This window comes from Anser brachyrhynchus (assembly GCF_964034855.1).
Source record: "Anser brachyrhynchus genome assembly, chromosome: 24".
In the NCBI taxonomy this organism is placed as follows: Eukaryota; Metazoa; Chordata; class Aves; order Anseriformes; family Anatidae; genus Anser; species Anser brachyrhynchus.
Window position 1 is genome coordinate 3,392,784 of NC_137717.1, and position 288,358 is coordinate 3,681,141.

Below are 288,358 nucleotides of genomic sequence, written 5' to 3' on the forward strand. Positions count from 1 at the left end.
TCTGTGATTATTTTCTCCTGTACCTTGCAAGAGGGCAGTGCCCACACTCCACCAGATTTCAAGTGTGGCTACTAGGTCTGAACAGAGGGGCAATACTGAGATATATATGTAGGGAGAGACAATACAAGAGCCAAAGGTAGGACAAAAGTTTGTCCTGTTTATGTTACATTTATTGCAGTGCTGGTAGTTAGAAGGGGGGTTCAGCTGAGAACAATGAAGACACAGCCTTGAGTGTCCTGAAGCAGTTCAGGCAAGTCAAGAGAGCCTGGGCGTAAACATTCCTTTTCTTATCTCTCTCACTTGTAGTACAGCTGCCAATAATAAGCACATGCCCATGCAAGATGGTCAGAAAAAAAGTTCTTCTCAAGCCCTTCCCATTCAGGAGTTCTCCTATCTTCCCTTAGCTAACCATGACTAGTTTTTAGGTGCTGAAATACAGCTTCGGTGTGGCAGCAGCAGATGTTGTTGCTGCCATTGCAAAGATTCCAAAGCTAGCGAGAAGTGTGGGGTAATATTTTTTTTTCCCCAGGGAAGCATTCTGGGGAGGGCTACGCTTTGCTCTTAAAAGCAGCTAGGACATTTCCATACGGAACGTGAAGTTTCGCTTCTAACACCATAACACGTCTAGCATCGAGCAGGAAAAAAAAAAAAACCACAAACGCTACGCCAAAACAAAAAGTTTCTCCTTTTCCTTCCTCAGAAGAAATCGCGCCCGTAGGAGAGCTGCAGAGCTTTTTTTTCCCCTTTGAAAATTACGTTCCGTCGTTGGGGGAGAAAGCTAAGGGAAGCAGGGGGGAGCCCGGCAGAGGGCAGCAGCGCCCCGCGGCAGGGGCCGGGCTCCCCCCGGCCACCGGTGCCTGCTCCAGCAGGTGCCCGCCCGGAGCTGCGAGCCCTGCTCCGGGGTTAAGGGAACCACCTTGTTCCTGCTGCTGCTGGCAAAAGAATAGCCGGGTTTCGTTATTTTAAGGTTTCTAGACTCCAAGGCTACATAGAGCAGCGAACAGAAGAGCAGGCTTCGTTTCTTTCATGATTATTTTTTAGTAAACCTGAAGATCTTGTAAGCATGATTTCTTGACCTTGAAAATTTAAGTTGGCAATATTCAGAGGAATACAAAAAGCAAGAGGAATGAAAAGCACGGTAGATTTAAAAAAAAATAAAATAAAGCTCACATATGGTTTTGGGAGTTCTAGTTGTTTTGAAAATTTACAGCAAGTTCCCCAATACACTGGGAGTCTTTGAAGTAAAATCTTTGCGATTTAAGTGACGAAGCATTTGATCCTTATCCCTGATTAATTTTACCTACATCGAGAGAGTTGCTGAAAAGGATGGGAAAGGCAAATAGCAATTCCATGGGAAGACACTGAAGGAATTGCTGCCAGCAGGAGCTGAAAAGCAGCAAGGGGAAGAGGAACGGCTGATGCCCTGGTGCTCCAAGTGCCTGCTGCGCTCTGATCCCCTCGGTAGACCAAGTGTCGCAATGGGCACAAATGACCTAATCCCTGGAAGAGAGCCATCGCTTCCCAGTAAAGGGGTGAGATATTATGGGATGTATCAGGTAGCTGTGAGGCTTTGAGCAGTCCTCACCATGGCAAATCCCAGGGTGAGTGCCATACCGCTGGTTCTGGAGTGAGTCCTCCTCTGCCTGCCAGCATGCAGGAGTTGCAAGCTTTTGGTAAAGATGCAATAACTTCATGGTCTCTGCAGGATTTACAGAGAAAAATTGGTGCCTGTTCCGAGTTCCTTTTCCCTGGGAAACTATGAATGTCTTAAAAAGAAACTCCAGCACTGTTACGTCTCAACAGACTTCTTGCTGGACCCTAACTCCAAAAGCCTAGGTACAAACCCAGCCACCAGCAGAGCAGCTCGTCATTTTGTGGCCACAGACTGAAAGGAGATGCTGGCTCCTGTGGACGAACACATCACTGACTGCCTGCAGGACTTTGTGGATGCTGACCAGAGAGCTTCCACCTCAACAGATAGGCCTGACCCGCACCTACTGCCCCACAAAGCCTACCATCATCTTTTCCCACCAAAAAAATAAACTATCTCAAAGAGCAAACCCAAAGTTCTTATAATGACAGACATCAAACGCCTGTCTGTGTGTTTCACAGCAGTGCTGTAGCTCAGTGTCCAGAGAAACATTCAGTTACTGCTGAAAATGGCATCACAGATTAAATGCTATCTTTTGGTGCCAAGACCTTTTTTTTTTTTTCCTCTGGCAGCCTGAAAAAAAAAAGTCCATGTGTCAGGCAGGCAGTACTAGAAACATCTTACAGTCCTATCATGAGACTTCATCTGGGTCACAGTATGCAGGCTGTCCAGACTCCGGCAAGATTAATTCACACCGGGCCAGATGAAAGAGCTGCTAGGATGCAGCGGGGCAGTGGGTATGCCTTACAAACAGGACTAGGTCTTGGCTCTTTCAGCCAAGCAAGATAAAGGTAATACGTGTGCCTTAAGAAGCAAGCAGTATGAACACGCGTATGGCAGCGAGAAGACCTGTCACCAACACAAGTGTGTAGGAACTGCCCAGGAATAAATTTGGGCTGGAAATCATGTTTTCTCAGAGTTCTGGAAAAGCCTCTGGATAAGCAAGAACATCATTTGTGATGAGGGCTACGGGACACAACTGCTTGGGTCAGCCACAGGCCCAGCAGCTCGCCCTGCCCTACAGGTCACCCACCAGGACCTCGCTCCTGATGACACCCAAAGCCCTCAGCTTGGTCCTCCTAAAGCACTGAAATGCTTCTGCAAGTGACTGGGAAGAGCCGGTACCTGACCCAAACCCAACACCTGGCCCAAATCCTCTGCCCACGTGGCCACAACATGAGACCTGAAGAACCCCGTAGGTTCCCACCACCCTCTAGCGGGGCCCCAGTGGGGAATGACCAGGACAGCCCACAGCTATTTTCTGCTTGTGGTAATTATAGTACCAAAGGCCAAACCAACAGGTTCTTTAGCAAGGAGATTCCCTGCAGCTTGCAAGATACAGATATCAAAATACCCCACAGATTCACAGCCCAGGTTCCAGGTGACTCAGGATAATATTGTGCCGTATAATAATTTCATGTAATTCCTTGTTCATGCTGAAGAACTCAATTGATAATGACTGTCTATAAAAGTTAATAGCAGGCTACATTAAAATGCTTGTAGGATTATCTCTAGGCAACTGTAACAGTATATTACTAGCAGGAGGCCTGTCAGCAGCCCTTCAGCTTCAAGGTTTGTTTGCCGGAGGTCCCAATTTTGGGGCCTGGAGCAGACTGGGGAGCAGCACGGTGGGGTCTCACCCTTTTCACGGCAGCAGAGCCAGCAGCCGATGTGCCCGTGGGGCTGCTGACGGCTCTGTGACAGCACTGGTGCTCTGCAGCATCCGGAGGGATGCTCGGACCCCAGGGCCCTGCTCTGAGCTCCCAGCAAGGAGGCTCCCATCCCACCACCCCACCATCCACACCAACCGGCGCATCCCGCGCAGCATCGCCCACCTTGCACCCAGCCGCCAGGCAGGATGGGGTCCCTCGAAGCTCCCACACTTCGAAGCTGCTTGGCCCCACGCCCCATCCAGGTGCTGCTGTTGCAGGACGGTGCTCCAGGCGCGGGGACGTGGGCATCCCCAGCTGGCAGGACCGGCTGCCCCAACTGCCACCAGGCTCTGCTGCCCCACGGCGAGGTTCAGCTGAGGTGACTGGCCCAAGGGCACCGAGGAGAAGAAGGTGGAGGAGCTCCTCGCCCAGCAGGAGCGGCTTCGCAGCAGGGAGTGGGAAGAACAGGATGTAAATCAGGAAGGACTAATTGCTGCTCCACACGGCTGGCCAAAACCTCTCCTTTCCAGAGGCTCCTTGCCCACCCGGGCCATCCCTGCCTGGCTGAGGTATTGCCCCAGTGCCTGCACGCAGCCCCCGCGTCCCTCCCCAAGTTCAATTACAGAGGGGTTCACCTAAATACAAACCTGCTGTCTCTGCTGGGAGAAGCCCAGCATAAGAACAGGCCAAGCGCTTCCAAGGTGAAAACAGCAAATATTTGCTTTGTCTTCTCTACAGTTACGTACCAGGAGCTTTCAGAGCCTCGAGAGAAGCCAGGTGAGCAGCACCGCTCTGAGCAGGAAGGAGCCCATTATTTAGTGAGAACATATTCCCAGGACGTCCCTGGCTTGGCAGACCTAAAGACTGAAATAGTAACTTAGTGCATATAGATCATCATTTACCGAAGCACAAGCCCTGATGCACCTTTCTAGGGAAGCTCTAATTTATTATGCATTGTCATTAGCTGCAGCAGGCAGCAGGGCCTTCATTAGAGCTAGAGTTAAGGTCTGTTTTGGCTGCCTCATCAGCATCAGTGAACTGCGTCCCTGCGAGGTTTGATACAATTTAATTAACCTAATTAAAAGCTCTGATTGCAGAGATGATTGGGGTAGAGCCAGCAGCAACTGCATATTTATAACGAGCTGGAAGGTGTGGGACTGGAGCCAAATGATATGCATCTCTAATGAGCTGGTGCTATTGAAGTGTGGATTTGGAACACTAACATTTATTTTTGGCAACAATGGCCAGTTTATCTTCATGATAGAAACGATCACAGCTTGATCGCAGGGAGCAGGGAGCTCTGCACAGCGCTCCCCGGGCCTCTGCAGCCGGGGGGAGCCCTACCCCAGCACCCCCAGCTCCCCCTGGCCTCCAGCACGCTGCAGGCAGCCCCTCGGGGTGCACTAACCCCTAACCACAGCCCTAGGTAAGGCAGGTGGGAGATGCCAGCAGGATTCCCATCCCCGCCACCAGGCTGGGCTCCCGGCACAAGGGACCCAGCACCATTACACCAGGCACCCAGCAACCCCATACCCAAACCCTCTGCAGAGCACCAGCACCCAGACCTCAAGCAGCACAAAAAAAACAACCCTCTCCCCTATGCCTTACCTGATCCCAGCACCCAGGGCAGGGGCTTTAAAGCTTCTGCTGCCCTGGCTGATTGGGCTGCTGGGGCTGGTGAGTGCCAGCACCTGGCCCTGCTCCTCCCAGGAGGTCTGCGAGCTCCCTTTCTCCTCCTGTTTGAAGACAGAGATGTGGGTTGTGTGTCCTGGTGGGGGCACCCTGCCTGTCCTCGTCCCTGGTGCATGCAGCACCCGTCGTGTTCCTGGGCATCGCTGCTGAGCCAGAGCCCCTCTGCCCCTGCGGGACAGGCAGCGAGGTGGGGGCTGAACCCCATGGGTGCCCCTAGCACCCACGTCCCCAGCGTGGGGTCAGGGTGCTGCGGGATCCCGGGGTCAGCACGCCCCGTGGCAGCAGCAGGCCGTCCCTCCGAGGTTGCCGAGCTACTTGGAAAATTTGATCCACGCTAATTATGCGGAAAGGAGCCCTTCTGATAACGAGGATGAAATGGAAGCATAGATAATACTCATCTCTGAGTGCCATTAATCTTTAAAACTGGAACAATAAGTGAAAACACTGCGGGGCATATGAAGCAAGGTGTGATTCACATCTGCTCCTCCGTGGCCGCCGCCTGATTTATTGGCGCGCGGCGATTTTCCTGCACAGTTTCAACAGCGCTGCATTACATAACACCATGGACTGTTTTGCTTGCCTTTATCAATCAAAATACCTCCTCCGTGTCCTTCTCCCCCACCCAGCCCAGGAGACCCCCCAGTCAAGCTCCCCAAGCCCCCCTGCAGATGCCTCCCTCAGCCCACCCGATGCCCTCCCGGGACAGCAGGGACGAGGTTCCTGCGCTCCCCCTGTCCCCTGCCACCCGGCCATGCCACATCTATCTTCATGTTTGACGCCTTTCATTTTCAAATGGCTCTCTCTGGGATTTGCTTTCTTTTGTTTAAATTGTGGATTTGCCGCAGTGACCTTTTCGCCGGCTCCGAGGAGAGGTGGGCAGCAGCTTCCCATGGCAGCCCCACGAAGTCTGCTGACCTGGGGCTTTGAACAAGTTCAAAGCCTTGCTTGCCTCTGCCTTTTGGCCATAGCCCTCAACAGAGCCTTTAGATGGATTTTTTTTTTTTACCCGCTTGCCTGGGTAGACATCATCAGAGACATTTCCCCTCTCAGGCTTTTTAATATTTACACTGACTTTGTGAACAGATAATATATTCCACTCTCTGCTGCCTTGAAGAAGCCGGCGCTCCTTCTCGCAGCGCAGTCGGGGGAAGCGGTGGCTGCCGTGCGCAGGCTGCCCTGGAAGGCCAGGTGGAAAGGTCTGGGGGGATGCAGAAGGCTCTGGGTCACTTCTGCATCCCATGGCACTGTCCTGGGGCAGCCCTGCTGAGCCCCCATCTCCTGCTGCAGCGGAGAGATGCTCCTTAAAACCTTCCCCCGGTAGTGGCTCAGCCCAAAGCTGACAGTCTGGCTAGCTGGAAGACAACCCGAATGCAGGCTGCTTCTGAAAACTGGCCCACAGATTCCCAAGCACCTTGTAAAGCCTGGCCCTGGCCATAACCACGCTGAGATCATATGGATGCTTTCTAAGTGGCACTAAACCAGGAGGGCAGCCAGCAGCTCGCAGCCCAGAAGTGTCATCAATGTATTTGCAAACGCTCATCCATAACTTCGCTGATTCCAGACCAGGAGTCCAGGAGGGATGGCCAGGTCCTGCCCGCTGATCGCCAGGATGCTGCGATCAGCTGAGCTTCACCCAGGGAGCAAAGCTGAGGCCAGCAGCCTTGGCAGGACTTTCACCTCCCTGGGCTGCAGTGCTGGGGGAGAAGTGCCGAGGGAACGATGCCGCCAGCACAACCGTGACCTCCAGGGCGGAGAAAGGCAAGGCCTCTCCTGTGCTTGGCATTTCCACTTGGGCGCAATCTCCTTCCTCGCCTCTAATCTGGCGAGCACCTCAACCACAGAGCCGCATGAGCAGGGCACAGCCAGGAGCGGTGGATGGAGGCTTCGGGGAACCACTCCCCAGCACAAAAAGCCTCCGGGTGAGGTACAACGTCCCACCCCACCAAAACCCAAGCTCACTGGGGCAAAAATCCATCCTCGCTTTTGGAGACAACAGGACAGGGCCCCACGGCAGGAGACGGGCTTGCTCTGTCTGCCTGCTGTGGGCAAGGCAGAGCTCCCTGCTCCCTCGCAGTGCCACAGGGCTGCTCGATGAAGAGGAGAGGCCCAGGGGGTCGCAGAGCCCCTGGCCAGGTGGGATGGCTGCAGAGGTCCCCATGGTGCTGCAGAAGGGACCTGGGGGCTTCCGCAGGGGGCAGGTGGCCCGAGGTGGCCCTTAGGTGGGCCAGCGTGTGACAGGGGCGGTGAGGCGCACAGCTGCGTGGGGGGGTCACATTTTTTCAGTCCTGTGTTGCCCCAGCAAACAAATGTCCCAGGATGCAGACAATAATGTTTTTATGAGACTCTAAATTCTAGCCTCAAACGCTCTTTGTAGTGGACTAATAGCCAACACGTGGCCCTTCGTCTCATGCTGAACTTTTGTGGTCCTGCAGGGGAAGAAAAGGCCCTGGTGAGCATTTACACTGAGCACTTTGTTCTCCCAGATTTGTAGAGCAGGGAGAATAATGTATTGAGACTCTCAGCCCGTGCCAGTTTGGCTTCATTTGTCCTTCTGAACTTGCCCTGAGAGATAATGTTTCCTTCTAATCTGCTGCCGTCCACCTACAGCAGGGACCCAGCGAATAATTCCCCCAAACAAGCCTTTATTCTTAAGGCCCTATCTGGCCCTAACCCCTTCTCCCCCTTACAGAGTAATTGTTGTGTTCATTACATGATAATAGCCCGAGCTGTATTCCAACCCACACTTGCCATGGCCACACAAACGAGGTTCAGGCCGTGCGGCTTTCAGGGGAATGCTGCTCATTTGGCATTATTTGAAGGAATGTGCCGGGCATCCGAGCACCAGGCACGCTCTCCTCGCCAGCCTGCCTGCGTCAAATCGCCCGTCAGATGCGGCGAGAAACCAGCACAGCCTCCAAAGAGCCAAGTTTTTTTGTTTTTTTTTTTTTTTTGTTTTTTATTTTTCCACACGTGATAATAAATGACTGTTGTACTGCGGTGGGAAGGAGGCCCAAGGAAGAGGAAATGCGACTCGTAAGTCTCCGGTTAATGTAACAAATCTTTTCTATTCTTTCCTGCGCAGGTACTTATGTCACCCTTTCACAATGATATTTTAATAAGCCTGTGTAAGCCTCACAAATTGCCCTTTATATCTGTAGGAGATGGGAAGCTCCAGGGGATGAGCAATGTACACGGCGAATGCACAGGAAACCCATTATCCCGCCTGCTCCTCCAAGTTGCTCACTAGGTGCAGCCGAGAAGGGTGCCGGGGGTGCCCCTCTGAGCACCCCAGGGAAATATCCCTGGAAATATCCTCTGCTGCAGGGATGTTTCAGCAACACCAGCCCCGGCTGTGTGGTGCCTCGCTGGACAAAGCTGAGCCAGGGGCAGATCCTGTGGCCAGGCACTGAGAAGCGGCTTTGGTCCTGGCTCTGCTCGGGGCTCAGGGTCACCCTCCGATACCTGCCTGGAAGGCTGGGGAAACGTCTGCCGTCACATCCTAAAAGCCTAAACCACGGAGTTTTGGTGTTCCCTTGCTGCGGGGAACCTGCCTGCCCCAAGGACCCACTGCCATTTACTGCCCCCTAACGAGCTGGTGGCACCGACACGTGCACGGCATGCGAGTGTCACACCACGCATCCCAGCTGCCCAGTTACTTGGGTGCAGGGTGAACACCTGCACTTGTACCCGTATGTGCACACGCGTGCGTTTAGGAGCGTGCAGGCAGGGGATGGGCGCTGGGCGCAGCCTGTGCGGGCTGCTCCCAGACTGGTCTGTGCTGGGCAGGGGGCTTCTCACCAGAAAGTGAAAGAAAAAAAAATAACAATAAAACACCAAAAACCATGTTAATGCACAAGCACACGTGTGCAAAACCACGCAGGGATCCATCACACGTGGCCACACAAGATTTCTGACATCGCAGAGCAGTGGTGAAAAAGCACAGAAAGGCACAGGTAGAGCATTGGCTTCCTCAGTCCGTGCTCAGCACCGCAGCCCCCTACAAAGCTCTGCCTCCCCAAACCTTCCCCTCTGCACGGCTAACCCCTGTCCCCGGGGACGAGCCCCTGCCCCACTGCCGGGGCTGCTCCCCAGCCACAAGCAGAGCCACCGGCGTGCTCAGGACAGCCTGTTCCGAGAGAGCGGGCGCTCCGAAAACCTGAGCGGGATCGGCAGTGTCCTTTGTGTATCACGAGGCTGGGCTGCTGCCAAATTCCTCTGCACCCACTGCCTCCATTAAATGCGTCAATCATTTCTTGGCAGCCCAAGCCCCGGCGAAGAGTCGAGAGGCAACTTCAGACGGTTGGGCTGCTTTCATTAGAAGGTGAAAAACACACGCTGAGCACAAGCAGAGGCTGAGCTCTGCCTGCACGGGGAGCAGGGCTGCGGAGCCCTTCCTGCTGGGGAGGGGAAAGCAGCAGCAGAAGGCAGCCCTCGGTGCGGGCAGGGGCTCGCAGCATCCCCCGGGACCTGCTGTGGCGTCCTCCCAGGTGGCAGCGCTGGCAGCGGGGCCCTTGGGAACAGAACAGGAAAGTCCGGGTGACTCAAAGGTTCCTGGCATGGGCGCAGTGGAGCCAAGTGAGAGCAGCTGGAGGAGAGCCTGCGGGCAGGGACCCACCGGGGCAGCTGGGGACAAGGGGCTGGGAGCACCTGTGGGAGGCCGGGGGTCTGGGGACAGGGCCACCGGGCAGCGATGGGTCCTGTGGAGCTGAGAGCAGGAGCTGCAGCTATTCCTGGTCCAGAGGAAGAGAAGGGCGTTGCAAACCCCAGCCACTGCAGGTGGCCTTAGCAAGCGTACAGCCCCCGGGGCACCGCACTCTGCCCAATGGTCAGGGTCCTTCGCTGCCACCAAGCCAGGGCCAGCAAAGTGCCCCCCTATATACCCACACTGCTTCCCGGGGCTCCCTGTGAGCCCCTTCCCCAGGGCTGAGCCCCCACACGTGGCCGAGCGCCGCGCTGAGCCCACCCCGGCAGCGCTCATTTCCACGCCGGCAGCGCTCATTTCCACGCCGGCTGCTCCTCGTACTCCCTTTGCCTCTTCCTCCTCACGCACTCACTTTGATCTTCCCTCCAGGGGCTTGCTGCTAAAAATTAACATTTTGTGGACGTCGCTGCCCATGGCTTGAGCAATGACTTTCCTCCCGCAGGTAGCAGCTCGCACAGCTCCCCGGGGACCCTCGTGCTGTGAGCTAAGCCCAGGGGCCAAAACCCTGCAGGCTCCTCGCACCTCGTTTTGGGATGGGCTGGGACCTCTGCCTGCGGCGTGGAGCTGAAGCTGGGAAGCTGTGGCCGTGCCCCAGTGTCCCGGCTGTCCCAGGGCACGGGGCATGAGGACAGGCTGGGAGCCGGGCGAGCCCAGCCTGGGAACTGTCCCCTCTCGGTCCCGCCGGGCGTTGGGGAGGGAAGGATGCAGCGCCCGGGGCCGCGGGGTGGGTGCAGCAGGAAGTCGGGCTTGGCGAGCTGGGTGTGGAGCATGTGGGGATGCTTGTCTGGGCTCCCGGAGCATTTTCCAAACACTTTAATTACAGTGATTTATATGGCAAAAGTGTGGGGGCGAGAGCTTGGGAAAGGCATTAGCAGGTTTGTTCCGAGGCTCTAATCAGAGGACGGTGATGTAGGGCGGTGCAGGGGGATCGCGCTGGGGCCATACATTTACCTCTAGCTCTGCTGGCCTGAATTGTGGCATCAGGACAAGTTTGGAGGATGCAGAGCCTTCCTGCTGTGGCAGGGGTTTGCTCGCTGCATCTCTGAGACCTCGGTGCAATGTGTGCTCCTGCAGGGACCAGCACCAGGAGTGCCACCAATGCCGTGCACTCGTCCCCTGCTCTGCTCCCCAGGCAAGGTCTGCAGCACCAGGGGTCCTGAGCCCTTCCCCACCACCAGCTGGGCCGAACCCCCTTCTCTCAAGCCTCCATCATGTTAAATAAGTTCACGCACACCCCAACCCCCAGTTTGCTGCAGCGTCCTGGCGACAGAAACAGCAGCTCCCCAAGCCCAGCAGCCGGGAGAGTGCTGTGGGGCTGCAGAGCTCGCTCTGAAACCTCAGTCCCCCCAGCCTGGCTTGCTCCAAGGAGACTGTCACTCCTCCAGCATCCTAATTACTCCAGAGGAAGCACGAGAAATGTTGGGCTGCTGTCCTGGCTGGTGGCAGCAGCAAAAACCTGGCCCTGGGCGAGCCACGGCCATCAGCTGGGCAGCTCTGACCCCCTGAGCAGCCACTGGGCACGGCCCCGGCAGGGTGGCCGGAGCCCACGTCACCCCTGCTGCATCCCTGCTCCTTGGCCTGCTTTCTGATAAATAACCTTTCCCTGTCCTTTTTGACACTGATGTTTATTGATGGCTGAAATCCCTCGCAGCACCGCGCGTCCCGCGGTCACGGAGCCGGCTCTGCTCGCCCGAGCTGCCCACGGCCTCTCGGACACGCTCGCTCCCAGATGTGTCGGGGTGGCCGCTGGCAGCGTCTCCCAGCGAAACACAGCACCAGGGACAGGGTGAAAAAGAGAGCGCTTTAAATAACCCTACCCCTGCTTCCCGAGGCAGCGCTGGCTCTGCAGGCAGTGCTGAGCGTCGCCAGCCTGGGCACAGCACCGCTGCTCCGCTCTGCCCGGCTGCACCCTGATGGCACAGGGCTCACCTCGGGGCCCAGCTCTGGTTGTCCTCAGGGGAAGGAGCAGCTGAGCCTGTGACATGCCATGGTGCCGCCATCGGTGGGGCAACCAGGGCAGGAGGCTGCAGGCCAGGGCTCTCCCAGCTGGAGCACGTCTGCAGCACAACTGCACAGGTGCTGGGCGGCAAAGCACCCGGCCCCACCTGGGCAGGAGCTGCTGATTAAGGGCTAAGCAAGCACTCTCCTGCCCAAAGCTCACGTTCTCGCTTAATTGAATCCGATTGATTGAGAAGCTAAAAGCAGCCCTGGCTCAGAGCATCGCAGATGGTGCCTGGGAGCAGGGCAGCACGCTGAACCCTTAAAAGCATTGGCACCAAGGGCAGACGCAGCCTTGCTCCCTTAGAGTGCCTCCTGCATCGTTATTAGGAACGGGAACCAGCAGCAGGGCAGCTCCAGGGGAATATTATTTATCGTCCTCGAAGGCTGCACAAACAACCTCTTATTCTTGCCCCCTCTGCCCTCGGTGGGCGGGCTGCGCTCCCACGGAGAGTTCAAGGGAAGGAAGTGTGCATCTGCGGGGCCGTGTGGGGGCAGCCGGCTCTGAAGTGGTCTGACCACGAGCCCCCGCGGCCGGGCACGGCGCCCGGCAGACCTTCAGCCCCAGCACGAGCTGCGTGCGAGCAGTTGCATCCCCTGGCAGTGCTGGAGCGGGGCGATGCAGGATCGGTCCCACCACAACCAGCCCTGCAAGGGAAGGGGCAGGTGCTTGAGGTCCTTCCAAGCATGGGGAAAAAGTCCCTGGGTGCTGCTGGTGTCCCAGAGCGTCAGGATGCAGCGCTGGGGCATCGCTGCGCCGAGTGACAGCTCGTGCTCTGCAAAGCGTGGCTCTGCTGGTGCAAACGCCAGGTCCTGTGCACGCAGTGAGCCTGGCAGCGGGACGCCACCAGGCTCCTCACCTGACACTGCTTACCCCACCACTATCCTGCCTTTGGTCACCTTGCACTTGTCTTTTCCATTGCGTTTTTCAAGCTTTCGGTGCTGGCACCTCCGCAAAAGGAGGTGCGTACTTTATTAACTCTGCTACTTTCTTCTCCACTAATTAAAATCAAATTATAGCTAAGGCACGCTGAGTACTTCGCAGCTAGAGCAGCCTGCTTTCCTGCTCTGCCTTCTGAACTTTTCAGCACTGAAGAAATTTGTTTCACGTGCTGGGCTGAGCACGGTGCAGCCCCATGGAGATGGGGGGTGCCCAAGATCTGGGGACCCCATGCTCTGGGCTCCGCTCCTTGGGGCCGTGCCAGGCTTCCCCGGCTGAGAGGAAGGGCGTCAGTGCAGCGCCCGCACAGCTCGCATCCCTTGGGCCCTGCACTCATGAGCCAGAGACTGTTTGCACCCATCCTGCACCCAGGGAGAGCTCTGGCCCATCAGGGCGCTGCTCACCCGGTGGTGCCTGTGCGTCAAGAGGGAGCCCGAGGGTGCTGAGCACAGCAAGAAGCTCAGCTCAGCATGAACCTTGCCGAATGGGACCTGGGGAGAGGAAGGGGTGCTCGAGGCCAGCCCCCACCCAGCATCCCCTTAACAGAGCCACTACTTGGGATTTTTTTTATTTTTTTTCCTTAGGGAAGAGGTGGAGTTCCTGCAGAAAGCCGAGACTTCCCCCGTGGCCCCTGTGCCGGTGCTGGCAGGAGCCATGTTTGGAGCCATACATCATCGATGGAAGGTACCTAATGATATATTGCCCTAATACATCGCCATGGCAACAGTGCTCTAATAATGTATTATTCTAATGTGTGTTACCCAAGCGCACGTTCTTCCCCGTGATGTATGGCCGGGATCTCTGTGCTCCGCCAAGCCCAGACGCGACAAAGCTCCCCTGACCGCCACGCGCTGTCCCCAGTGCCACCGCCGCAGGGGACACACCGTCCGCCCCGGGGACGTCCTGGTGCCAGCACCATCCTGCACAAGGGGGTTTGTGGGGTGTATCGGGAAACAATGAGGTGCTTGCTCCCACCTCCGTGGGTGTCCTCGGGAGCATCGCAGGGCACGAGCGCCCTGCTGAGCTGCCACCATCACCCCCCGGGGCAGAGGCACAGCGCGGTGCTGGTGTGGCTGCAACGCACGGCCCGAAACACATTCCTCTCCTGGCATTTGGAAAGTTCAGCAGGGGAAGTGACGGCTGGCTTGTGCATTTCTCCGGCCCCTTCCAAGGTAGCGAGGCCACCCAGCGCCCCGGGTTCGCTCATTAACAATGAAAATACCAGCTGGAATTCTCCTGCTGCCCGCGACAGGGGCAGCATTGTTTCCAGTTCACACTATCTTTTTGACCATTCAAATGCCATTAATTCAGTCACCCCAGCGCGTAGGACAGTTATCCGAAATGTTTTCCCAAACAGCTCCGTGACTATAGAGCACCGATTCATGGCATTGCCGGGGGACATCTGTGCGGAGCGAGGCGCGGCGGCGAGCTGAATGCGCCCTGTGTGGAGCCCGGATTCCGCGGAGGAGCGGGGAAAGCCGGCGGACAGAAAGGCTGAATGAATGGCAGGAGAAATCATTTCATCTATGCAAATCCCTGCCAAGCTCCCTGCGCAGCTGCCGTCAGCGGGGAGCTCAGCCCCGCCGCGCGACCACGCAGGAAGATTTTTGTTGTGCACCGAGCGGCTGCGCGAGGTCCCGCGGCCCCCCCCCAGCTGCTGCCCCCTGCGTCCGCTGCACCCGCGCTGAGACACCCGGCCCTGGCAGAAAACCCCTAGAGAGTGAAAGCTAATTACCGGCTTAAAGCTAATTACACCTTCCTTGGCCGTAAAAGGAGCAGCAGCGTTGCGTGGCTCAGCGCTGGCTGCGGTGATTAGAGCGGCAGCAGCGGCGGCGATGCTCTGGGGACCCGGAGCGAGCCCCGCAGGGGCCTGGCTACCCCCCAGGATGGTGACAGCTCCGCGCCCCCCCCGCCAGCAGCACGGGTGGGAGGCAGAAAGGAAAGCACGAGCGGAGAGCGAGGGCTCTGCAGCCTCAGGTCCCGCACAGGAGGCTGAGGAGGCGCGATGCTCGCCGGGCTGGAGGTGATCCTGGTGAAGGGACAGCGAGCTCGGGGGCTGCGGGGTGCTGTGCTCGTCCTGCCTGGCACAAGGCAGCAGCCGCTGGTCCCCAGCCCCGGGGTCAGCTCAGCTGTGGCTGCCCAAACCCACACCAGGACACGGGGACAGCGTTGGGCCAGGCACTTCATGTTGGATCAGGAACCTTTTGTTGGGCCAGGCACTTCGGAGACCCAAACCTGGACACCCAGAGCAGGGTCCCCCCGGCACAGAGCAGCCCGCGCACCCCACCTGGGGCTCCGCCACATCCCCCCCATCCCCAGCTGCTCCCCCCAGGGCCGACTCCCGCTGTGCCCCCGCTGCTGAGGGCTGCAGGAGCCCTCCCCGCGCCACCTCTGTGATGCTCCCGTGCTGTGGCCGGGCAGATCCCAGCCTCTCAGCACTTCGGGGGGACAGCAGTGACAAATTACAGCATCTGCAGCAGAGAGAAAGGGAAACCGAGGGACCAGAGGAGGAATGATTGCATTATCAATAGCGTTTCCAATAGCTGATGGATGAGGGCACCCAAACGATTTTTAAGGTTTCAGGAGAAGCCTTTCCAAATGGCAGCGTGAAGGCAAAGCCTCTTTTAATCCAGGGTGTCCTGGGGGATTTGTGCAGGGATGTGCGCGGCGATGCTGGCCGCAGGCAGCCCATGTGCTCAGCACCCTGCTGCACGGCGGCCGAGAAGGGACCTTCCCCTTGTCCCATGGGGACAGGAACAGCCCCAAGAGCTCACAGAGGGATGCACACGCTGACACGTGGCTTAGTGAGACTCTTCCAAATTTCTGAGCTTGTTCCCCACCAGGTGAGTGAGTGCTCACTACGTGGTTTCTGGGGAAAAAAACATTCTTTTTGGAAGGCATCTGAATGCTGCCTACCTTCTGCAGGGAAAGCCTGCTGCTGTCACCAAGAATAAAAACGGGGACCATCAAGGAAAGCTCGCCAAATTTGGGGAGCTGGAGTTACAGAGCAACAGCCATCCTCTTTTAATGAAATGGAAAGATTTCCTCCCAAAGGCAGGCTGCAGCCGCCCGCCCCTTACGGTGATGCCCCAGCCCCGCGGTGCCGCGGGTCGGGCACAGCCGTGGAAATGCTGCTGTGGGGGAAACGGCCCCGCAACATCGCTCCGTGCTGAAAACTGGCAGGTCTCCAGGCTGGGGTTTCAAGGGATAATCTGTAGACTGAATGTTAATGAATATTATTGTTATTAGCTGGAAGGGCTGTGCTGACTTCACTACGCTGCCAATCGCACTTTTTTTTTTTTTCTTCCCCCCTATACGAAACGGAAAGGGCAATTCCAGCCCAGCTGGTGATTCAGGAGAAGCAACCTAAGGTGTATGGGCACAGATGATCCTCACCGCATCCAGCCCATGCCACTTGGCCTCGACTGCTTCAAAACCTTGCTCAGATCTTTGTCTCACCTGGGTCCCGGCTGTCCTTCCTCCTGCAAACCCATCGTGCTTCGTAACCATCCCTGGCCCTGGCGCACCGGAAGGCAGCAGCATCAATGGGATCTCTAATAGCATAAACCATTTTTTTTAGCTAAAAAAACGATTTTTTCCTTTGAGGACAGAGGCAGGCAGGGCAAACCCCGCAGAGCCTGCAGCCCCATCCAGGGAGCTGGGGCTCGGCTAGCGGGAGCCCATTTTGGGGAGCACTGCTCGGGGAGCAGCAGTGTCCCGGGGGAGCCGAGCGAGGGTGCTGCAGCAGCACCGGCCGGGGCCCCGCAGCCCGGAGGGGCCCCTCGCCCTCCCCAGAGCGCAGCAACCCACCGTGATTTATGTGGCACTCGTGCAATTGATGTGCTTTGTGCCTGGGGACAGTTAAATGGTAGCTCTGTCATTAGTTTAAGCAGAGGTTAAAGGTGATCAATAACAAGGGTTTCATGCCCAATTGATCACCCCTCGCTATTTATTTCTGGCTTTTGCTTTCCATCCCGTGGTGCTTTTAGAAATAGTAATTAAAGACATAACAAGTGTTCCACTAAGCAGAATATCAAACGCTCCGGGTATCGATCCCGCACGCTCCCCTCGGTGCTGCTGACCTGTGCCCATCCCCGGCAGCAGCTGGGGGCTGTGAGCCCCCCCCACCTGGGGGCACCGCGTGGTGGAGGGCACGGGGATGGGGGCATTTACCTGCAGAGTGGCTCCGACCTTTCTGTTCCTGCAGCACCCAGCTGTGGCCCCAAATCTCAGCCCCACGCTGCGCCCCGGCACCCCCCGCTCGCCCCAAACGTGGCACCCAGACGTGACCCACGGTGAGGAGCCCGCGGGCTGGCAAATATTCAGGGACGATTTCTGGTTTTGTCTTTCTGGTGACTGTGGCCATTTTCTGGGGGGTGGCAGATGTCCCTGGCTGTGCCTTCAGCAGGGACAGGGAGATGCAGGCAGGTGGGACAAGGCTGCTGCCGGCCCTGCACGGCTCTTCATGGCCCAGGGGGTGGGAGAGGGCAGGGTGCTGTGCTACCAGCACAAAGATCGAGGGAGAGAGAGCCAGCGATGGGATCCTTTAGGAACTGGCAAGGTTCACATCACAACTCACCATGCTAGGAGCTAAGCTGCTCCAAGGAGCTGCACGTTCTCACTGGAAAATGAAATTGCGTGTTGCTGCTGAGAGTAAATAGTCATCTTAAGGAAAAAAAAAAAAAGAGCTCAGAATCCTTCTGTCAGGAGCAAATCCCCTTCGTGTTTCCATGCCCAAGAACGAGAGCATGGCTCTCACACCCACCTCTGGGCCGTGCAGCGCAGGAGGGACGCGGGGCTGCAGATGCCCACGGCTTCTTTTGGCTGCAGGAGCATCCTCCACAGGGAGGACGATGTGCAGGCTGCTCTGCGGGCACTGGTGGGCTCAGCACGTGTCCTCCATGCAGTAGGGCGCGGGTGACTCCGGCTCTGCTCTCTGAAGTGACAACATTCAAAGGAAAAACCCCACAACAGAAAACCCCGCACGGTTTGTGGCCTGCACCACGAGACACAAGGTTTGCCTGTGGTGGTCGGCCGGGTCACGCTGCCTGCCAGGCACCCAGCTTCTTTCTCCTCCGTGGCTGCAGGGACCAGCAGCAGCTGGGCTGAGGCACCGCAGAGCCCTGAGCATCACCCATGGGATCATCAGCACCCCATTGGATCCCCCCCAGGCTCTGCAGCACGAGTCGGTGCACCTGATCAGGAGAGAAATGATCGTCTGTGCCCACATCAGGAAAACAGAAGAGGAAAGCAACAGGAGATCTGGGAGCAGAGTCCGGGAGCTCCGATACCCCCATCCTAGAGGAAAGTCTCTGCTGCTGCAGGTCCGAGCACTGCCCTTGGGACTGCAGCTCTCTCACTGCCCGTCCTGCTCTCAATCTACTTGAAAAGCCATCACTTTTGTTTCCAGGCTTTTAAAAGTGACTGAACAAAACTTTTTCGCTGTATATATGTAATTAAAGACACCTGATGCAATGGCCTGACTCTTTAAAACCGAGCCTGCAAGTGACTGCAAAAGATGCAAACGTGGGAATCTCAACTTCTCTATTTCCTAGAGTTTTGGCCGGCTGCAAATTTAAATCCAGCGCCATCTCAAAGCTGCACGAAGGGTGAGCAGGAGGCACTAATACACAGCGAGCTCAAGGCACTGAAAAGCCATAGGATTAACACACAGAAATGAAAGACTGCCCATTGCCTTCCTCACACCTTGCAGCGATCCCCTGGCAAGGGGCAGACACTTCCACAGGGCGCCCGACAGCTCTGGTGCATGCTCGCGACCTCTGCAAGGATTTGTGGGCACTATTTTGTTCCCTTTCCAGGCACCCAGCTGTGCAGGATACGGCCCCCAGGACAGGGAGCTGCAGAGCTTCAGCTCCCCACAGCCCTGCCTAAACCCGGTGACAAAAAAGCCAGCCTGGAGGCACTGCAGAAGAAATACTGCGCTTTCGTGTGCTGCCTGCTGTCCCGTCTGTCCCTGCAACCACTGCAGGGATTAAAAAGCAAGAGGACCTGGGAGAGCAATAACCCGGCAGAGGGGTCGGGGTGTGCCGGGCTCTGCGGGGCTGCAAGACCCGGCGTGCCCACGAGGAAACCCAGTGGGGTGCTGGAGGTGGGACACGGACAGCTTCGTGGGGCAGGGTGCTCCAAAACAGAGGGAAAATAATAAAAAAAATACCATTAATAAAAATACCTTTAAAGTTTGGCATGGATGGCGCTCCCCTCTGTAGCAGGTGCTCTCAGGTGCAGGAGCCAGGGCACCGCGCTAACACATCCCTGCTCTGCGCCGCTTCCAGTGGCTAACATTCGTTTTGACCAACCCCAAAAATAATGCGATATCAAGGAGCATGAAATATTCATGAGGCCTGATCTAACGTGCACATTAGATGTGGCGCGCAGCACCGCGCGCCCTAATGCTGCCTCTGCAGCCTCCTAATCCCCGTGCCCGGCGCGATAGGCTGCGCGGAGGAGCCAGCTCTCATTAGTCCTAATTGAAACGAGGGCGAACTTTCGCAGGCGAGTTTCCATGAATCACAAAGGCAAACATCTGCTGACGCGGGGCTGCCCTTATTTGTATTTCTGGGCCCAGGTGAGAGCCGCGAGCACAGTTACGCTCGGCAGCAAACGAGAAGCGGGAGCGATGCCGGGCGCCCGCACATCAGCGCTGCGGGGCTCAAATGAAAGGCTTAGGGAGCTGCTGCCCCGTGCCTTCCCCAAACACACCGTGGTGCTGGGCAGAGCCCGTGCCCTGCTCCTGCAGGTCGTTGGGGCTGCCCTTTCCAAGTGGCTCTGCCCAGCCAGGTCTGAGCAGCGCTACGAGCATCAGCCAGCCCGGACACCGTCCCCTGCGGGCACGTAGCTGACACTGGGGGCTTACAACAGCCCCCCGGGCCCTGCCTGGAGCCGATCAGCTCCTGGGCGCGCTCCCCTCCTGCACCCAAACCCCCAGCATCAGCCCCGGTTCGTCGACCGGGACGGGCTCGTCTCTGACACCCGGCTGCAAGGAGCAGCAGGAGGCAGGCAGGGAGCTGCGGACCCCCCACGGGCACAAACCCCTTTTTCTGCCAGTACCCGCGAAGTAACAGCGCCGACTGAGCCTTCCCGGGGCTGATCCAGCTCCAACCAAGCAGCGGCAGCATTAGCACTGAATTAAAAGCGCATGCAAACATCGGTGGCGTTAGCACAGAATTAAAATACACGCTCGAGCAGGCGGTGCTGAAATCCCTCCTTGCAGGAGAGCCAGAGGGCAGGGATGGGCCGAGGTGGGAACAAGCTTCCAGGGCGCTAACGCCGATGCTCCACATTTACACGCCAAGAGATGAGCTCCCGCTGCTGCTTTAGCTACTCGGGGACAGTCTGCACGGCCGGCTGCGATCAGGCTCTGAGCAGGTTGCAGTGAGCAGAGGAGACCGGATTCTGCTGAAAGCATAAAATGAATACGGCATCAATAATTACAGGAGACCGTGCCTTGCAAGGCGAAGTGCTGGGCTGAGTCCCTCCCGCAGTTCTTACAGGACAAGCACACCCTGCAAGTGGCAGCGGTAACGGTCTAAGACAAGAAATCTTAGAACCAAAGTGGATTTTGGCACGCCACAACCTTTTCCTAAGCACACAGGAAAGCCGAGCAGCAGCTAAGCACCTTCATTATTTTATATATATATATATATATATATATTTATATAACTTTCTTCTATATATACCAGCTAACCCCCCCTTTTAAAAATAATAAAAAAATAAACAGCGGTCTGCTGAATATTGCCTGCCTTAGAGAAAAATGCAATTTCCTAAAATTGCTCATACCCAGCCTAGGGCAGAGCAGGTCCTTGGCTACTGCCTCACCTCAACAGACCCCAGCCCTTGCTTCCTGGCCAGGGGCAGGGCAGGGGGGCTCGGGGCACGGCCGCTCGTGCTGCAGGGACGGCTTCAGCCTGGTGCAGAGCAAGCGAGGCCGAAGCAGAGCCCCCATGCACGTGCAGAGCCCCACGGCTGTGGAGAGCTCCCCATGGGGTTGCAGGCAGCAGCGCCCAGTACTCCTGGTCCTGGGTCATGGATGCGCAGAGCTCCCCTGCCCTTTCCTTGTCCTACTTGGAATATTCTGCACGTCCTACTTGGAATATTCTTCAGTTTTTTTGTGCCTCGCTAAGCAGCTCTTTATACGTCTGCTTTTCCTTCGTGTACCAACAGCACAGTCCTACCTTCATGCGCTTGGCTCCTGGTCCAACTGTACAAGCTCACACCTTCACTTTAGTGAGAAAAAAATTTAAAAGCAAAAAAAAACACCAAACAAGAAAATAAAAAAAAAAAGCAACTCTCCCTCCAGTAATTGCTATTTAATCCTTGACCAAGAAAACTAACAAGTTCTCCTAAGTGAGGCAAACCTTTGGGGCGTTTGAGTCGCAGAGCAGCTGAGCACCGCAGCGCTGCACAAATCAGATGTATAAAGTGTATTTTATTTTTGCTGCTCAACAGCACAAGAGAGCTAACGCAGCGGGGCCGCCAGCGCCTTATCCAATCTGACAAAGCGCACAACCCAAGGGTGCTCGTCCTCCCCGGCACTCACAGCGCATCTCATCCATTACAGGAACGCGATGTGAAAACTGACCCTTCCCTCCCAAGTATGAACGTGAATCCTCTTTGCCAGGCAGGTTGGTTCAGAGAGAGGCTACTGAAATCACTCCTAGCCTAGAAAAGCCGTACACTTACTCATTCAATGCAAACAAGAGTTTGTTTCCTTGAAAAAGAACAAATATATAGCCTTTTGTTTGGTGGCTCTTCCTTACAGCCCAGCTGTCACAGAGATTCTTAGGGAAAGGCTGCAGAGTTGCAGCGTTACCAAACATCGAGCACAATGGGCTGTGTGTGAAGCACACAAAAGAACAGCTAAGGGAAGATTTCAGAGTTGATAATAAATTTAAGTACTTTCTCGACGCATCGGCTCAAACCCTTGTTTCCATGAATTTATCATCACACTCCTGTACTTTTTTTTTTTAAGCAGTGTTTAATCTAAGCTACCGCATACACTCAGCAATTTAGAAATTAGAAAATGCTCAGTAAATACAGGAAAACTTTTAGAATTCAGGACTTACTCTAACAGCCCAACTCTGTGCTTTTATAGGAAAAAGTCACATTGGCAAGAAAAGGAATCAAAAGGAATCAAAGCCTGAAACAAACCTGACAAAACATGCAGTGCCCATCGAATCCTTCACGTGTGATTTCTGGCTACGCTCCGCATGCCAAGGAAAAGTTGTTAACGCGCTGACCTGCAGCACTGGCCGGCTGATTTGTTCAAGGTGAGCCACTGCTTTCCGTACTTGCAAGCAAACAGGGTTTAACGAAATAACTGCTCAGAGTGACTTTATTTTAAAATCTCAAAAACAGTTTACCAGAATTTTGAACGAGCAACACTTGGTATTTTTGAATGGTCCAAATGCGGAATACCTACAGTGAGAGATGCTGAGAACGCAATAATTCGTAACATGATCTACTGCAAATGCGTTGCTGCTTACGGAAATTTACACACAGATACACCCCAAAGGCACAGAACGCAACAAAACCAAGCTGTAGCAAACACAAGAATTTTCATGTGGAGATTTTAAAGCGTAAATTACATTTGATATGTAAAAAATACATATATGTATCTGAATTTATACGCAGGGTTATCACTAGGAGATCCCTTTTCAGCCTGCTCTTTCACAGCATGTACTTCGTACCAAGGGTCGAGCAGGGAAACGAGCAAGTGCCAGACGTTCAAGACCATAGGTTAAGTTCTCTGCTAAATAAAAAGAAAGCATTTGGTGCTTTACCACCGGATTTCAAAGTATTTCCCCAGTGCAAGAGCTCTGCATAGGCACGTTTCAAAAGTTCTCCCGACACACACAAAACACCGCCGGAATCAAAGGACCCGCAAAGGCAAACTCAATCCTCACGTGCGACTTTTCTTGGCGTCTGCTGCAAGAGAAGAGGTTAAGGAGAGCTGCGAGCTGATCCTTCCACAAACAGAGAGCACGGCAGCGACATTTTCAGCCTCTCTTGGCGTAACCACAAGCCAGCGGGGCACGAAACCACGGAGGGGGGGGAAAGCGGTGGCATCGGAAAACCCCGGAGCGCGCTTGGGGTGAGGAGAGGGAGTCTTCTTCGCTACCCCGCGGTGCGTTATTTCGTTATTTCGTTATGCGGCGGGGAGAAGTCACGCTTCCTGGACGGCAAAAAGTTGCGGTCGGGGCAGCGAAAGGCTCCGCACCCCCAGCGCCGCGCGTCCCAGCGCCGCGGCCGGCCGCTCGCACAAGCGCCCCGACGGAGCCCCCCGGGGAGCGGGGGGCCAACGGGGGCAGCCTCAGGACAACGGCGACACCTCGGGGGTCACGTCGGGAGCCCGGTCCCGTCCCCGCAGCCCGCAAAGACGACACGAGACCGGTTCCTGGGTAAATGGTTTATGTAAGTAATAAAATATTTACTATAACATAAATAGAAACGCACCCTCGCAGTCTACAGTGGTTTTTGCAATAAAGATACAAACAAAAAACCGAAACCAAAGGGGGGAAGGGAGGGGGGCGTGGGGTGGGGTGGGGGGAACGAACCGAACCTACCAACGGGAGGGGCAGAGCTCCGCGCACGGTTAGAAAATAAATAGAAACGGGCCGGGAGCGCGGCGCGGTGCCCTCGGGGCGAGCCCGGCGGCCGCAGCGGGGGCTCCGGCGGCCCCGCGGGGGAGGGAATAAATTAGAGATCGCAAACCTTTGGCTACTTCTGCTGCGGCCGGCGCCCCAATAAATAGCGCTGCGGGCGGGCGGCCGGGCCGGGCCAGTCCGAGGAATAAATTATAGGGGCGGCCGCTCCCGCTCCGCCGCCGTCGGGGCTCGGCGGCGGGGCCGGGGCAGTCAGGGCACGGCGGCGGGGAGCCCGTGGTGCAGCGGCGAGGTGTCCGCCTGTGCGTAAACGTCCTCCATCGGGGGGTGCGGGCCCCCGGCCGGCGTCATGCGCTTCTCCTTCTGCCGCCGGTTGCAGAACCAGACCCGCACCACCTCCTTCTCCAGCTGCAGGGAGTCCGCCAGGGAGGTGATCTCGTGCGCCGAGGGCTTGGGGCACTTGAGGAAGTGGTTCTCCAGGGCGCCCTTGACGCCCACCTCGATGGAGGTGCGCTTCTTGCGCTTCCTGCCCTGCGCCGCGATCTTGTCCAGGTTGGTGGGGCTGCCCGTGCTGGAGTCCGTCTCCTCCAGCCACTTGTTGAGCAGCGGCTTCAGCTTGCACATGTTCTTGAAGCTCAGCTGCAGCGCCTCGAAGCGGCAGATGGTGGTCTGCGAGAAGACGTTCCCGTACAGGGTGCCCAGCGCCAGCCCCACGTCGGCCTGCGTGAAGCCCAGCTTGATCCGCCGCTGCTTGAACTGCTTGGCGAACTGCTCCAGGTCGTCGGAGCTGGGCGCGTCCTCGTCCGACGGCTCGGGCGGCCCCAGCGGCGGCGGCGAGGCCGCCAGCTCGTGGCCCCCGGCCTCCTCGGCTCCCAGCGGGTCCCGCAGCCCGTGGTGCAGCGCGGGGCCGGGCGGGCCCAGCATGCCGTTGAGCCCCCCGTAGGGCTGCGCGTACAGCAGCGGCTGCCCCGACGGCGGCGACATGGGCGGCAGGTGGTGCGCGCCGCCCTGCGCCCAGCCGCCCGCCGCGCCGCCCGCCGCCGCCTGGTGCACGAGGTGCGGCCGGTGGTGGAAAGCGGCCGGCGGAGGCGGCGGAGGGGGGGGCAGCTCGTCGCGGGGCCCCCCCGGGCCGCCCTTGCCGTGCTCGGCCGCCGCCAGGTGCGCCCCGCCGGGGGGTCCCCCGCCGCCTCCTCCGCCTCCTCCTCCTCCGCCGCCGCCCCCGCTGCCCCAATCCGTGCCGGCGCTGGGCAGCCACTGGTGGTGCGGCAGCGCGGCGGGGGCCAGCCCCTGCAGGTAGTCGTGGTGCATCATCTTCTGCACGTCGCGGTACGTGGCGGCCTGCGGCAGCCGCTCCCCGTCGGGGTGCAGCAGCGCGGCGCCGCGCGGCAGGTACTGGGCGGCGGCGGCCATGGCCGTGTGCGCCGCGCCGCCCCGCGCCCCGCTTTAGAGCCCCGCGCCGCGCCGCCGCGCCGCCGCGCGCCGGCCACGCCCCCCGCGCCCCATTGGCCCGCCGCCGGCGCGCGCCGCCCGGCTATAGGCGGAGGGGCGGCAGGGGGGCGCGCCCCCCGCGGGCCCGGCTGCTATTGGTGGGAGGGCGAGGGGGGCGGCGGGTGGGATTGGTTGGGGGGCGGGGCCTGCGGGGAGATGGGGAGGGGGGGTTGGACCGCGGGAGGGCGGCGGGGAGGAGGGCGGGGATTGGAGGAGGGGCGTTCATTCATGCCGGGCGGCCCGCGGCCACGTGGGGCGGCGGGGGGCGACGGGCGCGGGGCTGGGGAGGGGCAGGGCGGTGCGGGGCGGTGCGGGGCGGGGTGGGACGGGACGGGACGGGACGGGATGGGATAAGATAAGACGAGGCGGTACCGGACGGGATGGTGCTGGGCAGGATGGTGCGGGACGGGGCGGGGTGGTGCGGGACGTGTGGTGCTTTGCGGGACGGGGCGGTGCGGTGCGGCGTGGCGCGACGCGGTGCGGGGCGGGACGGTGCGGTACAGCACGTTGTAGGACAGCACGGCGTGGTGGGGTAAAGTACAGTGAGATACGTTACGGTGCAGCGCAGCACTGCACGGTGCTGGGCGGGACGGTCCCGTATGGTACCACATGGTGCAGCACAGCACGGTGCAATATAGCACCATATGGCATGGTCCAGCAGAGTACAGTTCAGTAGAGCACAACATGGCACGGTGCAGGATGGTAGAGCGCAGCACAGCACTGTGTGGGGCTGTACGGTACGGCCTGGTATGGTACCAGCCTGTACGGCACTGGTGCAGCATGTTACGGTACCGCACGGCCTGGTGCTGTACGGCACAGTACAGTCCAGCATGGGGCCACACAGCACCGATGGCCTGACCCAGCCCAGCCCAGCACGCGGCAGAGCCCGCCTGATGCCCCAGCTCACATCCATGTCTGTCACCTGCAGTGCCCCCGCTCCCCCCAGCCCCTTTTCCAGCCCCCAAGCTGGGAAGAGCCCCTTGTTCTGGAGGCACGTCACTGCGCTCTGTCAGGAAACCCCCTTGTCCCAGTGCACGAAGTGCCGTTTGGCCCAGCACCGGCAGGTGTCTGCGGCTGGGAGAACATCCCCAGCGCGGCTGCCTGCTGGTTAACGCCGCCTGGATCGCGGTGCCGAGGGCAGCCCCCGGGCCCTGGGCAGGTGGGGGCTCCTTCTGAAGCTCCTTCCCCATCCCATAAAGCTCCGAGGGCCAAGGGGAGAGGATCCGAGACCGTTTGGGCGTCACGGGAAATGTGGGGCTCAGGGAGGAGAAAGGAGCAGCCTCAGAGGCAAGTCCCTGAGCCGGTTTGCGGGTTGGCACGGGATAAAGGGTGGAGGAGTTTGTGGGAAAAGACAAGGACAACAAGCAACGGACGTGTCTGGCGGTGCTGGGAGAGGGGCAAGGGACACCTTAATTAACCCAGCTCCAGACTTCGTTTGGGGCTCGAGGCCTGAAGTGAATCAGGATGGGCACCGGGAACATTAATCACTTCTGAAAATTAATCTCTTCGCCTCCGTGCTCCCATTTGTAACATGGGAGCAGAGACGGTGACCTTTGCCAAGGGCTTGGGCGAACAACGAACCTCCGGATCAATACGAGTACGAGCGCCACATGTCAATGGCCACGTGCTGACGCCCCGCTCCCTGCCGGGGGGACGCCTGGGCACGGTGGTCCCCAGGGCTGCCAGACCTGGCAGGCTCCGTTTCGCGCCATCCTTGCCAAATTGGAGAAGTTTGGGTTTGAACGTGGGCGTTTTTTGGCTGTGATGTGCGATCGGTTCCTTTCACTGACCCCAGTACCTCCTTTCAGGTGTACAGCCCTGGGAAGAGGCAGGACCTTGCAGGACAGATGGCTTCCATAGATCACGGAGCACATTTCACTAGGAAAATAATGCTCTTTTTTTTTTTTCTTTTTCATTTTTTCCTAAGGAATCCTTTGCAAACACTGCCTACGTCTGTAATGAATATAACCCTTTCTGATGATTCAGTGACATGCTGTAAAATATCATACTTGGATAAGCATTTTCTGTGTATTTTTTTCTGACCCAGACTCATATTCATGTCAGCTCTGCATGATGCAGTGCTGCAATATTCAAATTTTTGGTAGCCAATTGCTCTTGATATTTATATCCATTTTTAAGGGAATCACAATGAATAAATGTGCCCAGCTCTAACTTTATGCAAAATAAGCTGTGCGTAAATCAGTAAATCATTAGTAGGAATTAATCACTTCCAACGGCTGAGGACTGGATCTCCTTTCAAACTCCTGTTTACGTGTTTCGGAACTCACCAGAGGAGAAAACGTGTGATAACTTGGGTCCCCATCGCAGCCCATTCAGGCAGTAATAGTGGTTTGTGCCCGATCAAACGATCTTTTCAAACCAAGGTGTCGGGCACAGACTGTGCTCTGGGCTTGTTTTGCTAAATAGAAGTTGAATGTAGAGGCTGGAAACAGCAAAGAACAGAGGAGGATGACAAAATCCCATTTAACGCTTTCCTCTGTAACTCCACCTCCAGAACTGAGAGCCAGGTGGCAAAGTCTCTCTTTCGTAAAACAACGGGAAGGAGGCGAAGGCACAGGGGAGACGTGACCCTAAGTCGAGCTGCAAGGGAGGGGGTGAGAGGTGGCCCCATAAACGCCAACTTCCAGGGCTGGACGTGCCTCTCGGTGTGCCGTGTGGCCCCGTCCCCACGCTGCTGCGGAGGTAACGCTGTCTGAAAGGCTCCGTCGGTATTTCAGGAGGTTGAAAGAGCTTGTGCTTTTTCATTATTACATTTATTATTTTTTTACAGAGCTTTTCCACAGCTGTATCATCCAGCAAATCCCTGCAGGAGGGCGTCCAAGTTTTCTAGCAAAAGGCAGCTCCTTCATTATGCCTTACCAGGAATATTGGCATGCAGTCCCTTCCCTGTTCAAGGAATAAACAACCCCATGGGCGATGTTCGATATTATTCATTCTCTGTGTGACTGTGACAGCATCAGAAGGCGCCTACCTAATGCAGCTGGAGCTGCGCCGGGGGAGGACGGATCGGGGCGAGCTGGGCGCGCGGGGAAGCGGTGCTGGGGGTGCTGGTGGCAGCACCCCATCCCCATCTGGATCCAGGTGATGGGGATGCTCAGGCTCGCTGCTGCTCGAGAATGCTCCGTGATGAGGGCCCGTGTCGCACCAGGACACTGCTGGGAGCCCGTCCCCAGGGAGCCGGAGGAATTCTCCCCATGGGTTTTGTGCAGGAGGTGCTGGTTCCCCCTCTGCTCTCCTCCCTGTTTAGGTTCAGCTCCCGTGCGGTGCCAACGGGATCTGCGAGGCTTGGTGGTGCAGGGCCAGTAAGTGAGTGATAATTTAGTAAGTGATAACTTAGAAGTTAGTGGCTGAGACAACAGTGATTTTAATTACAAAACTAGTGAGGAAGGGAAACAGTGACTCGTGGAGAATGGTTGATGCAGACGTGCAAGGCATGCTCACCATGGTTAGCATGAAGTGTATCTGGTCCTGTAACCATCTGAAAATTGTCCATAAAGAATTGTTCTCACAGGGCCAAGATGAATGCAAAAGATGCTGTTGTGATCTTTTATTGAATCAATGAAACTTAGATTAAGCAGTCACTAAATTCCTATTTACACAACAGACCTTAATGGCTCCAAAGGAAGCACTCAAATGTATTCGACAAATAATCCCTATTTATGAAAGCCCCGTAATATGCATTTACATAATCCCCACTTTAAAAAGCTGTATCAGCTCTAAAGTTCCTCAGCTCAGAGATATGCCCCGGGGGATTAGAAGCACCAACCAAAACAAAGGGAAAGAAAACGCACGCATGCACACAGCCACACGAGCACCGAGATCCCCGCGCCCAGCGGGGCACCGGGACGACGTCCTGGCCCCGTGCACACACCCGGGAGCGCACGCACGGCTCTGCGGGGGGCTCGGCCTGATTTGGGGCACACACAGCGAGTCCCTTTCGGCTTCCTGAGCTTCTTTATTTTCCCAAAAAAATATTCCCTCGCTTAATCACGTGTGCCTGCTGCCCTAGAGAAACAGCTCGGCTGCATGAATGGCCTGGGAGGGCCACGGCAGCTTTCGGAAGCGGTCGGCTTGGCGCGGAGCCAGCGGGCCCCGGGTTTTATTCATCCTCGAGAGGACCGGACGCTTGCTAATATTCCCACGTGATGGATGGGGCATTTTGCTGTCGGAGGTGCTGTCCTTGAGATAAGAAGTATGACAGGGCAGAGATCCGCACCGAGCATGTTAATGCCGCTGGAGGGTTCGAATAAAGAAGAGCCGTGCCTCACTGTGGAAAACAAGCCGGCCCTGAAATGCTGATTGTCCAAAAGGAGCGCGGGTTTGGGCTATTGATTTGTTACCTTCTTTAATTTTAGTCTGTTGTTTAGGAGCGAAATGCCATGGGGGCTCTTGTTTGGTGAAACGGGAACGTCACAGTCCTGGTGGCTGCTGAAGTACAGACTGGGTTCAGTCGGGCTAAGAAGGGGAAAACACAGAGCAGAATTCATTTCCAGCTTCAGAGAGATGCGAGCGCTGCCAGCACGTTAACCATGTGTGCGTGCCTTTTGTTTCCAACTCTGCCATTAGCATTTGTAATACAAATAAAACTCACGTAAATATTGGGATTTACCTGCAGTGAACACCAGCATGCCGGTGATGGGGTTTTATCTGCAAAAAACTGCCCTCCTCCCAAAGCTCCCAGCTTGTCAGCCAGCTCCTAAAGTGCTGCAAACCCCGTGCCCGGAGCAATTGCCCAGGTCGCCCTCACCCATGCCCGGTCCTTCTCCAGTAGCCAAATGGGCTTCTCCTGGTTTGCCAGGGCAGGGCAGGTCCCGAGCTCCCCTTTCTTGTTCGGCAGGGGCCGTTCCTGCCCTCCTGGTCCCGAAGCCGCCTGCGCTCAGCCCTCGGGGAGCCTCCTGCAGGCAGCGGGCAGTTCAGTGCCTTGCCTCCCAGCTGAGCGCGGGGGTAACGGGAGGGCTCAGCACCTGACGGCAGGGCACCAAGCGTTTCTTCTCCAAACACAAAAGCTTGGGGATTCTGCTCGGCGGGTCCCGAGCGCCGTTCCACCTTAATAATGGAGCTTGTGAGCGAAGGTTTCCATTTAATGAGGCTCTTTGCAGTTTACATAAAACAACCACATGAATAAATACTCAGTTTAGAAAAGATAAGACCTGGGGATGAGTTTGGCGGGGGTTCAGCGCGGAGGATTATGCATACAGCAGATAAAGGTGCCTACAGTCGTGCCGTCACTTGATCTTGTCAATCTGAAACCACCTCCAACACGGAGAAGCAGCCCGTGCTCACCGGCGCGCGACGGGTAACGGGAGCTGGGGAATGCCCACGCCTGGACCCGGCCGACCCCAGGAGCTCTCGTGTCCCCCTGCCTCCCCGGCAGCCAGCCGCGAGCACGGCCACTGCAGCAACCTGCACAGAGCCTGCCGAGGGAGGGGAATCGCACGGGAACCGCTCACTTTCCACCTTCCAAACAGATTCAGCGTCGGACACGTGTGTCCCTTTCGTCTTCCCACCCTGCGCCGATTACCCTAATGCTGTGTATTTTCACAGCTGGCCTTCCCGCAGCGACAGGCCACGCTTCCCAGGCTGGCTACTGTTGTGGTTTAACCCGGCTGGCAGCTAAACACCACACAGCCGTTCGCTCACCCTCCCCCCTCCCTCTCTGGGATGGGGGGAGAGAAACGGGAAAGTGAAGCCTGTGAGTTGAGATAAAGACAGTTTATTAAGACAGGAAAATAATAATAACAATAATAATAATAATAGTGATAATGGTAATAGTATTAACAATAATAATGTGTAAGAAAACAAGTGATGCACAATGCAATTGCTCACCACCCGCTGACCGATGCCCAGCCTATTCCCGAGCAGCCGGCCCCCCACCCCGGCCAGCCACCCCTATATATTGTTTAGCATGACGTCAGATGGTATGGAATACCCCTTTGGCCAGTTTGGGTCAGCTGTCCTGGGTCTGTCCCCTCCCAGCTCCTGCTGCACCCCCAGCCTGCTCGCTGGCAGGACAGAGCAAGAAGCCGAAAAGTCCTTGGCCTGGTGTAAACACTGCTCTGCAACAATTAAAACATCAGCATGTTATCAGCGCTCTTCTCATCCTAATCCAAAACATAGCACCCTACCAGCTACTATGAGCTACTTAACTCTGTCCTAACTGGAACCAGGACACTACCCAAACCGTGATGTTTTTAAAAATGCTCAGATGTTTTGAGAAATGCTCAGCTGCAGAAGAACGGGGAGGCAGATATTTTCTTTGTGGCGAGGCTGAGGTGTGAGGGTTGGGAGCTGAAGTGATGAAACCCTGCAATTTTGTTGTTACTACAAATTATGCCTTGTTTAAACCCTCCTCCTCAGGTTTTGATCTGTTGTACCGGTACTAATCCATATATTTACGCTGTGCCAGTCTGGATTCAAAGCGGTATAAATTCAGCTCATTGCCAAGACCGCGAGCCCTCCCTCGCTGCTGCCGGCACCATCACTCTGCCACCGTGTTGGTGCTCTCTGTGACTCATCACTGGCCCTGTTTTGGTAACTGAGGAGGGGGACAAGGGTTCAGCAGGAAGGAAAGCATCCATTTTTAATGAAACTCAGTTCATGTGCCTCTGGAGAGCACCAGCCAGCCCTCAGACCACGCATTGCTGCTTCCCCTGCCCGTGCTCCTCAGTGACACTCAGCAGCCGGGGGGGGGCCCTGCCCTGCTCCTCGCTGGATTCCCCTGTCCAAAGGGAGGGAAATGGTGAGCGACTGAGGCAGAGGATCACACCCAGGGCAGCGTGGTGCTGAGCACAGGCTGTTTGGTAAGCAGGATGCCACCACCAAGTCTCATCGCTCCGTGCTTCTTTTTGAGCCAAGCTCAACGGCGAAAGCACCAAACTTGGTCAGTTCCAAGGCTCATCCTCCAATAAGTCACCCAGTCAACCTGCTTCGGTCCTCCCTTTGGCCTTTTCCTTACCCGTTTAAATTATTCTCTTAACCTCTGCCTTCTTCAGTCCTGTAGAGAGCCCTGAGATTAGCGGGGGTTGCACCACAGGACCAACATAACAGCCAGACGTGCAAGGTCTCACCTGGCAGACAATGCAAGGAGGTTTCTTAAGCAAGCAGAGTATCGAACTGAGTGGGAAGAGCAGGTGCTGCAAGAGACAAACCTTTCTAGCCATGATGCTGGACCAATTCACACTATTATGTTTGGAGAGGAGGATCTGGGGATGAGGAGCTCGCCGGGTGCTTTGGCAGGATGCTCTATCGGTGAGTCACTGCTCTGCTGGAGCCGCACCAGCCCCTTGGCCAGACAAGCTCTGCTTTCATTAACTCTTTCCTGCAGGAGAAGCAGAAGCCAATTAATTACAACATAGACTTTATTCCATTAAACTCCTCCAAGCTCCAGGGGAAGAGCCTTAAGACTCCACTCTGATCCTGTTGCCACTGACGCCAGTAAAAAGCTCTCCACAGACGTGGATGGGAGGAGGCGTTAATTCCACGTCTGCGTTCAGCCTGGAGCACGGCCACACTCGGTGCCGGTGCCGGGGGGGAGCCCTCCGAACGCGATCCCTCTGCCCCCAGCCCCGGGGAGATGCGTTGCCTGCGGAGCCACTGCTGCTGCTCCCAGCGACAAGGGGCCGAGCAGCCGTCCTCCCCGCGGCCACACGCCGCCGTCACCGGTAAAAACCCTCCCGGATCTTATCCTAAGCATTCCTCCTTCTGCTCCCCACAAAGACAGAAATCAAAGCTCTTCACTTTCCAGTTTGAATGGACTCTAATTAATTGGATTTTGAAAGAGGGATTACCAGATCCGCGATGACAGATCCCTGCTCGGTCCTGTGTTCCCAGAAGAGAAATCACTTCGAGCAGGGACTACGTCCCAGCTCCAGAAGGCTGCCTGTAAGCGGGCAAATCTGAGGCACGAGCTGTTCCTCAATCTCCCCTTCAGGAACTATTTGCTTCAAAGAAGTCGGAGGGCCGAAAGCAGGCTGGCTGTGTCGTGCGGGACTCCACAGCTGACAGGGCAGGAGCAGATCCCGCTTGCTTCCAGAACAAGTGAAATGCCGTTAAATGGCATTTAACGAGGTCTGATGCCGCAATGCCACGCACCCTACAGTGCACACACACCTGTTTTCTTCATTCACAGGTAGATAACCCAGGTATTTGGTGCGGAATAGGTACAGTGATACAAGCAGTGCATTATTTGTACAGCATACAAAAAACACAACAGTTCTTCTGGATATAGGACAGCCTAGTTCAAAGTGAAATTTCTCTTTGTTCCTCGTGTGTTGCAAGTAGCTCGCTGGCGAGGGCCCAGCACTCCTCAGACTGGTTACAGGACCGTCTCATCTGAGCTACGATCTGTGCCACAGCTTGTATTTCTTGTATTTTGTTTAGCTGCACCGTGGGCCAACAAACTCCCACTGCAGTCAACAGGCCCTCAGGACCTGGCCTTTCTCCTGAGTCACGGTGCGGCGATGTGTCACCTCCTCGCTCTGACTCCTGCTCCGAACACTTCTCGTCCCATTGCCGCTTACTGGGGTCACCGCTTCCCAGCGCCCCGCTGACGCTGCTCCCAGCCCCGCTGGCTGCGGGCACGTCCGTGCTTCCCAGGGGAAGGGCAGCAGGGTGGGAAGGGGGAGAGCCCGCGGCAGACGGTGCTCTGGTCACTTAGGGATACAAAACCAGAGAAGAGTTCTCATTAAGGGGCCGGTTAAAGAGCTCAGAATACGTGATGGGGTATGGAAGTGAAGAAAAATAGGTTAGGCAGACATCACATTTCATCTTTATTCCTTTCTCTGTCAATCCCTTTCCTATTGTCTAGTAAATTCTCTTTCAGGGGACGGTGGTTTGGCAATTCAGAATTGCTTAAATCCCCTAGATGAATACGACCTCACACGGGGCTTGTTTAATATTCAGGGTCAGATTTTCAATGGCTTCAGTGCCTCAGCTCAGCTTCAGTTGTTTCTGCAAAGTTATAAGCTCACAGGAAAAAAATACGCAAAAAAAAAAGCCCCTGATCTATGCTCAATTTGTAGTTTTGCCATTTGTAGGTGCTCGAAGAAGAGCGGGCCGTTTTTGCACATGGCTTTTTGTGAGCGGATTTCTACACGAACAAAGGGAAACCACACTTTGCCAGTGTGTCTCAGTGGAGCAGATTCTTACAGAAGGGAGCTGAAGCCTGCACAAACTCAGACGGCCCCTGCGCTCCCCACCTTCCCAGTCTGAAGTCTCCCACCTTCTTTGACGGAGTCTTGCAGCATATCACAACACGTTTGTCCACAACTACATGATCACAAGCACTGTTTCTTCCCTTCAGGTGTTACAAACAGCTCCGTGCTTCCAAAGAAAGAACGTGAGTGAAGGCTGCCCATTTCTACTAGAAGTCCGCGGCACCTCATCCCTGTACACAGCAGAGAAAACACATCGACTTGTTTAGACTGGACAAAGTGTAAGGTTAAGGTTCATTGAAACTAATCAAGAAAAATACACACATTTAAATAACTGAAGGAGATCTTCAGTTGAAGAGCATTTTCTCTCTGTCCCCATTTAATCCACACGATCATAAGTTATTATTTTAAATTCTTAATGCATCAGAATGGCAGAAGGTAACTTCGTAGGTAGCAGCATAAGACTAACGACAAGCTGGCAAGGTTGCAGTGGGCTGGTAAAACCAAAACCTTTGGGATCTTTCTGGACAGAGGGCCCACAGACAAGTGACAGCAGCCAGGGCCAGCGTTCCCTCCTGACTGCCCCACAGCTGCGTGCGGCTCTCGGGGCGTACTGCGACGGCAGAGCCAGAAACGCGGCGCGAGGCTGGCCCCCAGCCGGGCTGCAGTTGGTGCGATGCAGACAAAGCCTCCAGGAAGGAACCAAGAGGAGACCCTCACCTCTGGGAGGTGTTAAGCAGGTCGGTGGGCCCCTTTGTATCACGCAGGTGCAGCGAGGACGCAGGGTGCACCCTTCCTGCAAGCCAGCAATTCCCAGCCACTGCCCACCACACACGTACAGGGCCATCAGCAGGCTGCAGGCACCTGCTGGTGTTTTTACCCGGGTAAACCCAGGCTAACAAAACGGTAACAGAGCTATCAACCACCTGAGACACAAGGCAGCTGCTTGCTCCTAGGGCAGCACTGCGGGTAGGCGAAGCGCTGATGATGTTTACCGAAGAATTTTCTTTCCACACCAGGCAGTGAAACAAACTTTTGCCAGCACGTGTTCTTTTCACTAGCTTTTTTGTTGTTGTTGTTGCTGTTTCAAATTCCTACTTGGAGATCTTGCTACAGCTGTGTACAGAAACGAGGCGGGAGAGCTGTAGAAGCGGTGCCAGTTGGGAAGCTCGTGCCCCCCCCTCTGCTTGCACTGCTTCAGAGCTGCAACCTCTCTCCTCCGCGTTCAGTAGTATTTTCATTAGATACCCGACCTCTGATTCTGATTAAATAACTTGTATAATTAGATTGAGACATCTGCCCATCCCTGGGGGAAGAAATCCTTTTCAGCACTGGACCAAGTCTGATTTGGTTAATTACCTTAGCAGTTCTGTATTAATACACGTTTTCTTGATGGCAAGAAGCTATGGTATTAGGTTTATTCCTCCTGGCTTTCACAATGCTGGAGTAAGACAGTTCAGGGATTAGGAACCAGGCACCGAGCCCAGGATTTCCCTCCTCTCTTCACTCGTCTCAGCATTCTTTCCCCGTTTTTGCTGATTAAAATATTCAGCTTTACTTGCCTGTTGAATGCAGTTTCCAGGCTCTTTGTTTGACGTGCGAGGGGAACGTACTCCCAGCGACTGCCACAGAGCAACGCGTCCTGGGATGCTTTGGAGCAATTACACTTCTCGGGGTTCTTTGGAGATGCGAACCTGTACCAACGGACAAATGCATTATTCTGGGCTCTGTGGGCTCCTCGGTTCATCCTCCGGAGGCAGAGCACCCACATGCAGCCTGGGAAGAGGAACGGGCACCAAAGGAGAGCAAAGCAGCAGCACGCTCTGCGCACCCCGAGCTGGAGCTTCTGCCACCAGCTGCTGCGCAGAGCTCCGACCGCAAGACAGACACACACCGGCCTTTGGGCGAGCATGGCCAGAACTGCACCAACTGGCATGTGCTCAACAAGGAGCCATGGAGATTTGCATCCAAGCCCGGAAAAAAACCCTGGGAGAAGCGGGTGGCAGCAAGCCCAGTGGGCGCTGAGCCCCGAGGTGGGTGCTGCCGGCTGACGCTGCCCCTGGGGCGCAGGCGGCTCCTCCGCAGCCCTGGGTGCTGCCCCCCCAGCTCGCCCATGGGACTGAGCACCCCCGTGTGCCACCAGCGCCGAGCCGGGGGCCGCAGAGCGCTGCTGGCAACGGTGAGAACTCGATCGGAGCAAAAGGAACATTACGCAATGGAGCATTTTTCTATCAGCAGATGGAAACACCTAATAAGATGTAAATCATCCGTTTGATAACCGAGCCGTTACAGAACTAGAGATTCAGGCTTCCCAGGGAAACTTCAACTCTCAGAGCCACGTATTTACTATTTATGTGACTTGCCAGCCTATCTAAGGGCTGTCTGAGGAACTCTTCCTTTTCAGAGCGCTGCACGGGCAGCCAGAAGGCGCTTTCACATAGAATTGTCCGGACTCTTCTCAAAGCAAAAATATATTCAGTGCGGGACTTAATTGTAACACGAAATCTGTGAGTTTTAGATAAAAGTGATAGGGAGAGGAAGTCACGGGGGAGGAGAGGCACAGGAGCAGAACAGCAAATGCCTATAGGAGGTCGGACCGGAGAGATCCTGTCCAGCCCAGGAAGACAGGGAGGGCAGCACAGCGCTCGCAGCGATGCCTCTCCACAGCACTCTCCCAGAGTCTGACAGCTTACAGAGATTTCCCATGGCAGAAGTGATGTTTGTTATTCAATAGCTGTTAGGGTGTTTTTTGTTTTCCTTCCACGGCTTCGTCCAGTTTATTTTTTTTTTCTAAATTCAAGTAAACATCCAACACCCACAACGCTCTGCAGCAAAGGCTTCTGCAGATAAATGACACGTTGTGCACAGAGCCACCTCCTTTTGTTTGATGAACCAGAGCCAACGAGCAGATCACCTCTGGGTGACTTCCTCACGCTACTCTCAGTTTCGGAGACTGCTGTCCTTCCGTCCTGCACCTCATTCCTGCTGAGGAACCACCGTCTGCAGAGCTGTCCCTTGTATGGATGCTCTGCTACAGCCTGGACCAGCTTCGTTGTCCTTTCTGAATGTTTTCCAGGTATATAGGTGCTTTGACAGCTAGAACAAAGAACTAAATAATTTCACCTCATTTCTGGCAGACGTGGCTCCCAAGAACACCGGATCAGCCATGGCAGTGAAGTGCCTTGCAGGAGCCGAGACCGCTGTATGGTAAAAAAAGCCAAACAATTTAGAAAGATTTAAAGGCAGCACAACTTAGGAACGGTTTGTGTTAATATCTAAAGCAGCTCTTTGCTGGGCAACCAGTGTAAAGAAGCTTTCTCACGTTCTTTCTCAAAACGCAGGGTTTCTTACAGCACCCCTCAGCGCAGCGCCTCCCGGCACCTCGCCACCGACCGGTCTCAGTTTCAGCCCAGCAACACTTCCCCTCCGCTCCATTTTTTTTGGTCAGAAGGTGACTGAAGGTTGGCTTTTACCCTGGCTACTTTTCTTTCCTTGCAACTTTCACACGGAAGCATGAAATACAACCAGAGACGTTTCGAGCACGACAATGGATCACCTCGCGCTGACGTGCCGGCCCAAGGTGTCTATTATTTATAGCTCTCATTTTCTTGTAGCAAATTTGCATGGACCCAACTCCTGGTGGCTGACAGGCCCACAGCTGTGCAGCTCTCAAGTCGGCGTGGATTTGGGCGAGCAGGGCGAGGCAGCAGCCAGGTTTCATCCCGTGTTACATCGCCCCGTACCTCGCTGCGCTGCACCAGCCTGGCTGCAGGCTGCAGAGACTGGGGGAGAGGAGGGTTGTGCCAGAAAACGGAGCTCGCTCGGTGCTGGGGGTATTTTGTTAGTCCTCGGGGACCGAGGATGCTGAGCAGGTGCAGGGGGAGCAGCCGGAGCCACCCGTGCCGTGAAGCAGCAGCACTCAGGGGAACGCAGCCCGGTGTCGGGGACCTGGCGGTGCTCACGCACGTGTGGTCTCCGGGAGCAGCTCCAAGCACGCCGCGTCGCTCAGCCTGAGAGAAAGCAGACTGCTTTGGGACAAGCTAACCGCTCCTGCGCCAGATTTGAAACAGAGCTGCTGCCTGGTGTCAGCAGATGAACTGAAGGATCGATCCGGCAGCAGCCAGCCGTGTGCACTTACCGGGGACCCGTCGTCTCCTTCACTGGTGACGTCCAACAGCGGTCCTCGGGGCAGGAAGCTCCCTGGTGCACATGGCAGCAGAAGCTCCCAGGCCTCAGCTCAGCCCCAACAGCCAAATTTCCAGGTGCCACAACCTAAGACAAAATGAAGGTGCAACATACCCTTGGCAGAAGGTGCCACAGAAGCCACGCGAAGCTGGTAGCTCATCGGAAGCGGCTGGTGCTTTATCTTGAGGGAGCTTCTGTCAAGAGAAATGCTGAATTACAAGAAGAAGCCAGCAGGAGGGATGGGACAAGATACAGGAGCGATGCCATGCTGTGTCTCTCTGGCATCTCCCCTGAGCACGCCGCAGCCCCCCGAGCCCCCGCAGCCCGGGGAGCTGCCCCGCTCCCGAGCCCTCCCGCAGGGCTCCTCCGATCGCAGCCCACCCGCCAAGAGGGGCCCAAGCAAAGCGAGATCCAATTGCACAAAGCTGGATCATGTATCATAAAGACAGCTTTGCTTAGTTAATCCTCTGATTGATTTTAAGGCCTCGCAGAGACTGAAAGACTATTAAGAGATTTGTGCTGGCAGTGCTCCCCAGCGCAGGCACCGTCTGCTGCGGCTCACCTGATGCTCACCCAGTCGTGGCCTCAGCCCCTTCCGAGGACAGGGCAACCCTTAAACCCTCCACTTAAACTCTATCCCCTTTCACTACCTATTTGTTGAAACTCCCTCTGGAGGGCTAGCACTCCTACGCAAAGCCCTGGGGGGGCGCAGACCTTGGCATCATGTCCCCACGGAACACCCCATGGAGAGGGGTGCAGGGTGCTGCTCCGGGGACTTGGGGCCACCTTGGCTGCACCCCTGCTGCCACGCTCCTGGGACTCCCAGCACTCAGTTTGGGTTTTTCTCCATGGTGCAGGAGGGGCTGCACCTCCAGGCTCACCGTCCCCGCTCCCTGCCAGCGTCCCAGGGCAGCGCGCTTGCCTCGCTCCTGCCGCTCGGCTTGGCAGGAGCCCCGCAGCGCATCCCCAGTCGCTCCCTGCCTCACTCCTTCCCCATCCCCAGCTCTGCCTGGACGGGATGCAATGTGCTGAGTGTGCAGAGCTGGAACGCTCGCTCTCGCCTTTGACTGCAACTGCTCATGTGCCTGCCTGTTTGCACCAGCACCTGCCTCCTCATGTCCAGATTCCAACTGCAGATAATGCAACCCCGCTAGCCTCCTGGGCAGGGTTGTGTATGCTGGGAGAAATGCTGGCCTCGAAAACTGGGCGTGAGTCTGTGGGATTCTTCAGAAAGTTTCTGCTGCTGGCTCGTCTGGCAGAGGCTGAAGCCTGACCCTCACCTCCAGTTAGCTCCAGTCCCCGCCAGCAGCTCGTGCCCAGGTAACTGGTGGGCAGGCTCGGCTGCTTTTCCTCTTTCCACTGTCCTGGACCCTTTCTGTCAACCCAAAAGCCGAGCACTGCTGGTTTCTCCTGCTGGTTAGGTAGGTGCCTTCTTTGTTGCAGCAGAAGGAAGCTCTCCAAGGAGCAGTTCTTGAAGCAGCAGCCCAAATTGTTCTTCCCCTTTTCAGGCTTGGGCCAGGGCACCGGCACCCTGCTGAGCTGAGCCCCGCGGGCACCCCCGGGCAGGGAGAGGTGCTCAGCACACACCAACGTCAGCACAGAGCGATGCAGGCCACAGATGCCACCGGGAAGGGTCTGGCCACGTTCAGCCACGGCGGCCTCATCCCGCGGCGCACAGAAGCAGGCTGCAGCCTGCTCCCTGGTGCTGGCACACTGCTGCGCTGCGGCTCGGGCCCCCGGCTGGCATCGAGACCAGGCTGTGAGTGGTGCTGTTGTTCAGGGAGCTGCAGCCTCCTGGATTTCCTCCCTGGGTTACGCTACAACTACGGAGGTGAAAGTCTTGGACTGTGCCCAGTGCAAGTCCAAGACGCGCTCCCAAGCTCTCCTGCCCTGTCTGCTTCACCAGAACCAATGCCAGGTGCTGTGCGGAGCCGCAGCTCCAGCGGAGGTGGGCAGGGCAGGCTGCAGAGGTGGCACGAAGCTTTCCTTTGGGTCCTTGGGCTGCTGCTGCCAGCTCTGCTCAGCTCCGCAGCACATGTTTGGCGATGCTCGGTCCGGGTCTCGGGGCGTGCTCGGCGCAGGAGACCCACCACAGACAGCACCAGCGGAGCCAACTGCAAGAGAGGTTTATTGCAGCAGCTTGAAAGAGGATGAAAAACTCCGGGGAGGGCTCTTAATGTGCCAGAAGCCTTCAAATGGAAAGATCCCAAACCAACAAGGTCTGGTTCGTAAGCACCAAAATCCTTCACCTGGCTCTGCCGCGGCCGCCTGGCCCCGCTCTGGGGCTGAGAAGTGGCACGGAGCTGGGGCCTCAAGGAGCAGCCCACGTGCCAGAAAGGAGGGAATTATCACAGGGAACATCCAGAATGAGTTCTGGAGGGTCTGAAGGGAGCACACCCAGCAACTTTGCTGCTTGTCAGGAAAGGGAGAGGCCAGAAACTGGGAACCACTCGACCTGATACACAGCACAGAGGAGCGAAGAGGGTGAAACAGCCGAGAATGAAGTCCAACAATTGCCATGGAACAGGGGATTATTAAAAGAGGTTGTGCCAAACACGTCCAAAAGATGTCTTGACTCGAGACACCGACACAACACTTGATACAACACCACCAAAGAACTTCAAGAAACCAGATGGCAGCAAGGAGGAGAGCCTCCGTGGGGCACAGCGTGGGTCTGGGCTCGTGGGTGCTGGCCCCATGCCCCGTGTGTCCCCGGGGCTGGCTCTGCCGAGCCGGTGGCAGGGCACGAGCTGAGCCCACGGAGGATCCATCTCCCGGATCTGCTCCTCTGAGGGAGCACAGAAGGGCAGCTGGACTTCACGAGCTGCTCACTTCAAAAGCTCAGCAGCCATGCCAGGGCGAGGAGCTGCCGGGACTGCAGGAGCTGCCTCGTTCCTGCCTTTTTTTAATAGTATGAGAATTTTGAAGCTGCAAGACAGGAATGCGGGCAGAGCCCTGGCGGCTCCATGTTGCTCAGCTGAGCAAAGCTCTGTTAATAACCCGCAACCCCCAGAGGGAGGGAGGGAGGGCCGGTTCTGTTTTTGCTTAACCAGGGTCTCCTGCCATTCCTCCATTATAATATCAAAGACCTGGGTGCTGAGAACTAGATACAAAAGCAAGAGCAGCCCCAAATGGACATGTGCCAAACCCGTGGATCTCAGTGGGGTTTGCTGCAGGAGGGCAGGATTTTAAGCCGTAGTCTGGAGAAGCAAAGACTCAGGGGACAGGATCAGTCTCTAATTATCGTGCAGTTAATGCGAACGAGCAGCAGAGTGAGGAGAGGGTGGGGCAGCAGACACCAGCATGAGAAGCACTGACCTGGAGCTAAGGAAGGAAAAGTTTAGGCTAGACACAGAAAAAATATATATATTATAAAAAACGACTGGCACAAACCAGACTCCTGCAGGGAGAAGCTGAAACGCTCGGCTGCAGGAAGTACTTACAAGGAAACCAGAGGCAGCGTTAGCAGGCACGGTGCGAGAATGAGGGCAGCAAAAGCGCCTGGCTCCGACCCCGGGCAGGACCAAGGGGGCCCTGCCAGCCCTCCCACGGGACAGCCATCAGCCGGCAGCTTCCAAAGGACCCCGGGTGCTCAGCATCTCTACCTGGGACACGAGGAGATGCTGGAGATGTAACAGAGGCATCACTTTCGGCGAGAGCCATTTGGACCTTCAACGTGCCAGTCTATTAAAAATAACCGAGATGTGCTGGTTAGAAAACCCTCTAAGGGGGAACGAGGGCTGCTCCTAACAATCTCTTTTTCCAGGAAAACCTATCTGCAGCAAGCACCAGGTGCTGTTGCATTTTAATCTGTTAAGTGACTCCTGTTCCTGCCCCGGTACTGAATACTCGATTACTCGCCATAAATCACGCCCAGCCCCGCAGCCCCTCCATCACATTAAGGCTCCCCCCGCCAGCGCTCGCGGTTCGGCTGCCGCCCCATCGATCCCGCTCACGCCGAGCACCGCCAGCCCACCGCACGCCGCGTGGTTCCCACTGCCCACGGAATACCCTGATTTCCAGTCCCAATAGCCCTAAACCTCAAACAGAAGGCGGTTTCTGGATGGGAAGGCTTTCTCCATGGGAAGATTTTCAAAGCACGGCTTCCTGCCTCCAACATTTCATTTTTTCGGCCAATTTCCTTCATCCACGAGGTGCTCGGTGTGCCCGGAGCACCCGGTGCTCGCGTGCGAGCGCCCCGAGTCGGTGTCAGACAGTGCGGGGGTGACCACGGCCTCGTGCAGACCTGCAGAGAAGGGGCTGCTCTACCACGTTTCTGCAGCCCCATGGCTCTACCCGAGCACATTTCAGGGTCTCCCCCCTTGCCAGGGTCCCCCCTCCAATGCCTTTGGGCTGCTTTGGGTGCCAGCACCCTGCACAGCACCCAGAGGAATGAACCTGAACATCTCCGCTGTCCTCAACTGCCACCAGGGCCAGCAGCCCATGACTGGATGGGAACGCTGGAAATGGGCGTTTTCTGGCAGAGCCTGCCGAGGGAAAAGAATGGTTTTGTCATTTTTTTTTTCAGATTGTCATTCCGAGGGCTCAGAATTTCACTATAAATATTTTGACACTTCCAACCAAAAGAATATCAGCTCTTTGGCGTATGAATTGGCTGTATAGTAATTTTAATATTTTATATTTAGACATTCTGACAACATGAATGCAATCGTGTAGAGAAACAATCCATGCGACCTAAACCCCAAGTAACACAAAATGTGCTGGAACAGAAATGTTAATCTGGGTCCTTCTGCGTAATTAGAATGAACCTTGCTAACACTTTGAATATTGTCCAATGAATTGTCTGGCAGATCCCTCGTGGACTGAACGAATACCTTCAAACAGCTGAGGATTAGAACTTGGCTGCACTTGCTACGGATGGAGCCAGACAGCAAAAGCAAGTAAACCAAATGGTAACGGAAACTTCAACGAAAACATAATTCCACTGTTAGCTGGCTAATGATTTTGGCTGGAAATGTACATTTACCAAACTGCCCCTTTGTATTGTAATGAGTCAAATCCAATCTCCTATCACACTTGTAGGCAGCAGCCAAGAAAATCACGTTTAATTGAGTTGATTATGACACTGACTTTGGACCTTGCTGGATGGGGACCACCTCGCTGCCCAGGTTTCTCACCCAGCCTGACGTTTCACTGCTGCCTTTCGGGAACAAAGCGCAAGGCACATCTAGCAAACACCTTCCTTCCAGTGAGCCTAACCAGGAATCCCTAAAGGATCTGGGACCTAGCATAAAATCTTTGTGAGATTAGAGCCCCTTGGTCGTGGCAGGACCCAGGAGGCAGCGCTTCCACATTTATTTAAGTGAGAACACATCGGTTTGTCCAAAACCATGGGTGCCCTATTACTCCCTGGGTTACGGCACAGCTGTGGCAGACCTTACCGCTCAGCACCACCTCTCCCGGGAGATGAGCTGGTGGTTACAGCCACAGCAGCCCCACAGAAGTTCCCACTAGCAATAAACATCTTATCTTCCACCTGACCTCGTACTTGGCCATTCCCTATCTCAGGTCAGGAGAATTCCTGCCCTGGACGCGCAGCTCGACCTTTGAGTTTCAGGAACGGGCCCGTCCACAGCCGAGGAGAGACTTCTGGTTTCTTCCCACCGAGAGCTTGTTTGTTGTAGCCTCAGATGAATCCTTCCTATAACTGTGGTTAACCTCTTCCTATGGTTAGGCTCCTTATGATTCACCTATGCTAAGCATTTTGCAATTAAACTCCCCCATAGAGCAAAACAAGCCTTTATTAGAGCTGCAGAAGGCCTCTGTCTCTGGCTGAACCGGGTCTTCTGCTTTTGTTCCCATGCCTTTTTCGTAACAGCTCTGCTAGTTCTCATCCTCGGCTTGTAAAGCAGTGTGACCATAGGCTTTCATGAGACGGTTTTAAAACATAGGCAGAAAAGGTGGTGGGGCTGGTGGGGTCTTTCAGCCTACTTCATAGAGGCCTCCATTCTTTGAGGCTAATCCTTTGTTCTTCGGTGGAAAAAAAAAAACATTTTCATAAGACAGGTGAATCATCCGTTCCCCTCCAGCAAAGTGAGTCCCCAAAAGAGAGCAAGGTACATATCTTAGGATGCTCCTAAAATCACAAAAAAAAAAAAAGCAATGGGCAAAAAAAACGCATTATCACACAGAGAAGGAAATCTGCATCATGCAAACAGCTCCAAAAAAAAATATGCAAGAATAAAAGCTCTATAAACTTACATCACAGTGAAAGCCACTTTAGAATTAAAAATAACATCGGCAATACCAAATTATTGGTGAAATCTGCTAGGAAAATCTCTTATGTTCAGACTACTCTCAGCTCAGTGCCAACCCTCCAGGATTTCTGTATGAGGGTTTAAAAGTTTTTCAATAAATTCAGGGGGAGAAAAGAAAGCCTTAGTTCCAAGTCTGAGCCAAAGTTTGCTGTTAGTTAGAAAGAGTAAACGAACTTGTGGGTTTGACTCCTCTGTGTTCCCTTCTCACAGTGCCTTCTGCACTTGAACAACAGAGCACACAGCCTGAACACGAAGGCTTCATGTTTTATTAATGGTGTCCAATTCATTTCCTGTTTTCATGCTGATAACCTACCGAGGGAGAGGAAGGAATTCAGGTGGCAAGACCTCCGATCCGTTTTTCTTACGCTCCTGAGCAGTTCCCAAGTGGGTATTTCACCAGCAGCAGCTCTCCCTGCATGTATTACGCACCCTTCCCAGCTGAACCCGCGACGGCTGGCTTCACGGCTGCTGGCGTGCGCCTCAGAAAGCCTCCGTGTTTTCAGGGCGAGTTCTCATCGAGGTGAGAGCATTTAGAGATTTTGACTCGATCAACTCTCGGCAGCTGTTGTCACTGCTGTCCCTTCTACGGGACTAGCCTCAGAGTACGCCCAACTACCACCCTGGCAAAGATCTCCTTGTCGAACAAAACCTGCGTTAGCACTACCACCCCGTTTGCGGAGCTGCCAGCTAATTCCCCGTTACAGACAACCCCACGTAGTGGCCAACCCAGCAGCGATTCACAGAGATCTTATTTTTTGACTGAAACGGAGCTCCCCGTCTAAGGAAATGGGGCAGATTTTTGAAATCCCTAATGCTTTGTGCAGCCCCTTCCAGACAGTACCCTCGTGTCCCGTTCCCAGTGAGTTACCCGTACTTAGGGTATTCTACACGAGATCTACAGTGCGGTGGCTCGTACTAGGAGGGGTCTGCCCCTGTGGGAGGTAAAATGTGTTAGGCAATAGAGGTAAGCTGCATCCTGGCACCTGGGGTGCTTCAGGTGGTTCAGTAGCTGCCAAGCCTCGTCTGTCATACGCATTATGGGTGTTTGAAACACAAACCTTGCGGGGCCACCTCTTGGAAAAGCAGACCGAGCCTTCGGTTTGGGCCAGCAGCAGCTCTGAGCACCTCATCGGCTGCTTTCTTCTGGAGACATCGATCAGAGAAGGTGAATACGCTGAGAACTGATGTCCCAGAGCAGCAAGCTCTCAGAGAGATCACTGGGGCTGGAGCAGTTGGTGGCTTCTGGCAGACCCTACAATTATTTGGCCCCACCTGCCCTGTGCTTGTTCACATCGGTGTTCAGAGAATCCCCATTTTCCTATTCCCCAGCTGGAGATACAATAAAGACCCAGGTCTCACAAAACACTCCTGCAAACAACATAAAACAACTCTTACAAAGATAAGAAATGAAATCCCCCCTATGACTCCTGTACTGCCCAGAGATGCTCCAGTCTGTTTCGGCGCTTCACATTCCCCTGAAGCAGCAAACACGTTAGCAGCAATTACTTGCCTCCAGCTGCTTCTTCCTACGAAACCCACTGGGCACCTTCCCAAGAAGCAAAGAGCAATTCCTTCTCCAGCCTGCACACAGCTCGGTGTGGCCGCGCTCCGTGGCAGGGGTGAGGTTGTGCCACTGAGCTCTCGGGGTTTCTTTTAGGCCGTTTTTCTTTGAAAGATAACCAGAACTGTGATGAGATCGGTAACCTCCTCTGTGCTGGCAGGCAGACATGCACGCCTGGGGGTGCAAGTGCGAGTGTGTGGTCTTGGGTGTGGGGAAGAAGGGAGAAGGGTGGTGACCTGAATGTTGGAACGGAGTTCAGAGTAGGCTTTTTTGTTTTGTTTTGCCTTCCCTTGCATTGGGAACCCCAAGCACTAAAAAGCAGGAGTTCCCTGCCCCACCTGTGATATAATGAAAGCCTATCGGGGCTGTGTCGGCTGCTGCTTGCTGAGCCTCCCGGGTCACAGAATCACTGACTGGATGGGGTTGGAAGGCACCTCTGGGTCCATCTGGGCCAATAAATACCCCTGCACCAGCAGGGCCACCTGGACCATGCCTTCTGCTTCTCGAGCCTCCTGGTTGTAGACAGCCATGCTTTCAATGCCTTCCTCTGAAAGCAGGAGGATAAGAGACACTATTATTGCCGCAAGTGAGAGTGGAGATTCTTAGGTGAGGCAGGACCGCCGCAGCTAGGACATGCAGGAACATCCCAAAGCCACAACAGCAGTCATTAAATACAGCAACTGGCCACCTCACTCCCCCACAATGTATTTTGCACAAACATTGAGCTTGGACCCGAGACACACAGGCCCACGTGTGCTGTTTGAGACTTAGTGCCCGGCTCCCTTCTGTCTCAATTATTTAGCCCCAGACTAGCAGGGAGACAGGATCGAGGTGCTCTTAAACTCATCCCTTACAGACAGTATTTGTTTGACTTGTTGTTAATCTGCGGTGACAGAGCCTCCACAGCCCCCCAGCAATCTGCTCCAGCAGTGACCTACCTCCGCCATCAGAAGGATTTCCTATTTTTTCCCCTGACTCTCTGGAGTCCAGTTTAAGCCATTATAAGAAACATACGGGAGAGCAGAACGCTCCCTCCTCCTTGCTGCACCGCTGTACGTCTACGATGGCCGCTCTGCTGCAGCCTATTTGTCTTCTCTGGACTGCACACAACGTGCTTTTGTCAGTCCCTCTTTGCACATCGTGTCTCCTAACTTTCTGTTTAGCCCTTCTTATTGTTCACTTCCAGACGTGCATCAGCTGGAGAAAAGTCTCCGGTGAATTCCTCTTCAGGCCTTACCGCCGTTCGGCAGCGTGGAAGAATGGCTGCACGTCTCCAGGCGACACTCCCATGTCTCCTACTCGGTATGGCATTTGACTATTTGACTTTTTTTTTTTTTTTTTACAAAAAAAAAATGAGAGCTTGAATTGCATTTTCAAGGACTAAGTGCGAAGCAGCACTAGGCATTAAAGCAGCATGAGAAGAAGCCACGCTCCCACCCCTAGCACCCAGTGAAATAAATATTGCTAGTACCTCTGAGAACTATTTGATCCCATTGCCCAGCTGGCATCGCTGACAGATCCCAGAATCTGCTTGCCTTTTTAAAAATAACTTTTATCTGATGATCACCGCCCCACAGAGGCGTACGGCACCTCACTGAAATGCGCTGCAGACCTGCAGCCAGCGGGTCTCAGCAAATATTGCCAGGGTATTTTTCTGTCCTTTGCTTTAACACCACAAAAACTACAAAGTCCCGTTTGGACATTTTTTTTTTTCTTTTTTATTGTCAACGCAATAATCAGCCCAAGAAGTTTTCTGACTGCAGGGGAAAAATGAATCAATTTGAAATCACCGACTTTTTTTTTTTTTTATGGTCTTTGGCCACTTTGAACGCCGGTTGTTCTGCGCTGGGCAGTGAGGGGAGGGACACTTCCCACGGAAAGGCGAACGGCTGCCAAGTGCCAAGGCATCGCCAAGCTCTGCAGACAGGTATTGTCACAGGGTGGCACGTTATGTAAGCGCTCCTCACATGCGAGTTACTCCGCATTCTTGGCAGCAGACCACATGAAATTTCCCTTCAGATGTTGACGGGATAAGAAAAAAAAATTATATATATGAAAATCACCTTATCATTTACAATGCAAATCTTGGAAGGAAAGTTAGTAAATTAAGTTAGAGAATCGCCTAAATTAAGCTGGCATTCTCTTCCAGTGCTTCAAACTCTGAAAACATTGCTGGCTGACAAAACAAGCCCTGGAATGATTAGCAAAAACCCTCCTTCAGAGGCAGCAGACGAGCAATCCCTTTGAACCTTCGCAGCACATCATAAACGCTCAGCAGCCTTACAGTGTGGCGGTCCCAGTGCTATCAATTATTTACCCTTTTTCTGTTTACCTTCAGGCAGCAAGTAATTATTTTTAAATATTAATTTAGTTGTGTCATGTACAGTTTGTGGTTTAGCTCTGAGATCTGAGATACAGAAAAGCAAACTGCATCTCAAATCACATTTAGCTAGTGACGCATTGATAGTCGGATCCCCACTCCAGCTACTCAGCAGCTACAATCAACTGCTTCCATCATTAGAAACAAAACTCTGCTCATTGCAGGAATGTGAAAGCAATTTTCTTAATAGGAAAAGACACTTTTTTTTTTTAGCCTAGCAGCCCCAGAAATTGGAAAATCTAAATAGGAGGATATTATTTGGCTCCAAAAAGTTTCAGGCTTTTTTCAGCTGAATATCTTTCCCCCTTTTTGTTTCCCTCAGAATTTTTCCCAGTGTGTTTTATTCTCTTCATCCTCAGCTAATTTAGGCTAAAAAGACGTTGGCTGTTGTTCCTGCAGCCCTGAGAGAAAGAGATCCTAGGGGACAAGGAGCGCCTTCCTGCACTGAGAACACCGCTTCTTAGAACCTCAAAAGAAAGGATGGCTCTTGTCAGCTCACATGAATGTCTTCCCACTAGAGACCAGCTCTTTCTTTTCAAAGGTTTATACTAGAAAAACAAATACTCGTTCTGATTTACTTGTACTAAGACACAATACCAAGTTCAGGGTGAACTGCTGGTTGCAGTGACGGCAGCAAGACCGGCACCTTCCTGAACAGAACCGGTTTTGAATTTCGGAGAAGTCTGCTGAGGTTCTCTTTGTGCACTGTGGATCTCCCAACTTTTTCTTACCATAAGCTCTGGGATTAAACCTTCGTTGTAGCTGCTTCTGAGACAGGATCAAGGAGAAACAGAACTCCGACAACAGAACTTGGGCAACTTTGCGGGTTGTTGCTGGTATTTCGATGGCACTTAGGGACCCCAGCCATTGGTTTCCCACCCTGATAGGGCTGCACAGAACCCAGCAGCACCGGGAGTGCACCCTCCTGACAAAGAACACACAACCACAGTTTGAACTGGGTACAGCACGGGAAAACAACTATGAGAAAGCACAAAAGCAGTACCGAATGGCCACAGGGTCGAGCCAAGGCGCAACACCACTCCAGTGAAGGAACGTTTGCAAAATGACCTAGTGAACATCAGTGTTTTCTAACGAGAAAAAGCAACAGTGGCAGTCGGTCAAATCCTGTTCTTCCTGCTCCCTGCCACGACTTTGCCTCCTGAAGTCCTGTCTGCTGCCACCCCGCCGATCCTGCCCCACTGCTGCTGCAACCTGGCTCATGTGCACCCGTGATTTCCGACAGAGGGGCCGTGTCATGCACCTTGTGTTAATCTAAGTGGGACACAGAAGCCTCTGATTCCCCTCCTGCTCACCTCCCACCCCCCAGCGTAAATGCAGACTGCATTTACAGTCCAGGACTTGGGCTGTGGGATGGCAGACCCGCCACAGCACAGGAACGTGATTTCTTGTAGCCCAGAAGAGTTCTGCTCTAACAGAACAGGTCCTTGGGAAAGCCAGAAGCTTTGTCTTCATTCCCATCAGTAATGTTATCCGTCATGGTTTAGCAAAGAGCTTTAGCATTAGCTGTATGTGGCTGGGCTTTTTTGTTTGTTTTCACAAAAATTCCATTACAGAAACTTTTCTGGAACTGAAGCAATCGAAGCCTCTCTCCCACTTCCCGTTCTGAACTCCTGCTTGACTCCAGGGTCAGACGCTGGCAGGCAAGTTTCCAGATTCTGCATTATGAAGCCATAAAGCCTCCTTGCTCTGCAAGTCTCACGGTACATGCTTACCTCTGACCCTAACACGGGAAGAAAGGACAAGGCCACCTGTCCAGCAAAGCAGTGAGACAATCAGAAAAACATTCCAACAGCAAAGCAAAGGAACAGCAGCAAAGGAAGAGCAGCACAAAAGCAAAGCTTTGTTATGGCTCCAATCCTCTACCTCACTGTGACAGGAATAAAGCATCCACTTTCTTAAAACAGGGAGGAAGGGAGAAACCTGGCTCCAGGATGAAGGAACGTCCGAGTAGCAGGTACCTGAACTGGACTTTTCATGGCTATCAGAGGCCTCATCAAAATAGAAGGGTCATGAAAGAGGTCATGAAACCTGCAGCAAAATTGGGAAAACAGACTCAGGGCTTCAGTGCCAGCCACTAAGGAAAACACGGTTAAAACTGTGAGATCAGCTGCAGAGCTCAACCCTTCCGACCCAAGTGGCCTCACAGCGTGGGCTTGTTTCCACCCGCACTTTATTCTGCCTCTGTAGATGCCTCCCCAACAACATGACACAAAGAGGAGCAACCGAGTGGGCCTCTTGCCTGTTACAAACACCAGCAAACTCCTGAAACTCCTGTCTGATCCACAGGCACTTTGTCAGGTGTTAGCAAACAACTCCGGGCCTGGAAATAACCTCAGTTCTGCTGGCTTGGCTCCCATTTACCTTGGTAGCAACATTGACCAAATGCTGCCTGGGCAGATGCCAAGTTTCTCTTAACCTTGGCGAGCAGATTTAGATCACGTCATTTCTCGAAGTCATTTTGTCCAAGGTGAACGAGGATAACGGCTGAAGAACCACAAGTGTTGAGGGTGAGGAGGGTGACTCCATGCTTCCCACCAGGAGCTGGGCTGCGCACCACTCCTGAAGCAAGCGGGCAGAAAGCCCCAGGCCCCAGAGGTCACTCGGTTCTTTCAAAGTGCACTTGGAATACATAAAGCCACACTGAGGGTATGTCCATTCGACCCTACCAGGGCCAATGATTTGTTTTTTCAGGTTAAATCTGTCTCACCTTCTGATACAGACTTCTACAGGCAGCTCACTTCTGAACAGAGCCACGAGGTCCTGTCGTTGGCTTGCTTTTGCCCAGTAGATGCTTGGTGACGGTTTCAGGCTGAACGTGGAGGCAGAGGAGCAGAATGAATCATAAGATGACAGAGAAGAAAGACCTCAGTCTTAAAAAAGATGGGAAGATAAAGGTTTGTCTTTCTTACAAATCCACATTAATTCACTGCATTAATGAGCAACATGCTAGTATGACGCAGCCTTTTCTTCATGGCCTCTGGTTCCTGTGAAGAAAACTATTAACAGAGCCACAGAAATTACCAGTAGGGCACAAGTAACTGGAACTTTGCATTCATTAGCTTTGGTCACTACGAGTTAGAAACCAATTGAAAGTCTAAAACCTTATCTACCACAGCACTGAGAAGCGGGTCCCTGTCTGAACAGAAATCAGAGATCGTTTCAAGGGTAGTAATTCCATTGCCTTACATCTGAGCATCTGTACCACACATGACTAGGATTTGCTTTTCGAATGTATCACACAGGTAAAGCTCAAACCTGGGGTATTGTCCAGGAGCTGAATTTGGGGAGAGGTGTGGGAGAAAAGAGGGGCAAAAGAGCTGAGCAAAATAGTTATTTAACGCCATTTCTGGCAATCCACACATATCTCTTGATAAAATTAACTGATTCTGTTTGGTACGCACAGCACAGAGATCCACATACCCACAAGCACCCTAACCATTAGTCATGACCGAGTGAATGAAGGAAGAGAAGACTTATAACAACTGGACACGGAGGTGACTCACTGATACAAACTGGTTTTGTCAATTACATTTTATAAGAGAACAGGCAGTACTACTGAATCGCACGCTGTGGGTGTCACAACAGCAGGTTTTTCAGACAGAATTTAAATGAGAAAAAAGTATAATGCAAGGGGCCAGAAAGAAGTCTACCTCCCAAACTGAAGTGGCACTGAGCAACTTAATAGTGTGGAAAGCCAGCGTAGAAGAGAGAAGACAACCTTGTCATGTTCGCAGCATTCCCAGCTGCTGCAGTCTGTGTCGTTACAAGCTTCCAGAAGGTCGGTTGCTTCATGCAATATCTAACCCTGCTGCTGTCCAACCCGAAGATGAAAATGGCGGGGGTTTCTAATCCCAAAACAACGCTTGCTGTGCTGAGGCAATCTCCCTATTGGTCACAGCAGATGAAGAACGTTATCGTCAACCTATCGTCTATGCTGCCGTGGACAGGAGTGAGGGAAAGCACTACGGACCAGGGCTGGAAGAGGCACGAAGCACCCCCTGCGTGTTGTTCCCCGGTGTAAGACGGCATGCTGCTGGGAACAGGACGGCAGCAGGCGGATCCCTGTGATGCCAGGTGGGAAATGGCCGCCTGTTGTTAGTTCAGGTCCTACAACAGCTCGTCCTACAGCCCAGGCACCACCAGCACCCAGCTCCAGGCTCCGACCTTGGTCCTGGTACGCTCCACAGCCACAAATCTCACCATTAGTGATGTTACTGTGAAGCAAACGGGAACGTGTGATGTCTTATAACCTTTACAGGGCTGTTATTTGGGGGACAACGTTATTTTTAAGGACAACACAAGCACGTGCTTCATCAAATCAGAGCACGGCTCGGGCTGGAAGGGACCTCAAACCCCCTCAGTTCCAGCCCTGGCCATGGCAGGGACCCCTCAAGCAGCCCAGGCTGCCCCAGGTTGCAGCAGAGGCCTCAGGCCTCGGGGCCATTTCCGGCCTTATCCCAACAAGCCCCGAGCGTGGCCCGAGTGCTCCCGAGCAGCGCCGAGCCGAGCCCGAGCGGCCCCGAAGAGGGCCCGAGCGGCTCCGAGCAGCCCCGAGCGTTTCCGAGTGTCCCCGAAGCGTGCCCGAGCGGCCCGGGCGCTGTCCGTGGTGCTGAAGGAGCCGCCCAGCGGCGGGCACCGGGCCGCAAGGAGCAGCCCCGAGCCGGGCCCGGCCCGGCCCGTCCCCACCCGCCCTGCTCAGGGACAAGCAGGGCAGCCAAGAAAACAGTGACACGCAGAAACGGCTGATAAAACTGCAATGAAACGTCTGTTGACATTGATTTCGAGCCCGCGGCCAGAGATGAATGATTGAAACGCCAGGCTTGTTAAAGCTAGAATGCTTTTGATTTCTCTCCTCTGCGCCGAACAAGATTTAGCTGGAGGGAAGTTAACAATCAGCTAATTGACATTGAATTAACCATGAAATGCAGTATAACTACTTTTCTTCTGAAGTACTCTTCAGCAATGCTTTAACAAGGCTTTTAATTATTGATTACTGCTTATAACACGCACCAGATCTCCTTTTATTTGTTTTAAAATCTGGTGTCCTTCAAAGGTGTCAACCCTCGTGCTCTCTGCAGCTCACCTATCCGCTACTGGAAACCGAATAAAGGATCAAAATCAAAGCAGCACCTTCTCCCTCTTGCAAAGCATCCTCGCACAACGCGTCAGTTTTTCCTGTCTGAAGCAGGTTAAGAAAGAGATACTCTGTAAGAATAAGGTTAGGAAATCCACCGCATCCTTAGGCAAAGGCGGGGAAATTGAGGGAGAGCGATGGCACATTTTCAGCTAATCCACTGAATTTACAATTGCCTTTGGGACAATAATAGCAGTTGAAGAACTGTCACTTGCACGAGCAAAAAAAAAAAAAAGGAAAATGCTTGTTTGGTGCACATCTGAGAAGCTGGCACAGCACAGACAGCAGTGGGCACAATTACCAGCAGTGCAGCTGCATATGCTGCATGTCAACTCCAGCAGGGTCGCTGCGCCGCGCGCGCTGGGGACATGGCGAAATCTGTGTGCTAATGGCTGCAGCGAGCAGAGGACTGCGCGGAGAATAATGTGTGTGCGTCGGAAAAACAACCAGAAAGTACTGGTAAAAATTAAATACCAGACAGATCTCTGTGTGTTTAGAAGAGATTATTATTATAGAAGTGGACGTCACTGCTTAAGGTAACTGCTCCCACCTATGAGATGCGCTCTTTTTCTTACAGAGCTACAGGGACTCGGGGGAACAACAGCTCGTTCCCCACATCTCAGAGACCTCTGCCCTGGAAGCAATTTCAACATAGCGTTCCTTCCATCCTGGTCTTGTTTTCACCCAAATCCTGCCCTGAGCCTGAGAAATCATCCTAATCAAAGGTTCATCACCACCGACACCACCAAAACTTTTTGCAAAAGGAAACAACCCCGAGAGGTGTTGGGATGGCAGCAAGGGAGGCACAAGCTGCCTGCAGAGGGGACAGCACTGCGGAATAAAGCTGTTACGCCAAGCACATGAAGGTGTGCTGTAGGGAGAAAGCTGGTGAGAATTCCTCTCCCAGTTCACTACAAACTGGGCAACAAAAACTGCTCCAGTGGCTCACAACACCTCCGGCAGATGACACTGCCTCCAGATTTTAACCCTTCAGGTGGAAGTTTAGCGACTGCGTTCCCCCTTCTCTTCTCCAGTACCGCAGTGCTTTTTTTCTGCCCTCATCAACAGCCAGGAAACGAGCTAAGTTTTAGGGCTTTTTTTTTTTTTAACGAAGTTGTACAGCACAATTTATCAAGCAAGCAACACTGCCTAGAGGGAGTGGAGTGCTGAAAAAGGGAGAGATACAGTATCACTTAGAGCTCTGAGTTCACACAAAGCATTCCCATTCAGCAGGTGTAGACATCAAAATAAATAGCCCTCTGGCAATCTTCCAGCCGGCCTAAATCTCCAGGCATATTCAGCCTGATTACCTTAGATTTTTTTTTTTATTATTTTTTTTTTCAGGCTTGCTGTCTCTGCATTTACTTGTTCTCCATCCCTTGCCAGCTACAGAGGAACAGCTGTGTCTGGCCTAGGGTGTGAACATCTGGTTCTGTCATATCCAGCTGTGAGTCTTCCGCAACACAGCCCCATTACATACTAGTATAGACAAGTGCGAATAACCAACACTGGAAGAAAATTTCAAACCACTCACTCACGGGAGAGGGGGGTCGAAATAAGTTGGTGCTCCTCAGACAGAGGGCTGAGGACAAACGCACACGGCAGTGAGACTGTCCAGCAGGTACCCCGAGCTGCAGAGGCCAGAACAGCTGTCTGTGCTTAGGGTGCCTCTTATTCCTTTGTCAATCGACTGTTTTAATCTGTAAGCTGCTTCAGCCCATACTGCTCAGTGTCACCTGGGTGTACGTCCCAGCTTACAGTCACTGCTGTCACTAGCACACCGTGGCACGCTGCCTCCCCGCATCCTGAGAGCGGGCTGAGGCTCCTGAATTCAAAAGCGAGTCTCCAGAAGGCTGCGAATGGAAGGAGGGGAGAGCTGGGGGATCGACTTCACCTCCTGCAGGCACTAGCGAGGCTGGAGGAGGCAGAGGCCGAGCAGGTGAGCAGCACTACAACCTCCTGCCCTAAGGGACGGCCCCGGGCCCCGCTCGGGAGGAGTGCTGGCAGTACACACATTACTGGAATCGCCAGCCCCTGCTCAGCCCTTCTTTGAAAGGAAGAGAGGGAAGAGAGACAAGGAGCATTAAGGCTTGCCTGCACACCTCTGGCTCCAGGAAGGATGGGGCAGGCCTCGAGCACCCCCCATCAGACCGTGGTACATTCAGGGCACGCGCAGCCCATGTTCTGCCACAGAACCTGCAAAATCTCCCTCTGAGAACACAAAACCAGAGCATTCAGCACTCAGGATTAGACAGCAGGCCTTGCAGAACTCTCAGAAATAAAAGGAGCCAATGTTTACCAAAGCAGCAGTGTCAAGAAAAGGGACTGCGTGCGCCTCCCCTACCAGTACAACGCTAACCACACAGCAGGACGGATATAAAAACTTCCATCAACCTGCACAACTTCATTACAGGAGCTTCATTTGATGTTATGCTAGACCTTCATTTTAGCTACCGATCCCGGTACAGCTAGCAGCCTGTCTCCCTCCAGGGCACACCCCTGGTGTTGTGTGACTGGTGTTGCACCGCCGGATCACCACGAGCTGTGCTGTCTGGTGCCTCCCCACCCGCTGCTCAGGTGAACCCAGTCACCACGCACGTCGGGGGATGCTCAGCCCACGTTCCCATGCAAGGTGCAGATTTGCAGCATGCTCAGACAGAGCTGGAGGCAGTGCTGCTTTCACCCCGTCCTGCCAGCTGCAGCACTACTTCCCTCCTGGGGGAAAATTACAGGTTCTTCTCCAAGAGGCTACGTTCCCGTTTCCCATACATTTCTTGGCTAGTCATCCAGGCTGCTGGGCTCCTGGAGAAAGCGTTCCCAATACTCCACTCCTCGGTGTTAGGCTTGGCTGGAGGAGCCTTGGGTTCCGCAGATTCCTCCATCCCCCATCCCATCCTGGATGCATTTACTTGTCAAGACCAGGGAGTGTAATTAGAGGGAACAGGTCCCAGGATGCCTCTCCCACTCTTGGCAGCTGACACAAGGTGTGAGCTCAGCACTGCTGAATTCCACACCTCGGTCACACCCTTTGGAAAGGCTGCAGTGGATCAATCACACCAGCAGATCACAATGCCAGCCGTGGTGACCACCTACAGCACCGGGGCACAGAGTTGAAAAGCCAGCAGTTCTTTTTGATTGTCCCCAAAGACAAGTCTCCATCGCTCCAACGCCGGCACCTCCACTACTCCCTGCCTATTGCTCCACTTCTGCTTTGCCCACGAGTATTCCCCCTCCTATTCTCCCCTGCATTTTCTTTCGGATGAGTGCACTCTGAAACATTTGGCTGGCTGAAGGCTTCCACGGGCTTGGTTTGTTGGCTGCTGCTTTGTATTTCTGAGAGCAGCTCCCAGGACCATGCTGAAATGGCCTCCCCTTCCCTAACCACCCTTGATAGCCCAACAAGCTCCCATTACGCTGGCTAATCTCTGTATTTATAGTACAAGAGTTTTAAATTTAATCCAGAGAAATATGATTATGGACAGATTTCAGAACCTACTACGCCTTTCAGTAGGTTACCATGTTCTGAGTTGCTTTTGCTTTCATTCGTTTTCTGCCAATTGAGAATTTTCCCCCCAAGGAAGTTCCAAAAACCTTCTCAGCCTCTCGAAAACTATTTGTTTGGCACAGTTAACTTAGGATCTCTTAAAATTTTGTCAAACACATCAAACCAAATGGCCCCTAGGCAAAGATCTCGCACAGCAAGTTTCAACCCACACAAACTTCTAGCACTAGCTTGTGAACCCCTGGAAGCAGAAGCTTACAAAGGCCACTTTGTGTACAGAGGGGGACCTTCCACGGCTTTCATCCTCCACAGTAAAATAAGCACGAGCAGTTTCATTAATTTCACCAAATCTGGTGCATTGGTTGTGTGGCACCCGCGCATTCCCCTTTTTCCTATTTAGCTGTAAGGTTTGGGCTGGCAGTCCAGCGTATGAAGCCCCTCGTGAAAAAGGAATCCAGCCCTGGCTGGAAGCAGCTGTAATACAATTAATCACCGTAACGAGCCTCAGGGCCTAGCAGCCTGTCCTCTCCCCCTGCTTTACAAAGAGGTAAGCAATATTTCGCATGGCCCTTTCCAGAGCTCTGCCTTGTTGCGTGGCGTTTGCATGACAATCCCGTACGCCGCTCCCAGCAGCCTCGTGTGGGAAGCTCTGCGCAGACAACGGCCAATGCAAATGGCAAGGCGGACGGCGTTCAAAGGCTGCTGCTGGTTCCTTGTGCACCTGGCCTCCGGACCACACCACATCAACCCCAATTAGCATACCCCGATCAGACACGATAAAATGGATTTCTACAGACGCTACGTACGATCCAAGCAGAGTGCCCACTTTTTATTGTGTAGCAAAGCAACGCAAATGATAAATTATTCAAATAACAAATTTCTCTTTCTGTAGAACAGTGCTTTGCACACTCGCAGCTCTGTTTATCTTATTTATAATACAGCGTGAGCCCAGGTAAGCTGAAGGACAAGAATCACGCGGAGATGCAGAGCACCACGTCACAGCCTCGCCGATGTTCACATTTGTCTGTTCTGACTGTACTTAATAAAGCTCGAATGACAAAAGGTGACATACTGTATGTGTTTTATCTCATTAATAATTAAGCATATTTATCTCTTAAATCAGATGTGACTTGCACCACAACATCAGTAATTAAATTAAATATTGATGGGTGATGGTTGTGTGCCGGGGCTGCATGGGTAAGTGGAATTGCCATATCTAATTAACATCTTGCAGAAGTAGCCCCATTAGGGTTGTTAGTTAAACCTCCAAATGGTAATACTAAGAAAAGCGTAACTAGCATTTAACAAGCCTAATTAATAGCAACCCCATCAGATTTGATGAATATCTTCACCTGTTTTGGGGTCTGTTGATGAGACTTTTGTTGTACCATTGCGAAGTCGTGAACCATTCAGAACCGGGAACGCCAACGCGCTGCAGGGCAAGGCTGCTTATTTCTCTTTTGAAGAAACCTATTGGTTAAAGATCACAAAAGCACTGGAGATGACCCTCCCTGCCATTATTCCAGCGAGGGCTCAGATCTCCCTCTTCTCTCACAAGCAGCACATTGCGTGAGAGGCACACTGTGCCTGCAGAGCTGACTTGCCCTCCGCTACCACCACCACGGCTGGCTGGTGCCCTTGCTTTTGAACATCACCTTCTGCCTTACTAGATGCAGCGTTTTCTCCTTGGAGAAGCCTACGAGGATGTGTTTTTTTTTTTCTGAAATGCTCATTACATTCTAGTGTCTTATAAGCAGCTCAGCGATGCTACAGCAGCTCTGATTCCTGCCCTGCTGTATGCTGAGCTGAGAATACAAAATTACTTCACTTGGGATTAGAAACAGATTCCAGCCAGGATTTCAGGATGAACTGCAACTGTACTGCTCCTCACAAAATAAAATTCAGATAGTAGCTGTTACATGGTCTGGGCATGTTACATCATTTGAAGTGATTAATGCTCATGTTCATTTAACTGCTACACGCTCTTCTCAGCTGCCACTGAGCGAACAAAAATCAAGCGCATTACAGAGCTATTCCCCAATTTGTGCTTTGGAAACCGTTTCAAAGCTCGCCACCCTTCCCAAGAGCCAGAGAAATAATTCGCCACTGCAAAGACTCCTTCTGCTACCCTTAAAAGTAAATGATAACAGAGGGAATTGTGCCTGACCGACTGCCTCCGGGCTGCTGCAATTCCTCCTGGAGGTGCTGGCCATAAGAAGAGGGTCCAGTACCAATTTTCTTCCCATCTTTCTCATTACAGCTGATCTGGGCTGGGTTTACGTTATTTATTGTTCTCTGCAATGTAAGGGTACAAACAGTATTTCTTATTCAGTTTTCACCATGTCTTTCTGCCCTTCTTCCCCCTGTTTCTCCCACAAGTACCTACCCCCCCCATGTTCTTTACTTTCCCACTCGCTCACAGAGAAAGTTTCTGTTCGGAATTTAAAATGCTGCAGCAGTTTGATTAGGAAACGACTGGGTATTTTCACTTAACCAGGCTATTCCAACAGCACAAGTGGCAACTGGATCACAGCCCAAATAGATTTTTTTTTGCTAAGTGGAAAAGCACAAAAAAGAAGCAACACACACCTGCACGTAGGCTGACTGACCATTTAAAAATGAGCAAATATTACCGGTAATAAGCTAAGTCACCATTTGTCTCGAGCTTTGTATCTTCAAAAATTTGTGGGATCAGCTTGTTAAGCAACTCCTGAGCTCAGTAAGCAGCTGGTTAAGGCACCTGCATCTTCTGGGAGCCCGCGTTCAGTCGGGCCGTGGGTCCCCAGGGAGAAGAGCTCAGTGCTCTGCCTCGAGCCTGCCCAGCACCCCAACCTGTGCCCCTGTCCAGCAGACAGACAGAATGACACACGTCTCGTGTCACTGTGACATCCACATCCCCCCACCCCTGCGCACCAGGGGAGAGGTGCCAGCACTGCACGAAGCTCTCTTCCTCCCCTAGGTACCAGCTGCCAGCCTGGCTCTGCAGTAATTGCTCGGTTCATCAAGGCAGGGCTGCTTCAGCCCTGAAAATAGCAGGGCTGCATACAAAGGGCTTTGGTCCCTCCTAGAGCCTAGTTAGCAAGAAGAGTTTGAAGGGAAATAGAAAATGCTAGAGCTCGTTTCGGCAGATACTGCCGTGCATGGAGCAGAGTATCTAGCCAGGGGGGAGAGACTTCTTTTGGTCAGACACGAACGCTACCTGTGCCTGTTCGGCAGGTAGAAGCAGGCTCCCGAGTTCTCACCACGCAGATACTACATGCAAATGGCAACTGCGACAAGTGCAAACACATTGCTCCTGGTTTAGTGAAGCAGCAGAACGAGCTCTCTTATTTTTTCTACAAAGCAAAATCATACCCGCTTATGGAACGAATCTCCCTGAGCGTTTTGGGAGGCAACGTGGGTAGCTCTTCTCCTACCCCACCGAGGGCCAAGCAAATTATCCCCCCGTGCTACCCACCTAGACTGCCTGTCAGGTTTACTGATATTCCAAGCAATGCATCAAATGCATTTTTAGAAGCACGTGCAGCAGCTGAGCATTTAGCAAACTTTACCATCCTTTGGGTGTCAGTTTACATCACTTGAGGAATTTGACTGTATCATTTTGCATTTAGGATTTTTTTCTTTCCCACTGAGCGGTCACATTCCTGGTTGAATAGGCAGTGTTAAGACACTACAACATTTGAAAGCTACTGACAGTTTTGTGGCTACTTCTTCCTGAGGGACGTAATTTCCTTTATTAAGACCAAGACAAATTACAAAATAGACAGATAAAGGTGCATCCATTTGAAATAGCCTGTTCTGAGCCAAATCCTCAAACATACAAAATGAAAACTTTCACCGTGCATGCATGAAATCATATTGTTGTTCACTGCTTCTCTCTCATCTGTCACCCAGGTTATATTTTTATAAACAGGATGTTAGATGTTTAGTCATATTTTTAAAGATATGTTCTTTAATGTGTTGAGTTAGTGCTGTTTCACACAAATCTTTGTTCCCTGGGAAAAATAACAATCCTAACTCAACTAAGCTTGCTCCACGTGCAAACAGACATCTCCCACTTAGCAAAGCTGCCTGTAAAGGGCTCTCATTTCACAACCGCTTTTGGCCAGCCACGAGGCAGGATTGCCCTTTGCTGGTGGACACTCATCTCTCTGGACCTGTTCTAGGCCTGCACCGTCCCTGCTCACGCTTAGTTTCTTTGACCCGTGGCCAGATGCTCAGGTTAACTGTGCCGTACACGAAGAGAAAGGTCCCACGTGGGCACACCCTCGCTTGACTATTCTGCATGCTGCGCAAGGACCTGACGTGGAACACGGATTTCTTTTTCAAGGCCCCCGGTCGCAGTTGACAGTATTAGTCTTAGAGAGGGCACAGCAACTAAAGAGCAGAGGTGCTGGAGACCAAGCGTGGTCTATTGAGGAGGGGATTTCAGGGCAGCCAGGCCGAGGACCAGCAAGGATGAGAGAAACGATGCTGTTTGTGAAATCACTTGCCTTTCAGACTGGTTTGGGGACCCTGGCTTGTTGCTAGTCACACAGCCTGCTCCCAAATGCCACGCACTGCCCACACCTGGACCAACTTCGGCTTGGGCTTGCCAGGTGCTCCTCAGGCTCCTCTCTTTCCCTGCACATCGCCGCTCATTCCAGTAATGCTGAGCTCCCGCTTCCCTCTCCAAGCCCTACGAACTTTGACGGCAGTGGAACTATCCAGATTTCATGCTTTTAAATAGCACATGCTGTATTCAATGAATTTCAAAGACACGCTAAAACCCAAATTACTGCTATCCATGGATCTTGAGAAGCTTTTATAAATGGCTGCATTACAGTGTAGTACAAAGCAGTGATTTCCATAATGCTTGTCTAATGTATAGAGCATTTTACATAGAACAGGCCCCGTTTCATCTTGAAATGCTTTTTAATTAATTCAATTCATTAATACTGCTTGTCATGGCTAAACTCTTGAGACTTAACAAAAACTTTACTTCAGCAGTTGTCAACACATTTCATTAAAACATATGTTTTTGAATGCTTTCTGATAACATCACTATCCTTCATATGCAGAGTGCAGTACTTAAATGTATTAAATAGAGAAGAAGAGGGCTAGCAAAAACCCTCACTCTATATTGACAATGCTGCATTTAGAGATTAGAAATGGGTGTGCCAGCCTGGGTGTCATTCTTCTCATGCCCCCTAAATTAACCAAAGCTAAACCTCACCTACTGGTTAGTATGGACATCCCGTTTTCCCAGCACCGTGGGGCTTTCCAAGAGCTCCTCGCTTCTTCTGTCCCCATCACATTCCTGAAAGAAGGCAGAGACAGATCGTAGGTAAAGCTTGCAGTCATAGAGGCCTTCCAGGTTTGGCAGATGACTATATACTGGACTATATATATATATATGAAAATAATACATATATATATTTTCGGGATGGATTTTGTATCCTTTTCTGACAAGGCATAAACCACAAAATCACCAAGAAACCTTAAAACTAACAGCAACATCTGGAAATCTGCACAAGTAGATCAAGAAGGAGGAAGGACGGATAGCCTAAAGATCACAGAATCACAGAATTGAAGGGGTTGGAAGGGACCTCAAGAGATTATCGGGTCCAACCCCCCTGCCAAAGCAGGTTCCTTAGAGCAGGCTGCCCAGGTAGGCGTCCAGACGGGCCTTGAATATCTCCAGAGAAGGAGACTCCACAACCTCCCTGGGCAGCCTGTCCCAGTGCTCCGTCACCCTCACCGTGAAGAAGTTCTTTCGCATGTTGGTGCGGAACTTCCTGGGCTCTATCTTGTGGCCATTACCCCTTGTCCTATCCCCACAAACCACCGAAAAGAGGTTGGCCAAATCCCTCTGTCTCCCACACCTCAGGTATTTATACACATTGACGAGATCCCCTCCCAGTCTTCTTTTCTCCCTAATCTAAATCTCCCTTTCCTTTTCTCCCTAATCTAAAGATGTTGGCTGCAATCCTTTCATCACCAGTTGGGTGACAAAGAGCCTCTCAGAACATCCAGTGAAGAATACAAGCACATAATGCTTTCAGAGCAAATTATGAAGAAAGGTTCTTGAACTGCTACCGACGAGTCCCACCTGGACTTCTGGGATTTGTAACGATCTCTAACAGCGCAGCCAAAGTCTTCCAATCTTTGCAACAAATTACAGAAGAGAAAATTGTCCAAGATGGGTGACACACAAGTTAATATGGAAGAGTTCAAAACATTTGACCTTTAAATTGAGTACCTGGACAGAACAATGCCTTACTGCTCAGCGCACCATTAACCATCGCGTGGTGCTGAGCCACAGACCCAGGAACACTCTGCCCCACGTACGGCACCGAGGAAAAAGATCCTGCTGAACACTTGCACCTCCTGGGCTACCACAACGCATCCTTCAAACGCATCAAAGTGGAGAGGGGAGAGAAAAACCAAACCTGCCGTCTGTTGCCTCCCAGAGCCCCCCCTCCGGTGCTGCCCCGCACTGAGCAGGATGGGAATGAGACGAGGCAAGGCGCCTTCTCCAAACGCATGGTTCACCACCAGCACGTTTGTCTTAAACAATAGGAAAGAAACATTTGTCTGGCTACCGGTGAATGTTTTTTTAAAAAGGCAAAATGCCATCCCAGGAGAGATTTGTTAAATGACTGAGGAATGTAAAATATTGAAAACGCTTTCTGTAATGTTTCCGCTGATTATTTAGTGTGTCCTGCCCACATCCCAGGCCACGCTGTCAATCTGTATTTTAAGTCACCTTTCTGTCTTGCTGGCTATGGGCTCTAATGTTTTTTAATGTTGTCTCCTGTGTGTGTTTTGTGTAGTGGAATACTTTACAAATCAAAATGTTATTGGGGAATAAGCCCATGATCTCCAGTGTAACATTTCCTGGCTCTACTGCACACACATCTATTGTTCAAGATTGAATTGGTCCCAAGAAGCATCAGAGCATGTGAAAGCCGCTATGAATTTTGCAAAGTGGCTTCAGGGCAGTAAAGCACGTCAGAAGAATAAGGTGCAAAATCTGAAAGTCCAAATTTAGGAATCTCAGTCAATATTAAAAAGACTGAAAAAATAAGTCAATGCCCTTGGTTATAGCTCACGCACTTTTATCTTGTGACATTCCTAATATAGTTGAAAACAGCACGCATAGCCAGGAAACAAAATAAATCCAGTTATTAATAGGTTTATGTGCAATTAAACAGTTAGCCTTTATTAATACTAACATGTGATTCACAAGACTGCTTTCATTAGTCCTTCTTTTGTAATTGTTGCATTCCTCTTCTATTTATATTTATATATTTTTAACCTCTTGCAAAATGCCTTCTGTTTAGTCCTCGTGAAATTAGGGTCTTCTACTTGAGCTAGCCAAGTTGAAATCACCCAATATTCAACCTTGTGCAGCCTTCCGTCATACAGACAGCAACGTAAGACCTGCCAAGAAAAGGCACATTCCTCTGAAAAGAGACCGAGAACTTGCCTTTATCACAACTAAGCTGCAAGATTTCCCTTCCAAATTCCAGCAGAGCTCTCAATAAACCCCACACAGGTGCTTTGCCAGAGACTCTTCTGGTCATTAGGGTCCCTTGGGCAATCGCTGTTCAGCACACGCACAGGGACGCGCGTGCCATTGTTCCCGCTGCTAACTACCTTTGTTACAAATGGGATTCACTTCACGCTGGCACCAGCACTAGTTTCCTCCTTTCCTATATACGACTGCTTTTTTTTCCCTTGTTTTCTTTTCCCAAAGATGCAGCGTACAAGATTAAACTGATTAAAGTGAATTGTACAGTTACAATAATTATTAAATATTTAAAAAAAATCAGAAAATTGTACTCTGGTGTATCTGTTTTGCTGAAGCCCTTTTGTGTGAGCAAATCACCTGTGTCATCGCAATTTGCTTGTTTAAGGTCTGTGCAAAACAGTGACATATGAAACCAAAAAGTAACCAAAAAAAATCTTTATTTAAAATTCCCTGAAATGAACTGAAGTTTCCATGTTTACTGAGACTGAATTCCTCAAGGACATGGTTCAGAGAATTACCCTGATAAAATAGATATGAATTATAGAGAGAAGCATATGTGAGGGGGAAAAAGGAATATTTTATGTATAACTAAGCACAAGAAATGGTAAAAAATAAAAACTAGTAACAAGGAACTATTTCCAAATTTGCTATGCATACGACACACAGCCTAATGCGAAGTTATATGTTGCAGTTATTTAATATCTTTCTTCAAAGGTTTTGCTAATAAGTCAATGACTGAACATCTAAAGGGAAAAAATATTTCTTTATAGTTTTAGATAATTGTCCCTGAAAAAAATAACAAACCTTTAATTACAACTCAGATGAAGAAAGCTTGATTTGTGTGCTGTGCCCAAATGCTGAGGAGTCGGATGTAAAATATTTGTAATATTTAGGGAACCCTGAGTTTTACATAAAAGTAAACAGCATTGCCTGAAGGCACAATTTCCAGCAACACAATAAAATGTGCAGTGAATTTATGGCGGCCATCCATTAGCTCTTACCAAGGCAACGTCGCCCATATCTGTCGTCCATCATTATAATAGAGGGTTAATGCACCGAATTTACATAAAAAAGTCATATTGTCTGCATGAATTATTTACACTCTCAGCTGTTTTTACAGCTTGGTTTCAAGCTGGATTCTGGGAGAGATTCTGCCAGTAAATTACTCTGTGGAGACCTGACTGTATAACTACAAACAGAGCTTGCAATGAAAAGAAAGGAAAATGGGAAGGCACAAGTATGTAGTTGGAAGGGGAGCACAAGCTGGGGGCTGCTCCTCTGCACGCAGGAGGACGAGGCAGGGCAGGCGAGTGGCAAGGAAGCTCACCGAGAAGTTCTGTAGGTGCAACTACATGCGAGCACCTTCCTTTTTCACAGCCGCACGCATCCCTGTGGTTCTGGTGCAGCCATGCTCAATGCCTGGTCTCACGTGTTCACGGGCCAGCACAGTGCCCAACACCGGACGTGTGGGCAGGACAAAACAAAAACGTTTTGTCCTGCACAAAATACAGGTATGCCCTCAGCACATGGAGTCACCCCTAAGCAAACATGGCCTCTTCAGAGATTTCCGTGCCATTTTGTACCTTCATGGCCAGCTTGGCCTAACAACCTCAAATCCCTTCTTTTTCCCAGGTGTGCATCAGGATCCCTGACGCAAGCCCTAGATCCGTGCCTAGCGCGGTGACAGCTCAGTGAAGCCTCTCTATAGGAAAAGGGCTGCTTCTTCTCGGTTTTATCAGATGTTAGCACATATGCAGAGCCCTAGGAAAAAAGAACAAAACCAAAACCTAAAAGCCAAAAACCAATCCCCAAACTCTTTGAAAGCACTTGGGAAACGCACATCACTTAGGGAAGAGTCCTCTTGGCCACGCAGTGGTCTGTCAAGAGTTTCTGGCAGAGTTCTTGAAGACAATCCCATGGCACTACAGACCTGGCTAAGAGCAGGAGTCTCCACATACATAAACATACTATATAACATTTTATATATTTATATATATATATATATGTATGTATGTATTAGGCTCTCCTACTGAATTTACTGGCACGGACAATTTATTCATTCACAGCGTTGAAGGATAACCAAACGTCCCCACAGAAGCATGACCATTTGCTGTTTATTTCCTCAAGATTTTCCCACTGAAACCTTTCCCCCCACCACGCTGGGCACAGCCCATTTCCCATTAAACCCCACCACCTTGCTGAGCGCACACATTCCAAGACAGCCGAAAGGTTCCACTGTTTATAAATTGCATTACTACTTTCCTTCTTTTTTTAAGCAACACACAGCACTCCCCCTTCTCTCCCTGATGGGTGCCTTCCCTGCAGGGCGGTCAGGGCACTGCAGGGGCTGGGGATGGCCAGCAGCCCGCGCTGGGACAGCAGAGGACAAAAATCCTTTGGAGAAGCGTGGACTGAAAAGCCCCAGACAGGTACGGGGTCTGAGGACCCACTTTCATTGCACAAAGAAACAAGTAAGGACATTTCTACAGTTCTAACACCAAAAGGCTTCCGCGACCACCCAGGTCAGAAGTGTTTCGGGGTCCTGTCCCTGCCTCTGGGGCCTTCTCATGCTTGAACAACTTTTACAGCTCAGACTTTTTTTTCCCTGCCCATGACAGTCAGCTCACTGTAGCTTTGGGCTGCAACTTGTTGTCAGGTAGCTCTGGATCTTGGACCTCGCAGCTCTCGTTGTCTTCTTTCTTCTGTGTTCTGCTCCCGCAGCACATGGACAGGATTACTGCCAGCACACCCTTCAGAGACAGACAGCAGAATTCGCTGAGCTTTGTATCAAAGGAAGCAAAGCTGCACAGGATTTACTCTGATAAAAAGGGCGAAAGGGGAAGAGCAGAAGTCCCTCTTGCATTTTTCGGGGATGCCCCTCTCCAAGAGCACAATGCCTGACCTGGCTGGTGGCTTCCCAGTCCTTCGCAGCCTTTTGCTTCTGACCGTCTCAAAGAGCAACAAGACGGCCTTTGGCCATCCTCACTTTGTCGGTGCTTGCCTTGCCCTTCCCGTTTGCTGTATCGGTCCCTTCTGTCTTTTTATCGCATAATTAACTTGACAGCAGCTCTCTGATAGGGGTGTGTTGAGACTCAGGTGTGCCTCCCTGGTCACAGCAGGTCGCCTACTTGGAAAACAAAGGGATCCCAGGGCTCCGAGACTTCTCCTTGTTTACAGAAGAGAGCGGACACACAGTGATAAAAATTAGGAGCATCTGTGCTGCTTTAGGGTATGTTTTTCTAAGCCAAGAGACCCCAGACTTGTGCTCGGGGTGAGAGGCGGCGTGCAGAGCAGAGGGGCAGCCCCAGGACACGGCGAGGCAGCAGACTCACCGCAGGGCGACTGCTGAGACTCACCGGCTACTCGACAAAGCACACGGTGGCCATGGCCTCGGCTAGGCAGCGACACCAGCAAGCTCTGGAGCACAGTTATTTGATGCTGCGGTCAGCAAATGTCATCAGCAACCATTATAGCTACAGGATCATGGAGGCTTTGTTGTTATCAACCCCTTTCTCCTTGGAAAATGGGATTTCGGATGTTATTTTGGGATTTTTTTGAGCTACCTCATTTCCAACTCATTCTACGGATGGTCAAAACTGGGACTGTCCAACTCAGGCTAAGAATTTCCACAAGCTTTACCTGGCCTCTTGCTCTGCTATTCCATAATAATCAAGTCCTGTAGTTACCATGGCAACTGGCATTAACTGATGGAAGTGATTTTAGCTGCAATTCTTCTGTTTCCTCTACGGTTTACCGCCCATTTTGTATGGGTGTGTGACTTGGGCTCCTGCTGCCCCAGGTTGGGCATCGCCCTCCAAACTCCCACAAGGGAGAGTCCAGCACCCTGTGGTGAAGAAGGACCTCACACCCCCAGCCACATCCCATAGGAGCTTCCCTGAGCTCCAAAAAGGGAACCAACACTAAACCCTAGCTCCAAAAGCCATTTTTTTCCCTACAGGACATTCAGAGGCGGGATCCGTGGCCCAGCCGTGCTGTCAAAGAGCTCTGCACAACTGCACGTGGCACCACCACGTTACGAACAGACTGGACCAGCGCTGGGAATTCTTCCTCCTGATTGTTTACACACTTTAAATATTTGCAGACTTATCGTGCACCATCCTCAGCTGCAGGTAAGCCAAGCTATACATATTTATCTCACTTAATCTTCCCTCATAAATCAATCTCTCAAGTCAATCTCTCCACTCCCTAATTATTTTTGTTGCTCTTCTCTGAACTCCCTCCAATGTGTCAATCAATATCCTCCTGGTAATGAAGTGCTCGGTAAGGAGCACGGTATTCTAGGGGCAGCTGTTCTGAAGCCGCGTACAGTGCAGCAATGCAACCAATATGGATTTTCAGTCTGCACAGGAAGGATGACCTAATGGTAAGGACACCAGCCTAGGGCTTTGGAGACCTGTGCTCAGGTTCCTGCTCTGACAGACTCTTGGCGTGACCTTGGTCAAGTCACTTAGTTTGGCTGTACTTCACTTAATCGCCTGTAAACACTCCGGTGTTCGGTACACGCAAGCAGTGAAATACGATGGGACGTGGGGCAGGGAAAGGAGCTGGCTGTGTAGGCAGGAGATGCTGGGACTGAACCAAACAGCAGCTTTCAAGCGCCGCTCGTTCGCTATCTAAACACGCTTGCTGTTACTGTACCCATGAGTTATTTGCTAGATTTTGTCCACAACCTTTTGTTTTGCTTTTAGCTAGTCTCACTTATTCCATGTTCGTTCAAACACCGGGACAGGCTTCACCTGCATCTGCCAAAAGATTGCTGTTTGAAATCCCCAAACTTCTGTTTTCTACATTTAGAGCTGTACATTTCCTTCCCGTGCAGCAGTGGGATGCAGAACGCTAAGACTCGAGCCTCAGCGCAGCCATCGGTACCTTGCTGTACCCCAATATCAGGCCCAGAGCAGGCTCTGGGGGGTGATCTGCTGCCTGCAGGCAGCACCCCAAGGGAGCACGATCACACAAGAGTACGCAACTACACGCACCGAAGGCCCTCGGTTCCCACATTTCACACAACCGACTTCTGCAGAACGGGCACACATCTCCCTGATCTGATCGCTCGGGTCTTGCAGCAGAATTTTTATTCTCCAGTACGAGGCTCTACGAAATGGCTCCCACTGTTACTCTTCCACAAACTGCATAAACATTTCCTACCACCCAGTACATACAGAGATGTGCAATTAATGCGTGGTTAAAACTTCTTTAACTAAATTACTGAAAGTTTGTATTTTAAGAATATCTTGTTCTTTTCCTTTCTCTTTTAAAAGAGAAGGTTAGGAATACCAAAATAACCGAAGAAAGCAAGGAAATCTGAGGATTGCAGTTATTATTCATCAGGCTCCCAGAAATGCATTATAATGTACTATGGGCTGTAAGACTAAAAATTATTCCCCACTGAAATGGTATTCACACAGCTTCTGCTGTACTGAGGCGTACATCGTAATATAATCATAATAACTAAAGTAAGTTTCCCTTGGGGATTATACCTCTGTGTGATTTAATCCTTAAATTTGTTTTGCTTTCATCCCCAGGAGAAGAGAGATTTCAGTTATAAAGTATTCTTCCTCGAAATATCAGACACTGCACATGCATTCATAATCTGCACTTACATTTACAAAGCCCAGGCCAGGGGGTAAGCAGAACTGGAAGCCTAAGTGTTACCATTCTGTTTGAAGAAACAGAGCTTGCTTTTCAAAAAAAAAGAAGGGCAAAGCAGTGGGAGGAACCCTCCTCACCTGGGAAAGTTCCCCTGCTCCTCTCTCCTCTGGCAGCAGAGGAAATATTTGCCTTGGAGAGCGATGGCTGAGAGCGGCTGAGCAGGGAAGATCAGAGGGAAAGGGGTTTGCTGGATGACAAGAAGTGGGATGAAATGGAAACTTAGCGTAAAACTGCGAGCGTTTCCGTGTAATTCTGGGTCTTAACTCATAGCTTAAAATGGTGTAGGCACTTCAGAGGGTTCATTACTGCGACTTTCAACATGACCCAGGTATCTGTGGCCCAGGTTTCCATGGTCTTTTGCAAAATTTGAGGTGGGTTTCCAGATCTCGAAACCTGGAACCTCGACTAGTTCAGAACGACGAAGCTCAAGTTCCCAAATCCCTTAGCCTTTGCAATACTGTCTGGTACAACAGCTAAATATCCAGAAAAAAATATCCCAAATTAAGTTTCTTAATGACTTAGGTTCTTTGAAAAAGCTATCTTCAGTGATCTCACTTCAACTAATTGACTTCCTTATACCCGGATTACAAAACAAATACCCCAATTTACCACTTACACGTACTGTCCCGTGACTACATGGCCCACGAGCAGACAGACGATTCCATGCTCCTCCTTGTCCTTGCAACGCACGAGAGACAGGGAGCGCAGAACTCTGTCAAACCAGAGGAACACCATTTTTGCCACTTGCAATGGTGAACGCTGACACAAGCTGCAGGCCTTGGGTTTTGATACGTGAGCCATCCGCTTCCTGATCTGTTCTTTCACCTGTGAAAGAACTCTGGGCTCTTGTCTTTAAAACATGGGTTTCTTTGTTTAAGGCCTATCACACGGGATAGATACCCACGTAAGGCACAGCGACATTTCCAGCTCGTATCTGCACATTCCCGGTATTTTCTGGCGTAACTACTCCTGGGCTTCTGGGCTCCACGAAGAGCTATTAACAACAAAGAGCCAAAAGCGACTTCAGCAGATTTTGCCTTGAAGCCTCAGCCATAAAACTCAAAGGCTGAACACCAAAAAAGCTCTAACACTGCAGAAGCTGCCTATCAAAATCCATGCTACAGAAGCCATTTGGAAATAGCAGCTTAAGATGCACAATGGTCTAATAACAGTTACGTCTGGTGAATGATATCCTAGCCCCATACGTAGTAATTGTTATCACAAAGTAGGGAAAGGAAAGCAGCCAGCAGCATATTGATAAAGCAAGTCAACTATGATGTGTTTGTTCCATTGCTGAGACTGTTATTAAACACAACAGTCCTTTACTGAGTGATTTTCCCCAATAAGTGATTTTGTTAACAGATTAACCATTATTCAGTCACCAGCAAGCTATGCTTTTCTTCTGTACACAAGTTTGTTCACACCACGTTTCTGTATCAGTGAAAAGGAATGTGCATTCTTCAGCCCAGATATGCTCACCTTTAAATAGTTTCCTTCAGAAGCCAATTGCACCGGGGCTCACAAACCAAAGGGAAACTTACAGCCAGGAGTAGAAAAATCTCACCTGCATCATTCTGACCCTTAAATATTTAATTATTTTCAAAAAAGGTGCTCATGAAGCACCAGCAATTAGATCATAAAATCAAGGGTTACCCATCAACAGCTTTCACCTATAGGAAACTATTGGAAAAGTTTAGGTTCTGTTAGAGCCTTATCACTTTCTGAAAAAAATTGCTGGAATAGTTTTCTTCCCATACCAGTCTTCAAGGAAACTGCTCCAAAAACTAATTTGAAAAATGCAGTTCTTAATTAGCCACTGTCGGTAGACACTAAACCGCTACACTCCTTTTCCAAACATCTACAAGGGAACAAAAATGTAGTCATCACATGGAAGTAATGAATGCCCTGCCATTTGAGCAATTTAAAAATAGCCTGAAAAAAAAAAAAAGACGGTTTGAATCATAAAAGTGCTATTAAAGGTGAATTACATGTGCGGCTGGTATGCATAGCTACACACAATCATCAGTTGCGGCTGATACGAACAACATCCAACGTAGCATGTGGGTATGATGTTGTCTTGGCTGATGCTGGTGGATGGGGCAGCAGCAACACTCAGAGGATAAACATCCCCTTGATCCTTAAGTGCTCTATTGTTCTTTACTCTACACTTTCAAGACCAATTATCGATTACCAAGATATTCCCAGCTCTACTAAAATGTTGCGGAAGGACAGACGAAACAGCTGGGCTAGCCTAGGCAAAACCACCCTCATAATCTCTGGAATCAGGACATAAAGGGACTTCCCCTTCACTTTCAGCAGTTTTTTTTTTTGGTAAATTAATTTGGCTGCATAACATCAGCAGCATGGGCAAGCTCTGCAGTTGTTTTTGCCACACTCAGAAGCACCCCCTGACTCTTCAGGTTGGACCTCAAAGCTGTGCCAGAAGCTTGTGAAGCTCTGGAAGAGGTCAAGGCAGGAGAATGGATCCGAGCCGGTTTCTCCAAGGCAGATAATCAGATTGTACCTGCAGGAACATCAAACCAAGCATGTGCTTCTACTTCCTCATTGCGATGAGCTTGGAGTTAAGGAAGACGGGGTGGGAGGGGGACCTTTCGACATGAAAATCACCTGGCAGGAAGTCAGAGCTGTGCACAAAGCTCCCCGGACTTCCCAGACCCCGCCTTCGGGGTGCAGCGCTTTGCAGGGGAGCAGGTATCGGTCCAGCAACCTCCCACGGGGCGTCCGGCAGAGCTTAGCAGCTCAGACATGCTGCTGAAGCTTTGTGGGACTGGCTTCTGCAGGGAGTCAAAGCAAAGGACAAATACTTTCTCTTTGCAGGGTTTTAAGCAAGTTTCTTGCACGGATCACTCGGCAGCCTTTGCAGAAGGGATGCATGTCCCCGTTGTTAGGACATTGCCATCATGGCAAACACTAACAGGACCACACCAATACGCTACTGAAACCCTGACAGTCTTGGCCACTGTGCAGTGTTCAGAGTCATAAGAAACATAAGAACCCTCTGGAAAATTCATGCCAGTTACCTGGAGGGAGGCTCTGTGCAGCGGCACTGGTGAGCCAGAACAGATGCTCCTGCTTTCACATTTGTCCTGTCTGTCCTAGAAGTCACTGCTCTGAAGGTGTCATTTTGTGATTCCGTCTCGGGGTACATACAGTCAGTAACACAGATATATCTCACAGTGAGATGCCTTTGGCAGCTGCAAAAACCAACCTGAAATGAGATTTTGTGGCGGGGCTGCACAGCACCAGCCAACGTGACAGGCAGCCTGCAACCACGGACCTGCCGTGGGGATGCTTTTAGCGGCCCGACACCTCTCCCAGCTCCCAGCTGCTGCTTCTGGTGGCCGAGTGACCGCACAACCCTCACGGTTCACGGCCGTCCTTCTGCCCCACAGCCCACACAGCTTGCCAGGAGCCCACAGATAGCCCCCAGCACCTCTGGGCACACACATGGCTGGGACAGGACTCACATACACTGGGGAAGAACATCACCACACGCACCCTATGTTCTAACACAGCGCAGTAAGACTGTCACAAGCAGTCACTACGCTGTTCATAGCTGTTTGTCTTCAGACAAGACCCACGTAGGAACTTTTCCCTTGCATTGTTTTTGTTTTGAACATTTGAGCAAACGTTGCCAATCACTCCTCATCTGACAGACACCGCAGAAGTGTTAAACGTGAGTCACGATTTCAAAGCAGAAAATTAGAAAAAATTTTAAATAAATTGAGATGCAATCTTGCTGTGATTAGAGGAGAAAGTATCCTTAGTGCCTTGATCACTTCTTGAGTTCTTAAAGATCGAATCGATTTTGCCAGCACCGTGCTCAGCGTGGTGTGTGGCTGGGGCCAGGACTCTGAGGCACTGGAAATCTTCAATGGAAAACTAAAACCCAGGTCTGCTTCTGGTTTTGAGGAAATTACTCTGTTTCTGTAATAGGCTATGGGACTACTCTAAGCTGACGTGCAGTACAAAGTTACTACACCGCGGCTGTGTTATTTATTAATAGCACAGCTGTATTGATCCCATAAAGCTTTATTTAAGTACAGGGTGATTTGAATTAATAGCTTTTACCTCGTTGTGCTAGGGGCCACGCAGACACGCTATAAATCAGACAGTCCCTGCCCCAAAGTGCTCCCAAACCAGATTAGAACAAGATGCAGCAGGTGGAGGAGACGAACTTGAGGGGAGGGAGGAGGAGGAAGTGGAAGGCGAGCAGCATTATGCACGGCGAGCAGAACTCTCTGCTCAGCAACAGCCAGGCACTGCCAGCTGGCAGGGACTCGCAGGCATCAAAGATGAGTCTTCAGAGGGCCTTGAAGAAGGTTAAGGAAGTGACTGTTTTAAGGGAGTTTCCCTTATGTATGTATAAGAAATAGCCCGCGGGAGTAGCACATGGTGCTTGTGGGTGAAGCAGACTAGCAGACAGCTCCATCTTCCAGAGGGCTGGGTGCTTCTTGGCCTAATGGGTCAGGAAAATTGCCCTGTGAAGTGTGCCTGATTTTCTTCCATTCACAGGTACTCTCCTGTCTCTGAATTTCTACCCAGAACATTTAGAAGATAGCGAAATAGACTTTAAAGGTGCTAATGATGTAATTATAAAAAACACACACAAAAGACATCTCAGCATTTCAAGACAAATTCAAACCAAGTGCACTGCCAACATGCCACACTCCGTGCTTCCCCTTTGAAAAAAAAAATGGCTTTCTGCACTTCAAAGAGGGCTTTGTTTCACTTGTTTAGCACAAGATGCAAATACATTGTCAGATAGAGCAGAAATAAAAATGCATTTTGCACCACAGGGAGCAAAAATACCCAAGCAGCCACTCAAACGAGAATGAACTCATGAGGCACAGTGGGCAGGGGAGGCATTAGGTTTCTTCTATCTAGTTTATTCCATTTTTAATTAAAACAATTTTTTAAAAATCAAATCTCCTTGCAACAAGAGAAGAAGAGAGATTTTAACAGACCAAAGCCAGGGTAAGAGAACCAAGCAGAGAAATGGGAGCATGGCCATGACACAATCCTCCCTTTAACTGTGCACGAGCTTATTTTTTGCTGGGGAGGGGAACAACTAACACTTTTTGACCAGCTCACACATCTGACACACAGGAAAGAATCTTCTAATATCCCCAGGAGAAGCACCACCGGAGGCTTTTTCCCCTCTTTTGGGTGGTGGTGTCCCAGGTGAGGGGATGTCTGGAGAACAGCCGGGCAGAGCAGGCCTGACGACGAGCTCGCTGCCGTACCGCTGAGGATGCACGGCCCAGGCCCCCTGCAACCATCTCAGGTAGAAATCCTCCCTCCACCTCCTGGCCCTACTCCTCAGTGTAGGATACAACCGAGGTGGATCACCGCAAGGCCATGCCAGAGAGATCATTTTATGATCTCTTTTAGATCACAGGACTGTGCTAGGGCTGAGCAGCGGCGCTCACCAGAGCTGCCACAGGCCCTTAAAGGACGCGACATGCAGAAGCCGCTCTGCCCTGTGCCCCCTTCACGGTGGGAGGCAAATGAAAACAAAATTCACCCTTTTATTTGTCCCAGTTCCTAAGCTTGAAATGATTCAGATTGTGGTCCTGTTTCAGCAGAACTCATCTCAGATGGAAATTACAGCAAAGCCATAGAGCAGTGTGGTAATATGGGAATTTCTAAGGAAGGTACGCAGTGGAGACCCTTGAGAGGGGGATTTGACTTTCCAGCAGCAGCCGATGAACCCAGGGCAGGGAAGTTTGGGCACGTTTGAGCAGGATGTCCACGAACACAAAGAAACAAGCCTTTCCATTTACTAGCCACTTCTGCAGGGCACCCAAGGGCAACCCTGAAGGACCCCACGCACGCAGCAGTCACGTCGTCCTGCAGTCAGTTTGCTCCTGGTCTGCGATCCACTCCCAGCGGCCTGCTGCTGCCAGGGTCCCTCCACCTTGCAGCAGGTATTTGAAAATTATATTCACTTCCCTGAGCAACACAGAGAAGCTTGCAGGGTTCCGAAAAGTTTCATCTGGGGCTGTCTGAAGAGAGACTGGAAGGGGGTTGAGGCCTTTCATCTTAAATTTAATAAGGCAGCGGCTAGGGTTGGCACTGCCGATCCTCCCTGTGCTCTCCAGGCATTTCACTCCACACCTACAATTTACTGGAGTCTTTCCACAGGCTTTGCCTTTCCCAGGCACACAGGTGGTATAACTGAGAGGACGAAAGGAAAAGAGCTTGGTGTTGTTTTGGAAACGCTCCCAGCGCCAACACCAGTTTCATTCCCCAGCTGCCCTCCACATGAGGTAATGGCCACCGCGTGCGCACGGCGCCCGCGTCCAGAGCCAGCACCGCGCCTGGGCCGCGCTCTCCTCGCATGCCCTCGGCCTCAGGAATGTTTTGTGCCAGCAGGAACTTCCCTCCTTCCCTCCACCTGCTCCCGTTTGGCACCCCCGGCCTCCGGGCCGGAGCAGGACAGGGAAGCTCCCACGTATTTCTTCCCAGACATTATCTGGCGCAGCACGGCGATGACAGAACTGACTAAAGCTTCATTATGAAATATGGAAACATTTCAAACCTCCTGCTCCAACTTTAATTTGTGCATTATAGCTGCTGCAAGTACTCCGTTTATCATAATAGAGTCCCTTATTTATCGGTCCATCCAAAAATAAAATTATGAAAATGGATTTACAGAGAAAAATACGTTTAATGAGTAGAACTGCCTCTGCAGTCCTCCCCGTGCCCGGAGGAGCGGCCGAGGTTCTGGCACGAGATGGGAAGCTCAATAGCTGCACTTCAGCACAGCTGCCAGAAAGAATACAGTCAGAGCAGGCCAGAACCTCAGCATTAAACCTGATTTCTTCCAGTCAAAAGCTTCCTGCATGTAATCCCGCATGGCAGATAAATGCTCCAAGTCAAGTTCCTGAAGCCGTATCTGGTGACTTGAGGAGACCCCACGGAAACTTCCATTTCCCATTCACAGCGCCCAGGAACATGCTCCCAGCCTCAGAGGCTACCCCTGAGCAAAACGGGAGCTGAATCCCCCCCTGGGACAAAGCATCACTCAGCACACGATCTGGATGAAACCGAGTTTTTCCTCTTCGCTTCTTTTTATAAATTTTTAAGTCACTGTAATGGATGCTGAAAGGGGACCGCCCGACAACCCTGCGTCTAGAAATGCCTCTGTGCCTGCAGGAGACAAGCAGCGGGGCAGCCAGCGTGGCCGTGTCCTGCCCTGGAGGGCAGGGAGGAGCGATCTTAGCCCAGCCTCATCCCTGGGAGGCTCTGCAGAGGCTGCTGGAGGCCAGCTACACGCGCTGCCCCAAGCAGAGTGCTCCTGCAGTGCTATCTTCCGAGCCAGCAAAGCTACACCTTCACTGGAAACGAAACGCACCTTAAATGAGCAAGTGAAAAATTCTCTGGCCAAAAATAGAAGGTGTCCAGATGATTCGCCTGTGTGTGAGCTGCTTTACTGCTCAATATAATTTCCTTACCCATTTCATGTTGGCTTACAAGCTAAAAACCCCAATCTCTGTGTCCATTCCTTCCACGGCTCTAAGAATTGCTTTACTGGGAGGAAAACCAAGAATGAAGAACTCTGTATTTTCTTTCTTCATTTAGAACGCAACATACCTCATTTGATCTTAGAATACAATAGAAAATAATACTCTCAATCTTAGCTTCTGTGAACTATTTCTCACAATTCATATTCTTATTTGCATTTCTACACACTTCCGATTTTGAAATTGTTCTGCAACCTATTCAATCAGCTTAAAGGGGAAAGGCTGAGACCTCAAAGTTCATAAATAAAGTAACAGCAGTTGTGAACCTGGCATCAAAATGGAGAAAGGTTAATGCTACTGCTTGCTTTCCCAAAGCCATCTCAAAAGGGTTTACACAAACAGCTGAAACCTCTCTCACTCTGCATTTCCTTTCACCTAGCCCAGAAAGTCAGTGGTATCTGCAAACAGGGGAGAACACAGATCCAGCGACTGCAGGGATCTTATTTACCGGTAGGTAATAGGATCATATTTACTGATAGGAAATTTATGAATGCTTTTGGCTCCCTGATCCACATTTCCTGAATAAATAAGGCTGTGGCCTGGGTCACTGAGAATAAGAGAGAAAGTTCCTACCGTATGATTTTCTGAAAGACAGCATGACCTTGAGGACAATTTATTTCAATGGAAAAACACACCAAGTCTTCTTACAGAGCGCTCGGAGAAGCAGACCCTGCTCATCCCCCAAATATATTCAGAACAGAGGCAAACACTTCGCACTGCAATTCAAGGCTGTCTGAGTTTTCACCTGTAGATACGCAGATAAACTTATATCATCGGCTTCCAGGTTTCTGTGGGCTGGTATGTCAGCAACAGCTACAGTGATTTAGTGCAACAGCTCCAAATGGATTAAATCACACAGTCATTTGAATTTTACCCAGGCTTGTCACACAAATCTCAGAAACCACTGTCTTGCATAAAAACTTCCTCTCGATACTCCCGAGAAGTCATGACAAAAACCAAAAGTTCAGCTGAAAAAGAGAAACAAAGACTCCTAGCATTGAACACAGAGGCAGCACAAACAACACGTCTGAAAAATCTGAATTGCACTAAAGAAGCAACTTCCTCCACTTTACTCAGTACAACTTTCCCATTTTTGATGTATTATCATGTATCTTATGTATTTTTTTAAATGAAGTCAGTTTTCACTTGATTTCCGTGATGTATACTCTTCACAAGGAATAATGCTGTGTTTCAACTTCTGGAATATTTTCCATAAGCACAATACCACTAAAACGCTCCCCGTGTGGCATGCTGCACAACCAAAGATATTTCCTATTTAACAGCCTCCTCAAAGAGGGGCATAGCAAGAAGAAATTTGCTACAAACTTCACTGAAGGTGGATTTCACTTTCTATCTTGAGTGATAGAAATGATTTGTGATCTTACAATGCCCCGAGTTCAACCACATCCTGCATTTATTTCAACACTGCCTGTGCAAGAATATTTGAAGCAACTCAGTGAAAGGACAGTTGTCATTTCTTTAAGAACCTACTAAAAGGTCTCCTAACAACAATGCATCTGATGCATGCATTTTCCTTCATCTGTGTTTGTAGCATTTAGAGAGACACCTACCTCCATGCTGTTTAGTATTTATAGTGATGTTATGACACCCTCTGTGGATTATATTTACTCTTTGGTCCGCAAGCAAAGTTGCCATTTAGATTACACGAAGTATGAGACATTATTCCTGATCCCCAGGTCTCTGTAACTATGAATCACAAGCTTCCAGAAGCCACATTTTACCTTCATTTTTTGCAAGTAAGTACTGAACATGAAATAAAGACTTTTTTCATGTAAGAATTCTCATTCAAAAACATCTTGCAAAGATTATGTAAATATAAGTTAAATGCATTTAAGACTTTTAAGACTTTTTTTCCAGATATATCTATCTGTGCTTCTTTTCCTGTAGTATTTACTCATCTTTTTTTATTAACCTCCTAAAAATAATTTTGCTTTGCCAATTCTACAATTAGTCCAAGGCCGGATTCACACCCAGCCCCTGCCACAGCAGCCACCTTTGAGAAAGGCACACGAGCCCCCAGGGACTCGGCTCCTTTGGCTTCCCCAGCAGGAACAACCAGACGAGAGGACTGCTCGCCGCAAGCCCAGACTTTGCCCTTCAGAAGGGAACACAGCAGCACATTTCTGATGCCACGGCTCTCACGTGTGCAGGGCCCAAGGACCACCTCTCCCTGACTTTCTGTAGGGACTGGAGAGAGCAGGAGCTGGCAGACCCCAAAACAACAGCTATTTAAGTTTAACCACACAACAAATCTGTTCCTTTCTCCTCCTCTCCACATGCAGAGCCTCTTTAGCTTGGGTGTAATGGCACACAGCTCAGGTTATTTGCCTTAACAGGAGACATGGGATAAAACCTGATGGAGTACAATTTGTCAGAGGCTATTACAATCGCTCTACCCTATGCATGCAGACAAGGTCAACTCACGTTCCATTGTATTCCAGGATTTCCTTCTGATTCCTATCATGTATCCCAAAAGGATTAAGAGAAGTTAACAGCTCACAGAACAGCTTAGCCCATCCAAGGGCAAAGAACAGACTTGCTAAATGGTGCTGCTTTTATTCCAACTGGGCCAACTGGGGAGAAGATACTCACATGCAGGCAACTTGACTTAATTTCACTGTGAAGACAAATCCTCAAAGAAATGATGCACAGGTGCAAGTATTTCCCTAATGTCACACCTTTCAGGAGGCCATTCAAAGGCTCTTCACACTTAAAACTGACTTTAGAAGATTAGCAACACACGAGCACACGAGATCAGATATTTGCTGATAGTGCACAAAGATTGGAATAATCATGTAATCTCTTTTCTTTGGTTTTTGAGGCAGATATGACTGTGCCTGAAGAAGATACTGATCTGTCTACCTAATAATCACAAATCCCTTATAAAATATGCCTGAAATGAATAAATTGTGAAGGTAAGAAGGGAAAACATAAATATCCTCATTAACTCATACATACATACACAAAACTTTACATAACATATGGAGGAGTTGGAAAGACGCCCGCAGACGTAATTGCATTTCTGTGTGAAGAGCATTTACACTCTCTCATCTCTGCTTTCCCCATTCATTTTAGTAATTACATGGAGAGAAGCAGCTAACATGCTTGTAATTAAAACCAGCAGTGAGGATTTCTAGGTGTTTTGATACAAGAGAACTGACATGGAAAGCAAGCAGAGCTGGCAGGAGGGGATTACTGCAGCCATACAAAACAACTCAGGCCCGGAAAGGGTTGGTGTGAGAGTGCCCACACGGCGCTCTGCAGCATGGTTGCAGGCAATGGGAATAACAGTCCAGATCACAGACGCTCTCCACATTCGGTGTTTGCTGAAGGATATTTGATCACACGACCTGGAGAAGCTTTGTAGCTGCTGGAGACCTCTTGTTTCTGTCTGCTAAACTCAGGGAGTGGAAAACAGCCACTTGGCACAATCCACATGGCTTCATTTTCTATTCATTTTCCTTGGCGTTTTATTGGCAAAGGCTGTAACAGTTATTTCAGTTCGGTGGGTGGAGCTGCTATGAAAACTCCAGGTCTCCTCATTTTCATGATGAATATTCATGATTTAAGCAATCTGTACTCAGCAGACTTTGTTGCCCTTTCTTTCTCTTCCCTGCTACCCGAGTAGTAGCTGTGCAGAATGTTATATTTAATGTGCAAGTACACTTCTGTTTCATTTTCAAATGAAAACTGGACAATGTCCGGGCTTAAGCTGGAAGTCTGCGTGTATTGAACTGAAGCATGGCATGTTTGTGGCCCAAGTATTAAGAAATCTCATGACAAAGAACAAGATAGATGGCAGAAAGCAGGAATGGTAATTGAGGAGTCAAATCTTTCCCTGGGAGCTTCTGCCTCAGCATAGCCCAGAAACTGGCTTTTGAAAATACTTTCGCTAGGGCAACTTACAAAAAAAAATAATAATAAAAAAAAATCACAAGACTTTCCTCTAGGCTGTTTCTATGGTCATCTGAGCTTCTTTGCAGCTTCCTGACAACTTAACAGCCAGGGAGAGACCTAAAGCACATTCAGGTTTGGTGTTCTTTTAGCAAGAATGGAAGCACTAATTCCAAAAGACACACCCCTGGCCAAAACAAGCTGTCAGCAATATTATGCAGATGATAACAGAAATATTATTGTGTGGTAAGCCAAGACCAGAGGATGAATCTCCTTATAGGTGAGTGATTGTTGAGTATTTTTGGGAAGTCTGTAAAATAACCTGTAAAATACTTGGCTGTATACAAAGCACTGACTAGACAGAATTCCCCATTCTGTGTTCAGATTTGCCATCACAAAAGGCACTCACATCACTTCCTCAAATACATCGCACCGTTCTGGGGCTTGACTTTAGAGTTCAGATACGTTCTACCTGTAAAGGAAGAAGCACTTGACAGTACGGCATCCCAACCAAATGTGGCATGGCACTTTGCACCCTAGGAAATGACACAATACACTACACACAATGCATTTGCATGTTGGTCCTGCAAAATTAAGTGTCTAATATTCTTGCAGAGGAACCGTGCTCACCTACTAATAGCTGTAAATAACCGAGATGTGGATCAGCAGATGCATGCCAGGACAGAGACACTGGGAAGTTTTTTTTATCAAAACAGTTACATTAAGAGGGATCTTTTTAAAGCCTAAACTGTAATTAACCCTTACTACTAACTTGATAATCTTTCAGTTACACTGACCTTGATGGCTTTGGGAACTTCAGCTTGGTCAGGCGCTGTGCTGGCTCAGGAGTGTCATCAACTGTCTGCATGGCACCCAGCCAGGCTGCCAAAGCGCCAGCCACCCAAATCCCACTGCTGTTCGCTGGCACACTGCTCCAAACTCCACACTCCTCCTTTACAGATATGCAAATTTGCTTCTTTTCTAATACGCAAAAAAAAAAAGGAAATTACCAACAGCTAATTAGGGTCAAAGGAATGTTTCATACCAATTAGTGAAACCAATACCCTTTTATTTTGGATAGTCATGCTCTCCTGGCTTCCGAGACAGGTCAATAAAGCTGCCTTCATTTCAATACAGTGATAATTCAACAGCATTCAATTGCGCATTTTTTCAGTGAGCTCTGGGTTCAGGCTTCTTGTGAAGTAGGAAGCCGCAGTGAAGTAGATGTCAGGATTGTTGATGCCATGATTTTTTTCACAGAATGTTTGTCAGTAGGGAAATATTGAAGAGCATGACCAAATCCTTACCTCAAGTAATTATTCTGACACACAGAAGCTGATAAACACACCCAGTTTACCTGGTCAGCACAGCCCAGGGCAGTGGTCTTGGCTAGTATTCTTCCCACACCGCTTTGGCAGAATCTCTCTCCCTCCCTGAACTGTCGAGTACAACACGTTTTGTGCTTTGTACTGCAGAGCAATCAGATATCCTTCAGTGCTGGAAGGTTTTGGGGTGTGTATGGGGTGTGTACGGGTGCGGGGTGGGTTTTCTACAGATTCTTCTGAACAAAGGAAAGCATACCTTGCTACCAGCACCTACAGAGGCTGTCTCTTTTGATCCACATGTGGCACCAAGACATCTGCAAGTGCACAAATAGATTGCATCTGTGCACGGAGGACCAAAACCCATGGCTCGGATTTCAGCTGCCAGAAGTACCGAGCTGACCTGGATGCACTTCACCTGAATTCTCTTGGGGACTGGGAATAAGAACCCTTTTAAAAGGTTTATTTTAGTTGCCATTCACAGCCTGGCACTCTTTTCCATCTTCTCAGCATGGCTTGTTGCACCCAGGACGTTCCAGGCTGCTCTGTCTCCTTCTCTCAGCTCTGGGCTGTCTGGGGCATGAGCAAAGCAATCACTAAGGAAAGACTAAACAACAGGTTTTTCTTTCTATTAAAAGTGACTTTCCATATCCAGTTTTATGTTCCATTGTTGCTTTGCAAAAAGTTGGAGCAACTGCCAAAGCAGAGCTAGGTAATTAAAACAGCTAATGATCCATTTGCCCATGTTTTTAAACATGAGCTCTCAGAAACAGGACTTCTATGGATACAGGGCCGTATCGCACTGATGAAGGACGAGATTTCACTTTGCATAAGCTCCAAATCACAGCAGAAAGGGAAGAGAAGCCCCTGTGGCTGCAGCATGCCAATACTGCTGAGGAGGCGCACCATGAGCGTGCGCCATCCCCGAACATCTTGGCAATGGGCAGCACAGACCCGAGCGCCTACCTCAGCAGGCAAGCAATCCACGCACACTGCAGGCAAACGACACAGATGGGTGGTATTTAAGCAGAGCAAGTCAGCTGCACAAGCAGCTTACGTGGCATCCAAAGGATTCAGTAAAAGACTGCTTGGACACAAAATTCCCACATTTGTTAAGTCGCTCTGTCACTTCAGTTTTCTGATAGCACCCGACCAACAATCGCTGACCTGCTTTTGGCACGAGCTTCCTCCAAGTTGTTCAGAGCTGGGGGTCACGAACATCCTGCAACAAGAGCAAGACCCCAGCGCTTCTGAACTTCTCCAGGTTCCTTGCCCAGCTCCCTGATCCATTGCTCCCTCAGCTCCTCATCTGCTTTGCTCCCCTGTCTGTTTATTTAGCTCTTCTTCCAGAACTAAGTAGTACTGATGGGGACCACAGAGAATACTTTGTGGCCAGGACCACAGCAAGCATGAGGAGGATGAGGCCTGAGGGGGAACCACGTGGGACTTGCTTCCGTAGGCTACGCTATGGGGTCCAGTGCCCACTCCCAGCTCTTTTCTTGCTGGTTCTATAAGGTCAGAATCAATCCTGCTGCCAGCCCCGGCTCTCTGGCTACACAGCAGGGTGCTGCTGATGTGCGCCCGAAGCAGCAGCGCTCAACAATTATTCCTTAGAGAGCAGCTAAAGAGGTGCTTTAGGAGGCCTGGCCAGATGAGAGGAACAAATTGAAGGCAGGGTAAGAACAAGGGAATTCCCACAGCTGCAGTCGGTATAGAAAACCCACAGAAAGGCCTGTACACACCAGAGAGAGATAACAAAAGGTGAGGTTAATATGTGCTCTAGCAAATGTGGCTTCACTCACCGTTCTCCTTCACCAGATTTGTGGCTTGTTTACCTCCAGTTCTTTCACTAAAAGATATAATTGGCAGTTCAATTAAAAAGACAAGAAAAGTGTACACTGCGGCACAGCCTCGGGGTACTCTAGCCTGTGCACTAACAAGGTCAGGGAGCATATTTATTGTGCTATTCAGTAGAGAAAAAGAGAGGGAAAGCTCCCCTGCCCCGCACAGCACGCGGCACAGTGCCTCCCTGCACGCACTGCGCAGGCGCGCGGCCCCAGCAGCAGCCCCAGCCAAGCTGTTCATTCACCTCTCTGCAAATCCCCACTTTGGAAAGAAGGGGCTCTGGGACACTTACAGAGCACCGACAGCTTTCTAACTTCAGCTTTTCTGAAAGAACTGTGAAAATATTCCCCAAACAAAGGATTTTTATCCTTTGTAGTTCTGCTTAGTGCTCTGCTTAGAACAGGGCAAGTGTCTCTGGTGATAGGGGTGGGAGAACAAACAGTCCCTGGTCAGCGTGACTTTGTGGGATGATGAGGAGGCAGACTCACCGTATCCCAAATACAGAACACAAATTTCTCCCTGGTATCAACCAGGGAGATACAGAAGTTCAGTGTTGCTCTGACAGCAGTTTGTTTTGTTGGCTGCTCTGCTCCAAACCGAACATGCACCACGACTCACGTAAGGCCCAAGCATTATGTTTTCAGCAATATTTGTAGAAGCAGCTGCAGTGAGTACTGAGTACCTTAAGAACATCCTCACTCTCCCTACAGCACGGAAAGGAGAGGGTGGAAAAGCAGCGTGCAGCAGCAGTGATGAGCCTGCCTTCAGCAAGCTGAGGCGGCCGGCAGCAGGCACGGCTCCACTGGCTCTTCCAGCAGCCTTCCTCGCCTGGAGCTCCAGCAGCATCGCCCCTCCTCTGCGCACAGAGGCCAGAAGAGCTGTGGCTGTGCTAGGTCCCTGCAGACCCCCAGTTTTGCCCCCTCAACTGCCCAGCGCCAGCGCTTCCCTTTGGTGGGGACAAACCCTCTTGTCCCGCATCTCTCCGGCCCGGTTCACCAGCACAGTTTGCACCCAGAGCTCTGAGGAAGGAAGGTCAGAGCATGGCTTGCTGTATCACCTCGCCTCCGAGATGAAAGAGCGCACTTTTTTGTAGCAGAATCCTGCTGCACAGAATTACTGTGCTAATTTCTTTGGCTAATGCTGAAGTCAGGCTGCTACAAGCTTGTTTTGGCCTCTTGCCACTGCGGAGTGTGAAGAGCGACTGAAACAAGCAGCATGTAAGTCAAGTGTGGGAAACACAGGGCAGACAGAAACCCTGCTTGTGTCATAGGCCAGTAGATGGACAGTAGGAAACACACAAATCTTGAAATGAAGTCTTTTATCTGAAAGGAAGGAAGTGCCTTGGGACCATGCGAGTCACTGACCTTCCCGGCACACGCGCCCTGCAGACTCAGCTGAGGCGAGAGCGGTGCAGTCGTTGTGCACGGGAAACGGTGCTCCTAGTACTGAGAGAGCTGAAGACACCAGGGGAAGGCTTCTGAGTTTTATAATTAGGTGACAGGTAGCCTGCAGAGAACTCAGGGGCTTGGTTTGAAGGACAGCACTATGGGAATGGGAGGATGCTCCCTGGGCTGTCTTTGCCAAACAAATTTGAAATCAGAAATTTGGTGTTTTGTTTTTTTTTATATTTTTATTTTTATTTTTATTTTTATTTTTTTTTACCTCCAACAACGGAGGAATAAAGTCTTCTTCATTTATTTTCACACTCACTCCAACCATTCTGTACTACAGTCTCCCTCATTATACAGCTGAATTCCATTTTTAGGATTCTCCATGCAAGACTAGTGGTGAGTGTACAGCACATTATTATTTGCCTACTATTTCCCTGAATTTGAAGATCAATTTCACAATAAGGTTACGTCTGTAGTTTGGGGGTGTAGTTCCTTTCTGCAGATATCTGAGCCAAGATTTGCAAAAACAGGTTTTCGTAGATTTTAAATGGGAATGCACAAGTAAGAGAATTGATTCATGTACTGTCACCCAGTCCTGAGCTGAGTATTTGGCAAAGATTTGGCATTCCCATTTCACACTGCGTTGCTGACTTGCACATCTCTGTCCTGTCATGGAACAGGAACGCACCACAAAAGTTAAATAATTAATTAATACAAAGTAAATTTCAAAACTCCACATAAAAAATTTACCACAAAGTATTCACAAACTGTTTTTACGACAGAAATACCGAGTGGGAATCTCATGAATAAATCTAAATAATGAGGGCATTTGAAATCTAACATTTACTTGGCAATATTCTTAAAAAAAAAAAAAAAAAAAAGTGAGACAGAGAGAGAAAAAATACGGCAAAAAGTGACGGGCCATGATTACTTGTTTTGGTGCAGCGAAAGCAAGTGCTCCAGGACTGCGACGGGAGCCTTACACACAGCGCTGCAGATTGGCATCTGCTCCGCGCACACGCATTCGTACACGTAGAGGCAAGCATCGACATTTTTCAAAAGCCATTAATTCCCCAGAGTCAGCAGCCAGCTCTCCAGCAGATTCCCCGATAGCGTGGTGCAAAACGCACACGCTGAAGCGGAGACTTCGCCGCGGCCTCGGCCTGCGCAAGCCACCTCGGGCCTGCGCGAGCCACTCCAGGCCTGCCCTCACAGGGGGCTCGCCGGGTGCCCTAGAGACAGTCCGAAACCCTCAAAGGACACGAAGGTGCTCAGTGCCTTTAAAGGCTGGCACTTGTCTGTAGTTTCTGACACCTCTCGGGCAGCAGGTGCTCTGCCTGCGCTGCTGCAGCAATGCAGCACTTGGGCCTCAGGCTCCCCACGGCTCCCCGCACTTCTAAACTTCTGCTGTTTTGTGGCAATGCAGTTGCTGTTCAAGGAGAAATAATGCGAGAGGAGAGGACGGGGAAGAGCTCTGCCCAAGGCAGCATGAAAATAAGCCATAGCAGGTCTCTCTGATGAGTTTCTCCAGTGTGCCCTGCCCCTCTCAGGAGACACATCAAAGGGAGACGGGGAAATCAGTCCACGGCAGCGAGCCTGCTGGAGCCCGCTTGCTCAGCACAGGCAAAATTAATTAAGAGGGAGGCAGAAAAAGAGCCAATATGAGTCTGATTCTGTCAGGGAGCAAAGCACCAACAAACAGCAAATGCTAATTCAGGAGTTTTCCATCTCTATTCACACCTGTCAGCAGGAAAGAGGACCACAATTCAGATTTGAAATAGAATAGATTCGGGTACCTCTGAGGCAGCACGGTGCTACATCCACCGCTGCTTCCTGGAAGCTTACAGAAACCAAAGCTAGCTCAAGAAAAAACCAGCCCCTGCAACACAGGGCTGCAGGAAAACACATCAACGTGCTGCTTACTGCTGTTACAGAAAACAAGGTGAGGATGAGGCCTCACACACAGCAGGAGAAGCCACAAATAGGGACCTCTTCCCCTGGTACTAGTGAGCATCTTGTCAGAACTAGACCATCAAAACCAAAAAATAATTCAAGAGAAATGAATCCTATTTGACATAATAAGCAGGATCACTTTTTAATATTGCTTTTCTGCATAGTAAACTCTAAAACATGAGGGCCACAGTAGCAGGAGAAAACAAAATGTCAAATAGGAAACTCCTAAAACGTGGGGTTTCCAGACACTGAGGTGCTGTAGTAGGGAGTCCCTTGGAAATACTCATAAATTAATTAGATTAAAAATGTAAAGCCATCAGTCCAGGGGCATCATTGCTCTACTATTTTTCCTTGCTCATAATTCAGAAAGGAGACGAAGCATCTGAGCCCAGTTTGGGACTAATAATTTCTAAATAAAAGATAAATATGTCAAGGCTTCATAAATAGAAAGGAGAGCACAGCACTATAAATAAGCTTTAATATTTGTTTTATTCTAAAGTATATCTGGTTGAGCTCCCGCCTTTTGCACAATGCTATTACTACTATGCATCTGGGTGCATTAAAAAATTCCATGGGAAAAGGACTTGCTTTATGTCCCAAAGAATTCCTGAACCACTGCTTCTGCAGCATGCTCTGCAGCCCTGCAGCATAGCTCCACGGAGCTGACTGCCCAGGAACATTTAGCAAACAGCCATTGTGCTGCATCTGTCCGAGCAGTTTTTTTGGACTACGTGGCAGGTGCGTAATCAGTGCACGTTGCCTTTTTGCTTTTCTTTTTTCCCTGTTCATGAATATTACGACCTTAGTCCTCAAATTTATACAATGCAGTTAGTGTGAAGAGCTCCCGTGACACCTTCTAAACTCATGGCCGAAGATGTGTGAGAGGGATATCCCAACAGCCGGCAGTCCGTGACCACCAGGCACACGATGGCATTGCCCAAGGAACGGGTCCGTTAGCACTGCGCTATCCAGGGGCAGCCTGGTGGCTATCAGGCTGCCATCAGCCCAGCAGTTAACCAAAGTAATGCTTGCTTCATCCAGAGCGTAAAAGGTGCTTTGTTCAAGTCAAATAGAATCCTATATCAGCAGCATACATTAATAACTGATAACACATAAAATATCCAGAGCATTTAATACTATCAAACTAATTAGGTGTTGGTTTGCCAGGAATAAAGGCGAGGTTAAAAAACCCAAGATGACATGATTACCACTGAGTAAGACATTCTTGCTCATCCTTGCACATAGGCTAAAAGCATAGGTGACTGAGACAAGTCACCAGGCTGGAAGCCAAACTTATTTCACACACTAAATTTGCAATGAAAATTCTAATGAAGCCATCCCGACAAGCTAAAACAGTGCTGCTCTGGCCAGAGGTCTCCAGCCAGCTCCCTCTGAGGTAGATGCGGAAGCATTAACTTGCTGAAGGGTCACTCAGTGCACGGAGCACGTTACTGCTAAAGCTAACACTGCAAAAGTGTCACGACTGCCATGAAAACTTGGCAGTCCACATGAAAAAAAAAAATCACTTGCCATCCTTACTGTAATTGTGCTGAAGAAATTGCTTATTAAAGACATGTACCTGTCCCAATCAAGCAGAGAAGGACTTGCAAAGCTGTTCTATGAGCCCGAAACCCTGCGTGTACTAACCTCTCATCCTGTGTGAGAGAGCTGGTGTTAAATAGGGTCAGAACTACACTTGCTTTGGGGAGAAGAAAGGCTCACTTTGAAGACAAGCTGGTTACCCTGTTTTTCTTCCTACACCACAGCTTTCAGATTGCAGCTAGAACTTGAAGGGAGTTGTTCCCACAAGCTCTCCAGCCCAATGTCTCCACCCGAGAGGCTTGAGTAAATAGCAGAAGCTCTGGATATGAATCAGATGGAAAAGATTCAGCCCTCTCTGCTAGGTCTGAGTTCAAAGGCATCCATGGCTGAACAGCTAAATCAAGATCCGTATCTGCCTGTGAGGGCAGAATGGAGCATTCAGGAATAATGAACTGCTCACCCTTACGTGCTCCTTTCTAGATGTAGTGGAGCAGGTCAAAAGCGGAGTCCAGCTGAAGCAGTCCGTGCACATAACACTGAGGTTGGTGGGGAAGTCGGATTGTTTTCAGGCCGCCTTTCCTCTGTTTCTTTTCTGTTCTTCAGCTGCCTGCAGCTGAAGTCCAAACCTCCCCTCTCAGTATCAGGGCTCAGCCTCACTGCTGGAGGAAGACCACAGATGCTGCACAACGTATCTGAGCAGAGCTCAGCGCAGGGCTCTCAGCTCCATGACAGACCTCCTTCTCCTCCTCCTCCTCCTCCTCCTGCTCCGTGCTAGGACCAGAGCAGCCCGTCTGTCATCACGAGCAGCCTGCACGATTCGATTCATTGCCCGTGTGCACACGCCAGCCCTGAGTTTTGCTACATGACATCGTGCTGCAGGTTACATCTACACAGCGGCTGGCACCTGGGCAGGTACGCTCAAGTAAATATACCCATGTCATGGCACCACGAGCTTAGGCATAAACGGACAGAGTCAGGGACAAAGAGGATTTGAGAAGGGAAGGACGTGTCCATGGCCAACAAAGCAGCTTGGTGCCAGCGCTGGGCTGGGAACACAGGTGCCTCTGAAGGCCTCATGCTCAGCAAGAAACCTGCTCACCTGTGCCACCTCTGCAGCTCCTGGTAGCCATGTGTGAGCTCCCCTGTGCATGCAGACACAGCCCTGACTGCTCACCAGCACGGGTACCCCACTTGGGGTGCTGGAAAACAGCCGGAGCCCACAGCTAGGGTGTGCCTGTACCTCCCTCTGTGAAGCTGCCTGGTTTATTATCTGGAGAACAGCACACCTGGGAAGATGAGCCAAATAAGTACTAGATATAATCAGATACTTTCTGTCTTCAGCTGCCACCCATGTGCACACCTTCCCTACAAGCTGTGGAGTGAACCTGCTAACGATTCTATTAATAACGAGCCGTGTAAGTAGGTGAACTGGATGAACTTGTGTGAAAGCAAAACCCCAGAGGTAGATCAGTTGCTCTGTTCAAAGCAAGCAGATAACTATCCCAGGCTGCAGGCAACTCCCCCTTTCCCACCTCCTCCTTTGGGACATCTCCAGGCATGTCCAGGGTGGTGCAGCCTGGCAAACAGACACGGAGTCAGTCATGCACGCATTTAAAAAATAAAGGAATCACAAAGCCACCAGTGACCCTGGGAAACGCTGAGCACCAGGACGTCCGCTGAGGACTCTCCTTTGTACTCATCTTCAAGGTTCGTGACGCTGTCAAGGCACAAAAGTAAACCTGTTTGCTCCCCGGGGGGTTGTGTCCCCCTGCTTGTCACCTGCTATCTGCAGCCCCTCTCTGCCCGCAGGATCACAGCAGCTGGTACGGCACCGACTGCGGCATCACGCAGAGGGGACTGGCTTCAGCCAAGGACAGGGCAGCAGGGCTGGCGAGCAATGCCTAGGCCGCACGTAGCCTACTTGCGGGCAACGCCAGCCACTGAGCAAGAGAGGAGCACCGGAGCGCACTGCAGCGTGTCCACCGATCCCCAGGGCCCTTTCACTTCTGAGCAAAGCCTGAGTTTCGTGTCGGTGCAGCGAAGAGCCAGGGACAGACTCGAGCGTGGGTTTGTTAGTGGTGAGCATGGCAGCTCCCCTGGAGACCAAACCATTCAGCAGCCAGAAGAGGGCTGATGGGAGCCTCTCAGACAGGCGTTTTTGTACCCTTGACAAGAATTAAAACCTGCTGCCTTGGGGGTTATGTTAAAGGACCACAGTCTTAGCGTTATGGTGATCAGCAGGGCAATGCCAGGGGCAGGGCTGGCTGTGGAACCAGGAGGGCTGGCGAAGGACAGTCTGCTCAGCAAGACTTCAGGTAGCTTCAGCTCCCGGCATGCTTCTGAGATGCACACGCTTTGCCTGACTCCCCTCCCTTCTTCAGACCTACGGACAGGACTCAGAGAGAGCTGAAGGGGGGGTGGGTGAATAAAAGATCTCTATGCAAAAGAACAGGCTGAGTTAACACTGATGTTAACACACGTTAAAAACGGACAAATGTTACATATGGTGTATATAAGTACTTTAACAACACAGCGCTATTAATAATGCCAGTGACAGTAACCCCTCCAAACTTAGGAGGATATTTTTCTTCCCAAGCAGGAGACAAAAACTGCCGCAGATGCTGGCTGCTGAGGCTGGGGCACTGAAACAGTAAGGACAAATGACGCATCACCAGAGATGCTGTTCTATTAAAAGGTGTTTCCACTCTTCAAATGGAGCTGTGTATTAAAATTCCAGATTCACCTGGTAATAAATTATGTTGTTTAAAGACAAATATTACACCTTTTGCAAACTCTGAAGGGAAAGGAAGTAAGGCTGGACAGGCAGACCCCTGCTGAGTGCTGCTCTGGCTCTCTGCCATTCCCTGACTGACAGCTGATAATTATCTTTGATTTAATGTCACTTAATGTTCTCTCCCCCACCCCAAGCACCTTGGTTATTCTCTTCCTGTACTGACATATGCTAGGAAAAGGAGGGTTTGTGAAGAAAAGGCAAAAACGAATATACTCCTTCAGCAAGCTACAGAGAAAACGCCAATTTTATTTACCTATGAAAAACGTTAAACATTCTGCCAGATAAGAAAAACTACAATTTAAGCTTTAAACTTTAAAGAAGAGTGTAAAGCATAGGTAAATGCCTTAGATATAAATGAATGTAGGCAGGGTTTTTTTGTTTGGTTGCTTTTTTACTTGCAGACCAGCAGCACTGAGCATTCCTAACGCTCAGTTCTGGAATCTGGATGCCACCACACACAATGCAATAAATACTATTACTGCTGGTTAGTACACAAATACTGGGGTAACCAGAGACAAGAGAGCAAAATTCAGAGAAATGTAGCTTAAAAGTAAGTTCGTTTGCTTTGGAAACTCTCAAAGAGAGAGATTTCACCAAGAAAACTAATGTAAAGCCAGAGCTGCGTTTCCTTTGTGACAAATGGACAGACGAAGGCACCATTCCAGCACTGACGTAGTACTGAATGCACTGGGGAAAGAAAGCAGGAGAGACTTACATGGAGCCGTGCAGAGGGATCCCTTAATACTGCCATAAAACAAAGCATAATTTGATCTGTCCCTTGGTGCTCCAATCTCCCCCTCCTTTCCCAGACCCCAGCCTCAGCTAACAGCAGGCTCACTCGGGGACACGTCTGTGCTCCTGCGAGGAGGGTGCTGAGCTCTCGCTCTCCGTGAGGCTGAGCAGCATCAGTCCTCACACCCCTCCCATGGGTCAGTTGGTGACAGCACTTTCTCCACCTATAACCTCTTCAAATTTGTGTTTCTTCTCAGCACAGGGCTTAGCACTCCCCTCTTATCTGTACGCTAGGACATGAGAGCTTCTACCTCCTTAGCCAGTGTTCTCCTGATCTCAGCATTACACCGCAACTCTGTCTTCTTTTGCCAAAGTCCATGAAGTGCCACGGTGCCGTTCTACGGCCCATTTACCTCTTATGGTATTACAAAAAGTCTCCAGAAAAAAAAAAAACAAAAAAACTTTTGTACCTGTGCATCAAAGAAAGTGGAAGGCACGCCTGCTTCTCCCTTTGCATGAGGATCTGTGTTCGCTGATGGCATCTTTTATAAACACATCATGTATTCCACCTAAAGGTGCTGTGCGCTCAGAAAGAGCCAAATATATTAGCATTCTTCAACCATAACTTTTGAAGTCGGCATTTGACTATTTTTGCATTTCTTCCAGGTTGTAGTTAGACAACTCCTAATTCTATGGGGAGAGCAAAGACTATAAAATGCCAGAGCTTCACTCCGCTGAAATAACATTAGCGAAATATCAAGTCCTTTATGATGTCATGAGGGATTCCTTAATGTGACTATAGCCTCCTAATGACATCATAAAAAACAACTGCAACATCAGAAAACAGCCAAGGGTCATCAATCAGCCCATCCTCTCTCCTACTCACCAGGGGCAGCAGCCCAACTTGCTCCTATCTGCTTTTTACGATCGGTGCTGTCCGCTGAATAGCACACAGAGAAGAGACTAATAATCATACAAATATCAGGGAGAGCGGTCAATCATCACCTGAAATGTTCAGTACACCTGAGGGAAATTCGGGTGCCGCAGCCTGAAGAGTCTGCAAGTTTAGCATGTAGAAGAGACGACGTTACTGCCTTAGAGGTGACCCGGCGCTCTCCGGGCAACAGGCAACACCAGTTAGCAATGCAGTCATTTTTAAAATGTGCAGAGAACGGGACTAAAAATGAATTCTTTGGTTGCTCTCCTCATCCTCTAGCCCTCAGCAAAAGATTTTTCCGTGCTGCCCAGACACCCATCTGCACATCCTATGTTACAAAGACCGGGCTGAAAGAAGCCTTTGTGCTGTCGAACTGAAATGGGTGACAGTCCCATCGAGATGCAACGACTGCCAAATCCTCTGGTAGGAATGGAAACAGCCTTCCCCATTTGAAAATGCGATTCCTCAAAGCTAAAGCCTCATTATACTCTCTTAGGAGTACTTGGAAGTTTTCCAGGGTTGGGGACCTCTTAAGGAGTTCCCCAGACTCTTAGAAAAAAAAAAAAGAAGCGCCAGATACTGTGGTCTACTGTGGTCTCTAGATGTTTCACAGTCTCTCTTGGAAGGTATTTAAAATGGAGCTTCTGCCAGCAGTGCTGACCAAAGCAGAGGGTCCTTTTGCTGGATGAAAAGGGAAAGGATCTGGATCCTTACCTTGTCCTTCACATTTTTACAAATGCTCATGCAGCCTGCTCCTGAGCAGGGGGCTACATCCATCCCACCTAGCCATCCTGAGGCATGACTGCTGTTGAGAAATATTAACTTTTCCAGGCTTGGATCCTAAGAGGTAGCCAAGAACAGGGGCACGCTGTGCTAAGCACTGAGCAGAGCAACAGAGAGCGCTAGGTAATGAGGTACAAGAACTTCTGTACCTGGGGAGAAGTGTAAAATAGGCCAGCAGAACTAACAAGCTGGTGGAAACAAGCAGCATAATGCTGCCATAACTTAGGTAACGGAGGAAATTCAATGCAACATAAATAAATACGAAGGGCAGGAGGGGACTCCCAAGGAAAAGGGTAAGACGTGCTCAAGAGGAATGAAACTGAGGTGCAAAGACCTGCAAGGGAAGGAGGAAGAGGAATGACACAAAATTAACCAGCACAGGGCAGTAACAGTCCAACCTGCAGAAAATCTTTGGGATGACTGCAAGCCCTGGCTTGGCTTATGGTCTGCAGCCCCCCGCCTTGCTCTGCAGCCCCCCGCCTTGCTCTGCTCTGCAGTTTTCCAACAGGAGGCAGGAGGGGAATGAGCCCTCTGTACATGCACGTGCAGCCTGGCCAGACCACATCTTCCCAGCTTCATCTGCTGGGGATCAACGGCACACAGAGCTCCCTTCTCTTATATGGGCTTCCGAGTCTTCTTCTATACAAAGCAGAATTGCAACTCCCAGAAAAAATGGTCAAGAAGTTTCTCATACTCTAAAAATCTGCCCAGACGATAACCTCACCCTATGGAAGCGTTCCTGAAGCATTAACGAGGAGTACCCATTACTGCAGTGCTCGCTGCACGGCAGGCTTCTCTCCTCTAATCTCCTAGGCGATCTGTGAGATAGAAGCAGATTCTAAGCCACCAGAACAAGGCTGACTTACTTCCCTTTCCAGCACTGCCAAAGATTCAAATGCTTCAAAAAGAGTACGGCATCACGATCCTCAAAGTCATTAACAACTGCGTTAAATTTTCAATTCAGCTAGCTCAGCCCCTTGGGCAACATTGTAGGGTACTATTTACTGCCTGCTTAGGGCCACACTGATCATTTTCAACATCTCTCTGAAGCAATTCTGGATGAATTCTTTTCACGACATTGGTAAATTAGCAATACTTTCATACCGAGAATCTCTTCATGGGAGAGAGAAAGCAATACACTAGGCAAAGCAGAGAAGGGCCTTCCTGCCATCGCGCGGGGCACAAAAGATGTTACAAACTCCCTTGGATAAAAGCAGTACGTTATTTCACATTCAGTGAAACCACAACTATATCAAAGACTACTTTATCACTTACATTCCCAAATAATCAGAATAAGTTAAAAATTTTCTGCACGCCTATTCTAGACAAAGTTATATAGTACAAATTAACCAGCTCAGGGGGCACTCCGCTGGTTGGAGCAGATCTGAGCCCACCTCTGTCTGCCGTAAGGGCATTCTTCAGTCCTCCTCTAAAACTTCATGTAAGGAGACAGACTCGGTGAGGGGCTGATGCAGGCTAATGCATGCACAGAACAAGGCTGTTTCAGAACGTGCACTGATCAGTCTGATGCTGTGACGCAAGCCAGACTGACCTTCTTAAATCCAAAGTATAAGCCAGCGGGAAATCAGCTCTTTTCAGACAGTGCCTGACCCCTCCGGACTCTGCCCATTTGGGCTTCCTTTTTATTTTCCAACATTCAGCAGTTGCTCATGCCGATACCCAGAATTCATTTTTTCTTTTCTGCACTACATGGCTGCTATTTCCAGAAAAGGACGTGGAACAACTTCCGTTTCAGAAGGGAAAACCAAAATGTTATGCAGCTGTGTAAAACTGCTAAGTACCTCGTCAGTACTCGTAACAGAGAACACCAGCCTCAGAAGTCACAGAACCTCTTCTTCATCAATCCCCACATTTGGAAGCACTGGGAAAAGGAATTTGCTGCACCTCTGAAATAAGCTGAAGCTGGAGCTTGTCTCTTAGCTCAGCAGCCAGAGTGCCCTCGAGCTCTCTGCGACTGAGCCCTCTCAGAGGCACGCAGGGCAGAGCCATCACCAGCTCTGTGTTTCACCTGCTCCACTGAGCAGCTGCAGGGAGAAGTCTGTTTTCACAGATGAATTCTTATTAGAAGGTTGTGTTCTGACTTTATTTCAAGGTTCCTGCATCTCAACCCAGCCTTTGGAGGAGCACACAGCACCCTTCCCCTCTCCTTTGCGCATCCTTCAGTAGCTGCAGAGAGATCTTAGGGGCAAACGAGGCAACAGCCCAAAGACCAGCTCCTGTGGAGGTCAAGTCAATTAAATCAAGCAGAAATGAAAGTCATCCAATTACTGGGGGAGGGAGCAGCTCCTCCACTACCTTTTCCTGGGGCTCAGAAGAGCAGCTTGTATCATCTCCTTGCTCCTTGCAGAGCCCTGCTGCCTGCCGCCTGGTGAGCCCCGTCCATGCCGATTCCCCATGCCCAGCGCTCTCTGGGCCCGTCGTTTCTGCTCCCCCTTCAGCTAGCAGATAGCAGAACGCCCTCCCTTTCCACTTGGCTGTTTCTCAACATGAGGTACAACCAATTTGGATGTATTTTAAGCACTGTTCTCAGCAGAAGCTGCTCTCAGCAGAGCCAACTGAACGTGGGCTGAGCGCTGATCAGCCAAGCCCAAGGGTCTGGCTGACCCCTGGCCGCACACCGTGTCCCTGGATTTCTTTATGCCTTGCCATTAACATTCTCTTAATTTCAGTCTTGTAGCACCAGTCGGCGACTGCCAACCCACCAAGCCTGAGGAGGTCGCACACTTCCAGTCCTGATGCTGCACAAACTCTCTTCCTCGGGATTTCTTTCAGCTTCTTTCTTTTGTTCAAAGCAGCAGTCCTATGCTCAACGGTGCTCTCAATTCCTTAATTTAGGGATACCAGAGCCCGTGCAGATCGCTTACAAGTCAGCATGGAGTACAGAGAAAAGGAGGGGGCAGTGCTGCTGGCATTGTGGATAAACAAGATATTCAATAATTTTAATCTCAGTGTAACTCTGCTATTTCCAGATTACATAATCCCACTCTTGCAAGAGGGTTATTTGAGCAGACTGTCACATTAAATGAATGCATTTGCTGCATATGTTAATTGCAGTAGAAAGCTGTTAAGCAAATCAGCTTGTTGCACCAAAACGTTATTCTTTTAGCAGGTCTGTTCCTTTCATGGATCTCCAACTCCCAGGCCATGCTCCTTCAGAATGCACATTTCAGTTTGAGGCACAGAAATGTGCTCACTGAACTGATCAATTTTTTTATCATGTTGACTCTCGGTTAAATTTTAAGGCATGCTGTGCCACAGAAGTCAATTCTTTTTAACAGGTTTATTCTACAGCAAGATTTCAATGGAAATATTTGAAACCATACACGGAGAAGGGCTAACAAAAATGTATTTTCTTAACAGATATAAGTATTAATAAATTGTGCAGCTTTTTGTCTGGCACATCCCACTCTCATACTAGCCACTTACTCAGTTCTTTTTATCACTTACTTCAGAGTCTATTTCTGTGAAAAAGCAGCTGTGTTACAACCTTAGCAATCTAAGCATTGCTAATAGTTACTATTTGTTATGTAATAATAACCCCTTAGCTGCATGCTTTTCTTAAAAAAATTTGGGGTTTGGATCACATATTTTTGATTCAGTGAAAAGAAGAGTACATGTATACAGGGAAGTAATGCTGGTATCGTGGTGCTTCTAAAATTCGCACTTTTAGGTTTCCTTAGGCTAGCGAAGGAGGCTGAAATAAAGGAGCACCCTAAGCACATCTGAGTATACACAATCTTCCGACACTCAGTCCCCAAGTCTGCTCTTTATTTTGTGAGATCTAGGAACAGCTGGTTCATTTCACATGCAAGATAGGAGCATCAGTGGTAGAAATAGCGAGCAGATTGTAAATGGACTGGTTTTAAAATGGTCATTGGCCTCTCTTCCTCCAGAGAGGTACAGAATATCAGCTTTTCATGTGCAAAGCTAAACACTGATTAACAATTCCAGTCATGAATGTCCCAGCCAAGAGCCAGTCCAGGGTAGCTGAGGGCACTTTTCAAGGGGAAAAGGAAGTTTCTCTATTTATCTCTGACTTTTTAAAAAGGACAAATCTGATCTTTGGAAGCCTAAATTTGCACATTCTAACTTATGCCCAAAGTTTAAAAATAAAGCAGAAATGTGTCCAAAGGCATATTCCTGAGATTCTTCACGGGATCAGAAAAAAGCCACAGATGTATGTGCACCATGCATCAAGACACATAAGAAACGACATGGCATTCTTACCTGCGATAGCTTCCAAAGCTTTCTCCGTCTATATTTACGAAGTTTTGTTCCATCTGTCATCCCAGCAAAATTATGTTATTTCTGTTTTTGGGAAACTTCTGCATCCATATCATTTCACTTGCTTATCAGTATCTCAGTCACACCTGTGCAGTGCTGTCAACCATGTCCTGAAGGCACAGGAGAGCCTGAGGTATTCCTGCAATTAGAACTTGCAAAAATAAAAAATAAAAAATGTACTGATAAAATCCCAAACTGACTTTGTTCCCCCCGAGAGCAGCCAGGAAGACCCCTCCAACAGAAACCACCCCACTGACGCCAGCAGACCTGGTCTCAGGGAGATCAACCAGGTCAAGGTCACGTAATTACTTCTCAGAGCAGAAACACATTGCAGAGAGCATTTGCAAGCAGTTTTATTTCTCCTTTTGACCACCTCCACATACTGTCAACGTCCATCTGCACGTCAGGTGAAAGTCAAGTTAAACTGCATGTAAAGAAACTAAGCAAAGCAAGCTCCTTCTACAAGCAACCTGCAGGAAAGTGTTTCCTTGAAGTCCCTCTAAGCGAACCATGACAAAATACAGAGCCTTACGATCTGCAGAGCTCTGTGCTTGATAGCCATACGCTGCTGAAGTCCTACACACATAAAACGGAAGCATTAAAAAAAAAAGAAAACAGCTACAGGGAGTGCTGGAGCCATGATCTGGGGAGTAAAAGTGGGCTAAACTGGCAAGTGAGGAAAACAGAGACTCGGGAAGGTGTACGAGTTTCAGAAATCCAGCAAGGCCTCTCAGCAGGGCAGCTCCGTGTAGGCAACATGTACGCTATCAGCCAAAGCACAAAATGAACCACGACTCAGCTCCGTCAAGTGAGTCTCTCTGTAGCTGATCTTATCTCAGCGTGAAGTCTTCCTCCTACAGCAAACTTGGCTCACCAGACAGCTAATCCCACTAACCTAGGATGAGAAAGACTGGGAGATTCTTATCCACGATGAGCACCATCTACCTCGGGCTACAGAGCTTCACTGAAGTTCATCTTCTCACAGCTCCGAGTCTGGCCTCTGCACCAAAATCACGGGGCAGCTTCGCTGCCCTGGCGCCCTGCGGCGTTACCTCCAGCAACCCGATCAAACTTCAGTTTGCTCTGAGGGGGGGCCTAAACCAAACGCTTCCAGAGGTCCCTTCCACGCTGAATTAACCTGTTTTTCTGTGATTCTAAGGTAGCCAAACAGGTGCTCCATAAAAAGGGACAGACCACGTTGTGATGCCACGTCCCTACTCGAGGGACAGTTTCCTTGTGAGCCAAGCTAACTGTCAGCTTCAATCCAAAGAGATCTGGTCATTAATGTAATTTAATAATTTAACCGATGCAATTAGACATCTGACTGACACGTGATCCCTTCAGAACCACCTTCTGCTCCGCGAGTATGCTGTCTCCTCCACACAGCCCCACAGCTGCGATCACATTGAGCATCAAGTGAGGACAGAATTTAATTGCAAAACCTCCCTGGTGTGCCTCGGGCCATGCGCTTGGACACGTGCTGAGGCCCCGTCCCGCGCCGCCAACCACAGCACTGGCAGGGCACCATCGTCGTACATAACACCGGGCCTGCTTCTGAGCCACGTGGAGCTCCAGTTCAACAGAGACAGACCTGCTGCAGCCAGGGGTGCGGGGCACTGAGCTTCGTCAGGCTCGGCAAACTTCATGGGGGAGTCTCCCCGGGCACCCTTCTCTCGGTCTTTCCTCAGCTGCGTTGAACATTATTTCAAATGCAGAACTTAAAAGTGAAAAATGCCAGGCAAGCTCCGTGAAATAGGTTTCAGGAAGTTCTCCGTCCCTTCCCACCTTCACCTTACCCTGTATTTCTAAATCCATTCTGAACTCGTTGTCAGATGTCTGGTGGGACTGCTCTCGATGCTGTGTGGAGAGCCTGGCCAGTCACATTTCTGTGTAAAACCTTTCACTTCACACAACCATTCCCACGGAATAGTTTTTTGAGGTCATTCTTGTGCTAGTTTTATTGTGTATGGAAAACTCGAGTTAATGATACCTGGTCTGTGGCTCTCCCCTTTACAAGGCCCAGTGACTCAGATCTCAGCCAGACGGTGCAGGAACTTTTGCCCAAGCTCCAGACCCGGGGCGATACCTGCAGTTAGCGCAGCAGACTCCGCACCGTGCTGAGCTGACCTCACGCCTCAGGTACCACCTCCTCCAGGGAGCAGGAGGGGCACATGTGTTAGCAGCAGGAGGACCTGACAGCAATGTTATATGCATTCAATGATGGAGTTGTTGGTTCTTTTTTTCCAGACTTTGGACTCATCATTGCAGCTGTAGCTCATCATGAGCACACCTCAAGTGCATCTCCTACCTTAGTGCTATCGGAAAGGAATCCAGCTCACGTACACCGCGACCACCTCTAGATGAATGCCAAGACAGAGCTGTAGACAGCCAGATCTCACCCAAAAGCTCACTGCTGATCCCAGCCGAAACCCTAAAGCTGCTGCGCCGTCAGAGACCAACAGGTTTTTTGCATAAATTGCCAACGTGGGTTTGAATGCTGCTAGGGCCTGTCCTCTGACAGCACTTTTTGAAACGTGGATCAGCCAAAAATGCTTCCACAGCTACAACCGCTGTACTGCCGGGGTACTGCACGACGTGCAGCTGTGGCCATTACGGTGAGCAGCTGGCCACCTGGAGCCTTCCCATCGCATAATGTCCACCTTCCTGGTCAGAAAAAGCATCAATTACAGGTTGGAACGACTCATTACTGCTCCCTAAGTAGAAGGAAACTCAGAAGAACCTTTCCACAATTCAAGGAAATAAAATCCCTCTGCCATTACTACGGTTTATTGGAGTTCCTAAGACAAAGAGATGCCTGAAAAGGATAAAAGGACATGAACAAGGAGCAAAGCATATCCAGAAGAGAAGAGGAAACAGTGTTAAAATGTGGGAGAGTAACCGGATAGAATTCCTGGTGAGAAATACATTTTTATTTATAGGAATAGTATGTTGCAAAATCTTCCTCATTCTTGAGAGCTTGCTTCCAGAGCAGCACATGGGAAGCTGAGGATCATTAAAAGTTTCTGCCCACAACGGGGCATCTCCTGTTGAGGTGCAAAATATAAATTGGTCTGCGACAGTAGGAGAGGCAGCAGGAAACGAAATACCCACCACTGGGTGTTTGGTATTCATGTGAGTCGTGCCACCCCCATCTGTCCTTGACTTGTACCATCTTTTTAGGGTTTTTCCTCTGACTTCTCATTAGGTTAAACTGTTATTTGCGTTCAGAATCAAAGAAGGAAAACCGAACGATAGGAACAGAAATTATTTTATGTTACTCTGCATATGTAGGACTGCAGAGGGTGCCAAGTCCGAGCAGAATCGAGAAGCTGGACTGCAAATCCCCTCTGAGATCCTACTCGCAAGGCTTCTGCTCTACCTACAAGCAAAAAGCACAATCCTCCACTGCACCAGAGATCAGAGAAACACAGCTGTATGTGGTTAGACAGGATTTAAGGTCTACAAGTATATGTTAGACAAATATGTATTTCAGGGAATTTTTCTCTCTGCTGCCACAAAAGGTTATTGCTGACAGCTGTGTATGAGAAATTATAGTGTGTGTAGCAATCTTAAGGACACCACATGAAATTGCATTACAGCTGTGATGGCAAAAAAAAAAAAGTGACTATTTTTCTGATGGAGCCTATTACACAGGACTTCAAGTCGTGTTAAAAAATACTGTCAGTCTCGGATTTTCCTACTGCTTCAACTGGCAAAAATCTAGCCAAACTGAAAGAACGAAGATGACAACTGCAGCAATCCTGAAAGCCTGTTCTCAGAGGGAAAGTTGCACGCTCTCCTAATGCCTACTCACATGCCCTAAACCCTTAGTTCAGCTTCTGCAGTAAGCAAAGCAAACGGGACATGTGATTACTTCTGGTTTCCTTGCTTTTTAGTAAGTGAGCCTCTCGTGTGACTTGTTGACAGAAGTGAATGATACGATCAAGAGGTAACACTCCCTCCACCTCAACTGGGAACGTCTTATTGTTTGGGAAATTCATTACATTAGGAAGAAAAGTGTGTACTGTGGGTCAGGAGATGGATTGTACTCAGATACCTGTGCTTTGTTTCCAAACAAACAGATTCTCTCCATGCTGTTGAACGTCACTTGAGCTTCAGGTGTCCCAGTTTCCCACTCTTTGCTCACTGTCGAGCTCTCACTTCAGGCAAACACAGCACCCACTTGCCTTTGCCTCGAGGCACTAGTGTAATATAAAATAAATATTAATAACAATTAAGAGTGCTTGGACATGCAAGGTTAACTGTGGCCTGCCTCTGGCTGTCATGAATATGAACTTTGCAAATTTGTTCACAGAAACTAGAGTTATGTAAAGCTGCCATACCCAACACGCAGTTAGCGAAGACACGCAGCCCGGGCAGCAGCAACGGCATCGCTCTTCCAGACTTGCATCCCCTGTGCCAGCTTCGCAAGGTGATTTCTCTTCACGCGCTTTGTTCTGTATGTTAAAAAAAAGGCAAACACTACGGTATAAGAGCTACCGGGAACGTCTCTGTCGACGTATCAGTTTATGTCAAACTAAAAACTCTGAATTCGTGCCAAAAATAAAGTCAAATGCCTTAATGGAGGTATTCATAATCTGTGAATAAAAGTAAAAGCTAATGCCATTTTGCCTTTTATTGGTGTCAGTAATCAGCATTCTCTATATGCAGATGGCAAAAACCTGATAAGCCTTTATGTGATTATTAGTGAATCTAGATCGGATATGGGCATCTTATTCAAAGGAGTCTATAAAATTGTTGATACTGTCTGCCCTTTTCTCCTTATAAACATTTGTCAATTCACTCCCCATCTGCTGTTCTGTGTATACACATGCCCAGGCTAATGTTAGCTGAGGCTGCAATATAGCTATGTTAAATAATTTTATCTGATTTGTTGGATGATGGTATTTCTAATGGAAAACAACATGGTAATTTCAGAATGTTACTGATTAGATGAAAATGATATTGCATCAAAGTTACTTCCTTAATTTATTCTGAAAAAAACAAGAAGGATTTCTCTATTAAGATGCTTAATTAAAATCTATCTCTCTCCATACAAAATCTATACTTCAGGTCCTGCATGTCATGTCTGAAAAGAACAAAGGCTGATTAGCATCTTTTACACTCTGCTTTTCTTTATGTCACTTATACATTCATTACAGCAATTCCAGCCAGGTTTGGAGGGTCTGAGAGAAAGGGCGCTATTGTACGGACTGGCTGAGCAAAGGCAGAAGAACAAAAGAATGCAGCTGAGCTTTTTAGGCTTCCAGAGAAAATGGGGGGAGTGGTTGGAGTCCAGATGGGCCTGGGGGTGGGGTACGGTGGGGAGATTTTAGGGCAGCAAACAGTTACTCCTTCCAGGGAATCCGAGAGGAACACAATGCATAAATAACAACACAGGAACTGAGGCTGAACTCCAGCTGCTCCGTCGCTCTCACAGATTTTCAGGATTCCCTCCTAAACTTAAAAGTGAAATAGGAAGAAGGCGATCTGGGCATCAGCGGTACGGCACACACAGACGTGCATGCACAGAGATGCACACAGGCACACGCTCTTGCAAAAGGGTAGTAAGAACTGCAAGAGCAAAAATGAAATTCCAGCTCTTTCAGTGAAGGAATGAATTACACGTTGCTGACTTGCAAAAAAAAAAGCCTTCCTCGCCTTTAGTGCCTCTTTCTTTAACATATTACGTACAGAGAACTCTGAGATCTCTGAGTACGGGAACTTTCCATCTTTCCTGCTCCTGAAAACTGAAGTTTGCATCAGCCCAAATATCTACTTTATGGGATGTGTTTGCACCTTTCAGTTGCAAACCAAGAAGATGTTGGTTTGAAATAGAAAAGGCATATATTATAAGATCCTTAAAATATTGTTTTATACCATATCCTAAACAAGACAATGAAGTCCTAGCAATTCTATATGTGTTATTTGCATCTGTGGAAAGGAAAATAATGAGGTAGTTAGCTGCATGTTGGGCAGAACATCTGGTGAAAACCCGACACTCGCTCTCACAGAAGACCTAGTTCTGTTTTTGTTCTCTATGGCTGCAGTGGGACAAGCCTTTTGCAACCACTGCCATTTTCAGTGCCACACAATAGACTCACCATCAGCTCCTCTCCGCTGCTACACCTCCGCTGAGGCTGAGACCTAATGGCTGGCTCTGGGAGCAGCACCCGTGAAGCCCCACTCCCTGTACTAACCCCTACCAACTCTCCCAGCAGGATGCCTCTCACAAGCCCCAGGACATCACGAGACATCAGAGTACCCCGGTCTCCCTACCTGAGAAGCGTGTCTGCCAGCTCCCCAGCAGGAAATTTGGGGAGGATTTGGAGGAGAGCTAAAGGATGTGCATTCTGCTTGCCTGCCTGGGGTCCATTGGCTTTCTCTCCTCAAGGCTGCTTCCAGCATTCCTGGGATCTCATGCAGAAGCCAGGAGAACAGAAACCTTTTATCTTGTGTTGCACGTGAGCACTAAAACACTGTCAAGGCACGGTGGGCCCAGGGTTGCCATCTTCATTCGAGCTGGAGACAGACTGTTTTCCTCTCCTCTCCGCCTGACCAAAAACCCAAGCCAATCACTTTCCTCTGCTCTCCCCATCAAGAAGAGATAAGAGGAGTGTGAGAAATAGCAGCATAACACTGTGCCCCTTGCAGTGCCCATTCTCTTTAGGTTTACCACTGTAAATGTGCCCCCTCAGCTGCCCTGAGACGCAGGGCTCAGCTCAGGCACAGCGCTGGATGCTGTCCCAAAGGCGCTTAGACAGCTGGAGAAGACCCAAAGATGAGAAGCAAAGAGGGGGATTAGCTTTCGCTAATTCGTGTCAGTGTCATTTAGACCCAGAGCTGCCATTAGCAGCCAAGCTATTCATAAACACAGCCAATCTCCTTTTAGTAGCTTTCCAAAGGAGCTGAAAACACGCTTGGTATCCAAGTCTGGGTGCAACACAGATTGTCCCCAGCCTCCATCAACTCGATTAAGCAACAGCATCAGACAACAGACTTCAATTCCCTTTTTAGATCCAACTAAAATAAACACACGAGACATTTCATTTAAAGTGTTACCTTGTGTTCTTCTCACTTAGCACTCGGGAGACGTGTGAAGAACAGCCGAGCAGGCTGCAGAGCTGTGCAGGTCCCAGGCTGCGCAGGGCACGGATCCTGCTCTGCTCCCCGCCACGCCGAGGGGAGCGGGGCCAGGAGCTGCCGGGGAGCAGGCAGGTGAGAACGGCCAGCACAGGCCACCAGGCTGTTAAATGGAGGAGGACAGGGTTTGGGTGCAGACAATTGTGGCGACGAGAACAAAACAGATGGCCGGAGGAGCAGCAGAAGAAAGACACAAAGAGATGGTTTTTGGAGGACCACTCCCCTGGAATGCCTGTTTTGAGACAAAACTAATATGCAGGAGAGCCCCGCGTACACCTGAATGTGTAGGACCACCCAGCCTCACCCCTGGAAAGTGTATTCTCCAAAGTCTCCTATCCTCAATATACTTACACTTAAAAAAACACGCATGGAGAAGCCGAACAGTCTGTGGCATGGAGTGCATTTGCTCATGTCTCCTACATTTTTCTGTTATACATAAAATAAAACTTTACCACAATACAATGAGCTGCCAAGTGCTGACATCTCCACAACTACAGGCATGCTGGACAGAGTTCCCTGTTTCAGAGACTACAGATTAAGTAGGAAATACACTAATGAGACAGGAAACTTATAAATAGGAGACCATTATACCAAACTATTCAACCTGCTCCTGATGGCTCATTGTCCCACGCAACGCAGATTGTCTGCTTAAAGTGGTCTACATCATGCTGCTCTATGATTTCCTCTGAACACTGCCTGGGAATCCTTCCACAAAGACCCCTTTGTTTGGAAGCACCTACAAAAACAACTTATCATTCTGGATTTTGCTAAACAGTTTGGGTTTGGGAGTTAGAGGTTTTTTGCTTGTTTATTTTTGATCCTAGCCTTTATTAAGCCTCAGAGCTGTGATAGGCTCAGCCTTCTCAGGAGAGATTGGCAACCAGCCCTAAATTGTGTTAGGCAAGATATTTTTTCTGAAATAAGCTAGAAATCGTCAGTTATTTGGACACTGAGGATAATGCCAGCTTTGTCAAATCATCGGAGAGGTGTGCGGTTGCTTGGGGTTCCTTCTGGATGCATAAAGTGATTAGTGGCTTTGGCAGATATCATTTTGTCTGTCTTTTGCCCTCGTCTGATCATCAGCTCTTCCATCTTGCCCTTGCTAATCAGTTTCTCCTTCACGTAATATTTGTGTTTCTCATCCATCAGCTCACTGCTCATAGTCCAGCTGAAGTTACCACCGTTACTTCCAGAGAGGCGCCTTCGTTTCAGCCTCACTCCCGAAGTCATTCCGTCCCATGCTAAAACAACACAGGTGCCGAAACCTGCTGACTTTTTATCATTTTGCCCCAAACAAGAAAACGTACAAAAAGACGGGGAATTGCTCACTTATGTAAGCATCACAACATTACAACCCGCTTTCATGTTTTCTGCGCTTAAAAAAAAGTGTTAGTCTTGCTGGTAAATTTGCTTCCTCTGCTGAGGAGACTCTTTAGCTACCTTGTGTGCACACGGGCTGTTAGGCACTCAAACACGGTATTTAGTCCTGTGCTACCAGCTGCATGTCACGTCTACACCTGCTCTTGGGGCAATCACTGTCATCCAAGCAGCCTCTCTCCTGCTCTTTTGCACTAAAAAAAAATATTCCTACAACACCCAGCACCCATTGGGTTCCCAGGTCTCACTGTAAAGGTGTGGAACAAATGTCTGCAGGGCTGTCTGCATGGCGGTGAGGAGGTATCCGTGAGCTGGAATTTAAAGTAAGCATCTAGAATGCTCCAGCATCCATCTCCTCTGTCGTATTTCCTTTATGTAGACATGTCTCTTTTCAAAAAACTCTTACTACTGAAACATGGCGATGTCTACTTGCTGAATGCTGAGGTTTCTGCTTGCTGTGCTGTTCTAAAGCAGCTGATCAGTCCGAGAAAACCAGGGGCACAAACCCAAGTGCAGGTGCCCATCCCTGACCGTGGTAATTAAGTGGTGTGGACATTTGTACTACCCACGGAGCTCAAGAAAGAATACAAGAAACAGGAATCGGCAACCCAGCTCTTCTGTGGGTGAACATACAGCAAAGGGTTTTCTTTTGACATCAACCAGAATTTCAGGTATTGAATAACTGCAATTATAGCAGCAGTAACATGTACGTAACTTGCAGTTGTATTCATACTGCAAGCACTACACTTGATAAAATAAAGTCATGAGACATTAAGCTGTATACTACACTCAGAATATTCCATGCAATGTCTATCACAGGTGCACATGCCTATAGATACATAAATACAACACCAGAACATAACCCCCAGTAACTGTGCTGTGGGCATTCACAAGCAGCCACACAGGTTCCAACACCTCCCCCGAACCCTCCCACTCTCTGAAGGTAACCGCGTCTAACAGGCTGCGTTACGGACCTCACTTCATTACAGACCTCACTTCATTACAGACCTCACTTCATTACAGACCTCACTTCATTACAGACCGCACTGCATTACAGACTGCACTCCGACACAAACTGACTTCGGTGGGGATTACAGCGACGTTAACATGGTTGCTGTAGTCTAACGACCTGCAGTCTCTAAAGGTATGACGGGCACAGCACGTGATGTATCACTCCTGTTCTCTGAAAGTTAAGGTACCCTGACAAGAAAAAAACTTTGACAGTAACACAGTGTCAGCACAAAGACAGGTGAGTCCTTGCTCACATTCCTGGCCTTCACAGTACAACCCCAGTACCACATAACTCAGAACACAAAGCAAGGGAAGGAAAGAAGCCACCAGAGAAGGCAAGGAGGCAGTCATGGTACTGTTAGTGCCACTCTGCCCCTTCTACTTCTCTAAGACTGGCATCTTCACAAGGAGCCTGACTCTCAGATCTCACACTTGTCTAATTCAAAATCAGGAAAAGTGTGGCCAACAGACACAGTGGTGACAGGCTGTTGAGTATTTTTTTTCCTCATCACTGAAGGGTTCCCTGCTGGTTGTAATCAAGATCCATAAACTCCCAGCGTAAGTCAGTGTGAAAGCTGAGATCTTAGCCTCATTTATTGCTGCTAAATTCAACCAGACGTACACACTCGCTTGTGTCCCGATCCGCTGTGCAAGCCTAAGAACGATGCCCAAGTCACTTGGTTACCTTTCCAGCAGCACGATGCTGTGAAACAAGGCAGGAACTCGAACCCAAGAGACACATAAAAATCAGGCTGGACAAAGCTCTGCACTGAACATACAGTGAAGAAAGATCCTGAACTGGTCTCTAGGGATTAAGCAGAAACACTTAACAGATCTCTTTTGTCTCAACTTACATGACGAAACTTTCAGTTAGCACTTGAGCAAGGTATGACAACAGTCAGAACCTTCCCCCGACAAACACGTACTCTAAAATTCAAGGAATTCACACAGCAATGTAAATGTCCTTTCATTTTCCTTTAAAAAAAGTAGAGTGAAAACAAAAGTAAATGTGTTCAAATTTAAATAAATGTAACACTAAGTTTATCTGAACCTACACTCCCTCACAGACAATAAATTAGCTTAGCTTACCTTACAGATATTAATTTAGTTTAGTTAGGGGACAGCTAATATTGTTGCACTGCATTTTTTTTTACACAAACACATGTAAAGATCAGAACATCTCCTGTTGTCCAATAACTCACTGCTCAGTTAATTGGTTTGTGGTTAGCAAAGTAGCTGTTTCTCAGTGGGGGCTAACTGCATACCAGCTATGAACTTGAAGTAAAGCCAATTATCAGCTAGCAGTAAAGAAACAATCTGTAAAACACCTCAAAGAATGCAAATCTTCATTGTCAGCTGCTGAACGGAAATGCACAAATAGAAAGACCTGCCCTAAAATCAGCTATGATACAGGAGCAAGCGAAGTTAAACTCACACACACACCGCGTCTAAAAACAGGGCTGGAAGTCAAGCAGACTGCCCTAGCTGTAAGCGGTCCGAACACCCTGCTTTTTACACGCAACACAATTCAGAACAAAAAAAGAGTGGAAGACATTAAGGCAGCAGGCGAAGTTTTCTCATATAGAGAAGAAAAATATGTAAAAATCTAGCCTTCCCTCCTCCTCCCAGCAGTAACAGTACACCGAGGAGACAGCCCTCCGAATATTTTCTCTCTCATCACCAACAGGATGCCCTGCTGGGTGTAATCAAGATCCACGAACTCGGGGCTTCAGCCAGTGTGAATGCTGCGCTCCCAGGACTGCCGTGCGTAGCGATCCTCATCTCAGAGCTACGCTTGGCATTCCACGCCAAGGCACTGCTTGTCACTCTGGGCTATCGATTCCTATTTCTAGTTTCATTTTTTTGTTTTTATTTACTTCACATTGGTATAAAGTAGTGAAGCCTTCACCTCAGCTTAAGCCATTTATGTTTCAGTAAATACGGAGTGGGTGACTTAAAGCTGCAAGGCGAAAGTGTTGCACAACCAAGGACTGAGAAAAGTACTCTTGTACCTCACAGCTTTCGTTTGTCCTTATCCTCGACTGCCAGAAATTAAGCTTGTTGGATAGAATTCCGTAGCATCTGAACACCTTTTTTTTTTGTTATAAGCAATCAAGCTGAAATTTTCATGTTATTTGACAACATTTTACCTGATAGTGCACAGTTGCTTTCTTGGAAAATTCAAGTTTCCTTCTTTATTTGCCACGTACATATCACCGTGGTAATTCCTCTTCTGTATATCAATGATTTTCTTTTACACATTTGTTGTTCATACGTTATGTATATCAAAATGTCATTAAATGCCAGGGCAGGAGCAACAAGATAGCTGTATGTACTTACTCTGTGTGATTAATACTGAATGTAATCTTGCTCGTAATATACTTGTGTAATAATTTTACCTGTAAGTTATTACTAATGGTCTGAATATTTTCACTTCAAATTACCCTGAAGATGTCATAGCACTTGCTTACTTCTATTATAAGTCTTTCTATCTGTCATCATTTGTCAGTGGTGTCGAGGCCAGAAAATATTTGTCCATATAAAGAAAATTCCACTTATAACAGTAAATGCTTCTGAAGCTGAAATGGTGCATGCAGTATGCTAACTTGGAGACCTCCAAATGTGGGACTCTCTCTGAAATTAGTGCCTGCTTCTTGGTGTGGAGGCATCAGACGTGAGTTTGGAACAAGAGCAAGAATAACATTCACAGTAAGTACTGTATGTGAGCAACTAAACTACCAAGGCGACCAATTGCACTCACTTCCACGACAAAGCACTCACCGTACCCAGTGCAAGGAGCGCCGCAGCCTTTCCGCCACGCTGGGACTGCAGAGAGCTCCTCCAGATCCCCTCCTGGCTCTTCTCCTCCCAGCTTCACACCAGCAGAGCTGCTCTCTTGATGGTTCTTTTTCACATGCACAGAGTAAGCTTGCCGAGGAAGGCACCATGTTTTCTTCTTTGCTTACGCACAATTTAGCATAATCTGGGTTCTGAGGGAATTAAAAGAAATAAAAATTTGCCTTAGTTTGCAAGGGACAGTCCTTTCCATAATACAATACTCCAAGCAGTGCTTTTGGGAAATACCCTTAAGTTTTCATTTTTCTGCTTTTGCATTTCTGGCTGTCCGTAGTCAGATACATCCCCTCTTCAGATATATTAAGGCTGGTGACTCTTGCTGCCTTTGTGCTAATTTATGTTTGAGTGTTCTGTGATTTATTTGCTCGTTTGAACAACACTGAACAACTAAAAAAAAATAAGAATACCTAAAAATAATACTTTTTTTTTTTTAAAGCAGAAATTGTACAAATTAATTCTACCTTGCTATTTGGCTGAAATGAAACCAAGAATTGCAGTTATGACACAGAATTTCTATGCCCTCGTAAGTCCTTCTCAATGCTCACATCATTTATGAGACCTTGTAGTTTGTGAAGTTGCGTTTAAAAACGAAACAAAACAAAAAACCACACCAAACCCCAGAATATATCCACCACTGGGACCTCTTCAACGAGCCCAGCCTGACTCCTCCTGTTCTCTAAGATCATAACTCTTAGGCTTTTGATTCCCTTAGTCCTGAAACTATAAAAATCTTCTCTCTATAAGGTCTTTTATTGTTATCCACATAGTCAATAGTGTCATTTTCATTCATATCATTCTGTAGGGAAGTTAGAGGAAATGAACCAGACGGAACAGAGCTATAAATAAGACTCAGCTACACTGTTCCCAGTGCAGATTCAACAGCATTCTTTTAAAACCACAAAAGTACAGCTTGGGAATGATGGGAAGTTTTCTTCTCACTCGACTTCTCAGATTAGCTTTCATGCGGTGGCCAGTCTTTATTGTTGACTTATGTGAATTAAAGATGCATTTGCTTAAAACCAGCTCTGCGAGCACAAACACCACAGCAGGCACACATCGCGTGTACACGTTAGCTCACGCTTATGAGAAAAATCTCCAGAATCGTAGAGTTCTTAAGCATAAAGGATTCCGCTTAGAATTATTTCTTAATGAAAAGAACCTTTAGGGTAAAGAGGCAAATCTCACAGCAAATGGATTACCATTGGTTTTCTTAGGGGCTTGGCGTGCAATACAACGGAGTGTTTGCTTCACAGCAAGATCGCAATGTATAATGCTGGTACCTTTTTGTGTGAAATCCTGAAAAAAAGCAAGTGCAAAAATCCACAGGCAGTTCTGCTGTGCTGACAAAACACCGCAAATACCAGCTTTATGTAAATCCTTAGGAACAAAACAGGCCTACTGGTGCTCTGCCAGAGATGCAGGGGCAGCGGCTCTTAAAGCCCTCTTGAGCAGCCTAGCACGAGGGAGCAGGGCTGCCCCCCCTCTGCTGGGTGCCATTCATCCTTTGCATTGGGGTAACCGGATAGGTCTTTAAGTTCCAAGGAGCAGGCTGTGCGTAAACAAAGCATTAATGAAAAAGGGAATGTAATGATCTCGAGAGAAACCTGACAGCACAGCTAAAACCACAGGGGAGCAGCAACAGCAACCCTGAGCATCTCACCTGTAATTAAAGTGCCGAGGAGCCCAGGTACCGCTGCTCATTAATATTCACCTGTAGAAATGGAAGACAGGGAGGCAAACATGGAATGCTAATATTGGGTCCATCCTTTCTCCGTACACACTTGCTTCTTCCTCTCCACATGGGCCAGCAGCGTCTCAGAGCTCAGCCAAACCAAACACGACGCGGCCAGCAGCCACAGGCGAGCCGAAGTGGCCGTGTGCTGTGGAACTTTAAGGCAGGGGAAATTCCTGCTCTTGTTAATTTATTCTGTGCTAAGAACTTGGCATCTAAGGATGAGCCTTGTGTCATATCATGCAGCACCGAGAGACACTCGGGAGATGAACAATGTAAAACAGGAAAGCGCTGCTTGTTGCCCAAGGCATGTGGTAGTTTGTTGCCAGTTTATGTTTCACGCAGGTTGGCTCTGTTAGCTCCAACAACCTAAAAAATCGAGCAGTGAAGCCCACAGCAGATACCTTTGGGAGCCTCACAGTGCTTCAGGAAGAGACTTCTGGAGACTTAAGTCTTAACTGCAGAAGCCAGCGGGAGCAGCTGCCTAAGCCGAGAGCAGAGAGGTTCCCATCACCAGGCTTCCTGCAGGTTAGGAGAAAGGGCAAAACAGGTTAGGAGAAAGAGATCTGAAGAACACAGCTCTGCACACCCATCCATTTCTGATCACGGAACAAATGCTCGTCTCAACAATAAAACTGCCCCAATGGTGGCAAAACACGCAAGCAGCACGCAGGACATTTGTGAAAGGGAAGTGTGGCCCAGGGCAGACAGGCAAGGGGAACAAAACGGGCAGAGCCTGGGGTCTTGGCGGCCTCGTCCCGTTACGTGGCAGGATCAACGCCTCCGGCACACAGCGGCGAGCGTCCTGCAGTGAGGACAGGGGGAGGGATGCCCTTGGATATGCTGAAAGCAAGGCCCCCACTGTGCGCACACAGACGGGGAGCACCCTGCTGAGGAGTGCAAAGGATATTCAGCGAAGATTTTGCCACCTGTGTCCATATAAACAACTCCCTGGTTGCTTTATTTTTCGACAGAAAAACCGTGAGGGATGATGCTATGACTGGAAATCTAGACTGCCTTTTGAGTTCAAGGATTCTGAATTTTAGTTTTTCTCTTATTACCTCTTTTTATGGGAACTATTAACTGCAATTTAAGCCCAAAATGTTAAAAGCAGTATACAGATTTAAGGATTCTTTCATACCAATTAGAAATAATTTCTAGCTGCACTTCAATGAATAGGCTTTTATCTTTTGTTATAGTGGAAAATCACTTATCCACTGTAGCACAGGGCATCTGCATAGATTTGTTTCTTATTATCTTTAATGGTATTGGCAAATACGGAGTTAACACTTTTCTGCTCAATATATTTGCAGTTGTCGGAATACCAGGCTTCTAAGAAAATTACAAGTTTAAGTATTCAGTTAAACCAAAGTTACAACTTAATTAACATATCACTAGAATATTCAAGGCTGATGTCACCTCATCGCTCACGCCGCACTTGGGGGCATAGAGGAGGATCCTCTGAATCGACTCACAAGCAACCTAGAAATACCACGACTGCTATCCCTACCTTGATGGAAAATGCTAACATAGGGAAGGCCAATCCAAGATTTAAACAGAGTTTTGTTTCTACTTTTTTTTTTTTAAGCTTTAAGCTCTATTTGCACCCCTGTCCTGAATGCGTAACTGCACATACCTCAATAATATAAAGCATCATTGATAAAAAAGGCTTAATTATGTAATAGCCAAATTTTAACTGCTTGTACAGGATTCACGAAAAGCAATGTAAAGTATTCACTATCAGGCTATTTCATTGGTGGTCTTTGTCAAACACCAAGTTTAACCTGAAATGGAGAGTTAAATGATGGATTTTTCCCTGTGATTTCTCCATGCTGTCTCCCTGAATTGTCTAGGCAAGGCAGTTTGTGTGGGCTGTGACCTCGCAGCTCTCTGCAGGCCACAAGATCACGACCTTATGAAAATTGTTTCTCTTTTCTCTGTCACTCTGAATCATATTCTTAGGTTAACAGAGAAGAAATTTTAAAGAGAGTGGTCACCATTTTTGGAAAAACAGTCCAACTATCAGATCAGAACAGGAAAGGCAATTTGCCTAGCATTAGCTTCAACGTATATATCGTAAGATCTTTATCTGCTCTAAATGGCAAACTAAAAAAAAGGCTAAATAGTGGCTTGCTTTTACCAGACATTTCTGTACGACAGCTCACATGGCAGCTTTGGATTCCAGCACCTGGAAGATTCTACTGACAGAGAAGACTAAATCACTGAGAAAAAGTGGTTTTAGCATGTAGGAAACTCGGGGTTTAAGCTTCTTTGGAAGTGTCAGCCCACTCACCCGCCTGTGGTCGCTGCCCTGTGTGTGTTGCTCCTGGCCCAGCGCTGCTTCATGTCCACGGACGGCACAAAGTTCTGCAGTGACCAAGACCGTGCAAGTTTGGATCCCGGTCTCTTTCATTCCAGCACCAGCAGAAATCTGGAAAAAAATATACTGATAATAATAATCACAAAAGCTACTCATAATTGGTGTGGTTCTCAAGGTGTCTGCCACCTCAAACAATAAAATCAATGTTTTACACCCAACAGCTCTTTGGAAAAAAAAAAAACAAAAAAAAACCAAAGAAAAACCTTGGGACACTCCATTAATGTTAATGTAGCTATATTAACAGGATTCGCCCCAAAACCTTTGACTGTATTCTGAAGGGAAAACTTGTATTATCAAGTACTGTTTCTATCTTTATTAGCTTTTTTCTTTATTAGCTCTACTCTTTTTTTTTTTCAGCTCCACTTCAGTGACTACATATAGTCACAGAAATTTATTTTACATTCAGCCTTTATATTGTTCCCTGGCCATCCCTTTGGGCTGCTTCTAGTATCTCCCTACTTGCTGCTGCAGAATATATTATAGAAGCAATTTTGGCCAACTGCTCCCACAAGAGTGGGCTCTTGTCAATGCGCTGCGTTGATCCAGCCGCATGAAGGAAGGGGACTCTGTTCGTGTCTCCCTCATGCCTGCTGCACGACGCCACCGCAGAGAAATTACTTTCAAATGCTACACTTTGACTGTAGCAACACAACTTTTAGTTTTGTTGCTTTGTTTGCCTTACAGAATTATAGAGATTTCCTTTGGAAGATTAAAACGCCAAGCCTGAAAGAACTGAATCGACTGGAACTGGCTCTCGAATGATCCGGTAAGGACCGGGAACGACAACAGATGCACCTGCAAGCACTGCAAAGCTTTTGCAAAACTTCAGGCCAATTAGGCTCATCCACGCTACTTACGTGCACGAGGAAGCTGCCGACTGAACTGGCTTTGCTCGCTGCCGCGCGCGGACTAACGGGCCGGCAACGCTGCTGCTTCCTGACTGCTCGAACGCGGCAGCATCCCGAGTCTGACCGCGTGGGCTGTGACTGCTGTTCTGCAGCAGAAACCAAGAAATCAGCAGAAACCAAGAATCTGGTACGACCGGAAAACAGGCTGAACTATGTGCAACCGGACTGATATCTGATCAAGAGCCTTATGAACCGTGACAGCAGTTTATTAAATGCTAAATGCAGCGGTAGTCATTTGTTTGTTTGTTTTTTCCCCACTTTTTCTTTCAAGGTGCATCACCATTTTGTCCAAAAATGGTTTCCTTTTATCCATACCAACTGTATAGAGTAGGTGAGTCTCAACCTGGTCCACAAACCTGATCCACAAAATATTTCATCATTTTACCCTTTTTTTGGTGTTTTTTCCCCCCATGCTTTAATGGGGCTTTAATGCCACTGCTTCCACCTGCTAGAAACCAAGTGCCTTCCTCAGATTCCTCGGAGGGCTGTAATACCAAACTGCACAAAAGGCAGGCTCCTATCAAAACTGGATTGTAAAATATAACGCAGACAGGTTAGAAACATGCAGCTTGCAGTTATAGGTAGAGCAATAACTTACAATGGATACTGCAGAATACACAGAAATCACAGATAATAATCAAGAGATTATCCTCATATGGGAAATCACATTGAATGGGTCTTTCTTTGTCCCCAAAACTATTCAGAGCTGAAAATGTACTGAATAAGAAACATGGGATGTCGGTTTAGAGTGCGTTCCAGTTCCATGACTGGGCGCAGAAGCCTCAGTTTTGTTTCTCGTTTTCATTTCTAAGTGGTTGGTGTTTGTTTTCATTCTGGGTTACTTTCTGCAGCCTTGCATGCCAAGCGATGACAGACCTCACCACTTCTGGGCCAGGTGGCTATTGCAGCTGCGCAGAAGACGTGAGGCACTTTGCGATGCGCGGCGTGCTGCCGTGCCTCCCCGCTGCCTCGTCGCCCGGAAGGGCAGAGGCGAGCCCGCAGCGCAGAACTCGGCGACGACGCTGCCTCTGGCACGTTCAGCAGGAGCCAGCGATGCCAAGGCAGGATTATTCCAGCAGGACAGGCTCGTCTGGCTCTCTTCTCCAATAGTACAAGCAAACGGTGAGCCTGCATCATGAGTTTTGTGTTACTTTTATAGAGCTACCCTCCAGGGGCCCACTGAAACTGAGAAGTCTATGGTCAAGATTTTCCATGAGACTCCCAAATGCAGGGGGGATTATCGGTTGGTTAACGCACAAAAAAGTCAACAGGAATTTCCTATTAAATAGGAAGGGGACTGTAGTACTCAGAATACTGTGCTCCTTCAAACACGAGGCTTTGCTGTGCTTTCCTTTCCCCTCTTTTGGCAGGAGAGAAGGCGGCAGCAAACCGGCCTTCAGATGCCAGCAGAAGGATCCTGGGGAGGAGACATAAATACTTGTCCTGGGACAACTCCTCAGAGCTCCATATTTCTTTTCAATAACAACAAGGGAATTTTTTCTTATTGATTGCTTTTTGCAATCGAGCTTACCAAATAGAACTTCCCTCAAATGATTCTTCCAGCTAACCTGATAGAAAACTAACCTTGTTATATTTATTGACAGAACATTGAAATAAATATTATAGGTCTAGAGGGAATGTTTCAGTCCATTGATTTTTCTTTATTTTTTTTAAGGAAATAACAAATGCACCATATTCCCCTTGGCATATTATGCTGGGAATAATCTGAAAAAATGCTTACCTTGTTCAAAATATGTCTTAAAAACTCCTTCCGTTTCCAAAGAGCAGGCACAATTGTGAATAAATCTTATCTCGAGCAAACAAGCAATTTGCAATCTTAACTGTTTGCAAAATTCTCCTTCTGTGATTGTTCAGGAAATTAAAAGAAACCAGTTCATGCTTTTATCTGAAGCTCTGAGAAGATGTCAAGTTTTGGGGAATGTATTTTTTTTCTCCAGAAATAGCTAGGGCTGAGAATCAGCTGTTGATAGTTTAATACACCTCATTGAATCTTCCAGTATCCTTCACTACTTGCTCCTCTTATACTGCTTTTTCCAAGGCTTGTGGCCAAAATGGCAGGATTGTTCAACTTGGCAGGGTGAGAGCTGGATGGTAAATTTGAGAATTTGGGAGATAAGGAGGAGAAGGGTGCAATGAAAAAGTGCTGAGGTGCCGCTGAAAACAGGGGAAGAAACTTTAAAACCTACGTGAAGAGCTATAGGTCTGAAGAAAAACACACGAAGCTAAGAATTTTGCTCAGTTTTGCTAACTATTGTATTTGGTATGAAAAAGCCGTTCCCAAATAATGCAACACCCAGATGCTTGGTGAGACTGTCCCTCTTCAACAGCACAAAGCGAGGAGCCACTACACACAAACAGCCACATGGCTTCTCCTGCAGGATTTACAGGCAGCACGCCGGGCTTCAGTCAAGGAACCTCCTAGGGCAGGTTCTCTGACTTCCTGAAGACAATCGTCTGAAATAATCTGAGATGATAAATGCAAATGTATTACAGCGCGATGCCACAAAGCTCCCCAAACACTGTCACTTCCATTAGCCATACAGCCTGACGGTACCTATTTCACTAAGAGGACCAAAAAAGACACTAATTTTTTTGGAGGTTTTCAAACCTGAAACTAGACCTTGGAACTCGAACAAACCGAAAATAAAGGATTCTGCACCCAAAGTCGAAACGTGAAAGCATGCTACAGAAATGCTACAAGCTGCATCTCAATTTTATTTACCTAGGGGGTCCTTCACCAAGTCAAAATCATTGCTAAAATTGTGAGGAAGCTTTCTGTGATTAGAAGAGCAATGCCGAGTCTGAGCACAAAGAGCATACCATTACGCTGCTCCCACAGGACCACCACGAACCTCATGTGTACGTGGCTGCCAGCTAAAGATTGCTGCTACTGAGAGGAACTTACATCTTGCCAGGGGTTACATCCAGCGTCTCCTACGTGGACATTCGGTAGAGCTGCTTTGTACGCCAGTGAAAGAAAGAGACGTGAAGCCTTCTGGATAGCATCTGCTCATGAAAAAATAAGGGATTCTTCTCGGCTCTGTTCACCTTTAAACCTTTATTTAGTACGGGAAGAAATGGAGAACAGCATGGTCGCTGTTTCTAAAACCCTTTCTGGCTCCTTCAGTAAAGGACTACAGTCCTTATGGGCAGTAGTCACACTTAGTGCATCCGATTTTTGAGCACAAACTATCAGTATATAAGAGTATAAGGTAGCCTTGGTAAAAACAGAAGGCCTTCGGCACTTGTGTGTGGTCTTTTAACAGCTCTATCTCCTGGACTACCTAATAAAGTGAAGTGGTATAACCAACACATCCTCCGGACCTTGCACACTGCCACCTCGTGGTAACTCAGACCCACATTGTGGAACTACCCAAGCCCCAAACACTAAACATCCTATTAAAATTTGAATACGAAAAGGCAGCAGTATTTCCTGGCATCACCTCCTGGAAACATCAATGAGCCAAAATAAACATGTAAGTTATACAAACCCTAGTGCTGCTTTCTCCTTTAAAGGAACTGCTCCTGTTGCATCACGTAGCAGCTGGCTCGAAAGACCAACTCACAAATTTCAGGCTCTTCCATTCACTGACAGCATCTGTTACGTTGAGGGCCTGTGAATTCCTACAGCACCACTCACAACAGACTTGTTCTGTACACTGAAAGGTAGGCCATCATGTAAAATGCTGTCTTAGTTAAAGCTACATTGAAGCAAGGCAGACAAATGACTTTTCCAAGCTCCCACGTGTGTCGAAATGGAAATAGGGAACACCGGAGCTGACTGGGTAACGTTTACACCAGACCAAACCTGTATTAACCACGCTGCACCTGAAGTCTTCTCACTGGAATACAGGCAAAGCACTTGCTTGTAAGAAAAGGGGGGGAAAAAAGAACAGGAGCACCTTTAGGGAAGCGAAAACTGAATGTTGCTGCATCTCCCAGCACACGCAAAGTCCTTCCGAGGCTGGGCCAGCACCTGGTGCTTGCTGTGCTTGCAGAGCAGTGGCACCGTGCTGCTGGTGCTGCTCCCGCAAAAGGGGGGCAGCCAACATGTTTTATCTGCACGATGCTGTGCCCTGTGTCATACTAAGCCAGGTACCTCTGGATGTGGATTTCACTCTGCTTGGCTCCCCAGACCACGCTCTGCACCACCATATCACACGTACCCAGCAGTGCAGCCCCTTTGTACGTAAAGAACAGCTGCTAGTGACGCCTTGGTGACATCTTAACATCTGTGAAACTGTGAAATACCAGGACTAAAACTCATGCAGCAGACTGGAGAGCTGTCCCAAAGCGGTCTGGCCCAGTACCAGTGCCAGTAGCCACAACAGCAAAATCAGAAAGTATGTGAGAGGGAACACTGCAAGCCAAGCTAAAGCTGCATACGCTGCGTGTCTAACAGAGTAATAGCACCCACTCGAGAAAGACCACAAAAACCACAGAAACACTGTTTTGCCCAGATGCTTCCCCATCTCCTGCAACCAGTGCAAGAACATCCTAAATCAGAGGCAGCGTCTTTTTGCTCAACGGCATTCCATGGATTTTTCCTACAGGAATGTGTCCACCCGTTTTTGAAAACACACGGACTTTGAAGTGAGGCAGATGAGAGGACAGGTCCTCAGCTGGCGTGGATTGGCATAATCCCACGGCGTCCACCACAGATACGCAGCTCTGCAGCTGGCGGGGAGCTGGGCCAGTGTGTTAGACAAAGAGAATTTGCACTCTGTGTGTTAAAGAAAGAGCTGTGCGACAGCACCACTTTTGCTACGTATTTAGCCAAGCTTTTCCGTACTGTCTTATTCCTTTGCATCTCAAAGGTAATTCACAAAGTTGTTCAAGTGATAAAAAAAAAAATAATGATGATCACTTTTATTTTATATTTTGAAAATGTAGCGCGAGGACGAGTCAAATATTTTTTGCAATGCTTTCCTAACACTAGTTTTGGGGTTATGCAAATTTGGACTTGCACACGGACTTAATCACACTGCCGTACATTTTGCTGTCCAGAACCTTGAGTAATTGGCAGCACAAGGCAACCTTGTGCAACACAAAACCTTCTGCTGGGCCACCATACTGTGAGACCATGGAGCTGATAGCTCACCTACCCAGGAGCTGACAGACTACACTGAAAATTGGAAAAAAAAAAAAGAAAAAAAAAAAGGAAAGGGGGAGGGAGACAGAGAGAGAGAAATACATTTTTAAAGATAACCTGGAGGCAAATATAATATTTATACTTATTTATCCTCACAGCACAATCATAAGCCCCAAAACATGTCTAATGAGGTGGAATTGCAAAATGGCCATGAGTCCTACTTACTTGGCTTCTCAGTGGTCTCTTAGCAGTCACATGGATCCGTATTTTTCAACTATGTGACTGCTGCAGGCAAAACTCCTCTAAGTAAGAGTGAGAGTCACAGCAAGTCCTTAACTCCCAGTGGTATTCATCCACAAAAATGCCAACCTAGGAAAAATGAGAAGACGGGAAAAAAAGTTGCAGGGGCAATTAAACAGAGCAGCCTGCTGCACTTGGCGCTTGGTTCACACCGGTGGGGTGCTCTCTGCCCAAATGAACTTTCATTCACAGCCTTCCAGTTGGAATGGCCTCAAAACCATGAGCACAAACCATGAACGTGGAAGAAGTGAAAACATGGCAGGAAGTTCTCCTGTGTCACTGGCGAGGAGCTAGCCCAGCCAGGTCACCGCTGGGTCTCCCACCTCTCATTTAGCAGATTCCAACCTTGTTTCAGTCCCTTTTTGAAAGTACCTGGGACCTCTTACAACTCCGATTTTTCCGCTGCTGTACTCTAACCTGGACACAAGTCGGTTGCTGAGCCACAGCTGCCGGATGTCCTAGGGCAATCAGTTATCCTTCAGGGTTTCCAAAAGATGGTCCCAGCTTCCCAACGTGCTCAAAACATTTCCTTTTGTCTAAACGTCCTGACACTTTTTTTCAGATACCTAAATATCCATTTTTAGTCAGTCTTCACATTACTTTGGAAGCAAAACCAAACTACACACAAAGAAATCAGGTTACCTGTAGGTACCGTGATCTTTGGCCCTACAGAAGTGTGGGGATCCGAGACCTAAGCACCACCTACGTGACACCAAAACAGTTTGCTGTGGTTCTCAGCAGCTGTGGCTTCTAGCAAGAGCCAAGAACATTGCTGCTGCTCCAGAGCATTTGGAGGTGGTCACAGACAGGTCCAGCTCCCTTGGTGTAGGCACTGGAACTGGGGAAGTACAGCTCAAAGATTAGATGTGTAGATTAAATTAGCTCTGTATGATCAGATCTTCCCTCTCCGAACAACTAGGAAATTCTCAACATTCTCACCTATTTTTAAATGAGTTTTCGGGCAGGTTTAGCTCTGCAATTCCGATGCTCTACGTACAGGCACCACGCAGCTTGCAGGTGACGCTCTGTGGGTACGTACGTGTGTTCCCAAACCCAACTTTCAAACGAGGAACCAGAGTCAGAAAGAAGGGGGAGTAACTTTCAGAATCTGGCCACAGCAATAACTCCCTTACAACCCACGGCAGTCCGCTTTGCAGGCTGAAAGTAGAAGCATAAAGGAAAAAATCCAAACCCGCAGCTAGCGAAGTCACTGACAGCTTTACCTGTTATTGTTTGAGTGTCTTCAGAAACGGCTCTCAAGTCTGATCCTGCCGTGACATCTGGGAAGTCCCCAGGGGCTGCAGTTCTGACAAACTGTCAGCGCCGCGGACACCCCAATTCCAGCTGCAGCACCGCAGGTGCTGAGCGGCGGCGGCGGGGGCCGCGCTGCTCTCGGCATCCCGCACCACCGGCTGCGTGTCACGTACCCTTCTTGCGCTGCAATCTTTGTTACAGGTTCATCTGTTAAAAAAAAAAGAAGAAAAAGAAAATGATACCCAGTAAAGGCAGTGGAAGACGGTGCGAAGCTACTGCTTAAACTCTCGCATGAATGGCTCGTCCACGTTTACTCGGGAAAGAGCCTGAGATGATGGAAAGGGATCCCCAGGAGGTTCCATGTCACAACGCCGTGCACCGAAAAGCTGCAGCCTCATCTCCATTTCCACGCAGCCTCGCAATTAGGTTTTGTAATCAGTAAGCTTAATACCTTTTAAAGTTTCTCTGATATTGCAGATTTCTGTTTCCTAACGAATTTATGAGCCTTTCTTGTGAGACACCAAGAATAAACATTATCCTTTCTCTTTGGAAAACAACAACAATGTTCTCTCTGAACACCATTTATAGATATCTATGTAACTGAACAGTAAAGCTAACAGAGAACTTGCACCGTTCCGATACGAAGATGATTTGGTGCTGGCTTGGATGCCTGTGAGCTGTGAGATGACCTCCAACTGCTAACCCAGCCAGAAATCAGGTGCTGCTCAGTGATATTTGTAATTAAAGAAATGTTGAACTGCTTTGTGGGCTATGACAAACCAACCTCTTCCATTTATTTGTGATCTCCTGTAGCAAACAGAGTAACTACAAGGCTGGAGCCAATAATTCAGCTTAATCTTCTTGATTCATTCACTGTGTCTTTCACTTCTAAGGCATAATTTCAAATCTAGCCCAGACCAAAGTGACAGAAAATCTTTGTGATCTGAGTCACGGGAAAGGTCACGCTTAAAAGGAATTTCCTAAGCTTTCGTCTGATTTGAACCACAGCAGCCCGTAATGCGGAGTAACAGAGCCACGGCATCGGCACCCACCAAGCCTCCCGGTGTCCTTGATCTCCCCGTGCAGCACAAGGTCACTCCCTGGGATCCCGGGCATCTTGCAGGGAGGAAGGCACGCGCGGCCCCGCTGCAGACACAAGCCCGCTTGTTCTCAGGCGCCTCCTCGGCTGGCCTCGTGACAACTGGACGCTTCAGTGGGGCTCGACGCTGGCTGCGCGCACTCGCCCGCTGCTTCCCAGGCACTTTAGAGGCCCTCGTGCACTTAACTTGTGACATTACCACCTGTGTCTGGGGAGCTGACCTTTTCAAGCCAGCGTGGCTGGCAGCTGCGACACAGGTTACATCTCCTCGGTGCAGAGCCCGTGACAGTCACTTGACCCTCCTTAGCAGCAAGCGAACGCATTGTCTGCGGACAGAAAGGGGAAAATGAAGTCTGCTCTGCGGATTCCTCACCCTCCGCACACCGAGCCATTTATCTTCGCCTCTGTGCCCCACGTACAGTCATATTTATGTACCTGTGGGGGCCGTAAGGAGCTTGTTTATTATTTGTTTTCATTTAATGATCTCTGTCATTCTCCCCCAGGAATACCCATATGCACTATGCAAATCATATTAAGCCCTTGGCAATAGTGAGAATGCCTTGAGCAGTAATATCTCGTACATTAGCTCTTTGAATGGAGGCAACTTGGTTACTGAACCAAGCCCTCGCTGCGCTCCCCCCGGCCAGCTCCATTTGCTGATGGTGTCGTTCCCCCCCCACTCAGCCCCTTCCAGCAGCTCACCGGGGCTTGCTCCAGGCTCCTCGCCCCCAGCACTGAGGCTGCTGGTTCCCAAACTGGGGTCTGTGACACCCCATCGCTGCAGAAGGCAGGCTGCTTTGCGTGCTAAGTGCTCTCAGAGTCACCCCAGGAGAAAAACGAACCGAACACTTCTTCTGGCAACTGTCTTCAATTTAGGCAGGGACTTTGTTTGGGTGATACGGACGTTGTATGGTCACGTATCAGGAGCAAGATGGTAGAGGGAGAGGTCAGCAAACCATAATTAACCCCTATGATAAAAGAGCATCAACACTATGGGGAGAAAGCGTGAGAATCGACGAGAATTCCTGTTCTCTAACTGCAGCACTGCAGGAACTGAGGGGTTAGGTGATTGACCCTGAGACTAGAAATCCGTGTTTCCTGGTAATGACTCCTCTCTAACCTCTGCCAGTCTACTTAACCTTCCGAGACCACATTTTCATATCTGTGATACGAGGATGAAATTCTTGAGTCACCGCCGTACAAATCTGGGAGGTCTGAATTGCAAACAAAAACATGATCGTAATAAGAATCACGGCTTTTGTTAAGGGAAAAATGTGATGTTTCTCATAACCCCTTGTCACAAGCTTTAGAATCCCCAGAGTCTGAGTGCCTTGCTAGAAGTCAGGTCTAACGAGTCAAACAGAGCTTTCAAATGCATTATTTTGAAAATATATATTACATTTCAACTTATCCTTCATTATCCTTATCCCTGTCTCCTTTTAGCTCGCTGTATTGCTGCTTTGCTATTCTAGTCCACATGATCTGCACTTTGATTAATTAATTTATTCTGATTATTTAACTCCTTTTTCATTTTTCCATATTCTTCTTCCTTGATTTTTCTTTGCTTATCTCCCTGTCAGTCTTTTCTTTGTATCTCTTTCTATTTCTGCTCTCAAGTAATTGTTTTTCTTTTCATCTCCGCTTCTTCCATTTATTATCTTCATATATGGAAAAATATACACTAATACCTCCAGGGAAAATAATCCACAATGCAGACACTCAGTGAGAGAGGAGATCCAAAGAAGCTGCAGCGCTGAAAGAGATCTAGCCGAGACAGCAAACCGAAGATTAGATATGGTTTTGCAAGAAGATACGGCTACAGAAAAGGCTAATGAAATCTTGTCAACATATGCAGAGGCATCACCTTATGTTACAGACCAGAGGGACTTAAATCCGACCTTACAGGGATTTCTTGTTAGCTCGTATGGAATGCTGCATTAGTTTGTGCGTAATGTGTTGCCTCAGTAATACACCTGTCTGTCTAGGTATTTCTGTAGACCAAGTCGCCAATTCTCACTGCAGAACCGACACGGGAACGCAGAGGATCAGCAGAAAAACAACGAGCTGAAAGGACAACCGCAAAAAAATGATGGGAAATGCAGAACGGCACTCTTAGCTTAGCCAGGAAGTGGTTAAAGAGCTCACAAATAAGTGGTAAATAAAGGACATATCTGATTATCAAGGAGGAGAAATGAATTTTCACACCATGAATGAAGAGATAAAATGAAACCAGGATAACCCAGGTTAAATTTAATGAAAACTTGAGGCTGTGGACTAGTCATTCAGATGAGAGGGTTGTAAGATGCATCACTTGGGGCTTTAATGGCAAGAAACAGACATACAGTTTTGCGTTTTTGTTCTAATTGTCCCCAAGCAGGTGCTGAGATGCTGTACTTCAACAACTCTGCCTGCCCGCACAAACTACAGAAAGAGGAGCTGATGTTCTAAGTGCCATGAAATGGGGGGGAGAGTTTTCTGCATGCTTCTATTAGAAATGGTAATTTTTAGTTTAAAACGCACCCAAATATCAGAACCTCCCTCCAAAACGATCAAGTCAACAAGTGCCTGATGCCAGTGAGCTTCTTCCAGATTCACTCTCACAGAAAGCAAACAGTGAAGCCACGGAAGTGTCAGCATGATCTTCCACTCAGCAGCAGTAAGGTTTTGGGAGATGCATGTTTTTGCATGTTCAACCTTGGAACATAATGAGCTTGATCTGCTATCTGGCCACGCTGCAAGTCAGTGTTAATAAAAATATACTATAAATAATTAACAATAATTTAAATATTCATATGTTGTTGGGGGCAAGGCCTTTTATCAGGCAGTTGAGGATACATTAGTGAACCATGATATATTTCACCGAGGTTAACTTTACCCTAAAAATGCTACCCTAGTGCATAGAGTAATAAGGTATCAGAAAGGCCTCCAGACAGTTTGCTAATATATAACTACAATATTCCTACGTGATGAGCTACAGTTTCATAAATGGTTGATGCATATGAGTAAGCTTTAAAAAATATTGGAAGCATTAATTTCATTTGACTAATGCTGATACCATGCATTTATACCTTTTTTTTTTTATAAAGCATTCTTTTTTTTTATCCAGGAAAGCGATTTTTCTTCCACAGTATCTGAAATGTCACCTCAAATTGTCACTTGAAGGTAGAATTGCTCCTGAGCCAAATGATACTGTATATAACTGCAAACACCGTCTCCCCCAGGTGAGTTCAGGAGCTCTGGTTTCCTTTTCTGTAAGTGCTCAGATACGTGGCTTTGCCTCCGGAGCTGAACAGAAAGCCAGCTTTGAGCGCGTGCTCTCCTATCCATATGCACATGTAACTTGATATTAACATGATCCGTACCCACACAGTGATAAAACTAAGCAAAAAGGCCTTTGTCTAAATATAGAAGTGATGTTGGAAAAAGCTCTGCAGCCCTCCCTCTGCACGCAGTCGTGCGACGAGCCTCCTCTCCCCAGGCGAGTTTGCAATGCTGACAACGGGCTGGATTCAGCGGTGCTATTAACCCCCCACTACAGCGGAATAAGAAAATGCTCCTAAGTACTTTGAAAAAAAAAAACAAGCAACAACACAGAATGAGGTAACAGTTAAATTAAAAAAATCTGAAATACAGAAAGTACAGTTGTATAAACGGGAAAAGTCCCTGTTCCAACAGCATCGGAGGTTCACCTGCATTTCTCATCCCTAATATCGACTACTCGAGCTTTTCTTGTTCAACGGACAGGCTGCTGCTGCTCGGTTTATGTGAAGCTTCTTGCCTAGAGTACACAGGACAGACTGAGTAGGGAGGGAAAGGAGGCACGGTCAGCGAGGCCACCCCGTGATACCACCCAACAGCTGGCTTCTGAAAAAACAAAACAACAAAAAAATTCAATTGCTGAAATCATTTCGCATACTGAAAAAAAAAAGAATTCTTTATAGTACACTTGCAGAGAGGGTGAGCAGCAATAGATGCAACCAGGTTTCCAACAAGGAAATTAATCACAAATGCCATCTTTAATTGATTTGGCAGGAGTGGTCTGGTGCCACTCAGCACCACCACTCGGGCCCCTGACACCTGGCTCGTGCCCTCATCCTGCAGATGAGACTTACGGCCAAATTAAAAAGTTTGCAGTTCTCGCTTCACTTCAGGAGGGACTTCACTCACCTCTTTAAAGTACATCCTACTTGCTTTAGTATGAAATTAAATACCTGCTCTTCATGCAAATGGTGCCAGTGTCCAAGAGGAGCTAAAATGTGATTGGAATTCGTTCAGCTATTGGATGCATTCACACTGAAGGGCTCGAGCTGACCTTTCCAGAACAGCTCGTACCAGGAATACAGATTCAGGGAGACCTGGGTTTCCTTTCCCCTCCGTTTATTCCATGGTAAGACCCAAGTGCTTTGACCCCCCGCACAGCACACAAAGCATTATTTTTGCAATTAAGTTGCAAACGAGCAACGCTTACAAGAAGCATTCAAAGCATCCCAGGAACTGGGTCGTTTTTCCCCCTTATCCTGCGAGTAAAGCAGCAGAAGAGCTCTCACAGAGCAGGCAGTAGGCAGAGCTCGCTGCAGAACAGATGCCTCCACTGCTGTGTACCTGGGGTCATCGCGACCACTTGGCACCGCTCCGCAAAACCCAACCGGGGACATCAGCTCCCGTCCAGGAACAGACACAAGTCTTCTCCCCTCTTCTTTCCCACTCGCACATTTCCATTGATTTTAGTTGTTCTGAATTAATTCCCAGCTAATCAACAACTAAACAAAGGAGCAGCACACCAGACAGCAGGTTTTGTGCTTCCGTCCTAACCTCATTCTGTGCCCCAGCACGTTCAATCAGCGCGTTCCCACTCCATGCCTGCAATGGGAGAGTGCTCCAAGCTTTGCACAAAGGAGAGGGAAAATCTACGTTTCATTCCTAAATTTGCCACACTACTGGGGCAAAGCACTGTCTGCCCCAAACAGCCCGTCCATATGACGGGAATAACTAAACCAGCCTCCGACAATGTCAATTTGTAAGGTGTTTTCAGATCGCTGAATGACCAACACCATGAAAGAACACAGCACACTACTGCAAGGTGGCAAATCCCAGGCATACGGATAGACAAAAGTCATGTTTGTATTAGAAACAGAAGCAAGAAAGGAGGAGCGTGTTGCTTCTCTTGCCCTACCAGACGCTTGTTCCAGGTGCCAGAAGCTCCCAGCCATCCCCTGAGGTGGGCTTGCCTTTCACTGAATTCCTAGTTTTTACAAAGTAAGTGGGTTCAGGAATCTTTATAATCACGTACAGAGCATTTCCAAGTTCATCTCCTGAACCTGGGACACACCCTAAAAGTCACCTTCCTGATACTGAGAACCTGTGCTCAGTCTGCCCCGTTGTAATTACCGGGCAGCCGCTGCCTCGGGATAAATCTAATAGACTTTTTGGCACTGTCAGATTAAAACTTACCTATCAACTCACTGCAGTGCTTTAGCTCTCCCTAAATCTGTACTTGGGAGAGAATTTATGACCAGGAATTGCATTTTGCAAAATGATTAAAGTTACCAAACATCCATAAAAAGTTGCAGTAGTAGATATCATTTTTTTGAAAGTCTGCTTAATTTATGAGAGGTGGAAGGTTTATTGTCATTTAGAGTCCATGGTGATCCAGCAATTTAGCATTTTGCTGAAGCTGTACACAGCTGCTTTCTCATTTATGATTTTTACATGTTTTTAAATTGCCATGTTTGCATCTGGGGGCGTCAGCAGGCTGGGAAGGGGGCAGGGAGAGCAGACGGTGCTTGGTGTTCCCTACCCTGCCCCGACAGGCGAAGCGGTCTCGTTCCTCCACCAAGACTGTGAGCTACACAGGGAGCTTCAGCACTTGCTCTGAAGACGGTGTCTTCTCTCTCTCTCTCACCGACAGTTCCGAGTACAATAAAATTAATCACGGATGTAAATTCCTCTGCTGCAGGTCCGGGCTTGGAGATCCTCCACGCGAGGACAGTGACCTGCCATGTTAGCACAGCCGGGAGCGCTGCCGTCAGCCCGCTCCCAGTAAACCCCAGCCGGTGACCTGTGCGTCCATAAAGCAGGGCCCCCTAGCCCTGCGGGGTGGCTAGCCCCGTCCTCCTGCCGGAAGACATCAGGGAACAACAGCCCCGCATCGATGTTCTTTACCCACACTGCGGAGAGCTCAGGAAAGGAAGGTGTCCATCATCAACTGCCCACTGTCCCTAATGAGCTGCACGGGATGTTAAATCCACGTCGTGGTGCCGGGTTCTCTGTGCAGGGGATGCAAGTTTCCAAGAGGACAACCGCTCCCTCTTTACAAGCTCAGGTACAGCATCAGAAGCCTTATGCAACTCCAACTGCGTTCTTCCAGTCATCCTGACAAGCTTCCTCGTGGCTTAAGACTTCACCCCCTTAGATCCCTTCCCGTGTTCTTGCTCGCGATCTCCCATCACTTACCTCTCAGCTCACGTCCGCCCAGGTGCAAACACTTTGAAGCCTGCAGGGGGAAGCATCCCAACAGCCCCCTCGGAGGTGCGTGGCTGGGGGCACCTCTGGGTCCCTCCGGGAACTTAACTTAATCCCGCACGGAGGGCGGCTCCTCTCCACTGTAAGGCAAATCCATCCTGAGCCTTCAATGAACTTTGACAGAGACCTGGGGAGTTTTGATTAAACACCAATTAAAGCCCCCAGAACCGTGTCAAAGAAAAAAAACAACTGAAACTGAGTCAGAGTGAACGCTAGACGTAGAAAACTTGCCTGTGCCTGCTTGGACGATGCTTATTTGCTCTCTGCTGCTCTACAACCTTTACTCCCATTTGCAAACTGAGCCAGCTGCAGACCTGAGATCGGCCACAAGCCCTCTTGATCGCCGTCCACGTGCTCCCAGCTGCTCTCCGTACAGCTCGCAGCCTGGGAACAGTCGAGGCTCTGACAAGCACCTGCACCACGCGCTCAGCAACACCGCACCACCGAGATTTCCAAGGTCAACCCAACGCGACACACGGATCTCCGCGCTGGGAGGCGTGCACGGGGATGCCTCGTGTCTCTCTAGCCTGCTGTTATCAATAATTCCTTTACCTTTTTCTTTGTTGGTGGGTTGTTTTGTTTTTTTCAATTTTGTTTTTCATTTTACAAAGCTAGCCTTCTGTTTGTAAGCGAAAACTAATTAAAGACATTTTGATTTATCTTTGTAAGAAAGCCAGTCTGTCCCCCTTGAGCGTTGTAATTTTCCAGCTTAATTGAATTCTACACCGTGTTTATGATGTAATTTTAAGAATCCCTAAAAACAAACTCGAAAGGCTCTTTTCATTAATTTTGAATTTCTTCTGCAACAGGCAGCGTTTTATCTACGGAGAGGGCTGGAGTTCCTGTCAATTGTAATAAAATCCAAATGCTTCTTAATAACTGGAGTGAAGTCAAAAGGAGCCACAACAATGAGGAATTAGAGATTAGCAGCTGTAATCATGGACTAATTGAAACAATAACCTATTAACTGGTGTCTTGGCGATCCTTGCAGACACAGGAAGCTGTATGTAACCGGAGCTGGCATTACTAAGCACATAGACTTGTCCTTCTTAATGAAATCCTTGTCTTGCCAGGAAGAGACCTCACACTTTCCCTTTCAGTGAGAATACTCAGAGTAATGAGGACTTCCTAAGTGCGTATGAAAATATTAAATGCTAATCACTGGCATTTAGTTAAGTTTCACAATTAGGAGCACATTTCGAGCTAAAGAACTACAAAATCAGCTTTTTTTTATTATTTAATTCAGCTTAGCTCTGCAGCTTTACCATTAACACACAGAGATGCGAACTCCTGCTCTGTAAACAAATTATTTTGTTGTCCGAGTTTGTTTCCAAAGTAGGTAGGTATCATATCATTAAGACGTGGCATGTTTAAGTAACTAAATCAATATTAATAGAGTGAGTAGTAACATGTCAGCTTCAGCAACGGGAGCCCTTGGGAAGGTCACCCCTGCTGAGGGTGCCCACCACCACCAGTCCCTCCCAGCCGGCAGCACGGGGCCGTTGGTGGTGCGAGGGAGCTGCTGCCTTTGCGGAGCATCCGCTGCAACGCAGGGAACGTTTGGCACCTCGCAGAAACCGGGCACGTGCCCTCCCTTCATTCAGCCCGGCAGCAAGGCAGATGTTTGCTGAACATACACAGCTCGTGCCCTGACCCACGGCAGAGGTCTGCAGCCAAACAAGTCACCGCAAAACTCCATCTCGATATCGAAATTATAAATATTACCTGGGAAAAATACGGTATTTGTTGGCTAATGCAGCCGGCACTGCTAACCTCCAAAAATAAACAAACCTTGGAAATAAAAAGGGGGGGAAACTGTAAACGTTTACCTCAATAATACCAGAAAGGAAGGCGGCACCAGCACAAGCAGTCCTGCAGAGCATCCGTGCCGTAGTTGACAGGCTACCGGCCCGAAATCTGGAGAGCAGAGCAGTATGTGATGTAAATGTTGTCCATCATAAAAATCAATGGGTCCTTTGCTAAGTGGTCAATATTTATTTAGCTTTAGCATTGTTTAATTCAATGCATCAATTAAAGATAGTGTAATGTCTGATTTGGTCCCAAGCTGCTGTTTCTGTTTGTCGTTACCTCATCTGTTTGATATCACTCATGTCTTTAAGTCCCTGCTCTTTTGTCCCCTTGCATAACTCAAGGACAGGAGTAATTGACGTGAAACTTTTAAAAATTAATTTCACCGCATATGCCACTAACAGAGAGTGCAAGTCCTCAGAATCATTTATAACTTCATGGTGATTGGCCCTGACAAAACAATACCTTAAAAACTCACGAAAGTAAATTATGGTCCGGGCAAATGGCTGAGCGCGAGCTGGGCCCAAGGCTTGGAACGCAGCCAGGCAAAAACAAAGTAATGCGCTTTTGATATTAATAACAGAGATGATATTGATCCGCAAGCCAGTGTCACTTCTACGCTCAGGCAAGGAGATTGCTTCAGGCATTTAGACCACTGAAAGCCACTTTCCATATAGGCCATTTAATTCTGGGAGTCTTTAATTATATGAAATGGAGCCCAGTTAAAGGGCCAGATACCTATTTACTCATCTTAGGTATGGGCTGTGATTCAGGAAGCTGTCAAAAAGGTATATAACTCAATTCTTAGATTTCAAAATGCAGTCATCTTTTTAAATGTTTATTTCATCTGTGGATTTCTTTGGCTCAGAGCCTGTTGGGAATTTGTAGGTACATGGACTCAAATTATAGGATGTTATTTTTCAAAAGACCTGAAGCTAATTTTCCTTTTTTTTTTTTTTTTTAAATCCAACAAAAGAAGCAACTCAGTTGAGTCAACTTCTCCTACTGAAACATGGGGTGCGATGGGAAAGAGACAGGACAGACCTGCAGTTTGAAATGCCCTCTGTCACACGTGCGCGTGCACACATGACATTGCACTTGCTATCCTCAACCAAAAACGATGGGATTTGCATGAATAACTTTGTTTGACTTCCAAGAGAGACGCACCATACTCACAAAGGTGGTTTTCCCAGGCCGAGGTGCTTGTGCTCCAGGGGTGCTGACCCCTTGCATCGGCCTCCCCCGGTGCAAGGCACTCGAGTGCCCGCCTGCCGTACGGGGGGCTGCCCTCCAGCAGGCTCCCGGTGCACGCTCAGAGTTAACAGAGAGGGAGCTGAACAGACCCCCTCGGCCAGCATAGATCTCCGATTCTGAGAACATCCGCAGCCAGCGCTGCTGCCCAAATGCGATTTGTGTAGTGCCTCAGCCCTAGGTGAAACCCAGGAGCGCCGCAGTTGGCGTCATCACAGGAGGGACTGCTCCGGCCTCTGCTTCAGGAATAGACAGGTACGTAACAGTAAAAATAAAATAAACTAAACTATCACTTAGTAAAGGTAATCTACAGCCACATTCTGAAGGACCACAGTGCTTTCCAGAAAGCTCCTTAAATCTCCTCCTGCAGCGTCTAACACGTGTCTGCTACAAACCCTCCCTGGGGTCAGGTCTCGCCAGGCAGCACGGAGCACGGCTGCTCAGCGCCTCCTCAGCCCGGCTTCGCTGGGCCTTTCCCTGCTCACAGGGCAGGATGCTGCCCGTGTTCTGCTCCCCTCTCGATTCCCACACTGCTCCCCACCGCCGAAACTCACCCGCGCAGAGCCCAGGTTCCTGGGCTTTAATTCAGCAGAAACGAGGAAGTGAAATCCCTCGCCCCAGCCCACGTACGGCCTGCGCCCGGGCTCTGCTGCTCCAGCGGTGCCTTGCCCTTCTGCCGCAGCAGAATGTTAGCTTTAATTAAAGGCACCATCTACACGGCTAACCTCAGAAGGCTGAAGGTTTGCGCTCCTATTAAGATAGTTAATTCCATCCCTAAAGAGATGCTGAGCTCCGAGCTCGATGGCAGCACCAATTTGGGTGTTAGGGAGCAGGCGGCCGGCAGCGCTCATGCCTGGGCCCCTGGAACCACTTCCAGGAGGGTGAAAGAGCTCCTGAGCTCGATGCCGAAGCAGCTGAACTGTCTGCCTACTTCTGTACAACGTATGTAGCTGCCGTACAGCTCTGAGGAACACGTTGTTGGGTTTTCTTGGGGATGTGAAGCGAGCTGAGTCCTAAATGCAGCCGTAGCACGTAACAGCAAGAAGTACATCCTCCGCCATTCTCGCGTTTCTCGATGCCAATGTTCATACCAGAGGACTTCACTACACAGGCACTTCGTCCTCATCATTTCTGGGTCAGCTTTTAAGTAACCATGAGTGGCAAAGCAGCTTAAAAAGTCGGGGAAAAAGTGAATCAGGACATGGGATCCCCAGAAATCACTAATTGTTTTTGTTGGTCATATTAGGGAGGCTGCAAGAACGGGAGTCTCCTGCGTTGTGTGAGGAGTCCCAGTGCTGCCTTTCTCTCACGGATTTCTTGTTACGAAATGAGCAGAACACCCAAAGACAAAACGTGCCTGAAAACAATGAAGAACAAAACCACCACGTCTCCAGTGCTACCAGCCGGGCAGCCGCACGCATCCTCGCTGCAGTCAACATTCATTCAATTTAATAAGACTAGTTGGGAGGGAGGAAGGTAGAAGGGGCTTGGTGCTATGTCAGCATGCATTTTGCCTCTGTAATCCATCAGGTTTCTCTTTTAATTTCTGTAAATAAACAAGCCTGGCCATCTGCCTACTTCGGGTGAGGTATTTGCGTCCCCTCTTACATTCTCTTCTGGTTTTTGACTGGAAACCTCCCAAATGAAAGAGTTAACTCACTTCCTGTATTAAATATTTACATAAAAATGTTAAGGAAGGTGTGTGTAAATTATAAATAATGTAAGGCAGGACTGGTCTCGGTTAGAGCTAAGAGACCCAAATTGTATCATCATAATACATTATTCACATATAATGCATCTATTCTCCTCCATTAGTGTTACTAGAAAAAGCCCCTGAGTGCTTAAGTTGAATTTGGAAGAGTGTAATAAATGTGAGATAAACAAATAGCAGTGGGGATGCATCTGTAGTTAAACAAGTGTAAATTAGAGCTCAGCCTAATTCCTCCAAACTACACCTAGGACAAACATGACGCTTTCCAGAAACAAGAGATCAGTTACAAACTGCAAAAAAAGACACAATAAATCCAAATTACCTGATATCGTTCCCCTAAAAAAAAAAAAAAGGAAGAAGAAAAAAGGGGGTTTCCATGGAGAACAGCATTCTGCTGAATATTCTCTGGCGGAGTTATACTTAAATAACCTTCATGTTGTGACAGAAATTGACAAATGTAAAAATGCAGAGTTAAAATCACGCTTGCTCCTAATGCCCAGCGTGTGTGCACCTTCCAGTGACACCGAACAGAAACACGCTCCGAGTCCTCTTCTACTGCTGGCCCACGCTACCCAGCTCAGATCCTACAAACGCATTTCCAAGTCCGTGACTCCCAGGTGCTGTTGGCTCTCCTTTGTAATGTGAAGGACGATGAGCAGGCTACAGGAGTTACTAAGGACTGCGTCTGCTCATGGGTAGTTAAAAGCCATTTATCTTTGTGCCTTTATTTGCTGTGAGCTTTCATAGTTCTTGTAGGCCATTCCTCCCCCAGCCTGGAGCTGGGCAGCAGTTGCGCTCCCCTACACGGGCGGCTCAGTTCCTGCAGTTCCTTCCATTTCACACCTGCAGAATTACCTGCTGTCTGCTCACAGCCTTGTCTGGTGTCAGGGAGAGGCGTCCTAAAAGAGATCTATTAAAATGAAATAGGGCCGAGCGTGCGCCCTCCGGCAATCAGCTGGCTGCAAGGTCTGAGGCACCAAGTTTGGGGGCTCCTGGCACAAACCAGCCCCGGGCAGAAACCTAAGCCCTGCAACAGGTCCCTGAGACCTGGTCAAACCCTGACAACCTCTGAATTGGTCCTGAATCTCTACAAACACCAGTCAAACCCTTCCCTCCCCGGATCCCAGCAGCAGCGCCAGCAGCAGCAAAGGCAGGCTGAGGGACCGGGCTCTCACGCTGGCCCCAGGGGAAGAGGGACGGCAAATCCCGGCGCAGCTCCTGGCAGCAGGACGCGGCCGTGACAAGCTCTGCAGGCACGCTTCGTCTCCTGCCAGCTCAGGAAAGCTATCCCAGTTGCTGTCCCAAATTTTCTTTTCAACTAGAGAGCTTCTTTTCCCCAGGCCCAGAGAAATATCATCAGCTGCTGATTACTGAGAGCTCGAGAAGTGATTTATTAATTTCCCACTCACTTTCAGGTTGGGAACATGACTGTACTCAAGAGCAGTCGCCTGATTCCTTGGGCTACTTCTGCCAGGTGTCTCCCAGTGCCTCGAGCCTCTCTCTTTCTTTTTTCACACGGCTTTACATTACTGCGATACACAGAATTGTTTCGGGATTTCCTGGGGCTATTTTTTTGCTTTTTAAATATTTTCCTGGAAGTGAAACACATAAACGTCCCCTTCCCCTCACCAACACAAATATTTCTGCCTGCTTGGAGTTGCGACTCCCTTCTGCTCGCTAACGCTGACGTATCTTGTAGGGGAATTAACTCTGACTGGGGAGCCAGGCAGGCACAGGGGAGCACTTGTGGATAAGCCGAGGGCTCCCGTGGCCCAGCGACCAAGCCACGGGCTATTCACAAAGCGAGGGTGGCAAGTCGCTGATTCCGATGGTCACTTTCTTACTCCAAGTGCTTTCAAGAGACACTTTTTTCCATTTTTTATGTATTCTCCTACAATACCCATCTCCTCCACTGAGCTGCCTACAAGGGTGCTAAGCCAATGCTGGACATCACAATTTAGAGGGACGTCGTTCCTGGTATCCTGGTGGCATCCTTGGTTCCTTTCACCGTCCTTTACAAATCAAGCACGTCTCTCTTTTCATCAGAGTAGGCTGGGAGAAAGAAGCAGGATTCTGATGGACTAAGTAAGATTTTTCTCACACTCTGCAAAATCCCACTGGGCTACCAGCAGGGCAGCTGCCTGGTGGCATGCTCATGTGTTACAAATGGTGACTGAAGCAGCTAACCTGAAAAATTAGTATGCATAGTGCTGGTGAAAAACAAATGATATGTCACAGCCTGAACAGTCACAGTGCTAGAGGAAAAAAATTGTTGCTTTAGGGCAGCATCTTGATTTGCTATGGGTTGAAGAGCTGGAAAAAAACCCCACCTGTTGCAAGTGCAGCACAAAGAACATGGGGTCAGCAAACGCTCCTAGGGCAGCAACATCAAACAGCGACTACAAACGTCTGTTCTGGTGTCAGAAACAGCGATTCTGCTTCTGCCACTGCCCCACTAAGGCATTTCAGATTTCCTCTACTACCCTAGAGCTGTACCACCATTTTCTCAGCTGTGAAGAGTAAGAGCTTCCCAGGGCTGTATAGTGTTTAGAGATCTTCAGGTGAAAGTGCTACTGTAAGCACAAGGAATATTCTCATTCCTAATTACCAGCACACATTAGAGGAATTGCAGTGCAGCATGTTCAGTCCAGCAGGTCCTAGAACACCACACTGTGGTGCACAGATGTAAAGTTAACATTTAGGCTTAAGTGCTTCTCAGAAAGGCTTCATAAATGAATCTCGTTGAAGTGAAAATGCCGAGCACATGTGAATAGTGTTAGTGCTGTTCTGATTTATTTATTTCTTTATTTTACTATTTATTCCTGCTAACCATGGATGTTCAAGTTCAAGGACCAAGCACCTTCTCTGAACTGCAACTCAATTACACTTTGAATGACTTCTGTTTGGCAAGTAATTTTGCTGCTGTGCAGATGAGGCTTACAGCAACAGTGCAGTCCTTTTGCCTCCTTTCTGCAGAGCTCAGAGACCCTTGCTAAAATAATCAAATTTATTATCAGTGCAAGTAAAACAGGAGCAAAATAGTTGTCTGATTTGTGGAATGCCTGGAACAAATAACATTTCCAGCACATGGGAATTTTCACTTTCTGGACACCAAGAAAGGGAAATACTTATTTAATAAGGAATCCTTAGTCTGAATTTTTAATGTCATTTACAAGTTGCACTGTGAGCAATATCTTGTGCTGACAAACTGTGCACTGATGAACATGCAGTTGATAAACAGGAATTTCCCAGGACATCATAGAAGTAGAAAAAGGATATAAGGAACACTCTGAAATCATACCCTGAATACAGGAGAACTCTAAACCTTAAAGTCTGCACCCATACAACTGGGAGGGTTAGACGAACTGATCCACTTTAGCTTACACTTAGTAAGCTAAGTGTAAAGACAACTCAATCAATTTGCTCGATGGGAAGCCCATCAAAACTGCTTCAACCTGTACGAACTTATGCCAAGAAGTTCTGGTTCTAACATAGTTTGTCCAAGGCACCAGAAAACAATGAGTTACAGCAACACAACAGGAGATAATAAAAATGTGTATAAACATCCATGCCTTTAGGTGAGACAGCACAGGTCACAGTCTGAAGTTATCTCCCAAGGTGGTAACATTGTTTGATTAACAGGACTGTCCAGAGAACTCAGAATCATGTACGAATTCAAGGTCATGGCTCTTGGGACCAGGACAAATAAGACAACCACCACAGGATACAGCCAAAGAGGACGAAAAGGAATTGCAGTGGAAGATGAGAATCATGAATGAGCCAGCCTCAGGAACACTGCACTCCAGAATGGAAGCCAGAGAAGTTTCTAGTCCCAAGCCACACAAGAGATGACTGTGCAGGCACCTGAGAAGTGATGATTACAAGTGCAAATCCCAAGACAAAGGTCACAAACTTTTAAGGATGCCAAGAAAAGCAAATACTCAAACAAAACTACAAGACAGTGCCAAGCAATTCTGACTTGTGGTACAAGGTCGGAGAACATGACTGCAATCTGCATCTGGAAATGAGGATTAAGATGTAATTTTAGGTAATATTTGAAACTTGCCTCTGTCATCGAAGCAGAGAAGGGCGAGCTTTCTGCTCTAATATGCAATTACTGCAGGGGTGCAAAGTACCAACCAGGATGCCACCAACAGAACCTGCAGCATTCCTTGGACATCAAAGGTGAAGACCTAGCTGGTTGCTCACGCCAGGAGGAATGAGCTTCCAGAAGCTGCAGGACTGTTGCTACCATCAAACAAGCAAGAAAAGTCCTATGGAGCCCAAAAAAAGATTTGTGACTGTGCATTTGTGACATATAGCTCTTACTTGCACGTTGACCTGTGGCGTCTAGCAGCACACGTTCTGAGGACGGAGAACAGGAGGTAGATGAGGAACTTCTTGCGGGTATACAGGAGGTTCCCCGTGCATTGTCATCTCCTTGCCTTCCTCAAAATCTGTTGCATGTTGCATCAAGAGGCTTTATATGACACAGAAAATCCTCAGAGCTAAGAAATGTAACTACAATTCCTCAATTGAGTTTAAAAATGCTAAGGTCAATCCCAACAAATGAGCAATAAAGATAAGGAAAAAATGCTCATAAAGCTTCCCACAAAAGTACTGCAGAACTCTAGGAAGAGGTCAGCCTCACCACTTGTTTTTTTAGACACCATTAGGCTGTATGCTCCCTACGTCAAGGGAGTCAGACACACACACACCCCTTAGTAAAATGTCCAGCACAACGGGACCCAAATTTCAAGTGGGCAATGTCTATGTTAATGTAAATAATAGGTAACAACTTCAGGGTTTTCTAAAATACACACCAGCAAAAACCTACTGGAATGCACCCCGGAATCACAAGAGAGTAGGGAACATTTTTTTTCCCTAGTAAGGCATCTGTCCTCCATTCATTAGCATCCAATTACCTCCTGAGTCCTTTCCCCAGTGCTGGGGGTTTCTTTACAACAAAATAAAACAATATTACAAAACAACAACAAGAACCCTGACTCCAAGTGTCCCTTAGCGTGATTAATTGTCAGATTCAGGGAAAAGCTGAAAGCACAGGAACAGCACCAGAGAAATCCCCGTGCAAGCTACCGAGACTTACAGGAGCTGCTGTATGCTGAGAATTGCAGCCTCCTAGCACGCCACTGCCCACAGCAGATTACTTTACACGGTGATGATGACGATCACACAGATGTATTCGGCAGTACAGAAATCTGGAGGATCCGCTGTCACAGTTTCTCCAGCTATTCCAGATGATTCCTCCAACATTTACGTGCTGATTGAAAAGTGTGCATGAAATTAATGCGCGCGCGCACGCCAACATTTGAGTGCTGGGGAGGGAAGGGAACTGCAGAAACGTTACCAAAATCTCAGTTACGAAAATAGTTTAAACACTGAGCTAACAAATTAGGCAGTATTTTCTCTACCAGCACGTTTACTTAGCTAGCATTATCGCTGCTAAATATGCAACTCTGTGCCGTTTTCTTCAGTCTTTATCTTGAGGTGTCAGTCTGCCTAAGAATTCCACAAACAAATAACTGGAATCACTTATAAATAGCTGGCTTTAATAACAGTAGATGCTAGGATGACTGTAAAAACACTCCAGTTCCATTAACTCACTAAAATCAGCCGAATTATACAACAAAGATAATTACGTTAAGCAAATTTATAAAGTTACATAAAATAAAAAGGAGCAGAAGAACGAGGTAGAGATGAGGATGCCCTATTTTAAAAGAATTTCTGCTGGAAAAGACTAGGTCAATTGCATAAAAATGTTCAGATTTGTTTATGTTCTTTAACTTACAATACTGATCATTAGCAAATATGCTTTTTTGGCTTCTTTCCATAAGCAATTCACTAGAAATAGAACCGTCTGTTTTAAGCCTGAACGCTCCCTTAAAATATTTGCATCCCAGTCTCCCACTGGGGCAGCACACAACATTCAGATCCCGAATGCTGACTAAAAACAAACGGTAAAATAACTGACCTGTTTTCCTAGCTTCTGAAAAGCGCTGGGTAAAGAACAGCCTGAAGTGTGAAAAATGACACGACTTTCACAATTACTGCGTCGCTAGCAGACGAGGGTGTTAACTAATTGCACCGAGGAAAACATTTTTCTTCCAAAACTTCCAGAGGAATAATATTATTTGTAGATATATTTATACAGTTATTTAATGCGATAGTGTCCCTTTAAGTAAACTTGTCACAGAAGATTTATTTTTTTCCCCATTGTCTAAGAGTACAGTGTAGGGAGTACAAAAGGTCCACTGGCCAGGACACAAACCCCAGAGGCTGAGGCTAACAAAGCGGCTGACAAGGAGCGACTGGGTGACACAAGGGATGAAGCGTTCACAAGATCCTGCTGTTACAGATAGTAGAAACATAAAAATAACCAATATTTGATTCAAAGGAATTAGGAATACTGTTAGCATCAGAAATATAAAAACTGCAGCGTTCAAGAACTGGAAAAGGTTGTGGATATCACCTATTTAATTATTTCCAAATACTTTATCATATATCTAGATGTAATAACTCAATTTTATGCCACTTTCATGGAAATCTATTTCATTCTTTTCTTACATTTTTTAGCTTTTCCATCATTCTGTTCCATTTAATGAATACACGGATTTTGAATATTAGGTGAATAGTCCTTGCAACTGAACACAAAAGGGAAATGATGCAGATAGCATTATGGTCCCGCTTCTTCTCCTTGCATTAGGTTGGAAATGATATGCAGTAGGGATTATGCTTTGTTTAAAGCTGAGCCTCTGCCTCTAAAAGAATACATTATACAAATCTTCTAATGTTGTTGAAATTCCCCAAAACTTGATTGTGTCAGACATAATGTGGCAATGAGGTTCTTATCCCTACCTTATGCCGAATAAATATCTAATATCAGAGAGTATAACCTTGGAAAAGTATACACCAGGGAACATCCCTCGTGTCAATAATTCATAGGGCTGTTGGTGGGAAGGTACATGCAGCTAGCCCCTAACATTATACGGAATACATTAGTGCCCACGCAGCCACAGCTCCCCGGGAAGGCGGTGGGGGAAGGGGAGAGGCAGGAGCAGACGGACGGACGGACGGACAGACTCCCTGGCAGCCTGATTAAAAAAAAAACAACAGAATTCTTCAAAGTAGCACTTTCTCTGCCAAAACAAACAAGACCCCACATCAGACTCGTGCGAGGGACGGAGCATGTGGAGCGTGCATTGTGACACACGCACGTGCTCCCGGATTTGCTTTGCGTTTCCTAATTGCCAGAACGAGGGTTCCTGCCCCGGCTGCAGGGAGCGCGCCGCTGGGATCCAGAGCGCGCCCCGATGAGCGAGGCCCCCACGAGCCCACGTATTAATTCGACCGCCGTTAATCCTAAAATCAATACATTCGGGTTCAGTGGTATTTCTGTAGGCAGAAATACAGTTGCCATTCAAATGAGCTGAAATAAATAAGAAAAATTTCAGATAGCACGTATCTGCCTTAAAGACGATTGCGATTTTAATTAAAGGCAAAAAACGAGAGTGGATTTGAATACAGTTTGAGGTCTTCTGCATTCCCATTTGCTCTTTAACAGTTACAGTTTTAATGATTTAGGAACCAGAAGAATAACTAAGAAACCCAACAGTCATTATCTCAAATAATGAGACTTTTTAATGCAAAATCAATGTTTGTTATAATGAAAATAGATTCCTCAGCTCCTGCAGGGTGATATGTACAATTCTTTTTCGCCATTAAATAGAATGTGATTGCTTATTTTCACCAACATGATGAACATTTTTATTCAGGAGTAAAAATAAAATGTCAGAATTTATTTACTGTTATTAAGCACATGTATTTAACCAGAAGCTCCCACCATATGACTGAAGCTGAGGAAACTGGGAATAATTTTCTGTGAACTTTCAGAAGCTTGGGGAATAAATGCAAAATTTCCAGCAAGTAATGAAAAAGCTCGCTCTGGGAAAAAATTGTCAGGTTGTATTCCAGCTCCTGTTCAGATGGTTGGCCAAACTCTTTGTTATGTCAAACGAACCAAACTCAAAAGCTAATGAAAAATATCTAAAGCACATTTAATGAAGTAAAAGAAAACACTTCTTCCATAACAAGATATCAAAACTGTTATCGATGCAGAGCAATTTTTTTTAATGCTGATGAATGTATTTATGGTGATTTTTCATCTCTAAACATTAGGAAAAGCATTCGTAATAATACTCCAGAGCTATTTCCTCTTAAGAGTCCAGATCTAAAACAAAGCATAAAAATTCTGGGGCTAAATGCTTCATTGTGAAACACTTTGTGTATTTCTGAATGCTCATATTTGGCTTGTTTATGCATGCTATACCCAAAAGGTATAAAATCAGAACATGAAAAAGACGACAGAATTTGCAGCAGAGCTGCCAATATCCTTTAACGTGTTTTCTTGGGTTCTTGTACAGGTATCAGGGGAAGAACAAGTTCTCACTGGAAGAGAACCACAACTGGGAGCAGATCTGCACAGGAATGTCCATGAAAAACATGGGGTTGGGCAGCTGCGATCTCTGAAAGGTGCCTTCTGCAGGAACGACACCGCTGACGAGTATCTTTCAGTCACCCGTGTATGGGAGGAATTTCCTGGAGTGATGCAAACATGTAGGAAAAACGTACTCTGTCTGGACTGGGAGCCCCTCGAGAGCATCTGCAGCAAACAGAGGCAAAGCAGGACTAACTATAGCAGGTTGCTGCGGGCTGTGTCCAGTCAGCCAGGGTTACTGGCTACTTTTAGGTAACGTATTATGATCCACTCACGCTGTACACCACCGTATGAAACGCTCTGTACATATACTAGTAGCTTCCAAAGTTTTCACTGAGGAATTTTAAAGCGTTATTGGTGTGAAAAGACTACAAACACTATTTTTCAGTAATAATAAACGTAAAGAAAAGGTTAGCACATCTTTCTAAATAAACCAGGCAATGGGAATCATGTTTACTGAACTGCACTCATCTGTTGTGCAGACCTCTGCATGGTTGTCATTTCTCCATGCATATTTATTCCAACTTGTTAGCTCAGGCTACATCCACACGCAGAACAGAGCTTCTGGACTTGTGGCAACTCCTGAAGCAGTAATACTTATTAACCAGTTCAGCTTGGCTCCAAAGCAGTCACTTAATGGGGAAGACTCAGCAACTGGAATTATAGAAAAGTTTCCACGAGGATATTTTATTTTATAAACTGCTAATTTTTATCAATGTTCATTTTTCATGAACACTGGAAAAATGGAACTTTCAGAGGATCATTTATTAATGAAAAGCAAATTCCAATCCACACAGAGGCTTCTGTGAAAATCAGCAGAGGATTTTCATGAGCAAGAAACATTTAAGGGAAACTACTTTGTGCTCATTCAGTAAAATACAGCAATAATTTTATGACAGATAACAACTTCAGTCGTAGCTAAACTTTACAGGTCAAATTTGATGGTTTATTCTCAAGGTTGTTAAAAATATTATCAAAATATATTCAAGGAAGAGTATTAGTTATGTAACATTTTCAGGAAATCATGATCTGCTCATAGATATGATGCAGGCAGAAGTAAGGCCTAAATTCTTTGAGTAAATTACTCATTGTGACTTTTTTTTTAATCTTCAAACTAACCATGATTGACATTAGAGGACAGTCATTATAGTCTACAGTGGCAGAATTCAGACCGTTAAACAATATACAACTAACTGCAAGAAATGCAGTTTATGTAGGAACTCTCCCTAATGTGCATGTTGTTTGTAACAAAACATACAAAGCCTCACATTACGGAACCTGTGTGCATTCATATACGCTGCTCCACTGTGGTGCCCATGCAGATGTGCCTTTTTGAAACAGTTTTCAGAACTAAAAAAAATATTTTATTTACAGCATATCAGTTGCCTGTGTTGCCCTGCATTTGGCTTAGTTATTAAATAAAGAATATTAAATACTTAAATGTATCTGTGCCATAGAACTGATTTGTTAGCAAACTACATACAGGAAAGAATTAACACCATTCAAGCATTTATGACAGCACAAGATGTTCCAGACCGTGTCACAGACTAATGCAGTAACTCTGAAGACTGTTATCTCTGAGATCTTACAGCAACTACCACTAATGGCAAGCTCCTTCCTGGCAGAATATCTAAAATACTTAAGAGCAAGTATTTCTAAGAAAGATGAGCAGTATTAAAGTTTCAGGATGGGGCTACTTTCAGCGACGGAGTTTTCCTAATGGGATTCATCTTCAGTATCGAAATCACATGCTTCAGTAAGAAATGGGACAGACCAAGAGTTATAACCAAGAGTCATATTTGCAAGACAATTTTTGGTATGTGAATACATTCACTTCAGAGGTAATAGTGAGGCAGCTTTCAGCAGAGCTCGGAATAAACACATAGATGAAAAACTGAGCGCTGGCCTTTCTTGGAACCTTGACTGTCATGGAACAGCTTTCCTTCTTTTCCTTCTTTCTCCCTTCTCCTTAGCATTTAGGAGTTTGAAAATCTGTAATGCATCTTTTTCAACATGCAGGTGTATTCACTATCAGCTAAACTGAAGGCCCAATCAGCATACATAAACTCTGCCCCTAAGCAGTCTGTCCTGGTTTATACAGAGATTAGGATTGCTTTGAATTACACATGCAATCAGGACATTTCATACAGCAAATTGTGGTCATTTTGACAGCTATACAGCAAGCTTAATTTCAGGCCTAAGTATATATGATATTCAGAGATACAATGAGGTAATTTAACATTTAAAAAGGGGAATATGTAGTACAAATTAGTAGAAAAATCATGACACTTACAAACCTGTTCTAAAGATGTATTGTTCCTTTTTCTTCAGAAAAAAATCAGTTTCTATTAAGAATAAATTAACCACTAAAGAATTCCACTGATGGTCAATTCATATTGGAAATCTATTTTAACCTTGGAAAAGAAAGGAAGGAAAAGGAGGGAAGGAAAGAGGGAGGGAGAGAGGGAAGAATGCAGATACAAAGATGCATGCAGAAACACAGCACTTCTAACATGCAGCCTGCAGAACAGCAGCCCCCGTGACTGCAAACTCCTCGTCAGAGGATGTCAGCTGTTCTTACAACAGCTTTTCAGAGTAAGCAGTCTTCATCGTAACATATAGAGAGATACACACGTATATATAAATGTACAGACCTCTGACTGAAGAAACCTGCTCTCTTTTCTGAGGTGTGGGAATCCTAAGCACGGAGGAGATCTCACACGACGGGCTTGCTCCTGCTCTGTAAACCAGAGTATGAAACCTGCAGTGATGAACAGAATATTGACCAGATGTATCTAGAGATCTAGACGCCGCTTATGCCTGTTATCCCCAAACATCCTGCTTTGTAAAAACAAAAATCTGGCATGCATTTGAACCCTGATCTCTTCGAAACAACTTGGAAACAACTTTTCCTCTCTGTAAACTCTGCTACATCCTTTATATGTTTTCAATGCTCTCTTTATAAGCATTACCAACTTCTTCAAAATAAAAACACTTCCTGTTCAGTCAGAGTCCATAAAAACTCTTGAAGTTAGTGCACGTGTGTGTACCCAGTCAGGTATCCCGATGGGAAGTGGCAAAAAGCTGAATTTACACAATCTGTATCCCTTAGCTAATACAGTAAAAATTTCAGTTCTAATTCCTTCTCCAGGTTGAAAGATTTCTTCACCATTTTTCTCCCCTAATTAAGTGAAGACCTGTTATAGTTCAAACGTGTACTACAGAAGTGAAATTCTTAGGCTTGTGTGTAAGAACTGGATTGCACGGTTGCAGCAGGTCATCGTGGTCTTACCCTTCACAAATCTGCATAGCCCCACTTCAGCTCCCAGTTACGCGCACTACAAAAGCTCTTCTTGGTCAAAATATACTTTGGGTTGAAGTGACATGCTATCAGCTGGTGCACTCTGGAGGTGCGATTTTTGCCTTCAAAAAGCCCGGAAGGTCTCTGAGTATTTGCCTAGCACCATAAATACTGCAACAGTGAGAGAGCAAAAGCCAAGAAAAGAACATGGAAGGTACACTACTAGGACTAAGTTTTTGTCGGAGGGCATAAAAACTAAACTTGTTTTGTAATACATCTGCTACTTGGAATTATGAGGTTTGGTCACATTTTGATTGATAGCAGCATCATAATTTTAGTCCAATTTATCACTCAACGTTTTATACTCCTGCCAAAAAGGGTTAAAAGCCCTCCCTCTTTCCAAACATTTCGTACCTGACCTTTACATGGCTAATTTTATTACTCTGACAGAATTTTTAGACTTCTGTATTCTTTCAAATGCGCCGTGATAGTAACTGGAATCTTCTAATTTCTTCAAACTGTCTTCCCAATTATTTATTTAAAAGCTGTGAAGATAAGCTCTCCATTCTCACCTAGATCAGTGATAAGAGAAGAAATGGCCTTTTTAAAGTGTCTCTGCTTTTTAAAGCAGATAGAAATAATAAGGTTGACAAAGGAAAAAGGAAAATTGAGCATTATGAGGGTAATAACTTAGAAAGTGTCAGATTCAGAATAATTGAATTCAATGACATTTAATGCTATGGAAAACAATAGCAGCAGCCCAGCCGCCCATCTGATTCATGTCTAGTTCATGTTTAACAAAACAAGGCTAAGGGTCATGCAGTCATGAGTCCCATAAATAACCTGTTAATGGGATTTCCAAACAAGCTGTCCTCAAAATGGTTTTTCGTCTCACAGAAAGAATATTAAAATGCAAATGGATTCGGGCTGTGTCCTCATAAACAACCATGTTCATTTAACCTCTGACCTCAACGTTTAACTGCCCATTCCAGCAATTTGTATGGTATTAGCCACAGCATGCCACTCCAAAGTGCTAACTTTGAGAAGAGAGCACTAAATGAATGGGTTACTATCTGTGATGCTCAGTTAATCATGTCAAAATGATTTTATAGGCAGAAAACTGTCCTTTTAAAACTTCCCTTCGTTCAGCTGACATTTTTGCTAAGGGAAGAAAAAGACCAAACAACAAAACCAAAACGAGCGAGTGCCAGGGAAGGCGTTTTGGGAGCAGCCCTGACCAGCACAGCCCAAGGGCTTTGCTCGAGCCCGGCCCTCACAAGGGCTGCCCGCACTTCCATGGCGCTCAGCCCGGCCTTCCTTGCTCCTTTCCTGTTTTAGGGTATTCCAGACATTACCTGCAGCACTTTCGGTCACATCTTTTTATTACATTATCACAGAAAGCCCCCGACTGCCATGACTGCCATGTAAACCCCTCTTTGTCCAAATCCAGCCACATTTCCCCTCACCGCTCCTCCTCACAAGCAGAGCTCCTCCGAGGGCCTACAGGAGCTCGTCGACCAGGCCCGACATAAAAGTAAAGCGGCAACAAGCAGAGTATCTGGTAATTGTTCCCAGTTAGAAGTACTGTGAAAATCAAATACTCACTGAAGGTTGCTCTTTACAGGTTGGTTTTAAAGGAATTAAATGAAATAAATCCTTTTCCAGAGAAAGGGCAGGGTAAGAGCCCTTAGCAGCAAACCACACGTACAGAGCAGAAAGCAGCTGCTGGGACGCCGGAGCAGCACAAAGCAAGCCCTCTCGTCTGACTGGTGCAGGGCTTTTTCATTCAGAAATACTATGCCAAGATGCTCACGGCATATTAGAGATGATCAAATATTTGTAACCTCCAGAGAAAGCAGCCACAGCTTGGACTGGATCTCAAAGGTCTTCCAAAGTCTGCTAAGCGAGCCAGTGAGGAGGAAACGAAGGGAACTCGGCGTGTTTAGGAAGGACACATTATTTTCCTGTTTCCAGCGCTGGACCATGCCTGTACTCTCCACTGATTATTCAAGTGGGCTCATTTTTCTTGTCAGTTTTGGATTTATACCTTTCCTCGATAAGTAAATTCCTTCCTGTAACAGCTCTTCAGGGGCATAATTTCAGGCGTTGCTCATTGCACAGAACTGATTTGTCTAATTTTGCTTACACTGATTGGCAGCAAAGTCTCTGAGTATCTGGTCTCCAGAGTTTCACTTTTCTGGAAGGTGTTTACTTTCTTGTCCAAGAAAGAACTCCAAGTGAAGACTTCCCTCCCAGAAGAAGCAGTAACAAGTCCTACCTCTGTCTGCTGACATCAGAAGTCAGGAAACAGTTCAATGACTCACTCAAAAACTAAGGAAGATTTACCTTCTCCAGATAAAGCAAATATGCAGCCCCTGTGTAAGAAATACAGGCATTTACAGACTGGCAGAGCAAAATAATACCTCAAGTTGGAATAAGTATTTCATTTTGCCTCTAAAACAGTTCAACTCTACCAATTTCCCTTCTTTGTTCACCCCAAAGGACAAGCAATGGTTTCAGAGCCCTCTCCCTTCACATACACACACGTGCCGATCGGCCAGACAGTTCCCCTCCAGGTGCAGAAGAGAGAAGCCGTGGCATTCAAAATCATCGCTTTCTTCAGCCTACTCTATTCCAGACCTTTTGACCTAACAAAAATAACCATTTTGTCACAGTCAGTAATGCAGAATTCTGGCATTTGGGAATTCCATAGAAAACAGAAAAATCCTGGTATTTTGAAGTTGAACGAATCTATTCCAATGTGAGATCACAAACTTTTCTCAGTACACACTGCACTAACGCAGTAACTCTACACACTAGCTGAAAGATTCAAACTGTTAACAAACTCCAGGACACAGAGAGCACGGTACCACAGTAAAAACAACAGAGAATTTCGTCTGATTTTCTGTGACACCCCGCATTACAGGTAGATTGGAGTCTGTGCTGAGCAGGCCAAAATTATGACAATGTACGTTATTCTGATACACAAGAATCAAAATAAGTTACTGCTTGAATTTAGTATTTATCCTATATTATTCTGTATTTTGTGAAAGCTTACTGTAAGTTGTCAGAGGGAAACGCCTTCAGAGAGGCTCACAGCAGTTTACCTTTCAGCTGACTCCTATTTCAAAAGCTGTTTTCCCACGGTGCGTATGCAGCCACCATGAAGTTCTGGTACTTTATGCCAAAGTTCATTTCGCAGATGGCTAGAAATTAATTTGGATGACAGATTCAAGAAGGACACAACTGCCCATACCTTAGAACTAGGTAAGGTAAAGTCGGACAAAGTGATCATCAGAGACACTGGCCACATTTCTTGTAAGGAGGGACTAAACAGACAAACCTCTTCAGGTTGGAATGGAGGCACCAGAGGAGAAATACGTTATAATCATAGGTATATAAAGTCATGAATGACGTACCAAGTCAGTAGACAAAGATTATTCAGCAGTTCTGAAACAAGACACAGGAAGCGCAGGTAAACACATTAAAATCCTCACATAGTTAGAAGATATTTCTGCTGCTCAGACTATCACATTTCTACCAAGCACTAAAGCAGGTTCCTTGAGCGTTTTTTTTTGTGGGTGATTTTTTTTTTTGTCAAGCTGCCTTACTCTTATCTGAATGATTCTTTCCACCCCGTATTTCTCTGCTTTTAGATCTGCTGTCTTTCGCATTCTCATTTCTTCTTCTCCCTCTCCTCTTTAATAAAATTTTATTAATGGGTCTAGAGGTTCCCACTGACTTGACTGGTTCTGAACCTACCCCTTCAGCTGCCTTTCTGCTTTCTATCTTCTCTCTTATTAACTTGCAATTTCCTTTTTCTGTATTAAGCTCTGAAGGAAAAAGGAAAGAAATGTGAGGGAGGGAGAAAAATTGGAAAAGCAATAAACTAAGGTAACTCCTTCACGTACCTCAGAGAAGCACCAGAGTGCATTATACATCCTACTCTCAGAGCACATTTTGGAGAGATTATTTTAAATTACCAGAGTTTTTACTCTGATCGATCATTTTGCGGTTTTAAGAAGATTCTTTTCATTGTACGGGAAAATAATACTGAATTCATTGTTCTGCCAATAGAGCTTTGGTTAAATAATTTAAATACTGTGGAAGAACATTCCTGGGAAAATATCCTCAGAAAAAGTTTTTAATCTGTATTTCAGTTGTATTGCATGTTTTAAATACATCCCAATTAGAGAAAAGCAATGTGGTAAAAATGCAAAGATAATGATAGGTTAATTACTGTTGTGGCAAAACAAGAACAATTTTTTGAAGTATTAAGTCATGTCATTATTAAAAGGAACATTTTTATATCAAGGAAAACGGAAAAAATAAAAAAGTATCTAGATATCAAAATAGGATACATCCATCTGTTTTCCTTTGTCTGTTATCTGTGTCTGTTAGATACACCTTCACTTACAGTTACAGAAGAGTAATTAATGTTCAATTGCTGGCAATTTGTAGTTTCAAGAATGGATTTTTTACCTAGCCCTTTGATAGGAACACATCAGAAAACATTTTTCCAAGAAACCCAAAACACTATTTCCCAACAGAAGTCTCCAGCTTTATTTAGATGTCGAGCCATTCTGGCTCTAACAGAAGAAAACGTATTTTGCACACTATTTTTTCTTCATGTTTTTAGACTTCTACCTGTATTGTACACTACCTGTATTGCAAGTTTTTAAGTTAAAGGGATGAAAAAACATACTTCATGCAGGTGTGTGGTGATTTTTACTTTCTAAATTGTGTGATGGATTTGTATTTTTGAGATGGGTGTAACAATACTCGGCTGCAAGGCCTTTCAGCTGTTATCATCAACCTTAAGCAACTTAGAATGAAGCTCAACGGCTCTTGGTGAGGTGGAGCTGAATCCATATCCTGAAAACGCATGCGAATCCCCAAAGCTTAAATCTAAAACTATTTTTAGCTTGGTATGTTTTAGAAAAAAAGTGACCGGATTTAGCAGAACATCCCTCAGCTTCCAGGCTGTCTGAAGGACCTGGCTTTTGGCGGAGCTGACAAAGTGACGCTGTGTGTCAGGAATCCTGTTTCATCTCCCTCCCCAGCTGACACGCTCACTGTCACTGATTTCTGACCCTCCTCCTGCCCCCTGAGGTTTCCCTGCAGGTACGGCTCAGCACATTCTCTCCACCACCAAGACCTCCCCGTGCACGGCTCAGGTTAGGTCTGCGCTCTGCAATACCGCAGCTGGAAGCGGTTTACTCTGCAAACACCGCAGCTGCTACCAAAGCAGCCGTGTGTGATGCAGGAAGACTTGAACACACAAACGTCCCAACCCACGTCTCATTAATACCACAGAAAGGTCTCAGCGCATTTTCCTCTTGGCATCTCAGTGTGCAGCTTTCATCATTCATGACTTTCACCAAAAATGTACTTGTAGATCCAGACCAATTTCATGTATTTTGTAAACCCAGCACCGATTTCATGTATCGTAGAGGCAAAACCAAACTCTGCAGAACAAGGCAGTCCCAGGAAAGCAACAGCAATACCACCGCGGCTACAAGCAACTGCACAGAGCTCACACCCTACACGTGGTGGAAAGCAGATTTGTCCCACTCACTCAGTGCTAAGCTTTTGGCAAGAAGAGGTTTCAGAAAATCTGATTCTGGCCATCAGAGTCATTACAGAGGTCCTGGACCGCTCAGAGGCTCCACTGACACGGCGTGTGCCAAAATCGGTGTTCAGCTCGGCACAGCACTGGCTTGTCCAAGTCCGTTCCCTAAAGCTGAATCTGAGCCCCCAAAAGTTAGAGCTGGAAACTTTTTTTTTCCTGTAAGGGGCTGAAAGCAGAGTCATTAATGCTGCGATCGGTCTAATCCGGAGCATTTGTCGCTGCTAATTATTACGGACAAGCCTCTTTATTGAACCACATCCTCTTATCGACATTAGGATGCATGAGCCGAGGCTGTTGTTTTAAACGCACTCATTAACCACACAAATCAGCCCTGTTGACAGAGCGCTTTTGAATTAAGCTTCAGACTGTAGTCATTGGACAAGGAGCAATTTATAATGCCATTAGCAACACTTGCGAAGGTTACAGGCATCAAAAATTGTTCAGCCGTAATTATTCTTAATGGATACAAGGAATAAACTGACGCAGGACAGCTTTTTCATTAGCTTTCAATCAAGGCTGATGGCTTTGAGAAATGTACAGTAAGTGCGTTTTGGGGAGAAATAATGATGTTGCAGCACCTTTCATCGGAAAATGCTCTCAGTTCAGAACTTAACTTTTAATAACCTTAATTTGATATAATTAAAAAATCTGATTTGCTTTGAAGATCTTGCAATGAATTGTTTTGGCTGCTGTTTAACCCTTTGCCAAGTATTCATCCCAAAGATGCTAAAAAAAGTCTTCAGATACTTTGAGTTCTCATGGAAAGCATTAGACTTCTGATTTCCTACACCCCCACCAGCTTGTACAGATTTTTACAGTGAATTCGGAGCAGTTAGAGAATGAGGAGATTTTTACAAGGTATACCTGCTTCTGAAAAAGTACCTGCACATGCACAACGCTCTCCATAGAATTCAGCTGTGGCTTCACAGACAGGTGATCTAGCACCGTTCTTCACCTACAAAGCAATAAAGCCGGAAACCCTGTGCTCGCTCCTCTTCCAGAGGCACGAGGGCAGACATATACTCACATACCCCGTTCTAACCTTCGTCCCCACCAGATCAGCTTCTGAACCACACAGACCTCTGGCACGATAAGGTATCTGTTCTTACGTTCTCTGTCTAGCATCCCCTTACTATAATGCAGACTTCTATGAGAGACAATGTCTCTCTGAGTTGTACAACTCAGAATCCTTCTATGTATGGTGAAGAGCACGGCAACAGCGCTAATTCTCTCTGAGAAGCAAAACCAGCAAGAACAATCATTTTCCTCCTTTTCTGGTACAGCAGAGTACCTACTGAGTAACAGCTTTTGGTGAAAATATTTCTAACGGCATCTAATAAATCAGTTTGGTGCTTTATAGATGAAGAATAACACTTAAATGATAAGGGCTGTGGAACAAGCTCAGGGGCTGCAATGGAGCGTGCCTTCTGTATGGGACATTTTAATCTCATTGTTCCAGCTGACTTCTTGTCGCTCAGCCCTGCGGCTCTCTGGACACCAACACGATGGAAGACTGAGGCTCAGGAGGGCAATAAGCTTTGCTTCAATCAAGAGATGCTGCTGCACCGTACAGAGTGATGGGAAGGGGACTTGTAAAAAGCCCGAGACAGTAGGTTGGAGAAAATGTACAGCTGGTGCCTACACTGCCTTGCTGGTTTAGGGGAGAAGGCTGTGAAGAGGCAGAAAATAAAAGGAAGGGTATGCATCAAGGCACCTTTCTATCCAGCTCTGCTGCTTCTGAAGACAGAACATAAGGAATAGTGAAGTCCCATTTCTTGAATACATGCTCTGCCTACCAGAGTCCAACGCAACCAGGCAGTCATGCGCCGTATGCCTCCGTTAGCCACGCTGTCCCATTTAGCTGTTCCCCAGTGGTTAGCATTTCAGCTTGAAAAGAAGCAGACATACTAATTACTAATGGTACAAAAGTCTCCACTGACATTCTGTGAAGAAGCCAACTTTGAAATCTTATCAGTGAAAATGTTAGTGAAATTTATTCAATTGTAATTAGTAGAAAGTTAACATGGATAATGTTTGACTTTTCCCAACCAAGGAACTGCTAGTTACAGCTAACATTCTGATGGCAACGCCACACATAAACAAGCACATTCAGGAAAATACACACAAACACTCATCCTTACTCCCTTAAGCGCTAGTGAAATGGTAAGCCAAAAAGAAAAGAAAACAAAAAAAACCCTGTAGGTTGGAGACTGAATTTGCTACAATTAAAATCACATTATTTTTGAAAAGCAAACCTTCATAAATTGGTCCTCATTTCATAGAACAGAGTCATAGAACCATTCAGGTTGGAAAAGGCCTCTAAGACCATCTAGTCCGACAATCTCTCTGTTCCCCAGCTGGTGGTGAGAGCCCAGGTCTCTATCAGGAATCCCTTCCATGGGATCCTGACAGACAGACGGACACGTTTGGTTGGCAGCCGAGCTGCCCCACGGCCTGCTAGGCACACCTGGCTCAAGCCCGAAAAGCAACCAGAAGTTCTGTCCCTTAGCACTACGTGTGTGTTCAGCTCCTATGTTTCCATAGTTTTACAGGTTTTACATACATAGTTTTACAAACTCTTAAAACTTGTTTAAAAAAAATGTTTACACGGTTTTAAGAGAGCTCTTCCTATTCTTCCCTTGTACTTGCCCAGTTCAAACAAAGAGAGAACTGCCACCAGGAAAATGAGCGAGGAACGACAGGCCTCCAAAGTGACCGGGGCTTGGGACTTCCTGCAACTTCTCCATGGATTATTTGTGCTCCCGGTTCCCATGAATAATTCACCCCCTTTCTCCTCAGATTTAATCATCTCAGTGGTCTTTGAACCCTCTCTTTTTGTCAAAGAATTGAAAAAAAAAGCTAAGACGTCGGTGAGCGTGTGAGCACTGCTATGCACCCCTCCATGCACCACCACGTCCTCACCAGGTCGTAAACAGGAACTCCCCAAACACGTAACACTAAATCCACATGAAATTTTCCTCAAGCCATAAATTTGCCTCTGCATCAATGCATGTGTATAAATCGGACCTTTTAAAATAAATCATTTAGAGAATCCACAGCCTGAGTCACCCTGCAAGATTCCATGGAAACCAGGCTCCCGAGCCAGAACGGGGCCCCGAGGGGTGGCGTCTGCGCGGGGCTACCAGCCTGGAGCACGCCTGCTGCAGTCCGTGGGATCACTCAACACTCTCCACTATTCCGTGCTAGATAAAAGCAAACTATCTGCTATATGAATCTCAAATCTGTCATTACATTTCAGAACTCAACTAAAATAAAACATTTTTTTTATTAATAATAGAATAACTTTCAATTACAATCCAAAAATTAATATTTAAATATATACCTCCTGCAGTAGATTTGTCCTGCTTCTTGAAAACATGCATCTGCTCTCCTTTCAGAATTGTGTGTTCTCTAGGAACTGGTATCCAAACATGTACTTTGGCTGGGATATATATAAAAAATTATAGATACATTATATATATATATATATAATATAGATAGATTATATATAATATAATAATATAATAAATTATATATATAAGTTTATATACATAAATTATATATTATATATATATATAAATATAGATATACATATATATTTTTTAGCTGCTTTTTCTTTTTTTTTTCTTACCCCAAAATATGGTAAAATTACATGTAAGCATGCACGTCAGCTACCAGCTGAAAGCCTACAAATATCAGCAATCAATCCCTCCTTTCTGTTCTAAAATCCTTAATGTTTTGAAGCACAAATGCCATTAAAGTATCTTAAAAAATGGTAAGGTCACTACAGAAGTGTGAAGAGTTATGAAAGAGTGCTCCCCTGTACTCCAGTGGTAACATTCAGCCCATCCAGGCTACAGGGATGCGTAAAGCTGGAGAGATGTCTCAGTTGGGAAGAACATAAATATCTTCCCAGCTCTTTTGATGATTAAGGTGTCATAGGTCATGCTTCTCTCAAACAAATGAACCAAGAGGTGAGATTTGAGCCATTAATAGTAAATTTGACCAACACTGCAGACACTTCAAGAGAGCTCAGCAGAGGACGAGCAATGTCAAAAGCAGACAGAATGAGACAAAATTGGTTACTTTAGCATTAAAACAAAGCATATCGTGGGGCCTCCATGAAACAAAAGGCTTGAGAACAGAGGCAGCAGCTCTTAGAATTTCTGAGTCACAAAGGTTTCAGCAGAAGGACACAAATCTGAGAAACAAATATACAATTCCTTTGAGATACTGATTTTAGGATGCAGAAAGTCTAGGGACCTGTCTAGTCTAAGACAATAAGCAGTACTTAAAGACACGGAAATTCCCTGGCAAAACAGAGAAAGAGCATTCTCATATGCAAGCAAGGAAGCTGAAGAGAAAGGGCATAATCTGTAACATTCAAAAGAATTTAGATGACAAAGGCAGAATTTTTAACCTAACCTCGCAGCCTCTGCCAAAGCAGCAGCGAAGTGAGCGGAATCGGGAAGCAGCGTGGTGGTGTCAGGTAGGAAAGCAAGGAAAGCTCTTTCAACTGATCTTGGGAGGGAAGGGGAATTCAAGGCTCGTGTAAATACCTCACAGAATTTACAGAACACCACAGACCTCGCTCCTCTGATGCTGGTCTACCTTACCCGGATCAACCCAGCCACCAGTGCAGAACACGCGCTGCCTTGCCTCCCTTCTGACCATTTCCATAAAGTAGCTCAGAAATCTTTCATTCCCTGAACACGTATCAATGTACAGACACTTGATAAGTACGATACAGCAGCCTACGTCGTAGGAAACTAAAGCACATGGTACAGCAGATGACAAAATCCTGCCCCCAAAGAGCCCACCTGAAAACACACAGTCTGTTTTCCTCTTCACTGCAAACACTGTACCATTTTGCAGCGAGTGGAAGGAATATTTAATAAGCAACCCTGGTCTTGTAGACATTAAAAGCTTATTATGCAGCCCTGTGGCTCACGTACCTGTTGACTGGCTTGCATGAATTATAGCTACGTCCCTGGTATAAGGATGCAAAGCTATGTTCAGCAGTTTTAACTTGATGAGATTGCTTTCTGCTCCTCTCAGTCCAGCATGGAATTATTGAAAGCTTTCTTTTGCTTTCCATTTCAAGAACCATGCTCCTGTACTTATCTTTGAGGTTATTCCCCGCGGCCTTTCTTCCAACCTAGATGAAGTCACATCCCTCTGTAGGGCACCAAAAACCTCCCACTGACCTGCCCATCACAGGCCTGGGAATTCTTGCCGTTGTCTCAAAGAGCTATCTTTTCCTGTTCACTGTTAACCTTTGTGGCAGTAGGAATCCTGTACCTGTGTACTCCAATGAGTCACGCTTTTAACGACTCGCACAGAAAACACACCTGCCACACCTAGGTTTGCATTCTGCAGCCTACCTGAAGTTCCACAGCACAGAGACAGATCCTTCCTGAGCGTATTGCCAAGGAGGCACCACTGAACAGTCCCGTTACTGACAACACATTTCATTAATTATAATCGCTATTGACGATTCTATTATTGGCTTGTAAGTTATTCAAAATCCCTTCTGTGTAGGCTTAAGAGCTTATTAAGACTAGTAACTGTTGTCTTGTCATCATGCCAACCTAGCTAAGGATATCACCCAACCAGAACAGCTTTGCCAAGCTTACTATGCTCAGAGTAACTTTCAATTATCGAGCAATACAAAATTTGTCTAGTATTGAGGCAAAAACACTTGTAAGCCAGCAGCTCCCCTAATATCAGCCCATGCACTGAAGAAGACAAGCCTGGCTGGTTAGTCTGCTGCAAAACCGAAGGCCACAAGAGAGGAAAGAAATGCCATCCACTTGCCCTTGGGATATCAGAGGTCCTGCGTTGAAGTCTTAAACACATCATCAGGCCTTGAACTTTCTGAAGACAACCATGGGTCATTCGGTGGGAGACTCCTCTAGCGTGTCGTCTTTGTTGCTGATTATCAGGCATGAGGAATGTAATTTTCTTAGAAACTCGGTGTGCCTGTAAAATCAGGTGTAGAAAGAGCACTGAATAAAATCTACAGAATCAAGAGCCTTATCTATCAGCATAACTAGGTCCTACAAAGATGTACCCACACTAAACTCTCAGCTGCATAATCAACTTTTTTTTTATTAAAAGTGCTTTCCAAAGACAGATTTAAACTTTTTAAACTCATTTTTATATTGATTAAAATGGTCAAGTATACAAAACTCATCCATTTATCATCTTCCCTTCACATTAGCTAGCCTGTTCTCTTTTACCTACCCTCTTCTCCATCCTCTCTTCTGCACATTAATTAAAAGACAAGCACTGAACACGCAGCAAGAGGATTGCTACAAATCATTGTCCTAGTTGAGATGATCTGGTAAAGTGAAGATGACCCTCAGTGGAAGAGACAACTAGTGGGGTTTTAATTTAGGGAGGTTTTTTTTTTCAGGTTTATGCTATGAGTTTTAAAATATTTCTTGTTTTAATAAAATAAATTCTGAAGTCCAGTTACAATAACAACATCATGTCTGATTCTAATGCTGTACTCAGCTCCCGACAATGGATGGGAGAAAGGTCCTGCTCCAGTCTATTAGAAGAATTTAATGACCATTAAAAGGCAAGCAAAGATTTGTATCACTCAGTTGTTCAGTGTCATTGTTCCAGTCTTCACAGTAGAGAAGCAGCACATTTCTTTTAAGTAAAATATTGCTGGGAACTCATTGCTTCAGCAATTACCTCTGAAACACATTGTTTTCTCAAAGCCATTAACATGTCAGATCATGGCAGTGCTTGACATCCAAACACGCCTTGGAGGGCTGCAATTCAATTTAAGGATCACCTCCTCTGAACAGGCCAACCTGCAAATTTCACAAAATCAGAGAGAAATTCTCAGGGCACACTTTGATCATGCTGCTTCCTAAATTAAAAACAAAACTGTAAGTGTTAAACATCTTTAACAAGACATTAAACCTCAGCCATAATCCAGGAAGGGTCCCTTAATGAGTAATGACATATGTTGTGAAGGCAGTTATCTCCTAATGTTCGCTGCTGAAACACTACGATGGAATGGCAGTGTTCGAAAGGGATGTATCATCACTAATGAGAGGATAATTTGAAGCTGCTCTTCTGAGGACCCCTGAGGAGTCTTTCTAATGCTGCAGGATGGTGAAGGAGGCAGTCCTCCACCTTACCACACGCTTGCAAGAGGACTGGGATGCGACACCATTTCTCTGAGTGATAGAGCAAAGCCGGGACGGACACAGAAGAAGGGCTAGGTCATTTGGAGGGTCCCTAAATGGGCTCCTACCTCGCTGGTTCCCCAAAGCAGGTCTTGGCACAGATCAGCCACCTCTCAGCTGACCACTAATGGTGTGCGAGACGCAGCAGAGCAGCCTCCAGAAGGAGTGTGGCCTCCAGAAGGAGCGTGGCCTCCAGAAGGAGCGTGGCCTCCAGAAGGAGCGCGGCGTTGGCACAGGCCTGCTGTGGAGCATGCAGAAGCCTACAAAAAAAGATGGGGTGGAGAAGAGTCACAGAACTGACAAGTGAGGGCCATGCTCAGCAGAAAAGGGACCCAAAACTCCTCTTTTACTAAAAAGAACTTGAGATCTCTTCCAAACCAGGTTTTAAAGTTCCTCCCTTCATTTCCTAGCACTATTTTCTTCCTAATCTGGACTAATTTAAGATAAAACCTCCCCTAAATTATCTTCCAGCTCACCCTACTGAATGTGAACACCAATTTAAATATTAAGCCATGGGATTTTATTTAGAACAACAGCTTTCCTTACCTCCATCTGTAGGTAACCTGACAACCAGAGGACTGTGAGTCCCAAACTGGGCCATGGCTTGAACAACTGAGGGCCATGAAACAAACCTCCAAAGCTGGGAGCAAAAACAGAGCATGAATGCAGAATAAACAAGGAGAGTGGGCAAAGGTGGTAAAAACACAGAAAGAGAAAACTTCAGCTGTTTACTAGGAAAAATAATACAAAATATTCCAAGTTCTCCCTTTCAGTTTAAAGCATTGGTGGGGAATAGGAAGAGAGCATATGCCCTTGCACAAGCTCATCTCCTCTCAGCTCCACATCATCACCTGCAGAAGAAAGGAATTTAAGTAATACTCCGGTTGTGCCGAAGATGTGCTGCTGTGAAAATGAAAACAAACAGCCCCAGGAACAACGGGCAAAACGTCCAACTCCACGCTTGCCGACTGCTGTCAGTCTGGTGCGACTGGAACAGCACAAGCACGGAGCTGAGCAGGAGGCAGGGAGCTCGTTTCAGGGCCGTATCTTGCAGAGGAAAATAAGCAGCTTGTGAAGACCAAGTACTTATGAAATAATAAGAAATTCTAAGAATTTCATACGAAACTAGCATCTACTGAGATGTCTGAATACGTGCAATAGGTTTGGTTCTGGCTCACACGTGGCTTACATGTTGTACATAACGGGATTTGCCATGTATAATTTAGAGAGAGAGTCACTCTTATTGGGCAGAATTCACACGGAAAAAGACGAGGGACCTGATAATTTTGCACGCATTTTTTTTTTTTTATGTGAAAAGCTGTTAGTCAAAGTCCACAGAATCAATTAATCCCCACCCATTCTCTTAGGAGAGTTTTTACAGAATTCTAATGAGTTTCTCTGCTGATCGACAGCACTGGCGCTCGCTAACGCGGCGCACTGCTGGCATCTCTTCGGTGACTAATTCCTCGCTCTGCGAGACAGCTTGGCGTGCAGAGGAGAGATGTCAGAACGGGCTCTCTGCTCTCGCTAGCTGATTTAAGGCAGCGGGGCCAGCTGCGCTCCTCTAACAGGGGGAACACCAGGCTGGCAAGGGCTGAGGATCCAGCCGCCACACACAAGGGAAGCTGCAGTCGAAGCTTGCCTGCAATTTTACTGGTACTCACACAAAATTGTCAGTCCCTGCCCAGCACCTTTGTAACTTGTATTGCTATTTTTTAAGGCGTTTCTTCAGAGATTTAAAGGGGAAGCCACTAGACAGCAAACATAAATGCTTCCTGCACTACTGAAAAAGCCCTGATGTGGTGACAGAGTAGTATTTAATCCCATCGATATGAAACGCGTAACTTAGCCCTCCCCCCCTTGACCCTTCCCCTCGTGTAATGACATATGCAAATTAAGTGAATAACAATCAATTAGACATGTTGCCATATGCTGAAGCAGGCATTACTGCTTTCCACTTGCTCACTCCTGCTTGGAAATGAAGGAACTGCTGCCAGAGACAACAAGAGGCCACCACGCTGCAGAAGTTACAATAGGCACCGGAGCCAGCCGGAGCTCGGGTGCACCTGCGCCGTATTTACTAAATTACTTTTGTTCCTTCTGCAGCACCCTGAGCTCTGCAGCAGCTTTTAGATGAAGACCCAGCTCGCCTAATAGCCTGTCCCTGGCAGTGGTCAATAACTTCTGCCTGAGGCACAGCCTAACAACAGGCAAAGCATGTAGCAATTTTCTTTCCCCAAGTTCTTTCCCACCTACTAGTGTTTTGTAGCTTGGGGATTTCTGGAGCCCCAGGCTGCGTGTCCTGACGCAGGAAGTTCTACAGCGACCTCTTCCAGTTAATTTTGTACATGGTAAATAACAGCTTCATTTGATGCCTTCTGGATCATTCACTGAAAGAAACGGCGCACGCTAAAAAAATTGTAGAGTTATCTGTGCCTCTCTATCATGTCTTTCCCCATTTGTCTTTTCCAGGCTCTATGTCCTAACTTACTCTGTCATTTCTCATGCAGGAGCAGTGCCATGCCTTCATCTATTGCTGGTGTCACTTGCTGGTTCATTTCCAGTTCTGTTACGTCCTTTTCAGGCAGCAGGACTGCACAGTATTTACAGTGCGGGAGGCCGCAGACTTGCACACTGTCATAACAACACTTCTCCACTTTGCTGTCTGTTCCTTTCCCATCACTTTCTAGCATTTGGATTCCTTTTTTTGGCTACTGTTGAGTGCTGATTTGACATTTTCACAGATGTATCTATGATAGCTTCAACAACTCATTCCTCAGCAATAGCCAGCAGCTCGGAGCACAGCATTTTGTGTGGCACTAGGATTGTTTTTTTCTTCACATGCATCACTTCGTATTTATTTACATTGAATTGCATTTGCTGTTTTAATGCCTACTTCACCTCATAAGGACTGTCTGCAGTTCTTCATGGTCATTCACTTCCCTTTGCCATGAATAACTTGGGAGCTGAAGGGAATGTTTCTCAGGAATGGTTGAGGGGAATCTGGTTGCCAAAGGCAAAACCTCCTTCCTCTATCCTTTCAATCATCTTTCCTGAATTTTCTGGTCTGCATTCATCTCCTATTCTCTTCAAAATAAAATGAAATCCACACCCAAATAGCCTGATCTAGTAAGAACACAGAGATGAACATGTAAGCCTTCAGCATCCCTAATGTAGAAGCTACTTCCTCCAACTTCATGCCAGACGGCCAGGCTGAGCGTTTTCCTCTGAGAATGGACACGAGCACATGGTCAGTGGTATCACTGCCATCTCAGGAACCTCTGATGCAGGACTTCACACTTTCCTATCAAACTCCTGGCTTGTCACGTGCACATTGCTAACCACCAGGTAACAGCCACGGCTCACTCCCATCTTCAACCCCGGTGTTGTCGTATGAGAAGTGTCTGTAGTTGTGTGTGGCAAGCCAGTGGCAGCATCTGGAGGAGAACCTAGGCCAGCAAATGTCCAGCCCCACCTTCTGACTTCTCCAAACCTGCCAAGAAGGGTAAATCGGTGACTGTGTCCATGCCTAGCGCATCGCCCCTACCATCCACCCCAAAACACCTGAGCAGACAGCAGCGACTCCAGCTTACCTTCAAAGATTAGTTGATGAAGGAAGTACTGAGAAAGCAAATACGAAGAACGCCCATTTCCATCCTAGGAGGAATTACAGAAAGCTTGTCAGGCTCTCCCTGTGTGACAGGTCAAGCAGGCAGCTGACTGAGAGCCTCATTAATTTTCAGTCTTCCAAACCTCTGCATGCAAAAAGTGCAAAAGGTGGGATTTTTCAGTATCTTTTGACATGGCTCTCTAAAATTAAACTGGAAGCAAATCTGTGAGATGATCTCCAATTAAACATTTCAAGTAAAACTTGATTTTTGCGTGAGCATGTGAGAACATTAACCATCATGATGAAGAACCTTCCAGGCTATCCAAAACTGCAGAAAAGCAAGTGAGTAAGACGAGGCTAGTTTAACTGAAAAGGATTTGACTCCCTCCTCCCATTATAGTGTAAGCCCTCATCTCAGTTTTCTTACTGAAGTCTGGCATGGTGCAAAAGCCAGACACCATGATTACTGTGCATCATCACAAATCATTTATTGTGCATTTCTATTTAAAGCTAAGAGAGACGAGAATATAAGCACTAGATTCTACTAGAGCCAGAGGTCCCCATCTCTCTCCATCAGACTCACGTGCATTAAAGCTTCCCAGGGCTGCATTAATCTAGCTGGCATTTTTCTAAGATAACAAGAGAAGGGCTGGAGGAGAAGTAAATACGAGTGAGTGAAGATGGTACTATCTAGCATTCGGGACGATGATGCGAAACTTGCAAACTCCCAACTCAATTATTGACCTAAAGGCCCCCACCTCTTGTTTAGTTGTGTGTTTTTTTTTTCCTGGTCGCCTGATTTCCCACTTTCCTAGCTGACTGCCCTACTTTAAGCAGGGGAGAGCAACCTCTTTTTTCTCTGCTTGTGTGCAGCGTTCTCCCCCTCCCTAAGTGGAGTAGCAGCAGGGGGGCTTAAACACTCACAGGGGCAGAAAAAAGGACAAGAAAACCGTCTTTGTTCCAGGCAGACAGTACAAGGTCACGTTACTATGGCAGCGTGAACCATTTCCCCTCATTCTAGCTAGTAGTTCAACTTTGCCCATAGTTTATTCCCTGGGAAGCCTAATCCAGAGTTCAGGTTTGTATATGTGGGGGCAGAGGTCAACAGCAATATGACAATGGCCCAGTCAAAAGAAAAGCAAGCTATGATATAGCAGAATCAAAGAGTCGGCTCACCAAGCACCGGGGGCCGGCTCGGACGGCGGAGCTGGAATTCATCCTCTCACTTCAGCCTCAGGTTCTTGATTCAGCTGTTTTGTTGGCAGCCTTCGGAAAGGCTGAATGGTGAACAATGAGGATGACACCAGAGCAAACAGTGAAGGATGAGAAGGCAGCGCTGACGGAAAAACTGGGGCTCATGTGCCTAGCGCTGTACTTCCCGGCGAAACTACTAGTACATTTCAGGCACCTCTAACTAACAGGGCTGTTTTTTCCTGCATTATCCTTTAGAACTGCGAATAATTTAATAGTGGGGTATAAATTCTCCACACGGGCTGCTGGAAGAGAAGCCAGTGTCTGAACAAACACGTGTGGGTGTGCGTGCGTAAAGCTTCAACGCTGCAACAGCAAGGGACAAGTGGAGGCTCTCAAACATTTTTAGGTGAGCAGGAGCTAAAATGTCCATGGGAGTTGAAACGCTCATTTCATGAACCTTGAAGGAAAATACAGAATTGGGATTGATTTTCTTTCACTCAGTATGCCCCGGCTCTCAGCTTCCATTCAGTTTACAATATTCTTCTCCCATATAATTTCTATTTTGTTTTAGAAATCAGAAGTTACCTCGTGTCCCACGTGTCCCACAGGAGAGTTTTCTGGAAAGAAAAAAAAAAAAAAAGAGCCCCTAATTAACGTTTCTTTAGGCAGGCAACTGAGAAAAGAAGAAAAATTCCACTGAGCTCAATGGACAGCCGACAGGCAGCTGTGTCCCTTTTGTTCCTGTTCCCAAGGTCCTCCCCTGGTAGGGGTGGCAGAAGTCCTCTGCACTTGGGCATCCACGCTAGCAGCCCGTGCGGAGCTACTTGCCCGACTGGAATTGTTTTATCAACATGCCCTTTCATAAAACTCAGTATTGCAGGGTTTCTTTATGGATTATTTTCATTTAAATATGAAAATAACTGTTTTGTTCTGAAAAATTACACCTTTTTCAGGAGGAAAGTGGCTTAAATTTAAAAGCCACTTACAAGTAAATTATGCCGCTGCTTTTTAACTGAAAATGTTCTAGCAAACCTACAAGAGTTTTGTGGGGAATTTTGCTGAGGCCCTCCCATGAAAACTAAATGCTATTTTAACAACTTTGACCACCAGAAGAGCTGGGCAGCAGGATTCTAGCTCTTAAGTCTCCACGAGGTTCTACACGTCACAGCATCGACACGGCGCATTCACGTACTACAAGGAGAGTACAACACAAAAAAGGGGAACATGAGAACGAGCCCCAAAAGGCTGCTCGTTCAGTCCCTGGGATGAATTCTTGTATCTCCCACAGTTGTTTCATTGTCAGAATGAAAACACAATCAAATGGGTGCTGTCTGCTGCTGTGGTTTATTATTTTTATTGTATTTTTTTTCTTAGGTTTTTCTGTGCCTTCACCCCATTGTCAGTGCATGCCCTGCTCCATTCCGTTCCTGCTTCCCACCTACAGGTGGCACTTGGGAAATGTGAACAAATGCAACATGAAAAGCGTAGTCACCAGAAATACATTCCATCCAGAGACAAGCAGGGCCAGCTCACACAGACTGGGGGCCTCCTTCTCCAGATCCACTGGAAGAGGTGTGCTTGGTTTTCCCCCTGCAAGAAGCGAAGGCAGCACACGACTCTGCATTTGCAAGAGGAAATGGAAACTCATCCCTAGTTCATGCCACAGGACTGAAACTCGTACATGTAGCACAGCTGCATTCTTGGAAGGTGCAAGGCATTTCCTTGTCACAGCAGTTGTTACTGCAAGGGAGGATGGGGTATGCTCAGTGTAGTGACCTAGGCTGGTCGTCATGTTCCCATGGCACCTTCCATGACCTTCTGTGATGTCCAGTCATCAGCAGAAGTGACAAGTAACGTTTCACTTTGTAAGACTATGAAAGGTCCCTTCCAACCCAAACCATTCTCTGATTCTACCTGAAAAGGAAAGAAAGTGTTTTTCTTAACTTATAGAATCATAGAATAGTTTGAATGGCAAGGGTTAATAATTTTCAATTGGAAGAAATAATTTCAATTTTTTCAAGTAGAAAAATACTTGAAGTTAACTTCTTAAGGCTCTTTTACCAATTTCTGTCGTTACTAAACGCACAACAGAACTTTTAAATGGCTGAAACACTGTCTCATAACTAAGGTTTAAATCTCTCTCTTGTCAAGTCATAAAACAAAGATAATTGAAGAAGGTCTGGGGCCAAATTCTCTTCAGAAGGCTGGGATTTATTTACTGAACATGCCAGATGCACGGAGGTCAGCAGGAAGCAGTTATTGATCAGCCACTGACAGCACTGTGTCACCCACGTGCGCCATATTATTGATTAGGTGTAACTACCGTTTACTTGGTCATTGTGCTTCTCCAAGCTTTTGTCTCCTACAAGCCAACAGCATAATGGCTTTTGGGGAGAAGCAGGACTGGAGAATACCAAAGACATAAAAAGTCTCCATGACAAAAGAACCCAGGGCAGCTGCGCTTAATTCCTAGATGGAGGGAAGCAGAGATAATCCACTAATCCTGGACGGAGCGGGATGGAGCATGCCTGCCACCCAAGCTGAGCTCCAGAAAGATCGGTGCACAGATAAAGCAGCACCTTTCCCTTTGACATCTGAGGTCGTGGGTGTCGTTTTGTTTGGCACTGGCTGGGAGTAGATCTTTTCATCAGGACCATTCTTTTCCATTGGAGGATGCCTCTGCTGCTTTCAGAGCACTGACTGAGAAAGACATACTTTCCACTTCTCCCTAATGTTGAGGAATACAGGATTTGGAGGAAATTAAGGAATTTGGTAAGATAAGCAAAGCATGCCCCTTACCTAAAGGTTTGTTAAGTGATTCGCTCAACAGAACCTGTTTTAGCTGTTGCTCCAAGTCCAACAAACTCTTTAAATTCTCCACTAGCTCTGACATATTAAGAAATCTCCCTTTTTTCTGGTGGGCGCTTCTCACTCCCCTTGTTGTGCTACAGTCCCCCAGAGACAGACTCAGTTACACGACTATTAACCGCTCCACGTCAGAAGCCAGCTTTATCACACCTGCATGACTGTTAAGTCTGAGGGTCTGCGATACCACCGTTACCTTACTTGCGTCTGTGGCTCACTGAAGTCCTTCAATTGCTCAAATTCTGAATGGGAACGTGACAAGTTCCCAAGAAAAAGTTTGCCCAGGCAGTCGTCATCTCCGTATCAAGTGTCCACAAGTGGTAAATAAGAAGGCAGCCAAGTTGTCTTTTCCTGCATATCTGGCCCCTACTGCAAGCTCCAAATCTATCAGCCTAAAGAAACTGTTTGTCCCGCTAAGCAAAGCAGGCACAAGACCAGGTTGTGGCCCCTCAACTCAATTAAACCATTTAGTATTTTCTAAGCTAAACTATGTTCCACGTCCCTCTCAAGCCCCTCTGGCTTCTCTGTCCCACAACCTCTGCTCATTCATTGCTCTGAAGAGAGCTCATCAGCTGTGATTAGAAGTGCAGCAAATGAACCGTTCCCATTAGTAAGTGCTGAGGTGCCTGCTTCCCACACCGCACCTCCGGCTGCACCATGAAAAGCCTTACTCATCCTAAGGACACCAAAAAAAAAAAACAACACAAAATAAAAAGTTACAGCAACAACAGAGCACTTCCCTTTTCCAAAGGGCTGCTACACTATTTCCAGCTCCAGCAGGATGAGGCTCATTCCTCCTACCTGGAATGCCCATCACCCTCCAAATTTTTGCAGTCTAAGGCAATTATCTGCATCTCTCAGGTGGCCAGACTCATTAGCCACCTGTAAAAGCCGCGTATCAGGTGTATTCGATTTAATAAATTAGCACTTAAGCAGGACAGTCAGTGGGGAAGCTCAAAGACCTATAAAAAATTTTATTAGCAGTAAGAACCTTTTCCTAATAAAATAAAAAAGCTTTTTTTTTTTTTTTAAACTGTTATCCTGTTATCCATGCTTTCCCCACCTGCAGGTTGTCCTGGCAAGTGACCAAGAGTCTGAGGGCTGTATTTAATTTGCATAAATCAGAGCTGATTACAGTTACTTTCCTCATTAATACACTGAGTACTGATTAATAATTGGTAATACACAGAATGTACTGATGCATTTGTACGGCACCGTATGCATGCCTGATGCCAAAAATGAAAACAAAACTCCTGTTCCAAAGTGCTCATTCTCGACACAAAGGACAACAAATCCCCATCAGAATGCAATCTTTGCTCCAAATGGAAGAGAAACAGCTGATAGTTTCTGTAGTTCATACAGGACACGTCTTTGTTCGAGCAACGAGGGAGGGTGGAGAGATGCGAGCCACTTTCCTGTCTGTTTGGATCCCTAACGATGCCCCAGTAAAACTCTCGAGGCCCCTTCCTGCTGTACTCACTCGTCCTGTGACCTGGACCTTCTGCACTAAGAGCTGGGACTAACACGTTGTCAAGTGTAAGAGCAGCAAAGTGTTTTCTTCCGCCTGTACAGGACAGATGCAAAAAGCTTACTCACCACAGCACATCTCTCATTTCAATATGACAATACATATTATCTACCAGCATATTTATTGCTTACATAGATGTGAGTTATTTACAGGGAAAATTGATTTATCTATCAGATAATTAGTAAACTTCAATAATTGCAAAAACCTCTTAGCAATCAGTTGACATTCAATTAACATACAATAACTGTCTTATTAAATCTGCATTAAATACCTATTGAAGTGAATTAAAACCCATATATAGGATTCCACAACTCCTGGAGAAACCTCATTATAGTTCAACAACAAAAAGCCTGGAGCTGTGCTGCTCGCTTGTTTCTACGGCACAAAGTTGCCCTGGTTTCAGGTAAGGACAGTACCCTGCTTCAGACGAACACTTCATGTTTATATAAGAACACGACATGAAAAACATGAATGAAAAACCATGAAATGCTCCAAGATTGATAGCTGGGCTCAACTATGAACCTGCATTTTTTCTGATGTTTTTATAGCAGCCAGAATTAGGAGATGCAGAAGGTCAACGTGGGGCTGTGGCTTCCCTCAAACCCCTCCGCCCGAATTGTGGCTAACGGCAGCCGAGTCTCAGAAGCACCGGGCCCCATTCCCCTTCTTGCGCCAAGTGAAAATCTCCCTGACTTCACTGGGAATTCGGCATGAGCAGTGCCTGAGTAACAACTGGGTCGCAGTTTCAGAGATTTGGTGAGGAGTCAAATGAAGCGGCTCAGTGCCGCAGTGTCCAACCCACCTGGTGCCACCCGGATCTGCCTGGGCGCGATGAAGACGCAGGCAGCGAGTCTGTGTTGAAGTCCAGGCACAGGACCCCACGCTGGGTCACGACGCCTACACCTGCGGAAACCAACGCTGCCCGACGCAAAGCCGCTGCTGTCGTGGTCCGGCACGGGAGCATCGCAGATTTTGGTGGCGGATGGAAAACATTGATGTCTTCCATATACATGGATCCGAACACACAGAATGTGGGATTAACCCCGGGAGCATTGTGTGATTCTGTAATTAGAACTGGTTTGTTTATTGCTGCTGCTGCTGCGTGAGGAGATACGTAAGCATATTTGGTTAAGATATATAAAATAACCCAACCCCCAGATTCCACAGACCACAAAACTGAAACCCCTGGCTGCACAGGAGAAGAGAGAAACCGCATACAAGCAAGACACAAGTCTTCTGAGGCCAGAAGGCAGCATAATACTGCTCTGACGACTCGCTCGTGTACGTCAAAGAGGTCGGAGACCGTGCAGTAACTTCTGCAACAAGCCTGTAACACGGTGCTTCTGTTACACCACATCTTTAAAGATGATCCTCAGTTTTCACATAAAGGGACAAATGGTGAACAAACCACCAACGTTTATGTCATTCTAGTGAGTTTATTTGGAACTCACAATGATTTGGCCTCAATTTGTCCCCTTAGTCACCAAGACTTTGGTGCTGAGTGAGAAGCATCTCCTTCTGTATGATCAGGTAGACACGAGACGGCTACAGAGACCCTCCAAGTACTGGGCAGAATAAATTATACACGGGGTTTGCTTCTAACCCAGCCCCCTCATCAACAATGCTCATAAAATTAAAATGAAAATAAATATTCAGCCTTCTCCTCTCGTAAAAGGGACGAAATTGCAAACATTTAACACTACTGTTTCATCTGCAGTACATGAACAACTCCGAGCAAGTACCGGATCTGTTAAAATGGAAATCAGCTGGGGAATGATTCATAGATTTGTGCACGCTGCTGCTTACCCTGAAGCGAGTCAAAGTCAGAATAAAGTCAGATCACAGGAAACATCCACGGTAAGAATTTGGAAAGCCACCTCCTTGCCGCTGACCTAGCCTTATAGTATTCAGGACTTCTCTTCTACATACAGGAATTTTCTGAACACCTAAGCATATGTATAAAAGCGAAATCAAATGACTGCCTCAGACTTGACAGAACTGCTGAACTAAGAACCGTGCTTCGTCCTCTGCTGAAGGGCATCACCTTGAGAAGATGAAGCTTCGTAAATGTTGCTCTAAAAGTTGGTATTCTCTGCTATTGGCTATTATTTATATTTAGAGAGGAATTAATAACGATCTGCACGGAATGACGCTGCCTCACCCCATTTTATGCGAGCTTCACAAAAGCCAGAAATCACGAGTCATTTAGCAGAAACACAGCTTCAGCCCTATCAAAGTACTAATGTGCAGCTGAAAAGGGACCTTGCTTTTGAAAAAAGCCAAATAGATACTAAAAAGGAAAACAAACCTCTAATCAGACAGAAAATACTGGTCTAAGAGCGAGGGGCGATACTCGCAGTAATTTAGCAGCGCTCCGGTTATAATGAGAGCACATGACGCATTATTTGTGACTTAACTTATTTTAGTCTGAGGTCCCTGAATAATTAACCTGCTTTGTTTCAATTCATTTAGATGTCCACATCCTACCGCTTATGAAACGGAATGCGTTCCACAAAATAAACAGCCACGCTGCTTCCTGAGCGATTCACAACCCAGGCTGTACAGAGGCTGATGTAAAACATGTTTGCATGATGATTCTTAGGATTCGAGTATTTAGATATTTCATACTCAAAAATTAACACTGCTTTGTTAAAAATACAACTACTTTTGAGAGCAGGTATTTTATCCTAATTACAGAAGAATATAATTTGATGTTTTTATATCGATGTTATATCCAGTTTATTACGTATAAAATCTCAAATAAAACAGATGAAGTTACTTTATAAAATGATCTCCATTTAGAAGCTGAGTAAGTGGTTTACAATGAATAAATTAGCGTGCAATGGCAAACCGCAACTGTAGAAAGATTTGAGCAGAGCTAATAATCCGGTAATTCATGATCCCTGATAAGCACGGGACCCTTTTAGTCACACGTTATGTAAGCAGCAACTTCGGGAAAGGCTCATGTTTACACAAGCAGCCTTTTTACTCGCACCATGAAGGATACTGAAAATTTCTGGCATCTCACTTGACGTTACTATCCTATTACATTTAAAACCATGCCTTTCTAATTCTCCTATTTTTCTTCATGGCTGCATCTCCGCAATACCAACCTGTTTCGCTAACTATTAGGAGATATTATTGTTGCTGGAAATTCATCTGTCATTTTACAAGTCTCTTTCAAAGAAAGAAATAACAGGTTGTCTCAGTGAAAGGAAATAGCAGAGAAACAAAAATAGTATGCTCTTTGCTCCCACAGAGACAAACCAAGTAATATTTACCTCTGACACGATAAACAAAAGATCAGAAAGGATTAGAACTAATGGCTCTGTAAATAGTATATTCATAAGAGAGGGATCCTGCTAGAATCACAAGAAAATTGTATCCACTTTCAGCTGCCAATTTTTGAGGAACATCCTGATTTTTTAACTCTGTATTTATGGAACGGCGTATGATGGTTGCAGCTTTGCTATCACCACCACCCTCATCTTCTTCATACATTATCGCTAGGATTTTTCCTGAAGAATTACAAAGCCTTCTGTGCGGAAGCAACCCTGGCACGTTCCACAGAGGTCACTTTCAATGACAGCTACCTCTCTGAGTAAAAGCATGCCCGGCAGAACAGCCTGCCTTCCCAAAGGAGCATCCAAGTGTCTCCATGCAGTACTCGAGCTACGGGGACCCTGCACAGAGCAGCCTGAACACCCTGGATTGCCATTTCTCTGCAGCCGTGGGTAGAGGCAGGACAGGAGGAGCCAGGGCACAGCACAGCAAGCCGATACTCTCCAGAAGCCCATGAACGCTCGAGAACCGAAGTCACACGCCTGCTGGGTCTGCCCCGCACACCTGAGTATGGCATTTTCGAGGGGAACCCACCGCAGGCTACCCCGAACCACCTTCTGTCTGCAAACAGCTCATCGCTTGCAGAACTAAGCGTCCACGCAGCTCTACCCTGCTGCTTTCTATCGCTAACATATTCATCGACAGCTTGGCTAGCTCACGTTGGTGCAGTGGCTGCAGGAGCACTGTGGCCAGCCACAGGAGCTGCCTGACACCTTGTTTCTGCCCCGTCTCCTCCCATCAGGCAGGCAGCTGGCTCCTGGTGCTGCCCCGGCCTCCTGAACACGAAGCCTGCACACCGTGCACGTCCCGGCGGCTGCCAAGGACTGCTCTTAAAGGAAAACATGCTCGGAAGAAACAGGGAAGGCACACCAATATTTGCATACGCACTAGTGTATTTGTACAAATGGCTCGTAATTAGCAATACTGAGAACAATCAGAACAATACCGGATTAAGAAGTTAACAGAAAAGTGCTGTGTGCTTGGAGAAAGTATGTAAATGGCTGGGGAAAAAACCTTACAGAGCTTAGACAAATGGACAGGGATGGAACTTCTTATTTCTGTTCTGCTGTTTTAAAAACACTTGTACGTTCTCCTCCATGAACCACTTACCCGCCACTAACGCTTTTTGTTTCATGATGCACAAAGCTGAAGACTTACAGCGAGATCTTCTACAGAGCGTTTGCTTGGCCTCCTCCAGCAGCCCATCCCTGATACCGACACATTCCTGTATCAGCACGTTAGGCTTCCCTACTTTTTAGCTTATTTAACTTCTGCAATGCAACAACATATTATAGCCCGTTTTCTCTGCCAAAAAATTCCAGACAGACTTCGCAAATACATCTAAAAACAAAAAGCTAACAAAATTCAGGACAGAAAATGTTTGTTCTTGAATTATAAAAACCCTAAATTAACCTTATAACACAGCAAAAAATAGTCTGAAGTCTACCTAGGTCTGGGTTGGCTAAAAATAAACCAGGGAGGTCAAGACTAAAATACTTTAAACACTTGTAAATTACATTCAACGAGAAGTGGAACTGAACTTCTATTTATTTGAAGATAAACTCACAGCAACAAATCCATGAATATTTTGTCCTCACACAATCTCTCCAGCAGGCACTCCCCACGAAGTGTATTACTTCTGTGTTCCAAACATGTACGATTTCTGACAACTGCACTGGTGCTACAACGGGCACACACAGAATGCAAAACCCCTCGTGGTGTGCCCGTGCCCCCTCGTACAGAATCGCTTCTAGCAGGGAACAGCGTATTGCATTTTTCTCCAGTCAGTGTCTTATAATAAATGTAAGCCGAGAGGAGTCTTCATTTCTTTCTTTCCTGCACTAGCAGCTGATTAACAAACATGCTCAAAGCCAAATGGAAGCATGCAGTTGTGGGAAGCCTTGCGACGCAGTTGTGCATCCATCACAGGTGGACGCAAGGTCTGCTCGCAGCACTTGCAATATAATTAGAATTCGATACTGAAAAAAAAAGGTCCAGAATAAAGGATGCCAAGATTACCATCTAAATACAATGTTGCTCGTTGAAAGAAATGAATGTAGAGTATTGAATGTTCAAAATTGTGTTGAATTAGATAAGCAAATCCCATGTAGACTTTGTTAATGATTCATAATCAGCTAATAAGCTCATCTCTAGTAGAATAATGATCCATGGACCTGTTAGCTCATTTATCACTATGTTTTACAACACCAGCAAAGAAACTAATTAAATCCCAGCATCATTACACAGAATTCCTTTTAATAGAGATACAATGATGCACTAGAGGCTACAGATTACACTGCAAATTGTACCAAGAGATTCCGGACAGCAAGTTTTAATTAACATGTTAGCGAGAAGCTGCTCACTTAAATAATAACTAACCAGGAAACATCTGCACACTCCAAAACATGGGAGCAAGAAGAATACGGGAAGCAGCGTTACACGAGGTACTGCAGGCTGCTAAGCACAGCCCAAAGCTGCTGCTGCTCACTCGCTGCCCTCGCTACCTGGCACAGCTCCGACGGCTCAGCTCGGGCTCCCGGTCAGCGCTGCGATGCCAGCGGCGCCACGTGCATCAGGCGAAAGGGCTGGGCAGAGCCACCGCCGGGCCACAAAAGCTGCCAGCACGGGGCTGGGGCTCGTCAGGCAGAGCCGGAGGATCACTTTGCTTGTTTCATGCAGGTAACTGCCCCCAGAACTGCTCCCTGGTCTGCAAGCAAGAGAAAAGAAAGAGAAAAGAGTGCTTTTCTGAAGAAATAAAGGGAGAACTTGGAGACAGCACAGGACGAACAAACAGCGGAGTGACGGAGCAGTGCACCGATACTGGGATTCAAAAAGCAGATGGCTCCCTAGCAGGAAAGCAGCAGAAAGCAATCACTGGTATTCCCTTTTTGTTTGAACATCCCAGCCAGAGCAAGAAGCACGATTTCTGCAATTTATCTGGGACAAGCAATGCTGTTTGCAACTATCTTTCAAAGGCACGTGTAAAGGAACAAACACACAGCCCCTGACTCGCCAGCAGACACTGTGACTATGGAGAAAGTGATGGAAAAGGCACAGATCTCTAGCAAAATGCCCATGCTTTTTTGCTTTTACCTCTTTTTTCTCTGAGAACAGTGATAAACAAAGAGTATGGAGACATAACTGAGTGTTTAACAGGTCATGTGAAGTCAGGCAACGTTGTGAGAGTTTGTAACAGGGGACAGCACGGCCCTGAAAACAGCTCTCCGCCAGAAACAACGATGGGAGAACGACAACCAGGAACAGCAATCCCATCCCAGTGGCTGCATCGGCCACTTGACAGGGCGCAGGTGGTGTGTGCCGCTGCCCGGTGCTGCAGAGAGCCTGTACTTTCTTTAAAAGCTCAAAATAAACACTGCATTAGCTCACCAAGGGGTAAGAGCACCTTCACAGCCGGCGTTCCACACCTCTTAGGAGTGGGTTGCTGGTGTGTAAACACAAAGCTCACCTTGCCTTTGCTTCTGCAGCTCATGAGCCCTTCTCCTGTTCTGGGGCTACCCGCCGGTGTCCCTGCCGCCTGCCCTGAGCTGCCTGCACCTCCCTGGACAGCATCAGCCCCTTCAGCTCACACATTTATCCTCAGCCTCAGACCCAGACTCGTTAGGGCAAGACAGAGAGACCACCAGCCTCATCCTTCCTTACCGTAACGAAGAGGGATTCTGTCAAAGCTCAGCCTCCAGCCCCCCACCCTCCTAAGTGCTGCTGTGGTTCGAGCACCTCATGTGGTCTGCCTCCAGCACACCCCGAAATTCCTGCGGTATCAGCCAATGTAATTTAAGGCCGCAAGCAAAAGTAATGTGTTTGTAGGTAACTGAGCATAAATTCAACTATTTTGCTATAAAAGTGGTTGTTCTGACTTCAGAACAGGAATAAATTCTTGTTAATTTAACCATAAACTACTCCTCATAGTCAGCAAAAGGAGAATGCTTGGGCAACTACAAAATCCACGTGGATTTCATCTGCTGCACAGATTATTCTGAGCATTATAATTCAGAAAACCTTTGAAACAAATTTAGTGAAATCCCTAAAAGAATAATAACAAACTGTTAGGAAATAATCCCAGCTGGTTTCACGGAAAGTGATATACCGCTCGAATTGAGCGTGATCTACATAATTCTTACATTTATCACCTAGAGTTTTTCAAAGTAAAAATATATATGCCAGTATACTAGGAACTGAAGGAATAAACATTGTCTCCAGATTAAATCTAGACATTTAGTGGAGTTAAATCAAATGCTTCCTCTTAATTAATTAGTATTTTCATTGAAATTAAAATCAGCAGGAAATGTACACTTAGACTTGGCCTTGTGCTCTGCTACAAAAGCCCCAAGCACCAGGCTCACGTTCTCAAGTCACGCAGCGGCTGTACAGCCACCTCCACGTTTGCTTTTGGTATGGAAGCCCTGAAATAATGCCGGGGGGCTCTGGTGTAAGAAGAGTCCTTCTGGCTTGGCTGTCGACCTGAAGCCAGCCCAGCAGGGGCGTCCATCCTCATCCTCCCGCTAAAATATCTATTAAAAATATCTATTGATATTTTTTCTTTAGAAAAATAATTTAAAATAAACCCATTAAACAGATGTTCCTGCTTACTGCCTGGATCACTCTGATACATCTCCCCCACTGTAACTTACTTTTGAGGGCCGGTCACACACTGAAATGGTTTCCAAATGGCAAGTGTCCCCCCCGAGTCTGATCAGCAAAAATGCTAAGACAATCTTTTTTGCCATAGATATGAAAACTTTACGTGAGGTAAAAGCACAGTTCAGGTAATGGAAAACGCAGAGCAGATAGGAAAAAGTCTGAGTTTGAACTGGGTCTGTTTTAAAATCAGTTCTTGGAGAATTCTTACAGCAATCTATTACTTAAGATTGCAGCATCCAAAGGAAGCGTCCCTTAGAGCAACTGGTCACTCCAACAGGATCATCAGCCTCTCCCCATCGATTTCTCTGAGATTTTTATTGTCTGATGAAATGTAATTAAAGACACTGATGGTGCCAATTAAAGATTTGAAGGGACTGAAGTTGGAGTTCACATTATCACATGGCGAAATGCAGCGATGCTGTAAACATCCATTAGCCATTACAGTTCTCATTAGTCCCTGAAAACAACTCATTAGTGTCCTTAGCCATGACAGATAAGTACAATAAATGAGATAAATCTATCAATATATTCATTGTGTGCAAAATCAGGGCTTCCGTCACCGTACCACACAGTGCCAATCAGAAGGTTAAAGACGCCTTCTGCGAGGAACAAACCAGGCTGCAGAGCATCTAGCCCGAGTGCAGAAAGACGGCACCAGAGAAACCAACAGGAGCACCGGGACGTTTTATTTATACACAGGGTGGGTTCATTTCAAATTCGGTTTGCTAGGGACTGTCACAGTTGTTCAGCCAAGGCTAAATTTTAGAAAACAAATTGATTTGGTTTAACTTCACCTGCCGTGATCTACAAAGCTGTTTAAATCTCACGTTATCTCCGAAATGAGGGCTCTGCCAATTTGTGGGATTTGAGGCAGGCTTCTGGTTACCTGCAGGAACCCCCAGCGGATCAGTAAGGAGCCAGCTGTACCCCCAGACGTGCTACGTCCTCCCACAGCATGCTGACGGTGGTAATGCTGCACACGGCTGGAGGTGCCAGCGTCAGACGAAGGAGCACGTTGCAAAGCTTGCTGCTGAAGCTCTGATCACTTCTAATCCCGTTCAGAATACAGACACATCCCTGCTCCTACGAGTACCTTTACGTACCGGTTATTTTTCATCCTTCTTTCTCTCAGCCTGGCTGGACCTGCGCTGGCTTTATGAACTCTTTTGACAAAAGCCTGTAATTAGATCCCTTTCTTGTGTATCTTACCACCGGTTTCTGTCTTTTTAACATGCCACACTCACCTTTTCATAGCTTCCCTTCTAACTTTAGTGCAACAGCTCTGCACATCACTGTGGGAAAACTCTACAAAGTCTTCTGCTGAAGTGCAGCGCTATCAGAAAAGCAGAGCAATTGCTGGGATGCATACAAAATGAGACAGAAAACAACAGTGATAATATTAATGACACTGTTTAAATCAATAGTATGGCTTTGCCCAGATACTGGTTTCATTTTTGTTTGCTTTATCCCACAAAGAAAACAGCAAGAAGAGAAAGAACTCCAAAAGAGGTCAGAAAGATGGTTCCAAGCCAGCAGGAATTAAGCATGAGGAATAATTTTAAACCCTGTCTCCTTAGTTCAGAAGGGAAAGGCTTTCGTGCAGTTATACAAAACAACCAACAGCACGGAGAGTAAAACAAGAGTTCCCACTTACTGGTTCTGTGAATACATGAACATGATAAATCTGGAAAGCAAATTATAGCTTTAGGGCAATTTTTTAAAAAGGTTGGGGGGTGGGAGGAATGACAAAATTGCACATAAAATTCAGCAGGGCATTAGACAAAAGATATTCCTACAGATGAAGAAAATACCTGCAGCAGACAGGTTTCTGGGATGTTGGTAGCACCAGTGACTTTTTCTTGGACAAAGACAGCGATCTCCATGGACCTGGCACATGAGGCTGGTACCAAGGCTGCAGCCACCAATGGCACAAATGAGACCTCTCCTCCAGGCTCCTGTGGGTGCAAGGAAGGCACGTGCTGGGTTTCTGCATCCAGCCATTAGCTTCTTCTGTGTTCAGGTGGGGAAGCAGAAACTTGGTTTTTGCCATTGTCTGTACAGTAGGATCTATTTTAACTGTATACCACGGTTTAGGAGACTTTGTAGAAGTACCACCCACATTTCAGGACAGCCTTATTTAATGTGTGAGCAATTTCAACAGCTTGTCCACCACGAAGTCACTCACAGAAGGGGTTCTAGCAAGAGTCAGCTTACCACGCTATGAGAGGTATGGCCTGATTCAAAAGCAACGATGGAGTCATTCCAAACCACGTTAACACCATATATTCCAGCAGTAATAGAACAAAAAGTGTTCAAGGAATGCTGTGACCTTACTGCCCCCTATTCTGAAGCTTAGAAAATTACAGCTTTCTACGAAGTGTACATTCAGAACAGCTTGGAAGACAGAAAGAACTCCTCTGAGAAGGAGATGACAGCGGGGATCTGCCTGCTCTTGGTTCCCCAGGACCTGTCATTCCTACAAGAGGTCTGTATTCCCTGACGCAGATGCTCATGGCCACTTAATGCAGAAAGCACTGTGGGGAAAGAGCTCATTTGTATCCTGAATAAGTCTTTGTAACTCTTTGGAAAAATAGATTAACATCAACCAAACACTACCAACTAAACAGGCCCAAGATGCACAGGGCACATCACTCAAACACTCTGTATCACACTGGGCTATTTTTCCTCTTCTCGATGCACAGAACGTATCACACAGCCATTCATGCAATGAGGACCTCAGGAGAAGCCCAAGGAGCTACCAGAGGAGAAGTATTTCACATTTATTAAAGATATCCTTTGGGGTTTGGTGGTGGGCTAGGGTTTTTTTTGGCCTACGTTTCATCAAACAGCTGGGACAAAAAGGATCACCCAACCAACTGAACATCCTAAAGCAACCAAAAGCATCTGACCCCAGTGTCCACCTCTTGTATTTGCCTGTAACAGAGAATGTGGTAAGAGAATCCTCAAGCTCTGCACTGAGAATGTGAACTAAATGAACACTTCCCCAGCTAGCACTGGCACACCGCTCAGCACCAGCTGCACCCGCACCAGGACCAGGGAAATGCAGCTGCTGCTTCTTACAGGTCTTGATGTTGGAAGCAATCAGAATTACCCTGGCTTTACGGGATTATTTGTAAGTGCATTTTGTTCACCAAAGGTACCTGAGTCACACTACCAGCTTTAATTCCACTGCAAACTTCCTTGCTCTGTCTTTTCTTCCTCCCTTGGAGGCGTTTCCATCTCCAGCAGGGCAGCTCTTCACCCCTCCTTTTCTTCCTCTTCCTGGCCAAGTCACACGAGCAGTGACATCAACATCGCTGAGTCTACAGCCAGCTCCCTGACGCAGCACTTCCCATCGCTCCCAGAGATCACGGTACTAGCACCTGACAATGAATTGTTTCTTGTTTTTAAAATAATAATAAATAAAAATAATTAAAATTAAACTAAATTAATTATAATAATAATAATTTTAAAATAAGAGTTACCTTTTGAGTCAAATATGAAGTTCTTTTTACTCTCATTATAATGAGAGTAAAAATAGTAATAAATTTTAAGTACAATTCCTATCAGATACAATACTAGTGCACAGACTTAATTCACCATTAAGTGAATTAATGCAAAGTTGATTAGGATGACTGTAAGAACATGTAATTTTGGGGATGAGCAATCATGGATTACTTTCTTCATTAGACAGTAAATATTAAACTACATTTCCTATAGAAATTTGTCTTGTTTTCTGTTTTATCACATTTTCCCTCCTCATGCCAACATCCCCTTCCCTGCTCCCAGCCTCCCAGCTTTTGCCTACATTCATTACATGCAAAATTTTCAATGCCAGTTATCCCAGGAGGAAGAACTTCCCAAATAAAATAAAGCGTGAACAAATGACTTTTCTTATATCAGAACAGACAGGGCAAACCTCGCAGCCTCTTTGTTGGATTTTGAAGGGGATTCTGGCTGAAGAATGAAGCTTAGGTTTTGAGCAAAGGTAATTTCTGAAGGTGGAATCACAGCTTAAGGAAGTCTCCAGAGAATTTTCTTGATGCAAAGCTAACAAGACTTTGTGATAATTTCTCAGAAACTGGCCTCATTCCAAGTTGGATTTTAAACACAGATTATAAAGCAAACACCATCCCCCACAAGTATTAAGAAAGAAGAAAATAACAGAACGGGGGCTGCAGAAATGGTCTCTATTGTGGGACCAAAACCCGTCAATCAAGCGGGTTGACAGGCATCAGAGATTGACAGACAGGCCCTCTCTCTTGACTTCAGTTATCTGGGGGAATGGGAAAAGTGTCTGCAAGAACATGTTAAATTGCCAAAGTCATTACCAGTCACCAATTACCAAAGAAAAGATAACAAGGTGTATTTTAGAAAAATCGATGCAACAACATGCATTTCAATAAAGCGAGTTTTTCAGAACTTTAGAAAACAAAATGAACTATTTAGGGAATACATGATGGTTTTTTCATGGAATACCAAGCACTTCGCTGTGCCAGCAGGCTTTGGAGATTCATCACTATTCTCTCTATATTTTGTACTGGGGCCAGAGGTCAACCAACAAATATTTTCCTTTGTCTCTTCTTCAGCTTAACCTAAAAAAAAGAGCAAGCTCTGTGTCCCAGGGATTGTATTTAGGTTCTATGCCAGGTGAACCAGAGCCCAAAAGCCATTTTGGTTCCCAACTGCATTTAATCTAGTTGCAGGAGTGGATGCTAATATGTAAATAAGTTACCAAAAAAAGACCAAAGGACCTTGATATTTAGTGCCAGATTTGATTTTTGATTCACCCCGGCTGAATGAATTCACCCCCTATGAATTGTGTTGGACCCACAGCAAGCTCTCGAGACCGGCCGCCTACGCTAGGATGCCACACTTCCCTCGCCTCACTCGATTCAGAACTTCTCCATACTCATGGCCTAAGTCAACTGAAACCAAATTTCTTCTGACAACAAAATTAAGGAGCCTACAACTCAGGCTGTGAGGAAATTAAGTCTCTGCTGCCATGGAGAATGGCGTCCCCCTTGTTTCTATCACCTTCCTTCTCCCAGCACAGTCGAGAGAAAAGCGCGTCAACCCCTTTTCACCACAAACAAAAGTGTTCACTTGAGCTGAATTGCAGTGTACTTGTCTTCAGATTTTCCAAGCTCTCCTAACAGTAATTAAATATCATCACAAATATGTTGAACATAAAAAAATAATTAATTTTTTCTAGATTGCTGCCCACTTATTGTTTGCTGAATTATTCTAAGTGCTTTCCTTCTTTTAATTCAGCTGGCATTATGTGGTTCACTTTCAGAAGCTGCCTGCATTTTCAGCGGAAACAAAAAGAGGTTTTCTATTACTAGCGCTTGAGCTCTGAGCTGCAAGAATACGACCGGTGTACAGAGGATGCACAGACAGCACTGAATTCAAAGTGGATCAGGAATGGTACCTCCTGAAGCTCTCCTGTTCTGTGTCCAGCACCACGCCAGGTCCAACATCAGCTTCTGTTCCTCCGTGGCAGTCTGTGGAGGGAAGCAGGGGAGCTGCTTCTCCAGGCTTTGCATGCCTGCCTCCTGGATACCTCCTCAGGCCTGCAGGGGCTTCCACTCATCCATCTGACTTACAATCTCCACACATCTTACACTCTTTAATCAATCATGCTGATTCTTGTAGTTCATAGCTCTCTCAAAATCTTCTTTTGGACAACAAACAATAAGGAACTTAACACTTCAAGTCAGGAGCCACTTGGATCCGTGCGTATCACATACCAGAGCACAGCTCTGTGCTTTCATGGAATCACACAACTGTAAATTAAGTTAGGTCGGAAGGGAAGGGACCTCTGGAGGTCACCAAGTCCTACCTGCTCCAAGGAGGTCGAATCGCATCAGGCTGCTCAGGGATCCAGCCAGCTGAGTCTCCTGAACACCTCTCCAAGGACAGAGATTTACTCACAGAGTAAAAAAAAATAAAATTTACTGCATCTAAGTGAAATGTTCCCTGTTCCAACTTGCATTTGCTGCCTCTTGTCCTATTGCTGTGCACCTCTGAGAAGAGTCTGGCTCTGCTTTCTTTGGATCCTCTGGTCAGGCAGTTGTAGACAACAGCAAGGTTTTCTCTTTGCCGTCTTCTCTTAGAATAGTTTTTTTAAATACTTAAAAAAGACCAAATAAAGCACAGAAGTTCTTAGCTCTTGACTCACCAGCATCAGGACAAAAATATTCAGAACACTTTTACAGCGAAGGGGAAAAAAAATCCAAGTCAACTGAAAATAGCTTGCAAAATTGCTTGTAAAGACCTCTCAGAATCATTCAACTCAAGCTAAAAAAATGAATTAACTAGCTGAATTAATCAGCTGAATCACAGACGAGAAACCATACATGCTCCCACATTTCTAACAGTAACCCTGGATGGATGCGCGTTCAGAATAACGCGAGTATCTGTTCTTCTGTGCACCATAAAAAGGGGAGCATCTAAATCCTGCTTAAGTTCTGTTCCGTGGGCTTTATTTGGTACTGGCTATCTCTAGCAGAAAGATGTCCCCCCAGTTTTACCTCTGAGTTGACAAGCTCCTTTTGACATGCGTGACCTGATGTTCAGCAGGGAAGCCATCCCTGACAGTCAGAATTAAAGCTGAACAAATGCCAACACCAGCACCCGCTTCATCGCGGTGCAGGAGGAATAAAATAACTTCTGAAAACGCTTTCCACGGACATTTTGTTAACTTCCCTGACACCTTTATTTTTGAAGGAATTTAGGTGGAGTAGAGACTGGCTTCCAGCAGCGTGTCTGCACGGTGACTTCACAAGAAGCCACTTCCAGCACTCAGGAGCAGCTTAGCAGGACTGCACGTTCACCACGCCGCACACCAACAGGCACCAGGGAATCCATCCGCACGTTCTGCTTCTTGTGCTTGCCTCAGCTCTGCCCTGGCACCAAGCCTCACAAGACACTTGTGAGCCATCCCATCTCACTGAGACACAGAGAGCTGAGAGCCTTCCTCCATCTCCCCAAACCTGACAACAGGACGCCACTCTCCGCCTGCCTGTTAGGATATTCAGCCCTGCTTTCCATAAATGTAACAAGTACGACCCTGATTCACGGTGCTTTCGTCTTGGCACACCTTGGAGCACTTGGATCTTTCACTCTTGACATTAAAGATAAAATTTGTGTCCTCAGGAAAGTAACAGCTTTTGCAACCTGCATTTTAACTAAAAAAGGCACTTTTTTTTCCCTCTAATTTATACATTCAGATGTAAAGAAATGCATCCGTCCTCAACCATCAATAACACGAGCAGGATCTGACAATTATCTCTGTATAAAATTACCTAGCAGTAAGAGAAACTAAATGACTATTAGAAAGTCTATCCAAGCTCCAAGAATAATTCACATAAAAGGGTTAATTAGGACTTGTAATTCACACACAAGAAGTAAGGCCGGCCCGACGGATAGGAACAGGACCAGTTTGCATTTCCTAATGGCCACATCCCATTGGTCTGGCTGCAATGTCAAGCACCCATATTAGCAACAACACGACCCTCTGGAAAACGAGTCATTTTTCTGGAATAAGCAGCATCAATGGAAGCACTCATAGAATCACGCTCCCTTTAAAACACGAGCCAACAGGCAGCGTACCACGAGCAATGCTCTGTGCCTCGCTGCCACCAGCGCTGCTCTCGCCACCCACGGGGTCGCTGCGCCCGCGCGCACTGCACGGCTCGGGCGCTCGGCTCACTCACCGACCCGAGGCGCTGCGCTGGGGTTCCTGCTGCACGGCAGGCTCCGGGTGCCCGAACCGAATTTCTTTGCAGGAAACCCCAAGACGCACCTCGACCGGTGCCAGACAGCAGGATACAAAATTGGAGGAGAGCAGCGGTGGGAACCTCAGCGCTTACTGGGTACAAACCCGCACCTACTGGGCTCCATCGGTTCTACTCCACACCAAGAGCACAAACTTGGACAAAACCCCCGTGTTCAAGTGGCACGCCTGGCGCACATAGACACAGCGGCTGCATTTCATACGTGGGGCTGCTCTCTGATTTGGCACTGATTTAATCCAGTAACTTGATCCTATTCTGCACCAGTTTCCACCAGGGTAGAGCCAGCCCAACGCAGCCATGCTTCAGTTTAAAGCACTCGCCAGCTCCTAGCTCTGTAAGAAATGCTCAGCAGCACACTTCAGGCTGGTGGCACAACCGTCTCCAGCACTTCAAAGACTTACTCGGAAGATCTGAATTTACACTCTTGATCCTCCGCAGCCTCCGCAGCAGGCAGGCTGACATTTGATTTATGTACCTCTGCCTTCCAGCAGAACCCTCACACCAGATAATGTGATCAAATCAAAACTACTTTCCATACAATTATAAAACATAACAGGCTACAGCAAAAAATGTAAAACCTCCAAAGCAACTCAAAGCTAATTAATTTCTATTACTAGTGAAAGAAGAACCACTTAACGTGTCTTTTCTTATTTAAATTACCATTGACGGCACCTGCTTTTTTATTTTTTTTTTTATTCTCGGGAAATCCTCCTACAATACTAGTTAAATTATGTAAGACTGTAGAATTTATGAAGATAAGGCAATTAGCATTACAAAAACAATTCCAGGTTACAATTTATGGTGAAAAGAAAAGAGTTATGATGCTCTGTTAAATCATTCAGCGATGCATTACATACTTAGTTAATCCTTCTAGTTGGGAAAATTTAGGGCTAAATGGTGTCACTGTGTTCAGTAATTAATTATTTTGTTTCATTTAGTGGATACTTCATCTGTATTGTTAAGGCATAACACAAGTCCAGGAACAGCAAATGCCCAAGTCCACGCGGCAGCCACGCAGCATCCCCAAATGACCCAACAAGGAGGCAGGAGGAAAAGACCAAGCCAGGTTTGTTCCTTAGGTTCTGGCTCCTCCCGGCACCCAGACGATCTCACCTTGCCAAAACAATGTTTCTTTGGATTTTCCTTCATGTTCTCTTCTGCCAGCACACCCAAACACCTCAGTTGAGAGGCCAGGGCCTGGCTGCACATCTGCTGGCCCACCTGTATGCGCAGGAGAGGCCGATCCACCAACGCACCCGGTGCATGCAGCAGGCTGCCAAGTAAAACAACCGCGGCGCTGAGCAGGCCACGCGTCCGGGCTTCAGAGAAAACAGACTTGCCAGAGATGGATAGACGACAGAACACACAGCTCCGTACAATTTTCATGTCCTCTCACAGGAACGACAGAGAAGTCAGTGAAAACCGGAATAATTTTCAGACTTGAATTTTAAAATCTAGATTAATTCAGTTTTTAAAAATCGTTCCTAAGCAATGTTAGGTAGGACAGACCGAGGCAGTGGAAAAGGCTACTGAACAACGTCCTCACCTGCACCCCAAGGGCTAGCTGGCTGCGGCACTGCTGCAGCTCAGGGGCTGCGCGGGGACCGCCTGAGGACAGCGTGCCAGGGGCTGCTCCCGGCTGCAGCACAACGCAATGCGAATGAAGATTTGCGTAACGCGCTGCAAGGAGAGGTGCTCTATGTTGAAAATAATTCTGTGTGTTTGTTTCTTTGGTTTTCATGCATTGTATAATGCACAGCAAACAGAACTGAATCCCTCTGATCCCCTGAATCCCTCAATCTCTCTGATGTAACGGGATAAAACAGCTGGGGAGAGGTTCCCTAATTTCCCACTTCCCTATGTCCAGAGAAGCAACAAGCATTTACTTTTTAAAATTCTGCCATTTTCCGCACAAACTATGCGCTTCCCTGATGCTTTGTACTTCCACAGCTCTGCCTGCAGTCTCAAATTGGTGGTGATCAGAATCCTTAAAATAACAAAAGTAGGGCAAGGCGAGAGCCCGCGTGACCTGCAGACCTATTTATTAACCTTTCCAAGTGAATACAAGACAACAATGACTTTAATGTCTTTCAGCACTCTACATCTGTGTGTTTTTTTTTTCTTTTGGTGTTGTTCCCCCACCACCTGTTACTCTTTCCCTGAATTCCATCTGAAGTCCACTTCAGAAATGAAAGAACATTTCTTCCTTGTCGGCGCTCATTAAAATACACGTAGGGTGCTGCCTCGGGTCCGAGCAGCCTCGGCACTGAACACAGCTAAGCATGGAAATACCAACCGCAGCGTGACAACCTATGCGTTGTTTAAATCACTTCCTAACTTTTTAGCTTTTATTTGTAAACAAGGACGTTCCTGTAAATAGGCCTGTGGCTTTCAGATCCAATAGCTACGCTTCCTTCAGTAACAAGTATCACAATTTTAAGACCTTTCAAGGAACAGAATGCCTGCTCTGTAATGGAATTACGGGATAATGTGATGTTTAACAGGGAGTCTTTTGCCCTCAGAAGACTTGCCTGAATTTTGCTGAGATCATTTCACAGGAGACCTCACAGAGATCAGTTATGACTTTTATTAAAGTCAAACCAATACCTGTTTCCATATGAGCCTAAAGGAAATTTCTTTCTGTAACTCTGATTGAAGTTTAATGGGTACTGCACAAAGAAAATGTACTTAACCTCCTCACCTAGCGCTTCCACAGAGGCAGTCTACTCAACACGTGTGCCAGTCTCCTGAGACAAAATCAAAGCTAGAGCTTCTCAATTTATAATATTTTTCAGAGTAAAACATAGAAGACAGCTTCATAAACTGTCACTACACGAGAATCTCGCATATATTTGATTTCTGTAACCTTAATAAACCAGTCACTACTGAAAAAGAATGCAAACAAATATGGAACACATTAAAAGAGAATAAAACGGATCTTAGTGATAGATTTACTTTAACATTTATATGCACATGTGCAATGCCACAATCTTGGAACTTCAGATAATGTGATTTACCCTACTAGGATATAATTTCCACATTAGTATGTTAAATCAACTGACTGGGAAGCAGAACTTGCGACAGAATAACTATTCCCTAACACTAGCCAGCAGTTGCACATCTTTTTTCTGGTCAAAGGAAATTAATTTTATTTCCTCGTATCTGGTATGTAGTTGTCACTCCACCATTCACTTCTTTTGTTTAGAAGTCACAGCCGGCTACTATACAGTACCTGGCTGCTGTGTTTTCCTTCCCTGCTGCTACACTGCATACTGGTGTAGGCCTGACCAACTTTTTAATCAAACAGTGATGAATGAACAGGTTTGGTTTTGCTTTAACACTTCCTGAAATCGGTGGTAACAAGAGATCAAAAATCCACATAAATTTAGGGACACCTTTCATATACATTGGATATTGCCAGTTTCGCAAGACTCCAGGTGGCTAAAAGAGGAATTCATTCTTTTTATCTAGAACTGGCCTACCTCACTGCTATTTCAAAAGCAGGCAGGGACAAGAGAAGCAACCTCCGATATGAAAAGGTCTGTCTTAAACTGATTACCTAAAGTGGCAAGGGACAACTCCTGTCTCCTTCCCATCTGCAGTGTGTTCCCCATCCTTCTGCATTCCACTTCAGGAATCTCATTTAAATTCCTCAAATCTAATTGAAATAGCAGTTTAAACAAATCCACAGAAAACAGTAAGAAGGCATTTTGAAGAAAGAAGCCTTGTTCAGTGGACTACTTGCATGGAAATTCCGCAAGCAAGCAGAAGGAAACATCGTTCTACACAAAAATAAATGCAGGAACGATCTTTCCTGGAGAGGGTACCTTCGTCCTTCCTGGAACTGCTTTCTACTAGAATTCACTTGAAAACACACTGGGAGCCAAAGGGGCTTTGGTTAACAATTTACTGAATACTTCACAAGCAGCTGCAAGGAAAAAAAACCCTAAGCAGAATGCCAGAAAGGTATTCAAGCAACAACTGGGACAACAAGAGGCTGCACAGGAGAGTGACTGTGAAGAAAAGCACAGTTTGAAATCCTCAGTCATACTGGTGTTAGAAATGAGGTTCTTTTGCATGCACATTGATCTGGAAGTACAAACAACTTACCTTTAAAGGATTAGCTAAATGTTTTTCAATGAAGAACCTGAGCCACTTTTTATAGCAGGTGACTGATAAGCATAGGCATGAAAAAATAAGCAGCCCCATTTTAGCTCTTCAGAAGCTAACGATCATTTTCTGTTGTCCACAGCAGTGCAAATCTACTTGAAGCAGCTTACTTCATTAGTGTACAGTTTTATATCCCCTTTACTTAAATACATGGGTTTGCATCTTTCAAGACAGCCTCTTCTACCAGGCACTTCTCAAATTTATGGCAAACATGTCGATTACATTGAAGATCTAGATGTTAAGAAAGAAACTTCATAAAATGTCTTCATGTTGTCTTATGTTCTTCAGAAATTTCCTCCAACTGATTACCTTCTACTGGCCTGAAGCCCCACGGTTCACCCTCACAGTCCACAGCTGCCCGATGTCTCCACAATCGAGATCTGATCTCTCTGTAGGATGTCTCGATGAGTATTTATCAACAAGACTGGAAGAAGCAGCCTCTGTATTAATCTTCTTCTGTCAAAAAAAGAGAAGGCCTGCAAGCAACCTGTGGAGCAGTCAATAGATTTGCCTTTCTTAATTCATTTAGGAAGGTTTAAGTCAACTTTCCCCAGCAGTAATTAATAAGAAGCTTGTCCGCTGCTCTCAGTGGCAGCAGTGTTCTTTGCATCTTTATAGGTTTGAAACAAATATTGAGAAATGGCTTTTTTTTTTTTCCTAGGAAATGATTCCGTTCCCTCACATTGAGTATGCAGCCTGCAATTATTTCAAGTCATTCTGAACTAAAGAGAAAAGCAAAGCCTTGAAAACAAACGGGCAATTTTCAGTTTTTTCCATCTGAAAGCAACCCTGAAATTGGTGAAATCTGAAATTGCCCCATCTGGTAGATTAAGAAAAAGCTATTTTTAAGATTATTTTTGAAAAACTAAGATTTTGGGGAAAATGTAGTCCAGAACTAAATTTCAGGAAAATGTAGTAAGAAACAAAATAAACATCCTCTAGAAATAAACCATGATGATAATCTGTGGACCTCAAAGCAATTTGAAAATATTAATTAATTTGGAAATAAGAACATTTTCTATTTTTTTTTTTTTATAAAAAATATTATAACTGTTCATGACCAAAGGGGACTGACACTGTCACCTGAAATTGGTTTGTGCATACCAAAGACCTTTCCTTAATGCTACATCTCAAGATCCAGCTGCAGCCCCTCTTTAAATGACAACAACCTCTTACAAAGATTTTGTAGAGGTAGTACGGAAGCGCAGGGAGCTCTGTGAAGTTGCATACACATAACAAGAGTTGGGAGGAGAAAAAGATAGGCTCTTTTGACTCAGCTATAGGTGCAAGCCCACAGGTAGTCTTCAGACCTCTCTGAATGGCAGAACTCATTTGATTTGGGAAAACTTGACTCTCAGAAGAGGAGAAACAGATCACGGTCACTTCCATTAACACAGTGTGATATTGAGCCTCAGAGCTAGGCAATATACAAAGATCACAGAAATTAAAAAAAAAAATGCAGAGAAGCAAGACAGGACTAGAAGGAGGAAAGCAACATGTCTGAAAAAATATCAGAATTCCCACTCACGCTTTACCAGATGAGTTCATGGCTTGTGCAAGAGTACGCGGGTCTCCTGTCCAGTGTCCCCACGAGAATAAAGATGCAGCTGTTCTGAACCACCACGACGCCTTTGGAATGCCTTCCCCTGCTCGTACCAGCTTGGTGAATTCCTGGGGGGAAAAAAAATGGAAGAAAAAAAAAGGTGTGGACAAGTGAGCGCCAGTCATAACTTCCTTTAAATGTGTCCTGCCAACTCGGAACATTTTTCCTAAGAGACGAGGATTAGCAGGTTAATCCTTCTCTCTGAACACTTTTCTTAAACCCTTGGTGTTATTTTAATGCAGCTTTTGTGCTACGAATAAATACGTTACAGAACAATAGACTTTAAGGATCTATTCTCTGAAGTTTTATGAACATTTATGCTAAGAAACATCAAAGACATTTCAGTAATTTTCACTAGAAGGGAGCAAGAAAGCGCTTTCTATCTTGTTTCTATTCCCCAGCCTCAAAGTAAGACTCTCTTAGCAATTTAGATAGAGCAGGCCAAAGGAAAGGGAAATTTGAACGATTTTGAAGATTTTATTTAAATATTTGTTTAAAATAGCAATGTTCTGAACTCCGCTTGTGCACCTGCCGCTTCATAAAAAAAAATAGCTATCTTCCCATTTGCTATTCCTACCAATAGAAACACTCCCTCTGCACCGGATAAAAAGGGCAGATTCAGCAATATGCTCTAGCACATCATCCTGTCCCGTTCCCCAGCTCCTCCATGCGCACCTCACACCAGCTCTCGCTGAACACCCTGGCCTGCTGCTCCCCCACCAGCATCAAACTGGCCGCAGCCATCTGCCCGCTTACACATCCGCTTACGAACTGCTCACCAGACCTGGCCAAGCTCAGGCTGCAGTAACTTGTCAGATAAGGGGACAGGAGAACAAGCAGCTGAAGCCAAGCAGTTCATACGATAAAGTATTTGGTAAATTAAGGAAAATTGCTCTGACGTACGAACCCCTCCCTAGTTCATTGTACTTGCTCACAGAGACAAAAGTGGATGTAAGGCGAGTTCTACCCGGGCACAGGGCAGGCTGTACGTCCTGCACACCTTGCAGAACTGCTCCTCACTGTAGGCTGAAAGGACCACGTTCAAATTCACTCTCAAAGTCTTTAGCTTTAAGCTTTGCCGATGTAACCAAACCGTGGGGAACGGCACGACCGGGCAGATGTTTCCTTCCTATCAAGGCATTAGGGTGAGCACACCACGCTGCCCGGGCAGGCACCGCTCATCTAGGACACCTGGAACAGAAGAGAAGGGGCAGAGGAAATGAAGTAAACGAAGCAAATGAAGCATTAGGTTTCATCTGAAGGCTAATAGCCAAGCTTCCTGTTTTGATCCCTTTGGCTGCAATTGGTCAGCCCCTAACAATGCAGCCCAACTGTAAGCTGGCTTTCAAGGGAAACAAGGAGGCTGCTATTTCCCAGCGGGAGGAAGAAACTACAGCCTGCTGTGCTGGCATGACTTTTACTTGAAGATATTAATAACATGTCAGATGACGGGATGTGCTGAATCCTAAATACTCACTTCTCCTCCGTGAATGTGCACCACCCCTGTTTAGCGAAGCACAGACCTGCTGCTGCACCGAATCCTCCCGCAGCATCTGATCAAACAGAAGTGGCATCTTTTCCCAGGAAGGTGACTAAGCTCATCCACGGGAAAAATAATGAGGTGCTGCTTCACATGGGCTTAGATTAGCCTATTTATTACCATTTTAAAATTAATTTTTTTCATTAGTACTTGTCTCTAAATTCCAGCCATAAACTAGACTACAGCCCATTGTGTACTCTCCAGCTCGTACGTCCCAAACACTGCAAACGGATTTTTCCTGAAAGGTCACACATTTTGCACGCTATATGGCACTACTGCCAGTATTCTCAGATTCAGTTTCTAATGCGAACATGGTATTTCTAATCACAAAAAACATTTTTCTGTACTTTGAGTTGTACGTGATGTTCTTTAATACAAAAATTCAAATAAAAAAAAGAAGTCTAAACCAAAGTAGCATGTGCCTATGTCATATCCTTAGATAACTAACGCTAAAATGAGTAACGTTCCACGATTCTTATGGATTTACAACTAATCTTAGAAAATAAAATGGTCCAGAACATGGCAAATAGTGTGTGCTCTACAAACCCAGATGGGAAGCGCAGGAGGATAACTGGGGAAAACAAACAAAACACCACGACAACAAATAAAAGATCACCAACCGATTAATTCTCCAGGATGAGTCTCACAGGGCAAAGGAAGTTAATGTTGGAATTTCAGATTTAATCCATTCCTGAGCAGGAAGAGCAATCACTTTGGCCTTAACCTTAGCTTTGAAAACACTGTTTTGCATACCTGCTGTTTCAACATTTCTGGGTTGCAATTCAGCATCAAATAATCAATATTCAAGCCTGTTCCCCTTGCAGCCTCTCTGACACACCAGACCGAATTCCACCTTCTACAAGAGCACTTCCACTATTTGAAATTGCAGAACACATTCTCCAGCAGCCTTAGCAAATAAACATTATCTCCATGTTTTAAAGAGCATTTTTGTGCAATACAAACTAACGTGTTTCTCAAAGAGGAATTGGGACATAGTCCAGTAAACGCTATATACACATGAAAATTTGGACAGTGATAAAAAAAAAGTGTAAAGAAACATTCACATGATAAAAGCACTATTCTCTGTAATTTTTAGCAGACTTTTTGAAAAGATTTTCTCAAACTTCAGCGCAGCAAAACTGCTCTGATCAGAAATCCCAAGATTTTCTGCAGTTTTAAAACCAATTTCTCATACCGTGATGGGGATACCATTTTTTACAGCTGGCATTCACTGGAGGCAATGTGCAAATGTAATTCCACGAGAAATTACTTTATCTTCATTCAGACGAGCTCTTTGCTACCTAGAACACTGCCATAATGCCTGAGCCTCAACTGGGAGTTCATTAGCAAGATTTCTGCTTAACAGGAACATACCTGAAAATATATTTAGACAGGTGTAAACCAGACAGAAATTATCAGCTCTATTTTTTCAATAAAAACTTCTCAAACACAGACAGAATATAGCCCAGAATGGAGTAATGGATTTATTCTACTTTACTGCAAAACTCTAATGTAAAAAAATTTCAGGTTTCTGTCCTCAATTTGTGATACGAGTGCATTTAACTGATACCAGGTTTATCAGATTTTATCTGATTTACCAATTAGCCCAATTACAGACTAGATGGCCTAATTAAGAAAGAACAAACTCCACATTTACAGTGAGAATCTAGAAATAGAGGTGCAGTGGCAATTACATTTTCTGTGGTCACTGAGCACAAAGAGAGCTTAGAAAAACCAACAAGACAAGGCTCTGCCGTGGCTTTTTCTAGAGCTGTACCCATGTTGCACTTTTTCCCACCTATTTTCCATTTTTCTGGTGGTGCTGAAGGTCCTGTGACTGTTCAGAACTGCATTACAGATTTAAGAAGAATCTTTTAAGTGAGGCACAAACGGGGTGGTCAGCTCCTAGAAGAAAAGGAAGAAACAAAACCCAACCTGGAGCCTAACAGGGGCAAGGCAAGAGCAGAGCAGAACCAAAGCTGTTCTCTGTCAGATATTTCAGCATCTGAGCTCTTTGTACGCCTTCAGTTCAAAGGGCCTTTGAGGATTTATAGCAGATCACAAGTGGAAGGCAGTCCAAACCACGAAATGTGCTGTGTCACAAAAAAAAAATATATTAATCAGAGGATTTGACTTAACCGCTGCTTCTTGACTCTGTAAAACTCACCACTCTCTAAGTCCTTTCTTATCATGGCCAGTGTTTTAGGTTCACCTTTGATGAAAGAAATTGCTTCACCTTTACATGCTGTATCGTACTAGTTATACAGCCAGGCACAGTCATGAATGAGACTAGTGCCTCAGCCTCTGCTACTTTCAGTTTCAGTGTGCTACACTCTTGTAAGCGACTCTGTATTGCAAACGAGAAAATGTGATACAGGATGCTTTACTTCTTCATCCCACATGGCAAAAGAAAGACAGAGAAGCTATTTTGACATAGAATCCCTGTAAAGCTTTGGAAAATCCACAGAGGATGAGCGCAGTCCCACTGTGCAGGAAACAAATGGAGCACGTGGCCAAAAGCTCAGTGCCCAGACTGCAGGCGGAGGTGCACAACCTGCAGGAGGACCCACACGGCTTCTGTGTCCTGGGTGCGTGCCTGCAGCGCAGCCCAGCCCAGGAGGTCTCCAGCCACGCCGCCCCCGGGTGTGCTCCTGGCAGCTTTGAAAAACACAACGGGTCTCTGGCACAGCTGCTGTCCAACGTCCCAGAACAAGGGCCGGGACAAATGCAGCTGAGCGTGGTTGGGTCAGAACACGTTAGCACCCATCAGATCTTCCCATCGCCCCAAAACTCAGTCAACACCAGTAACTATTCCCGGGGTGTCTGCAGGAATATTCAGCTTAGCATTCACCATTTTCTAAAATCCCCACTCCGAATTCCCAGGTGTCGTTACGGACCGGCAGGGAGCTCCCAACTCATTCTGCATGCCGGCTCCGAGCAGAGGGTGCCCAAGCACCCCACCTCCGCTCGGCCGCAGCAGCTCCGGCGCTCGGAGCTCCCCGACGCAGCTGCCCCACGCCTCCCCTCGGCAGCACTGCAATGGTTAAGGTCACAACGCAGCGGTGCTATGTAAAGGAGAAATTTCCCTGTCCTTGCCTAAGTGAATGGCTGGGATTAAACTGACAGCCCACCTTAGTGATGGTGGAATAATTGGTTGTTCAGCTCTGTCCTTGTCAGAGCTGTGACAGTTCTGCAGATGTCCTGCTCGGCTCTCCAAAGGTTAGCCTCAGCTGGAGCCGGTGTTCATTAATCATTCCTCGCTGACAGGCCTCAGAGCAGCCCACATCTGCCACTCTGTCCCCCTCAGTCCCTGCTGCACCCAGCTTGTGTGTAATCACTGCTGGTTTTCTTAAGAGGCTACTTGATAAGGGAATATGCATTTAGCTACAAGACACATGGCGTTGCCGTCTCTCCTGGCGATTCTTTTAGCAGAGGCCTGATAATATGAATTTAGTGCCTTTGTCCAAGACAGGCTGGTACAAACAGCAAACTGCGGACTGGATGGACGAGTAGTAGAGAGCACCGCTGGCTTTTTAGTGTTTGCAGTGCCCTCGTGTAGCAGGGAGTTTCAGGCGAGGCTGGTACTCACACCGAAGAGGTGCCAGGCGGCATCACAGCCGCCTCACCGGGGTGCACGGCAGCCATAAAGCACACCTGATTCGGAGGGAATGGAAAAAAACCTCCATGCAGCTCTCGCTGGGAAAGAAAAGCTTCAGTGCATCTTTCTCTCCTGGTCATTTCTTATTTCCCACTCGCTGGACCTCTTTGGACCTTAATAGCTGCTTCGCTGCCTGACTGTGCATGCACCGACCGAGCAACCCCACAGCCAGCACTACCCTAGCCTGGGCGGACCCAGATAACTTTAAGTACTTTTCTTCAGGTTATTCTGGCTGCTTTTATGGAAGCTGTTAGATTCACCTGTGATTAGTGGGCAGATTAGGAAAAACAGAGTGAAAGAGCTACCAGGATAGTTCCCAGCAATTGCAAGCATACACAGCACCTGGTACCACAAGACCAACGCAGAACAACCTCCAAAGGGAACATTTGGGCAGTGCAGGACTTCTCTGAGCTGCACTGCAAGGAAATGAAAGCAGCTGTGAAACACATGGACTTCAACCAGTTTCTGAAGTCCCTCAGCCATACATGTATAGGTTTTTCAAAAAAAATAAAAGCTGGATTGTGGCTCTGTAGCTCACACCCTCCCAACCCCAAGAAAACCTAAGTGGGTTCTGAAGCAGAAAGCCAAATGGAAACGAGAACTTGGGTCAGGAATGGAGAAGAATTTCCTCAGAAAATCAGAAAAAGTAAAGAACATAGGTCTTAGCTACCCTCCCTAGAGGGTCTGTGGGTGCTTCTTGTGGCTGATGGTTGTTTGGGGGGGGAGGTAGAAGAGAGGAGGAGAGGGAAGTGTTTTTTCCAGTTTCACTATTAATTAATGTGTGCCTGAATAAGCGATGCATCCTGCAGTCAGACAAAAATACAAATATATTACTTATGAATCTTAATTAAAATAAGCATCAGCACACAGACTGCCAGTGTATTATAGTTGGCAGGACTGTGTAAGAAATTAAATTATTACCCGCTTCACAATCTTATTACAAGATTGCCCACTGACTTTTCTTAGGGTGCTGCTGTTAATATGTGAGCAATGCAGGAATCATCATTTCAAATAATTGATTAACTGTCTAGTCCACAAAGTTTAAAAAGGAACAAACAAGGACACTAAGTGATTAGCATTCTTCTTTTAATTTGCAAATCCTGTCTTCACAGCTAAAAAGCCAAATGCCTCAGGCTCCAGCCCAGGCACACAGATCCCAACAAGCTTGACAGTAGAAAGGAGGTGCTGCAGCCGCACAGAGCTGACACGCTGGATTAAAGCAATCAACACATTGACCATTAATCACAACTGAAGGCTCTACAGTGCACTTACAGAATGGCAGTGGGCATGTTCCCGAAGCCAACGCCAGTGATGCTGAATTTCAAAGCGCTGAGCCAACCCACCGCTGCGATTCGGTGCCCGTACGCATATGGCCACGCACCTCCAGTCAGCTCAGGTAAATTCTGGATTCTGGTGTAAAGAGAAAATTCCAGGTCACGGACTGCCTCTTGATTTCCCCAACACCGACTCTCTAAGAAAACCTAAGCAAGCACAGTCCCCCCAAACGACACATGCCCACCCATCAGGTAAAGCTGACCCAGCGGGCACAGGCTCCCGCTTCTCCCAGGGGACACGAGAAACTTGTGGAACTGCAGCAGGGAGAGCGAGTGGCTGCCAGCCACAGCCAGAGGCATCCCCAGCGCTGGCTGGCACATTTACATCACAAAAACCACGAGCAGTTCCACCAACAGTGTTCATAGCCCCGCTGCCAGGGACTGCACAAGGACACACAAAGAAGGCCTGTAGCGTAAGACACTACACCAGAAGAGCAAAGCTGAAAGAGAAGAGGACCAACCCATTGTTTCGTTAATTATTTTCTCATTATTGTTATTATCCCTATGCATTGCAGTAGGGCCCAGCTTACTGAGTCACTCAAACGCAGCACAAAACATTGGGCAGAGATCACTGGTTTGAGAAATCAAACAGCTCCAGTACAGTGCGGCTACAACCGGACTTCATAAACATTAAGCCACAGTGAGGTGCAAAACCTTCCCTAAGCAGTGTGTGTAGCGGGAAGAGCTCCTCCTAACAAAGGATGCACACGCTGTCTCTGATTTCTCTTGAACCTACTGGGAGCCCCGCAAAACAATTAAATAAGGCGTGTTTTTAAGTCAGTAAGAATTGAATTTGCCATGACTTAACAAGGATCCTATGGGCTACTGCATTATTTGAGCAGCTGCATTAGATTACCTAGTATCTAATACACAAAATATTGTTGTTTATTTATGTATTCTCAATGGCAACCTCAGAAAGCAAGCACTATTTTTTTGTTCCAAAATTGAGCTGCGTCACTGCTTTTCTGCCTGCTGTACTTCTGTATCCCCACCTCACTGCACACTGCGTGGGTCAGTAAAATGGGAGTTGCGCTGACATAACTGAAGGACACTTTCAGCTTCTTAGGCTACAGACAAGTAGAAAGATCTGTAGGATCAATTACTTTTATTATTGTGCTCCCTCTGCTGGTCCTAAAAAAATCACCATTGGAAAAAAATTATCTGCAGAAGCGCGCTGGCATCTGTTTACCAACACAAAAGCTGGACACTGAAAATGCCCCCAAAATCTCAGCTTGAGCGTCTTCATTCAGAGGAAGAGACTTCTGGGTTTTTCCCAAAACAGGAAAAGACAATCCTGAGAGCAAGATGCTACGTGAGGTCTAGGAAAACACTGCAAAGAGCTGGGGAAATAAAGTGCTCTCCAAGAAGCCTGCTCCACAGAGGCCCCAGTAATAAGACAGCCCAGCACGCCAGAGAGACTCCTCCGGCACTTGTGATCTCTGCCTGGATGGAGCTGTAGGGATGGAGATTCCAGGTGGTGCAAAGTGAAGAAAAGGTACAGGCAAGAAGTTCTCTATTTGGCAAATGCTATGAAAAGACGACATGGTTTTTACAGCTTCTAATATGGAAACTATAGTTAGCTACTTTCTGTGAAAATACACCTGATCTGGCACTCAGTGAGGGCTCAGGCCTAATCCAGATTACAAGTTTTTGGGTGGCTATCTAACATCTTGTCTGTGCAAAAGTGTCTAAGTTAAATGGCTTGGAAACCATGACAACACCGCCTGTCTGGAGCTCACACAAGCTCAATCAAGCCATAATCAAGGATTTTCTTACGTGATTGTCCATTATCTCCTCAGCCACGGATGCACATTACAGGAGTAAAAGGATCAGAGTGGAATCACCAGCATTAATTACATGCTAGACTAGATCCGTCTTCCTTAAGCATCTGTCAAAAAGAATTTGGAGTACCTCTAGGACATTCCGAGGAGCCGTGTACCAATCCTGCACAGGCTGTAAACCAAAATAAAAAGTATTAACGCAGGTCAGCATTACTGAACATATACAAAGTTCTTCGTATTTGACTGAAGAGAATACCTGTTCAGCTCTAGGAACACAGACACATTCCGTAACGACACCTATGCCCACCTAATGGTGAGAAGGTATCTGAAAATATAGCACAGGTATTTACTGGGAAGAACAAGCTTTTGTAGTTACTATGAAGAACAAGTTTTATGCACTAAGAGGGTGGTTAACAGCAGCACGGTCATTTGAAGCCTGTGCTGAAGGGAGAAAGCTTTAGGGGTGGGAGGTAAGGTTGTGCTGTAGGACAACCTCCTCCTGTCTTACTCTTCAGGTAAGCTTCTTGAAGCAGTTGTGGAAGCTCCAAACAAGTTAAGAAACAGGCTTACAAAGAACTATTATTTCTGTGTCAAAAGAGATCAATTTATTTACTGATTTGTTTTTAAATCAACAAAAACATGGACTGAATGGTAAACTTGGAATCCTTAACACCCTGAAGTTCAGAAATGCAGGCTTTGAGGTCAAAACTGTGCAATCTGTTGTCAGGAATGAGGTAAAACAAATCATGACTCAGTTACATGCCTTCCTTTGCAGAAGTTTTAAGTATCTAATCCCCCTGTTGCCTGAAAAAAAAAAAATATATTATCCTACAGCAGGAAAAACAAACAAACAGGTAGAGCTCCTCAGAACCAGAGCAAAACCTCATTAACTGGAATGCCTCCATAGAGCACAGAGCAGCAGGATGGAAACAGCACCAAGGTCAGTGAGTGCGCTGCCCCAGGAGATCAGACACAGCCACCAAGACCTCAGAAGAGAAGTGCTCACACACAGAGAAGGGCATCCGAGAATTGTATTCTATAAACGCTGAAACCGGCAAGAGCTGTTCAACAACCAGACCTCCAGGTGCTCAGAATTTAGGATGAATGTACAACTAGGCTCAAAAAATTGAAAAGTGGGGAAAAAACTGGAACAAATCATAGCATGTGCCTTATACACCCAATAAAAGCTCTGCAAGAACAAATAAACATGAACAACAAACAAATGAGAAGAGTTTGTGAACTGCTCATGGATTTTGCATGAGAGGAAAAATAAATTTGTCAAATTATTTGCTCTGAATTATTTGCTCAGCTGTAATTATAGCCATTGGCAGACAGGGAAACCAGTAACTTGCAAACAGACTGATGGTTTCTGAGCTTTTCAGCAAATCCTTCAAAAGAAACACGATCTCAAGAGAAAAAAAGTCTTTTTGCTGAACTTGTGAAGTCGCACAGTTTTGTTCAAGCCACAGCCGCTGCTCCAGGCCAAGACTGCTCTTGGTGAACCCACACCCTGAGTGCAACGAGCTCACAGTGCCTCACTCCGTCTACGCACAAAGCCTCAGACCTCTTGCAAACTCCAAGAAGCACTCACGTGCCTTTCCTCCACGCATGGGAAAGTCTCTGACTTGGTTAGAACGTGAGCTCCAGAGGAGGCATTTCCGCCACTGCAGCAATACCGAGCCAGTGCTCAAGACAGAAACCCTCCCACTCGGCAAGGCCGCAGACACACACACACACACCCCAGACTCTCTCCTCCAAGTAGAAACATTTCCAGTCTTTTTCTGTCTGCATGAATACCAGACTTGAAGTCAAACTTCATAAAACCGATTGACTGTACCAGTTCCTTCCCCATCCTATCCATCCACTGATTACGTTACTCCAATTTACAGTCCTGCTTCCAGAGGTTTTCCACACTTCGGTTTCTTTCAGTCCCCGCACCTCTCACTTTGCACCTACTGAAAACGTTTTCCTCTCCGCCTACCCAAAACGAAACCAAGCAGTTCGAGGTTGCCCTCTCCACGGGCAGACTGAGGAGGTCAGGCCTCTGATGAGGACCAGCGGCTGGCTGTTCACTCACACGAGGTGTCACAAGGATGCAATTCATGATTTGGAAAACGGTGCATAAGAGTGGTGAAAATGTTTCCTGCCTCTCAGCCAGAGCAGGCGGGTTCAGTGCTGCACAGCAACGTGCTTATCAGCTAGGGAAAGAAATCGCTATCACCAGAAAGCTGTGCCACAAATTAGACCACGTGGATGCAGGCTGGGCACAATAACTAACAGAAAATGCGAGCTTTAGAATCACGAATTATGTTCATTAAGACATACCTGCAAAGTGTTTTAAATAAAGAGAAAGAAATAGAGCAGGCAGAGACGCAGAGTGCTGCTTTTCTTTCTGCTAGCTGCCCACGGCTCACAGCTCAGCCTTGCCAAAGAAATTCATTCAGAAGCACAGACTTGGGAGGATAAAAAATTCCGCAAGTCTAAAAGGATTTTTAAATACTTCAAAAATCGGTAAACAGGTGTGGTTCACTAGGAACATACTGGTATTACATGACACTTTTTTGCCTTTAATTTTAATGGAGCATTGAAATTTTGTCTCGTTAGATGATCATCTAACCAAGAGAAGTGTTAACAAAAAAATCTTCCAAAAATCTAACTGAAAGAAACCAACAAAATGGTCACGTTGGGGGAAAAAACCTGACTGACACCGTGAGGGTGTTATAATGATTAATTGGATACATTTCAAAGCATCATACAGATAAAGCATTACATAAATGTCCAGAGCTCTATTTCTCACCCTGATCTGCTTGTGAAAATGCCCCAAAGAAACTTCTCATTGTCTACTTCAAGCTGTTTCTCAGGCAGTTCATCGCGTGTCTTGTCAATTTTTTAATGGCACTGTCAGGGCTTCAAACTGACAGGAATCTTCCCAAGTCAGAAGCTGCATTCATAAACCTGAGCAAAAAGCAGCAATTTCAGGCGGCGTTTCATTTCTCTGAGAACGGCGTGACACGGTGCAGCACTGGATCACAGGGCTTTTGTCTACCCAGGCAGGCAGTCTCTGGGCATTTACCTGCGTGCTTCAAAGAGCGCAACAGGACTGCAGAGAAGTAGAAAAGCTGTTGGTACTGTTACGAAAACAAACTCGCTGTGGTTAAAATGAATAATCCGATAGCAACATCAGAAAAACTTCAGGTTTGGGTTTGAATTAAAATATTTTTGGTTTGAATTAAAATATGACTTTGTGGGAAATCCAAGACACGTATATTTGCACTAGGCACATTTAAGTTTATTCATCTACAAAAAAGAGTGAGTGCAGCCACCACATCAGCACGACATCACCCCAGGTGACGCTCCCTGCTAAGTCAGCTAGGAATCAGAGCTCCTACATTTCCTAGTGCTGCACTACCCCACCACCACAGGAGCTCCAAAGCTGGAATCTCTCCATCGCTGTCATCCCATAGCTTTCAAGTGCAAACCTCAACACGCTGGGATGCCCAAGCTCTCTGCACATTGTTTTATAAATTATGCACATTATTTATTATTATTATATCATTCCACAACACAAAACCCTAGCCACAGACTAAATTTGCAGAAGTGTTGTAAAGAGCCCTTGCTGAGCCACAAGTGAGACTACGGCATCCTTTAACTCCACATTCCTTCAGAACGTGTTCTGGAGCCAGCTGCCAAGCACCGAAGGCTGTTTGTGAGCACCACAAACTTCTCAGGCTTGTAAATCTCTACTGCAAGAGTACAAATTGCAAAACCTACAGATATCAAACACCCTGAAACTTCCCAGAACTTCAAAAATCTCTCAATTTGTCACAATTTTATCTGCTGCATCTAGCAGTTACACAATATAACAGATGACGGGTCCCTCCTTTCCCTCCAAGGAAATAGAAAAAGAAATATTCAGTGATGAAAATTCAAAGGCTATAAAAGAAATACTTCAACCAACTCTCATGACAATGCGATGTATTTATACATTTGATCTCCATTATCATAAGCGGGATGATCTTGGAGGTCTTCTCCAACCTTAATGATTCCACGATTATTCATTAGTTCCTAATTCACAATTGTTGCTCTGGTGACCTCTGCTCCCTTCCCTTAATGGCCTGCTCCCCGATCTGTCAGAAGTACAATCTCTTGTTATTACGGAGGAATGTGTTCCCTGCGAATCCCCTCGGCTTTCACAGCGTGTCCACTGACTCCAACCCGCTGCGAGCTGCAGTTCCGACAGGCGCACACCACCTACCTGCCCAGTTATGACGGACACGGGTGGGAGCATGGGAAAGGTGCCTTACAAGTGCAAGTCCCCCGTGAAGGACCTTCATCAACGCCTTGACCTGCACCACGACTGAGGGCACTAGGATGGTGATGCCACCGATAGATCCTCCTCTGCTCAAGAACATCAGATGAGCAGGTCTGCTTACGTCAGGAGGACCAGACTAAGCATGCAAATGCTTCGTTATTGTTGCGCACAGTACTGGACACTCTGCCTAAAGGCAAGCATTGGCCAACTTCTACTGTACGTTTGTCTTGAGATATGTCAGTGGAGCACACACTGGCTGCTCAGTACTGACCAAATTTCAATTCACATCACAATTTCTTGCTGATTATGCCACAGAATACATTACTTTCCTTCAGAGTGGTAAATGTGTAGGAACTTTTTCTCAGGACACAGGCAGCAGACTGCACAGGAGCTGTGGGATTATTGCTGCTGTGTGTGTTTTTCCCAACAATACAAAGAGTTGTGGGTTTGATGCTTGCTAAGAGCTATTTATCAAATGAAGAATTCACCTCAACGCTAGAGACTTTGGTTTCCCAAAGAGAGTGCATGAGACAAGCACCAGGTCCCTAACGAAAGCAAAGGGAGGCTAAACACAGGGGAAAAAATCAGCAGGTTTCCATTCAATTCCATTCAAATGGGATGATGAATTAAGAAAGATCAGTGGATTCATTAACTGTATGGGTATAATCCTCAGAGATGCATCCCCTTCAGTTTACATTCAATTTCCTGCACCTCTGGGATGATCGGTAGTGCCACAGCCCCTCTCCTCCCCTGGTCCTACCAGCTCCCTCACGCCCAGCAGCGTCACCTCTGCCAGGCAGCTCCCTGGCTGCATCAGCATCCTCAGACAAACGCTTCCCAGGGGAGGCCAGGCCTTGGTTGGAGTCTTGGGTGCATGAATGACAAGTTCTGTAAGTGCTGTAAGCTAGGTAAAGACAATCCCCAAAACATTTCTGCCAGCCTTACACGCTACGCTGCCTTCCCAGCACCCTCTTGTTCGTGTGAGCTGTTAAAGCGGCCAGAGCTGGCAGTAATTGCTGTTGACATTGTTCGGAGCCTTGCCTCACTGCCAGAGACAAATCTTTCATTCATGAAGAAGTGCTTGTTAGGCCAGCTCCGGCCTCCAAACCCACTTAATTAAATTGTAATAAAAAAAAGAAAAGAAGAAAAAAAAAAGAAAAAAGAGTTGCTTAGCTCTGGTGGGAAATTTGCACACAAAGGCCCGGTGTCTGGCCCTTTCCTCCACTATTGTGCATCCCAACCAGTTTTACAATACAGCAGCATCTCCCCCTTCCCCTTCCTTGCAGCCACTGCGGAGGCAGCAGTGACCCTCATTAGGGCCCAGTGGCTGCGGAATGTTTTCCCAGCGATTCACTCACCCGCCTTTTCTGCTTCACAATCAAGGGCACTAAGTGCTGCGTAAGGGCTCTCCACAGGCTGATTGCTTAAAGAATTTCAGAAGTAAAGAGTGTAAACAGGTACAGGGAACAAGCCTCTTTTGAGCAGTTATGCAAACATTCCCAATGCAGTTTAAAAACCTCCGTGCCGAAGCTGTCAAGTCCGAGCCTTTCTCTCATTATATTCACACACCCCGTGCTGCGTCCGTCCACCCACCCACCTGCACCCGCTCGGATGCGCTGCAAATCCACGGCCAACACACACGGCCCAGCTCCAGATGAATGCTTGGATTTAAAAACAAACACCCCCAGCCACACGCTCACCAGAACATATTTGAGCAGCAGCAAACGCAACCATACCCTCCTTGCTGCTTTCAGGACGGCATGAGAAGTTTGACCGAGAGTGAGGGCCTTGCTCTGCTTCAGCAATTCCTGGTCCTGGCTTGGCTTTCAAATTTACATCATAAAATCCATTTAACTGTAAGCCTTTTGGGGCAGTGGTCACAGCTCTGAATGCTACACAAAATAAAGCAGATTGTCAGTGTCAATAATGGACTGCAACAGCATTTCAGAGAGAAGTACATGGAAACGATCACTAATATTTAATAACCGTAAATGTTTTTTCTCTGCTAGTAATATGCCTTTCTGTATGAATAACAACAACTGTTCTATACTAACAAATCATCACTGAATAATTTTTCTATTATACAGTAAGTAATGCTCAGAGTAAAATTACCTAATTCTGTATGACAGCTACATTCAGCTGTTTCTACATACTTCCCTACTGTAATTGAATATTGATTTACATAAAAGAAAATGTTTATGTCTTTATGTGAAACACAATAAATTCATAGGAACAATACTGTCTTATTTTTTGAGATTCTATGCAGTCAATATGAAATTCCAACACTAAAATATTAAGAAAAGTTAATTAAGAAGGTGGAGCTAGGAGTCAAAAGAAAACATCAAACTGTCCCGTGATTTACATCAGCATCACACCAGACGAGTTTATCTTGTCACTTCTACCCTTACAAAATCTTTAATCATTTCTACAGAAAACCAAAAGAAATACTTTCTCTTTTGTCATACCATTTGAGTTCTCACTAAGTAAAACACAGAAGTGATATGAGCACAAACGCCTTTAATATGGAAGTATTTTGCTGCTCCGTCTGCTGTCCTACAGCTTACCTGCTGAACCGACTCTGCTGTCCTACACGAGTGATCCCTGCTTGGCACAGGGAGGCTGGGCTCTACCTGCATTATCAGCTCTTAAGATTTCAAAATACAGATCTTTCAGAGTCTCTGAAATTAGCCAGTTATAAACCTTTCTTCTTAACTGATAAATGAAAAGGTAACGCCAAGTAGTCAGTTCTCTTTTTGCAGTTTTCTCACACTTGTCCACAAAGAAAGAGGAACAGCACTGGAAAATTGTCAGGGCAGTACATCCCCCGTTGGCACTGGTGACTGATCAAACTACCTGAGGCTCTCAGAAATTCAGGTATACACCTCCCAGACTGTCCACGGTACTTCCATTTAGTCATGCTTGCATGAGAAATATTACTTAATAGATTCAAAAGGCAACAAATCTACAACACATGGTCTAAGGCTATTGAAAATCTGAAATAAACATGGTTATTAACTGCCTGCTCTTGAAGTTAACAATAGAAAGCAGTATTCAGGACTTGCACTTCTCCGTGGGAAGTTTAAAGCTGCTCCACAATTTGTGTTTCCTGCTACATGCACGCTGAAAAGAGCTAAGCTTTAGGCATGGCTTCAGAAGAAGTTTATATGAGTTTGATGAAACTTTCACCTGGCAGTATCCTGCTCTGGATGTCCAGAGCTCCTCTACAAACACCGGTATGTAATAACGGTTCTGGGTCTATCAGCAAGATGAGGTGACTCGGCATCTGTGCCAGCCCTGGTTATGATGTACCCCCTTTAAAGGGCACCGCCAAGCAGCCAACTCACGTAAATGCAAACAGCCCTAACACGGGATTCTTACTGAAGGCACAGGCTGTCTCCAGACACTTAAAGATTGTCACAATCAAGGTAATACACAGTAACACCAGTAACTGTTTTAAAAGATTATGAAATAAGAATCATACAGATTCTAAAGTGCCTTATGGACTTGTGGCGTATTTTATGGGAGGAATAAAAGAAAAAACAAACATGCTACAACAACAACTTACCCAACATCATCTAATTGATATTATGGTAAATCAAAGATTGAGAAACAGTTCTTCAAAATATAAGCCACTTAACTTTGCAAAGCAATTCTCTCCAATTCAGCACTACGTCACCTGTCCGACAGCCCCACTGATCACGCAGCGGCCGTGGGACATCACAAAGTCTCCTCTCGGTTAACAATCGGTGAATGCATGCAACCCAAACTACTGGGTATTGTATGTCGTTAAGAGGAAATGGATGTAAATATGGTTTACGTGACTCCTCTCCAGAATTAAATCCAACAAAAATGGATTCATGTTCTCACTCTTCTTCAACTTTTAATTAAACCAATTACTTTCTTACTTTATCTGTATTCTTCTGTCCTTCCTCTGCCTGGTCATATATCCTTCCATGAGTTAGGCTGCGTTACTATTTTGATTTGTTTTCCTTACTAGTAGCTTTTTAGCAATGGAACTGAGTTACAATTATTATAGTTTATACCATGCCTTTTGTACCTGTAATTCATGTACTTTGAGCAGAAGCTGAAAGTATTAATTTGTCAATCATCCTGCCCTGTATCTAGTCTCACTTGAAACAGACTAAGCACACACAAAAAAATGATCACTATATATTTCCCAAAGGTAAAGGAACTTGTAAACACTCAGGTATATTACAATTTACTGAGCCTATTAGCTGCAATTCTGAAGCACATTGCGCCAACGGTATATTACAAAATCAAGGAGGTTTCAGTATCGAAACCTCCCTTCAGTCTAGATAGGAATGTGAAAATTTACTTCGTACTACAAGATCTATTTTCAATTCACAGAGCAGACACAAGAGTTTAAACTAGGCGTTGTAAGAGGTTTTTCGGAAACCCTCTGGAAACCTGTGAAGAACTGCAGCACCTATCTGACACTGGAGGTTTTGTTCGGTATCTAGGCAAATCTCACACAGGGCGCAAATGCCAATATGCAACAGCACGTGAGGGACCTGCAGCCCCCAAAAAGACAGAACACACAGAAACGGCGAACTCTTGAGCAGCTCTATTAAAAACCTACCGTATTTCAATAAACAAGGCCTGGACAACATCAGCCCCGATGACAAAATGAATGTCCAGAAAACATCAATTCCAACCCACTTGCTGAGACCAACTTTTTCTAAAACGTGAATGGGATTTGAAATTTTTCCATTCCTCGTTTGCTTCACGGAGAATCATGGATAGGGCTGTGCATCCCAACGAGCAAATTCTTTGTGTAGGCGAAAGAGAAGGGTGGAAAAGAAAAGCTGTTTTGGCAAGAACAACTTTTGTCTTAAAAATAACCTTTTGTGTGTATGCAAACTAAATGTTCATTTTAAAAGTATGTATATAAAGTACATATATATATTTCATCTCTGTGCATGTCTGTCTGCCTACACGGGGAGAAGCACTTCCCCACGACAAGTCAGAGAAAGACAAACAGCCCCAAGCCCTCTCTTGACTACATCCTTCAAATGCCTGAGGAACAATTACAAAAATCAGCCTGAAATTTTCCCCCTTAAATGGAAAAAATAAAAGATTAAAAATGGTATAAAACAAGAACATCACTAAAAATTTGAATGAAAATTAAAATTTTAAAGATTTTAAAGATAATTTACCTGTCTGTGTATTCTGGAAACGCACCTCAAGTGAGATAGAAGAAAATATCAAATATGAGATGTTTCCCCATGCTTCGGTTTGCCTGGAAGCAGAGAAGCCAGATCTGTCTTTCGAACACAGTCATACCAATTCTACACGCCAGTGTATTTCATGCCATAAGCACAAGCTCCAGAAAAACAGGCTCCGTTCTCTTTGTAGAGTTCATTTCTTTTATTGATGTTCATCTGATGACACATTTGTTTTCAGTTACGCTGAGCATAAACATATTTTTATTTTATTCATTTCTTACTGTTATTTATATAGCTGGATGCCTAATGTGATCACTGACATAACAATCCCCCGCCAACAGATTCACTGGGACTTCTTCCCACCGCTCTTTCAGGAAAACGTATCTATTTTGGTGGTTCTTAGAAGCTGCCTTCCCTTTGGATTCCCCTGCCCCTTCCACAGGCCACGAGCAACCGGCACACGCAGGACAGGGAAGAGACCTGGACAGCAGGTCTGAAATCTGGGAGTGGAGACACATTTATTTTCATGTAGGGGTACGACTTGGTTCCTCGGGACATCTCCCTTCCCTTTCACCACATTTCAGCACGCTGGAGCGCCTACGCTGTCCTCTCAGCAGCAGCATGAGGAAAATGCTGGACTCAGCCAGCCTGAACTTACACGGGCCTCTCACTTGCCATGCAAGCCAGTGATTAGCTAAAATTACATGCAGGAAGCATCACCGAAGGATACCAGGGAACACTAGCCGAGACCAACAAAACTCAAACTTACACACTTCCATCACACCTGTTTAAAATGGCATTTCCATGTAGAAATGGTATCTTGCCTATACACAGCATGTAGGATTCCCACCAACCAGGTAAGACACGCAATCAGATTTTAAAGTGGTTGGTTGGTGATTTTATGTGCAAGTATTGCTGTCCTTAAAGCAAAACCCACCCCCATCACATTACTAATAAAAAGCTTTTGCCAATGGCCCTTAACAATATGATAATTTATTTAAAACAGATACAGTCCTGAAAGTGACCCACTTAAAATTATTAAAAAGATATGGTGTTTATTTTTGCTGTCCATAAAACAGGCAATGGCTTATGAATATGCAAACTGATCAGATGTAATTAACATGATTGGCTCCTACTGAAATACAATCTTCTGCGTTTAAGGGAGTTGGATGCAAAAACTAATGAGGTCAAGTTAATATGCTTGTGAAGAAAGCATCAGCTGTCAACGCAACTGACAAGAATGCCTGTACTAATCCTCTTTTCCCAGAAAATAATTTAAAAAACGGATATACGTACTGCAGAATTTTCCTTAATAAACCAGGAAATCACAAGAGCATGGAGTCAAGCAGCACTGATAAATGTGAGACGATTAATAAAGAAGAAATAAGAGCTTGTGTCCATTTATAGCAACACAATAAACATGGCATTTAATTAACTAGAAGGTCTTCAACAAGTGTTACGGGCAATTAGTTTACCATCACAGCATTGGCCTCATCCATCCTTTCCAAAACGCGCAGTTCCAGAAGGTGGCCTGCAAATATCTCGCTCCACTGACCTTAAGAGAGAGGTAGGATGTATCTAAATGCTCTGTGACATCAGCAATTAAACTAAGGAGGTTTCACCTCTTAGCACAAAAACCAATAACAGGAAACTGTTGAATGTTTAAATGTTGACTTTTTTTTTTAGTGGTTACAATCCCTCCAGTCATCTCCAAATACCATTCCTGTCCTTTCTTTGCAAAAAAAAAACAACCCTGCTTCTACATTTTAAAATAAACCAGGAAAATCTAAAATCCCATCCTGCAATAATAATAAGGACTCAAAATCAATTATTGTTGCACTGCCAGCTTAAAGAATTTGTCTTTGTGAGACGTGATGGGCTCATTTCCCAATTATGAAATAATCGTAAAATTTCCATTAGGGGTGCTGGAAGCATTTCTTTAATTCCTGTTTGTATTTATTACATGGGCAGCATACTGAAGCTTGTATCCAGAATGGAGTTGAACGTTTCTCGTTACAGGACAGGAGAAAAGCAGAGCAGACCCGTTTTCAATCTCCTTCCAATTAGAGCCAGAGATTTCTGGGGCCCACCAGAGGTTACACGGGCTGGGCTGTGGCACCAAGCTGGGACAGCAGGCACCCCGCGCCAGCTCAGCAACTAAGAGCAGCAAGGCAGAAACCAGCCTGCGAGCCTTTTGCAATTTATGATGCTCTAACTATTCTGGGGGTATTTATCACCATCCTTCAGAAGTTAAAGTTTTACAGCTTTCCTCCCCTTTCACGACAGAAATCTGGCTTGCCACTTTTTATCTGCCCAAATCCCCTCAACAAAAAGAGTTGTAAATCTGGATCTTTCCCTTAGGCAATAAACACTTGGGTGAAATTACCGCTCAGCAGCCAGTTTGAAACTCACATTTAACCTTGCCTGCTTGGATGACCTGGGTGATCTGTTCTTTTCTGAGCAGGTTACAGGCGATCTGCACAGACACAGGCCGGTGGTCCCCCTTCGCAGAGCTTCAGCCTTTCCGTGCCATCGACTTCAAAACTGAGGCCTTAGCTGTCGGAGCCTAGGGGACTGAGAGCGATGAATGGCTCTCTCAGCAGAAGTAAATTTTGGGAACTCGTTCATGCAGCAGGAACTGAGTATCTGGCCGGTCAGCCTGACACAGACCTAAATTAATTGACACTAAAGGGAGCTGTTGTTAATTTTCATCGGATCGAGAAAAATGTATCTGAACAGGAAGCACTTCAGGAAAGGGCACTGAAATGATCACAAGCCAGAAACGACAAGTCTCACAGATTTGGAAGGAACCAAATACTTCTCTAGCTTGGCTCTGTTAACTCAAGTGGATGCTGCAGACAAATGCACAACAAGCCCACATGCCCGGGAGGCTAAAGGTGTGTCTAGGGAACCAAAAGAGGCCCAACGTGAGCACTAAGGTTGTCAAATGAGGAAATGCAAAGGGACTTGCTGTGTGAGGGAAGTTCTCTGCCAGTCATTTGTATGACAAAACAGCTTCCTAACAGAAGGCAGAAAGAGAGATGACGATAACTTCAGAACACACTCCATGACACAACTTTGCACAGAGAATGGAACAAAATGGATGCGATCCGGTGGGGAGAACTATCTGCAATTTCCAGTATTTTCATGAATAGCGTAAGTAAAGGAACAGACCAGAACTTCAGTCATTCTCAAATCAGCAAGGGGCTAGTCTTGTAAGCTCCCATACATTCCTACTGTACGTATTAATTTGTTTGTTTGCTTATATTTTTAAAAAATAGCCCAAACCAAGCCCTTACAAGTCTGTAGCAAAGAGGAAAGGAAGGTTTGATCTTGGTTCATGCTAGGTGCAACAAGATACAACAACTCAATTACAGGAAAGAATATCAGGGCTTGTTATTAAGAGAACTCCATGAGAAGAGCTATAAAGTAATGGAAGAGACCACCAAGAACATTGGCAATCAGCGTCAGTTTTAATAACCTGTTAGTCAGGGACAGTTTAAGACATAACTGGCCTCACTGAATGGATGAAACGTCCTCTAACAATGCTTTTCAGTCTCACTTTGAACAATTCAAATGCTGCTTATATTCCTCTGAATATTACCACGTACAAAGGAGAGGGAGCAGCTCTTCACCACCCCCTGCTCTGTGAAACACAGAGAAAAAAAAACTTCTCTTCAATCCCAGAGCTAACTATGGGCTCACCAGGAAACACCATGGAGTTCATATGCACTGCTGGCAGACCAGCAAATACCCCTTACTGTATTCTTTACTTCTAACAGGTTCCAAAGTCAGCCCAGCACTGGGCATCTCTGGCCCTGGTGCCCAACAAGAGCTGCCTTAAAGACCTCTGTAATTCCAGGCCAGAGAAACCCACTTTCCCCCAGACTCCCGCAGTGTAACAGTGACACCCAGTGACAAGTTTTACACTAACCTTCTCAAGCACTCCTCTGTTTAAAGGTAAGAGGCAAAATTAATTTGCCTATCAGTTACACATTTGCTCTGCGTGCTTCCTGTGAAAGCCTGGGTAGGAAATGGGCCTGGAAAGCAAGCTCTGTGCTGCAACCTTGGCATAAAATTTGTGCATCGTGGAGAGCTCAGCAGCCAAACCCAAACCCCTCCTGCGACGCTGCGGCTGTGCGCCAACTGAGCTGCAATAGCCTAACAAGAATACAAATGCACAGCACATTTATTACCCGTTCCAAGATAAGTTAATACACTTTACATAAATAATTTGAACAAGGCTTGATAAGTTGGAGGCATTTCTATGAAAAGCTCGAGTAAATACAGTCCTGCACTCCACACACAACGTCATGCAGCAGCTAAGTATGCCCAGACAAAGCAGCAGCACTCAGACCTGTCTAACTCTAAATTTGGTACTGCCTTTGCTCACCCAAGCATGGCAGCAGCACGACTCCCCACCCTCACGGTGCTGCCACATGCTAAATGGACACGCAACCCTGGCTGTTACAACCACATGCTTTTTCTGTTATACACCAGCAACCTTTTCCAAGCTTAAACATCTCATTTAAGGGCAATTTCTGTGGAAGAATCCTGAGACTGTTAACAAAAGGTTGCCTTTACTCCCGGTTAACAAGGAGACGGGCTGTCATCCTCCTGTTCCTTGTTTAGTTTGAATCAACAACTACAAGGGAAATTAGAGGATAAGAACAGAGATGCTGGTTCAATTTCATCCTCATACAGTTGGTTCATGACGAGGTGCAGGTGGCCACGACATGCATCATCACCACAGTTCACAACTTTAACCAGAATATGCATTTTGTCTGAAAATTCATGGTCCTTTATGTAATCTGCTTTAATTTGGAAGGTCGGACCAAGGCACGTTACCTACTGGGTCAGGGAGAACCGGTGACTTGAAGGGAGAAGTTTAATTAGTGTGCGTGTCCCACAGTATGAGCAGAATATCCCCAGTGTCTCAGAGAAGAGCAAACCTCCCGGGAAGTGGCAGGCAGTGACCGTTCCCATGAGGGTGCAGTTAGCCTCCGGGCCTGGGGTAAAACACCACGGGTGGTCTTCAGCTGCTGGTGGGAAAGGGAAATCCCAGAGCACTGGAAGCTCCCAGAGCTCTAACTCGAGCAGGGATGACTGCGAAGTGAACTGGGCAAAAACCAAGAAATGGAATGAACTTGTCTCTGCTAATAAAACAAAGGCATCTGCGAGATGGGTCGTTTTCCCAAAAACAGCCCCCCGTTTGACAAAGCAGTGTCGCTAAGCCAAGAGCTGCAAGGAGTTTGGCACTGCACCAACGTGCTCAGGCAGAGAGGCTGCAGACACCCTTGCAATGAGCTCAGAAATGCAGGGGGAATGCAATATTAACCGAAAGCTCGAGCACTGCCCTGCGCAGGGAGGAGGCGCAGTAATTGGCATGTAAACACGGCCATGGTGGGTGAAGGAAGTACTCACAAGACAAATCAAGCAAAACGAGTTGGCTCCAGAAAGCATGATTTGCATTAATAAAATAAGATTATTGCATGCTTTGGAAATTAAAGGCCTTCTTTACTCCTAGTAGTGCAAAAGCTATTTATAGGTACTGGAGACATTTGCTATTTACTCATAATAAGCACCTCGATGCAGCGTAATTAAAACGACTGCCAGCTCACTGGTGTTGACACGCATTAGTGAAGACAATTTCCAGCTTCGCGCACCTTGTGAAAGAGCAGCCGAGCTGACCCGTCCGAGCAGGCTGCCCTCCTGCGTGCCAGCCACGCCGAACTCGCAGTGCTTCCACCACCACCACGAGAAGGACGCTTCCTTAGCGAGTGCCAGCACAGAAAGCCTCCGCCGACCCTTGGGCCAAACAATATTTCGGGACCACACGCAGTGACCCAGCAGAGGCAGCGGCTGCGAGCCCCAGCTCTGTTGCAAGCCGGCCACCAAGGCACCCGCAGCGGGGAGGCGCGGCACCGGCACGCACAGGAGCAGGAAGCACAAGAGCAGGGCGACGCTGGCAGCAGAAAGCTTCCACGTCAAAACACTCCGGAGCTGAGAAGGGAGGGAGGAACTCCAGCGCAGCGCTACCTGGTAATGCTTCGTTCAAGGATTGAAGCAGCAATGAAATTTCTGTTTAGGTGCTCCCCTGATTTTTCTGGCCTCATTAAATGTAAGGCTTTCACAATTATTTGGTCAACACTAGCAGAGTACGGCCATCAACTTTAACTCTTTAATCATGGTTGTAACAGTTACTCATGCAAGATTCTGAGATGAAAGTAAAATGAAGGCGCAGACCATCCTTTTGCCTGGTCTACAAGTGTTCCTAATCTGTAGGAAAGCCATTATGAATTCTCCCTCCCTCTTTTCTCTTTATGTGTATTAAATAAAATCATAAATCCCCAGAGACATATGCACTGGAGTCGCAGTAAAGTTCCCTTCCAGAAGATCAAGAATTTTAATAAAAGACATAAATTCTGTTTCAGCCTTGAATCACAGTGGCAGCTTCTCAGTGCCCAGATCACCACATGGGTAAAATAGAAAACGCTCTACTGCAAACCTGCCTAGACTTCACATTAAATAGCCAGCTGTTGCTTCAACTTTGAAGGTAGGTTTATTGTATTCTTCAATAATTTTTAGCAACTTAGGAAGTCAGTTAAACCGAAAGGTATGGTACTTTCGGAAAGGAGTTACGCTGTCATTCCTAGAGCCATAAGCAGCACGCCATAGGAACACTCAGGGAAAAGTCTGCCTCAGGTCAGACTGCAGAAGTTTGCATTACATATTGAAAAGTAACGCAGGAGTTTTTCACTTATAATCAGTTATTAATCAGTTTTTTTCAAGACACTGTGCACACTCGCTCTCTCAAGTGTGTACACGGGAGGAATGAAGAAAAAACAGCTGGAACGTGATTGTTGGAAAGGATCACCTGAAGTGTTAAAATGAATCCACAACTATTTTCTTTCATCTTTTAAACTCAGGTGTTCTCATGTAACCATGACCTTCTCTTCCTCTGGCATCACATGCCCTGGGAACTGTAGAAAGAAAGAACACTCCTTAACATAGTTCTATCTCCACTGAGTAAACGACACAATGGTGTTTTATCAAGTTATTCAGTTGCATGTGTATTTTTAGAGGTTCATCTGTTTAGAATTCACTACAGGTAGATGAACCACCACGCCTCTCCCATCAGCTCACCACACCAAGTGCCACTGCTCTCTCAATGAGGATCTTCAAGTATTTAAGATATCCTAAAAGCAGCTCTACCCTCGGAACTGCTTTATTTTTACCCTGTCATTTCTTCATGGATAGTGATTCAGTGCAGCATGGAGCTTCACTTTACACTTGTAGAACGCGGCATCTATTTCACTATACACGTTCAACACACCTAAATGTTATGACCCAAAAACGAAGTTAACTGGCAGTGATGACAGAGGGGTCTATTTTCAAATCCTGACACCTAATAAAACAAAATTCATTAGAACATCTTCATCAAAAGTCTAGCATTTTCTACTATTGCTTCCACCCTTCTCACTATGCCTGTGCTCTAATGAAATCCCTCAGGGAGCAGCAGCACAAAGAGCCCAGCAAAAGCTGCTCTCCTGAGCTGCAGCCGATCGCCCCACGGATACGGTAGGTTGCTTTTCCGAGGCAGGTTCATCACTTTCATTTCGGTATTCTGCGCTGGGGGCGACTGCCCCGAAGTGATAAACCTGCCCGGAGGTTTCTGTAGTGTGATTCAGAGTGACAGTGCTCAATTCATTTGCCACCTTTAACTGAATAGATGGCAGCGAGGATCAAACTGCAATCTCCTGAAAGCAAGGGAATCATGAAATTAAACCTGGAGCTTGTTGAGCCACTTGGGTCCTTTAATATATGAGCTATCTTCAAATTGCCTTTACTCCGTGCACTTAGTAAACTGTGAGAGAAACTACCTCTGAGAAATTACCTCTGAGGGTAATTTTAACTCTATAAAAATACTGTAATACATAATTAAAAGCACTGGCACAAACAACTCATCATTCATTTTGTGTTTCCCTTTGACAGTATATCTAATTCTTTCGGTTTGGTGGGTGGGGTGGGAACTTTTCAATGCGATTAACACCTCCACATTGCTTTAAGCAAGGTACACGGCTGCAGCACATTATTCAGCACCATACATGCCTAACTTTCAGACTAATGTTCTTTTTTTTAACAGTTTACGTTCCGTTGTAATTGAGACACAAATTCCCTGACAGAGGCAGCACACTGCACGAGTACCTGTAACGTACACCCTAAACCAGAGTCTGGTTTACAAACGTACCAACCAGGCGGTTAAAATAAAGATATAATTCACTGTAAATAATCAAAATGCTGGTAGCACTTCTGGACTTCAGTTTGAATAGAAGTTACTACATGAATTCTAGAGACCCAGTCACAATTAGCCAATGTACGACAGCAACACGGTGTTTCAGAAGACCTGATTTGGTATCAGAGGCACAAAAGACACAAGTTCGTGCTGTGCATTCTCCAAATGGTGAACAGTCACGTCTTCACCTGGTCAGAATGGACCGGGATAGCAAAGACAACAGCGCACATTGGTGACATGCACTGCAAGTGTGACACTACGCCTGCTAAAAGCCAGTTGTTCTGCAGCTATCGCAGGCATCGAAGTGTGGAAAGATCCTAAGTCCGAGGACAAACTGAGGCTAAGTAATCCACAAAGAGCTGCGCCTTCGCTTTGTCTAACCTGTTGGATAGAGCTACTTTCAGGCAGCTCCCACCTCTGGTGGCTCCAGTCTCTGTTTAAAAATTAGAGCTGATTAACTGGTTGATCATCTGTGAGCAACCAGAACTTTCCTGGTAGGAGCAGGGAACGTTCTTTGAAAATTGAATGGCTCTGGCCCTTCACAGCTATCCACAAAGAACGGATTAATTGGAAACATACAAAGACCTTTATCCTTGATCTATTTTTTCCTGGACTGAGATGCTTAAACTCTGGGTAATGGTGGTTTATTACACCTGCAAATTAGAAGAGTATTAAAATTAAGAGTATTTCACCTCTGCAAACACAGACACTAAATAATGATAAAACAATTTTACATAAAAGGCCTTGTGTAAGTTCAAAGTTTTTCCACAGACATTAATTAGAGACTCAACAGCAATCCAGCTTAGGTATTATCTCCCTCTTACACCTAGAGAAGTGGTTTTTGTTTTAGGAGATCGAGCTTTGCTGGGACAGGATCATTTATGACACACTGCTCTACATTCAGGTCTCACTTGAGGGGGTAATTCAAGGTCTACTTCTCAGGCACCAACATGAAAGCAAGAAATGGTAATGAGGAGGCTACTCCAATCCATTTTCTGTGCTTGGAAATAAAGTCGAATGGAACTAAGACCCAAAGAAAGTTCCCAATAAAGCCAAATTAGAGTGCTCTCTGTGGGATCTTACCAAATTAAACAGCTCAGCACTTCCATGTAAGAAAATCATGACTTTAGAGGCACAAATTAGCATTCCATAGTACTACTGCTGGACATGCTGCAACATTTTTGATAGAGAGATCATCACAATCGTGGCATCCTTCCTTTTTACCATTTTAGGTGACAAGTCTATGGGGATAAATACGTGACTGGCCTCTACTTCTCATGTTTTCAATGACAATCTAGGGAATTAAAACACAAAAACATAAAGCTGGGGAGATGAACACGTACTGCAGAACAGGTTCTGCACCCAAAAGCACCCAGGGAATACTGTTTCACCTAAAGAAAAGCCAAGAATACTTCCAAGTTAAGCATTCTCATTGCTCATCGTTTCAAGTTGTATGGATCATTTTTACCTAACATGGAAATCATGTCATCTTCAGGATAAAGCAGTGAGTAAAAAATGACACGAAGGGCTTTACCCATTAACATAGGTACAGGGTCTGCATGTTTGTCTCAACCTCAGCGCTTCTTCCATTATCGTCAGCTCCCAGGTCACCTGCAGTGAGATTTGATTCCTTTTTTCCTCCCCACACCTCCAACTTGTCATTAACTCCTCTCACCTCTTATCCTCAGCGGCCAGAAACCTGTCCTTCAAGTAACGCTAAGCGTGCCACCTCTCCCAGAGCTGTGTTCACCTCTCTTCTCCGCTCTGTCCAAGCTGCCTTGGCTTCCTGTCCTTCCAGGTCACCCAAATAAAGCTGTACAGAGGCTGCCCTGTGAGCGAGACACTTCCCTCGGTCAAACTCCTCTGCATTTTCCTATCCTTTACCACATTTCATTTCTTCTCGATCCTCACCATCACTAACCACCACAAGCTGTCAACCAAATGGATACGCCACCACTTCCTTACTTCTCTTACAGTCCCTTGGGGCTCTTGCTTTCACTTGTTTCTCCTCCAAACACAAACTGTATCATATCAGAAGCCAAAGAATTGCTAGAGAGAGAGAGAAACGCTCAGTAATATAAGGCCACGGCAGAACAAAAAGTGATTTTGCATCTGTTGTCACTGTAGAGAACTTCGTACAGCTTTTCACCTTGGAAACGTACAGGGACGTCATAGGATCTCCTCTCAGACTGAAGTGCACGTAAATGACAATACAGGAAAAACAAAAGAGCACTGAATGGCAGCAACTCTCCGGTGCCAGCTGTTACTGACCTAAGAGTTCAAAAGGAACAGAAACACAGAACAGATGTACAATTACCTGTTGTGTACCATCTCCCACTTCCACAGAAATGCAAGATGGAAAAGGCTATACGCTGTTTTAAGCTTTGTGAGGTAATACAAGTGCCCACAGATTAGGATGTCTGACATGAATAACCACTCCAGCTGCTAGGTAAGCAATGACACCCCATCCCAGTTGCCAGGATTATGTTAATTTTTTGTAAGAGGTACACTTGCATTGTGGACTTGCTGGCAGGACATTCAACTCTAATGGGATATACACAGACAAAAAAAAAAAGCACCCGAAAGAATTCATGGAAAGAAGAAATCTTGTCTGTCCTCAGACTCTTTCCTAGGCTTCCACTATTGGCCTCTGTTGGAGACGCAATGTTGAACTAAACGGAGCTTGAGCCTACTTTAGCCTTTACCTTCTGCTCCTGAAAAATGCCAGCCGCAGCTGAGTATGCAGATTCCTGCCACTAGAAAGACTTATGACCATGTTTTCTTTTCCTTTGATGACTGGCTGCATACTTACGATCCCTCCCACAATGACCTGCAAGCACCCGCATAAGACTTTCTTGTAGAAAGATGTGATAAATGAGTCTCAACAGCAACAAATCAGTCTAAGGGAACAGCCTTCGCCTCCCTAATACCTGCTCTCACCACACACACAGAATATAAACCACTGCTACGTGGCGCCACTGCCTCTGCATCAATGCTCCACGCAGAGCAGCGCACGGGGAGCCGCCTGCCAGGCCCCCCCCCGGCCCGTCTGCGGTGAAGCTGGGCCGCGTTCCAGCACTCGCTCACGCCGCTGATGCATTAAGCTCTGATTCAGATTCAGGTCTCTCCTACTTACAGGACTCGGTGTCCACACAGACTTGGAGATGACTACGGCTTCAATAATTCAGCTACCACAGTTCAGAAAAATTTTAACGGCTTTAAAAAGTCAACGGCTGGCAGGAAGGATCAGCTCTGAGGCAGTGCTGCTTCACTCAAGTCTGGGTTTGAGATGCACGGCGTAAAATGAGACTGGCTTAGCAGGCACACCAGATTTGTAGAGTACTCTTAACGTGCTCCAGTGTGCTGGTGTGCATTAGGAGACCACGAGCTGGAAGCACTGAAGGCAACAAGCCGCTTTAAGACATCTTGCCCAACACTGGAATCCAGAGCACTGAATTTTACAACCAATTCAGTAGGAAAACTAGCATCCCAGAATAGAGTCAACAACTGAACAAAGCATCACTAAAGTTAAGCAGCTGAACTCAGCAAGGAGCGAGGCTGGGTTAACCTCTTGCTCTGCCTCTCTCAGAGAATCTGAGATATCCCGCTTGGAGGGAGGCACAAGTCAAACATCTCTTGAATCCGAGAGCACTCTTTAGCCAGTCCTGGGGCCTTTGAGCAGCAAAAGGAGTATCAAGGTGCCCTATTCTTGCATTACACAACTGGTCACAATTTTGCTTTGCGAAGTGAAGACTTAATATCTGCATGCATCTCAGGAGGGAGATAAAGTATTTTCTTCTTTAGCTCAGTAAGACTTCTGCTCCTCCCTCTCATTTACTGAAGTCTATGTGGCTAAAAGTTCACGGGCAATTTTTGTATTACAGCCCGACATTATTTCCACAGCAGAGGGCTCACAATGTTTCATCTCAGTCACTTGGGGTTGGTTTTGTTTTTTGGTGGTGGTGGCGATGTGGTTTTTATTTTTTCCCCTGTAATAATTCTTCCCCCAGTTACTGGAAGCAGTGTAAGAGAATACAGACTGCCGATTCTATTTGCAACATAAAAATGAAATCTTTGTAATTTACTTCTTTTGATACTTGGTAAGGTGTCCGCTTGACAGATGGCTTCTCCGCTCAGATACACCTGGGCAAGCCCATAACTCCAACATCAGTACCACGAGGCACAGGCTCCCCTGTAATTTACTTCAGAGAGCCAACAGCATGGTTTCCAAGGTTCTGCAGTTCCTTTCCTCCAAAGGAAATGTCTTCAAAACCTCAGAAGCATTTGTCACTGTTCTTTGCTGTTTCTTCTTCTGAGGGCACGATCTTCTTTGCATCTACATTGTTTAATGTACCCAGAGGGTTCACAACGTTTTCTTTCACAATGCCATGGTCTCTTCTGGCACCCCAAAAGCAGCGTATGTTTTCGGCATCCATCTTCCACTTGTCAGCAGGTTATCTGCTAAGGCGGTTATCCCCTCCCTTCGTTCCCCTCCTTTTTCTTTTTAAACTAAAAGGTTTTTATTGGGTTTAGGCAAGGTATGTCCAGCAGGTCACTCATCTGTCAAAAAAAAGCATCTTCACCTTTCATAGAAAGGCTTTTCAGCATAAAATCTAAAAAGCCTTCACTTTGCTGATCCAAATTCCTTACACCCATTTACTTGAGATTTATGTAGCAGCATTTTGTGCCCTTTGGCACCGCCAGTACAGCATCACGCAGCAAAAGCCACCGCTGCCTTTCAGTAACATTTATGATATTGAAAGAACTCTTTTACAGGATGTCCCATGAATGAGCCGGGCTAGCCTCTAGTAAAAGAAAACTGCATAAATATTACATTGTTTGGTAGAGGAGAGACTGCACGTAAGATGCAGGACCCTCTGAAGTTTTCTCTTTTGTTTGTTTTTAAATTTAATCCAAAATAAATGCCTATTACTGACAATGTAAGAAGAAGAAAATGCATTTGTCTGTTTTTACAACTCTTAAATCATCCTAGTTTTGGTGAAACGAATGCAAGCAATACAGACTTCGCCCATTTCCTGATTTAACGAGGTCGAAACACCACTTTAAAGAATGCAAAGTTCATTTTTGTGCCTTCAGGCAGAATAAACTATTGTTATGACATTCTTAACACGTATTTGCCTATCATGTTATAAAGAACTGCAGGGGTGCAAACTCCACAGACCATCTTTTCTAGCACTTCACTATCTGTGATACTAGAAAGCTTTCCTCCTGCCGAAAACGAACGCTTCCTTTTTGCAATTTTAACCCCTTATTTCTAGCCTAGTCTGCCAGGACACAGAAAAGAGATTAATTCCTCTGTTTCTTGCAGAGAATTTTATATACAAATATTGTATTTCCCCCATTTATTCCAATTATGCTATCATATAGCATTGTTAAATCAAGGCTGTGCTTTAATACAGAAAGATGGTAAAAGCGTAAGGACTCAAAGGGCAGTTGGATAAACTAATAATAAAAGAGTCCATCTTCAGTAATAAATACAAATGAACGTCTTAGCTCAAGAAATGCTTGCACTGCAGTCTGCTGTGAGCTGGGCAAGTAATCTGGAAGGGTACCACTTCATGCCTCTTACGCTCATCTCTAGGCACCTGCTACTCCCTTTTGTCACAAACAAGGCGTGCAGTTAAGTGGACCTTTGGCTAGAAGCCTGAAGCTTTATCACCTGGTATATTCCTCTGACAAACCATAGGCAAAGCGGGCATTATTTGGCTGTCAGTGAGATGGTTTCCTCGAAGGTATAAAACGTTATAAAACCTTTATGATTCCAGTCTCAGGACTGGACAGATACACAGCGAGTCAGACATCACAAACCTAAAGCCTCTGCTCTGAAAAAAGCTGCAACCAAGTGATTCCACATGAATGCCCCCTGCCCTCTCCACCGTGCATAACGCGCCTGCCACCAGTTACATCTCCAACGACCGAAGTTCGTCTGAAGAAGGAGTAGCAATAATAAAACCTTGAGTTCTGGCAACTCTGGTGGGGTAACAACCTCAGCACAACCATAAGCAAATGAAACTATAATAATATGACAGGCTTTATGATGCCTTGGCCTGCATCCCATAATCCCCCTGCTGAGCCCTTGCGGCTGTCAAGTGCTCCCGAGCACGCCCCAGTGATCCCAAACCTCTCCAGCTCAGCGGGCGCAAGACCCGAGCGGCACTCAGCAGATGTCTGGCACGGAGTCAGCAGAAGGAGCCAGCCCCACCTCATTAGCGACAACAGCGTCGGCACAGAAGGCAGCGAGCGCAGCTCCGGCCAGCACCGCGCTACGCGCACTAACAAAAAGCAGCGGGATCCTGCGAAGACAGGCTTGACATCCTTGCTACGAGTGGAAATGCTGAAGTTCTCCTAACTAAAGGGGCATTCCTAACACTTCCTGCAGTGGGAACCCAAAATCCAGCATTCATCTCCAGCTGCATAATCGAGTAAATTAACTAAGATCCTTTAAGCTTACAGAACAGGAGGCTGTCTGGGGGTTGCAGGGATGTTACTCTGTTTCCAAGAAGAAAGCTGCAATCTACATGATTTTCAGAGCAAATACGCAGTCCGTCAGACCAAAGCAAACTAACCTCATCATCTTGAACCCCTGTTTATGTTCCCAATTTTTTCTGCATCTTCCCTGCTCTCCATGCAGCCTTGTCTACCAGCAAGCACAGTTGCAGAGAGGAAGGGAAATGTCCCTATGTGTTGGCTGAAGAGGACATTTGGGTGGTCCATTTGGATCACCCCCTTTACAAACCACTTTGCTGTTTCCCAGGATCGCACCGTGAAGCAGAGGTGCCCTACTGCTACAGCTCAGTGACAACGCCCTGGTGCTCTGGGTTCTTCTGTTCCGCAAACAGAAATCTCCATCAAGTTCTTTACGTTTTGCCTTCACGTGGCGGATGACTTCTGAAGTTTCCCTGACACAGCTGCCACATCTCCATGTCCGCAGCGCTTCCAAGGAGCACGCAGTCCTGCACGTAGACCTGGCACTGGCAATCACGCGGAACGGGAGCAGCACAGCAGCTGCGGAACGACACGCAGTTTGCCGAGTCCACGGAACACAAGGAAATCTTCAGACACATCACACAGCGAGACACTACTAGCGGCTTAAGTCCACTTTCCTGAAGTCAACCTACCAGTTGCCTCAGTCATCCCATTTTCTAAACGGGTAACTTTACAGCCAGCCACTATACCCTCCCATGGCTACAGCTTTCTGCTTGTTGCTCTCCCCTTCCACCGCAATTCTCCCTTTCATCTACACTCTCTAAGATCCTCTGGCCTTCTCCCAGAGCATATGCAGAAAAAAAACCCTGTTGGAACTGGAGTTCTGCCAAATCTAAATTCACTGACACTTAAAGGAACTCCAACTGTCCTCAAATCAGACTGAAAAGAATCTCTAATGATGGCTTATTTTTAATTCTTCTTAAGTAGAGGACTCTAATGAATTTTCTTGAGATACTGGGGGAGTAAGGCAGATCTAGGTTTTCACAGATTCCTTCATGAATATTTCTCACTACATACTGGATGTCATTATTCTACTGAGAATCAATTAGCCCAAATGTTGTTATGACAGTTACAGAAAAATTGTATTTTTAGCAACAATTTATAGTGTTCTGTCTCTTCCCAAGCAATCTTCACAGAAATTCTGAGAACTTCAAACCTAATCAGGTGGCGAAAAAAACTCTTTGATGAGAAAGAAGTATGTGATTGGGAGGGTTTCTGAAAGAAAACAGAAGCTTTTTACTCCTAAATGTAGTCTTACTTTACGGGAATCCAGCTGAGAGTATAAGCAAGCCAAAAAAAGGCAGCGAAAGTGGGATTTAATTTATTTTCTGTTTCATTTGACTCATCTGTAGAAATTCAGACGACTTTTCACCATTGATGAAGAAGCAATGCCCTCTTTGGCCATTTAAAGCAACAAATGCTGAACGATCATTTTCCGTATGCTGTAGAATCACAAATCCACCACGCTTAAAGCACTTTCCCTGGCAACCCCTCCAATTCTCTCCTGTACCTCCGCAGCTACCACCAACATCAGGAGAAACACAGCAACCTGGGAGATGGCTTGCAAGGCAAAAGTCCTGCTGTGTGCTACTACCCGCATTCCTACAGAAACTGTTCCCAAACGGTGGTATCATCAACTGATGAAAAATAGTGATTAGAAAGGAACAAAAGCACCTCCAGTGGCAGCGGAGGACTTCCCTCGAAAGAGGCTACCTCTGTTTAGTAGTGAAGTCAGGAAGCAGCAACAACCATGCTATTTGTAACAGAACCACACCACTTAAATATTATGAACGTGAAAGCAGGTCAGTAGAAAAATCAGAGGTCTGTCCTGTATTGTATGCTGGACCAGACCACCACCTGATCTGCTCGTCTCTGTGACCAGCAGTACATGAGAGGGAGGCTTGTATTATTTTCAGTCTCCACTCCTTAACGCAACTCTGTTCTTTGTCCGCCACTGACAGATGCACTTCGGGTGTTCTAGAAAATGGTGAAAGCCATTTGGTTTCCCAGGCGAATCTGAGCTTGTTGCTCAGTTCATCGGCTCTTTTCTACACTCTTAACAAAACAAGGGGGACAAAGGAAGAGGAGAAAGCAGTGCTTCGTATGAAGCCCCTCTACTTCACCAAGAATTATGAACAGCCTGTTGTTCCTCACCCTGAAGGCAGTTCCCACACCAGAGGGCTTCCTGCGTCCTGCTTCACTCCTGTCTTCTTCAGTTTAAAGCGACTGACTCTTACCATGAACCTTAGAACTCTCATTTAATTTAACTTTCGCATTCAAAATTCACGCTACCACACACACCACTTGAAAAGGTAACGTTCTAGTGGACAAGAAGATATTTGGACATTACCTCAGGTAATACGATGACTTCCCTCCTACCAGCCACGAAAGTGTTACACTTAAAAATAAGCAGCTGCAGCCCTGTCACTACTCAGTGAACAAAACCAAACAGCACCAGCTTAGCTTGTATGATGGCCATGAAATCACTGTGCAGTTACAACAAATGGAGCTGAAAATGTGTCTGTTCTCCCCCCTAATGCACAGCGATAGCCAAACACAAATACATTTTCAAGGGTGTTGTTGTGAGCACTGCAAGAAAAATCTATGTGTTCACGCAGATCCAATTACCTAACATTAAATGTTTCTTTAGCCTCATCCACGGTAGCAATTAACAAGTTCACAGTACTCAGCAATTGCTAGTCTGTTACCATCCAGGCCAACAGAGGAAGCACATTCCCTACTTCCCACTACACTGTCAAACAGCAAAAAACGAGGCCCAAAAAATGTCACTTCCCTGTTTACGTGGAAAAATGAGATGCTTGGTCAGTAGCTCTGCTGAAGGCCGTCTTGTGTGCCCATATCACCTACCTTCATATCCATCCCTAAACCTTCACATCGACGCACATTCCTGTTTGAATTTAGAGCTTTCTCAACGCCCACACACCCCTCGTGACAGTGGCAGCCAAGAAAATACGAGAAAAAAATTGGTCTTGGTTGCAGTGCAACAAGGAGCTGACAGCTAGTTTGTCATGACTCAAACAAACGACAGCCACTAAGCGCCGAGCATGACTTAAGGCAGTTGTTGGGGTGGAACTAGGTTCGATTTGAACAGATGCCTTTTTTTTTTTTTGCTGAGAAAGAATGCTGAATTACCTGCCTGCTTGAGTCCCAACATGCTATGCTGAGATTCCCTCTCTTCTTTTTCTTTGAATGCAAAACTGAGGGGCACTTAAGGAAGAGGCAGGACTACTTCAACATGAAGGCCCTGGAACATACAAGACAATCATTCATCTGTTTCCTCTACCACAGTCTAGCTTGAAACTCTAAGGGTAACCCAGAATTCCAGAATTTTCTACCCTAGCTCTCCTTCTGTAAGGACAAACAACGTCTTCTATGTCTTCTCCTCAGCTCTTTTATATGGTCCTTTATATCAGCCTCCAATCTTTTAACTGTTTCAAATGGTGATGGATTTAGCACCTAGCAGACCTGTGGAAGCCAGGAACTTCTTAGCTCCATTCCGGTGGCACAGCAGCCATGGAATATGGAGTGGCCTTGTGTCCCAGTTCAGTTCCCTGCCAACGCTACACCTTGTATCTCGCCCCTGCCCTTCCTCACTCACCTCCTAGCTCTAAGCACATTACAACGAAAGCACGGGCAGTGAGCACAGATCACAGTTCTCAGACTTTCTTGTTTAATCGCTGCAAGCCTCTGCTAAGGAACAGCAAAACAGGCAGGCACTCTTTCAACGGAAGGAAGCTTTAAAGCCATCAGCCTTGTGGCAAAACAGGTTAAAAACATGTATTAAGAGTGTTGGGCATTTCAATATTTACTACCTTTCAGCAGAACCACTCTTTCCAGGCCAGAATTAAGGAAGACATCTAAAATCAGGGTGCAACGATCTGCACCTAACACCAGAACTGTACTGGACTGTCCTCCAAACTACAGTTCTTCAATAGAAAAGCCAAAAACGATCAAGATCCCCAAGTCCTGGAACTGTAATTATTTTCCACGTGATTGCACCAAGTTCTCTGCACAGCTCTTGCTTTCTGGGGAAGCATATGCTGCTTTACATTTGAATCAAATCTGGAGCCTGATTCAGGGACAAGGACATACTAATGAGTCCTAGATAACAAAGCCAGATATATGCCAAAGCATATATAAAGCAACTCTCATGTAAGCTTTTGCAAATCCAATGATAACATTTTTAAAGCTTTTCCATCTATTTTTCCCCCAAATCATAGTATCTTATTTTCTTGCTACTGCATTAATGTAAATAACAGTAGAACACAAAAAGTTATTAAATTATTAAAGAGAGAAAGAAGCTTTTCTGTATTTTCCACTGACTTCATAGGAGATATGACAGCAACTGGTAGCCTTATGTTTTGTATTTCTGCTCAGACATGATGGCCAGATTTCCTTCCCAGGAAGATTTCACAGAGCAAAAATTCTGCCTTGTGGATCATATCAGTGGCTTTTGTAAAGCCATTTGTTGTGACATACGGCTGCATGCATGACATGCCGAGCCCTGCCCCATGCTATTACTTACTGCTGCACCACAGTGCCAAAAGCAGCAGCATGAGAAAATGCAGGGCAGAATTTATGCCTGGAGACACGAGCAGTCCCTGGAACACACAGGGTAATCAATCTCATGCTGAACCGGAGAAAAGGGTTCTGTCACAGCATACTGCTCACTGGAAACTGAGCAGACAGCAAGTAATCTATGAAGGAAAATCATATACGGACGTGAAAACAGTCATGAAAAACCCCTTCCATCCAAGACAGCAAGCCCTTTGGTTACCAAATGCACAAGGAGCTATCCCGTGCATTTATTACTTTAAAATTATTAATTTACAATTATTAATTTACAATAATTCTCAGAAATTTTCTCATTTCATTAAAAGGGGATCGAGTTAAAAGTGGCACAAATTGAACTTTTATCATCAGCCACATACAGAATCCATCAGTTCTGGGTCACTAGTGTTACTAATGTTACCACACAACAAAAATGAAAACATATTTGTTGAAAATAAATTCAGAATGTCCCTAGAAACATTTTAAAATCAAACATACAGTTTGATTTCAAGGCCAATATTTTAGCAAATACTGTGTCTCAATTTTTTTTAGTCCTATTTGTACAAGAAGTAGCAAGAATACTTAATTAGATGTTAAAATAACCTTGGAAATGTACCTCCAAGGGCTTGAAGATTCTTGTGGCTAGTTTTCCTTACTGTTGAATAGTATCACTCATGTCAGGCAGTACAGTCCAACTCAGAAATAATCTAGGGGAGGACAGATAATCTGGAAAGCGGAAATTAAGCACGAGGACTTCTCACTGTAACAGGTGTCTCTCTACAGGTGGCAAACTATGGAAATCACCAGGAAAACCATAGCTTGGGGCTGAAAATATTTAAGCACATAATTGGAATGGTGAGGAAGCTGGATTTTAATCCAAATAAAAATATAAAGTAAAGATGCACTAAAGTTCATCATTTCAGAATTTAAATACATTGAGGAGCTATGACAAACAAAAGCATCGACATTTTTGTTTATATGTCCACAGGCGTCTGTATGCCTGGATGTTGAGTTACCCACGGTAGACAAGATGAGAAGCAGCTGATGTTTATGAACATCCTCACAAAAAGAATAACCGGGTTTATACCTACACAGAGGGAAACACTGACACAGCTGCAATGACAAGACCAAGAAAAGGGAGACCAAAGGGGACGTTAACGCGTAAGACAACAACAAATTCCACAAGAGAGTAGCAGAAAAATAAGTGGCCAGAAAGGTGCAAGGAGAAAACAAGACTCATCCTCAAAGGGCCATCCTAAAATGTTCACCTAGGGAGCGCTGCAGGAAGCCAGGCTTGGTGAGCAATCGCAGTGCATGGCACAAACTCCATTCATTCTAAAACCAGGAGAGAAGAAATACTAAGTTACTAGCTGGTTCTCTAAAAACAGTGAAGCTGGTTACTCTACTTTAATCAAACTTTCACCGTGTATAATTAAAAAAAAAACAAACAACTTCACAGTATACCTTTGTCTACTAGGAATCAATTAAAAAAATCAGTAAATAAATGCTCTTAAGAACCTTTGCTAAATACTAGTTCTCACAGAGGCTTAAAAGATTGCTTTTCCTGTGGAAAGTTCACAGAACTGGTACAATTTGTTATGTTCCTTTAAGTCTTTGTTGTTTAAATAGAAGTTACAATTCAAAGCTAATTTGAATAACTGAATCACAGGAAAAATACCCTCCAACCATGAAAAATGAATATTCAACATTCCCACCTTATCTTATATTCTTTGTAGTTCTGTTTCTCCACTGCATATTAAATGGGCCCCATCACATGAAACTAATACTGCGTTAGCTCTGCAAGAGGGGGGAAAAAAAGTTGTCAGCGATCTGGAAGGTGCCAGCTGTGGAACTGAAACCCTCTTTGATAGGCTAATTCCAGACTTACATACGAGGTTTTCTTCAATTCCAGAAGAAGAGTATGAAAAAATTAACTTTCCACCAATGGCTGTGCAGTTCAAGTACCAATTATTAACAGTCTGGGTAGCCACTGGTAACTCAGGTCCTGAGAAAGCCAACCTTAAAAGCCTATTGAAACGCAGCAGATAGAGCATGTGATGTCTTCAGATTTATTTTTTTTTTATCCATAGTCCATGTCAGCAAAACATTTTGTCCCTCAGCATTTAAATACAAATTGCATTGTCTTTCTCACCTATAGAACCCACGAACTTCTCCAAAAACACCTGATACTCGAAAGACTGCAAGTTGGCACTGAAGGCTTGGGAGAAAAAGGGAAAGCTGAAAATCAGGTGGAAAAAACATACAGGGAGTAAAGGAGAAACCACCACCACCATTGCAGATATGTGCCATTACCTATTAGAGGAGAAAGAACTTGGAACAAAATGATGAAGACTGACCATCTTTAACATCCTACAAAAGCACCACCCTCACCTGAAATGGTTTCTAATATAGATTTAAGTTGAAAGATGACTCGGTATTACATTAAAAACAACAGTTATTTTAACAACCACAGAAAAAGAAGCGCAGTAACTTTGTTATTTGCAATTGCAATGGTACACAGATCTTGGCACAGGAATGTCACGGCGATTTGTACACAGCATCTGGAATAATAAAACAAACGGGCACCTGACAGCAGTTTTAAAAGAACAAGATCTTAAATAATACCAGGACACTACAGCAACCCAAAGACACGTCCAGAATTGTAAAGAAATTGTCAAGCTGTTCATTAATCACCTTATGAACAGGGCGCTGAGATCCCTTGGAAACAGAAATAACAACTCTGTGGAAAAAACGAAGTTAAATTGCTTCTTGTACTAACCACTGAAGGACGATTAAGAAAGGAAATTAAAAACTGCAAAAAGGAAAAAAAAAAATACCCCCTCCTACTAGTTGGTCTAAAAGCTAGAGTTCAGAATTTTGTAAAATTATGGCAAGAAATTCAACGCTTTTAGTAAGATGCAATGAAAAAGGAGCAGCCCATATGACAAGTCCTATACCAGAGAGTATCAGCACGCACGTAACGTTCATGAAAAGCTGATGAGAAACATCACAGGTATCTGAAGAAAAGAAACAAGCACAGACAGAGCATTGGAAAAGAAGTCTTGAAATGACCATAACTTGAATAGTTGATCTGACCTAAGATCAACGTGAAGATGACAATGAAGCAGATATGACATACACTCACGACAACCAAAAAGAGCCCAGTGAATTCTGGCGTACAATTTTTAAAAATTAATGTTCCAGTGTCAAGCATTTCAATTATGTTTACTATGAAGTAGTCTACATTTAAATAGATATACGTTAAATGAGAGTTTTTTCTTTTTTTTTTTCCTTAATGTGAAAGAGGTTTGCATAATGATCCAATCTTAGCACTGACACCAAATGTACCCTAACCAGACACCTGAGAAGAAATACAGGAAGCTCTCTGCAGTGGTGATGGTCACTGCATCCTGAGCGCGAACCGCTACTGCAGACTTCAGGAAGTGTCTGTCACAACTCATCTATTTTGATGTCCATTATGAAACCCTCCTGGGGTTAAATAATACACAGATACAAGACAGTTTCACCTCCACTGGAAGGGTTTTAAAAATGAAATTAGACATGTTTTTGAGGCAAAATCTTTTGCAGTTAACTCCCCAGTTCTGCACATATTCCTATAGAATCTGTGGCCAAAGGAACCTCCTCTAAACCATTTCCCATCACCTCCTCTGATCTGTCAACTTCAATTGGGCTTTTCTTGTAGCGCTGCTTGTCCTATATTGAGAGGATAACAAACAAACAACTCAGCGTATCCTTCTAAATTTGTAACTGTGATCTACAGTCTGTATTTCTTCCACTGCCTTACAAGTCTGAACTGTTTCAACATACAGGATTCACTAGTGCGTACTCCAGACTACGGTGCTTTAAATATTTCCATCATTTGTTTCTGCTCTCCTAGTAGCTGTGGTACGGAACTATTAAGGGAGTCATTTTTACACTTTAAGGCTTCCCTCTCTAATAAAATACTTGAGCGGGGGAGAAAAAAGGAACATGCAGATGTATCTATTAGCACACTTTACTGATCAGACAATTTACTTTTTAGTGTTTGCTTTATTTTTAAATTATCTTACAGTTGGAAAACATAAAATAAATTGAATTCTTCTGAATAGAATTGTCCAACTATTCTCTCTCCTCTGGGGGCATTTTAGGAGGAAAACTGTATTCTAAATCAGATCAGCTGGAAAGCTACAATAGCATCTTACTAGTTTGACATGTAAAGCGTGAAAAAAAACATCCATGAGACCGTACAACCAACATGCAAAAACCTTGCTAGAAAATGTTTAAAATAGAGCTAAATGAAAATGAAGTAGACCAAAATTAGAAATACTCAAAAGACAACTTGAAGTCTCATTATTTGCTTTCAGTTTCCCGTGGTCTACCAACAACCCAGAGCAAATGGCATTATCTAGGAGACTGGGCTAAATCTTACCAATTAGACATTTCCAGCAAGATGTTGCCATTGCCCAGGTAAGGCAACATGATTTCTAACGCTCATTTATTTGCCATTCCCCAAAGGCACATTGCTCTCTACTGGAAGGGATGACACTGCTACAGGCACAAGACTTGTGCCAAATGTTCTGACTGAGGAAACAGTCTCTGATTTTCATTTGATTCATAACTGGAACTGAAGTCTTCATACTGGGGTCTTACTACATCACTACTTTCTACTTGACCTTTACAGAACAATTAGGCAAAGGCCACTCTGTCCAGCAGTAAGCAGAGGAAAAGTCACAACATTGTTTTCTCAAAGGCACTCCCTTGTTGCTCTTATCCAGTGTTAGCAGCTCTTCCTCAGTTTGCATCACTCACTTTGCACAACCACCATCTAAGAGTTTAAATGAATGATGACCCCCCCCCCCCCCCCTTTTTTTTTTTTTAAAGGGGCTTCAGTCTCAGAGCAACTTGTCCACAGTCTGCTCTGGCTTCTACAGACTTCCCAGATGAGTTTCATGGGAGAAGCTCTCATTTACCTACTCTAAATATTCTAGGTTACCATGGATTGCTTTCTGTACCTTCTGTAGAATTTTTTCAATGATCAGCCAATGCCTCGCAGAGGGAAGTACTCCAGATTTCTCATCTCTCTGTACCCCATCCACTCAACAGCAATTGTTGACAAATATATTGCAAACAAGCTCTAAGAAAAGATGAATAATTTTCTGCTAAATGCATCTTCTTACAAACCAAACCTTTATAAATGAGCAACAGAGCATCAGAATTGATGGTTGAAAGGAATAGGCAATTGCTGTCAAGTCACATCTACATTTAGCACTCAGTAGCCAAAAATAGTAACTTTTCAATTCTCTCTTATTTTGACTAGCAAACACTGGTGCAGGTAATGGAAGAAATGATGAAGACTCCTTTATAATGGTCACTATTACAGCTACTTCCTTCAGAAGTATTTTTATTTCTTATTCATTGAATTTCTTATTCATGGTGTGCTAGTAAAGGAGTATTCAGAAAATTACATAAGCATAAGTTAAGCAGACAGTGTTTGTGTATACTGACTGCAGTCAAATAAGCTTCCTACACCATTGCTTTATTTTTTTTCTGAATAAAAAGAACTCCTAGAATAAAACAAACCTGTTCAGTCATTCCTAACACTTAACCAAAATATTCCCTAAGTACTCATGTATCACAAGACAAGGACAGATAATGGAAAAGCAGTATCATAAATACTCACTTGAATTAAGAAAAGCAAGCTTGCTTGAGCTGTGTTCAACTCATTGCTGTGCTTCTGTTCCATTAGTATATTAGCAATTAAGTGGTAATTAATGATCATACAAACAATTAAACTTAGGTAAGCAGGTGAATATCAATAAAATGAGCACCTTGCATGAACAGGGACCAAACAATTCCAAATGATACCCTGCTTATGACAGTTAAGTAACATAAACCAATTTTAAACTTCAGACCAAAAATTGTTTAGGCAATTAGACAAACAAACCTAACAAAATGTTGTCTGCTTATATATGCAAGCTTCTATTTAAAATGTTTATGCAGTGGCAGTATGATTAATGTCTATTTAACTACTAAAAGATCAAGCCAATAATGAACCGCTAGAAACTCATTCCTTATACACTGACTACACCCCAAAGTGATTCTCTCTGTACTGTATTGCCTGGTGTAAAAATAAACCCATGTAAAGGTAGTCAGGGGGCTAACAGTTTAACAGCTGGAACAACAGAAGACTTGAACAGACAAAGAAGAGCAAGAGCATGGGAACAGACAGACAGACAGACTGGATTCAACAGTTTTGAACCTCTCTGCTCTGACTTTTCCACTCCTGCAGTTCCCCTAAGCTTTCCATCTGGCTGTAACTTTTCAGATCTCCATTTGCACCGCTTGCTCTCTTTGGGGCAAGGAAGCCAATGTGAGTAGATCGCACCATGTGCTGGGGACCTTCATATTCCAACCATCTTTGCAAAAAATGGTACCTACTGACAGTCCCTGTCAAACAAAATACTAAATCAAATCCTGACAATAAAAGGCAAACGTCCTCATATGGTGCCAACAATCCACAGCTAGACAGCTGTACTCTCCCCATATTGATCAAAAAGCAACAAATCTATACACACACTTTTATGACTTCATCTCTCTTTCACTGCACATACAGTTTGGCCCGTGGTATGACAGATACACCTTCTACACTTCTATACATCTCAGACACACATTAGCAAAGTATTTCTTTCAAAGTAAGAAAATGATTTTTCTGGTCATGGAAAAAAAGAAATCTTCATTGTGAAAGTATCTGGTTTGATAGACATATCCAATATTAAAGGCAAGGATGAAGAAAAAGAAAGAAGCAGTATTTCAACTTCATCAGCTTGGCAAATTGAAGAATCAGAAAACCACTTGAAATGGAATCACGAGGCATGGGAAAAGCAGCCTTTATGAAGCACTCCAAAAACAGACGACAACTTCGTAAGGAACATGCCTGCAGGTGCTGTGGTGCTGCTTATCTCAACATCGACAGCTATGGTCCAGTGGCAAGAACAGAACTTCCAAATGGGCAGATTAAAGAACTGATTCGTGGCCCAGTGCCAACACAGAAGAAACAGACCCTCAGAAGCTCTCTTAGGAAATTGCCTGTGTTTAGATTAACTAGCAGTATTTTGGTTTCCGTATGGCCATTGACTGCCAGGACATTTTAAATATCTTGATAGATCAGATGCGTGTCCTACAAGCAGAGTGAATTCCTTTCCTTTATAAAGAAAGGGGGGACCAACGTGTTCAGGACCAATTTATGTCCTGTTCACTTAATCTATGCTGGACTTGGACTGGAATATGGGACACAGATGGAGCAGTGGTGAATATAAAAATCAGTGAAACAGAGAAAAAAAGCATTAGCAGCACTACAGAAAACAGAAGGGAAGCAAAGATGACTACTGCTGAAGGAAACTGGGTTTGTATGTTGGATGCGGTCATTACAACAGGGAAATAAGTGACATAAATGATAAAGGGACACATGCACAGGGAGAGGTACAACGGGAAATCATGAGATAGTAGGTCATGCTGAACAAATCTGATTAACCTCTACGAAAAAGTCGCAATAAGAACTGATGGAAAAGACTAACAGACATAATGTATTTGGACTTCAAGATGGCTTATAATACTTCACAGCATAAAAAGCCAGGGTAAAAGGTCAGTAAATACAGTGCAGATAAATGTGGAAATTCCAAACTGAATACAAACCAAGGTCAGAAAGAAGCAGCAAACAGGTAAAGACCAAACAGAACACTGACAGCTGTGCAAGTGGCTATGGGTTTGACCCCCTCATACTTAGAGGGGGTACCAACAAAAACCAGGGATTTCTGAAGAAATTAAAGCTGTGGCCACAAAACATCCAACTGGAAGGAAGGTTTGGTAATGAGGGTGATATGGTCAGAGTCCAAGTGACCCCGCTTAAAGCTCAAAACTACACGATTTGCTTGCTGCCAACTAAACTCTTGCTTTATTAACAGACACTCAGTAAGTATTCCTATGTTTACAGTCATAACAAACCTTTTTCTTTCTAAGAAGCACAGTGCCATTCACTCCCTCTGCTTCCCTAGCAGTTTGTTTTATAAACCTGCTATCAATCACATCCCTTTAATATTGTAAAAGCTGTTTGAGACTTGAACTGACTTCCTAATTTTGGTTTAGAATCTTATTTATACAGCGCTCAGTATAGTGGGATTCTGACCATAGACTTCAAACTGGAGATATAAATGTATGATCTTTAGGAAGCTCACCAAACATCCCATACACCTTTGGATAAGATGGCTCTGCCACACAAAAACAAACAAGGTAAATTTTTGAGGGTCAGATTATGCAGGTATATAAGCATGTGCACACTGTGAAACAATGGACTTCGAAGATGACAGAGAGTGGTGACAACGGCAGAAGACAGGCAGGTAACCGTTCTACCACCTTGAAGCTGGTAAAAGAACGCTTCCAGTATTAGAACAGAAAAAGGTTTTCTTTGTGACGTTTAAAATGTAGACCTTAACATTTGATTAATATATTCCACTGAAATCTTCAACAGATTGTATTGAAATGACACACAGTGACATAAGATAATTGTAGATAAAACCTCCAAATGCCTAATTAGTTTAGTTATTCTTTCATAATGCTCCAAGACATTAACACAGCCCCTTCCTTGCATTTTTCAGCACTTGACATTCTTCATTTTCCAAGTGCTCTCGTGAACTGCAGAAGTGCCAGACATTTGCCCCAAGCTTAATTCAGACTGCATTGTGCATTACTCCACTTGTGGGTATGGATCTTTCTACAATTCAAAAAAAGGCACCTTCTTTACAATGTACATGTTCAATACTATTTACTTACACACTTGCTTATCTTCTAAACCTATTTCTCAGCATTGTCCTCTCAACAGTATCAGGTTTTGCAAAGTATGTTAAAAGACGTTACCAGTCCAAAATGTAAGGGGACAAATTATCAGCAGAGAAAACCCATCAAGGACTTTTAGGTTGAACAACTGAACTTCTGGCTTAGGAAGTCCCATAATTACAAAACACTGAAGACTGAAAGAAGGGAAAAATGTAATAGAAAGGAAACAGTACACTCCATAGAACAGACAAACAGGGAGCTCTCAGCAAAACATGAGCTCTTGAAAAGTTCCCTAGCCATGCTCATAATGCTGACATGAGATATTTAGGCTTACCATGATGTGCACTGATGCCCTGACATCATTTATCAGCCAACCAGGGTCAGTACAACTTCTGTGCTGCATGTTGTTTGGCTGAAATAAGCCAAAAGGAGATCACTTAACACTGCTCACCTCTGACTCCTTACCAAAACAAGGCATATAGGAGCACTAAGAAGCCATCTACCCAATTCTTCTCCTGTAAGGAAATTCCCTGCAAGTTTCACACAAACACTAATACAAGATCCCAAACCTCTTGATTCCAGTGCTTAGGACTTTCTCTTTCTTGTCCCCATATACACAGGAATTCAATTATGCTGTTTCCATCACCTAATAACGTTCAACTACCTCAAGCCTGTTGCTTCCAGCACTGTAGGGACGAGGCAACTTCCTCAGATGATCGCTGTTTCATGACCCCTTGTCAGACTGAATCAAAAAGCAGCTTTAAACCAGACAGACATGCACAAATCCCCCAGCCTGTGAGCATGTGTGTATTCTGAACATCTCCCCTCTTGATAGTGTGAAAGTAGTAAGTAACAGAAAGAACTGTGCACACCACAGTTGCATGTAAACAAAGGCAGTTTTATCAAGCCCTAAGCCCTGTTGTCTCTGCAAATTTTTAGTCCTAGCCTCAGCCCCTCTAGACTGTCAAACATCCACTGTTCAAAGTTGAGCCCTCCCAAATATGTTTACTATTTGCAAGAAACAACATCTACATTTTGCAGTTAGATTACAGCAAATTCAGTCATTCTAAGACTCGACACTCAAAAGCTGAGCGCCTGATGCTCAGAGCTGCTGTGAATTGGTACTACGCTTTACAACAGCTTATCCTCCATGGCATTTATTTGAGGGCAGAGATCCAAAGAAAAGACATCAGCCATACAAAGTTCTTTTCAATCTTCTGAAAGTATTGATCACATATCATTTATTTACGTAAGACCCAAATTACTTACTGCCAAGATCTTCCAGATTGCTGTAAGAAATCGATGAATAGGCTCACCTTCAGGCTAGCCTGATTAGCAAAATCAGAACTTCTACATTAGGTCACTCTCTGGCCCAGGTGTTAGTGAACTTTCCAGTTCTTTCCACAACAATACAGGTATTCTTTGGCTTTCGACAGCAGAGGTACAGAAACTTTCAAATATCTGAAAGTCCACAGACAAGGATAAAAGACTACAGAATTCAGCCATCTGACCTAGAGAATAGAGAGGTCACCACAGGTAGGAATGAGAACAGAGGTACGGGTAGCATAATGCATTCAGTTATCCTTGTAGGCACTATTAGACCTGACAGAGCCCACACAGAAACCTGGACTATAGCTAAAAGGCAAAGCCGGGTCAAGATGCCAGCATAGCAACTACAAGCACACGTACACGGTGACCCATATTATCACTATTAACTCTCCCTTTTTGCTTTAGAATGTAACCAATGAACTCCCTGCCAGCTTCTCAAATGAAACGGAACAGGGTTAGTATTTTAGCTAAACCAAGTGAGCACGCCAGATAGAGAAGACTATTAGAGAGATGAAAACGCGATCACTGTTTGAATCCAGTCTGCTATTTGTTGTATTAGATGATTCTCCAGGTCTGATCAGTGAGAAAGCAGCCCGTTTACAAAGAAAAACACATGACTGTCAGCAATAGCAAGCTTTCTGCTTGCTGTATTTGCTCCTCCAAACCTGCATCCTTCTGAAGTGGTTAAAAAATGAAAAGATTTGGAACAAATGGCTGTGTTGGGAAGCATGGCCTTCACTTAAACAGACCTATAAATCAGGAGCCTGACACTGGATGCGAACGACTGCTGGCAGGGCTAGCGCTGCTCCAGGCAAACTCCACAAGGACACACAGTGCATCTGTAATGAAACAGCACCCAAATGACTATTAACCCTGTGCTCTCTTCCCGAGGAAGTTTCTGTTTGCAAGGTGGAGCAGAATCATCCTGAACGGTTGTCCCTTTCTATACAAAGCTCAACCAAAGCCAAAACTTATGGCAGCACCACAGTAAACTTAAGATGAAATCAAGTCAGCAGGACCTTTGTATTAATTAGAGCAGAAACTTCTAGCACATTTACAAAGCATACTTTTCTTCATTTAAATTTCCTTGCAAGTGCTTTTTTTTCCTTTTTTAATTCATGAGAACACGATAGAGTTTTTTCCTTTTCCTTCTTTGACCTTCCTAGATAAGGGGTAGAAGGCAAAGCTGAAGGAAGAAAAAACAAAAGGATGAGCTTTTTCACTGAAAAACAAAACATTCGTGCATATGAGTATTTTCCCTGAAATTTTGTCTAACAACTCAGCTTTGACCAAAACAAAATATTTCTACTGCACATTTGAAGTGCTCATCACATTAATCAAATGCAGGTTTTTAAACCATTACTAGTGTGCACATGGCACGTCTATTACTTTTCCTTTTTCCTGTTAATATTCCTAACAGGATGCTAGTATAATACCAGGTACTGCCTCATGTAAAATACATAAGTGGTTCAGGAAACAAAGACCAGAAATCAGGACTCTTATTTCACACAACTTCCCCAGCCACATCTAATCCCTGATCTGGAATTTCTTTGCTGCTTCAACAGGAGTCACAAGATGTCCTTACTCAGGATTGCTCGTAGCCTCCACGCAGTTTCACAGAACAGACTGGACATCTGAACCCTCTCAGGCTAACCCTGAACTTAGTTTGGAGCATGTCTTACTGTCTCGACGACGCTTCCACTGAAGTGCACGACTCTTTCAGCATAAAGAAAGAAGTGCCTAACCTGGATGATCCGGAGAATTTTCCTGAGTCCCAGTGCCTACTTTTCAGAATGCGTAACGCTTATAAGAGAAAAGCACAAGTTTTTTTTCTTGTCCTCTTTTTCTTCTGAATGGGATGCTTTCACATTTGAGTACACTAAAATTTTTGTTGTGCGCTTCTGCTGTTTAATTCCTATAAAAATCACCATAACGAGTTCATACCAGAACAGCCTCTTCCCTAAAATACAGATGAATGTTTGAAAGGACAAACACATATAACCAAATTATCTAATCTGAATACCAAAAAAAGAGGTCTGAGATGCCTCTCAACATAATCAAGGAGTCCCCATTGTCAGAGTAAGAATGAGAGTACTCGTTCTCCCTGGCGGTGCCGATGAAGAAATGGCTGGTTGTCTCTCTGATAGAGCTGACAATTCCAGGCAGTGCATCAGTACGTAGCTCCACACTTGATCCCACCTACCGTTTACTGACCTCTCTTCATCAATCCTTCCTAATCCTTTTCTGGGACATTCATGACAATATTTCCCTATTTTCATAAACAGTCTCTTATTATGTCCATTAATCTTATCAACACAGACCACCAAGTGACCTTTCTTCTGAGGGCTTTCCCACCATAACCAACTTTGCGCCTGCTTCTCAAGCCAAGGTGACTGTAAGATCCCAGGCTTCACAGGTGCGAGGGTTTAGAAGCCAACCTCATGTCTGTGCGTGTTAATCGGGTACACTCTGCTGTACAGTCATGTACAGGCTGTGGGTGACAACAGGGGGTACAGAACCAATCTTAATTTTCCAGGTAATTAATTCGGTCTGTGAATAAAAACATTTTTCCTTCTATCTCTGTGCACGCGAACAAAAAGTTAACTCATTTCACAAACATCTTTCATTCTTCTCTTTGCCTCCAATGATTCTGCACTACTAAAAGGCCTGAATTTGTAATACTATTTCCTTCCTCACCAGAGGCTTTGTCTTGCCCTTGGTTACTTCCCTGTTGGCTGCAAAGATGGGCAAGCACTGCCTCCAGAGTGAAAGCGGCTTTTGCTCTACCAGGCTCTGACAGCTGTGTACATCGTCTGGCTCCATCCTCCCTGAAAGCTGTTACTGTCACTTCTGCAATAAGTCTCCACCAGCCAAAGGACCAAATATGCCAATTACAATCCTGAGCTGTGGTGAACTAGCTCGCAGCACTGTAAGAAAAGGAACAGACATGTTTTTATAAAAGCTAACACATTAGCCTTTCACCTTAGAACTCTCAAATAACTTTAATATGAAGTGGACTTGTGCGAGGCCTGAGTTGCTGGGTAAGGAATTGGCTGGATGGTTGCACTCAGAGAGCTGTGCTCAACAGCTGTGTCCAGGTGGAGATCAGTGATGAGTGGAGTTCCTTGGGGGCTGGTACTGGGACCGGTGACGTTTAACATCTTCGTCGGCAATACTGACAGCAGGACTGAGTGCACCCTCAGCAGGTTTGCTGATGACACTGAGCTGTGTGCTGCGGTCAGCACACCGGAGGGAAGGGATGGCATCCAGAGGGACCTGGACGGGCCTGAGAGGTGGGCCTCTGCGAACCTCACAAGGTTTAACAAGTCCTGCACCTCGCTCAGGGCAATCCCAAGCACAAACACAGGCTGGGCAGAGAAGCTGTGGGTGAACACATCCCTGAAGGTGTTCAAGGCCAGGTTGGATGGGGCTTTGAGCAGCGTGGGCTGGTGGGAGGTGTCCCTGCCCATGGCAGCGGGGTTGGAATTAGATGATCTTTAAGGTCCCTTCCAACCCAAACCATTCTATGACATACCTGGGAATTCCTTGGTATTGACTTGACTTCTATTTTAGAACCACTCCGTAGTACATCCTTTCAACGTTTTCCTTTCTATCCTGACTCATGTTTCTTCTGTGCTGTAATTCTGGGGCATATAGTCAGGGTTTAACAGAGTTCAGCACTGCTAACATACCTTCAACACTAGCTCAGCATTACAAATTCCCACAGCACGAAAAGATGATTTAAACTCACCACATCGCATTGTATTTTTAAAAATAACAAAAAGCAGTGCCAAGCATCTCTGTATTTTATTTTGACAGTTGTTACCCTTCCTAGCTCAACACAGAATCAAAGAACCATTTAGTTTGCAAAAGACCCTTAAGATCATCAAGCCCCACCGCCAAATATGACCTGCTGAGCCCAATCACTAAACCACATCCCTTAGTGCCTCCAGGCATCGGGACTCCATTGCTTCCCTGGGCAACTCATTCCAATGCTTGGCCCCCCCTCTCCACCAATAAATTCTTCCTAACATTCAATCAAAACCTCCCCCGGCACAATGTGAGACCAGTTCCTCACATCCCACCGCTTGTCACCTGAGAAAAGAGACCACCCTCCTCGCTGCAGCCTCCTTCCAGGTAGTACAGGGAGCGATGGGATCTCTCCTCAGCCTCCTCTCCTGGGGACTAAACAGCCCCAGTTCCCTCAGCCGCTCCTCCTAACTCATTTTCCAGTCCTTTCACCAGCTTCGTTGCTCTTCCCTGCACATGCTCAAGCAACAAAATGTCGTTCTTGTAGCAAAGAGCCCGAGACTGAACGCAGTGCTCAAGGAGCAGGCTCACCAGCGCCACGCACAAAGGGCCAATCACTCTCCCGGTCCTGTTGCCCACACCACTTCTGACACAGCTCAGGATACCTGGACACTCTACACACCACCTCCAGTGCCCATGTTAACATATTTTGGAAGCGTTCTGGGTAATGCCAAGTTTTACCTACGAAGATGGACACCAGTCCAAGTTTTCTGAAGAGACCACTGCTGAACCGTCCCTTGCATGGTACTGACAGCTCCCTCACACCCACACGAACCGAGGAGGAGAAGCACTTCCAGGGGGATGTAAGAACAACCGCCGGTTCCCTACGCTAGCGGATGCTTACAGTCACAGCGGGAGTCGTTCTGCTGCTAGAGCACCAAGCACTGCTCAAACTGCTTGCCTGCCTCTAACAGAAAGGCAGCGAGCCAGAAAAAAATGTTCTGTACACCTAGATGTTTCAGCTCCTACTCCAATGTACCTCCTGGGAACAGTATTTCATTAGAGCACCGCATCCTAAAGACTGTCTCCCTCTAGTGTGAGCTGTCAATAATCTAATACTGTAATTTGAAACACCATGATTCAATTAGTTTTCTTGAATTAGGCATTCTCAGATACTCACCTGGTATTTCAGTAGTGGGTAAATCCTGCACTGAATAAAACATCAGTGATCTGCTTTAGTGGTTAATGTAATAAATACATATTATGTTCAATTAAATAATTTCTACTTCTCAGTAGGGATTTGATTTCTCTCACTTCCAACTAGAAAGTTCCCAGTATTTTAATAGGAATACACCTACATAAAACCGCAGCAGCTGCCCACTGTTAACAGACTGCAAATGAGACACTGAATTGACAGAATTTGCAGTCTCAGTACTCTCTTGATCAAGTTCCAGCCCTAGTAACTCCGCATCCTGAAGAACACATATAAAATGGCAAGCTCTGATAAGCCCTGCATTAGTAGAGATGTCTACAATTAAAGACTGCATAGAGAATGCTTAAATACATTTTAAGCTCCTGGATTCCTCATGCACAAAGCTGCAACAAAGACTTCAACAAGAACCAGCTCTGCTCTTGCAGAGGCTGACTGCATCCAGATGCCTCCTCTGCAACACCAAAGCACAGTTCAGAGCAGGAAACCCATTTTCTCAGGGCATTGACAAGTGCAAATATCCAGCTCCTCCTCTCCCAAAACACCTGCCTATTCCGTCCCCACACTTCCACTACCTGCTACATTTATTAGGTTTGGTTTACACTCCTACCCTCCACATTAACCAAGTCTCAAAGGACAAAAATTCACAAGAATACGAGTTTCTAGACAGTCTATGCCTTCATTCTCTTGCTCTCTCTATAGGGAACTTACCCTTTACGTAATAAAGTATTATGTAATAGAGTATTACTTCTATCAGAATAACTTGAATGTCATTAACACCAATTCTTAGATGCCTCCGTAACATGTTTCAGTGCTTAAACTTTGCCTACTTATGCTTCATACAACAGCTTACGAATACCAAAGATACCAAAGAACGAAAATAACAAGGAAGCTCTCAGTCTCTCTATATACCACTTACAAGCATATATATAGTAACAATTAGTAAAAATAACGGAAATAACTACTGAAAAGTTATCTGTTAAGAATTAGTCTGTCCTTTGCAAAACATCCAGAGAAATACCTCTTGAAAAATGGCCTCTCTCTGAAAGAAATTAGGAAAAAATGAGAGAATATCCCTCACTGCTATGCACTCCATGGCAGAGTAACTTCCATCAATGCAATCAATGGAATAGAGAACCATCATTCCCCCAGGCACACCTTTATGACTTTGCACAGGTATAAACAACTCCAAAGGAAGCATGGAAATGGGAAATTAAGTTCCAAAGTTTTCCTATTTAAGTCTGGCTTTGGCAGCATTGCATATCAGAACACTACTGTAAGCCAATTAAATGACTAAAATCTGTTGGATAAAGTGCATTTAAGTTTCTCTTTTATTTTAGGAACTAATTCTGTAACATGATGCACTTAAGAATTTAAGCCCAAGCACACTTTCTGTTAGCAATGTTGAAGAAATGACTAGATTTCCAATTCCTGAGCTGTACAGATTTTAACTTTATCCATACCTCTAGCGTAGCACGCTGCACAAACCACAAGTGACAGATTTATTCAGCTGTGAACAGAATTACTCCCATTTCCTTTGGAGGACAACACTGGGGAAAAAAAGGGTGGGGTGGGCTGGGGTAAGGCTGGCCTGCAGCAAAGCAACTGCTGCCTCCTTCACAGAGAGCTTCAGAGATGGCTCTCAGGGGGCAGGGAGGTCAGCTCCTGTCCCAACAGTGCACGGGAGGAAGCAGCCCTGCACTAAAACATTGGCAAAACTAGAGGTTGCAGTAAGGCTGAAGCACCTATGTTATTTAGCAGTGTATCTCGTAAAGAAATCGTGGAAGTTCCCGGTGTATTTAGAACTGTGCACTCCTTTAAGTCTCTTGGCGTGTCTATATTCAGAGCATCTCGGTGCCCAGAGCACTTGTTCTCTGCAACTGTTAAAGCTGAATTTGATCAGAGACTGCTTTGGCTAGAAGCCATTTACTTCAGAGTCAAAGATTTGTTGACGAGTCCTAGAGAACAGAAGAAGACAGGCAGTTTGAAAGTTAAAAATAAGTAGCCCGTTCGTTATTTGTAATATTTACATCCTTATTCTATGTGCCCATCTTTGCTCTTTTGAAAGCGACTTAGGTGAATTTTTATAAGTGAACTGCAAGTAAATGCATGTTGGTGGACTACTTCGTTTGACCTTGAAAGACAGTTGAAGTTCGGTGACACTCGAGCTACGAACTGATACAGATGCAAAAAGGGCTACCAAGTCAAAGAAACACATCAAAATTTTCTGATGTGAGAAAAGGCTGAAATGAAGCAGGGGTTTTGTAGTCAAATGACAACAAGAAAGCTGAGAAAGCTAATCAGATCAAAGACAAATTGGTTTAAATTAAAAAATAATCAATACTGAAAGGTTTTTGTTTGTTTATTTTAAATCCTACCAGAGGAACACATTTCTGAAAGTGTCTGAATAGCAACCAGTCCAGGAAACATACTTGCGTGTTGGTTTGTCTGTTTTTAAAAGAGGAGATCACCAAATTCAGGAATGGGATTAGATGACATAATTGTCTGCCATATCAGGATATTGGATAATGAAACTGAAGTCTTTAAAAATAAAACAATAAAATGGATCTTGGCAGATATGCTCAACAGTAAGGATCTTATTTAGCTGTGCCAGTATCTTGGTCTAACTTGCTTGGCTATCTAACTTTTCTGAGACAAAAGAAGTCTCAGGATACCACCTACAGCTAGGCCATCCCTGCTCCCAGCGGTAAAGGGGATCTAAAGGTGGCACCCACGTGGAGCACTTGCTTCATTTCCAACTCAAGCTGGAAGGATCTCCTTTCCTTCCCTTCTCTGCCTGACACCTGTCCACATGACCCATGACTGAGTACCGGGCTCTCAAAGCAAGATTTCCTTCCTTTCTTCCTAAGGTCTCCTGATTATCACCTCAGGTGTATCATAATTGGCCCAGTTCTGCCTTTACACAGCTTTCCCATGTTATAGTATCACAGGAATTAAAGAAAAGTCAACCATATTAATACCTAAAGCAAAGTTTCCTATGCAGCAATCCAGGGGATGAAAGAGGAACTCTTTCTGCATCACAGAAGCCAGGAAATACACTTCAGATTCTCTCGTAAATCTCAAATTACATTCCCCCATGCTGCCAAATAGAGTGGTGCCTTTTTTTTTTTTTAAAGGCCCCTTTTAAATAAAGGACGTTTCCATGTGACTTTGGGTTACAAGCACCAGGCCTTCAAACTCTCCAGCAACTACATTTTGCGTGGGTCCCAAGTCCATTCACACCTGATAATTGTCTTGGCCCCAGTTTGGGGACAAAATGCCAACTTTCAAAGGGCTGGTGCAAAGCTTCTTCAAGTTGCCTAGGTCAGAAATGACTCCACTTTACTATTTCCATTTATACGGAGTACAAAAAAGCCAGAATTACTGAAAATAATTTTTAAATAGATTGCTGGGCTACACAAGGCGTTACACCCATGACTAGATCCTGGAGCACCACAGCACGCACACACAGTTCTGCCTTTCTTATTCATTTCCTACAAGCAGCAAGCACTTAGTCCCTCGTGCAGTTATATGATGAGAAATCTTAACGTGCTAGACCGAGAGTGACTGTAAGCAGCTCTCAGTATCAGAGGTTCAAGTTTCTATGTAATTAGCCAGTTCCAAATGCATTTAAAAAACCCCAAAGCCCACAACATTTTACACACACGCACAGACACACACACAGACGCACCATCTGCCAGCACATACTGGAAGCTGATACAACTTCAGGCCAGCTCTGAAGCTCAGCACTGCTGCTCCTGCTTCGGTTCGCAGGAACTGATCGGCACCTTGAATTATGCGTTTGTTCAACAGCACCACCTCCAGGAGCTTTTTACAACCACAGCAAAAGGGAAATGCTCGGGTTGTCCCTACTACTGAGCTAGTTAGGGAACACATTCTGTAGAGACTTAAAATCCTCAACTAAACCTTCATGTTTATGTTCGACAAAACCTGAAGATTTTTTCTTATGAACCTTGCCACGCAGCAGTAACACTCTGCGCTTCCTAACAAGGACGGAAATGCTCCAGCTAACTATCATGAGCACATCTGAAAACTGTCAGCATCCAAGGCAACAGGCACGTGTAATCCAGCAGGGACAGCATGCAGAGAGGCAGGGGTGTGAAAACGCATAAACACTGACCACCATCTGCATCCCTACTAAAACACAAACACAAATACCCCCAGCACTGTGACGCACGCCCGTCAGTTATCAGACTGGTTAAAGCACCGAATGTGGTGTAAGCCAGGGCCAGCATCTCCTTGAAGTTCTGACAAACAGCGCCACTGCAAAGCTTACCTAAGTCTGCAAAGGTATTATTCCAGTTCTGCTGGCAATACCTGGCTCTTTCACACTTAAAAAGAAACTGAATTGTGGCCACAATGCCTTGAGATGCCTTAAATGAGCTTACTCCTGTCCAGGTACAGCTGGAATTTAACTGAGGACTACCATAGTGTCTTCTCTGTTGGAGTGGTAAGCATATATTCTTTAAAAAAAAAAAAGACAAAAAAATAGAATGTATAATTAAATATGATTATTTTGCTATCATGATATATGAAACCCACTCTACAGTTCTAGAGTCAGTAATCAAAATAGTTTTGAAACTGAAAAGCTTTAATTCCAATTGTAGTGGATGCTGAACCAGAGACTATTTTTAGACTGGGGAATACACAATGGTAATATGAAAATGTATGTTTTGAAGGCTTCCTTTTCCCAGCCACTAAATCACATTTCAGACAACTTTAAAAATATAGAGGGTTAAATACTTTCATTATATTTATTTACTGTAGAAGAAATTACAGTAGAGAACACTGGAATATTACAGGATGGCAAATGGCAGAGATGACGACCTCACAAAACATCCCTCAAGATGCACCACTCTATTAAAAAAAAAAAAAAGCCTCGAGAATATCTGCAACCAGCTACCTGACTTCTAGCAACTGCAGTAATGCATACTGATGAAGTATTGTGTTCCTATGAGAAAAAATGACAACTCAGCAATGGGAAAAATGCTTAACAAAGAGCAAGCGAGTTGTGCAGATATTTGTGGCAATTGGTCACTACAATGACTCAGGTACAACTACAGATACGACAGAGTTCTTGCTGAAGAGAAAGGATCTGACTTGATGCTTTGGGGTGGAGTGTTTTTTTCTGTTTATTTTTGCTATAGTGCCTTTTCTAGCACATTCTATTATATATTTGTATTTACTATAGCCTAGCAAACCATTTTTTGTGCTGATTGCCAATAAAAAAAGCTTATTTTAAGAATAGTTTGTTTACTATATGCCTTATAAATCACCTATGTGGTTTTTAGTGCATTACAGCTTAAAAGAGAGCCTGAGTTTAGTTTAATGACTGGAGTAATAGAGACGCCACAGGAACAAAACCAGTGTGAGTTGATAGTGTGGCTTCCCAGCAGAAACATACGCTTGCCACCACCAATACACCAGTGGAAAAACCTGTTGCTTTCCAACAAGTGCAAGAGAAGCGAACCTCTCCGAAATGCAGTCAGGAAGTCAGGAACCAGCACATCTCAGATGTTTAAGCAGCTTTGACCTCTTATCTAGGTGCATCTGGGCTGTTAAATGAGAAAGTGAGAGCTGAACTGGCAGGATTTTTTCCTGAGGTCTGAGCTATCCATCCAAGCCAGTTTATTTAGGCAAAGGTATTTTAACGTGTCTTCCCCACCAGCTAATCTCTACATAATCATGATGTAAAAAAAGGAATATTCAAGGTAAAGATATCTGAATCCTCAAAGTCCGAAACAGATTAGGTGCTCTAAGACTTCCTTATAAGTGGGAGTATTATAAACAAACACAGAAAAGAGAGAGAACAGAGGAGAGTGAGATTTTAACTGCAGTCCCATGACTTCAAACACTTAGTGGTTGAGTTCCGTCATGTCAGTATTTATAACAAGTAAACAAAATGATTTAAGCAGTAAGGTTTTTCTACCCCTCACCCGTAGTACAGAACAGTACGTATATTTTAATAAATGTACTGCTTGGGTTTAATGTGCCAAATGTATCAGTCATCCCTACAAGGTTATAGATCTTTCTCATTAATAGCTAGATTGCAATTAAAATACCACAGCACTTTTGCAGACAACCATAAAATATGTCAGCAGTACCACTTTATGCTGGACATAATGGGGTCTCCAGCACAGATCACGAACGCTGAAATACAAAATGGATTCAACCACATGCTAACTTATTCGGTAACAGAGAAAAAAGAAAAGGACAATCGGATGAGCAAAAGAGAAGAACTGACAGATAAGGACACCTTGGAAATAAACTATTAATCGACTACCTTATGATTAGAAATGCAAAGAAATTCAGAATGTAATTAAACCTTTCTTACTACTTCCATTACATGGCTGTAAAATTCTTTCAACCTTTGTACAGATGCAATTAAATATATTTAAAGGCAACATAAAATAAATTCCAATTAAACATGCCATTTGCAAGTCACTTCACAAATGTAAACGCAGACCACTTACGTAAATTACAAAAAAAAAAAAAAAAGTAAAATTAAATGCCATTGTCCAAACACACATCTGAGTATAACTAAATAGCAGAGAAAAGCCAGAAAAGAGATTCTGCTCGTAGTAAACGGCACACCGATAAGCAGCTATGTACAAATGCTTTCCTGAGCTGTTAAAGCAGGGCAGCAGAAAGCACGGGAAAAAGCAGGCAATCTCAACTGCACTTCTTATTTACTCTGATGAGAAACAGCTTGCGGTTTACACTATGCATACATTTCGTTTTTTTTCTCTTTGGGAAACTCTTCCAGCAGTCAGCGTCCCATCCTTAGTGGTGGCTTCTCTCTCACTACCTGAGCTCTGCTTTGCTGCCTCTCTCCTTCCCTTTGGCAGCTCACTGGCTGGTGATTTATTGCCTCCTGGGCACTCACCATTAGTCACGCAGACGCGCATTTCTCCTACGCCCTCTGTGCACATTCTGCTCCTGGCCTACCTTTGCTGTCTGAAACCCAGAAGCACCTCACTTCTATCTGTGCCTCCTTCTGTCACTGAAAGCTGTAGCTGTTTAGCACGTATTTGTGTGGAGTGTTTCCATATCAGTTCCCTGTCATGGGCCAAACTTTCCCTGTGATGCCCAAGAGTTATACGCATACAGGGATCGTAGCAGCTGCTCTACCTGGGCACGTTTGCTTCTACAAAGCAATGACCTGCAAATCTGATCTCGCTCTTCATACCATGCTGTCAGTTTGCACTGTAACTCATACTCAGTCTGCAGTAGTATTTCTTTCATTCGCCAGTCTTTTAATGTACTGATAGACTGCTTCTTAGGAAAAGAAAAGAAAATCTGTAGAATTTTCTCTTAGGTAGTTTTTGAAATCAGAAAATTCTATTTCAAGGAACTACTGCCACTGGAGGTCACCATCTCCTGGAGCAACAAAAGAGTATGGTCCAAAACACACCTCCAACCCTAAACAAAGCCACTTTTAAGAACTCAGTATTCCCCATAAATCTGGCCAATAGAGAGAAATCCAGTAGTTCACATAAGAGGAGCTACAGTATAGCCAAAGTACGGGCTGCTTAGCAGAGCCAAGATTGACTTTGGAGCAGTTAGATTTAGCTGCATTTTGTACAGACCCTGTGCAAGATGCTAGCAGAGAGATTATGTCCCCCCCCCCCCAAGTTTGATTCACTGAGCCTAAAAATGTCTAGGTCAATATAATGTGATAAACCTTAAGCTCACCTACTTACCTACCAGTGAGGGCTTGAGCTGGTATAACTGACAGCATTTGTGTTTCCTGGTTACTTACAATGCCAGAAAAAAAAAGTCAGATGTGAATGTAAATATGTCCAAAAAGTCTGTGTGGGAGTTGAGCCAAGTATAGAGGACCAAGAGACTTGACTGTCTTTCACCCTTCAGCTGAAGTTCACAGCTCTGCCTGTGTACTAAGATGTGGATTGTTCAGCTACTTCACTTACACAACTCAGAATTTGGGTCACTTCAAGGGAAAAATCAGCCAGTCGTTTTAAAACCAATGCTGAATACCTAAAATAAATGTTTTCCTTGTGTTGGTATTCCCACACCTGACATCGGAAGTTAAAATATTAGCAATTCTAGAGCCAAAGTACTCTTTATGCATAGATTTAGATTATATGACCACAAACATTCCCAGTCAAAACATGAGATCTGGAAATCTCTAAATCAATCGATCCTTACTTTTCTTGTCTAGAAAGATCCAACTTCACTAGATGAAAATGGGAAAAGAAATTAATGGACTTGTCATCACTATGGTGGTTTCTTACCACATGGAGTGATATTTCTATAAGGCGAAACATATCACGTTTAGTAAATTGAATTCCTAAATCATTTTAATTAATCTGAATAGGCTGACATGGCCCACACTCTAAGAAAAAAAAACAAATGTGAAGTTTGCAAGTCATTTATCAGAAACTGAAAAAGCTCCTCAAAATGTACAGCTGAAGTATTTAAATACAAATAGCACATTGGTTTGTGGGTTGGTATACTACACACAGATGAAATACATTAGGTATTATTTTAACATTATTAATCCCAATTTAGGTACACTTCCTGATAATAGTACTATATGCATGAAGTTTCAAATATATATTAAGCATTGTAGAGACCTTACTGTATGCCCTATTTCAAAGGCTTCTTGGAGAGTAGCGTTTCTTATAGACAACAGAATTAGCATTCTTGGTTTGTGGCAAAGAACAGAGACACTATATAAAAAGTGGTGCTGATGGCTTGTAACTACAGGGAAATGTTCACTGAATTGCTAATGTGGCTGCTCCGTGTTTTAAGGAAGGACTGCTGTAAAGCTTCTTTGCAGCACATGAATGACAGACACAAACTTCTTTCATTCTGATTGTTTCTAATGGAGTGTAAAGCAAGGAAGTTTCCCACTGTTTAACATTTTTGGGCATCACATAATGATGAGTTATGCATCTTCAGGCTCCGTACCCAATGAGAAGCTGAAGCACGTTGTACCCATTACAAAAGAAACACAAAGCAGACAATCAGCCATTTGTGTCCATGACAACGAAAGAAAAATGTATTTTGAAATATAAATGAACCAAGATTTATCTATATATTTTAGTCTTTGTCGGTTTTTGTACTAAATAATATTTCCGAGCTCTATCTAAGGCTTTCTGTTGTTTTTGCACTAAAGTGTGAGAATTGCTTAGGCTGATGTAAAAGAAGTAACGATGTACATCATCTGAAACTGTGCTTTGCACATGCACTGATACAAACACACTACAAGCTTTCATTTTTCACCTTTCAGCAGGTGAACTGAGCACCACATCATGAAAGAGCACATGTTCTTTGCAACAAAAACCCACACTAGTTGAAACTGGTTGGTCTTCTCTCTCTTTGCAAAAAAAAATGCATACCAAGCCTAAACTGTCATGCAAGCTCTGTTAAGGAAAAGCCTTACCCTGTAAATTCAGGCAGTTTATTTCAGGCACACAGTCTCAGTACTAAGTAATCCTGACCTGATTTTCCCCGCTTTACTGTGAGATAACTTATCTCATGCAAACAAACTTCATAGCTTCAGAAGCGAAGTTGCTTGTGTCCGCAGAACTAAATGTAGGTGGCGGGATGTGCATCTGCTGACACCCACTCCTTCAAACATGCCCTAAGACCCTAAGAGCATGAGCACCCAACGCTGCTTGTTGTACTATTCTTTGTAACACCTGCACTGTGCTAGCACCCAGACAGTCGTTTAGGTACCCACAGCATTTGGAGAAGATAAAGGCAAAGACAGGGTCATAGCTATGCTCCCTCAAATGCTTTTCTAAGAGGCAGAGAGCAACCCATTAAAAATCTACAAAATACTTGTCTGACTGTGTACTGGTCATAGCTGGGATAGAGGTAATTTTCTTACACACCACCAGGCCATTTAGGGAACTAAGTAGACACAACGGCCAAGAGCAGCCAGACCCAGCTCTGGAACTGTAACATGCCATGTCCCAAATTCTTTGTACTAGGGATAATGTTTGAAACACACATCGCTAAGTAGTAGCGTCAGATACAGGACACTTATTTTAGCTTTCAGGAAACAGTTCCGTCAGACAGACACTGCAAGATCTCCCTCTCTATATTATCTTCAAACACATCTGAGTGAAAGGGCAAACAGAAATTTGAAAGAGATGATTGCTTCCTTTGTGGGGGATACGGTTACCCACTGAGACAGGAACATATATGAATTCCGATTTGCAATCATTTCCACTATTTATGAGGTCACTGGACTTGCTCCTGCTGAGCTCAATTTAGCAAGAGCTTTGGCTAGATCAGTGAAGAGAATATTACAATCACATTGACTTGGTGATGTCCAAACTACCACGGATAACATAACTCAAAAATATCAATAGGCTGAAAGATAGAGGCGTATCAGGAGACAGCCAGCTTTTAAAACTTGAGATGTAAATGCAGACATTTTTGTTTTTCAACAAGACTTGGAGCTGCATCATATGAAAATTAATTGTGGGCTTAAAGACATCATTAATTATGAGCCAAGAATAAAAAGGATGTATCTCGGACACTGAGGTAGGCACACTGGAGCCAACAAGAACAAGCCTGGGTGCCTAACCCCAGATGTATTACAGTACTAAGCACTTACTGAGTCCTTCTCTGGACCTTGCCCCATATTTTAGAAACAATCTACAATGTAAATGAAGATTAAGAATATACCTCTTAACCAACAAAGTTCACATTTCTAAATGGAATTCAGCAAACCTGTAACACTCAGACTTGCATGCATAATTTTGGAGCCTATCAAAACTAGAAACCGAACAAAATGTGTCAAAACATTTCAGCTATTTAAAAATTTATGCTTAATTTCTAACTAATAACTATAAGCTTTCTACTTATTTCTGTTGTCCCGATTTTTAAAAAGCAGTAAGATAAAAATTAGAAATGTTGGGCAATGACTTAATTGGAATAGCATTCCACATTTTAAACTACAAAGGCAAAATGATATAAATACAAGCTCAATGGATCTAAGGAAGAATGTTAAAATACACAGGATAACCTATGGAGATTATAATAATCAGGTCATCCTCTTAAAGTTTCTTACAATCTTTTCCATTTCTACTTATTTCACAGCAAAACTGTAACAGTAAAATCTACAGATCTTGCTGGAATGACACGAGGAAGATCAGGAATATTTTTTTTTTCTTTTTAACCCAGTTGTTCCATGCACAGCCAAACTACAACTCCTATTGGCTCAAGAGATACATTTGCCATACTTCCCCTCACCAGCTGCAAAATGGCTCTAGATCAGAACCACCACGTGTAAGAGGACAACCTGGTGGCTGCAGCTGAACAAGGCATGTTACAGTTCTTCGGTGTAACAGTGAGGGCTCTGAGGTACAGAATCTCTTCTTTTAACTCAACCATCAATCTTCCCAAAGCACAGAGGAACGCAGCATGTTTAAAGTTACTGAGTTACACAGTTCCCATACGGATGTCAGAGCAAAAGCTGGACTCCTCCAGAGGCACTTAAAAACTTTTTAAACATGCCCATAATGACAGCTTCGGTCAAGAAGATCTTGCAAACTAGGAGAACTGGACATTTCTCAAATACTTCTTTTCCTACGTAACTGTCAACCAATGATCATTCAATTGAAGCTAATACTTCAGTTTGCAAACAGCCTTTAAGACTTAAACAAAGTTAGGTTTTATGAGCCCAGCTGTGTAGTTTAGAAACACAGGGAAACTTATTTTAGAGTGGCCTCTGGGGATCATCCACTTAATTACATCCACTAACTAATCCACTAACATCCACTTCAGCAACAAGCACAGGAAACTAAGTTGTTAACAGGTTGCTCAGGACTTTGCGTGGTCACCTTCTGAAAAAATCCCAAAAGGTGGTGGGGGATACAGCAACCTCAAAAAACATTTTTATACCTATCCGTCTTCTTGGAAAACAAGGCAGCTTTCCCACAGCACGTTTTACTCCTGGAATGAATGAAGGAGGAAGGCTTCAAATCTCCCACCGGTCTTTTATTTCACATGGCTTACAGTACACTTACACGTCCTTTTCAGCAGTTAAGCTCTGCGTTATAAAGGGAAGTGACAGATCATCTACTGGATCTGAGAAGTCATGAAAATAGACCTCATTCTTGCAGTTTCATTCAGCATAAAATAAAAATTCCATACCATAAAATTCCACAGAATAATTTACCTGATTGGATCCAGTCCCCCACCTTACCATAGAACTGCTTTTTTGGTCTTTGTAAATGACTAATGATTTGTTATCTTGTACAGTTTTCAGAACCTGAGAAGTATATAAATACCTGAAGCAAACATCAAGGTATTGCATCCTTATGGAAGCAGCGATCTCTAACAACAAGATACTGATTTCTTGTAAAGAGTCCAGCAATCCAAGTTATTTTGCTAAGGTATCCTAAGGACAGAGGATACACTCCAATTAAACTGCACAGGGCAGCTGGTAACAGGGAAGCTCTGTGACTGAGGTACCTTCTTTGACCAGTATTAGCCACTAAAGCTTATTTTTATGCAGCATTAACAATGCAGAGAGTGCCTGAACCCAAGGGAGCACAGAACAGAACTGTAGGCTTGAGGACAGTGTACAAAAAATCTCTCTGAAATGTTTTTGCATAAACTAATGGACAAAATAGGCTGTGAAGGTATAAAAGAACCAATACTTCCACAAAAATCTACAGAGAAACAGTGAGGGCAGAACAGAGGTGAAAAAAGAAATTCATTAAAAGGAATGTACAGTGACATACTATTAGCATAGTTTTAAACCTGAACAATAGCTAGTGTATAAATTTGCTCATTAGGAAAGTTAGCGCTGGAGGCATCAAAATGTGTTTTTTTCTCTTCAAATGCATTACATCATTTTTCTGAAAAAATATTACTAGAGTCCATAAACCAATAATGTAAAGGAATTTCAAAATACTAAACAAAACAAAAAAGGAAACTTGTTTGTAAGTCATCTGAATATATGGAACATAAAAGAATATCAACTCCGACCTTTAGTAAAAAAGTTTACGTTTCTACACACATCCCACTGTGTTAAAAATCAAACTGGAGAACAAGTTTCTTTGGTAGTCAAGTTACAATCACAAATGAAAAATCAAATATTTTAACTGATACCATATCTAAATTAATAGATTACATATGCTTCTCGCTGGCAAAATCACTTTTACAGAGTAGAAATTTGCTATTTACTAACTTTAACAAAACAACACAGTATTTGGGTTGAAAAATCTGTAATGTACATTTTACATTTCCCCTTTTTCACAATAACAAAAAATCCCCTAGCTCTTATAGACATCTTCATGTCCCAGGCTTTTGTAGAAACCTGTCTATCAAAACAGCGATAGCAATGGAAATTGAATCAAAATGTTTCATCTAGAGATGTTGGCTTATTCTTTTTTTTTAAGTGCAATCTTTGGTTTCATTATGCTCAAGTATTTTCTATTGGTGTTTGCACAGAAAAGAAGCAATGTGCATTTTAAAAGAACCGTGAAGACTGCTATAGACAAAGTTGAGAATAATGTGCCTTTTCTTCCTGGAAAACCAGGCTCTAGGAAAAAAACACATTCCAGTAATTTAGTTTATCCCTAAGTATAAAATAACTGAAGTCAAGGTGCCTGCGCTGTTATTATTTTTTCTGATGTTTTTGACACCAACGTGCTGAGTTTTATGGCATTCACAGTTTCAAAAGCAGCGAGTTCCCACTTGGTATAGTCGTAATACTCCTTAATATTTTCATTTTGATGTAATTTGCGGCCCCAGCTTTTTAAATATCCGCTCTGTAATAATGTTTAATTTCAGGGGTCACTCCGCCAAGGAGTATATTAAAGCTTATAAAACTCATTTCCAAAGCTCAAATATCAAGCTGTGATCAGGTTAGGAGGGCAGCATCTGTGAATATTTCATCTTTTATCATGCTGATAATAAGGAGATGACAGAGGCACATTATTACAATGAGAGAATTGCTCATTTCAGCCCTGGCTGCTGGAAGCTAGGGTCTGCAGTGTGTGTTACTCAATAAAAGCAATTCTGATATGAAAAGCAAGTTTACTGAGCCACCACTGTGTCTTATTTGATTGTAATGAATAATATATGGGCCCAAGAGCTCGTGCATCTGGTAGGGAGAAGGAAAGGAAAAGGTTTAAGTTTGGAGGGGCATTTGAGTATAGACAATAATTTATCAAACCTGTATTTTATTGTTTAGAAATAAAGTTATGAGACGACCATTTGTTAGACTTATTATTTTGGTAACAAATCTTAAAGGTCCACTAACAAAAAGCCAGGATGTTAGTCTATAATGGCAGAACAAGTTCCATCTTCCACTCATCTATTTACGCCCAACAAATAATGACCAACTAGTGTGCCAATGTAAGGATTGCAACAGTTTCTGCTGAGGTCTCTTGTATCCTCACTCTCGTTTGGCCACATTTCACGCTAATCACTACCTAAAGAAGAAATACTTGAAGAAAAGTTTGTCCATCACCTTACACAAAAAAGGCAAAACACTCTTCCATTTAAAAGTCTTAGTGTCATGCCTGTTTTGAGAGGGACATAAGAAAAATAAAAGATTCTCATATCTCTTGGGTTATTTAATAATACTAGCTTTGCTTAAACATACTTACATCACTTGAAAATTGCAGAAAAAGACAGAAATCTGGTTCATTTCACAAAGCAACACAAACTTTTTGCCAAACCTGTTAAATTTAACTGCTGATACCATCATACCTCCCAAGCCTCTTTTCCTGAAACTTCATTTGTTTCATGACTAAGATGTCCAATTCAAACAGGTTTGTATCCTTCAAGCTATGAACAACAAAAAAATGATAGCAAGCAGTTTTGTGCATATCCACGTATAAAAGTTTGTACGTTCTTCATAATCTGAGGTACTACATTCCCTGTTCTTATGGGCATTTTCTGTCAACTTATTTTAGAATAGAACGGTACATATAAAAACTACAGGTAATTTTTTGATTATACATTTAAATGTTCTCATCATGAAAACAGCGGAACTGTCAACTGAATTATCAGAACAAGCACAATTTCAATGCAGAAATGCATAACAGTTTTAATTGCAGAAATTGAAAATATTCTAGTTTTAAGGACTATTGCATCGTAGTATCAAACCCTTTACATCACTGGGTGTTGTAAGTGTGCTATATAATATGCTAGGTTTAGAAAAAAACAAATATAATTTGTCTGGAAGTTTTTCTCTTAGTAACATTGCTAGTTAAAGTGTTCACATGCTTATTTGTCCCTTTTCCAACTATTTCAAATAGGACAAAAGCTCCTGGATTCATATTTTCCACACTTTGCAAATGTGGCAGACGTACCTCTGCCACCATTACACACTGACCTCTGTCATGAATCACAAGTTAGGAATCAGAACTAGAGAAAAAGGATTTTACAGGCAAGTTCTGGCTTTCGGAAACTGTTGGAAGATATTATATTACTGTTTTCTTCCTTCCTTTTTTAAAACATCTCCATAATAAACTTTCACAATCCCACTAAATGTGAGAAATACTGTGAACTACAGCTTTAAATCAACTGCCTTATAGCCAAATGAGTCAGAGTCTATTTCTCAACAATCAATTATTTATTATTAGCAGCAGCATTAAACAAGGCCATTTCTTTTCTGAACTTCTGGGAACAAATGGCCCTGATCACAAAGATAATACAACTTTAAATTGTCATTATCACCATGCTGTGATAATGACATATCATTTTGGCACTTGTAACTCCGTCTGTTCCAATCCCTTGTTGTAAAACATATTCAACTCATCTACGTCTAAATATTTATTCTGTCCACCTTCATTTCTTTCCCTCTGCTTATAACCCATCAGGTTCAGCAGTGTTGGTTTTGTCGCTTTGAAGTTCAAGTTTTTTTAGACTTTTTTTCATTCTTTTAGGGCTGTAGTTGCTATGTAGTTGCTATGAACTGAAATAACATTCCCACCTTTTCAGAAAGAGAATTTAACAATTGAGTATGAGTGTCAGGAATATAAGAAAGCTTCCCAAATTTACACACATATACCCCATGTCAATAAATGCAGACTATGAACATATGATCACAGAAATACTTAGCTTGGAAGGAACTCCAGGGAGGTCCTCTTTTCAAAACTCCTGCTTTCTGCAGAGCTAACTTCAAAGTTAAATCACGCTGCTCAGGAGTTTTCCGGATGGGTTTTGATAATAACCATTGATGGAGATGTCACAGCATCACCAGGCAACCTGGCCAAGTGCTCAACCGCTATTTATGACAAGATTTTTTTATGTAAACACCAGAGTTTTCCCTTACCGCACTGTGTGGCTGTTGCCCTTTGTCCTTTCATTGAATCTCCAAGAGTTGGTCTCCCTCTTCTCTATAACCCACTTTAGGTAGTGTAACAAGACTTAAATTCTGCTCCCTTAGTCTCTCTTATGTGTTATTTGATTTTAGAGTGGAACAATCCAAATTCTGGAGCATCTATTATTGCCTTTCTATTACAAAGAAATTCCACCATAGACGATTTAGTTTAAAAGGGGCTGGAAAATGTTTTAGAATAGTTTTTTCTTTAAGTGAGAGATCCAATCTTGGGTAGTCATTTTTTTTCTGAGGGGAGCCAGAGAGAGAACGGTGTATCTGTTGTATCAGAATGGGTTAAAATAGGTCTCTGCTCCAGGTACATGAGATAACACACACAGGAAACTACTACTCCAGGCTGCAGGTATTAGCATGTCTTTTCTGGAAGATGTCACCTCTTAAAATAAAAGCCTTTCTACTTTACTCTTTTTATGGCTTTACATCATGCCCATTACACAAAACAATTTTTTTTTGCTGCTTGAATGCCACAGAATCACATGGTGATCAACTTCACACCTTCAATAACTTTTAAAACTACAAGCACTAACCTGAACTTCCCTGACATTACTTGGCTGTTGATAATGCTAACGTATAAAGAAGTCGTCCGTGAGATACTACCAGGGAAGCAAAATTCGTCTTCTGAGTTAAACTTGCACAAAGAATAGGATTCAAAATACACTATCGCCCCTAGATGCAAAACTTTATGATTTTAACATGGAAATAGATGCATTGTTCTGACATACGTTTAAATAATAATTTTGAAATTAAAGTCAAAGGAGTAATTATTTTAAAATAAAAACCACATATACCAGCCCTTACAGCGCAGGTTTAAGAGTGGATGGTCTAGGATTTCTTGTCCGCTATAACAGACCACATTTTCCCCCATCCTTTCAACCTTAAAACTCTAACAATAAATAATCTGACTGCATAACCGTACATACATAATCTCAAGTCTATTTTATTAGAAAGGTCATTTTATTTCAATTAACACCAGATAGATCCTCACAATGAGTAACTTCCCAGCACTGCAGAGGGTCACTTACACTTGAACACAAACCTCAACACCAGTTTTCTTCCCACCCCCAGAACTTCTCCCAAAGCACAGCTCCTCTAAGCAGACAAAAATAATTTCTCACCACTTCACTCCCACTCTTCTTCCTCGTAACATTGCATCAGGGGGCATTTAATTGCCGTGGCCCCCACTTATGATCAAAACAATAAAAAAAAGAAAAAAATGTAGCTTCACATTGATTCAACTTTAATAACTTGGCCTACCAAACAGCTTAATTAGCCATTTAAAATTGTCTTCTTACTTTTACCTTATAGCACAGAATTAGATTCACTATTAATGGACAAAGCAGCACTTATTAGTGAGTCTATAACCTTAAATACTTGATAAAAAAGTGCTATTTCCATTTACAGAAGGTATTACTGTTCTCAGTAGCTTTTAAATGGTTTGTTAATGGCTTAAACTTTTCATTCATCATCAAAATTAAAGTATTACTAATAAATGTGGTTTATGAACTTAAGTCAAGAAATATGCTTATTCAGCTGTAACAGCTCACTTGCAAGTGATATTTGCTCCTTAAAATAAATTTCCACTATTCAGTGGTTGTAATGGTCCTATTAATGGAATAATAACTATGTGGATGTTATTAGCACACCTCGGGTGATGGGATGTCCATTACACTCGTCACAAAGCAGAATGCAGAAAGTTCACCCAGATGCAGGCATGGAGAAAGTCCATCCAACTTACTACTTACTGACTGTTACATAAATGCAGTCCTGCTAGCACTGAACCTGTGGGCTATGATCTGCTTTTATTTACACTGCAGTCTCATTGCCATGTCAGTGTTTAAAATACACCCGTCAAAAACCTGGACAGGTAACAGCTCATATGTTGTATGATGACACGATAGAGTCGTAACATAACAGAACTGAGTTGGAAGGAACCTGAAAGACCACCTTGTTCCAATCTCCCTGCCAGGGGCAGAGAATCCTCATTTGAACAGGACAATGCAAAATCGTCTTCAGTGTGCTACAGAACAGAAATGTCAGAAAATAGTGTGTGTATATATATATATATTTTTTTCCTTTTGCTACCGTAATTATGGAAATAAAAGACAAAGCAAGAAGCAGCAGTGGGGAACAGAGCTGATGCATAACACTTCCAGGGAAGTACCCTTTAGAAATTGTCCTGCTAGAAAACCTCATGCATTTAATTATGTTAAGGACACTAGACAGGGACCATACTCACAAATTCCCAACAAACTCTACGTTGGCACTCCCCAGAATCACACCCTAACGCAAGACTATTATTCTCAAAAAGGAGAGCAATTTCATTGCTGCATCTACGAGGCTCAAACCTAGAATAAACCAGTATCAATTTAGGAGGACACACCCTCCTTCCCTCGTCTTCCTCCAACACCAAAAGTAATGGGGAAAAAAGAAAAATCAGAGACAAGTCCATGGTGGTTCTGGTGCTCCTATCTTTTGAGATTTTTTGAGATACATTCTCCCTACCTTACTGCGTTGCTGCACATTTGAATAAAGGAAAGCTAAGACAGGTCTTTATATACATGCCACAGGGAGAAGTCTATGCAAATAAAGGTCACCATACCTGCTGAGAATGCCTAGCTGGTATTTCTTCCTCTTTTACAGTTATATTTAAGTAGTGGACATTGAAGTACCTGGGTCAATTCATTGAGAGGTATCTCAAACAAGTGCTAATTCAGTAGAAGCTGATACACAAAGCAGAGGAGTAGAACTGTGTTTTCAGATATCTGACAAGAGGTGCAGGGCCAAGAATGATTGCTGCTAGAGAACACTGAAAATTAGATACCAATTCTAAGGGGAATAGTAACTGTAAAATCTTGTTTAGGGCTCTAGCAAGCGTGGTTTAATTTTGCATTCTCATACAGTTGCTAAGTTTTGGGCCGAAGCCCACACCCCTTACAGAGTAAGTTTTCTCTCTCCTTCACTTTCCTGGTCAGTAAATATTACGTAAGCCAGTATTACAGAGTGCACTGCAGAGCAAAGAACCATAGATTAGAACGACAGAGCGATAGTCTTTACTTCTCAAACATAAACCTTCCAGGCACGGAGAATTCATTCTGCACACATTACAGCCATATAGTTTTTAGAGGGGTGGGGAAAGGTAGGGGAAGAAAAAACCAAAAACACATTACAACCCTCATCTTTTCACTTGGTAGCATTATTTGCATTTCCCCTAATATATGCAAGCTCCTGCTGAATAGCTAGGTGTTATTATTCATTACAATTTTCTATTACACTGTGATAAATGACACCCCCAGGGGTAGAGCTGCTCTGCGAATGCTTATTACAGTCATTTAAGTAGGAGTTGATTTAGCTTAAATAGGTTGTTTCATATAGCTGTATGCCATAGCTATACAGGCCTGCCACTGCTATTCCTTTCAGCTCTGGAATAACTAGGGTTTAATTGAATTATAACTGTTCTGTGCATGTATTACACTGTATCCCGTTCATTGTATCTTGCAAAATATGACAGCACTGACTAATTCCACATGTTGCAGAGCTAGAATCTTTTTATTCTGTTTAGATATTTAACTTTTATTTATTTTTACTTCAAGTTCAGCAAGGAATATTGATTAAAAGGAGAATCATCCTCTCTACAGACAATTTTACAGAGGACCACCTGCAAGTGGTACCAGTCTGTTTCTTCTGTATCAAAAGTAAGCTCCTTTCACCTACATATTTCAGGACACCTGTAAGTGCAGAACCTGCCTTGTGCCCCCATACACAGCACTATTCAGTGAGAAGAGGCTGGGCGTGAATCTGACTGGAACAGACTTCACTCCTCTTAGCGGCTTCGGCCTTCTCTCTCCTTCTGCCATAAAAGCACAGCAATTAAGAGCATATATAATGCCCTTTTGCTTCAGTTTACGTCAATATGGCAGATATTGGAGCCTATCAACAGTCCAAATACAGGCATTGTAGTTCACTGCCTGAAACTCCAAGTTTAACTCAGAGAACACATTTTACTGGGCAAAGGAAATTACGAAAGCTCAGTTAAACGTGAATAGAAGGTAAAAATTAACAAAAATGTACAGAAGAATATAAATTCTCCCACTAGAAGAAGAAATTGTACAATTAGCCCATTTCTACACTATGTTCCTAAAATTCTTAAGGCTGAAAGACTTCAGCAATGGCCACAGGTTTAAAATCAAGCTAAATCCCAATGCTGTTCTGCCACCACAGTTAGCAAAACTTGTCACATAAATTTAACAAGAGTTTTTCATTTAGTTTAGTTCCTTTCATATCATTATTATTATCCAGAAAATATAGAGAAGCATTTGCACTAGGTATGGCCTATATAGTTCTGACTACTAAAGAGCTTTCACTAATGTGCTCCTCACAAGATCAAGAACAAATCTCACACAGCTCACTCTTATTTAACTGTATAACCACAACGCATAATGAAGCACATTAAAGTTTACAATTTCACTACGCATACTACAGATACAACAATATTTTCTGGTTTATTTTCATTAAAAGTAACATCTCTTCACCTATTAAAGACCATTTAATGATCAGGTGTAGATTGGTACAAGATGCACAATTAACCATGTAAGATATCCTAACGTTTCTCATCTTTATGTTCTACAGATGCATGCATTTTTGGTGGGTTTTTTTTTGTTTGTTTGTTTTTGCATAACACAGACACAAAATTGAGGATGGTGTTGTTCTAAGAGTATAGATATAGCCCTGAAGACAGGAATGGCATAAAGCAGGAGTTCTAATCACAAATACCGTATTTTCCATTGCCAAGTCTCTGAATGTGTGAAGCTAAGTAAGAAGACTAACAAACAACTGGGAAGTGACGTCATCCCTTTTCACAATATGAGATATTCTCAAGGAATCCCTGGAAGTATTTCCTTTTCAAGCACTATCTCATACATGTTTTTAGGTAGCGCTGGTGTCTTAAAAGACATCAGCTATTTTTTTTTGTTTGGGATGGAATTCTGTTTTCTTTTTAAATCTGTTTTCATTCCTCATCTGTCCAACTGAGTCTCTCTGCTGTCCTCTACCACGAATACTTTCCCTTCACTTCCCAAAGTAAAGCTTTTTACAGGTGTTGTCTATAGTTATGTGTGATCTTCACACTAAAACAGAAACAAAGATTTCCCCTGCACAATTTTCATTAAAATCACATTTCTTCAGTTTAACCTTAAAGCAGCTTTGCAGAATCGGAACACTTTTAAGAGTTCCATTTGGAGCAGGCATCCTTTATGGCTTGCTCATTACAACTTCACACAGCAAATGCAACAGAAGGTAAATGTAAGTATACACGTATCAAGCTAGGGTGTCCACAAGGCATTACGCCTTATGATATTTATTATCACTGCTGGTTTGACTGTAGAGCTGATTTTTGAAACACAGAATACAGAATGAGGGACGTTACAAATCCTTAAAGGGCTGCTACTCAGTGACCACTCAGTTCATACTACACAGAACATGCAATGCTGTAAGCTAGGCATCAGACATCAATTCGTAACACAACAAATTCCAGCTCTAAAACCACAGACTGAAAAGAGTAATTGATAGATATGGAATGGTTAAAGTGAGGGGGCTTTATTAAGAAAAATACTTCAGACCTAGGATGCAATAAGCACTTTTTTGGCAGAGAAAAGAACAAAAACAGAGTACAATACGCTGGTCAAAGCTGGCACTGTGGTATTAGTAGTGGTTAACTAGCAGAAACATGTACAAGAGCATGCAAGTGGTCAGAAAAATAATTTTGAAAGGACTAGCGAAAGATGAGAGACTAAAAAAGAAGAACAGCAAGTGAAAATGCAGAGCAAATAACAAGTTAAATATAGCATTCCATACTAAAGCAGTACAGAGTTTCTCAAGTCAAAAATCTTACTCCCATGTAAACTCCAGATGAGACAAACAAGTGGGGAAATAGCTTCATATATTATTATCTTGCCTGATGTAGGATAAAGCTGTCTTCTTTTGGATCTTTGGCACCCAAATGCAAGAGCCATCAGGCTCAGCACCAGGGCTAATAAAACCATCTCAGGGTACCAGAAACCTCTGTACTACCAGACACTGCGAAAAAGCCTCGCATGGACATCATAATGCAGACAGTACATAACACTTTTCAACTGATCCTGTAAAACAAAAATTCTATCAATAAGCAGGAGTAGCATGCAATAGAAAACGTAAACTAAGGCTCAACTTTTTTCAGAGATACCTGAATTACCTATTGGCTGCATAGCTCTGTATATTCCACCTCCCATGACAGTGTAAAATCATCAACATAAATGAGGATTCTGTAATTATATCCCTACATATGTGCTGCGTAACAGTAAAAACGTTGATAAATAAGCAATTTCAAATAGAAAAGTAAATTTATTTAATGACAATAGAAAAGAGTGACCTTCGCATTCATCTGCCACTTACATTATTCTTCAAATAATCTTCAGCATCAATTCACAGACCCAGTTATAGCAGGAGTTTTTACACCAACTTTGTCCAGAGATTAAATAAGTATTTTAAATGGAACACAGTAATGAATTAAACACTAGCTATCTAAGGAAAACGGTAAGCCAACAGCCAAAAAATATTCTGATGAGAATATGTAAAGCAATTAAACTTTAACTACTTTTAAAACAAATTCTTTTAAATGCTAATGGCCATTGTTTTCTCACTTGGTAAGTAAAATTGTGTCACAGAAGGTTAGATGATTGCCAAGATTTAATTGAATGTCTAAAAGAAAAGGAAATGTTTCTTTAAAAAGCTAAGATGGACCTCTTACCACATTCCTACAGCAAAACGTCCTATAACAATAGAACTGTGATTTGCTGAAATTAAAATGCTATTATGGTGGAATTAGGGCTTCAATATTTTTAGCAGCTTAAATAGGCCTTGCATTTTTAAAGGACATCTGATAATAGATAATTACATTTCATCTTAAAGAAACTGAGTTGTTTTCTTAAGGAAAAATACTTTTCTTTCTTCCATAGAGGTTAAAGCATAGCCATCATTAGTAGCAGCAATAGGCTTTAGGTGCCTACTTCAGCTTGGGGGATGTATATTAGCATATAAATAGCCGTTGGTGGCTGCTTGATTCTACCTATTTTATGTTTCAATGTGGCATCAGAATGCACTTAGCAAGAAACGGGGAGGGCTGCCTGTGTGGAGCATTTGAGGGAAGAGTTCTGTAACATGGTGGTTTTATAGACTGGGCATCTTTTACTATACAGAAAACCCCCCATTTCTACGTTATTAAGTTTGGTGGTGAATTTGTTTTTTTGTTTTTGTTGTTGTCTTGTTTTTGTGTGTGCATGTGTGTCTTGTGTAATTTCAGTAGTCTAAGAGTTCTAAAGAGCAATCTGATACTGTGTTAAAGGAAGGTGCACTGGTTTAAGCAGCAGTTCTAAGAATAGGGGAAGATGTCAAAGTGGTGCAGTTTTTATAAGACAAATATAGCTGTTTATTTTATATTTAAGTGAAATGCCTCTAAAATAATTTCTGTCTTTTTTATTATTGGAAAACAATGGAAAAGCAGGGGTTGTTATTACCCTGCCAGCACTACTCACACGCAATACATTTCTTTGTGGGAAGCAGGCAGGGAAAGAAAGCCATGAGCATTCCCCGTCCTCCGTTTCAGACTGACCTTCAAGATTTACTGCTTTAAAATGTTAATCATCGTGAGTGACATTTCTCGTGTCACTAAGTGGATTGTAACAGCAGAGGGAGAAACAGTCTTTTTAACAAGACTTTCCTCACAGCCAAAGAGGGGTGACTGAAGCTGCAGCAGAGGTGAGGAGTGGGCTCCTCCAGGAGAGCCGTAAGGGCAAGCGTGCTTCAGTCGGTGCATTCTTATTAGGGAGGTGGTGGAGTGAAACAAGCCTGCCCAGCTGCATACAAAGACCCGTTACTGAATCACAGCTTCCCAGCACTGTGTGTAACCAGACCAAGGCACCTCCACCTCGCACCGAACTGCTCTCTCACCGCACGAGAACTCTAGGCAAGATGATATAAGCAATCTTAAATCAGAAGCACAGCTGCACCCAGAACTGCCACGTTGTTCCTTAACGTTCATTCCAAGTACCTAACAGGGAAGTGCAACAGACCTATTTAGGCAATTCCAGAGAAATTAATGCATTAGTCAAGAAACATCATCAGGGTACATCAGCTTTAGCAGTCAACAGCATAAAATATTACACGGCCACCACTCAAAAACAACCAACTTTCGACACTACACAGTCTAAGCTCTGAACTTTTCAGCCCCCCTGGGTAACCATCCATGATTTGAAAATAAAATACTGGACTGAGAGGAGAACTGTACCCTTCTGGAGAGGTAGCCGCTGGTGGCAGCACCCAAAACGCTGTTAGAGACCAGCATGTGGGTTCAGACCAGCTGTTCATGCCTATTCATTGCGAAAACTGGAGTTGTATCTTAGCTGATGGCGACGCATTCTCATGCCTAACTACAACAAACCCTTCAGAACCCCACAGATGCACTACAAAGCAGCCAATACAGCCAAGAAGGGTTTGATGAATGCCACTTTTAACATTCTGCCAATACTAAGCCCTTCCAATTGAAGCTTCAAACCTTCTTCCCTTTGCCTTGCATCTTACTTTTCTGGAAGACAGGTCTTAGACAAAGTCTCAGTTAACAAAAACATTGCTAAAACTGGTAAAGCAAACTATACATTTTCTTGCGCCACAATTACTGACACTTGAAATTCTGGCTGAAATAGTACAGAAAGGGATTTTAGATGGGACTGATTAAAATGACCATTAAAAATGTTACTCTTTAATTATAAACAAAATATTAGAAGAAATTAATTATCAGTCCCATCAATTTTGAAATTGCCATCTCACTTTCAGCTAATCAAGTCAAAGAAAGGTCGAAGACCTCCATCTTCTCAAACAGTTCTTGATTTTCTTGCATTAGTCAAAAATTTTAGATCGCAAAAATGTGGAATACGCCTTCCATTTTATCTGCATCATTATCATTTTTAAATGCATTATTTAATCTCCATGACCTCTGCATTAGTTTATACCAACTGAAGCAGGACCAACAATCTGCAAATTAAACAGGAACCATAGCTAGGACCTTCAGATGCTTCTTTAGTTTTCAGCTTAGTTTTAGTTTCAATCTTTAGTTTTTCAATTGTTGCCTGGTAACAGGGTAGAATTCCAAGCTGGATTGTTTGAAAACATCATTTGTTAAGCTTATGCAACCATAAAATTTACTGAAGTACACTATCATTAGAAAATTCCACAAGAGAAAGGAAACCGAATAAACCCAACATGAAAGCCTATCTTGAACCTGAAACGATAACCAACAGTGTCAATGAAACTTAAATAAAAAGAATGATAAAAGAACATTAATTTATAATAACTGAAATGTAACTGTGGAATTTAACAGTAACAAAAAATGCAGAAGTTTGGTTTTACGACAGATAGGAGAGACCAAGCTAGAGCAAGCTCCAAGTATCAATCAGTCTTTGTGGTACATAACAGAGCAGCTCACTGTACCAGAAATTTGCAAGCTGCTTCAATTTTCTCTTTATATATTTTCCAAAGCAAAGTTTTTCAATTTTTGTCCATAGTTACAAGTTTGTGAGACTAGAAACACCTACCTGGTAAACCTAACCTTGCTAGGAGGGTTTGCTTAGGCTGAAGAATTTACGTGGGTTGCTCATTATTCCTCTGATTGGCAACTGATAATCAAAGCACATCATTCACAGTAAAGTGAAGGTACTTTCATTGCATTTATCACTTCAGTGACAAAAATAACCACAGATTCTACAAACCATGAAAAAATCCAAAAGAAAATTATGGAGAAAAGTTAGGAAGCCACTCTTCCAACAGGCTTTCTACAAGCAGCAAACCTGGTTAGACGAAGTTCAGGACGGTGAGAGACCGGGAGTCTGACAAAAGCCTGCTCTCAGCAGGCTCCAGTGGTCGCCATGGGCACCTTGATTCTCATTAAAATGCAGGATACAAACTCCACTGATCAGACAGAAATGATACTGCTCGTGCAAGGTCAGCAGCTGAAGCATGCAGGAACAGCATACAACCTACAGATAAGATTAGTTCTTAAGGTATCACCTTAACACCCCAATGTTAGCAGGGTCCTACAAGCATGCCGAAAATTTTCTGCCGAACACCACAAGGCTTGTGTGTTACAAACGTTAGAGTGGTGACACTTTTGTCTTCAAGAGGCTTGTGAACTCGTTAACAACCGGTCAGTTCACATAGCTAAGTGATTCTAATTGGGAGCATCACTGTTGATGGTACAAACCACCACAGAACAGAAATGAACTCCAGGGAAAGTCAGATTTCAAATCTTCCTAAAGCATGTTGAAGTGACCACACAGAAGCGACGTGAACAGCAACAAAAGAATTGAAGATCATCTATCTATGGGAAACAATCCATCTCAACATAACTATTTCCCATGTATTTGATGTATACTATACATTGTGATTTGCACTGTATGTACTCAACATAGTATTAAGTACTTATTTCTATATGACTGTAGTACTTGAGCTTTCAGTTCTGATAACATATTGTGAAAAACACACAAAAGCAGTTTGGCTGTCTAGCTCCAAATTTCTAGCCAGCGTTGACATCCTAATGAAGAACAATAGAGCTGTGCACTTCCCTTTGACAGCTGCACCCAGGAGAGTTTAAGGGACAAAAGCAACCAACCGGAAACACAACAACAACAATCATGGGGGGGGAAAAAAACATCAGATGTAATTTAGATTTGTATTTCCAAGACCAGGCATATTTTTCATGCATTAACATCCTGCCTTTTCAAAAAACCTCACAATAATGATAGTGTTCTATAAAACTGTATGATAATTATTTTTATATGGTTTCTGTAAAAATACCCCTAGCAGTTAGGCAAACATTGGCCTAATGACCAAAGTATGAAGGTCCCACGAGAACAAGGATTTAAGTGTAGCATGACACTGTTTCCAACACCATACAGCTTAATCAACATAATTGTGAAGCTAATTTTGCAGACATAGTTCTGTTGTTTTACATTTCAACTTACTAGATACTGCTCTATCTGTAACAACCTAATTAGTGAAGAGTGGAAACTGAACGGGGCGATTGTGGGCATCCATTTTCAAGGGAACACACCTTCAAAGGAGCCATTGCATGATAGCTGAAGTGCTCTCCTGTGGCAGAAGAGCTCAAGGTGGTGTAAATATGGCAGCCCTTGTATGCTGTAAATCAGGCTCATCTTACGTAAACAGTGTGCTTTTCCTGCTTTTAATGAGACAATTTTCCCCTGCACAAGAGAAGCTAACAATAGCAGAAGTGTCTTTGATGTGATTCATGTGAAGCTTTATTTCAATTGGAGCAGCTTTGTTCTAGGCCCTAGCTCTTTCATCTCAGAGAAAAATCTACCATCTCATACCTGAAAGGGTGGGGGGCTTTAATAGGCATTCCTGATTCATCTGTCTAGATAAACAAATGGTTCTGCTTCTACTCATCCTGATCAAATACAAAACATTACTTTGAAAGCAATCTTTATTTCCCTTCCTCGGATAGTTGAGAGGTTACAGATTTCACAACTGATTATATTACGCAGACACGCACTTTGTGCAAACAAACACTGTAGGAAAATATTGGTTGGATCAGAAACATTTTTATTGTAAATGTAGGGAGTTATGAAAAATCCCCACAAGTTATTTAAAAATAAATTAAGCATACTTGTAGACTGCAGCATCTGTCCTACTTAATTACGATCCATTCCCCAGCTATAAGCAAAAGCATTAACAGCTAGGATATTTCTCAATTTCTGAATTACCTTTTGAGATCCCGTAAGTAAAACTAAATGACACTTTGTAAACTATTTCTTTCGACTTCCAAATATATTCTTTAAAAATATACAATCAAAAAGCAAAACCCAATAGCTACGATTTTCTCCTCAGTGTGTGAAGAGCTAACACATTGTCTATAAAAGCAAAAATAAAGATTTTTGTGCAAGTCACATGCAGGTCAGCTGTCTTTAGAAATTTAAGGTATTTTCATTAGAAGTTTTGTAAACATACATAAGCAAAAGCAATTAAGTATTTGATTTTCATGCCAATGCATTTAAAAATATGTCTACATTCTTTTCAGGCCATTTACTGTTAGTGTAAACATTCATGTTTTCTTACCACTTCCTCATCAGGAGAGTAAAAAAAAAAAAAAGAAATTACTTAATCTTTTCTCACAGCCTACGTGAGAAAACCTACCTACAACAAATAGCAGGAACTATATCCAAGCTGCTGGCTTCATCAATTACCAACTGCAAAAAATGTTCTCAAGAAGTCACATCATTTTTGGAGACAGCAGCACAGGGTTACTAGTGACGGCTGTTTTCGACAGCACTAACCCCTCAATCAGCAGAATAAGAGCAAAGGTAAAACTTCTGCAGACCCCACTGAGGGAAGAATTAAGCTACTGTAGAGGGGTGTTTTAAGCTGCACTTCTGATCTCATTTGAAAAAACAAAGATGTCACAAACTGGTAAAAATTAAGTAACAGATGTAAAATAGGATGGTTACAGGTTTCTGTGGGTGTTTTTTCTGTTTTTCGTTTTTTAAAAGTTAAACAAAACTATTAGCAACTTTAGACAATATACAGAAAAAAGTTACTCATTTGCATATAATTGTCTTCGCCCTGATGCGTTAGCTATTTACAAGGACTAATATTCTTGAAAGTTTTGCTTTAAAAAACAGAATTATCAATAATATTAGCCATAGCTGTCAAAATTCCTTATAAATTTGTTAAATATTTAGGAACTATCAGCGTACACAAAACTCACACTAGCAGTCCAAGTAAGGACTGCATGCAAGCCAACTGTTCTCACATGATGCATTTTGCAGAATCAGGTCTTCCATGAAGGACTGTTGGTAAAGCTTTCTCAGTTATGCAATGCATATATATTTTTAATATAACACTTGGGAAATGTTTAGGCATTGCAAATATCCACACATTAATTTCTTCAAGGCCTGGTCTGCTTCATTCCATTTTACAGTGCCGTATATTTTCTGCTGGGAGATAACAAGGTATTACACAGGAAAAGCAACCCAGAACCCTATCGCTAACTCTGCTGAATGAATGGGTGGGAAGCGTACTGCCAAGAAGACAAGTCTCCAGAGTACAGAAATATCTGTAATCATAATTAAGCAATAAAGTGCTGGTAACATCTGTTTCCTCATATCCCTGCAGAGCTTATGTATAGCACTTGAGGTGAGCTCAGTATACTGGTCAAAAGGGTTAATTATTCTACAATGGGAAGTAGAAAAAAAGCAACAGTGAGGGGAAAATGTCACCAAGGAAATGTATATTACTGAGTCAATGGCCACCAACTGAAGAACAGATTCACAGCAGGCTGCTAATGATGAGACAAAGATTAAAGCTAGACATGTCTTGATGTTAGGCCCATCAACTCAGCAATAGTAATGCTGAGGTAGCACACACTGGAATGGATGGTGTAAACCAAAAAGGAGAAGGAAAAAAAATCAAGAGGATGGGGGGAAGAGGGCTCTCACCTGATACATTTTCATGCTACTAATTATTTTAAGTCCTGTGAGTTAACCATAAGCAGAATGTTCTTCTTTCTAACACTTTAGCAGATGAAGGAGGTTTTCTTTACTTAAAAACCATCTCTAAAAGATCTGTGTTTTAAAGCAGTGTGTAAAACTTAAGGGTTTTTAAAAGAGTCATGTTCACAGGGCCAGAAACATGCATTCAGTTATGACTGCTGAACCTATAAAAATGTGTCATTTTGAATTGCGAAGATGAAGTATAACACAGTGAGATCTGTTCAGTTTCCTAATGCCTTAAGAATATTTTGTTCGCTGTATAGTTATCACACACTCATTTCTGCAAGGCATGCTGCTTCTTGTACATGTCAGCTGAAACGACAGCAGCCCTATTCAAAGACAGATGATGTACCTCCTGCTGTGCTAGCAAACAGACACTCAACAAGACTTGACTTTCACTGCTAACAGGCATGGACATTGAACTTTGCAAATGAAGCCTCAGACTGAAAGAATGTGTCCAAAAAGCCCAGAGCTTCAGACTCCGAGTTGCAGTCTCTGCCTCTTAGCTTGATCGAAGCAGCTCTCTCAGTTGGCCTTGTTCTTTAATTCAAATTGTGAATCAAGGAAAGATTTGAAATAGGACAAGACATAAGACCTGACTATTAACAGCCAAAAATATAACATTCTGGAAAACCAATATCGTTCTCATTAAACAGAAGAGGAATTTGATTCCCCCTTAAGAAGGGGACAACAAATTTGCTTTACATTTTCAACGTAACGCTATCATATTGCATAAGAGCTTTTTTCGTGTAGACTTTGGAATAAGTGAAATAAATTTGTGTGTTGAACTTGATTCCTTTATAGTAACATAGTTTTCTAGTCAGTTTCTCTAAATGATGACCCGGGAGGCAAGCAGGGAAACAGAACTGGAAGGACAACAATGACTGTACACTTCTACCTACCACTACTTCAGCTACCTGGAGGCTGACAGGGCATTCTTAAAAAACGAAACCACCCCCACCACCAACAATAACAAAAAACACACCAAAAAGCCACCTACAATCACACCCACAACGCCAGAGCAAGTGGGATCATGGAAGCAACTCTCATCCACTGGCTACAAATCTACACGTGCTTTGCACGGTCACTATCCTGCACCCCCCAGCCCCGCTGGCAGTTACACAAGAGGAGGGCAGGTACAGGAAGGAAGAGCTCAGGACATGTGAGAAGACCTGGCGATAACCAGCTGAGCTTACAGTGCAAAACATACAAGAAACACAAAACTATTTACTCATATAATGACTTGCTAGAAACATACTTTAACCATAGTTATTCTTGGGTCTAAGTCTTTTCCCGTAGGATTCAAACAAAAATGAACATCCACACATGCTGCCAAGTCAGGCTTCTTAAAATTAAGGATTCTGGAAAAGAGCACAGTAGCCCCTGGGATCTTTCACACAAACAATAAAAAACATCTGATATAAAAGCTTACAAGTCTTTTAGACTTAACAGAGGCACACCTTAAAAAAAAAAAAGCTGCATAAAACAAGACAAGCAACACATGATATGTGTTTTTATAAACAATGCAACATTTAAAAAACAACAAAGACAAACGTATTTTCTTTCATTTTTCTTTTCCTTGACAACCTGATTGGCCTGCTTTCCTCTGACATATCATTAGGAAGTACAACGCGTTTACTGACAGAGGTATTACAAAACTAATACAAATGAAGAAAACAGAAATAAAGCTGAGTTTTTTTCCATTTGCTATTAAAAATACTTGGCTTGCTGGAATGCAGCCATTAGGATCATGTTCAATATTGCAAAATGAAGTTATTTTACAGTCTCGATTAGTATCCATTTATTCTTTGACTGTATGGGATTGCTAAGAACAGAATGTGCTTTAAAGGCAATCCAGGTGAGATTCATTTGTTTCTAAATTTTAGGATTAAAGCATTAATTTAGGTGACTCCAAAAAACTACATAAACAAAGGACAGTTCTTACTTAACATACCATGGTACAGTCATAATCATGTACATCTGTGGGGTAAAAAAGGCCTCTGCCATTCTCCAGATCAGTCTACCTTCTAACTGTATCTCCACGATTAATCACAAAACCTCTTCTTTCTCTTGCAGAAAGGTAATACTAAAATCTCCTGCAACAAAACAGGCAGGCAACAATAAATACTCTTTTTCCAAATCATTTTTTCTAAGATTTACAGGCCTCCAAGTCTGAAGACCAAGCTGCAGTTTCAAACAAACCGAGGGAAGTTTACATCCTCATGTAAGGATGGGGCAGACTGTTGTTATGCAGAGTTAGAAATTCACTCTGTTCCTGTGTTCTGGTGCTACTAACAAAAAGGTAATGATTTAGTATTGCCCTCCACTTTTCCTTCCTTGGGGCTCCTGTAGTACAAGTGCTTGACACCAACAGACTTATTCTTTGAGCAGTTTAAGTCTGAAACTATGACACTGTAGTTTGCATAGACATCCTATTTGATAACTTTCTGACGTTTTATGCTTTGTTTCTTGTTGCCAAATATCAGCTGAAACCTTCCTTTATAATGCAGTATTATCATGCCCACATCTATTTCAAATGCAAATGCAAACTCAGAAAAGCAAGTCCAACAGTAACAACGTTTAGACAAAAAAAAAAATAAATGGGTAATTTAATGTTAAAGTGAAAACTTAAGCCAAACATCTAGGCTAAAGAAGGAAAAAAAATGATCAAGTCAATTACCAAAAAAGAACAGCTTAAAAATTATTTACCTTCTGAAGATGTGCCTGCTTAACATTCTGAAGACTTCACATTACTGCGTTCCTCTAAAACATATGCATTTGACTGAATCAGACATACACAACAGGTTTTAGATTTAGCTCGAAGCAGAAGAACAGCAAAACAACTAGAAAATCCTTTGGGCTACAGAAACAGTACGCAAGTAAACACTTCCAGCATGCTGGGAATATCTGGAATTAGGGAAGAGATAAAACGAACATGTTGGACACTAACCCCCAATCATAGCTAATCCTCCATTTGTAATTACTGCCTTCCTGTTGCCACAGGTCAGAAAATGAAAAATCTACATGATACGTATCTACATGATTTTCAAAGTCAGGGATAGATCTCACCTGTTAAGGTTAATAGGAGAAAAACATGAACAAAATTTTTCAAAATACTTCCAGAAGCAGATAAAAAAGTTATATAAGTTCAGTGAATTATTTAATTTGGCCTTTAATTCATTTGCATTTTAACTACAAAAGCAGCTTCATTAGCTTTCTGTTGTTGGAGACTAAATACATGTCTTTGTATAACAGAATACTTCCATCACTATGCGGAACAGTCAGAAAGTTCCATTCCATGAAACTCTTTAATTTATACACACTGAATTCAAAAAGTCATTTTAGCTTGGCATCTTTGGGAAACTTAATTCAAAACCAAGTCAAATTAAGCTGCAACTTGAAGTACTAAATTTGTGTCCCCCCCGAAAGCTTACTCTTCCTTTTCAAGTGTCATCTGCATGCCAAACATGAATTTCCTAACCTTCAGCTTTAAAGAACCACACTCTAAAGAGGTTAGTCAAGGCTACAGTGCATTTTGTGAAAAGCAATCAGAACTGGAGGAATTAGAGAGAGAATACTTTTTAAGAGGGAAATTATGACCAAAAAAATAAGGTATAAACACCTTTCCTTGTTATAAGCATTATTTAACTGTACTGTTAACATATTATAACAATTATATTAATATTTATACCTCCATTTATAATTTAAGACTATTCTATAATACAATTTGAAGATGCTTATCTCTAAAGCATCCTAATACCTACTAACCATGAGCACAGTGGTCCTGGAACCGTTCACCTCTTAAACTTCACCATGTGGTGGCTCTTCTATATGGAACTGCTTCGCCAAAGCTAGTACTTATTTTTATCATACTTCTGTATTTCCTCCTGGCCTGACAGGAGAATCAGCGGAGATTTTAGCACTGGGATACAGCAAGAGAGTAGCAACAGGAAGATGGAAGCTAAACAGGCCTCTCTACAAACAAGTTTTCCATCCTGACTGGATCCAGCTAACTTTCGTCAGCTATCACAACATGCAACCTATTCATGAGGATTAGCTAATAGCTTAAAACGCCACCAAAATTAAAAAAAAAAGTTAAAAAAACAAGCAAACTCGAAATTTAAGCATTGTAACTATCCTTACAGACCAAAAGAAAGGTTATCATGAAAATAAGCAAAAGAGAAGCATCTTCCAGTGTTTTGTTTTACTTTTGTTAGCCATTTATCTAATCAGTCAATCCAAATTATGTAGCTACAGAAAAATAGGGAGAAGGGTTCAAAACAGGAAAGAAAATGGGAACAAAATTCAATGTAGATCTCCTCTAATTAGTACACAGTATTTGACTAACAAAACAAGACCTCACCTTAGAGCTTCACAAAGCAGTGCAAAAATAGCATCCTCCAAGTACAAGTGATACACACTGCGAAGAACAGAATGCCACTGGAGGATCTGTGGGAATTTGTTGAAGTAACAACTCTATTCTTTTCTGTGGTCCCAACTGCCAGAAGGAAGAAAGTCGGTAATTATTAATGGAGCACAAGGTTCCTTTTTAAAAGGGTGGTAGAGTACAACCTGCTTCCCACTAAATGGAAACGGCTTGGTATCCGGTGTTCGACAATTGGAATTTCATATATGGGTTGGGAAAACTTAGTCCGCTAATGTAACTAAAAAACCAACAACAATGCATTCTGAAAAACTGAACTCCTAGATTTTCCCAACTACTGACGGCTGGTAGCATTATGCTTGGGAATGAGACCTACTGGAGTTTAATGCTGTTTGCACTTATTTTCATAGAACAAGTAAGCTATAATTAGGTAAAGTGATGAAATGTATTCTAAGCATGCTACAATACCTTTTCTTATGCTTCTCTCTTACGGAATTCAGAATAAATTTGGTTTGACTATTAAGTATGATTTTACATTACAAATTACAGTTATTAGTTTACTGCATGTGTTAAAGTCTAGGAACTACAGCTTACAATCTCAGTAAAAATCATCTTTATTTCTACTGTAATATTACACGTAAAAAGGGATAATGGCACACGACTTAAGTTAAATTGCAAATACCTTCTAAATATTTGTTGAAAATATTCAAAATGTAAAATCTTGTTACATGAACATTCAAAATATCAATATACAGAGGAAGTAATGCAAGACTTCTTTGCCAACAGACAGACAGATTAATTAGCTACAGCTATGTCAGCATGGCAGTGCCTAGTACTTAATTCAGCTAGAGCTAGGTGAAGTCATCTCACTGTATGGATTTCTACCACTGAAAAAAACCCGTGGTTAAGAAAACGGCTAGCAAGTAATGTATTTAAAACCACACCTGACATGATAAATGAAAGAGAATAAATGTATACAGCTAGTGAGACTTCTAGGGAACAGGGGGAGACTTCAACACTTTTGCTGACAGTGACTTTACTGTCAGTGGCCTGTCTCTCTCGGAGGCAGCTGTCAATCACAGAGCAGCTTTCTCTCCCAGAGGAGTTCATTGTGCCTGCAGACAGTTGTGGAATAACTGCTCCTAGGCGTCAGAGCGGCAGATGGAGTGTATCTGTCAATCATTGTCACTAATTATTAACTTCTGTCACTCAGAGCAAGGCAACATATCTCTGCCTGATCCTCTGTGATTTGATCTGCTACGCCACCTCAGACACAGACAGTTCAACCTTTCATTATGTGTCACACACACAGCGCTCTGCTGGGTCAGCCCTCGTGACTCAGTGTTCCAGCAGAATTCTATTTTAGCCACACAGCATTGCAGAGAGGAGCTGGCACGAAGGACACGCTCTGTGTTCAAATGCAGTGGTCACTCGTTTTCTGTAAGCATTTTGGAGCTAGAAAAGCATGGAAAAACCTGTCTGCTAGGTTTTAAGCAAGGGGAATGGAAAGAATCTAAATACATGCGAAGTAACTTTGCACATGATAAGCTGCCCCTTGTAAGTTACTAAAATGTTAATTATCTCAAAAAAAATAATTCTGAAGAGAGGCAATTTCTTTTAATGGCAATTATTTACAACCGTTCATGAGGTTAAGGGGAGCAGACCAGACACGAAGCACCATCCCATGCCTCTGCATAGGCCAGAAAAATGACTAGAAATTATCATCAGTGATTTCCGATTATCTTATGCTTGCCTGGATTTTCTATCTTGGATTTATGAGTACGGTTATTAAAATTCCGTGCAACAACATTGGCTGTGCTCACTAAAGAGAAGAATCAACAGCTGAAACATACCGCTAGAGAAAAAGCGTATATATTCTCCATCTCTCTACATTTTCAAATAAACAACTGATATCCCTATATTGATATCCCTAGAAAGCCCACTTAGCCAAACCCAAAGCAGTATCCCAAGGTTGATCAAGAGCATTTATTATACAGTCTATGATATTAAAAAAAAATTCATAATGCCTTCAGTACTTAAAATTGTGTAAATCCAAAAGGCCCCAGACACTTTATATAAAGCCAGAAAAATTATCCTCTGCTTTGGGAAAAGTCTTACACACTGACCTATTTAAACAAATACACACCTCTGCAGGCTTAAGTCCTCTCTCTCCATCCTTTTTGGGATTGGCAAAGTTATTAATGATGGAATTTGTCCAGGCACAGAAAGTGCTGTGGATTTTTGACTACTACTACTATATTCTAATACATTCTATTCTGCTGTACTCTAACACAACCAGATGCAAAAGAGTGGATATAGAAAAGGGATTAGAGCCACAGTTACAGAATAGGAAAATCATAGAATGGTTTTAGTTGGAAGGGACCTTGAAGATCCAACCCCGCTGCCCAAATCCCATCCAGCCTGCCCTTGAACACCTCAAGGGATGGGGCATCTCCAGCTTCTCTGGGCAGCCTGTGCCAGTGTAATCACCCTTAGAGTAAAGAATTTCCTCCTGATGGCTAATCTACATCCCCCCTCTTTTAGTTTAAAGCTGTTACCTTGTCCTATCGCTGCACTCCCTGATAGTGTCCCTCTCCATCCTTCCTGTATGCAGGTCCCCTTTAGGCACTGGCAGGCCGCTGTAGGGTCTCCCTGGAGCCTTCTCTTTTCTAGGCCACCCTCAGCTCTCTCAGCCTGTCTTCAGTGGAGAGGGGCTCCAGCCCCTGAGCATCCTTGTGGTCTCCCCTGGCCTTACTCTAACAAGACCTTGGGAGAACATCACCGCTGAGAAGGATCCAGGGAAGCACTCCAATCTGAGCTTCCACTGGAATGCTATGGAAAAATGGATGAAAGCACCATCTGGATGAATGTAGGTATAGAGAAGACAAGGGGAAATTACCCCAGTACTGCAGTTTGAACTCATCAACCTAAGTGTATTACCGGTTTTAACCGTGTTCCTGTTTAAAAGGAACAACAGAGACTTACAGACAGAACCTCACCATTACAAGAGTCTCGCAGAACTCAGCCTCTTAAACAAGAAATACTAACAACTAACTTCATCATCAGGTATACAGATCTCCAGGGAAAGAGAATGTCACATACCATGCACGCTTTTGAATACCAGTCTGAAAAGAGCTAAATACATACAAATTAGACAGAGTTTAAGAAAAAACCACACCCTAAACCACCACTTTTTAATAGCAGAGACAATCCAGTTAAAACAGTGCATTGTCCACAGTTTCTCAATACCTTCAACCACCTTTCTCTCCAGAAAACCAAATATAGAACATTGTGTTTCAGAAGTTAATGGATTTAAGAAGGAATTAACAGTTCACACGCAGTATTAGGTTGTCCCATTTCCATTATTCTCAATTTTTCCATTGCCTAAAATGTTATTAAATTTTAAGTTTTTTTTTTTTTTTTCTAATTTAAGTAGTTCAGATTTGGTAAGATTCTGCTCTGACCTTAAAATCTATTAGCTTTTATCCAATACCACTTAGCCTGACTGTAATGCCTCAATAGCAAGTTACAGCATTTTATTTCCTTTGCTTCATTTCCAAGAAAAAAGCAATCGATAAAGTTCAAATCCTAAAAACTCATGCTAGACTTGAAGATTCATGATGAAATGTGTCATTATGCACTTACAAGTTTAAACAGGAAATTATTCATTTATCATCTTCCTCTCTGAATAGTGGAAGACTTTTTGATACTGACGGACAGAGATCCCAACCAGCCACAAGTTCAGTACTCCCCCACGCCCCCCCTCCCAAAAAAGAAAAAAAACTTTTTTTTAATAAAAAAGTGACATTTTTCCCTATAAAAGGATCTATTCAAGATCCTTAGTCACTTCTCTCAGAATACTTCTGACTCAAACCTAAAGCAAATTTCAAATTGACCAAAAAAAAAGAAATAAAAGAAATAAAAGGAAAACATAGCCCAAAAGGGAAACTGTTACTGGAAATTGCATAGCAAATTGATACTCCAAATCTTGGAAAAAATTTATTTATTTCCTCAGCTCTCACACACGCCCATTTAAATGAAAATGCATTTCTATGCCTCTTGTTATTAAGATTTTTGTTAGTGTACAGCTTTTAATGGAAAACAGGAAGAAAAAGAGACCATTTTTATGTCCTCTGACCATTTGTTGTCATTACAGCTCAGAGTACATTTAATTTCCTTTCATAACTTTCGACAACAAGAATCACTAACAGTATATTAGTGCAAGAAACTTTTATAAAATATTACAATCAAATCAATTGCATTAACACATTTGAACCCTTAAGTTGAACATAGTGGAAAACACAATACTTCTTTATTATATCAGCTGTCTGGTCATATATACATCATCTATAACTAAAACCAAAAGTGTTGAGAGTCCTATTTATCCAGAGTTAGCAAAAGGAATTATCTGACAGTTCAAAATGAAAAACCACTAATAAGCATTAGAGTGTATTGAAAAGTTTAAACAATGCGATTAAGGAAACTTTTGCAATAATAAGGAATGTATGTGATTCTATTTTACCTTGCTAACAAAATTCCTCTGGGACTTCTTATTCTGTTAGACAATAACTAAACTGGAATATTATGTTAAACAATTCTCACATTCTACCTGTATTCAGAATATATTTAAAATTAAGAGATAATGTTCTCTCAGCATACTGCACTTCACTAAAATGTTCGTATTTTCAACCAAATTATTTGCCCAAAGCAATAAACAGAAGGAAAGTCAAAAGGCTCTCGCTGGTGCTTTAGCCATTTAGAGCTCTGAAGGATGCACTTCACAGACTTTTAAGCCATCTTTTTTGAAGTTTATTTTTAAGAAGTGAAACAAGGAATTCTTTAGAAAGAGACTGCTGAGGGGAAAATTGAGTGAGGGGATACTGTGAAGAGGAGACAGAAAATTGTATGTTTACCATAACTCCTGCTATAAAAGCCAGTAACAAAGAAAGACGTCCAATGAACTGCTTCAGGTAACAAATACCATTGAAAAGGAAAACTGAGAACCAACTTAAACAGAAAAGCTCAACAAATTTAGGAGGGAAGATGGAAGGGGCAGATACCTGCCCTCATAATCCGTATCATAATAGCCCATCACACAGAACTCCTATACTGTTCTCACCTACTGAGAGAAAATGAAATAAAATGAATCAAGATCCATCTTGGAATTATGTGCAGGTAAGAAAGCACAAAATCTGTCACGTGTTATTTGTTGTGGTCAGCAGTATCAGACCCTATCGAGTAACTGAAACGTTATCGATATACAAAAATTAGACCAGGTAACTGTCACTGCACTGCAAGGTCTTACAGCAACCCCAGATCATTTCCCTAAAAACCAGGGCACTTGATGAATACTGTATTCCCAAGTTCCACAGAAATATAGTTTCTTTGTATTTCCATTAAACCCACATTTTAAACTGTATCGACATTCCTTAGCTGATTTTCTTTGTAGCACTATTTTCAAGTATTCAAGTCCTAAATAAAATGTACCAAAAGTGTTTTTACCTGGCGCTGCCAACTTGGCATTTGCATTGTACAAACAGCAACTTACCTGCATCTGAACAGAGACACCTACTTCCTATGTTTCAAACTGCAATCACGTACACGTACTGCAATCTGCAAATCATCTGCACATATTCTGGTCACACAGCTTGCAACTTACTATTCACTAGTCAATAAACCCCGACACTAATACTTTCCATCTGAGTGTAAGGCCCTAGGTAAGTTAACATTTCCAAAGCACGATGAAATTTTCAAACAGGTCAAAGTACACACAGACACAAATAATATTTGCAAACCTCCAAAACATTAAAATTATTAGCTGGTACTATTTTATATATTTAAGTCTCCGACTTGCATGCATCTGAAATAGCACATGCAGTAGTCCATTTGCTTCCATAGCTGCTGTGTAACAACACAGATTCATAAAATGCATCCAAATCTAGGTCTTTGTTTTGCTCAGATTTTAAACTATATTTAAACCCAGCCACAAGGAGGTCAAAGTCATAGTTAAGTATAACTGCTGCTTATGTCAAGTATATTGTCACACGAACATATGAGGGTGTACGCTTACTCATTTCAAATAAAAGAGAGTAAAATATCTGATGCCCTCCTTTACACTATCTCTGCTTTAATCACATCTCAACCCATACTGTTTTTCTTCAAACCATTCCTGGATTCATTACTTTTCAAATGTAATCAATGGGAGAAATGAGATGACAAAAGCATGTGTCATGACTACTTGGTTTAGAAAACAGTTTTCCAAATCTTGACAGTTCATGTTTCCAAGCAAGACAAATAAAAATCCCAAGAACTCATAACTGTTGTTCCTAACATTGCTGTGTGTATGCATAAGTTTTATTGGTTAGGTCATGCAAATAGGCATAAAGAACCTCATGCTCTTTTCTTAGATTCTCAGAAAAGGAACTGAAAAACTCAGGGTAAGCACTGAGCAGTAAGTTCACAAGTGGGACCTATCAGTCTCATTCCCAAATGCTCTATTCAGTTGCTAGTCAACTTTGAGGAGCATCTGAATTCTCTGTCTAGGTTTCCACGAGGCAAATTTCTAAGGCACTTTAATTTCTGCCTCTGGACACAGAGCCATCTAAACCCTAACAGCTGGCACTTCAGCTCTGCTGGACTTCAATGAACAGCAGCCTTCTGCCCATTTCCCCTGCAACAGCTAAGCTTGTAGATAGTCGCTAGAGCAGCGGTCTCCAAGGGGAGTGCAATACAGTCACCAGGGTGCAAGAAGAACACATATTTATACCATTAATAAAATAAAATTTAAAAAAATCATTTTCCTTTTTAATTTCTATTTTTGCCTAGACTTCATAATGCCCCTCGCATTTTAGTGCAGTAGTACATGCATATAATTCATAGACAAACATATTGGGGGGTGCTCAATTTTCTTTTCACTGATAGGTGTGCGCCATGAAAGAAGTTTGGAGACCGGTGCACTAGAGCAAACTGCAAACTACCAAACTGCATCTCTCAAAGATGGTGAAGTGGCAGACGCAGTCCTGCCTTACGAGTAATGGTAAAAAGTTTAGCAATGAGAGCCCCAGCATGAGAGGCAGTACACTCAAACTTAAGTACGTTCTGTCTGTCTACTAGGAGCAGGGCTTTAAACTCAAACCTCCACATTCTCAGGAGCCTGTTTTACACCCTGATGGGACAATACAGAAACGAACCTCCTCCCTGCTGGATTCTGTATGGAGGAAAGAAAAAGTAATCTGTCCTGGTGATGTCCAGAGGTCAGGTATCAGAATCATTAACAAGAAGAAATCCTAAGCCCACTGTTTATCTTAAGACCATTTTTTCATGACTGAAAGCAGCGTATTATGTTGTACAGTAAAACACAAGACATGGGCACTAAGACGCTGAAATAACAGCCTACTGTGCAACCTAGCAGGTTGCGTTTTGGTTTTCTACAGGCTCTGGCTTCTCTTTTCTGGAGGCCTCTGCTTACATTTAACCTCAAATTTTGCACTCTTTCTAAACAACTATGCGGCTAAGAACCCACAAGACAGTTAAGAACAAAGAAACTTGAATTCTACTCAATTCAACAGGCTTTTAGATACTCTGCTAAAGAATCTGCAATGTTACGAGGTGACCAAAGAAGAACACCTTTATCATTACAAAAGAGGAGTAATGTGGCAGTTACATTAAGCAAAGATGCTGAACCAATCAGGAATAGAAAATGAGCAAAAGGTACCAAATTTTTAGTAACAGGCTAACATAATAATTCCTGTGCTGTCACTCTAATGATGGAGAGCAGCACTAGAAGAATAGCCTTTCTAGTAATGTCTTTCCTAAGCTAATAGGAAAACATTCTCCTAATGTTGAAAAGGAACATCCTGCCCTGTCCAAATCAGAGAAATATTTTACAAAACAAGATGTCAGAGTCACAGCAGTTCCATAAGGACATTTTCTTATTCCCCTGAGAAATGAGGCTGGTAATAATGATGATAATTTTTATTATCATAACAACAACAACATTTCATACCGAATAAGCTGGAATGTTTTGTGCCCTCACAGAAATGCACCAAACCTGATAGTCTTAATGTTTGACTCTGAATATGTCTGTCATGAAACAAGCGCGAGCCTTCAGCAGCCGTGGCTGCCTGATTAGTCTCACAGTCACTCCAACGAGCTATCAGCTTCTCAGCGTGAAGTTCTACTGCATCACTGCTCCAAGCCTTTAGGCAAAGGATTCTAATAATGAGTCACAGTGCCGTGACTGAGGCCACACTTCTGCTCTGGTGAGCTGCTTGCTGAGAGGGACTGCATGCCCCCTCATTATCATTTTATAGGTTTTTTTCTTTCCCCCCCTTTTTTTTTTGTATGTTCTTTTGTATTCCTTTTCCTTCCTCCAAATGCTTGGTGCGTTTCAGTCAGAGTGCTTAGTGCTGCCACCAGGGCAGAAGCCATATGCTCGCATTTAATAACCTTATGGTATGAGGTAGTCATAAAATTTATGATAAGGCAGAGTATTATGTAGAAGAATCAGATATGGTAAGATACAGTCTTCTATCAAATCCTAATAAAGAGCCATAGTCATCTGCATTCCAACCAACAGAGGTTGCAGGGGAAAATACCTTACACATTTCTTTTTCATTTATGATCCTACACAGAACTAATAAGAAGAAAGAGAAGAACAAAAATGGTGACTCACTTATTAAGTTCCATCCTACCCAGCTAAGATTTTTTTATCCCTTGTATCTATATTCTCATGCACCACTGGGAAGGCCAGTTCTGGGAAGGTGATGAATGTTACTGAAACCAAGAAGCAGTCGCATCAGTTACACCTTAAACATGCACACAGAGCAGTACTAACTTGCCAGCTACTAATCACCCAGCAGCACCCAATTCAACAAACATACTGAACAAACTTGCCGCCAGACTTGCATTTTTTCATGCTGTTATGCCACTCCAATAGAATGCCCCAGTGTCTTGAGACATATGCAGATAACGCAATGTCATGTACGTGTTACTACTATTACTCTTTTTTGTTCATCCTTTGTGTAGCTACAAACCTTTTGCTAGTAAACTTTATTATTATTTTTCTGGAGAAAAAACATGATACATGATAATAAAAACAAAAGATTTAGAATACGCACATACAGTTCTCCTAAGCTGAATCTCCAAAAGATACAGAGAAACACAGAAGTGATTCCTGAGCAGATGGAAGATGGTTAGTGTGATGATGTCAGGATTATGTCAGGAAAAGTTGAAGCTGTTTACAGATTATCCATCTGTATGTGTAAAACTAGACAAACAATCCTCTACAGAGCTAGTTACTTATATATACCTTATTAATACAATAGCAGATACTAAAAAAAAAAACACTCGAGTGTGAGTAAAAGATGGGAAATTTTGTGACAGATTTTGTAAAATGAATTACACACAGCAGGTTCTGTACAGGAATAAACCTGAAACTCAAACTGACTGACTGCGAAGACCCCATAAAGGCACATCTGCTCTGATCCATTACAGAGACGGTTGCATCCTTGCAAAGTATACCTGCCACTAATCTGGAAATAATTAATAAAGCAAGAGAAAGTCTGCAAATTCACCTCCACCTTTAACTTTATAAAAAATGTGAAAGTGAAGTTTGCAGCACTGTACAAGTAGAATATTTATATACAGTATCTTCCTTTGATCATTCTCAAAAAAGTACTTAACTCCCTTACAAGAATGGCAAACGATACAAGTCTTCAGTTCATATTTTCGTTGGCTTGCAGGCTTAGCAGAAAAAAAATAAAGGAGGGCACACATTAGAACTTGCATAGTTTCTTATGCAGACCCTATCAGCACTGCTATTGGAAAGAGTAAGAAATGAGAAAGGAAAGAGTTAAAAATAAAAAAGATGAAGACAGCAATGATCTTAAAAGAGCAGTATTTTTATGTAATCGGAGAAGAACAGCACTACGGAAACACTGAATATGACAGCACAACCTTATATCTACTATAATTTTACATGATTGGAAACCTCAAGTGTTCCAATCATGCCTCTTTCCTTGGGATATAGCTACCTTCAAATCAATCAAGCTTACTTAAGCTGACTTAACTGCCTAGTTCATATGGATCTTAGCATGTTCCGAACACCTGAATATTTTCTCCAGTTCTCTAGCATGTACCACAACTCCATTCTGCTGTCACAATGTCAGCAGCGTCCAAGTGAACTGAAGATTGCTCGGGTGTATTCACATAAACTGCAGTCACACAAGCCATTAAACCGTAGATATACCTGTACCCATGGTACTTCCCTTTTTTCTTCACTTAGATGGCAAACATCATTTCACACTAGCAGCATATGGCAGCAGGCTAAAGGGAGCAAGCTTCACAGACAGAAAATGTAAGAAAACAAAATTAAATGCATGAGGGGAAAAAAAATTGAAACAACAAGGACATTCACGATTTCTGAGGCTGTGGAAAAAGTCAATCAATGCTCACCTGTGTGCCTATCCTAGACTGGTATTAAGAGATTCCTGTTTGCAGTATATCTCACATTATGCACATAGTATTAAAAAGAAGAAATAAAGAAAACACGATTAACTTGATAAGCTTTCCACCCCACATCT

At 45.3% G+C, this 288,358-nt stretch overlaps 3 protein-coding genes across 11 annotated transcripts; all 3 read right to left on the reverse strand.

The window, feature by feature from the left end:
* Positions 1–21,969: 21,969 nt before the first annotated feature.
* On the reverse strand, positions 21,970–24,709 carry POU3F1 (POU class 3 homeobox 1). Its single transcript, XM_080567438.1, has one exon. The coding sequence runs from the start codon at positions 24,665–24,667 to the stop codon at positions 23,510–23,512; it is 1,158 nt and encodes a 385-aa protein (XP_080423564.1). The 5' UTR covers positions 24,668–24,709; the 3' UTR covers positions 21,970–23,509.
* Positions 24,710–30,943: 6,234 nt separating this feature from the next.
* Positions 30,944–99,168, reverse strand: LOC308182503 (uncharacterized protein). Of its 2 annotated transcripts, XM_080567308.1 has the most exons (9): positions 93,683–96,320; positions 84,758–84,804; positions 82,431–82,614; positions 62,195–62,278; positions 38,218–38,297; positions 37,042–37,118; positions 35,481–35,612; positions 34,845–35,034; positions 30,944–34,151 (listed from the first exon to the last, which is right to left on the reverse strand). In XM_080567308.1, the coding sequence occupies exons 1-7, from the start codon at positions 93,727–93,729 to the stop codon at positions 35,580–35,582; spliced, it is 552 nt and encodes a 183-aa protein (XP_080423434.1). In that variant the 5' UTR covers positions 93,730–96,320; the 3' UTR covers positions 30,944–34,151; positions 34,845–35,034; positions 35,481–35,579. The 2 variants fall into 2 exon arrangements, 1 of the variants encoding a protein (XP_080423434.1); XR_013941839.1 differs by lacking the exons at positions 34,845–35,034; positions 82,431–82,614; positions 84,758–84,804; positions 93,683–96,320 and adding exons at positions 41,547–42,590; positions 97,656–99,168 and having other exon boundaries at positions 37,042–38,297.
* Positions 99,169–99,186: 18 nt separating this feature from the next.
* LOC308182510 (uncharacterized protein) lies at positions 99,187–191,198 on the reverse strand. Of its 8 annotated transcripts, XR_013941843.1 has the most exons (28): positions 191,058–191,198; positions 189,839–190,016; positions 179,212–180,940; positions 178,802–178,913; positions 165,146–165,780; positions 163,953–164,016; positions 162,616–163,852; positions 160,906–160,999; positions 160,550–160,619; positions 160,428–160,513; positions 158,969–159,133; positions 156,495–156,593; positions 149,125–155,038; positions 146,873–146,979; positions 132,762–132,849; positions 128,100–128,274; positions 124,632–124,736; positions 123,281–123,518; positions 121,983–122,126; positions 116,594–116,730; positions 115,650–115,787; positions 113,761–113,878; positions 113,285–113,335; positions 111,555–111,758; positions 106,300–106,483; positions 103,581–103,694; positions 103,295–103,439; positions 99,187–99,388 (listed from the first exon to the last, which is right to left on the reverse strand). XR_013941843.1 is itself a non-coding variant. In XM_080567319.1 (17 exons), exons 1-7 carry the CDS (start codon positions 159,890–159,892, stop codon positions 128,235–128,237), a joined length of 540 nt encoding a protein of 179 aa, XP_080423445.1. In that variant the 5' UTR covers positions 159,893–160,415; the 3' UTR covers positions 106,300–106,483; positions 111,555–111,758; positions 113,285–113,335; positions 113,761–113,878; positions 115,650–115,787; positions 116,594–116,730; positions 121,983–122,126; positions 123,281–123,518; positions 124,632–124,736; positions 126,099–127,142; positions 127,246–128,234. The 8 variants fall into 8 exon arrangements, 1 of the variants encoding a protein (XP_080423445.1); XR_013941842.1 differs by lacking the exons at positions 178,802–178,913; positions 179,212–180,940; XR_013941841.1 differs by lacking the exons at positions 178,802–178,913; positions 179,212–180,940; positions 189,839–190,016.
* Positions 191,199–288,358: the final 97,160 nt, after the last annotated feature.

Coding starts and splice junctions, on each gene's coding strand:
- POU3F1 (XM_080567438.1), bottom strand. CDS start 24,667: ATGGCCGCCGCCGCCCAGTACCTGCCGCGCGGCGCCGCGCTGCTGCAC.
- LOC308182503 (XM_080567308.1), bottom strand. CDS start 93,729: ATGCAAAGGGAGAAGCAGGCGTGCCTTCCACTTTCTTTGATGCACAG. Junction 82,615..84,757: donor AAATCTGGTGAAGGAGAACG/GTGAGTGAAGCC, acceptor TTTGCGTATTAG/AAAAGAAGCAAATTTGCATA. Junction 62,279..82,430: donor AAGTTCCCAAAGCCATCAAG/GTCAGTGTAACT, acceptor GCCTTCTTTCAG/GAATGTGATGGGGACAGAAG.
- LOC308182510 (XM_080567319.1), bottom strand. CDS start 159,892: ATGTTAATGGCTTTGAGAAAACAATGTGTTTCAGAG. Junction 154,107..158,968: donor GGACCTCTGATATCCCAAGG/GCAAGTGGATGG, acceptor ATTGCTTTGTAG/GTGAAGAACGGTGCTAGATC. Junction 132,850..146,872: donor GCAGGTTTCTTCAGTCAGAG/GTCTGTACATTT, acceptor TCTGCTCTCCAG/ATTTCGGGCCGGTAGCCTGT.